The following is a 248,058-nucleotide window of genomic DNA, read 5'->3' as shown; positions in this document are numbered from 1 at the left end:
GAGAGCAGAAAAGAAATTGCCACTGGAAAGGCAAACAAACCACGGCACCCTTTGCCTGACAGAAGTCAACGAAACCCGTCGCCGTTACCCGCTCTCCTCGCGAGGATGTGACATTTAAGAGGGAGGTGTCTTGTCTTTGCAGGCCTAATTAACATTCCGCAGTATGCCAGCTGGAGACGGACACCCTGCCAGCGCTGTCCCCCTTTTCACCCCCGGTCGTGTTTGTCCACGAAGTTCTTTACCTCCTCTAAATGTAACTGGCTCTCAGTGACTGTTCCCTCATGCCCCGAGGTCTTTATTGTGTGACGATGCACACAGGCTCTGCCAGTGTCGTCTCAAATGTTCCACTGTGGTCAGTCTATTTGCCATTGCCAGAGGTGTCAGGCAGTGGTAACCATGGCGACAGTGTTGGGCCTGAATTGTTGGAGGTGTCAGAGCCCCGGGGGCACCACAGATCTAACTACATGGGTCTGTCGTGCTCTGTGCACTTTCTTCGCCAGGTCGGTTACAGTCCTTTGACAAATGTCAAAGAAATGTGTCATGAGCGCATAACCTCGATCTCTGTGCAGCAGTGCATGCTGGGATATAACCTGCATGCATACAGTTCAGTTGAAAACCTTTCTCTCATTATTTGGGTGGCATCTTTCCCTAAAGGGACAGTGTTGTTGTGCTTTTGCACCGCACTTCTCAAAGATCTGTCAAATTCTGCAGATGGCTGTGTGACATCTTACTCGACTCTGATGATGAAGTCTGTCATGAGTCAAGTGTAGGCGGCGCTCTTTTTAGCTGCGACCAGCAGCTCTATAGGTCCTTCCATCAGCTGGCTGGTCCACAAAACTTCCCCACCCAGCCACAGTTTTCACCCTCAGAGGCTGAAATTTGGTACATGGGTAAAGTTTGCATGCATGTGTTCATGGAAATCGGTTAAAAGGAGGACATATCACAAAAAGGCGTACAACTTCCAAACGGATTCACAGACATGGAAGATTTAGTAGAAAGGTTGGTTATGAGCCAAAGGACAGCTGGATTTATGTAATATGGCCAAACCCATGAACCGTTAGTCGTAGACTCTTGTGGGAGACATCATTGGTCAGAGTTCCTGTTTCAGTGATTCGAGTTAACCACAACCCCATACTTTGGTCACGCCCTCTATCATACCTCATGAACCATTTATTGTAGAGCCTCGGCAGACGTCAGATTTGGCAGAGAGTCCCTTTTTCCATTGGTGTGACAAACTCCTTACACTTTAACTACGGAGGTCGAGTGGGTGTGTGTGTGTATGAATGCGTACACACATGGATGCATACAACTGGTTGCAGCTATTGCAAATTTGTGCTTGTTTATATTTTATTCTGCCACAGTTATCGTTTCTATTCATGCTACTAAGGTTGGGTATCATTCACATTTGAACATTCACATTTCAGTCCAAAGTCCAAATTTCAACATTATTATTGAAAATGCTAAGCTAATGTTAGCCAAGACATTATCCCACTAGTTAATTAATCACTTGAAAATGTTAATGACTTGTTGATGACTCACTTAAAGTGTCATCGTCCATGAGAGTTTAACTTCTTCATTGCTAGCTGCAGACGTGCTAACCCTAGCATTGGCTGCTGTGCAGAAATTGACTTTCAGGCTATCAAACACAGTACACTTTTCAGCTTTTAGACAGAGGCTATTTTGTGTTTGACCAGATGTTTCCACAGGTTAGAGGTGTTACCCTTGCCTGCTTTGCAATTTGCATTACAAATATTGCAGTGAGTGTCGTCTGCATCAAAAGTGCAACCACACTTGCAACCGCTTTTGACTCACCATTGCCTTGTCTCACTGTGACTTGGAACGAGCTGCAGGGCAGACAAGGTTTCGCTCCTCTCTTTCTCTCTGCATTCTCTCTATAATCTAACTGTCAAGTGCCAAAATTTGGCATGACTGATTTAACAGGAATCCGTACTCGATAGATTTCAAGCTCTAAAGTGCTGCTGCTTCGTGTGGAAACAAGTGTGCCGAAGAATTCTGCTCAGAAATGAGGCTTTTGTAGATGACTCACTTTTGTCATATGTGAAAATACAGTGGAGGAATCTGGCATTTGGTTACTTTCTCGCTGCTATTTCCTACAGAGCAGACATCATAAAACAAATTTTAGACACATCCTAAATGCCAAGTTTCCACACAAAATATTTCTAAAATCCCATACAGACATACAGACCCTTGTGTTTTATGCTTTTATATGGAGCCTGTTTTATTTCTGCAACCAATAAAACCATCTGTATTCACTCACTGCCCGTAGTCGCTCACTGTCCATCACCGCTGTCCACCAGCAGCTGATAATTTTGTGTCTGAGCGCAAGGAGTTGTTGACAAGCAGAAAGAAACTGTGAGAAAATTACAGACAACAAAGGCAGCGTGTATGGTTGTTCTGTAGAGGACATTATTGTTCTCTGTTGGTACACATGCTACTCTCTTGAGTTATAACTTTGGCCTAAAAATGATGTGTCAACCTTTTTTTTTTTTTTAGCAGGAGCAATTAAAGTATTAAAAGTAGAGAACCATTCCTGAGATGTGAGAACAAAAAGAAGAATGAAAAAGAGGGCTGAGGAGTTTCTGGCCCTATTTAGCTCAGAAAGACAAAATTGACAAAATTTGCAATGGTTGGTTTGTGTATCTAAAATATGCTCATTGTTGACCATAAATTTGTTGAGGACTGTACATGAAAAGGACTTGCCACAGGGCTCAAAATGATGATTACCCACTAAAGTGCCATGCAATTTGCCCTGACCAGGTAAGGGGTAAAAAGTTATACTGTTAAATTATTTTGAGAAAACAAGTAAGGGTTACAGTAGGTTTTCTTGCAAGAATGCTGTTTTACCCTCTCACATATGGAAATGTGTTGCTTTTCTCCATTTATTCTCATATTAAACTGAATATCTTTGGGTATTTTACTGATAAAACAGGACACTTAAAGACATCTTGTACTTTGGATACTTGAATCAACATTAATCACTATTTTCTGACTTTTTATAGCTGTTGCAGCCTAGATTAAACATGACAATTAACTTAACCACTAATAAATAAAACAATTGCACAGGGTACATGAGAACAAAATGACTGCATGTAGGTCTCTGACCCACTTTCCTGACTGGGCCATTGGAAAAAAAAAACACTGATGCTGAACCCTGATTGATGCAAATAGTTTTTATTACATGAGACAGCTGACATATTTTTCTTTGTTCAGTGTGTTTCTGTGTGGATAACACTTAGGGAAAGAGTGATGCACGCAATATTAGTCATAGCAGTCATTTTTAAACCTCATCCAAATGATACAGCATGAATCTGTACACCAGATTTGACTCAGAATTATCCAAAATAACCAGGAACACACCAAATAAACAGGCCTCCTCCTGGCGTCAGTAAGTGTGTGTATATGCTGTATTGTGATTTATTCATCACCTCAGTGTTTGGCTGCTTATCAGTAGTGCAGGCAAGTATTGAGCTTGTGGAGATGACAGAATTGCAGAGCTTGCTGTGCCGGGCTGAATCTCTGAGCCTGGAACAATAGACGATGAAAATGAGAGTGGCAGCACGGGGTTGGAGGGGGGGCGTTGTCACTCGTGTGAAAGATAGATGCCACACAGAGCCTGGGCTGAAAGTGGGACAGCTCTCAGAAGGACAGCGGAGAGACAAGGGGCCAAGATACCAAATAGCCTCCCTTTCTAGATGTCTGCGGCTTCAGAATCAGCGGTCCGGGCATGTCTTTCAAGGACTGATTCAGCAGTCCTCTCTCTAACCCTTCAGAACGAGCCTTTCTGATAAATAATAAGCACGACTGGTTCGGTTTTGAAGTTTGGGGCTCCTCCCTCGCCGTCAGTTCAAATGAAGCTCCAATTTAGATCGAGTGCCTCTGTGTGTTTACTGTAGGTGGAGTTTTCTCCCACTGGTAGTAAATTCCACTGGCATTTCATCGTCTTTGATATCCTTGATTGTGTACTCCACCTCAACTAAAACACAGCCTCTGAGTCTGTGCAGGTCTCTGTGGATCGTCTCCACTGATCAATTCCTCAGCCCATCTGTCTGCCAGGCTTATTCACAGTGCCGCACAGTAGGCGAGACGAACCCTCGCGGCAGGAGTCTTCATTAAACCGATCCACCCTCCCTCCCTTTCACCCTCCTCCTCTTCTAGCTCTCTCCAGGCCCGGGCAAAGTTAATGAGAAGATTCGATCAGCCGGCACCCCCACCTTCCTCCACTCCATCCCCTTATCTGAGCCATTGTCTTCGTCTCCCGTCAGCGTTGACTCACTCACATAGTTGAACGGTGGTTATTCAATCTTGACCTTCATGCTCACTTCACATCTTCAGTATGGTTTAGACCAACTGATATATCAGGCCTGGTTTTCACCTGAGCTGCCAATGATATGATTCAAGTTTCTTTCCCACTATAGCGACATTAAAATAGTTTTAGTTAGAGTTGTTCCGATACGGATATCAATATCAGAAAATGCCTCCAGTATGGCCTAAAATGCAGTCTTTAGCCCTGAAAAGGTACCTTGCTGCTTCCCTGCAGTGTCACGTACGCCACAAATTACAGTCAGAGGAGGAGAGAAACACCAACTTTACCTCGGCACCAGATCACGTTGCAAAATTATTGATTTGCAAAGATCAACAGACCACCGGTTTTACGCCCTGTCATTTGCATTTTCAAAGTCTTCTTTAAAAAGTCTATATGGTATTAAGAGTGTTCAAGTGTTCAGACTGCAGGCTGTGAGTAGGCGGGGGTGGAAAGAAAAATAAAACACTGGTAGATAATTGATTTCAACTGTTGAAATCGAAAGCTCATTTCAACCTATTTTTGATTTAAAATAGATAGAGAGATGTCGTGCACAATCTCTGCAGGCACCGACGTTTTCATTTCATTTTTAATTTCCTGATTTGGTTTGTTTTCGTGGGGATCTGCGGCAAAAGCCGGAGAGTTGTCTTTTTTGTGTTTGGGAACCGACTGTTTTAACGAGTGGATTGAACTCAAAGATGTTTTGCAGGCGGATGCGCAAAGTTCAAGCATTGGTGTCGAGAAGGAAAAAAACGTATCAAAACATTTCTAGTTTTAGTAATTGAAAAGGAAAGCTTATTTTAATTTTTCTTCTTCCTCAAACGTACTGATATTTTGTTGTTTTGTTGTGGGTCCTCTTTGTTCGTGTAAAACACAGTGGTTAATCCTGAGCTACAGCCTCCTGTTACTTCACAGATACAGAAACAATCTTTAACACTGATATCAGATCGATATCTGACGTTTCCCAGGTTTATATGTCAGAATCAGTTTTGGGAGATAAAAAGGAGGGATGGTGCATTCCTAGTTAGCTGAATGGTTTTTAATCTAACTGGTGTAGCAGAATGTTTTTTCACCTCGACAAAGATAAATGTTTGAAGCAAACAAAAACAATTTCCAGGCATGAAGATGGTTAAATTTAAATATCCAGAACAATTGTAAAATATATGAGCGAGTCAAGCCCCAAAACATGTGCATTATTACAGTGCTTAAAAGCCTGTATGGGTAGAGCCCCATCTCTTCTGAATTACTCTCTACCTGCTGCTGTGCTGTTCTGTGTGTGGGAGGCGGGGGGGTGATGGTGTGGCTCAGTTGTTCTGCCAGAGAAATGGATTTGCAGTGATGGATGGCATCGGTGGCACTGTACAGGTCTCAGCCTGTTGCTGAATCACAGCTTTAAACTAATTTTGTGGGCACAGCGGAGCCGTTGTGCTTTGTGCCCGAGCTCGGGACCTGGCTCATCTAACCGCCCTGCTGAAGCTTGCATGCCAATTACCCCCACCGAACTGCCAAGAAAAGCAGGCAAAGCAAGAAAATAAAGAAGTATTTGCTCACTTGCTGAGGCAAACACTTTGCTTTAGTGTCCTTGTTATTCAGTGCCATAGGTAGCGAGGACGGTAAGGCTGTGTAGTGTCCTACAGACGACCGCTGAGTTAATTTGATTATACCCGTCATGGTAATTTCCCTTTCCTAAAGATTGTTCGCATAAGTATACTTCTTAAGGCAGCAATTTCTGCTCGATTCCCCACATCTCTGACATCTTGACATCTTCTTGTGTTTTGTAAGTAGTGTGTAGGCTTCAGATCTGTCTTCAAACTATCGAGCTCACTGCACAGTTTACCTCGTACGTGCTCTGCAGAGTCATAAAAAAAACTAAAGTGAAGGAATGTCAAGAAATAGTTTTGAGGAGTAGAATTAATTTCAGTCAAGACATTTTCTCATTGCACCTTCGTTTTTTTAATTTCCCGCAGACAGTTGCACTTTGTACAGCTTCGGAGTTGTGATTGAGAGTTTGACACTGGGGAAATGTCGTGAATCGAAAGTCCGCATTGCAGAAGAGAAGCGTGGCTTGTTTTTAAGGATATGATATTGTGACCTTTTAGCCCTTTCACACACTTTCAATTATTACTCTCTCACTTATTCTACAATCATCTGCTTCCAGAGTGCTCCTTAAGATGTTGACCTCTTCTCCCCTTCCACTTTTGAACCTCTTCATAACAGATTTTGATGTAGGCCACGACAAAAGAAAGGGTCAGAGGTTTGTCGTGGATTCAGCTGTTTATTAGGAGAGAGTGTGCCTGTAGAGCGGCCTATATCTATATCTTTATCACATCATGTCTAAATTGCATTATAAGCACATTCATAAGAAAAAACAGCCAGCAAATACTGCTCATAAGTCCTCATAATTGTGTTGTAATACAGTTACTAATAACTTGATGCAGTGCAACGCTCACAAAGTCAGATGTTTAGCATGCTGTTGCTATTTATAAGACATCTGATTATGAATGCTGAATTTATAATAAATTATTTCTGCCACATAATACTTTAGAAACCTTGTTATTAGTTGTCATGCATTATTTTAAGCATTTAGAAATATTTTTATAAAGCGTTACAAAAGCATTTTGTCCCACAAATGTGCTTATGATGCATCACAGGCCTGAGCTACATACAAAGTGTGACTGAGAAAACTTATCCTCCAACATTGTTTGATGTCATCTCCTTGTGTTTGTTAATTAAGGTTGTAATTTACTCTTTTGATGCAACAACTTCAGATAATGAGCATAAATTTGATTTCAATCAAGGTCCTATAGTCAGTGTGAGTATAAACAGTTTAACAGTTCAGTCTGTCTTTGCAAGGAAACACTGTGTACATTGTTTTATCTTTTAATTTTAATGCTACACACCATGTGTGTATTAAAACCTGTGTGCAATTAACCTGCACAACTATCAATTTATACTCATATATCCATACACTTCCACATATGTATGTGAAAGGTGTAAATAGTGTTGAGCGTTTTGTCAGATTTAGTACTTTATCTGAGCTGTATTTATTCTGTTTTATCTTTATTCTAACTCCCTTTTCTATCTGTACTATTTGAGCTGCTGTAACATGCAAATTTCCCCTGTGTGGGATCAATAAAGCTCATCTTAAAGGCATGTTTGTTATGTTGTGAAGTGTATGTATATATGTATATGTATATATATATATATATATATATATATATATATATATATATATATATATATATGTATATATATATATATATATATATATATACATATATATAATAATAATGGAAGGCGCTTCGGACTGGGAGACGACAATCACAGCGACTTCCACTGATCCTGCACGGCTCTCACCAGAGTCACGCAGCAGTCCGCTCTGCGTCCAGCAGCAAGATTTTGACATGGTCAAATGTTAGCAGCAGTGAAAGAAAATGGGTAAAATCTGTGCTCCTTCATGGTTCTCCACCCCCCGTCTGTTCTCAGGTCTGAAACGCTGTGCTGGAAAAATGGCAATGTGATGCCGGGTTGCTCATTCATCTGCTGGAACATTAAAGGGTTACTCCAGTGATTTAGTCTCACACTTGGGGAGACAGATTTAAAACAAGATTTGTGAAAATCAAAGCAAATGTGACCAAAAGGTATACCGACTTTTCAATCCCTTGTAGAAATGAAATGGTATAAACATTTCATATTATGATTATACTGATCGGGGTTATCAAGGTCATCATTTTTAACACGGTTCAGTTAAAATGTGCTGAAAACTGGCTCTAGCCACCAGCCAAATGCAAGTGAAATATGCAAGCGCCTGGTAGATTTGCTTCACTCACAAACAAAAACAAGACAATGCTGCTGTATTGAGTGGCTGATAAAATGTGATTATTCACTAGTCATTTGGCTGGTGGACAAAAAAGTTCATTTTGGACCCTGGCTGAAAATGTTGAAAAGGTACTCCCACACACACTGAAATCATCTCACTGTTTTTTTGTTTTTTTTTTATTGAAAACCTTTTGAAAAGGCATCATGTACTCTGTGGGATCAAAGCCACTTTGCATGCTATGCTTGCTAACTTTGCAGTTATCAAATGACAACAAAACTCACTCACTGTCTATAAAATGTCAGAAAATAACATAACAAAAAAAAAAATCCATCCCAGTTTTTCAAGGTTCAAAATGACGTCTTTAAATGCCTCATTTTGTCAGTCCAAAACCCAAAGATATCAAGTTTAATATGATAATAAACTTAGATAAGTGAGGAATCTCTACATTTGAGAGGCTGAAAACAGGATTTCCTACTGTTTTTGCATGAAGAAATCACAGAATAGATTAATTCTGTTTTTACCACTTGTCTGGTCAGGCAAGCGAGTTGCTAGATTCTCTAGCCCGACATGGCATTTTACTTGCCTCAGGCAAGCAGGCAGTCCTTATTGCTGTGGCCTGCACTCTTGTCAGTATTATCATGTTATTGAGAAGTTGTGCTGAAAAAGTACTGATACACACACTGAAATCATTTCACCAAGTGTTTTATTGTAAACCCTTCAGTTATTTTGCAATGTCAAACCCATGTTTCATGCCGCACAGATTCTAACTTTGGTTGATGCAGGACAGTATTTACTGCAGAGATCACACACAGTTTTCATGATAATTAAAATGAAACAGTAACACTAATTGTCTTGAAACTTACCATGATTTATTGTTAAACAGGTAATCGCTTCATGCGTTATCTCAAGTATGGGTCAAACTTGATGAAAACTAGATACTCCATTTATCTTTTCAATCGACCCTCACTTCATGGTAATCGTCTCCACTGCTACTTTTAATGCAGGCTTTCTCTGAATGAATAACTCTGACACTTATCATCAGACTTGATAAACCTCCTCCAGAGCCACAGCAGAAGTTATACAGCATTTTTTCCTGCTGTTTAATCCTCCTCATGCCTTGTAAGCCGATGTGTAACGTTGGTGGAGTTCCCCCTTTTAATGCTGGAACGTCTTACAACAAAGATGGCACGGGAATGCAGAGTGTGCTGCCATTTGTCACACAGTTAAAGGGTTTTTAGGGCGGATTTATCCTTTAACACTGAGAAAACATTCCAGTCTCACAGGACAGGCTGTATGGATGACCTGTCCTGATGCAGGTTCTGTTAGTGAGGTGATACAAACATTAAAGTGACAGTATTGTTCTCCTCATATCTCTCTGCGCCCCCCCCCCCCCCGAAAAAAAAAAAAAAATCCCCGGCGATCTCATCTCTCCTCCCCTTTTACAATCAGACGGAGGGATTCATGGCAGCAGTGTGTGACCTCGGACCTGTTTGGGTCTGTAATGCATTAAGATGAATGCAGCCGTCCCACTGTCAGATGATGAATTGCGGGCTCCAGGGGAGGCTCTCTGCTATGTAAAAGAGGCGCTTGCAGACATGGCACTTTCATCAATCAGAAGGGGGGACCGCTGTAATGCTGTTACACCGCAGAAGGAGGAGCCTCTGTTTATATGCAGCAGAGCGAACTGGAGACAGACACTTTCCTCTTTTTAAACTATTTGGATAATGCTTTTCCCTCTCTGTGGTATAAGAAAACGTGACTTGGGAGTGCATTAATGAACCCCGCGGGTGGATGAAGCCCTTGTTTTGGGCTTCAATCAGAGTTATCCCACTGTGTAATCAACTGTCCCCAAGCTGGTATAAAGTTGCCATATCTGCCCTACAATTTTCTCGTTTCACTCAGACGGCAATATCAAGGTCTCAATTAAAGTGACACCTGGTATCTCGCATTCACACCTCTTCACAAAAGCCCAGCAGAGCTCCCTGACAGCGAGCCCGGCGCTGCTAAGTCAGCACTTTGGAAGCCCTGGAGATGATTTTGGGCATGGTGCAATGCCTCCGGTGGAACGACGGTGTGCTGCAGCAGGGTTGAGATTTTCAAGGGGCAAATACAGGTGAACGAGGCTGGTGTCATTTCTAGGTGACGGGTAGAGAAAGCACATGAGGTTTTTCCTGTTTCTCCTCTTTGCTTTTGTTCTTTTTCTCTGTTTTCCATCTCTCTTTGGTTCTTGATTCTTTTAAGACACTGTTACAGTAAAGTGACAGTATTTTCTGAGCTTATTTCAGAGTCTTTTGACAAAAGGTCACCAATAGTTTTACTATTATATGTTAATATTGAGTGAAAAACTCACAATATGCAACCTTTTCAAAATAGTCCAGTGGTAGCACCCATCTATTGTTTGAAAGGTTTCTTTCTTTGGTCAGACATTTCTTTACCTTAATCAGAAAATTACAAAAGTTTTAATATTTAATTTAGGTAAAATTCTTGCACAGCTCATTGTCTATAACCATTAAAATGCATTAAAAACTAAAAGAATGACACTAAGCTTGATAAAAGAAACCCTGTCTTAGCTTACCTGCTTAGTTTCGCTCAGTTCCTGGATGTAGAAACATGATTATGTTATTTGATCCCACAGATACTCAACAGTTGAGCCAGGATAGCCTAAAATTACTGTTTCACATAACTTCAGACTACACCAAATACATAAAAAAAGGTCTGTCCAAAGGCATTTATCCGTTTTTGCCTCTGGGAAAGTGGGGGGAAACAAAAACCAATAAAATTCCCCCAAACTACTGCATCTTTGAACTATCTCTTGAATCAAGTCACAGGCATTTAGGCTGTTCTGTGATCTTCTTTTGATAACTTATTTAATAACTAATGTGTTATTTTTTCATTTCCATTCACTAAGCCTCCCTTGAAACTGTTTGGAGGCCAACCTTCCACTTTAAAAGCCTCTGCTCCAAGTTACTGGAAAAAAAAAAACATTGTTTTAGTATCACTACAGGATCTGGTATCATATTGGAACCAGTGCTGAGAAAGATCCCCAGCCCTAACCTTGATAAATATTGTTATCGTAACATAAAATTGCACAATACTGTGATAGAAAGTCCACCCCTGGCTTACCGCTTCGGACACTTTTGATTCTCATCTTGTATTCTGTACAAACGGCACTTTCTTATAGTTCACAGGATCTAATGATTATCCAGTTTTTTTTCAGTTTTTCTGATCTCCTCCCGGAGCCGACCGTATCTCTTCCTCTCTGGTCTCTTGTCTCTCCCTTCCTGTTGCTACCCTCTCATTCTCTCTGCTTGTGGTCGTTGAGTCGTGGCAGTTCTTGCGGCGGGAGGTGTGCTGTAACCCCGGCTGTTTTGGCAGATAAGCCTCAGCCTGCCCACCTGCTTCCCCGCTGCTCGTCAGCCAAATAGGACTTGCGCTGTCACAGGCATTCGCTCGGCGGGGGGAAGGTTGCCACAACTCGACGGATCCACCGCGACCGCCTCACCGCCTCTAATTCTCCTCCCTGGGACGGATGGAGAGCATCCAAATCTCCTTGAAACAAACAGCAAATGTAAAAGTCTCCCAAGAATTGAACCATTGAAAGAGAAAATTGCTCCCAGTGTCAGTCTGTTTGAGATGGTGGAATTTAAGATTTATTTCCTCTTAATTTCACCAGGACAGACTCCTGAAATCTGAATGTCGCTTTTTCAACAGATGTAGCCAAAATGGCAGTTGACTGACTAATTGATTTGAATATTGGTGATCAGCTAATCTGTTTAGTCTTCAGGCAAAAACGCTCAACATTTGCTGATTCCAGCCTCTTAAACTTCAGTCTACTAAGCTGGTTAAACTAATTACTAATATTTTAATAATGTACAACACTGGCGAACTGTTAAAGACGAGCTAGAGAAGATAAGGTTGTGTTTGGGCTGTGCATATAACCACTTGACAGGAGCAGTGCGTACTCACATTCATCACTAGCATGTGGACGTTAACCTGCAAGAAGAGCAGGCTGCTAGCACTGCTAACGTTAGCCACACTCAGCAACTCAATATGAGACCTGTGAATGCTGTGATCTCTCTCTGTCTGAAAATGTGCTCAAATTTACTGTTTTCTGAGTGTTTTCTTACATTTAGTTGACTATTTTAGATTTGAATTTCAGACATGTATAGTTAGATGTAGCTATTACTTATTAGGACCATTGTTTCATATCATTGTAAATAAACTCTTTTTGGATTTTGGATGATGAAATTAAATGTCAGGATAACAAATGATGGCAATTATTTGTTGTGGCCTGAATAAAACATTTTAACCTGCAATTTAAATCATTAAATGTGGTAAAAACCTTTTAAAATGAAGTTTGAACTTCTTCAGATTTCTAGGGGTATCCAGCATAAAAGCTTCTTTCCAAAATCTGCAATAGTTCTGGAAATGGACTAAACTAAACATCCTTTGAACTAGAGTTGTCACGATTTTAAACTTTGAAAAAACGATACTCGGTATCTCTTGACACCACGGGAAAAAAAGAAAAAAGTTCTCGACACAAAATATAACCGTTATTTTCTTTCTTTTTCCAGTTTTTAATTAACCACTTGCACACAATGCTGGTACAGAAAAAAGTCCCTGAACTAACTGAAAGTCACTTTCTGATTTTGCTGCAAGCTAAATTTCAAGCAGAATAATTAAAACTGAACTGAAGTGGGGATCTTTTTTTTTTTTTTTTTGTACTTTCGATACCATAAAATGTTAGTACTGTGTTGTTTTTAAGCAGATGTTATTGAAAAAGTATGGATGCTTTGATACTTTTGGCATCCTTGCTTGGAACAAAGCTCGTATCTTGAATTTGATCAAAATTAAGGGCAACAAACCACTACTAGCTTTATAAATATACATGTATTAGACAAACAGCCTGTGTTGGTCTTGGTATATGTTACTTTCAAGTTCTTTGCTTAAAGGTAGAATAAGTAGGATTTGTGAGTTGCGGTTTGTAAATGCATCAGAGAGGTAGTTGATTCCCAGGATGTCAGATACTGATATTTTGGGTTAGTAAAGCTTCCTGAGCACAGCAGAGGTGGTTTTCTGAGGATCCACGCACTTCTGTTGGATTGTGGGTGATAACTGAGAGGGATTACTTTTGTATGAGTCAGTACATTGTTTTTTAGGAAAATCCTGCATGATTTGCCTTTAAGGGCATTGCTGTTTTTGCTGTGAAATCGAACGGCAGCGGTCAGGATCCGGTGTGAACGGGACCGTGACCGTCAAATGTTAGGTTTTGAATACAGCCTGTGTATGTATACGCCTCTCAGGCGCCTGTGTGTACGCAGGCCTTTAGTGCTGTGATTCCCTTTAATTGATTTGTTACTCCACTAATGACGGTTATAACATCAAGTTGTCTTCTTTGATGATCCAATCATCATGGCTGTCAGGGAGGCGCTCCCTCCCCCGGGCGCTCGCAGCACATCCTGACGTGGATCCCGAGCTGTGAATGTAAGAAAGCGTGCTGCATGACGGTGGATTCACAGCACTGAGCCGAGCAGTCTGAGCTATATTTCTGTGCCTCGAGCCAAAGAAGCGATTGCTTGGTGAAAAGCGTCATGGTAAAGGTCAATAAACAGTGGCTCGGTTATTGTGTGGCAGATTGAAAAGGAAATTATTTTGTGGTGGAGGCAGAGAGGTGTGTGTGTGTGTGTTAGCATGTACTGTTTTTATTTGTGTGCATGTGTGAGTGTGTGTTGCGGCGCAGCCTCGTGCCCTGTTCTTTCCGTTGAGGGTTTCTCTTGGCAGCGAGTCTTCCAGCTGACCTGTCAGTGTTAGTCAGCCTACAGGGCTGTGAAATGACCCACCACAGGGCTCACCTGGGGCCCTGCAACCTCTTTCAGCTGTTCCCTTCACACTGTTGCTCCCCAACTATGTTTTATTCCTTTTTCCATCACCACTTTTTTTTTTCTCCCTCTGCTTTATATTCACTCACCACACCTCATTCGGTCTCTCTTTTCTCTCTCTCACGTAGGCAGAATCGCTTACTTTCACTTCTTTCTCTTGAGACTTAATGTTTCCTGTTTGGATCCTGTTTGCAAGGCTTCAATAAGAATCACTTAATGTAGTGAGAGAGGAGAGTCGGACCCCTGGTTTTTCATAGACCACTGAAAACGTTCCAGGAATAGGAACAGCCTATCTCAACAGCCCGCTTGCTTTCTGTGGTTTTTGGCTGCGTCTGATGCTCTTCTATTATGTACAAAACGAGACTGCCAAGTTTTTCCTTTTTGTTTTGTCTTATATCACTTCAGTCCTGCAGTAAATGTATTCCTTTACCCTCACAATACTCAATACGCATCCTGTCTTACCTGCAAGTTTAAAGCTTAAGTGTTTTGTTTTTTCGTTTGATTCCGGAAGCTCATTCACGGCGCCGTGGCCCAGCACCCCAGAGCGCTGTACTTTTCCTCTGATGGTGAAGAGATGGATGACGGAAAGAGATTGATCCTCATGGCGCGGACATCAGTCAAGCTGACAAATGGCAGCCCCAAACTTGGAAAGCCATTAGCAGACCGAGGCGGGAGTGAAGCTGGGCCAAGCCCCACTGATTTCCATGAGTCCCCCTTCCAAAGCGCAGGTCCGTGCCAGGCCACGACATGGCGGCGGGTGTTAGCACCACCTCATGTCCCTGCTAGCCCTCGCTGCTGCAAGCCAGCATGTTGACATAGGGCCGAGCCCCAGTCATTAATGAACAAACCCTCCAAAGAAACATGAAGGGGTCGGGCCGTCTTTTCATTCAACAGTTATGACTCATGCAGTTGGCAAAGGGCTCTGTGGGAGTTGAAAATAAGTGCTTTAACTGGCATTATGTATTTACCGCCCAGTGTTTACAGTTTGTCAACACTGATGTCATGATTCGGAGTGGAATATGGACAAAGTAAAGCAGAGTTTTATGCACATGTGCTGAATTAAAAGGTCTGCGAAGCCAAAGTTGTTGCACTCTGATATTAAACAGTTTCTCCTTTATGCTTCCCTTTGAACAGCTCTCCTTCTCGTGCTGGACACGTACCAATTTGGAATAATTTGAAATGAGATTCACTGCGTGGACTAAGCAGAACAGCTTTTTTTAAGGTTCTCTTACAAAACCAGGTGAGAGGTTAGCTGCGCTGCCTTTGACTGAGCTCCAAAGAGAAGAAAAATGTGTTTGGTAGACATCAGCAACTGCTCTGTTTTTCTTTTTTTTTGTGTCTTTGTTTTAGCAGCTGCTTGTGTAAAGGAAATATTGTTTTTTTGTTCAAACAGAAATAAAGAGTCCATTGGGAGGGAGGGCAGAGGGGGGAGAGAAACATTAGCTTGTCTAAACGCTGTGCCAGGACTCTTCTTCTACAGTTACTGTAAAACAACCCTAAATATACCAAGGGATGTTTACAGGGATGTCTTGGAAATCATGTCTGATTGTGCAACTTGTCTTCAGAAAAGACGTTTGAGTGAAAGTGATTTTGGATTAATTCTACATAAATATCGTGAGAGAAACCTGTGTGTTAAACTTACGATTTTAAAAGAACAGTTGGAATTAGGCGATGATAGTTTGGATTAAGTTCAGACAGCGATGCTGTTAGATGTTGTAGAAGAGATGGGAGTCTGGATGTGGAATAGATATTTATGATGGAGTGAAATGCTCTGCTATAGACAAACAGGAAATTGGCGCTATTTCAGAGAGTGACTTATAGCGAGCAGGTAAACAAAACAGATACTCAAATGCCTGATGTGTGACTTGAAAGTAGTTGCCTCATCATGGCAGATGTGTGTGTTTGTGTTGGAATTTAACACTCTTGTGTCAGACAGCACTGTGACAGACGAGTGGGGGAGAGAATGCCACCCTGCAGGAAATGTCACAATGGACGTGTAGATATAACGAGGAATGTGGCCCCGAGTCTTCCTCAGACCAGCCACAATTGTTGTTGAGTGATCGAGTGAGACGCTAAAACCACAAAGAGAACCCCGTCATGTGGATAAACCTTTGGAATAAAACATCGTTTTGCACTTTCGCTGCGCGTGAAGCACTTAAAAGCAGCACAGAGTAAGTAATTATTTACCATTTCTGTCTTCTTTGTTGTAGAACACTTTGTTTGTAGCTCTGTTTGAGCTCATGAGCCATTTAAACTTTGACATTACCTGAAGTCCCTGTCTTTTAATTCTCATTATGGATGGCTGTAAAACACCCTCAGTTACAATGTGAAAACCACCATAAACACAGAGGCAAATGAGATTGTTAGATTTAAATATAATGAAGGTCTCAAACTACCACTGTGGACTTGTAGACTTAGATTTATCATCTCTTTAATGTGACCCTTAAGGAGGTATGTGGGCATAAAAACAAAAGAAAACAGAAATAAAGCAAGCTAACAGTGACATATAATGTCTAGTAAAGGGAAAATACAATACAGTAAAGAACAAAAAAAGTACATAAATAAATAAAAGCAATAAAAAGTAGAAAATAATAATCAAAACCAGGACTATAAAATGAAAACTTTCATCATGAAACTGAAGTACAAGGTTTTGGAAAATTGTCACTTAAATATGTTTTATTTGAAGTTCATTCAGTTCATTCAACCTTTATTTAGGAGAGATCTTCATTTTTCTTGATGCCAAAATTGCATTATATGCAACAAAAGCAGAAATACAATATAAACAAAACAAGAACACTAAAACAAGAAAAAAATGAAAAAAGAGAGACAATAAAACCTCAATAACAGCAATTGATTTAGATAATTCCTAGTTGAAACATTTACTTGTAAAATGTTAAGAATTCGAAGGATGTTTTTAAAATCTCACAAAGTTATTATTAAGTTATTTCCCAGAGTCTGAGGCTCAGAACCTTGAAGCAGCCTTTCCAGGTTCAGAATTGATTTAAGCTCCTGTCCTAATGTGTAACAGTGAAGTGATGTAAGTTGGTAATTTGTTCAGGAGGGCTTTATAGATAAATATAGAAGAAGTTACTAGACTGAGGTCATTTCCAAAAAAAACATAACTGTCTGACTGTGAACTCAAACCGAAGTTTTCTTTGACCTCTATTCAACCAGGATAGAGTCCCGGCCAAAATGGCCGCTTACCTTTTTACACAAATGAAATTTAACACTACAAGACGAGGAGAGAGGAAAGGAAGAAAATAATGAGGAGGAAAACTTTCAAAAGAGTCAAACCATTAATTTACAAAAGGAGGAGGGAAAAATTCAGAACGTGTAAGAAGATCTCTGTCCTTGCAACGTCCGTGACTTTGTTTTGAAAGCGTAGTGCCTGTAAATTCCACCTGAAGGCTCATTTTAAGGCGATTTCTAGAACAAGCACTCAAAATTGAAAACATTCTTTGAGAGTGAAATATCACTTTATCTGAACCTTTTGTAGCATTAAATGTTTTCAGTGAGTCACTCAGGCCAAGTGCTGTACAAGTACATCTGCGGTGCTTCAGACATATAGGACATTATTTGTCGCTGCAGTTATTACCGGCCTCTTGCATTTAGATCGCAGGCGAACTTTGACCTCCAAACGTCATTAACTAAAGTTTTTCTCCCACCCATCTGTATTCTACAAACTACTTGTGTCTGGATTGTTGATCTGTGGCTGCCTGCTGGAGGGATTTTAAGACAATTTGAAATCTCATCTATACCACCTCGATGCCTTGTTTACTGAAGAGCTCTGCACACTGGGAAATGGGCAAACGGTAGCTTAAGAGTGTGGCTGTCGGAGGGGGGAAAAGGGATAGCGTTGACAAGGCAACCGGAGCTCATTATCTCGTCGTCTATGCTGGTCCACGGCGCGCCATTGATGGGTGCCAGAGGAGAGTTTGGAGCAGACAGATGGGGTTGCACCCTACGTTTCACACAAAAGACGTTTGAGCAGGAATAACACGTCCATGGAAATGACATGTCGGCGCTGTAATCCTGGATTACCTGTCTGCCTTGCTCTCCTTCGCCGCGCGTCCGCGTGTCGCATGTTCCACATCAGACGAGATAACAAACACTGGCTCAGCCTCAACCGCTGCGAGACTGCATTTGATCCGTATTGTCAAGATACAAAATGCGTGCAGAGGGAGCCCAGCTTTCTCACACGGCTCGTCCTCCGCTGACCTGTTTTTTTTTTTTGACAGGATGTGTGGAGCAGGGACAGGTGAGACTGAGGCAGCTGCTCTGTGTCATGTGGTCAGCGCTGTGACCCGTACGAGATTACTGCTGCTCATATCTGGTTTTGTCAGTGATCATATCTACTGTACTCACATATGCAAACCATATCTGCTCCACTCATTATCTCTGACGTAAAGAAGGCGCGCACGCACAGAGCAACAATAACAAAAGATCTGTTTTGATTAAAACACATTTTAATTCTAAGGCGTGTATCAGAAGTTAACCTTATGCACGACCTTTACTAAAGTTTTGATCAATACACGCATCTGTAAGTGTCTCTGAAAGCAATGGACAAAGGAAGTTTCCTCCACTGAGTAAAGATCACTTTGTTACTAGAGCTGCGACGATTAGTCAATTAATTGATTAGTCAATCAAGAGAAAATTAGTTGCCAACTATTTTGACAATTGATGAATCACCTCTGTCATTTTTCAAGCAAAAAATGTCAAATATTTGGTGGTTCCAGCTTCTTAAATGTAAAGATTTTCTGCTTTTCTTTGTCATTTATGACTGTAAATGAAGAGACTTTCAGTTTTGGAGTGTTAGACCTAAGTGACATATTCAGAAGATGTCATTTCAGTCTCTTGAAAATTGTTATCGGCATTTTCCGCAACGTTATAGACTTGGATGATTAATCAGTCAGTCTTGAAAATAATAGGCAGGTTAATTGATATGAAAATAATCATCACCTGTAGCCTTATTTATTACAGAGACCATCTTGGTGCATAAAGCCTCAGCTATTTCTCAATCCAGAGACTTTCTGAAAACAAGAGTTAAACTTTTAAATGACTTTATTGAATCAGGTAGTCACACTGAAATCTATTTTCCAGAGAGATCTGAGGAGAAAGAGGAAAACCCCACATATAAGAGACAATGACCGCAGTTTTAGAAATATTAAATTAACCAATAAAATCAATAAAAACTCTTTGCTTCAGTAAAACGTTGTGTACAGAACATTTTCCTGATTTAATGTTATTGGATTTCCTTTTGAGTTTGGCTGAATTGAGGCATCGACTCAAACAAGCTGATTATTTTGCTTTCATTTTCTTGTTGTTTTGGCTGCCACTCTGAACTTCTTCATCAGTCTGTGAGAGTCTCATTTTTTAACCTCATGTTTTAATGCCTATCTTCATCATCTGTGGTGTGAAAACATCAGATTTCCACACAGTCAGAGAAAGTAAAAGTGTGCGTCTTGCTCATAGTTCAGTGATAAAATTCCCGGCACACCATGGAACGTCTCTCCTGCCGGGCTGCTGCGGCGCTGTCAGCCAAAAAAGTCAGTCGCAGTGGACGACAGTGGAGGAGGTTTTACCACCCTCTGGTTCAAAAGTGGTTCAGCTGACTTTACAGGCGATCGGCACCGGAGCAGAGCGCTTTGGTGCAGCCAACGGACTGCGCTGCCCACGCTGTTCGGCGTCACGCTGCCCTCTGTTTCTATCACAGTTAGTGTTGTGTTTTGCGGTCATTTTGAGACTCGGTTAAGTTCGCAGACTGCCATGCTGTTGTTCCTGCTTTGCTCTGTGTACAGTGTTACAGCTAAAGAAACAAAAGTGCAGAGATTCAGCTGACAAGATGTGAGTTTACTCAAGTCCTTCATGACTTTTGACTGGAAGCATCGATTTTTCAGAGGCAGCCCTCATCAAATGCATGTACTTCATGTGTACGTTTCATAAGGCATGGAGGAAAAACTTCAGCCTCAGTGTGCACATGGCCAGAGAGATCTGCATCAGCAGCTCTGTGGGTAAGGACTGTCCTCCGAGATTGCCTTGGACCGCTGCCACTGGTCAGATTACAGCCACAGGAGTCTTCTGGAGAAGAAAAACCACCAACGAACAGCTCCGACTCGTGCCTTTGTTAAATCCCCATCCGCAATGTTTTATTTCTAGAGTGTAACAACTTCTTATCTGAGAGGTTGCGTTGTTTACATTTCTGTCTCTCAGCAGTGAGGCTTTCTTTGCAGGATGTGTTCTGCTGCCGGTGTTTGCCGAGGGGGTACGTCTTGTGTTCGCAAGAACTGAGTGGGAGAAAGGGATTTAGTGTTTTTCCTGTTCATGATTTGCATGATTTTGGTTGGGAGCGCTGTGGCAGCCTGCGGAATTTTTAGTTGCATTTAGTTGGCACAAAATATTCGTGTTTCTCAGAGAGAAGCCACAGATTTGACGTCTTGGGTTCCTTCAAGAAAGGCTTGTTTCGTCATTTGTGTTTATCATAAGAAAACATCAAATCCTTTGTCTGAGGGCACAAAAAACCTTGGAGATGTTGATGAGAAGAGTTGATTAGGCTGAGCTGAGTAATGGTACACTGACAATGATGCTGTGATTACAGAAACCATTCATTAAATCTAATAGGAGCAAACTATGTTGCTGACCTTGTAACTTCAGCGACCAGTAGAGGAAATATAACATGACATCTGTAATTTGTCTTAAGTCTTTTTGAATGGTCCTATACCAAGCAGTGGTGTATTTTCTTTTATTTTGCAAAGCATATACAGGCTAAAACAGGTTTTTTTTATGTTGTAATCCTGTAGGAGTGAGGCATACAACCAGAGCCACATCACAGGCGGTACTGCCACCAAAAATTTAATTCAGCACAAGTCTAAAGTATGAAGGCTACAAAGACCGGGACAAAAACGCTCACAAGGCTTATGTGTTTTTATTTTTGGTGTCTGAAATCTCCAGACTTTTGCCTTTTTGTGTGAACATTAAAGGTACTGCAAGGAGTTTTTAACTGGTTATGAAACAGTCTCAGTTTATTACTGATGCCTCTTTATGACCTACATGAGCAAAAGACACCGTCAGCGAGAAGCTATTTCTTTACAGCTGTTCACTTCAAATCAGATGGTACGAGCCTGTGTTTACATTTTCACAGACAAAGTTACAGTGAGTCAAAGGTTAGCAGGTTAAAAGGAAGCAGAAGGAGATTTTTTTATCTTACATTGGGAAAACTACTTTTGTCCACATGGGCCTCCAAAATCAACAAAATATGAAAGTTCCTTATAGTAGCTTTAAGTTTGCTGCAAACACTCACATCAGACTCTAGTTTTTTACCGAAGGACGTGGACAGTTTGCTCTTTTAGCGTCTTGCTCAAAGGCGCCTCTGCACTTGCCGTTCCATTTCCTCCCTCAGACTCTCTTGGGTACAGCATGGAGGAAAAAGGATATTACAAGATGACTTCACAAAGTGTTAATTAAGGCAGAGATCCTTAAGAGCACCTTAAGGTCTCATGAAATTTACAACATGTGAAAGTGTGTGCTAATTGCTGGAAGCGAGGGCTCAAGGAAGTGTTGATGTGAAGAAGTTAAAGGGCTGAATGTTTCCTCTCTGTGAACGTACAGGGCCAACTATACTGATACCTCATCTCGCTTCATTGGCATTTCATTGTCAGCTCACATGATGTTTACTTTTGACGTCTTCCAATTTAGCTGTCAAAGTTACTGGAAGGACGGAGATAGAAAAAGCAAACATAACATCAACAAAGCAGAACACACACACACACAGAAACAGCACTTTGTTGTTTAAACTATTTGGCCAATAACATCTAAGAGATTCACTAAGGCAAATCAGATATGAATAGACATTCATACATCCAAATTGATGTGTCTCTCGCAGTGGGTGGGAGACAATTGCTGTAATTGTGAAGAGGGTTGGTGACAAGATATAAAAACAATGCCGGTCCCTGTCTGTGTCTCACTCACACACACACACGCTCACACACATTCTGTATATGAAAAGCTCAGAGAAATGTATTTGCGCCTGCAGAGGAAAGAATTTGTATCCTCGTGTTTGCATAAATATATGAGTTGAGGTGTTTAGAGCAGGGCGACTGTTGGGGGAAAAAAGGCGCCTTTCAGTATAATGTGCTCTTTAATAAAGACACAGGTTGGCAGATTGGGAGTGTCAGTGCATGTGGCATACAGCCTCTTCAGGTGATTTATGAGCGCGCTGCGAGGCTATTACATTATGGGCCCCAGTCCTATTCAGTGAGGGTGATAAGAGCAGCCCACCTCTATTGAAACACTGCAGGTACAAGCGTTTTGTTTTAGTGGAATATCACTGCTTTTTGATAAAGGAATTAAGTATGAGGAGAATCTAATCATGTTGCCTGTGCTGCAGCTGTAGCTCATCTATTAGGTTAGCATTTGTGCTTTTGTCCTTCAGAGTTTGCAGAGCACATTCGAGGGAAGATGGCTCTGAATTGTTTGCATCTTCATTGAATTTCAAATTGTAGACCTCTCTTTATTGTGTAAACAATATTATGCATCAGTTATACTTGCATGAAGCAACCAAACCACAAGCAAGTTTTTTAACCTCTTGCGGACTGCTACCATTTATATCAGAACAATTCCGACCGGGATTATTTCTGCTGCACTTAAGAATCATACCGCGGGAAGTAAAGGTGCAAGGCTGCAGTTTCCTCCCACTCGCGTGGCTTCAGACCTGGTTTTATGTTTGCAGAGAGAGAGAGAGAGAGGGAGAGAGACGAGAGGCCGACACGGCGAGGCCAGAGTTCACGCCGCAGAGCGCCTCAGCCGAAAGGCCAGTTGTCAACCGCCGGCGGAGGGGAAAACAGCGGGGCATCAGCCAGAGCGGTTTGGAAAAAGGACGAGTCAGGGTCGCTTTCAATTAGCACAGCATGTCGTCACTGCAGCGAGCCACAGGGGCTGAGAGGAGGAGGTACAGGAGGCAGGCTTGGGTGCAGAGAAGAAGAAGGGAAAGAAAGCAGGTACAGATCAAGTCAGACAGAACTAAAGGCAACAAGAGTAACAGTCAACAAACTGTCACTGGTATAGTTTTATAGAATTAATAAGTAAGATTTTTCATTGTGTTAATACTTGGACTACATCTAATTATTTTCATTTTTGATTAATCATTTTTCCAGATTAATTGAGCTGTTGTTTGGTCCATAAAATGTCAGAAAATGTTGAAAAATGTTGATCTGTCCTCAAATGTCTTATTTTTTCCACAACAGAACAGAACAGAAGATAAAGTTTACCATTATAGAGTAAGGAATATATTCACATTTGACAAGCTGAAATCAGAGAATGTGGTCATTTTTTCTAGAACAGTTAATCAATTATCAAAGTAGTTGATTGACAACCAATTGATGATTTGCTGCAGCACTAGTTAATACTTAATCTTTATTATAGTCACGTCAAGCTGTTGCTGCTGGTCAATGCACTAAAGTGATATCTTCATGTTTCATTTGTAATTTTCTTATTAAACCTGTCAAGATTCTTGGTTGGCAGTGGTGTCTTTAAATCATGCCGTTGTTATTTGTGCGTTTTCTCAGCTTAGCTCCCTCAGTATTGCTAGCCAGCTAACTTTGTGTCAAGCTAACATAACTAAGTTACGGACGTGTGACGTGTCTTTTTAAGCCTGGGAGGGATGTGAGGGTTTTTCTGACTGCTCCCTCCACTGGAGAGCTTTCTCAGCTGGAGAGCAAGTCAGCTCTTCTGTTATGGAACAGCCAATTCCTCATCCTCCCCCAAAAAACATCATCATCATCCATCGACAATTTTTCACTTTGTAAATCAACGTATGCCAGTTTGGTACACATTGCACAACCCTTGTTTAAACCCCAGACCGCAAACTTTTTTTTAACTCAGATTTTATGCACATGTTGGTGTGTTCTTTAAACTATGACAGTTTTCATAAAATTAGTTAAACAAAAATAGCTACATATCACCTTGTTTACAGATTCGTAACATATCACAGTATACTGAATTGTAAAGCCTGTATCACATCACCAGATTCTTGCAATACACACCAGCAAGTACTGCGTGGTCATAAACTGCGTTCAGTCGGGTAGAGATGTGGTCTGGAGGAGGTCTGAATTCAGGAAATCGGAAATTGTGACCTGTTGCCAAATCCAAAGAGTATTAAGTATTAAACCACTGGAAGCTGAAGTCGATCACATGTTCATGTCCGTCAATCATACGTGTTTTCTATCAAAAGTATCAAAGGAACGGGGCTTTGATGCTTGTTTGTTTTGAGATTTTCAGAATTTTGACCTGATTCTCAAAGTTAGAGGCTATCTTACTGTCTCCCCAGCCTGTTTGTGTTTCTGATGGCAGTCCTAAAAGGCCGACAGCAACTCTTGACAGTTTCTGAATTCAGGATTAATCCGTTGGCTTCGGTGTCCTTCGGGACGACGTGCCAGCAGATCCCAGTGTTCGCTTTCCAACAAAACTCCCATCTTTAGACAGTTCCCGCTACAGTAGTGGTGTCGAGCTGAGATGAACTTTGTCAGATATGAGGGACTGACTCAGAGCTGCCTCCCAGCAGGATGGAAGAGCAGAATAATTAATAGGTCTAATATTCCACTTCATCCTGACAGCCCCTCAAGAGCTCATTTGTGACAAGAAAGCGTAAAGACCCATCTCACTGTCAAAGATACTGATAAAGACCAGTCTCCTTATGATTCATGACATTAGAGAACGGGTCCAAAAAAGCAGGCCTTCTGTTGGTGAAGCACATCATTGGCGGTCCATCCTCCATTACTGATGACATCATTATGTCAGAGCTGTGAGATGGATATGGACGACAGACTGCGGTGCAGCATAATAGGCTTTTCTTGTCATTTTTACATTTGGGCCAATCGGGCCATTTGCAGGCTCCTTGGAAATAAATAATTTGTTTCCAGAAGTCAGAAAATGGTACAGTTATTGTGCTAAACATACCAGTGCATGCTGGGACTGCCCTCCCCCGAGGTTGGCGAGAGCCAGTAGAGCAGGATGTGACTCGCCATGGTCTGCCGGTGCAGAGGCAGGCTGAGACAAATAATGCAGCTCCCTATTTGGAAGGCATTATCCCCTCAGAAGTGTGAGGCTATTTATGTTGAGTGTGGGTGTATGTAATGAGTGTGGCCATATCGATGTGCCAATTAGCCTCGTACTCGGAAACTCATACATGCCTGCCTGCCTTGCCGCTTGGTGGGAATGAAGACGTGATTTTGACAGAAATAATTGCAGCAGTGATGTTGATACAGGGCTCGAATTATTTGGATTTTTAACACCAGTTGGATCAGGGTGGAAAATTCTCAAGAAAAACTTTCTGACCGTGAGACACCCACATTTTTTAATTGAAATCAAGGATAATTGAAATTAAATGCAACAGCTTCCCACAGACTGCCAGTTTAGTCCTGATCAATTCTGCAATAAATATGTCCTCAAGCAAAATTGCATCGCATTTATCATTTTGGAGGTTATGCAATGACACTAAGTGGCCAGTAATTGACTTTAATCAAAGGCAAGAATCATGCAAGAATATTGGCAAACTAATTTCAGTCTAAACTGAGTTAGAAAAATAATTAGCAACTCAAACATTTAAAGTTGAGATAAAATGAAATGCTTTTTTTAAGATCACAACCCTGGCCATATTGCACCTATTTATAGTAGAAAACTATAGTGTATTTACTCTTATTTTTCATAAAATGACGATGCCGTCAGAGATTAATTAAGGATGCTAAGCTGAAGTGTTTGCTCCTCTGACAACAGTTCTACAGATGCAGTGTCCTCCCTTGAAATTTCTCTTCTGGGCTGCAATAACTGTTTTAGTTTGACCGTTATGTGTTAATTAGAGTTCAGATTAATGCCAAATGTTTGCCAATTGAGTTGGTGCCTGTTTACGAGTTGTAAGAAATCATTATTAATCTTTTAGAAGGCATAGATATTTATAACGGTTAATTGAACAATATGTTAATGGAGTATGTCAGGCATTAAACTACTATTTTCAGAGCAGTGAGCTTTTGTTTTCAGGATAGCAGGCTTAACTTTACCTTGACAAACACAGGCAGTGATAAGCAGCTGATACAGTGTAGGACCCGTCATCGCTTGGTATTGTCAGTTTACAATGTTACGATTGTCTTGTGCTCCTGCAGAGCTCCTGCAGAGCTCCTGCAGAGTTCCTGCAGCCTACCTGAGCTTCTTTGCATCTGAAGAGGTGAGGGGGAGCAACTTGTTTCAACCATAGATTGTATATTAAATCAGAATTCACTCTATTTAATATATAGTCTATGGCTCCAACTCGCTGTTTGGACTGTAGTGCTTATTTTTGGATGTGCAAATGCTACATATTGCTCCTTTAACAATATATACCAAGGAGAATACAAAAAGTGATTATCTTGGTGTTCCTTTATTAAAATCCAGTCATATTTTTTGTGCTTATGTAGGCTTGAACCAACCAGTTTTAATCAATAATATCATGACATCCAACCATCGATCAGTGCTCAACTTTTGGCGGCACAGAGCTAAGACTGAAATCATGGACACGCCCGCTTTTCAAAATTCAAATCAAATTCCTCCCAGTGTTTTGTCCAGCCTGCCTATCCTGTTTCACTCAGGAATATGTCACAATACAAAGGCTGGATGGTCTCAAAATGCTTTTTCATCTGCATTTTAAAGTTAAACAGAAAACACTGAAAACGTGTCGATGAATATATTCACAGATTCATTTAGCAGCCTTACCTTTAAAAGTTTGCCCCCTCAGACGCAAATGCCACAGCTGTGATGCGTGTTTTATTAGGTTTATGTCCGAAGGACAGCGAGGAGATTAAGTGGAACTCAATCTCCCCGCACCTCTGCACCCTTTAGCAAATGGCTGTGTTCAGCAACACTATCATTACGCTCATTACATGAAAACTGGAGAGTAGTGGGCCTTATCGTGTCATGTTTTCTAGATAGCAGTGGCTAACAAGACACAAATGTGGGAATGGGCGGGGGGAAATTGGCTCAAATGAAAACGGGAAATAGCACCGGTGTCTTCTTCAGTTAGCGGCGTGGTCAGTGCAGCTGGGTTGTTTTCTTTTGCTGTACGCAGGCACACTGTAGAGAGAGGCCTGTGGAGAATTGAGCAATTTATTAGACATTTTTAAAGTAATAGGTATTCAGCTGGACTTTGATTGAATTCTTGTTTATTACAGAGTCTGGCTATTCTTTCCTGAATTGTACATGCACTTCAGAGGAGAAACATACATTCCTAATCTGAAAAGTCCTTTTTTTTAAAAAAAAAACAGTCTCAGTGGATATTTTTCAGCCGGCCGGGCTCCTCTACCCTCGCACTTGTCAGGCCCCTAGTCTATTACATTCTCCTCCGTTTCTAAAAGACAGCAATTAATCTAATTAGTAATCAATCAGCCGTTGGGCCTCCCGCCTCCTCTGTGCTAATGGAGGATATGACAGGCCTGGACCTTGCATTATTAATACCTCCATTCCTGGAGCCCAGGGCCCCCCTGACGCCCGCAGCCAGGGGCCATTGATCACTACCACAACCCAGTGAGCACCGCAGGGCCCACAGGGAAATATCCAGAGTAGTGGGAGTGGAGATGGGAATGTGGCGTGTCAGTCTGTGTGGGGCGAATCTGTTTAGGAGGCTTTAGGGTAATTTTGGGAAGGGAAGGATTTCGCCAAAATTGCTCTGGGGATGTTGAATAGATGCAAAAGTCCTAAAAGTAAGACGTTGGCTCTGTGGTGCATGGGGTCTTCTGGGAGGCTCATGGCGCATGTTTGGAGGAGATGAGGGATTGTACGAGTGGTGTTAATAGGAATGTTGTGCTCCAAAAAGCTCATTTGGTTAATGGGGCTCACCTCAAAACTATTATGGCAGGATAAGGGGGCCTCTCTGCGGGACTATTTCTAGAAAATTAGATTAGAAATTATAGGACGCCGCTAACGCTGGGGCACAATGATCGCAGTGTGGCAATGAAACAATCACGGCAACATTATCCTTCATCTCCCATGCGTTATATGAGCACCCAGTCTAATAGCCGGAGCAGCTGAAGTTACAAAGCTTGATAACAAACCCACCAGCTGATCTCATTCACTAAAATCGATATTGGAACCTCCTCTGTGCAGCTTGGGGGAAAAAAACAACTGAACCAAACAACAAAACCTCTTTGCTGGTGGTTAGCTTTTACTTTCCACATCCAACAGACAGAGACGGAGCCCTCCTGTGTCCCCTGTAAGTGAATCTGCTAACTCTAATCCATCAAACCTCTGTGCCAGCAGCTGTTAATCATGTTGGTTAGCCTGTCCTCATGGTGGGTTTGAGGCCATGCTGGTAAGGATAATTCAATATCAACTTTCAGGGGATCATAACTCGTGATACGATTATGTGTCCAAATTCATAATTTCAAGAAAATGTTGATGACAAATCTCAACTCAAAGTTTTATTCTCCGTGTTTAGTCAGACCTTCTGTTTTGCATGATGTCACTTTGATTATTTTCAAAGCGTCAAAGATTTTATAATGTGCACAGAGCTGAAACAGTTGTTTGGCTTAATATATTAGTCAGCTAACACACAATTAATTAGCAGTTGTTTAAAGAACTGACACATCATTTGTCACTGATACGATCACAAATGCAGAGGACTATAAAGGTTATATCAGCTATCAGTGATCGGTCAATTGAGGGGTGGTCTTTTTCGAACAATGTTTTTGGGAGATTGGGCAATTTTTGTCATTTTATTAATTCTCAAGATTCTTGCTAATTCAAATGTTTCCCATATAACACATGAGGGGTCATTCTAAGGTCTGATGTAGGTGTCGATGTTGAATGTTCAGTAAAAAAGTCTTTAGAATAAAACAAACGCCAACAAGGAAACTTTGTTGAAATGCCTTTAAGCATATGTTAGAAGACAAAACCTTCCTTGTTGACAGACTATTACTGACCTGTAACCAATCAAACAATGCTGTGAATCTTTTTATTATTATCAGGAATCAGAAACACACAGAAAATGCCCCCCAAAAACACACACAATCTTAAAAATACCACATATCAGATCCAATTATCAGCCAGGTCAATAACCTTGACACTGTACTGTATAATATAAATTGCTTTTCTCATTTAAAAAGCTTTTAAATCATTACCCTCTTGAGGGCCTCAGATTTCTTCAAAAATTCTAATCTCAACTCCTGGTTTGATCAGCATGATATAATATAAATCATTCATGCAGCTTTCACAGTCCTCCGCTGAACACCTATGGGAGATCTAAATATTAGACAGCAAACTCTACCATCACCTTCAAAACTCCAAATAAATAAACATCTTTGGGAAGATCTGTGTTTGTCCATACAATGGAGTTTAGATTCTTATAGATGTTATGGAGCATTAAAGCTGCTGTGGTGACACATCCATGTTGTTTTTTTCTTCAAAGTTTCACCCATCTGTATTTCGACAGTGTAAAAAAAAGATTCTTATTAACGGTGTGACATTGACTTCAACTCTATCTCTCAGCCCTTTAGACGGTGATGATTTCTGACAAGAAAAGCAGCTGTGGCCTGTGGTTCACAATGTGACCAATGTGTGGAAAGGTGGAAGTAAGTGGTCAGAAGTGTGTGTAATGGAGCCTAGTAATCTTTAAATACAATTTCAGAGTTGACATCACTCTCTTTACACCACCAAGCCACATCCCATGACTAAGACCTTGTGTCATTTGGCACGGTGGCCGCAACCTTTCCACTCACCATCCACGCATTGTTTGACTTTCGCCGCCGTCCCCTGTCTTTTGCATCACGCAGGTTAAGTCACTATAAGGCAGCTTGCCAACGCTGTCACGCCGCTCTGCTTAATTTGCAGAAAGCCGGGGTTGTTAAGTGTTTACAGGCCTTCAGTGGCTTTATGAAGCCGCGATGGGAGTCGGCGGTGGTGTTGAGCTCACAGCAGCTGCAGTCAGCTGCCTCATTCAGGAGGGATTGGGAAAGCAATGCAGCTCATCTGCGGCGCTGTGTGTGAGTGAGTCAGTGAGCTGGACATGCTTTATCCATGGCAATAGGATGTGAGGAATCGCACTGCGGTCGCGACCTCCATCCCTCCCTCCTCATTTGTGTGCCATGAGGTGTTCGTGTGGAGCTGAAAAATTCTGTGTAGGAGGTAAACTGGGTTACAGAAAATCCATGAACACTTGCCATTAGTCACCATTGGTCATCAGAGACGACCTGTATGTGTGTGTTTGGGGGTTGCTGAGCTTGCAAGAATGGATTTACAGGAACTTCCATCTGTCATGAGCTCTCTTCTGCGTTGATTGTGGTTTTTCTGCGGGGAGGCTGGTTAAAGGATGACAGTACAGCTGGTGAGGTGAGCTAACGACAGAGCAGCGCCGGTGTGAACCCCAGCTGTGCCACATGAATGAGTCTCTTGAGAGCAGAGAAAAAGCTTCAGGCAAATGAAAAAAGTTTTGAAAACTCCCCCAAAAAAATATTCTGTGAAAAGAAGTTATCAGCAGCAAACATGATGAATGGCGAGGCACCTGAGAAGCCTGGAAGAAAAGAACGGTTACATGGGTGATGCTGGGAAAGCAGATGAGGTTGCAGATGAAGCTGTAGGTTAAGATGGGTCTTTCTATACCACACCGCAGTGCTGATGCAGAAAAAGTCACTTCACACTGTCTGGTTTTACTGCAAGCAAAGTTTCAGGCAGGACAGTAAGGACTGAACTGAAATGAGATCTTGAATGAGCACTTTTTTTGAGCTTTGGTACTTTCAGTACTACAATTAATGCATATTGTACCATTTAAACACGTGGTAATGAAAAAATATTCATTCTTTGATACTTTTGACAACCTTACAGTACATTAAGTACATTAAGGTTGCACAATTAATTGAGTGTTAATCACTGTGTTGGTTACAATCAAATGATTGACTGCAATATTGATGTTGAAAATGTGTGTTCTGCTCATAGAAAACTCAGCTGCACATCAAATCAAGCCTGCCACCTTGCAACAGCAGCATGTGCAAAACATCCCGGATGTTGTGGTCCTGTTGCAGTCCAGAGTAGAGAACAATAAACTACAAAGAGTGGATGGGCAGAACGAAAATCAAATGTCCAGAGCAGAAGGAAGTTGTTTGGAAGTATTTTGGATTTAGGGCAAGTGATTTCAAGCCAGAACAAATTGTCTGCACTGCAAAGCAACACAGCTAACTTGTTTAGGCAACTGAAAAAACACCACAAACTGCAGTATGATGAATACATGACAGCCAAGAAGAATAAGTCGTAGTCCAGCATCAACTTAGACATTCAACTTAGACAAACTAGGGTTGCCCAGCTAAAGATTTTCCTAGTTGACCAGTATTTGTCAGTTCAAGCCACTAGTTGCTGCATGCTTATAGTATTAATTTAATTGTTTAAATATATATGTTTTGGGAACAAAGCAACCTGCTTGTTAAATGCAAACAATATCAGGGGTAATGACTCTGAATGGACCAACCTGCAAGAGACTGAACATTTTGTTAATTTATTTTGGAACAGTGTAACTTCACACAAGTCTTGTTGTTTAAAACATTGGAATAAATAATTTACGACTACACAAAAACAAATACTCACAGACTAATCAACCCAATGAATGGATGTCTACTTTCAAATGAAGTCCCTAAGTTACAAACTCACTCATCAATCGCTTCAAACCTCTTGTCCTTGCCTGGAAACGTTGTGTCTTCATCATGCCAGAGTCAGAGTCCTGTCAGAGCCACTGTAATGTTAAATCCTGTCAGGTGCTGTATTCCCTGTCAGTCAGCCTCCAATGAACTCAGGGGCTGTAAACTGTAGGACCAATAACTGTGCTAACTTGCTAATGGCAGCTACAGCAGTTAGCAGCAGCATGCAGGGGCGAAAAAAAGGTCCATGTTGCAACAGCAAGGTGCAGCTCCTGAATGGAATTTAAGCCATTTTTTGTACATTAGCAGGAATGTAGCAAAACATGGAAGTAAAAACAGCGTTCTGTTTACTTGTACGTGAAAATGCAATCAAAATATTTCTCAGTATTGATCAAGTCTAATTGTGATGATCATTTTGGCCATCATGGTGCAGACCCACTGTACTCTCCTACCTTTCTACCACACTGGTTTACATGCGCTCTCTGTTCTGAGTGTTGTTTTTCTTTGCAACAGATGTCCTGATGTAAATTTGTCCTGCTACTATGCACAGTACTGCATACCTCCATATTGTCAGTTATAAAAACAAGTTTGGGATGAAGAGCCCACGCAGTTTACCATGAGCGTAGGCATCTTAAACCACATTGTACACGTGGTTTACAGCAAGATAGCCGACGCTTCATATATATATTTATATATATTTATAAATAGTGTGGGCGATGGTTTGGATATGGAAACTGAATAATCATGAACTTGTGGCTTGCTTATGTTTGTCTGTATAGAGATTTGAACACACTTTGATATGTTTACATATATATTTGAGCAAATGTTCACATAACATTTTAAATTAAAGTCACATGAAACAAAGGATAACATACAAAGGATACACTGACACATAAATACAAAAGTAAATTGTTTTATAGTAATTTTAATAATATTAAGAAGAGAAAATGTCGCACCATGTTTTGGTCTTTAACCCAGCACAACCAGGCACATCTGGCTCTATTTATGGCCTCTCTGCTTGTGTTAGCTGTGATGTTATGACAGCAGAGTGACTGAGGAGATTACACTAAGAGGACATAGACCCCTTCTCCACTGGGGCTCCGAGGGTCAGTGGCCCCGTTTAAGTGAAAGAGACGAAGCCCTGAGGTTTTCCAGCAGTGCAGCTGTTCCTCTTCTGTTGTTGTCCATCCTCATGTTTTTTTTTCTCTGTTTTTCTTCTCACAGGAAGTTTTTTGAAGAGTAAGCGCTCTTAGAGGAAGAACCTCAAAGGGGGTTTCAAACCCCTGACACCCCACCATCCACCCCATCTTCAAACCCCAACCTCCTGGACCCGTCCTGCTGAGGTCACTTCCTGAGAGAAGTAGGAGGAGCTAAAGATCGGTGGATTTTTGGATCATTAGACGTGATAAAACCTGTCTGTAAGTTCATTTATGACTCGTCTTATTTTTTGCATCTTCGACACCTTAAATGCCACCAGTTTGAGTTTAGATTTTTTTTGGTTGCCTTCTTATTCTGATTGCATTTTTGGGTAAAGCAAGAACACTAGGAATCAATACAGTATCTCAAGATACTATCAGTATGCATGTGGTATTTGTGCATGGCAAAGATCAATACATCTCCAAGAATGTTCCACATATTCTCTAAGAAAAGAAAAACACAAACAAAAATCAATAATGACCAAAACAACACAAGCAGAGTTAAAGCGCCCAAAAACTTCACTTATTTTTCTATAGGCTAATATTAAATATATATGACTGATTAACTCACCTTTCATCAGTTCTTCGAGATCACTAAGTTATTATTTAGTAATAGTTTCACACTCTGACCCTCTGTGTGGGTGTTGTTCGATTAGATTTGAGTTTCAGTGCAAACTTCATAGCAAAATTATCAAACAGCTGAGCTCCGGATACTTTAAACCGGCGAGCAGAGCTCAGACGAAAATACAAAACCAGAAATATCTTTTGTAAAATAACTACAGTTGCTCTAACTTTGACAGAAGAATGTGTTCATGTCAGACCCCATCACCCACAGTAAGAAGCTGATTGAGAAAAGAAGGGCCTCTTGAAAACAGAATAGTATCTGGTAATATTTTATGAGCACTGGAACCCTTTTACTCACTTCAAAACTGTATTTAATATTCATGCCAGCTTGCCCACATTACACAATTGAAAACTGAGTATTAAAAAAATGCTTCTATAAAGGATTCATTTTGTACAGTTTTCATGTTACCATATTTTAAAGCTGCATAACTAATTATTTTGGGGGAGAAGCCACTTTGGAGCTGCAGAAACAAATTATGAACACAGTACTGACATATCATCATCTTTTAAGTTGATATCACAAACTGTTGCTTATTTATACATCCAACAGTTACAGAGCGCTGTTAGCATTTATTTGTCATGTATTTGTTTTCACTTGATGAAGTCCAATATTCACCGTCTCTTAGCTCTGTTTTTAGTTTCTACCAACTCCTGAGGAAAATATCTGGCTCTTTAGCTGTTTAATGTTCACCTACGTTCAGCAGTTAGTCTCTAACTGAGTCTGTCTGCTGAGCAGGTAGTGTTCAGATGGTTTTTAGAGCTTTTTCACTGAAAACCGCTGCTTGCTGTGGCCAAAAATGACGCTATGAGAGCAGCAAAGTTGCAGCCGGACAGCTAAACAATGAGCTGAAACTTTGCATAAAGGGAGCTGCAGAATGAGGCAATAATTCTCTGTAGGTCTCTCATTGTAGCATCATAATTGAATAAAAAAAACATTTTTTTCTTTGATTGTAAAAAAAATAATACTGGATTGTGAAAACAAAGCAGCACTACTGCGGGTGGCTGTCTTGACTGAAAGGTGCAGTAAGTCACTCTGGAGAAACAGCAGGAGTTGCAACAAATAACCGATCATAAATTAGTTGCCAACTATTTTGATAATTGGTTAATTGTTTTGAATATTTTTTTAAACAATCTAAATTTTCAGTTTTCAGCTTCTAAATGTGAATATTTTCTGTTTTTCATACTCCTTTAGGGACGTCACCTTGGGCAATCCACATATTAAATTAGGATCAAAATAATCATTTGTTTCAGGCCTAGTGCTAGTTAACCAACCAACCCAAAGCATCGGTACTTGATGACCTGAAAATGAGACTCAACAATCAACCATCTTTCTCCAGAATCACTTATTGAACACTGAACAGTACATAACAGAGGACACAGGACGTCACTTCCATTGATTAAAAATTCTGGATATTAAAATCATTTGAAGTTGTGTTGGGGTTTTTATGTCATCGTGGTTTGTTTTTTTTTTGCAGGTATATTTACATTTTTGGCCAGTTTTGACAGCGAGACACAATACAAAGGTTCATTGCGATGACTGTAGGAAATAATGGCATTTGTGTGCCGTGATTTCAAGTTCACACCCTGTGAGGCTCAGACTGGCTACAGTTATGAAGTGAAAACTGTCTGCCAGTTAATGGCCTTCTCCTATTACAGCCATACCTGATTGCATAAGCCGTGATTGGAAGTGTTTTTCCAAAGTGGCGAAAAGACTCTCGAGAGCTTTCAATCACAGCTCTGCCTCACACACCCAGGTAGACGAATACCAAGTAGACATAGTTTATGTAACAAAAACACATTGTTTTTCCAGGGCGAGCTGGGGCATTGTCCCCAGGAGCTCTTAGTCGACAGTACAAATGCTCACGTTGGGCTATCTCTTTATGCATGTCCCCTTTCAAAGCGCCACTATTGTGCCGTGATCCCTCTTTTGGCTGGCCGTGCACATGTGCAACACGGGTCCATTGTGGAGTATTGTGCGTCAGTCAAAGTGAATGGAAGCCCACCACTTTTGCGTTGCTCTCTGCTGACAGCAGGGAAACAATACGTGATGGTTCGGTAAGACGATTCAGTGCATAGGAACGAGGTGTTGAACTGCATCGCTGGCACCGGGGTGGCATGAGGGCCCCGGTGTGGACAGCCGTTTTCTGCCTGTCATTATTGATGACACAAAGACGTATCAAAAGGGGGTGAAATGGGACAGAACGGCAGTCAATGCGGGTGCACAGGCGTGAAACATGATCAGACCGCTGAGTTGAATAGAGGTATTATCGTGCCAAAAATGTGAGGGAGAGACGGAGGCAGAAAGAGACTGAGTGGCATTGCTTTCATATCTTGTCACCCACTCACTTGACAATGCAGGCACTGTGTCCTTCCCACTATAAGTGAAGCATAGTTTGATGCATATTTTGGATGCGTGAACATTTGCTCATGGCCCACATGCTTTACAAAAAAAAAAAGATCTTTGTATACCAAACCAAAACATCGGAAAGCTCGTGGATAACTTGCTCTTTGTCTAAATTTGCTCAACTTTATAAGCAAATGTACAGAATTAAATTGTGATCAATAGCCACTTTAAGTTAATATTTGCAAAATTTATCTACAGGGGTTCTTACGGTCGCTGGAAACACTTTTAAACACAACTTTAGTCTGATGTTTTCAAGGGTTGAAAAGTGTTTGGTTTTTGGATAAAGTGCTTGAAACTGGAATTGCTTTACTTTCATAATAAATCGCCCTCTGACTGAACAATTTGACTTATTTTATTTCTTCACCTAAAAAGCAGAGAGGCTAATTGCTTTTGCCTTTTTAACATAATGAAGATGACTCCGCTTGAGCCCCGCTTGAAAAGGATTTTTATTGAAACTGAAGTTATTTGTGTACTGATCGAGTGTTTTATTTGGTATTGGCTCAGACAGGTTATGTTTTTCTGTTAATAAGTCACCCTCCTGTAGAATTCTATCACGAAACATAATTTTGGTGGTTTATAGCACAGTAACGTCTGATTTAATGTGATGAAAAAATAAAATAGGGGCTAATCATTTTGAGCATATCCATAAAGACTTCATAAATTTATAATTTACGACTGCTGTAGGGTGCTAGGAAAGCTTAAAAATGCACCTTAAAATGCTTGAAAAGTGCTTGACTCTGACTTTGGAAAGGTGTAGGAACCCCGTATCTAGTATTTTTCAGAATTTTTTTTAATAACACATTTACCGTGTTCTACGCCCCACCATCTCTCTGCGGGAACCTAGTTTTAGCACCTGTCTTTTCAGCTACCAAATTAAGGAAACATTCCTCCAAATCTGTGCCACACTGAGAAAGCAGCTGTCTCAGTTTGTCATTTTTTTTAGATGCTTTTTTTCTTTTTCTTTTTTTTTTTTTTTTTGGTGTTTCTGTCTTTGCATAAAATGCTCAGATGGGTGGGATTGGCAGAGAGGAGACATGACAAAAAGTCCCGACTTTAATCCAGGGCGTTGCAGGTATGTGGTTTGCACCTGAGCCAACTGAGTCACCAGGACGCCCCCCGTGTATGTTTCTTGCCTCTGCCCTCTGATAAACTCCAGTTGACCTCTCTCACTGTTCCCCCCGAGGCTCGCAGTCTTTGTCAGTGCCCTTATTTTCTCCTTCTCTCCTTTTCTTCCTCATGTTGTTCCCCGAGTCATGCTCTTGCTCAATGTTAAACGAGGGCATGGCCACACTTGGATGTGCTGTGACAAATTGGCACAGAGGAGGCAGATGGTGATGGGGAGGAGACTGGTTGTCATGCCATTTGCTGCAGCGACATGAATTGATCTCCGTGCCGCAGAGCGCACCACACATGCTCCACTTGTGTAATCCTGACTCTGGTTACCCACGTATGCACAAACACACACACACCCCAGCGAACTCTGACACACACGCCACCCTACACCAGCCTTCCATCCCCATTAGTATCAATGATGTGTGCAGCCGAGGCGCTTGCTAACTGTCAGAGGCTCTCCGCTTGGCTCCGCTCGGAGAGGCGGAGGGATGCAGAGGGATTTGACAGAGACACTGAGCTCAGACTAATGGTAGGCTGGTGGGAGCCGCAACACACAACCTACCACACAGGGACATACCATCACCGGTGTACTGTACATGTCAGCAGTCTGTACATGTAAGCAGCCTGTTCTATTTACAGAGCTGCTATCTTAACAATGTTTACCCATGAGGCTTTGCTGCAGCTTGACTAAGATCCCCATGGGTGTTTTTCCTTGCAATATGACTTCTGGTAAGATCATAGTTTGTCTGACAGGACTGGCATTGCTCATTAGGCTGTGTCCCAGGGATGTAAAAATATTCCCCAATTGGGTTTTCTTTACAGCTGTGTTGGGCAGGGATTTTAAAAATACACCCATCGTAGCTGAAATCATGTGGGGGTGTAACAAGGAACAGTGTCTCAGCTCATAAGAGGTGAAAAATTAAAAATGGAGAGACTTTTTTTTTAAAGGGGAACAAACAGAAAGAGCTTCTCTTGCTGATGTTGAATCTGGTGACAGAAAGCACCACAGGATAACTGGATGACACGGTTTCACTTTGCTCACAGTGCCATTTAAACAGTGTATAAGATGACTTAATTAGTGAAAAAAATACATCAAAAAAAATAGTCAGTACTGATATAAAGATTTATGGACGTGCAAACTGGAGACCCCTCATGGCCCCTTCACAATGCTGATAATAACACCGGCGAAGATGAATAACATTTGAGTCTGACTCAAACATGTTATTCAACTATGAGTTGCTTGCAGCTGATATCTTAATAAGTTGTTAGCTGGCATGGAAAACTAGGAAAGCATGATATGGATTTTTTTTCAGCTGATACTATAATTGCCTGCTGATGATATAACTGATAATTTCACATTTTTGTATTTTAAAACTTAGTTCACCTAACTTGTAGTTAATGCACACCTGAGGGTAAGAAAATCAGTGAGATGATGCAGTGTGCAGAAATGGATGATTTACTATCCCGTAGCTCTGAACGAACCAAATCTAACTGACTGACACTTTGGCAACAAAAACAAAGTTCTGACTCTTTAAATATTCATTAATCTTTTTCTAGTGAAGTTCAGCAAAAACTTCAAATATGCTTTGTTTTTGCTTTTGGAGCATTTTGCCCCAGAATTTGAATTAAGTGCTTTAACATTAATATTATATAGTCAGGAGGAGTGTAAGAAAATATTGACACACTTGAGTATCATGATATTATGTTTTGTGACACTGCATCGATTCTCAAAAACACTGTATTGTGATATCGTGATACATGCAAAGCTTTGTGGCAACGATTCATTATGTTTTGTGTTTAAATCCCCGACTGCTAGATAGCATCGTTGTTATCTGTCTTATCTGTTCTGATTGCATAAAAAAGTCAACTTTTTAACCTCAGACTTTATGTACATGGCTGTCAGTTCTTTTTGCTGACAGTCTTCCTAAAATTTGATTTAAAGAAATTGCATATATCAATATATACACAGCCCCAATAACCAATATTTATAGGCTCTAATTCTGTTGTTGGAATAATAAATAATAATATACACTTTACATTATTGTTTGATAATTTATTGGCCCTGTATTTTAACATCTGTGCTGTAATCTGTGCCAGCAACTCTAATAAAAGTGGTTGAAGCCGAGCTTGCAAGTTTTGGCCAAAATATCTGGTAATCTGCCTTAATGTCTGCTGACTGCCTCAATTAAGCCCCGCAGAAGCTGGTGTGTTATAAATCTACGTGCATCCAATGGTTTCAAGTTAGCACATCAGTCTTTTGTAATTGGTGTATTTTACATACAAATACTGAGCCAGAATGGCTTCTGTTTGTAGCTCAACAGCACAGTCATAAGTGAACATCACCAAATCTTTCATAGAGCAAAAGCAGAGAAAACCAGTCTGCCAAGTGAAATTATGGCTCCAAATGGAGTTAACCACAAAAATAGAGGTTTTTTAAAAAAAAATGAAGGGGGTTTGTTAATGGATCAGATTCTCTTTTCATTAAAAACCTGTGTTCGCTCTGTGGGCGGGAAGATGGGATAATTGCCGGCTTTAGCTCTCCTCACCTGGAACGTGACAGGATAACTTTCCCACGGTGCTTAATATTCAGTGAACCTGCGAGCCCTAAGCAGGGGATATCGATCAGCAGATGTGATGTATTCCCTGCCTTCCTAACAGGCATCTGCGGAGTCATCTGTGTGGGAGTCGTGAGGCTCCCTCGGCACCTCAGGCCGCCAAAGAGAAGATAAAAGGTAAATGAAGAAAATCAAGAAAACACAAGAGCAACGTTCTGAAATGGTCGCTGCCCTTTCAGGATTTTCCTCTCAAGCAGTGAAAAGAATAATTTTGTTATTGATCACCATTAGAGCTGGAATTCAGCAGTGATCTGATGAGCTACAGGGAGAACCGTATCGACTCTGCTCTCAAACATGCCTTTCAGAATAATATGTAAACTTCAAAGAAACTTCTCGCTGATGCTCATGTTTATCAACGACTAATTATCCTCACGTGGGAAAGCTGAAGTGATGCAACTTCCTGGGGGCAAGTCAAACTAGCCAACTTAGCAAAAACAGAATGCACAAACCCCACACAGCGTGCGATGCTTTATGAGATGTCCACACGCTATTCGACGCTCCGAGATGCTGGACAGGGGCCAGGTTGTTACGAGAACCACACACAAACGCGGTTGCGTGTCGGTGCTCGAGCACAGACAACAAGCTGTGAGGAGGAAAAACAGCCCTCCGTTTGTGATAACAGCTCTTTCACTGTCAGCACAAACAATCTGCAGGCCTCACTCCCCGTAACAGGCACTGGTGTTTACATTTGCCATATTCATAGAGAAACAAAAAGCTCCCAGAACATGGAGTGCAAAAACAAATCTGCAGCCGAGTTTAAATAAATCATCTCCCTGTAATGGGAAAGAAATCCCTGTAAAAGAGCATAACTGCTTCTACAGCGTCAGCAAACATGGCTGCAGCCCCACAGCACAGCGCTCGGGCTAAACATTTGTGTGAGGAGCAAGATTCAGGTTGTGTGGACGTGTGCTTTACTTTAACCTCAATCCTCTCATCCCTAAGCAAATTCATCCCTGTGCGCAGGTTTTGTAACATTTAGTAAATTTGGATAATGAGGGTGGGATCACTTCAAGTTGAGGTGAAAGTCAGGAAGCCCTCCACAGCGACTCAAGGCTGTTTATAATTACAATTCAAATGAGCATAGGGTCAACAGTTTAATCCATTTCTGTCTTAAACAACACGTAAAGGTCAAAAAATATTGAATCTTATTTTAGAGTTGGTTTCGAATTAGGCTTAATTTATGGTAATGCTCCGTGCTATTGAATAATGTTTACTTTTAGGGCAAAATCCAAATTAATTCAATTATAATAAAGTTCATATATCTGCCCATTAAAGTTCTGTCAGTTTCACCCTTCAGATAACTCCTGCACACATTAAAATTGATCTGTTTGGACAGTTGGCTGCAATCCAAAATAGCTGCTTGAGATGGAATAGGATCTCTATGTTTTAGCTTTTGGCCGTTTGCACTGACACTGTCTCGCTGCACGTGCTTGCTGAAGAGAAGCTGTGATTTTTCTGTTTTTTTAATTTCCTTTTTGTGCCAAAACGGAGGTGGGCTCAAGGATATTATTCCTGTCACAAATTGGTTTAGATCAGTTGTCCCAATTTAGGAAGCCTGCATTTGATTCAGGTCCACAGAGGAAAACCCGTGAACTTTATCTGTTCCCCGAGGACTGACCAAGTGAGAGTTGATCCATTTTTCCTGAAATCTCTTTTTCTCTTCAACCATACTGCATTTTTTTTTCCTCGGTGGCTTTTCTGTCTCCCATCCATATTTAAAGGGACAGCTCTCCCCAAAATCAAAAGTAGATATTTTTCCTCTGGCCTATAAGTGCTATTTTTCAATCTAGAAAGTACAGACTTCCAGAGTGTTAGAGATGACACTGCCACTGGCATGTGGTGCTGAAAGTACCAAAAAAAAAAAAAAAAAAAAAAAAAATTTAGCAGCAGTATCTCATTCCAGAAATGATGTCCTGGTTACTCAAGATAATCCATAGACCTTGTTGTGGGCTGTTTCATAAAAACAATTTTCTCTCCACAGTAGAATCTACTGCAACTGCTCTGTTTTTGCAGTGCAATCTGGCTTCTCACAACAAGGTCTGTGGATATCGAGTAACTGGGTCATGATCTCTGACATCGCTGCTGAATTTCTAAAGTGTATTTTTTGCCGCTTTGAGCACCACGAGCCAAGTGCCATCTAGTTCCACTTTATCGGAGAGAGAGCAGATATCTCCGAAACTCTGCAGCTCACACCAAAATAATCTAGGTGGATAAACAGTAGTGTTGGCCAGAGGGGGAAAAATATGTGTCTTTTTTGGTTTTGGGGGATGAAGTGTCACTACTTGCCATGAAGCAAGTAGCTTTCTTCAAGTTGTCATCTCTAACCTGAGAGCTGCTTATTCTGGGGTCACAGTTTGATGCAGTATTGTATTAAAAGTAGGCTATTTAAATGAAAAGTGAAAATACTGAAATGGAATTACTTAAATATAATGCATGCATAAACGGTCAAGTTTGCAGGCCACACTTTGATAACCTCTGGTAGATAATAATATAAAGCAGTGACTATAGATAATTTGTGGCACCATATTAGCCCACTGTAGTCTAAACCACATGAACATAGATGCAGGCTACGGCTTTACTTACTTGTTTTCCAGTGTGTTAGGTTTGTCGACAACAGGGTTTATCCAGAAACTATTTGAGCGCAACAGACGGAGAATCACTGACTTCAGTGTACGAGTCTTCTAAATGCGCTCTTTATCCAAACAGAGTGAGAAAATTGTGTTTTGGATGGTATCGGGATCCATCCAGCTCAAATAGATCAGAAAGTCTTGCAGTTAAAGTCTTTTTTTTCTTGCAAGGCAGCAGCAATAGATGCAGCGATTCCAGGCCTAGCTGCAGCCAAGAGACTTGGAGACGAGAGGCTCGAGCGATCGTCAAAGCGTTTGTGTTTTAATGACAGAATGTGCCCCGTCACTGAGAAGACTGATTAAAAACCCTCTGTGTCACGGTCCGGGGCGGCAAGAGCATATGGTCAAAGGGGCTTAAGCACAGAGAGGAGACATCTGCAGCTCCAAATCGCTGAGACTGAAGCAGGGAAATGAAATCACAGAGATTACAGTGAATCTGCCTCGTTCCTCTTCCAGAGAAATGCCTCATTTGTGAGTAACAGCAGTTGGAGTTTTTAATTATAACATAGTGGAACACAGTTGTTAAAGGATAAGTTCAGAATTTTTCAAGTCGGTCTTAGAACATTTGTCAGGTGTCCGTGTAAAAATTTAAAGAGATTTTGTTCGCTGAAATCATTGCTCCTTTCATCCTTTCATTGCTGGCCTTTAAGAGATCTCTTCCTAACATGCAACGGAATCCACAGCCCTCGTTTTGAGCAAGAATAGATTTCAAATTTTATGTGAAGTTGATGTGAGAGTTCAGCTGCCTGGGTTAGCTAAATCAAGGATGAGTCTTCCAAAGTATTTGCTCTGTTTAGTATGAAAATCCTTTTTTTTTCTTGCCTGTACTTTGGAAAATACCCACTTGATTTGTCTGACTCATACTTCTAAAGCCTCATAGTGTAGTAGTTTGTAATATATTATAGTTTTACGCAGAATGAGGACAACAGTTTCTCTATTGGAAGCACATTAGGATGGAATCTTTTAATGGACATTGTGAACAAGATTAATGACAGCAATTAACAGCAAGAAACAGTTCAGTTGAACTGGCATTTAAATCAAGTCATTTGTTTTTGAGCACACACTTCACTCTTAACAGCAAGAGTAAGACTCGTTTCTTCAGAGTTACAAGGACTTCCTTAAAAAAGAAAAGTACAAGGTTACAAATTAGCAAGGAACTGACAGTGTAGTATTATTTTTTCTGTAAATATTACAGCACCTGATTCAAAACCACTGACAGGTAAAGTGAATAACATTGAAACTCTTGTTACAGTGGCACCTGTCAAGGGGTGGGATATATCCAGTGAACAGTCGGTTTTTCTAGTTGGTGTTGTCAGCATGAAAAATGGGTGACGAAAAGGATCTTAGCGACTTTGACAAGTGCCAAATTGTGATGGCTGTATGATTGAGTCAGAGCATCTCACTTGTGGGCTGTTTCCAGTGCCGGTACCTAGCAAAAGTAGTCTGAGGAAGGACAACCACCAGCGACAGGGTCATGGGCAGCCAAGGCTCATCGATGTGCATGTGGAGTGAAGGTTAGTCCGTCTGGTACAATCCTGCAGAAGAGCTACAGTAGCACAAATCGCTGAAAAAGTCAATGCTGGCTGTGATAGAAGGGTGTTGGATCACACGGTGCATTGCAGCAGCCCATTTTGGCCCCTGTCAACAAATGAGCATCAGAGCTGGACCAAGGAGCGATGGAAGAAGGTGGCCTGGTTGTTGATAAGGTCTTCACTCGGCCTCCAGTTTTTCCAGACCTCAATCTGATTGAGCGTCTGTCGGATGTGCTGGAACAGTGAGCCCAATCCATGGTGGCTCCACCTTGTATCTTCCAGGGCTTAAAGGATCTGCTGCTAACGTCTTAGTGCTAGATACCACAGGACACCTTCAGAGGTCCATGCTGTTTTGGTGGTACGACGCAGGGCTACACAATATTCCAGTATTAGACAGGTCGTTTTAATGTGGCAGTGTTCTTTATCCTTTTATATTAAAATTTTCTTCAGCTTTTAGCCTTTATTAGATAGGGATGGCAGCAAAGGGGGGTTGATATGCAGCAAAGTGCATGGGCCGGAATCAAATCTGCACTACGGACTCAACCTTTGTACATGGTGAGCTACCACGCCGCCCTGTCTTCTTTTTTTTCTTAAAGCCTTTCAGTTTCCTTTATTTCAGCTGAAAGTGAATATGGATTTCTTCTGCAGTTCCTTTAAAAACACATTTGTTTTGATTTTGGATGCCAGCCAGGCCACAGGCCACAAAGTTTAACAAAATTCAAGGCACCAAAAAACATTCACACAGTTCAGCAGTGTACATTGAAGAGAGAGAGTGTTTCTGGGTTTGGGTGTGTGCTATGATACTCTGTCAAACACTTTCATAAGAAAACGATAAGTTGCAAATGTTCTTCGTCACGCACAGCTCAGCGTCTAACATGTTTTTTTTCCTTTGTATTAGCTCTGTGTTGGTTCAAACACACTGTCGGGTAATCACAGCTCCAAATGTACATTCATTTTGTTCCAGATACAACAAATGTTACTTCAAAAAGCCTTTCAATCCTGACCGGCATTTAAAATTCCTGCTGATAGATATATCTAAAATCAAAACCAAATAAACTTGACAAACCAAGGCACTGTAGAAAATATAGTGTAAATATGTAACTGTCAGCACTAAAGCCTCACAAATAATGCAAATTTATTCCTTTGGTGCTAACCTGCAAACCCCATCATCGTCCCTCTGGATACAGGACTGATTTTTTTGGCTTAAATTAGCATGAGCAAACTTCTGAAAAACTTAGCAGTGGTAGGAGACCCCAGAGACGTCCCAAAACAAACTCAACAAACTCCAAACAGTCTTTTGGAATACCTGTCTCTCCTTTTACCTTTTTTATTTATTATTCTGTTTCTCCAATCTATGTAGACTTGCCTGAAAGCTTGTATCCCCCTCTCAGTTCGGCCTTTGTGTGATCTTCATCTTGATAGATTTTACAGCTCTGTGAACAATCTCGTCTGTTATTTCTGAGGTAAGTCATGTTGTCAGGTAATGACAGATCATTTTTATAGCTCTCACAGAGGTTCATCAGTACCCACCGCATAGTCTCGCACTGAAGAACAACATATCAGAGGAGGGAGTTAAAGTCACAAGCAGGTCTCAAGTCATAATCTTCAAGTTACCGTCATGAAAATGAAGCAAATCACAAGTTAAGTCAGATGAAATTCTGGTGATCTTCTGAGTTTCAACATTTAAATCAGTTAAAAGACAACAGTCTTGAAAAGTTAAGTCTGAGGCAGAGTCAACTTTTGGAGATATGGCAGTCAGACTGCTCCAGAGTCAACTTGAAATATCTTTGAAACCAGATGCTATTTAGTCAGAGTTCATGGACCAAATGATGATGAATCTCCCAGTTGCACCCTTGCTTTGTTTATTTCATGTGCCCAGCTTCGAAGTCTGGGTCTGGCTTGCATTTCATGCTGCAAAATAGATGCCAAAATCTTCCTTTGGCCTGTGTTCATTTGTTTATGCAGAAGAGACATGCAGCTATGGTTGTGCAAGGTAAAGACTGAATGCTGGTGAATCAGAGAAATAAAACGTTATTTCCTGATGGTTTCACAGTGGTTATATTCTAAGAATAAATAGAGATGCTTCTCATGTGATTCTACTGTTCTTCTCTTCTTACTACCATCATCAACAAAAAATCTTTGAACCTTAATTTTCTTTTCTTTTTTTTGACTAAATCTCTCCATCATATATTGTGTGTTGTCATCTGCTGGTCTGCCAAGAAAAATGCAAATATTTGATTTTAAAAAGTCATTTTGTATCATCTGTCTCAAGTCTTAGTCAAGTCTTAAGTCATGAATACCATGTCAAAGTCAAGTCTTTTGTTGGTGGTAGTCAAGCAAGTCTCAAGTCCTCAAATTTGTCCCCCACCTCTGAAACATGGTGCTCCCATGACAGAGGCTTGTGCATAATGAAAAATATGCCGTGATTGAGCATCAAGGTCATTGTGGTGGCGGATTTTCTCAAGAGGGCTGAAAAGTCATCTGCGGAGTGAGCAAATAAGGCCAGGTGGCTGATGAACTCCAGGAATAGTTTGACAAATCCTATCGCCAGTGACAAATTAAAGTGTCAGCGGCCGCCCTACGTGGCATCACATTTCCTGTGTTGTTCTGTGATAAGCCCCGCTGCTGATATGAGCCAGCAGCTCATGCCTGTCTGCAGAACAGTCTGAGATGGCTCTGAGGACAGAGGTACAGTAACAGGAGACCCAGGCAGATGCTTGTCTCTGAGTATTGATTGGGCCAGACGTCCAGACGACTGCTGTAGCCACTGACACAGGCAGGCAGAGCTGGCGTCCACCTCTTCCTTCATCCCCCGTGTTGCTGAAAGGAATTGTTTTGAAAATTTGACATGGCACACTGTCACAAAGCAGCAGCAGATAAAGGAACATGTTTCCTGGTTACATACATCCTTTTGCTCTCACATATTTAAAGGTATCGTCCTCCGTTGTGTCAGTCAGACACTCACGCAGCTTAGACATATATTTTCACACAGTGCTTATGTTGTACAGCATGTGTCCTTGTCTTTTCTCCTGTAGAGGATTTGTGTCACTAACCTCCTGGCAGCCACAGTTCGGTGGAGAACTATACAAAAATAATGGCTAAGAACTTGGCAGAGAGGCTGATGGGATTGTTGTGCTGTGGGTGTCGGTTCAGTTAAGGTTGCTCGTAAGTAAGGCAGTAAGATTTATGATCGCTGTGACATAGTGTTTTGTTGTTGGCTAAAAACACACAGCTCGATGAGTCAGGTAATACACTACAATAAAAGATTAGGTTCTGGTGGCATCAAGCGGTGAGCCTGCAGGTTGCAAACACCTCGTCTCAGGCCTTGTGGGCTGCTGTCCGAACATGGTAGTGCAACATGGAAACCTCTGTGGAAGATGTCCCCTCCCCGTCAATAATTCTGATAGTCCAAGTCTAACTGAAATTAAAGCCACAGCAAAACACCTGTCCTGTGTTGTCCTTCAGAAAACCAAAAGGGAGACATTTATATTTTATAATTTTTAGTTTCATGATGGCACCCATTCAGTCTGACAGACTACCATTAGGTATCTGTTTTCATAGACTTGTCATTTGTCGACTATTAAAGTAAAGGCCAACTATTTTGGTAATCAATAATCATTTTGGGCATTTTTTTAAAGAAAAAAAAAATCCAATTTCTCTGATTCCAGCTTCTTAGATGTGACTTTATTCTGGTTTCTTTAGTCCTGTATGACAATCAACTGTAGGCAAAACATGACATTTGAGGATGTCACCTTGGGCTTTGGGAAACACTGATCAACATTTTTCAGCATTTCTCCTGACATTTCATGGACTAAACAACAAATTGATTCATCAAAGAGACGATCAACTAATTGATTATTAAAATAATCATTAGTTGCAGCCCCACAGCTGATCAAATCCCGCATAAAGCAGTAACATCAGCTTTGTATCACAGGCAGAGCAGACAGCAGCCTGCTACACAACACAAGAGCCACAAAGCTCTGAACAGCAGCCCACAGTAGCTTTCCTCTCCTCCTTATCTAACCTACAGACACGAGTGTACGTCCTGTCCTGTGCCGTAGTTTGTTGATCGAGCCACCAAACAAACATCCACCTGGGAAAAGAACACTGCTAACATCAGTTTGCAGACTAGAGTGCAAATTAATTAAATAGCATGTAAACACAACTGCAGTTGTCAGTTTTGTGCAGTTAGATGCTGCCGTAGTCCAATCAGTTCAAGATGATTCAACCCGATGTACAATTGGTACAAATATCAAATTTATAAGACAGGAGAAACTGACAAAAAGCTTACATTACATATTAAATTAAATAAGGTATTAATAATGAAACTGTCAGAAAGACTACAAATGTGATTCATGACTATTAGATGCCACTGAAACAAGGGATGGGTCGTGATCAAATTCAGTGGTAAAACATGAGCGGCACATTCAGTTTAGTCCATTTAACATGGACCAGATGTTCAGGTTGCAGCCTGAAGGTTAGAGGGTCATGCATTGGGTTTGCTGCTGTCGAGAGGTTCCTGTTTATGAACGCAGCAGCATCTTACTACCACACTTCATCAGCAGAGCAGTCTTGGACCATTAAAGGCTAGTTACCAGCTAGTATTTGTACAGTCATTTGAGAGCGAAGCGCACTCACTGTCTCTGTCTACATCTGTGTCTCTAGCTCATTTTCCATACACATGCGCTGACCTGACTTGACTCAGTTTGACTCGACGCGTCAGCCCAGAACTGCAGGGATTTGCATTGCCATTACAGCAGGGCAACCTGCTTGAAGGAGTGTTTTTAAACTGATATGCATTTGTCATGAATCAAGCTGCTGTAAAAGTCCACCCTTGTTTTTGTTATTTAAAAGCTTTTATTGTGAAGCAGCAAAATCAGCTGAAAGTGAACATGAAACAGTAAAACAAAGCAGATACCTGGAAGTACAAACAGCGGTGAAGAGGAAAAGCTTACCTAAAACCACTGAGATTCAGTTAGAAGTTAGAAGTTTGAGGGGCTGGCTGCTGTTGGCTAGACATCACCTTAACTTTGGCCCTGGTCCAGAGACGGTGCATCTTGGACGCAACTTGGCATCGCACAGCGTGTTATATGTGGTAATGGAAATGCAGATCAACGCGACATGGTTTGACTCTGCAGCCAAAGTGCCCTGTCTCTCTCTCTCTCTCTCTCTTCGTGGGTGGCTGGATCAGAGAGAGGTGATCTCTGAAGAATGTTTGAATAGTTCCCAGTGAATATCAGATAAAGTGTTTGCTTGAAATGCCCATCCCCAATTGAAACTGCCAGGTCATTCAGTGGAGACAACCATCTGTTGCGGGAGAGCTGAATACCTGTGACTACGGCTGCCAGAGGGCGTGATACGTCATCTAAAGGGCCCCTGTGTATACAAGTATCCCAACAGAAGCACACACTTTCTCTTGCTCTTATACACAGACACATTCAGCCTCTTGTCAAGGCAGCCACAAGAGTAATGGCCCCAGGTCTCCTCCTGAACACAGACTAATGAGAATCTCAAATCCGACAAGCAGAGTGCATTTATCACGCACTCACACTTAATGACACAACCACCCAGGCTCAACAGCGCGCTCACGCCAGTATCTAGACCCATTATGGATGGCCCCGTTTGTCCTCTCACTTTCCTTTTTATTATTATCATAGCTGGTTGGTCAAACCCAGTGGAAGGATGAAGGGAGAGGAGGAGTGGGTGGGGAAGAAAAGAATCAGAGCCACTGTTACGTCTGCTGGCAAACGACAGCTTTTGTCTTTCTTCTCTGTCTTTCTTCTTCCTGTCCATCTTTTTTTTTCTCCCCAGCCCTCCCAGTGTGAATTGGTCTATTCTCAACTTCTTTTATTCTCTTTGTGTCTGCTTCACTCTGCGTCTCTAAAAACCTAAAATGCAGATGAGTGGAACACTTGGGCTTAGGAATGGTGAGGGAGTCGACAGATGAATACTACATGCGCTGCTTTGATCCACCGCTGTGAAGTGTTGTTTCTTATTTGTGGGGTGACATAGAGCTTTGCACAAGGACTCTTGACTCAAGAAACTTTAAAGAAGTGTCTGTCAAGGAAACATGGATTTTTAAACGATTAGACATCCGGCAGTGGATATTAAACAGCATAGCTACTCATGTCAAGGTAGAAGTAATGACATCCTAAATACAATGCATGTATAATCCTCAGTGTCCATTACAGTGATCTTTCTTAAGGAAGGGGAAAGGATGATGTGAGCCCTAATTAGATTGACTTAGCAGGCCCTGCCCCCTCTAATGACTGTTTGGGATTTTGACAGAGATAAGAGCTTATCATCCTTAAGTGCTCAAAAGGCTACATTATCGAAAACCGAGATCCCGACCGTGCTTTCGCACACACCTCAGACACATTAGACACATGCAGGAACACAACAGCCTGATGTAGCAACGCTCAAATGCTGCTTAGCCAGAAAAGGCACCACGTCGTCGGAAGAACAATGGACAACAAATGGTGATTGATGCCTCTGACACAGCCCCGGAAAGTGAATCGGATTAGATCTGTCAGATTAGCAATTGGGTCTCATGATTTGTCATTTAATTTGTCACTTGAGGAGATAGGTTTCTTCAACTGCGACAACCTGAAGCAACAGGTACAAGCCTCAACGTTCACGAGCAAGATCTTAAAGATAGTTGTAATAAATTTGTGCTGTATCCAGATCACATCAATGGTGCGTACATTTCATTTTGTCAACCTCAAACAATGTGAAATATCAAGTGTAAACCGAGTTGCTTTGACATTAACAGTTAAAGGGTAACTACACCCTCAAATCCTGATAGAGCCTTCTCTTCAAGTGTGTTTTAAAAAAATACAACAAAGGAGTGACTGTACGAGGCCACGTAAGGTTGGTATGCTCTCATAACACATTCATAGCCGGGTCAGTGTGTTATGTTTACTGCTTTTATAGAGGAATACACTTTGGCGTTATTCAGTCTGCAGGCCGATCAGATTTGTTTCTCAAATTCAATCAGATCGTCAAGATGGACTTTTTTTTTGCAAGTGACCAGAGTGGATTTGTATGTCTAGACATCACCAACCTATCTGCATGGGTTGCTGTGGTAACAATGTAGGCATCGATAACTACTGGTGACGCAGCTTTCCAACGCACAATGAGAAATGCAGATGCATCATCTCAGCCTTCAAACAATCACCCTGTCATGTCGCCGTGCAGAATTTCTCCATCATAGAAACTAAACCCCACTGTTGTTCTCTGTTGTTCTGCATACCGCTCTGCTAGTAACACCATGACTGTACAAAAAACACATTTCATGTTGTTTTTTGATGTCCAGACTTTGTGAAATCGATCTGGATGTGCCAAAAAGTGTTTGGGCTGGCAGTCTGAACAAGGCATTTGTTGATGTACAAAGTCGTTTTTCAGCATTTATCACTCTTATTAATACTACCAGCAGCTATGCAGTGTCATGTATTTATATTTGGCGCAGCAGCTGCTACCAGATTTGAGGAAGTCAAACAAACGAAACAGACCTCTGGCTTTTGCTTATTTTGTCATGGTTAGGGAGGGGTGAAAGAAATTGTCTCAACTGAATTTTCAAATTTAAGTAGACAAGCTCATTTTGCACATAAAATGCAATTTGTACACACAATATGTGGATGCGTTGTATGATTTGTTTCATGTTTACCTATCTGAGCTATCTACATAAGATGCAAAGGGATGTTAAATAGATTTTATCTTTCTTTTTAAAGTTGTAGGTTGAAGAAGTTTCATTTTGGAACAGTTACTACTAGGGCTGGGTATGGTTTAAGAAGATTACAATACCGGTACCATATGAGTACAAAAAGGGTGGAATGCAGGTATAGTTTGATGGGAGAAGTTTCTACAATAGCCCAGCCCTAGTTACTACAAGGATTTGTGGCTTCAATGGAACTCAGTGCCTGACAACCTCCTCTGTCTTTATTAAAACAGGTCAGTATTTGCAGCAAATCACTTTGCATTCATAACTAAGTTTTGCAGTTGCATTTGATTCATAAATCTTTAAACATTCCTCCAATAATGCACTGGCACACTTTCTATTAGCCAGCAGAGGAAGAGCTGTGTGGGTTTTTTTTTTTTTTTTTTTTTTTTTTTTTTACGTATAGACTCCAGAAATGGTCTGTTTCATACTTTTGATTGTCATATGTTTGTCTCATCTGACTACTCTGGCTCATCATTAAAGTAATCCAGCACTGTTGATAATTTGGTGCTGCCTGTGATGCTCAGTGCTGTTGAAGCGGGAGCTGCCAGCCTGAATCTGAGTGGTGGAATTGATTGTCTGGCTGATTCCAGACCAGTGAGCTGTGAGACGCTGTCATCCCCATCTTCTTCCTCCTCTTCCTCATTTAGATTTACTGTCTTTCCTACTGTCACTGTTCGTGTCCCATTTCTCTGTTTCATGCCCCAGCTCCTGCTTTCTTCCTCCCATGTTTCATGACACAGTGTAGTCTTTGATGAGGTGAGAGGAGCCACGCTGCTCCTTGGTGTATGATTGCCCGTGGCCACTGACTTTTCTTGGGAGAGACGGAGTTGTTAGAGCCATAAAATGAGATAAACTGAGCTTGAAAGCTTCTGGGTCTTTCGCTAGGTGTTTAGATGATATCATCAGTGCGAGACAGCGGTAATAAAAGTGAGGTCAGCTGCCACCGTGGGCTACTGCCCTGAAAGGTAGCAGTGTCCTGATAAGACTGCTGTCTCTTTTCATCTCTCCTCTTAAGGCTTCTGGTGTGTGATGAAGCTGACGTGTGGATGTCGGGTTTGAGCATAAAAGGCGTCTAATAATTGGATGCATGCTCTACGTACAGAGACTGTTTGTCCCAAAGACAATGATAAAGTGTTTAATCTTCCCAGGAACAGCGAACCACACAGGCATGATGATGCCATTATCTCTGTGAGGCACTCTCGCCGAGAAGCCTCACTCTTACCCTTGATTTATATTTCCCTTCATCAGCATCGACCAGTCAGATTGCAAAAATCATTCATTTATAAAAGCAAGGCTCGCTGCTTTTGTTCAGCTGAAATGCACCAAATGTACTTGTGCCACACATTCCCTTGGTAGCTTTTCTCCCCGTCTCCTCCTTATAATCTTGTTGGGGTAATGTGACAGGGATGGATCTTCCGGGTGACGGCTGTGTGATTGCCTCTGCTAACAAGGGATAAAAGCAAGGGAAGAATCTTCACTGCTATTTATCTTCCTTTGATCAATTCTCAACTACTCTGCCTTTCTGTGTTTTCATATTTTGAGTACGAAGCTCTATTTTAGCGCACTTGAAGCCGCGACCTCTTCTTTTGTCAAGCCCGAAAGAAATAAGCAGGAGGGCTCCTCATTGCATCACAGTGAAATAAAAGATTTCACACATAGTGAAGGCAGCAGTGATCAGTGTGGGAACCTACGTATCTAATATCTTATCCCTTCAGAGCTTGTAGATCCCCCTAATTCAAATGAGCCAAACTGCGGAGATATGATGCTTATAATTCACTTTTCATTAAGAGGGAATAAAAGTTCCGGTGGATTGATAATTCATGCAGGATGTCTTTCAAAAAAAAAGGAGGTGCAAAGAGTTTGAAATGCAAACGGTGCAGCAATCTAATTGGTACCACAGGGGAGATAGAGATCAAAGAGCCGTAGTGTTAATAGAGAAGTCTCGCTCTCTTTTTGTCCGCTACTGAGCGAAGGGACACAAAGCCACCGTGAAGTCCTCAAAGTGGTGGTCTTCAACAGCGGCAAAGAAAAAGTTACACGTGTTTCCATCTATGGCTGGGCTTTGCATTTATTGGCTCTGGTTAAGTAATTTAAAAATCAGGCAAATGTAAAGGAAACCTATGACAGGTCCATTACATTTTATGTATTGTCAAAGAACTATGGCTCTGACCCTTATAGGGCTTTCTTTGCCCTTGTACAGTTTGTGTCTTGTTTGTTTTTGCCCCTGGAGGCGACTAAATTGTCAATAGTCTTAGTCGACCATGTTTTGGTTTATATGTTTGTCACAGAAAAAAATAAACATCTCAAAATCCAGCTCGCCTTGCCATTTGTTACAACATGGACCTTCACTCTTGTAACACTGTAGTCACCGACACACTGCTGCTAACTGTGCTATAGCTGCCGTTAGCTAGTTAGCTCAGTCAGCCGTCCTATTGGGCTGCGAAACAACCTCAAAAGACTGATGGAGGTCAGTTAGTCAACTGGGAATCAAATTGGTAAAATTGGTAAAGAAAACAAGTTGAGGTACCATATTTCTTCAGATTTTTCCCCCTTGCTTTCTGAAAGCCCTGTTACACTTACAAACATTTAGTCATTGTTTATTTTAGTTATCGAGGTGTGGTACAGATAACAGCATCGCGGGCACAAGCGTTTCCATCTCACTCTCCAAGGTTAGCTGTAAGGTCAGTATTCTGTGTTGCCATTTGTACAGCAAAAGGTCTAATTCATGTTGTCATTTTGGCCAGCGTTGCACAGTTCTGCTGATGCATGAGGTTTTCTTTTTGTTTCCCAGGATTTATTTTGTTTTTTCTGCCTGCTGCCCCGACAGCAGAATGAGTGTGTGCCAAGACAACGCTCTATACGCAGTGTGATCAAAGTATCAATTAGTTATATTGGTAGGTATAGTTAAACTTACATGTGCGGGCACAGTCACAAACCAGACCAGATCAAAATGCTGCACTGCAAACACACCACTTAGCTCTGTGCTCTTCCCATCCCATGAGTTTCTTTCTATACCTGAGGGGATGCAGGGAGACCAACAAACATCACCAAAGCCTGCTTTGCTTTGACTCGGAGCCCAAACTGAGAGTGGTTTCTCAGCTTTAGTTTGGTCCGCAAGCCCATCTCCTGGCAACAAGAAAATATTCACCTTTTCTTTCTCCCATCTTCCCTCTTCAATATATTAAAGCATTTTATTAGCATATTTTCATCCTGCCTGCTCTGTTGAATATTTGCTACATCCGGCTGGCTTGTGCCTCTCTTCATGTCCTTGTAGAGGTCAGCAGTTCTGTGTGAATCATGACAGGCTCGGGCAGCACAATAGTGTATTAAGTATTCGGGGACATGAGATAATATCTGCTCTTTTCTCCTTTATATCAGCTCTTTTCTCCATATTGTTTTAGCATCAGAGCAGATGACAGTGTACAGCATTAGAATAGGGGTGTTACATTTCCATGATGTGCATACAGATAAGTCAGTACACAGAGGAGAACACTGATATTACTTTTAAAACTGTGTCAGTGAAATACCTGTTCATGGCTTATTGTATATCATCCTTAGTGATGTTTTTAATTCAGAAATACATCATTTTTTGCTGCTGTCTCTTGTTTTTCATGTGGCTATTGAGATTCTTTTTGAGTTTCTGAATCAATTTTATATGCATATAAATAACAAGCACTTAGTCCATTAGCTTGATGCTAACACATAATGGGAATTACCATTAGTACGCTAATGGAAATTAGCATTGTAATTGCAGTAAAATCTCAACAAATGGATCCATTTTAGTACATGTGCTTAAAATAAAACAATGTGTGTGCTCATGCTTTCAGACATATATTTCCCCCGCTCTGTAGAAACAGACCAGGCTAATAGCTACTGACTTCACATTACTACCTCAGTGCTAATATGACTTTGACACTGACTAGCTACAGCAACCGCAAAGAGTCAAAGCTAAAAGTTCTCAATGGGTTTAAAAATTCAGCCAGAGGCCTTATTATTTTGGCCTATTTTATTTATTGTTTTTTTTTTTGATGAGTAGGAACAGCTAAATGTAGCTAAATGTTTAGTTCTGAAGATATTTAATTTTACACTCTTATATGCAGAACAGCAACAATTCTGCTGAAATAAAATTCAGACAGACTGACTGACATGCAGTTTGCATTGTTTTGGAAATATCAGTCAGGATATACAGTCACTAGATGTGGATGATTCAACTTTTTTATATGGTCTAGTGTTAAAAAAACAATCAAAAATCACAATAAATCATAATATCAAACTGCAGTACATGTAGAATTGAAGTTGTGCAGTTATTCCTTTTTGCAATCCTTCTCAGTAAAGTTGGGACACTCGAACACCTTCTTGCCCACCTCTAAACATTCCTCGGGGATCGTCCTCGACCTCGAGTCGATAAGTTGGCCGACTTCGGCTGTTGGGTCAGATTGGAGTCCTTAAATAGAAAGGTAAAAATGGCAACACACAAAATACAGAAAACAACAACACTCACCCTGCTTTCCCCTCTTGCTCTGCATTTCGCAGCCGTAGCCTCAGGGGGTATCCAATTATGACGCCCTTGAGGGAATGACAGTGCTTGGATTTCTGTCAATACAGGGTTCAGGTAGTGTTTCTCAATAACATTCTGAATTATTGATGACCCAGAGATTGAGAGGAGAAGGGGGTAGTTAACATTCACTTTTATGTATGAAGAGGAGAAAGGGAGATGAGGGAGATGGGCTGGCACAATTGCTGCCCAGCATATTTTAAAGTGATCTGTTTGATTGTGTGACCCCACGGTAAGTTTGAAAATGCCATAAGGACCACAGAAGATTGAAGATGCATCCTGAGTGACAGGGAGCACAAAATGGTCAAGGAATTATAGGCCTCTCTGAAGATGAATCTAAATAATTAACAGGAGGCAGACGAATGAAGAGGATCCCACTGGTGCACGTCTGATCCTCCTTCCACTGATAGCCCTCTGGGCTTTTTTTTTTTTTTTTTTCGCCCTTTGCAAATAGACATGAAGACTATGGATGACGCCTGCAGCGGTTTTGCCGATCGATCAGAGAACCGTCTCACTGTCTGAGTCCTGCATAGATCCCTCGGTGTGAAGTCTGGCCAGCTCACTGTCTGTAGAAAGAAGTCCTGAAAGTAGGCCTGACTGGAGGCAGTGCTACATTTCTCCGAGAGTGATACCCATGCATGAAGCAGTGGGTGTCAGCCAACAATTTTGATGCTTATTGAATACTGGATGTTCAGCGAGACACCAATATTTGTGTCCTTGCACTCACAACTGATAGTGTACATCGTATCAGTGCAGCGCTGAAACCTTTTTCAAAACTTTTGTTGGCTCTCGCTGTCAGCATAGTTTTACTTTGACATCAATCCCCTAAAGATCTGCCATAGAAGCTCAAGTATAAACCAGCCTCTAATCTGTGGGGATTCTTCGATGAGGACAGAGTAGAGTAGTCTGACATGGGGTGAAAATCGATGGCCTCTCAAACAGGACAACCCGTCACTTGTCTGAACTCCGTGGGCGCTGAGGTTAAAGCAACGTTCCCCTGGGACCAGACTGAGTGGCATTGATGGCAAGGAGGGTCCCAACCTCCCCTGACAGACACGTCTCATCCTGGATGCCATCTTGCCCTCTCTCTGCCTTGGCACAATGCAGACACTATGAGAATGAAACTACATTATACTGACACCAGGCAGTTGACATACTAATCCAAGAACTAAAGGACTACAGGGACCATTGATTTTCTATTCTTGGTAAAAAGCAAGAAGCCAGCCATCACTCCTCTTCGACCAGGGATGCTAATGGACTTTTTAAAATGTTGCCACGGAGATCCCCTGGAGCCATTCTGTTTTTGCCACTGCAAGACCTTTGAAATATACCGAAATCCCCAGCTCTTTTATCTGACATGTTTGTATTCAAGAGCCCAGCTTTAGATGTCTTGGCTGTGTCAAGTGTTTATACACAGCATCTGCCTGGTCAGTGACGGCTAACAATGAAAGTCTAAACTCTGACATCTGATTTAAGAATGAAACACTTCTTTATCTTTAATATCTGCCTATAAAGCAAGGAATCTCTCTGTTTGTCTGTGTATATAATTTTCTTATCTTGAAAACCGTTCATCCACTGTACTTCAATTGTAAATCCAAGGAAGTACAGTGCCGATTTTGGTGCAATTTGGACAAGCAGCACATTTAATATTAATGCATTTTGGATAAACAGACGAAGAGCTGCTCTGTAGCAGTGGGGGATAGAACGTATCAACGAAACAACGCTATCGATTAATACACTGGCACGTTGCACAGATTTGCCGCATACAATCGAGGCAAGTGTGGTTCTGCTAGAGACCAAGCTGCAGTTTGAAAACCTCACCTTCGATCATCTAAAGCGTAAGAGTATTTTAGAAAGAGACCGAACGATGTGCAAATTTCTGCAAGAACAAATGAGGCAAAAAAATCCAGAAATACTTTTTGAAAATGAGAGTGACAGCAAGATAGCGCTATCCTCTTTACTCTCTGTCACCACCCACACATGATGGATCAGGATTATAACAATAATAATTATATAATATTGATAATAACAATAATAATGAATTCATCTTGTGTCACAGCAATCCCTTTGAATTTGAGGTCTGAATAGGGTCTATTGTTATTAATATCATAACAAAAGAGTAAAATTTATGATGATTAGATATTCAATGAAATATTTAAAGACTATATTATACATATTGATCAAGTAATGTCAAATAATCTCTTGAATAATCTATAGATTAGTTGACAGTTGAATTGACTTGATTAGATTAATCAAAAAAAGGTAGGTTACTAGACTTTAGTCCCAAAGCCATGTAGAAAGAGGGTAACTGATAAAGCTCTCTGTCAACAGCGCTATTAATGCCTAACAAGACTAATTTGAGTGTTAATATTAATGTTTTGGTGCCTCTACACAGTCGGTGTTGAGTGAGAAATGTTTGAACAATTCTCCAGAAATGTGCGAGCAGCAACACCAGAGGCCGAGCAGTCAGCCTGATCCAGACAGGTACATTTTGAAAGGTGCTGCTGTTGAGATTGTTGCCAGGACCCACAGAAAATGTCTGAAGAAATGTTTGAGAGAAAGTTTTGTGGCCAGTTTTGTTTGAGGTCTATCAAGATAGCGATTTAAATGTTGTCTAACTCCTGTGATTAAAGCATATTCTCGATTTAAAAAAAAAACAATTGACATGCTAAACCCTGCATATCTTGATAAACCGTAGTGATCTTTGAAAGGCGCTTTTGAGGGTATTCTTAATTGGGGCTAGGTTGTAACTACACTAGAATGAACTCATGCGCGCTGCACACAACACCCGCCTGAAAACCGGCCCATACTGTCCACCTCTGTGTCCTCTGGGGGTTGTTCTCTCAATTATTGCCCAGTGCTCCTTGATCCCAATTCCAATTTGCCGCGACGACGTCTATGTGGTTAGCCATTGGAAATCTAATTAGCAAAGTTTCTCCTGTCTGAGAGGGCTGAGTGCAGAGTTGAAATGACTGCTGGGTAAAGAAAAGAATGGCTGCAGAGAGACAAAAGTGTCTTCAGCCAATAGGTTTTGTGGAAAGAGTACCAGTGGTCAAGATTCACTAACTACTGAAGTACATCCTTCAGGATTTTACTTTTTTTTAACACATTCTGTTTTATTTGAATGTGAGCTATGAATGTCTGTGCAGAGCCAACTTCAGGAAGGATACGAGGGCTGAGAGAAAAACAGCTCTGTACAGACGGTGATCTGCTGTGTGATTCGTGTCATGGGATTGGTGGTGTGATGAAACTTCCAAAAGGAGTGTGGTGAGGGACAATATGGCTCAGGCCTCAACAATGAAACGTTTGTCTCGGCACACACCGTTCATATCATGGGTTGTTTTTCCTCCAGTCACATTTAAATTCTCATGTGGTTGTTTTGACAATAAAAAAAAAAAAAATTATCAGGCAGGTTTGTATAAAGCAAGATAGCAAAGAAAAGCTAGACAACTTGACACCTTGTTATTTCCTAACGCAAATGGAAAATGAACTTTTATTCAGAATTCTTACAGTATTTCATTTTTATGCACAGCTTTTGTACTTCTGTATGGCTTTACACAATAATAAGGAAGAGTAATTGTTGCTGAGGTCAAGGGAGATATAAATGGTGTCATGGAGATGATGTAAACTGATGTACCTGTAAGCACTCACGATTCTCCGTGTTGATTTTCATGAATTTACATCGCCTTGTCCTCTTTTTGCACTTTTTCTGTTTTTTGAAATAGTATTTTTATTGCAAGTTAATGTAGGACACATTCATCTTTGGAGCATAAAAGCAATTTTATTTTTTCCTTTCTCTTACCAGAACTACTTAGCGGTGTAAAAGAACACAGTTATAAATTGTATGGCGGGTTTTATACACACCAAACCAGGAGAGAAAAACAAGAAAAGGGAAAAAAAGTACAAAACAAATAATTAACACATGCACTGCTTCCTCTGTTACAGGATTAATTATGTCGATCATTCATTCCACACCTTCAACCCCCTGCAGACCCCATAAATGTCTTAAAACCAGTTCCCACGCCTTAACAAACACTCTCAAAATCAAATGCAGAGGCCCAGAATAAGTCGAGGTTCAGGCACGTCCAGAGTAGGATGCACACGGTGTTGTGGCAAGGCTGCAAATGTAGGTGTACGAGCCTTTATGAAGCTCCAAATCTGCAGATGTCTGAAAAAGTGGGAGGCTGGGAGATCATATTTGTTCTTTAATTGCTTGGAGGACACAAACAGCTTGACTTAGGTTGCCATGGGACTGGGCAGTACGGCCTAAAATTTATATCAGGTATAATTTGGAGCAGGGACGGTAACAATATACAACATGGTGTATTTGTTTTTCCTAAAAGTCTAATATAAATGCTTCTGAAGGGGGAAAACACTGTTATGGCATCTACATGGCAGTTGTTACTATACTGTAGTACTCTGTAGTATTACCACATTTTATAACTATAATTATTACAATTACATAATTAGCATTAACATAATTTGCGGATGATCATTTTCTGCTCTGTCCCTGACTTTTTAAACCCGAACCTTGTCCTTATAATGGAAGATACACTGGTCTTTTTAGGAACTCCTCCTTTTCTTCACTGTGTGCATGTTAGCAAACTGTCTCAAACAAGCCAAAACCAAAGCTTTCTGTTTGCAGCTTAGATTGCCACATAAAAATCTGGCGATGCTCTTTTATCACTTGTTTAAATGTTTTGACGCAACTTCTTATCAAGAAGCAGCTCTCCTCTGCTCTCTGTCTCTGGGCAGCTCCTTCACAAACACGAGTCAGCTGAGAAAATGCAGTTTTCAGCTTCTCTAATATGGAGGTTTGCCACTTTTCAATGTTTATTATCATATTTAACTGAATATCTGGACAAAACAAGACAGTTGAAGACATCACCTTGGACTTTGAGACATTTTTCACCATTTTCTGATATTTTATAGACGTTGCAGCTCTAGATTTATTAACTTTAGTTTTTTTTGTTATTTAAAAACTGCTAATAAATAAGCCAGCTTGTACATGGGCAAGAAAGAATAGACTTTGGGCAGGTAGATTTGCCTGACTGGGCAAGTGACAAAAACAAGGTTGAACCTGAAATATTTTAATCTGCTGTGTCTGCTGACTCATCCACTGCAGCTATAAACACAAGCACATTGCACTAGCTCAAATTTATACCGTTTATACAGTCCACCCCCTTGGTTTCTGTATTCTTGTTATTCTAGCACCCAGCATAGAAAGCTATTTTGTAAAGGCCTGCTGAGAGAGGAGGGTAATGTGGCTAATTGTGTCTGAAATTGTGGAGGAGACCAGGGATGTGCTCACTCATTACGCTGGTCAGTGTGTACCGCAAACATGTCAGAGTGGAGAAAAGCGCAGCTTAAAGATTTTCACAGGGAAGGTGCCGAGAGACATCCAGGTGCCCAGAGGTGTGAGGTGAAAGGTATTCTCTATTCTGTAGCTATCAAAAGCAAGTGGATTAGCTTCACCACCGCTGAAGCACTGGTGAGGTCAGGGAATATTAGAGGGTGATTCTGCATCAGGATTTTGCTGCCAGAAAATAGACGTCCCAGGAGTCGACAGGTGCACACTGCAATGCCGTATGATTGAGAATAAAACTGAAATTTAGGATTTCAAGTGTGACTTTTTATGAGACCGTTATCTCCGGCCACGTGGACACAGTGGAACAAAATAACTCGCGAGAGATTATGAATTCAGCTGACTCCGTGACCTCATCCATGGCAACCAATGAGAACCAAAGATTCTCTTGTTATGTAATCTCATTTCTGCAATAACGCAGCTGAAGACCGTGAGACTCTACAATGCAATGCGGATGCATCTTATCAATCCGCAGACGCAGCGCTGTTGGTTAATCCAAATGCATGTCAGAAAGTCAATGGAGAGCCCAGAAAACCTCTTTCCTCCAAAGAGGCCCAACCGCCAGTGTGTCCCAGATGGCTCAACAAGTCCAGTTCATTAAAAACAAAATGATCCGAGCCCTCCCATCCAAACCCTAGAACACAGAGAGCAAACATAAGATGGGATAAACGGTGGCTTATTTCCCTTCGACAGCTGTCAGCTCATCAGCCGTCCCCTCCCTCTGCAGACTGCACAGAAAGTCATTAACTGATTAGACTTTGTTTTTAGGTTGAATTAAGAAAGTTCAGAATTCCAGAGGGGAGATGCATTGTTGACACATTTGTGCGGGAGGTAAACACGGGAGCCCGGCGACAGCAGGCGTGTTTCTGCTGTGTCCGTTTGTGTCGGAAAGGTCAAACAAGACGGGCAGCCATTTTACTCCAATTGTTGTGTCAGGATGGTGACAGAGCTTGAACAGAAACGAATCAAAGCCTTAACCTTTAATGTGGGAGTTGTTAAGGTTTTGTTGAATCCCTCAGATGTTTGTTGCATGTTTGAGCCTAATTAAAATGTCAAGATTCTGTCCTTTTTTAGCTGTTTACCAGCAGGTCGCTGATATATAACAAAAACAGAGCTAGTGAGGCTCCATAAAATGCGGTGGTGCTAAATAGGATAGGACTATAAAATGATTAACTCTTGTTACGAATACCAAAGTGATGCTGTTTTTCAGTCCCTTGTCTTTCCCCTGCTGTTTTCTCTGACACAATTTTTTCCTTCCCAATACAGATTCTGGAGTAATATGTTGGCCTTTTTTTCAATTATTTGACTAGTTGTTTGTTTCATAAAATGTCAGTCCAAGTCCAAGATGACGTCCTCAAATCTCTTGTTTTGTCCACAACCCAAAGATAGTCAGCTTATTGTCATCACAGGAGTAAAGAAACCAGAAAATATTCACTTTTAATGAACGATTCCTAATTGATTATTTGTTGCTGCTCTAAATATTTAGGAGTAAACAACTTCCAATATCAATCAATACTTTTACAATGATCGGTCAAAAGTTATTGTCCAGAATGTTATCAGTACAGAACACTAAACTTTCCCTGATATTTTTAATAATTATAAATAACTATAAATAAAAATATCCCAAAGCTAACAAACAAAAACTGGATAAAAATGATGCAGTTGGATGTCTTATATCAGTTGCTCTGTAATAATAAGATTATAATTTAAAGTAAGTTGTGTTTTATCAGTAAATAAAGGTCATAACCTTCAAAAACATCACGTGTGTCTGTGTAATGGTGTATTCTTCAGCATGGCTTGAGCTTTTCAGTAAATTTCCGTAACGTCAGTCTAGCTCTGAGGGTGACGGCTCATATTCTGACACATCACTTCTCTTCATTGTTAAAGGGCTCGCCCAACGGCTCATTAATTTGTTTTTACATCATCACAGACCTTTGATCTTAACTCGGCCAGCGTCCTTTTTGACGGGTTTCCCTCTGGAAAATAGCTAAGGGCGATGGCAGCTCAGACTAACCGGTTCTACAGCAAGTGGCAGCCAAAGGAGGTTGTTTTTGTTTATTTGCATCGTGTCAGTGACGGCGTGTACGTCTGTCTGTGTCTGTTCAATGTGCTGCTTACTGACACAATTTTCCAACTGTTGCAATGATATGACAATAAATTCTTTAATCCTTAATTTAATATGGCCTGGAGGTAAACCCCACTTCTCTTCATCTTGTCATGAGGCATTTTCTCATGGCTTAAGCGAACTCTGCTACTTTAATGCAGTGAAGTTTGCTCAGGATAATGATAAAGCCATCAAGAGACTGCAGGTCTGCGTGGTGTTTGTCTCAGCTTGTAGTAGAAGTGATAGCTTGAGTTTCAGCGTATATGACTGGTCTTGCATAAGCTCTTGTACTCTCTATGGTTGTCTTGTTTTGCATGCATCATCATCACACTCTGCTGGCTGCATTCCTTTAGCTAAGCACCCAGGTTGTCAATAAATGATGTCTTCCTTCCTTCCTCACAAGGATGTAATGCTCCCCCGATGTGCCGCTCGTGTTTTTTGGTGCCTGTCTGTACATATTGATGTCAGAAGTGAACTTGTTATGTAGATTGTTTGGTATGCGGGACTTTTAACAGCAGCTTTGTGGGTAATTTAGGCATTTACAAGACCAAAGTTCTTTTTTCTGCCCTGATTGTTTTTGACATTTTAAGGGATTTGTCTCTTGCAGTGATACCACTATCTGTTTGCTCAAATGGCTGTCCTCCCTGGCAGGAAAAAAGCATCCAAATCACAGCATATGAGGCTAATCCATCAGGTATATTGTCCTCATATATTGCCTAAGGCAGTCCACACAAGCTGTTGTAATTCACAAAGTAAACACAAGCAGACACTCGCCCACACGCCTCGATTTATGGCGTTGTGATCATCGCTTGACCTCATTGCTAAATGCAGTTTTCTCCTCTGCATTTAAATGAAGCAGACTATTATCAATATTGATGACAGTTCATGTCTCTGTTGACTTAATTTTCTGCTCCCACTTAAAACCATGCAGCCCAAGTCTCATTGCCAAGCGACACAGTAAACTTGGGCAGGCTTATAAGAACCCCCACGGAGGACACATTGCCCTTAATAAGTTGGCTGTGTCTGTAGGTCAGCGCGGTTCGAAGTTTGTTGCAACAAATCCCTCCGCCTTCCATCTGTCTCGACCCTCAGATCAAACAGTTGTGGAAATTAACATTTGTGCGCAGTCTCAGCCTTGTGCACAACAGCCAGAGCAGTTAATGATTCCTACATAGACACACAATGCCAACTTTTATCTTTTAGCTTTTATGACTGTTAACTTTTTTGGAGGATAGTTGTTGTCAGGACTCTTTTGTGAAATAGTTAATTGAAATTGTGACTTTGAATTCATGCAGGTGGATGAGATTGCAAGATCTTTTTGTAATAAGCTGTCACTGCTGTTTTTTGTTTATGTTGCTGTAAATTTATGTGAGATCACTTGTCAAAAATGCGCCGGTATTGTCTTCTCTCTGATGAATCTTTGATTTTTCTGATAGCAAAGTTTGTTTCCATAGGTAGTGATCTTTGTTTTGCTCCTGAGTCGCTCCTGTAATTTTGCAAAAAGTTTGAATGAGTCACTTCCTGTTTATCAGCCAACTTGTTTCTGAAAGCAAGATATGTGTAGGCAAGATATTTCAAAACCATACAAACACATTTTAATGAAGTTTGGAGCAAAGTCCAGCCTTGGCGTGACAAAAGGGTGACTAGGTTTTGGTGTGCATCCAGATCAGGGAATTTCTTTGAAGTGTTTTCTCAGGGGCGGCTGTGGCTCAGAAGGTAGAGCAGGTTTCACATTAATCAGAAGGTCGCTGGTCATCCTGGGGCGCTTTGGATGGAAAGCTGATGAGCAGGCTGGCATTTCGCGTGGCAGCGTTGGCCATCAGTGTTTGAATGGGGAAATGAAGTGTGTTGCAAAGCACTTTGAGCAGTTGGTGAACTAGAAAAGCACCATATAAATACAGACCATATCTTTTTATATCTTGTTTTGTTTCCTACATTGTATATGTCTATCTATATATAAATGTATTTTTATAGTATTCATTCTATATATATATTAATCTATAGGCTTGCTCCAAAACAAATTTCATTGTACTTGTACAGTGACAGTAAATTTATTTTATCTGAAACGCTTCTTGTGACTGAGAGGAAATTTTACACAGAGAAGTTTCAGCAGTGGATTAAAACCCAAGAGCTACATTCAGTTGTTTTACAGATGCTGTTTAAATACACACATCCGCACCTTTAACCTGAGTAGTTAATGCTGCCATCAGGGCCTGGTGTCATGGCGGGTGGAGCGAGGTGCTCCCCTCAGTGTAGGCAAAGGCTTAATTGTGCCAAGTCACCTGTGAAAGACATTGGCTGGTGGTAAATGAGGCAGTTGTCCTGATGGTCAGGGCCCGAGCGACCTGCCTCATCTCCTGGTTGCTTCCCCTCCGTGTGTCAGGTTCTCTCTCTGACTCCATTTACCTCTTCTTTTTTTTTTTTTTTTTTTTTTTTTATGTGTGTGTCTGCACTCCCGCAACTTGGCGGTTCAGCAGACACTCAATCACATCGCCGCATTGACATAAGGCAGTGCATGCTAATAAGAACTTAGCTGCCACCTTTGAACATTGCTGCTGTCATTGTTTCGTCTCATAATTGTTGCAGTTGAAGTTTTACCACGACTTTGAAAGTGTACTTACCCAATACGATATGAGGTTTATACTCCAACTTAGCTGCAGCAGTATTCATTTATTCATTGTGTGATTCTTTACCGACTGTCCTAACCGTGACACCTTTTCATCTCATTCCAGGTGGGAGGTGAATCTGCTGCTGGCCATGTGTTTCTGGTGAGGTCTCATCTTCTCGCCAAAATGAGGCTGATGCCCGGCTCGCCTCGACCCGTCCTGCCAGCCGTCCTGGCTCTCACATTAGCCGCCTTCTTACCTCAGCTGTCCTCAGGAGCCACGCCGTTCCCCCAAGACCTGGAACCAATCAGCACCGTGGGCAGAGAGTGTAAGTTTGAAATCTGTTGCGTTGCCATGGTGATCCTTGTCGAAAGGAGTACATGCAAAAGTAAACCGAGGGTCACTAAGGCATTATATCTCATCACTGGGGAACACGGCTTAGAGAGGTGGATGTGTTTAAGGGCATGTTCGCACCAAGTAAATTTGCAGAGGTTTATTCAGCTGCCGGCAGTTAATTCCTTTAGTCCTGCTTTGTTGTGTGAAAAAGGCCGTTTCAAGTCGAGGCATGACAAAAGATCTCAGTCAAAGCTGAGAATATGTAAGGAGTGAGCATTTAATCCTAAGCAGCACCTTATTTACAATTTATTTTATGGTACAAGAAGAATGATGTTGACCTACAGTGGCTCTAACTTGAGCTGCAACCATTAGTCGATTAATCAATTAGTTGTCAGTGGCCAGATTCTCTGATTTCAGGTTCTCTCATGTGAATATTTTTTTTGTTTTGTTTAGTTTTTTCTACTCGACATTTTTCACCATTTTCTGACATTCTGTGGGACAAACAATTAATTTGAATAATCGAGAAAATGATCTACAGATTGTTAGGTAATGAACGTTAGTTGCAGCCCTAGCTGTAACTCTTTCAGCACCTAAATCCCGTTTAGTTACACTTAAACTGACAAAATATACAGCAAAATTTTCCACGTTAATTTGGCCCGAAGAAAACAAACTGTACATGTGACTTAAAGATGGGCAGTATGGGTGAAATCAAAATCACAATAAGAACAGTGGTTTTCATGATGCTTTCACTCCTAACCTGTTTGGTTTAGTTCAGTCCAACTGCGATGTGTTTGCCCGGTTGGTTTGGTTTGTTTAGGCTGGCATCAAAACTGTCAATTAAACTGTGGAACCGACCAAACAGCCACCAGAGTTCGAGTTTCCTCTGCTGGTCAGTGTGGAGCCAATGAGACATGACGACAGTCACCAAAACTGCTCAAAGACATTACATTTCAGCACAAGAGTTTTGTGTTTGCATCTGTTGTTTTTGGCTATGAGTCAGTGCAAACAGCAAAGGATGCAAAGTTGTGAAAGTGAGAGTGCAGTGCAGTTCCCTCTTTCATTGACTGATTGGAATTGGTTGAAGAGACAAATAAAAACAAGCTAATTAATAAGGTGGACCACCTTCAGTCCGGTGGTCAGCAGAGGATACTCCTGTATCTCCTGCCCGATGGCGGCAGGGTGAAGAGACCGTGGCCGGGGTGGGTGCTGTCCTGTAGTGTCCTCTGGGCTCTGTACCAGCGCCTCACCTCCCCGATTGTCACTAATGCTCGGTAGATGGGTACCGATGATGTTCTGGGCAGTTTTAATGACGCACTGTAGAGTCATTAAAGAGTCATCAGACCAGAACTGAAAATGGATCATTTTTATGCCACCGCGCCGGCGACAGCCGTGGTCCGAGGCGTTATGTTTTTGTGTTGTCAGTCTGTCTGTCTCTTTCTCGTGAATGTGAATTCACAGGAACAGCTGAAGGGAACTGATTAGATTTTGGTAGTTAAAGGTCAAAGTCACTGTGACTTCACAAAACACATTTTTGGCCATAACTCAATAATTCATACGTTAATCATGATAATATTTCAGACAAATGTCTATAAGAATAAAATGATGAAGTAATGACATTTTATATAAAAACAGTCAAAGGTTGACTTCACTGTGACATCATAATGTTTTGCAAAAACACTTTTCTTGCCATTATTAAAGTTATTGCTCAGGAACAGAAGAAGAGATTGCGACCGTATTTCACATTTTGTCGGATTCTGTATTGGTGACACAAATCTTAGGTGTCCACCTTGAAACTGTGCTGATTGTGGAGAGCTTGCACGCCGCCAGTTTGAAGATCTGTGTAAAACATCCATGTTTCAGAAACCGTGGCCTCTTTGCAGCAGCTTCCATATTTTGAAGCGTTGTAACAGACCACAGGCTAAGTGGTTTGATGATATCAAGCTTTCATTCGAACTCAAATTACTGTAATTAAGTAGGTTTTCTGCGGGATACTTGTACTTTCATTAGTAAATTTTCAAGACTGTACTTTCACTCATACTTAACTATGCATTACAGTATGTAATCTACATAGTTACTTTTAAATCTTAACTGAGTGCTGAGTACAAATATCCAAACCATTCATCTGCATTTTTGGAGCCAAAAAGACCAATGAAAGCCACTGTGCAGGAGTTTGGAGTAATTTGGACCAAAGATTTAACTGAAACCCCTGTGACTGAATACCTGCTATTGATTATGCATTAATCAATAAAAGTAACTAATATTCCAGGTAGTTTTTCAAAAGAATAGTTTGTACTTTTACTTAAGTATTTTTTAACAGCCGTAGTTTTATTAATATATTTTAGTAATGTGACAGTAAATGTACTTGAGTGCAGAATTTCAGTACTCTCTCCACCTCTGAATATTATCTTAATTATGTTACTCGTGAAAACAAAAAATGTCAAACAGATTTTGTTTCGTTTGACAAAATAATTTTGTGAAATTGTAATAATCACTGTGCGATTACAGTTACAGTCTGTAAAGGCTAATTATGAGTTATCAGCCAGACCTGGATGTGGCTGCAGCTTAATGAAGTAAAACCTGACTGAGGAGGTTCTTAGACATCAGCGGTGCTCTGAAGGCGCCGTTTCATCGGACCACCCTGGGGAGCCATCAGTGGCACCCAATCGCCAGGGAGGTCCAAAGAAGAGGTCCAGGCTGCTAAATGTAATGGCCCATAATTGATTTAAGAGGGCGCCGACACCATGGCCCACACACTGTAATTGATCTATCTGGAAGAGAGTAACGCAACCATTAGCAGAAATAGCTGCGCTAATAGTGCTATATGTGGAGCTCCGTCCCAGGTGTAATGAGAGCAATTTGTCACCTCTGGTTCCAGCAGGTGACAGTGTGGCACAGGGTCCCTTGCAACTCGGTGAGACGTCCATTATGAATCGTAGTACTTCATCAGGCTGAAGTCTATGAAATCATACCTGAGTCACCACTTCTTTTTGGGAAGTGAGCAGTCGACCCACCTCAGCATCTTCTAGTTTTTTGTGACAGGCTGCGCTGAGTAAGTTCGGCCAGTTTAAGGCAAGTAAAGACATTATTATACCGGAGCTGCTTATAGATGAAGCTGCTGCCATAGTTGACCTTATGCATTAAATATTTGCTCTTTTCTCCAGACTTTATTTCTCAGCAGGATGCATCTGCTTCGTAAAATCATGTTCTGATCATCGGGGTCAAACAGTGTGATGGAGGGCAAAGTTATCCAATTAAAATTTTTGTCACAACCAAAGACTGTATCAAACTATTTCACTCAACACAAACTTTTGACTTAGAGCATATTAAAGGTTTGAGATGAGATTCTTCCCTTCTTTTGGGGGATCTTTAACACGCGACGGTCCATCTACTCTGTCGTAACTTAGAGAATCTAATTGCTTTCGAATGGATTAATTAATTTTTTCTTAACCACACCATAATCAGAAATCAGAATCAGAGATACTTTATTGATCCTCAGGGGGAAGTTGGGTTTCATTGTCCTTTACAGACTGTTTCTCATGCAGCTTATTTTGTAAATTAGTATATTAATTTAACCTTAACACAAATGTAAGTGGCCTGCGCTGTCGCAAGTTTATTGCTGAAAGTACGTGTGATAAGATGAGATCCAAGAAGTTGTTAATCTGTCAGTTATTTTCTCGATTAATTGATCAGTTGTTTGATCCTAAAAATGTCCGAAAATGTTGATCAGTGTTTTGCAAAGCCTGAGGTGACGTCCTCAGATGTTTTGTTTTGTCCACAACCCAAAAATACTCAGTTCACTGTCAGCAGAGTAAATAAACCAGAAAATATTTACGTTTGAGAGACTGATATCAGATATATATATATATATATATATATATATGTATATATATATATATATATATATATATATATATATATATATATATATATACATATATATATATATATATATATACATATATATATTTTTATCAAATACGATTAATAGTCAATTATTAATCGATTAATCATAGCGACTCTAAGTACATCCATTAGTTACAACTTGTGAGATACAGGAGCACAATACAATGGTTTAAAATAAGCCTATTATTAGAAAGGAGCGTACAAAAGTTATTAATCAGTTCATCTCTATCTGGACCACTTCAAGTAGTAAACAGTAGAATATGCCTTATAATTTCCTATAATTTAAGACAAGGAAAGGAAGCAGATTTCCAAATTTGGGAAGCTAAACCATCAAAAATTTGGTTTTTTTGCTTGAAAAATGGCTTGAACAATTAACTAATTAGGAAATTAGTTGCAGATTAGTGTTCTGTTGAGTGACTCATAGATTATTTTGTTGCAGTTTTAGTTGTAAAGCATTGTGGAAAAGGATGGGATAGTTAAAACAAGTTTAAGAGCTGTGCTGATTAGTTCACTGATTGGTAAGTCAATCGAAAGAAAGTTAGTTGCCAACTATTTTTTATAATCGATTAATAATTTCATTTATTTTTCAAGCTTAAAAATGCTGCACCTTTGCTTGTTCCAGCTTCTTACTTTTACTTTCCTTTGTCATTTATGTCAGTAAATGAAGTGTTTGGGTTTGGACTGTTGGTCGGACAAAAGAAGACGTCACTGTAGGCTCTGTGAAAATACCTTTTATAGACTAAATGATTAAATGGTTAATCCAGAAAATGATTGGCAGGTTAATCAGCAATGAAAATAATTGATAGTTGCAGTCCTAGTCCAGAGCATTCAGGTTTCACCTTATTTCAAAGCGGTGGACTCTGGTTTGATTCAGTTTCAGTTCATGTGCTCCCAGAGGCGGCGATCTTCAATAACTCTGGTGGACACCATCACCTGCTCCTGGATTTTGCCCTGAGCAGTGCCCCCCCACCCCACCCCACCCTCTCAAACTTTAGAGGATGTGAAAGTGCTGAAGAGTAATTAGAGAACCTCATTTGCCGGGGGGAGGACAGCGGGGCGGGCTGCTGAGCCACTGGGAGTCTCTTCACTAGATGGCACAGCAAGGTCCAGCGCTCAGCCAGACATTAGGCGCTTAAATCTTTAAACAGTCGATTTGAGACCGGCGGTTAGGGGAATGTACGGCTCCCTGTAGAGAGACTAATTTCAGACTGTGGTGTATTTCTAGCGGGGATTGCTAATTCAACAGCAGCCCAGGTCAGATGGGAAGCTGGAGGGCACTTAGTACAGTACTTTACAGATCCAGAGTGCCGTGGCCTTGAGCTGAATCTTTGCTTGGCTTAAAAAAAAAAAAAAAAAAAAAAAGGAAACAGCAGGGGAAGTCTCTGTGATGTGGAAGACAGCCTGGTGTCAGTATTGAGCCGGCCAATTTTATTTCTGCCTGGAGCAACCTTCCTTTTTTTTTTTTTTTTTTTTTTATTATCGAACATTTGACAGCCAGTCAGCAGATAGTTAGGCCTTTTATTTTGTTATTTAAAGCACTGGACACCGTCTCCTATCATTCAGTCAAGTCAGCATATTTAGAGTAAATTTAAAAACATCAAACACTGACCCAAGGTGCTTTACAGAGGAATTGAATTAATATTTTAAATTCATATTTTCCTCAGGTGAGTTTGTCTAATGCACAAGAGAAAGAAGGAATATATCGCTCCTTTTTTTATGCTTTGCACTGCATCCCTCAATTCATCTTAACTCACAGTTTTTGTATTCCTGCAGACACATCTTTATTTATGCATGAATACACCTGATTTCCATTGAATTATATACTTATACAGCCTGAAGTAACAGATAGTTTCTAGTTTTGGTATTATTTGTAACCGGGTGATTTGGTCATGTAAAGGATTTTAAATTGCATTCATGACGACACGGAGTCGAACTTTTGTGACCTCAGAGGACTGGATGCCACCTCCCTTTGTTTAGTCCAGTCAGTCTATGTTATTTTAAGACATCAAACATTTCCCAAAAATCACAGGAATGATCAAAATAAATACACAGATGTAAATAAGAGGGTATAAGTAAAGTAATAAAAGCACAGAGTACAATAAAATTAACATTTCCCTCGGGTGACTTAGTCTAAAAAAGGCAAGGTGGATTTAAAATGCAGAAGATGAAAAATGAAAAAAAAAAAAAAAAATGAAACTCAGCTGTATTGCAGCATAGAGCTGATATTATATCATTCTTTTTTTCTGTGCATCGCATCTCTCAGCTCATCTTATCTCAGTTTTTGTATTGCCTCATGCTCATCTTTATTTATTCATAAATAAACCTGATTTCCCTTGAATCGTACACTTACCCCACCTGTAGTAACAGATGTTTTATGTCAAGTATTTTTTTTAACCATAGCATTATTTGTTACAGGTTTGTCAGGTTGGTTTGGTCATGTGAGGGAACTGAAATTGCATTCATGACAACACTAAGTTGAACTTTTGTGACCTCAGAGACAGACGAGTGTTTTTTAAATGCCAGTTAAACAGGCGAGACGGATTTTCCTTTGAGATAGTTTTGTTCTGAACACCATCTCTAATTGTGCAGCACATTTAAAAACAACAAACGTTGACCAGAGGTCTTTGCAGAGAGATTAAATTATGGGATTAATCAATTGATGATTATAACGATTACAGTTTTATTAAGCAGACGCTTTTATCCAAAGCAACGTACATCTGATAGTTAAAACAGCTCAGTGGAGGACGAGGATTACAGTCAAACAAAATCAGAGGAATGATCAAAATAAAAACACAGACATAAATAAGAGGATATAAGTAAAGTAATAAAAGCACAGAATATAAATCTAAAGAGGTGAAAATAATATTTCCCTCAGGTGCGTTTGTCTAAAAATGGCAAGATGGAATTAAAATGTAGGAGATAAAGAAGGAAAATGAAATTTTGACATTTTATCACCCTTTTTATGGTTTGTACCGCACCCTTCAGTTCTTCTTATCTCACTGTTTTTGTATTGCTACAGACACATCTTTATTTATATGGAAATACAAGTGATTTCCATTTAATTGTATCCATGATGACACAGAGTTGAACTTTTGTGACCGTCACGTTGTCCAAAAATCACAGAAATGATCAAAATAAAAACACAGACATAAAGATGAAAGACTTAAGTTTTTTATTTTGTGTTGTCATTGCTTTACTTAAGAGTTTGAATAAATATTTCTCTCAGGTTACTACGTCTAAAAAAGGCATGATGGAATTAAAATGCAGAAAAAAAAGAAGGAAAATGGAACTCAGCCTTATTGCAGCACAGATTTGATATTGTATTACTCTTATTTTAGCTTTGCACCACATCCCACAGTCCATCTTATCTCAGTTTTTGCATTTCTGCACGCACATCTTTATTAACGCGTGAATACACCTGATTTCCATTGAGTTGTTTACTCAGAGATTAAATTACGGGATTATTCAATTAATGACTATTACAATTACAGTTTCATTTAGCAGACGCTTTTATCCAAAGTGACGAACATCTGAAAGCTAATACAACACAAACAAGGACTGCAATCAAACAAAAATCAGAGGAATTATCAAAATAAAAACAGACATTAATAAGAGGCTGCAAGTAAAGTAATAAAATCACACAATATAATAAAAGAGTTTAAATTAATATTTCCCTCGAGTCTAAAAATGGATTTAAAATGCAGAAGAGAAAGAAGATAAAATGAAAATCAGCCATATTTCTGGGTTTTCACTTTGCACCAGTTCCCTCAGTTCATCTCACAGTTTTTGTATTTCTGCACACACGTCTTTATTTATGCGTGAATGCACCTGATTTCCATTGAATCAAACTTAATGTACACCGCCTGCAGTAACAGATATTTCATACTCTTGTCTGTCTGTAACCACATGGTGTTATCTGTAAAACCAGTTACTCAGGCTGGTTTGGTCACGTGAAGGAATTTAAACTGCATCTCTGACAACACTAAGTTGACCTTTTGTGACCTCAGAGAGAGATGAGTGCTATTCAAATGTGGGTTGACCAGGCAGACAGACAGACAGACAGACAGGCAGGCAGGCAGACAGACAGACAGACAGACAGACAGACAGGCAGGCAGGCAGGCAGGCAGGCAGGCAGGCAGGCAGGCAGACAGACAGACAGACAGACAGATTTTCCACTGAGGTAGTCGTGATTCGCTGCCTTGTCCTCACTTGGCACGGTCTCCGGATGTGTCTGTTAAAAAATGTTTACCAGGAGCCATTTATTCAAATCAGGCTGACTTCTGTGACACGACCAGCTAATATGCAACTTCGTATGCTATTTTTCCCCTGCTTGTCCACCTCCACAAGTGCACATTAGCATACAGTGTATGCTCTGCATTTCCAGAACTATAGGCCAAATTGTAACCTTGTTTTAGTGCTGCATAATCTGCAAAGGTGTTGTTTTTCTGAGCTGTTGGTTTGTTGTGGAGAAATGTTAAATGTGTCTGGAAATACTTTGCTAATATCTTTCTTTTCCAGCTTTGAAAAAAAAAGGAACTCAAATTGACATAATCTATTAGTCTCGTGTTTTCTAACCTTTGCTGAGAAGGCGTTAGCTGGGATCTTTTGGCATAATGAGTACTTGAACAGTTTCTTCTTCTCTCTGTCTCTTCGCCCACGCAGCCTCCTACCTCTACCCCAGCTTCCAGGGACTCATGTCGGACAATGACACCGTCCGCCTGGGCCTGGACTTCCAGAGGATGCTGAGGATCAACCACATGCTCTACATCGCCGCTCGGTCAGTCTGCTAGTTTAACATTACAGAGGATCTGATGTAGCTCTGTTTGCACTGTTTACTGAAGGTAAAAAAATTACTTATGATAGTCCAGGAGCATCATTTCACGATGCAACCCAATACTTTTATTGTGCAGTATGTGTTTACTTTCTTTAGCCCTGTTTACACTGGGCAAAAACCCCAGTACAATTACTTACATTTTCTTCATTTACTTACAAACTTTATGTTAGTCTTTGTCTCCAGATTTGATCATTTAATATGGTTGCACAAAGGATCTGATGACAATTTTTCACCCTTGATTAATCTTCCAGTCATTGTCTCCAGCTATTTAATCCATAATGCAAAAAATAAAGTTACCAGAACTCAAAACTTTATCAAATTAGTTCACAAATTGCTTCATCGGCAGCCAAAAGAATCCTCAAGTATCCATTTGATTATACAACAATGATTTAGTTGTTTGCTTCACTCTCATTTCACCAGTAAAGTCAATTAAGCATGAAGTCAATTCAGTTCTTATTCATAATAATTGCTGGGCAAAAGGCAAATGGGCTCCTGAATGAGGCGTGAGGGAGAAAAATGGACAGCCTGTGTAGAAAAAAAACATAAAACAAGTCAGCAGTAGCCTGCCATCACAAATCTAAATGAGTCGCAAATGTGAATTAGTCTGGGATTTCTCAGTTCATTTTCTCAGTTCATACAACCAATCAGAGCAGTGAAATGTGACCCACAACCAATCAGAGCTATGGAAGGTGTGAGCGACACATGTGGCAGCGCTCGGTCTGTTTTCAAGCAAAAAAAAAAAAATGTTGGCCTGGTCACAAAGTCTGTTAACTTACAGCTAAACAGCTGCATGTGTTTCTGAACACATCTGAGGCAAAAAATAGGAAATCTTATAACACAAAGTTACTTAATTTCTGTCGTGTTGCGCTTGAAACGTGAGTTTTTCATGTCTCACAGGCAGAGAGGGGTTGGTGTGGTTGTTGTGAGCAGTGGTCAGGCTTAATCAGAGCCAAACCTTTATTACTGTGTCAGGTATACAAGGCAGCACCTCCACACCAACCTGCTTTCATGTTTTTTCCTAGTGCATCTCTCAGCCTAATTGCACGATTAAGATGTCGTAGGTTAATTATCTAAAAAGTATGAGGTTGCACCTCTGCTGCCTGTTTTCATTGTGCAAAATAAATTCTGCTACAGCCTTTGGCTCTGTCTCAAACTGCAGTGCTCTCACTGCCAAAAAACCCTGTCCTTAAATGTATGGAGATTCCTAGAGTCCTAATATTTTCCACAGCTGCTTACAACAAAGTGCATGCCTGACTTCACTAAGTGATTCATATGGGTTTTGTCGATAGTTGGGAAACTTTTGGTGTTGGAAAACTTTTTGTGAGGTTATGAAGCTGAAAAGCCAATAAGCGCTGCCTGTTAATCCACCTTCCACCTTCGGATGTTGAACAGCCTCGATCAATCCTATTGAGCGAAGTAGAAGCGTTTTTTGAAAAGGTTTTGGTGAAATGGTCGGATCAGAGGCTTATAGAGCTTTGCATTCAAAAAGCGTCAAGGCTGACAAAAAGCATGTGGAGACGGCCCGGCTAATGGTGCCTCGACTCTCCTTCTCTTGCAGGGACCATGTGTTTGCCATCAATCTCGGCACTTCATCTGAGCAGATAATCCCACAGCAGGTAGGAAAGTCTGTCCACAATCATGACTGAAAATGCTCTGCTGTTCACTGTTGCCATTCAGAGTCTCCTCTGTTTCATTGTGTAATTTCTGGTCCAACATATAACCTTTTTTAATTTGTGTCTTTTAGTCCATCTATGTTTTTACTGAACATTAGAGATTGACTAATATGTTTTGTTTTAGCGCCGATACAGAGACCGATAATTGATATTTGGAACTGATATACATAAAAATTAAAATCTCTCAAAATTTAAAATATATATTTACAATATACACTTAAATCCCACTACATTTGGGAGGCAAATATAGTACATTTTGCTTCACTATTTATAACTTTAGTGAGCAGATTCAGATTATTAATACAAAATGTAAATCAACTCTTATGAACGATTATGATGTATTAAGCTTCCCTGCAGTAAATAAAGTAGGGCTGTGATGATAAACTTCTCTCCCAGGTCAATACTGTTACGATACTTCAGTGCTGATTTGATATATATTGCAATCCCGCAAGTATTGTGATTCAATATTATGATTTATCGCAATTTTTGTCTAGAATATATCATGGTTGATATTTCCAAAAACATTGCACATCACAGATCCGTTTTTTTGAGTTTTATTTCAGCAGCATCATCACTGTACTGTTTATAAAAGAAGTAAATAAAAAACTTTTTTTTAGTAAACTGCTACATTTTGCTGTTCTTGCCCATCAAACTTGCCGTAAAAAAAAAAAAAAAAAAAGTTTTAACCCTTGAGGTTGTTGTAGCAGTTAACAATTTGAAGTTATTAGTTTGTTCCCACAGATCAGAGGAAATTTATGCATGAAAGTATGAGCACGTGTCGTTTTAAGTATGTGAGGGAAAATGGACTAGTTTGTTAGGATATTATTGTGATCGTGATGCTAATTTCTGTCAGCATGTCAATGGTAATTCCCATTATGTGCTATCATCGAGCTAACAGACTAACCTCTAGTTATTTATATGTGTATAAAGTCAATGAGACACTCTGTGATTGGTGTCTACAGAGAGAGCTGGCTGCATCAGAGCCAAAGAAGCATATTTTTCAGTTAATTTATTTAATTAGCAATTGGATAAAAAAGAAAAAAATGCTAAAAATCAGAGCCAAAAATCGGTCGAGCCCTGCTGAACATTTTTCAATGTGTGGCTGTTACACATCAGCTGCTCTGTAAACTGGACCAAGGTCTGGTAATTTACTCAACGTAAAAACACACACTTAAGATGAATTCATCCTCTCAGGCTCTCGACATTTCGAGAGTGTTTGAAACCGCTCCATCCTTCAGAATCAATACCGATGATAAGTGAGTTACTGGTTGAGATTTTGAATGACCTGACATTCTTCTGTGATTCACGTTAAAAAATAGGCTGTAGGGTTCTTATTCTTTAAATATAAGACATGAGAAAACAAAAACTTTAAAAACTCAGCATGACGTTTAGATCTCCATCTGTTCTAAAGAAGGCTTTAATACAAGGCGGTGCTCTTGAAACTTTAGACAGCAATATTCTTTGTGTTTGTCTAAACCACACTGTGTTTTTACAGAAAAAAAATCTCTTCAGATGTGCATATCTCGTTATTTTCCCTTCTACCCTCTGCCTGACTTTTCATTCAAGTATTAAGCAATCTCTCTTCAGACGTATATCCAATACAAGTGCAGCGAGGCTCTTGTGGCTTTTGAAGCGCCACGCTCCCTCCTATCTGAATCTCATTTGTCAAACACGATTGCACTTAAATAAAATCCCTCCGAGGCCTGGACTTTTGTTTGCTTGTATTTAGATTAGCGCTAAACACGGATATTCATTCTGATAAGGCCAACGCTCCATGTCAACGAGATCTAAAGTATTGATCAGGGTGTAGAAGAACTTTTGAGTGCTAGAATGTTAGTCCATCTTTTTTTCAGTTGCATGAGAGCTTAGATATTGAATGTTTGTATATGATGCATTTTTTTTTAAGGCATTCAGTCAAACCTCTGCAGGCTCCTGTGTGACAGCAGGAACCGAGTGGAAAATTATCGAGGACTGTACCCACGTTCTGCTGTCACATTCTCCAGCTCTCCTATTCCTGTTATCCATCTGAGCTCGATCGTTAGTCTGTGACTGAGTCATATCACCAGAAAATGGTGCCTCCTCTTCATCACAGATCCATTCCTCAGCTCAGGCTCATTTTTAAAAGCAGCTCTTCATTTTTCACACCGGGCGCTCATTCATATTCTGCCCTTCACTGATCTCCCCAGGCCTGGGTGGCCATAAGTAATTATTAGTAAACCAAATCGAGCGTGGACAAGGCAGGGACTATTACCATAATGCTGACTCCTGCTGAATCGTGTCAGATGTTCACAAAGTTGCTCCGGAGATGTTCCGCGCGTGGACCTGGAGGGACGAGTGCTGGCTGCAAAATCAGAGAAGACGAGTCGACAGTCTGACATGTACTTTTCAGAAAGTTATTGATCAGTTGGTCCTCACTGTTCTGTCTTTTTGTGGAATGATTTCCTTGTGTTTTACCAAAAATCTGACAATCAGACAGAGGGGGATGATGTTAGACACCATCTTGTACTAAAGACATCTCCCCTTAAAGAGACAGTTAACCGCAAAATAAATAAAAAAAAAGTCAAAAAGAGTTAAAAACAGAAAGACGCAGCAGCGCTTCCACTCTATTGTCTTCAGATCCTCCGAGAAGTCTTGAAATTTTGAAATGGCAAATGATGAGGAAGCCTGAAGATAGTTTTGGTGACAGTTGCAGAGTTATCAGATTTTGGGGCAAAGGCTTTAAAGGATAAGGCTGGCAATATTCTGTATTTTTACATTGTTAACAAATGAAATCTTGAAAAGGTCGGAACCAAATATTAATTGATCCTTAACAAGAATGAAATTCCAGTTGTTTCAGGAAACTGCTGAGCCTTTTTAAAAATATGAAACCACATATTTAAGAACCAAAGCGTTATATCTGCAGAAAGAACCAACAGGTTTTGGGGATAAATGCTGCAGAAGTGACAGGGAAGTCACAAAATATTGAGAGAATGACTAACGCATTATTGTTTTTGGCCTTTTCAAGGGATTTGTTGATAATTAGATAAATACAGAATAGCGGCAGCCTCAATCCTCAAATACATTCATCACACTGTAAGCAGTGGAAATGAAACGGTGGAGGCCCTCCGTTATTAAGATGCACGTCTTTCCTTCATCAGTTTTCCTGACAGCTAGATTACATTCACCTGCTGTAAGTAGTTTCTGGTTTGACTGCTGGACTGAAAGCTTTCTGATAAAATCAGAACAAGAGAACAAGCGGCCTGGAGGACAAATTGTGTTTCAGGGACTTGCGGTCCAAGAGTGACCCCTCGGCACCAATAAGGCATCAAAATGTATTTCACCACAGGGTGGGTTGTTGTGAGATTGTAGTTAAGAACACCTTCAGTTCAATTTAAGACCTAAACAGCTAAAAAAAAATAAAGTAAAACTTAAAAATGGGAGAAATGTACAAGCCTCACCAGCTTTGTTGAATAGCTTTCAGCATCTAAGATGTAGGCCTGCATGATGTTTTTGTGACAAATGGATCACTTTTTCTAACACATTCTTTCATTTGGTGGAGACACAAGGACATCCTGTCAAATAAAGAGGAGAAATAAAGAGAAGATTGAAAACATTTATACAGATAAATACCCTCAAAGTAATTAATTATCTCATGTATTTATATCAATATGTGAAAACACCTAACAACAAATGTACAGACTCAAGGTCATTTAAAAAATGCAGATTTGAAGTGAATTACTTTATTATACATCTACAATGAGTTGAAAGTTTTAATTCTGTTGGAGAAAGCTGAGTCAGCAATCAAAAGTCTTTGAAAGCGAGACCCGTTTGAGGCAGAGTTGCCATGAAAAACTAGTCTGTTAGTCTGTCCACTCCTCCAACAATCACCAGCTCTGGTTTGGGTGAAATAAATCCTTAATTCACCGTGTGAAAAGAGTGCAAAGAGTCTAACTCTGCAGACGGTTTACCTCTCACTCCTCACCCAGCTCAGGGCACTCATGGTCCGGCTGAGTGGACGTGTCCTGCGCCGCTGGACGAGGGCGAGGTGCAGAGCAGAGGCTGTCACTCTGCGGACCATTACATGACCAACATAAAATGACAAATATCGCCCTAAAAATGGGCCAAAAAAAGCAATTGTGGATGGATTCAGCCCATCGTCGAAAGATGATATATTCAAAGGAAAGTTGCCGCAGCGGCCCGTCTCTGCTCAGACTCAAGCCGACTGATGCATCACCTGTGACTCAGCTTGTCAAGTTGCCTAATCAGGCGACGAAAACACAACTCTTATTTTCATGAATATTATATTCAGTTCTTCCATTTTCTGCCAATAGATCCCTCTAAATCTCTCAAACTGGACCTTTAAGTGCTGATATGCCACTGAGTGAGACATCCGTCTCCTGTCTGCTGAGATACTGTTGGGGATCTATTGACAAAAGAATCTTCTGAATGACTTGGAGCTGAAACAGAAGTGTACAAAACCAGCAGCATCCTCGGCGCTATTTATGAGCTCCGAGAAAATTCCAGTCAGTAAATTATCCGACAGTAGAAAGGAGCACATTAAACCTTCAACTGGCAGAGCTTGTTAACAAGTTGATGGATCTTTTTCAATAACGGCCAACTGGACGAACAACACTGCTACAGGAAAGGTGTCTTGGTGTGTGTGGCAACTAAGGGCAGGCTTTTTGGCCAGTAGGTTAATTGAGGCTAATTGACTGTTCCTTATATGGACAGTGAAGAGAAGCAAACGTCCTCCGCAGAGTGTTTTGTGTGTGTGTGTGTGTTTGTGTTCTCACCAATCCAGACTTATCTCGCAGAGTGATTTTTATCACTGAGGAACCACAATGTTTAGCTGCCCACTGATGAGCCGCGCAGGCCACCGCAGGCATTCCTGATATTTCTCTGTTTGTTTTTCTTCACGACAGTTTATTGAAGTTAATGAGATTTTCATCACAGCTGTCTCGTAATAGCACTTGAACGATTGGGAGCAACAAAAAGCTGGGATGGTGAGAAACAGCTTGTCTTTGAGCTGACAGTTCGCTGTCTGTTCATTTTTCAGAAACTGACTTGGAAGACGAAGGATGTGGAGAAGTGCACTGTGAGAGGGAAAAACAGCGTGAGTATATTCCTCCACACACACACGCACATCTTCTTTCTCTGTTTCTGGTTTTATTTCGCTCTTCTTTCATTCTCTGCCTTTGCCTCTGCTTTCCGTTTCCTGCACAGTGAAGTTTTGTAATAAGCAAAGGTGTGCAAGGTAGCTTATCAGAAGCAGCGGCACATCCATCAGGAGACGTCAGACTGGGGTTTTCAGCATAGCATTTTTCCTCCCCAGAGCTACAGTGAAACCGCAAGAATCAGCCTGGGGATTACGATAATGACTGTAAAACAGAGAGGCTTGTGTATGTGTGTGTGTCAGCCAGTAAAATGCACCGTCTACCTGCTGCAGGTCCTGCTTTTATTCTGTCATCGGCGCGCCAGAAGCCAACATGGACCTTGTCCCTAATGTACAATAACATCAAGCTGTTTTCCTCCTGACAGGATGAATGTTACAACTATATCAAAGTGCTGGTGCCTCGCAATGACGAGACGCTTTTCGCCTGCGGCACCAACGCCTTCAACCCCACCTGCCGTAACTATAAGGTAAGATACTGTACCGCTGTGTGCTGCTGCCTCCTGGCCTCAATTACAGATAAGAGATGATATTACAGCTGTTATGGGATGTGTTTGGCTCCGTCCTTGTGTGCTGTTTCACTTGTACCCTGTTACTTAAGTTGCTACTGGAAATGACAAACTGCAAACTAAACTTGTATCACATTAGCGCCGCGCTGGCTTTCTGTGAAAATGTCATTATCTGGGATATCATGTCGTAAATACACATTAACGCAGGTCACAGAGGCTCACACAGATGTTTCATACATCACTGAAAACTGCAAAATGCTGCAAGAAGACACAGCTTTAGTGCTTCAGTTAGGTCTACACACATACTGGGTGTATAGATAGATAGATATGTATATAAAGGATGGTCTTAGAGTTGATAAATATAAAGTTGGGCTGGTTATTTTACAGTTGAAAAGTAATGTCATGATATTATTTTCAGTCCAATATGAATATTCGCTGATTTGTTGCTTTATTTTCAGTTCAGCCCACATGAGTACATTTTACTAGTAAGACTCACATCTTACTTTCTTTCTTAATCATCTGTAATGTGCAACCATCATATCTTCATACAGTCAGAGAACGTAAAAGCGTCTGCCTATAGTTCAGGTATAAAATCCCAGCACACCGCGGGGCGTCTCTCCTGCCAGGGTGCAGCAGGGCTGTCAGCCGCCGCAGCGCGTCACCTGCCCTGCGAGCTCTGCAGTGCGCTGGGGGATGACAGTTCATCGCCTACTCCGTCTCCGTCTATCACTCTTCTCTGCTTCATTACTGTTAGTTTTGTCGTTTATGATGATTTTTTAGACTCTAGTTTTACAGCCTGTCTTGCTGTTGCATTTTTCTGTGCACAGTGATCCAGCTGAGAATCGAGGGCTGAAACTTGTTTACCAGCCATTTGTTTCAGCTTTTCTCATCAGCACATGCAGTCATGACGATTTTTTAAATTACTGTGCCAGCTAATATAAAAATATATTTACGATTCCTCTTGTTTATAATTCCTCACTGAAATGTTCTCCATGTGCATTTTTATTGGGAGTTTTTCTCTGTTATTGTAATGCACACTGACAAATCCTTGACTTGAAGCATCTCAGTCGATTGAGGAGTCTCTGACTGATGATTTGAGTGTTCAACTTTCAGGGAGCAGCCCAAGGCAGTATATGAATATTATACTGATATTGTGATACTAGACTAGGTATCATCTTAGATTTTGGATCTAGCTGCATTGTGATATGGCTTAACTGTTATCTTTTCCTGGCCTTCCTGGTCTTTTCCTTAGTTTTTTCTGAACTCAACCAGGCTGTTCTAGCTGGTCTGTTGTTTGCCCATTTAGTCATTCTATCCAGTAAGGTTGGGCGACCAAAGTTGCAAAGTTGCGATGTCCATAGTGAAACACTGCACTGGATGTTAATATCGTTTCATTTCAATTACGTGCTCCAGCAGTAAAGCTGCAAAAAGATAACAGATGATTGTGCCTAAATTAATACATGCTTTCACAGTGCTTAAGTTTTGAATAAATTGCTCTTATTGGCGTTTTATAAATGAAGCTTTTATAGCATTTTCAGTAACAAGGCTTTACTGAGCGAACCGATTGGCTCTTGGCTTTTGAATCACAATGTTCTGATGGTAGAGGCCTCAGCGGTCGATGACTGTTTGGCAGAGTTGATGGACGGTGGTATCATCCATAGTCTACTATCCACAGTACTGATGATATTTATCGAAAAGCTTATTAATATTTTGTGAATGGACTAATCGTCATCCCTGCAATATTGTTGCAATATCGATTAATATAAATTCTGAGGTATCTGGTGAAAAATACTGTATTTGGGATATAATAATAGAGGAAATTTGAACAGTAAACTTTACTGTAAGATATTGTGAATGACACAGATAAAATAGATAACATGTGTAACTTGAATTCTAAAAGAATAAGATTTAAAAACGTGGTATTAAACATATTTTGCACATTTACCAGTACTTTCAGTACACTGATACAGCTACAGTATAACTGCGATAGGCTACTAGAGCCTGAACAAAAGAAAAAATAATGTTTAACACCACTTTGAAAGGACATGTACTATGAAATAACACCTACACAAACACTGCTACAGAGACGGGTCATACCAGGTTGAATGCAGCGCTTGTCAGCTATAAAAGAAGTCTGGCAGCCGGCTCTTCAGCTTGTGTTTGCAGCAATGATACAACAAACAGATGTGAGCTCAAACTGGAGGCGCACAAGTGGAAATAGCAGGAAAGTTATTAGCTGCATATAAAAGGGACGGGCTGAACAATCACGGCAACATTTGCAAAACACAGACGTGCCACGTCGGTCTCAAGTCCAAACTGACCAGAAGACATGTACTTGCTGGACATCAGAGCCAAAATATCAGCAGCAGATCTGTCCTGAGCACACACCGTTCACTGTGAATGTTGCCATATTTGTGTTTCACCCGGCCTGCTGACTTCAAATGCTTAATGTCGGTGGAATAATATGTCGGCGCAACAAGACAGAGAGAGAGCAATCTGTTGACAGAACGCAAGATATGCTGATGATGGTAATAACACAACAGCTTTTTTCACACCTCTGAAACAACAAAGCCGACGGAGCAGATGAGATGAGAGGAAACAGTGAAGGGTGGGAAGACAAGAGGGAGAAAGGGGTCAAATCCAGTGCCAGGAGACGAGGCTCTCGGCTGCACCTTGTTTCTATGGTTATCCCTTCGCTTTGGTGCCGTGATAACAGTGCTGGCTAACTGAAAACATACTTTACAGAGAAGGCACAGATTTGTTTTAGGACAGTGTGAAAATAAAGCTCCTGCAGTTTGAGGTCTGTTGAATAAAACCCATCGTGACACTGTGGTGGAGCCTCAGAGGTGACATCACAGGTTTGAGCTGATTCACAGCAGGCCATTAAAGGAGGAGGAGGGAGTACAATCCTGCAGCACAGACTGTAAATCTGACAGCATGGAGGAGACTCAAACTCAAGGGGGGCTGAATAACTCAAGATTCTGCATTTTACTGGATCTTTTCCCAGTGTGATGATCTGAGAACTAAGCCAGTGGTCTGCGTGAAGGAGTCAGGGTGGGCGAGAACCAGGGTCCCTCCGTGGTTTCATATCAAACAAAATAATGGAATCTTTTAGAGGAGTTAGCACAAAGTCTTTTTTTCAAGTCTTCAGCTGTTTTATCTAAAAAAATAACCTCAACATACTGTGAAAAAAAATACCAAAACTATTTATATCAACTGAAATTAAGCATTTTATCATGATAAGGGTTTCAGCCATATCGTCCAGCTGCAGTTTTCGGGTTAAATTTTATATTTGTTCTTTTTCCTTTCGTTTGCACAGCGGCTCCTGCACAACAGTTTCCCTTTGGGATAAACAAAGTTCAAGAGTAAACAAGATTAAATAAGTGGCATAAAATGGCATTTATAAACAAATTAAAGCAATAATGACTAAATAACTTGATATATCCACTGTGGTTAAAAGAACTCTTTGTAAAAGCAAGTTGGATAATATAAGTTTAAACTTTTCTTTCCACAGTGTAAGAATGGGCTGGATGACATCACAATATTTTCTGAGATTTATATCATAAATATGAATAATTGAATTAAATGCAGACAAATACAGAGATGCTGATGTTAATCTAGACTCTGAGATAGCAATTTTCATTTTTCTAACTTGTCACCCACCATGATGATGTAGTTAGCTAATCGTGTCCTAACTCCTAACTTTAGAAATGATGCTAGGTTACTATTATAGGTGACAAGCTAGTTAGCAAGGCGTGCTAATGTTAACATCTGACTGTAGAGGACAAACACAAAGTTTTATCCGTTCTTTATGATTTTGTTCTTGTATTTATAGTTCTGCATAAGCAATAAAAGGGCATGATGCTTCAAACTCTTTCCTCCAGCTTCATGCACGCCGCTTGCATAGTTATGGCTGACTAGTTATGGCTGCCAAGATTTGATTGGACAGCCGCCGTTTGGGAGAGGTGTTGAACGAATGGTTAATTCAACCAAAAGCGAATATTTAATGATACTGAATTATTGCCCCTTCTCATCTGGGGGCTCCCGAACTGAATAGTGCATCTCCACAGACTGAAAGTATCTAAATACTTTCCAGGGTAAAATCACATCCGAGACGTCATAAAGGACCTGCACAGTCTCATCGCTCAGCTCCAGAGGATGTCCAAAGGTTAACACACAGGAGTAAGATTGATGTAACTGCTGTCTCCCTGCCACTGACTCCCTTTGGTAAAGAGCAGCTGATTTACACAAAACACATCCTCAGATTCTTTCTCTCTGCAACCCCTCAGCTGTCCCCCCCACCCCTCCTCTTTTTTCCCCAGTCTGGGAAAAAAAAAAAAGTACAAGAGATGACTATCCAGACAGCTGGGGAGAGAGGGAGGAAGTGTAAATCATATCAAGGAATCTGTCTCTGGGACTCCACAAAAAATCTGCGGAGGACAAGGGGGGATTGAGTGAGAGGCGTCTGTGTTTGTGTGTGTGTGTGTTGGTCAAAGACATGAATGAATGCCCAGCCATGAACACGCAGCTTCACTGACCAGACTGCTGAGACAGCTGGTCTGTAGACAACAGAGAGGCTGTCTTCAACATGCGCCTGTGATACAACAAAACCTTGAAGCGTCAAATCCGTCTGTCTTCATCTGCCCACCGGGGTAACCATCCTGCGGTCTCCACACGGCTTTGTCGAATCCTCAGTTCTCTCTCGGCTCTCGGCGCTCTGACTTCTGAGGTCTGTTTCTTCTGATTAACAGACTGCTGTTTCACTTCAAATCGTGTCGCTCGGCGGGCGAGAAGTCTGGTCAATACTGTTGATTTCTAATCAGATTTAAAACAGAATTTAATTTAATTTGAGGGGCGCAAATGCTCTGGTTACTGATTAGAGCCTGAATAATACTCTTAACCATGTTTGTTTCTGCTTCTGTGGTCACAAGGCTGCTGATAATATTTCGTTTTTCCTCTCTCATTAATCACTTGTATTTCTGTATGACTTTTTGATGACACTCCTGGGTTCAAGATCACATCACTAGAGTTTATTTTCAACCAATACCAGAGTCCTTACTTATTTAATAAGGCCTGTGGTTAGTTATAAGGATGCCACCAGTTAATAAAGTCGTGACAAGTGATATTTACTGATCACACTGAACGTTTTACGAGAAAATACATTCCCTGATGATGCTCAGTATCTGTAGAGTGCTTACTTAAACTTTCCGGGCTCTTCAGAGGAGCTTTGGCAGCCTTTTCCCTGTGGTGCACTTGAAGGTGTGTGTGTAGATTAGAGGTGTTGCCTCCAGATCCAGATGCTGAAGTTTACAGAGCTGCAGCAATTAAATTGCCTCCATAACGTTCTTTAAAAAGTCATTACAAGTCACAAATTTAACTTGTTGAAACCTTAAGAAACACAGAGGTAATATAATCAGTGTGTAATCTGCGTGAGCCAGAACACCATGTGACACTGATAACACAGCCGTCGCCTACAGGCCTAATTAGCTGTAGAATACAAAACTTTGTGCACCTTGTCAATATTGAAAACAATATTAGTTTTTGTACTTTTGTAGGCACGTCAAACCTGAGACTCTGAGTGAGCTCCCTGCTGTCATGTGTTTTCTTGGTCACATGTTTTATGGAGGGTTGTTACATTAATTTTTTTTCTTGCTTGCTTCTCTTCATGTGTCCTCTTCCTGTTGTAAATGCCAAACTGGAAAACACATTAAAAGCACTTAGTCTGTGCCGCTTGTCTAATCTGCACTTGCGAGAATTTTATTCATGTTGTGTCTGAAAAGCACTTTTCACAAAATCTAACCGAAGCTCAGCTCCGACACTGAACGGGAGGGAGATCCAATTAAAGCGGCACCTCTGCGAAATAATACAGTTCACCGCGAGAGCAACACAAACTAGAGGCTCTGTCTGAACAATCAACAAACACTTGAGGCTTCACAGATCTGATATTTAGGGCAGAGCTGTTGTGTTGGATTGCATCAGGTTCAGATGTGTAAACACACATCCCTTTAAGAATCTGAAGTGGGTTTTTTTTGTACAGATGTCTTGGGGCAGTTCTTTTCTAACATTTTGAATCTCATATCTGATTTTCTTCACCTCTGGGTGATCGCTTTGTCACATGTTCACAGGGCGGCCATGACAAACCACTACCCTCTCGTACTTACTAATGAATCTGTTTTTGGTTTTATCCCTTTTTCCCAACTTCTTTTATCCAATTTAACTTTCACTCTGATTTGATCATTTTAGTTGCTTAGGTGTTTTTTCCATTATTATTGCCTTTTGTGTACTACTTCTTTAATCATGTATACCTGCATTGAAACAGATTCTAACTAGGGGTGTGAGAAAATGTCAATTCACTTGAACATGGCAGTATTATGTTTTCTGATATTGTATAGATTCTCAAAAGCACTGTATCGTAATACCGTGACATATGCAAAGACATTCTTACTACACAAAGAATTCACAATGATATTGTTGCATTATCTATAGAAAATTAAAAAACATATATAATGCTGTCACTTTTATCTTTAAACATTGTTTATTTTGTGATTTGTCTGTTGTTTGGCAGTTCAATTACAGTCAAACAGGCAGTAGGCAGAGAATTATTTACATGATATTATCATGTGTATTCTTAATGTAATATCATTATTTAATTTCTATAATATATACCGCAGCACCCTTCAGACTGCTAAAAAGCAGATTTGCATATTGGAATATAAAGTATAAAAATAATCCTGTCAGCAAGGTATAACGGGAAATTATACAATCAGCTGCACATGGGAAGAAGCCAGAATCCTACAGTGCCCCACAGTTGTTAATCAAGTTACATTACACAAACTACACAAGCTTTTCAGACTGAAGTTCAGTTTCAGCCTCATGTAATAATAATAACAATAACATCAACATCATGTTGGTCACTGCAGATATACAAATTCAGATATTGGAATCGGATCAGAACTGAAAAGTGGATGGGTTCATCTTTGATTAAAGAATTAGTGATCTATCATCTTGCAAACAGTATCTCGGTATTTCAAATCGTAACCCCTGTATTGTGATTTGTATCATGTGGCCAGATTCTTACAACACACAACCCTAATTCTAACCCATCTGCCTTTATTGGAAAACATTTTAGGTCACCTCCTGTTTTTAAATCTTTTATATAAATTTAAAGATTTGACTTGCCTCCAGAATACATGCATCCATATATGCAAAGTCCCCCAGTTTTTGTTGTGAAATCTCCACATCTTTTCTCTTCTAATCAAATAATAAACCTGCCTTAGGTTCTTGTTGTTGCTGTAAAGCCCTCTGAGACTTATTTTAAACCCTTTTTTTAACACATTAAAACTATTATGAACTTATGAACTCCCCAAAAAACAGTCAGATAGGTTTATTGTTCCAGAGTTAATTTATATCTGAAGTTTCTTGGCAGGATATAATCATAAACAAACTTAAACTGACGTACAACATTAAACAAACAGGACAAGACACATAAAACAGATTTACGCACAGCAGTAAATCACAACGTCCACAATACAAACAAGAATGACAGTATTGAGAATTCTTATTTGATATAATTCAACTATCAGAAAGTATTTACAATAATCAGGAGCCTTTTAAACATCATGACAACCCTGATCAGGTTGTTTTTCTTTTCTTTTCTTTTTTTTTTGTTCACTCTGTGTGTGTGTGTTCAGGGTTTGCAGTGAAAGTAAAGTTTGAGGTCTTTTGCAGAATAACAAAAGAGGAGGCAACACGGCATCATAAAGCAAACTACGTGTTAATGGACTGTTAGTGTGTGTGTGTGTGTGTGTGTGTGTGTGTGTGTGTGTGTCATTCACCGTGTTGAATCCACTCTGCATGCATTCAACCTCCACTCCACACACACAAACACACTCACACACCGCTGGGTTTTGCTTATTGTCTTACCTGGGCTTTACAATCTTGTTAACAGCAGCTCGGAAAATTGCAGCTAAATATCTGCGGCTGAGAGATAAACTGTCCTCCCTCTCTGCTCGTGACCGCAGGACTCCACATACAATAACACACCAAATAAAACTAATCTTTATGATGCATGTGTTGCCTTCAATAATCACGGCGTTCGGCCACAATTCTCTCGACGTTAAAGACTTTTGTTGATCTTTTTTTTTTTTTGCGGGCAAAGCAGCGGCCACCTCGTGGGTTTACGAGTGCAAACGGTAATGCCGGTTTCATGTTTGCAGTTGTCACTTGGTCTTTTATATCCAATTTTTCCCATTGGCTTAGCTTTACAGGTCTGTGTGCGGCCTTATAAAGTGTTCCTCTGTGCTGTGTCCTCTCTGACCTAGATGTCGACGCTGGAGCAGGAGGGGGAGGAGGTGGTGGGTCAGGCTCGCTGTCCCTTCGAGTCTCGCCAGTCCAACGTCGGCCTTTTTGCAGGTGAGTAAGACGGTGTGACCCGGTGGTTGTAAAGACTATCCTGTAATTGAAATGTCACGGGTTCAACTCCCACAGCTGCTGATCGCTGTCATTAGTCCTCTCCAAGGGACCTTTTAAGTTCCAGTGATATTTAGATTTCAGGACTTTTATTGTAAATTTTAAACCGGTGAGGCTGAAAGCAATGCACCTCTTGTAGTGTTTTGTTTTAAATTAAACAGTTTTTTATTGAAGGAATATGAAGTTCTTCACTATACCTGACTGTAAATACATTTAAATTCATATTAAAATCTGTTTTTAGAAGATGCATTTACTAGATAAATTTTGATTAAACATTCCAATACCATTTTTGGCTTCCTGATATCAATTCGGATACCTGAACTTTTCTTATCGGCTTATAACATGTACCGATTCAGTACCAGTGCATTAAAAATAAATCTTATCCACTCGGTAAGGAGTCTATTTGTCCCCACGACCCCTAAGTAGCTGAATCTAATCCAGTTCAAAATGACAAAAAAAATGAAAAGTCAAAAAGTCCGAAGATGAAATAAAAGCATTTCTATTCAATAACAGAGATTATGTACAATATACACACCAGGTATTCACAGTAAAGATGATCAGTCAGTCACTAAGGTTTGCGGCATTGGCCTTAGCTCCTCCTGGAGAAACTCTGACTGTGAAACGCACAATCCTCCAGATTGTTCCTCCGGATTGTTCCTCCGGATTGTTCCTCCTCCTGACGCAGAGTCCAAACACCTTCTGCTCGCCACGAGCTGCTACAACAACACAGACTTTCCATCTGCTGCAGAGGCAAAGCTGGTGTCTCTCTCCTCCACTGACGCTGCTGGAAAGCAACAGGGTTCCCGTTTCGGGGCGTAGATTCACATACCTGCCGATACGAGGTTCTGCATTTTTGGCAGTATCTGAGGAATTTTCCAATACTGGTGTCAGTAACAGAACAACCAATGGCCCAATTTTAATGTTAAGTTAGGAGAGCGAATCATTTGAAACCCCATTTGAAAATGCAGCAGGGTTGAATTTCACCACTGAACAGGATTTTTTTCTGTTCTCTAAGGGGTGATTTTAAAAGACCAGACCAGTTTTAGCTCATTAAATACAAGTGATGAATACATACTCAGATGAATGTAAACAGTTTCACATTTTCAGATTCCTTCTCCTCACCATTCCAGGCAGCTTTTTGGTTCCCTTTAAATTTCTTTTTCATGGTATGAGCATCAGTCAGCAATCTTCCCTGAACAAGTCTGCATCAACATTTGTCAGTTTGACATTCTCATGTGGTAACGCAGTTTAAATGCAGATTGATTTGAAAGGTCTGACATTACCTCATAATGAAAATGTAACTTTGACAAAGGTTAATGCAGATGTTCACTGTCATGGGTTACAGAGCTGAAGCAACTTTCAGGGGTCTATTTATCGATTCTCACATTTACAGGAATGAATGAAAACCAATGGTTGCCAGGAATGGTAGAAAAAAAAACTTTCACCGTCTGCATTGTTTGCTAATTAGTCAGAAAGTTCACACCATTTCTACTGAAATAAATCTGTTTAATTAGACAGTTTTCTATTTTAGACATGCAATCATTATATCCAAGAATATAAAACTAAAATCAAAGCAATAATCTGAACTACATGTTAACTCCTAATACATCGTCCCTAGTCTGTCTGGATACGTGTAATTCAGTATCGACGTGTGCATCATCGCAGGGTGTAATCTGAATTGCTGGATTGTGATTTGTGGTTAGATTTCCTTCACTAATCATGGCGGCGAGAGAAGCTGATACTGTGTGAACATGTTGAGGGTCAAGTTCACGGAAGAGTGAAGGGAGAGCCAGACCTGCACTCAATCCTGCCAGGTTTCCACTGACATTTATGCAAAGTTCACACGGGGTGGTATTAAAAGTGACACATTCTCCAACATGTGTTATCCTCTGCCTGTTTTTAAAGGGCAATAAAAGTCACCCGTGACCAAAATAGACACTTGAAAGAAGTGGCTTGTTCTCGGGAATTTTGATCCCTGACAATGTATGTAAATTACCCCCCCCCCCCCCTCTTTTTCTCAGGTGGTGATTTCTACTCCGCCACCATGACGGACTTCCTGGCGAGCGATGCAGTGATTTACCGAAGCCTGGGAGAAAGTAGCCCTGTTCTGCGGACAGTCAAGTACGACTCGAAATGGCTGCGAGGTGAGAACGTCCGACATGTTGAGGTGTAACATTTAGCATGTTAATATACGGTAAGGCGGCTGGTGTTGAGTTGTGGCAACAGAAGATGCGCCAACTTCTCAGTCGACTAGGATTGGGCTCTGATAGCTGGCTCCGTTTTGGATCAGATTCCAACTCTTGTAAAATACCAGGATTCAGGGAGCTCAGAGGAGAGCAAATCTCTCTTCAAAACTTGTACAACCTTTTGTACAAAACATTCAGGCAGCAGCTTCTCATCTTTAGCCAACGCTCACCATCGCAGACTTCACCAGCTGTAACTTATTAACATTAATTCCTTAAGTAACTTGGCTCGTGTCTAGTTTCTGTGTTTTTTCTGCAAGCTGGTGTCTGCACTCGGCCAACGATAAGAAACATCGCTCTGTCTGTGTGTCCTCCCAAGTGAAACAATCTGATTGAGTCACATCAGTTTTAGTTTGCAGAATCTCACAGTTAATGTGTTGTAACTAACAATTACTTTGTTAATTTCCAATTATTTTCTTGGTTAATCAGTCATCACCATGCAAGAGTTATCTTCCTGGTCTACATCCTCAGGAATTGTTGTGTTGTCCCTTTCGGTATGTTTTTAATTTCCCCTCATGTCAAGACATATGTAGTGTATTTTTCCCCCTCTATGGTTTCCAGCAGAGAAGTCTCCCAACAATAAATCCAACAAATGTTTGGCATTTTTGCTCGAAAAATGATTTAAACCAGCATTTCTCAAACCTAATAACCCAAAACAGATCGAGACTTAAGATATTTATTTGTCACATGCATAATTGTTTGAGTACAACAGCAATGAAATGAGATTCCAGCAGCTCTGACAACGTGCAAATAAAAAGAGATTTGCACTGTATATTTATATAGTTAAAGCTGCATACCTACATAATAATACTAGATCTATATATAGGGAAAACCAATCTCATAGAAACCATCATCTACACTATAAAATAATATAATTAAAGTAGAAGAAGACAAGAAATAATGAAGTAGAGAACACAGAAAGTAAGTGGTAAGTTAGTTGGCAAAATGTTCTGATCAGAGAGCTTCAATATTTGGAGCAAGTAACTAGATTAAACAAAGAAATGCAGATGTACCTGTTATTTTATATATATCCACTGTTTTAGAACATTATTACAACTGAATCTTTAGGTTAAAGGTATTTATACTTTTAGTTTGATTTAATTCTGTATTCAGATTTCATACAATTCGATTTTTGTTTCTGACTCAAGTTTCCAGGTGTTTTTATCAGCACTGATCCAGCACCAGCTCTGCTGTTTTAATACCGTGAATGTTATCTCTGCGCTGAAAGTTTGTTCCTCCTTATCTTTCTGTCCTCACACTCAGGTTTTCCATTTTACAGCACGCTGTCCCTGCATTTCTCTTGGACCCATTTTCCAAATTGAGCATCTGTGTTTTTACCAGCTCCTCTACCAGCCTGTCATGTTGGAAATAAGGCGTCACTGCCAGCTTGTTTGTCACATATCTCTTCTTCTTCTTCTTGTCTCCCACAGAGCCCCATTTCCTCCACGCTATTGAGTATGGGAACTATGTGTACTTTTTCTTTAGCGAGATTGCAGTGGAGTACACTACCCTTGGCAAGGTGAGGAACTCGTGCCAGACGCTCGCCAGACTTGTGGTTTGTTGTGTCTGTACTTTTGTTTCCAAGTGGAATGAAGTTGAACAACATCAAACTTCTCATACAAACCACACGCCTAAACGTTTTTTAATTGCTGTTCATTATTCCATATTGGCTCTGGCTGGGGTTGCTGTAATAAAAAGTGTGATTCATGAATCAGAGCTGTCACCTATAAAGGATTTTCCCCCTCCTGTCCCCTCAGGTGGTTTTCTCCAGAGTCGCACGTGTTTGCAAGAATGACAACGGTGGTTCTCCGAGGGTGCTGGAACGTTACTGGACGTCATTCCTCAAAGCCCGACTGAACTGCTCTGTCCCTGGTGACTCCTTCTTCTACTTTGATGTCCTGCAGTCGCTGACAAACGTGCTGCAGATCAACCACCGGCCAGCTGTGCTCGGCGTCTTCACCACGCAGGCGAACAGGTTGGGATCAGTGTTATTGTCTCTTCACGGTCACAAAAGGAGGCCGAACAGTGGGGGTGTGGCATATCTTATCATTCAGGATTCATGATAAAAAAAAAACTGTATTGTGACAGTGGCAATATTAAGGTCAAGCTGTAAGTTCCGAAATGGGAGGCAACTTAGTTACACAAGATAATATGTACAGTAAATCACAGAAATATGTAAGAAATGCAAGAAAACTATAACAGCAAAAGGGGGCAACACAACAAACCCAGCTGATTATGGGCAGAAAAATCCCACGAGGAGAGCCCAACAGTGCTAAACCAAAAATATATTTTTAGTCTTTTGTCATATCATCAAGAACATGGATGTCGCAGAATACCCTGAAATATTGTGAGCGTTATTTTAGGACCATTTCACCCAATACTACACGACTATTACTATGAAATACTCAGTGACAGTCTTGTTTTGTCTGATCCCATAACAAGCCTGGCTCCAAAATTATTATTTTTTCTTCTGTTCTGTAAATTCAGAGTGACCAGCAGCTCATGTCAGCTGCTTTCACAGACAAAAAGCTGCATACAAAAGTAGTTAAGTCATCGTACGTTGTTGTTGTCTCTAAAACGATTAATACAAAGTTATGATTTCTACAATAACACACATATCCAAAAAGCTTTAACTTCCCTTTAACGATTGTGCAAAGTGTTTTACAAAGAATCAAAATACTGAGGGAAAACACTATTAGAAAAGGCAAATTAAGGTGGGGCTACGGAAGCCCAGTCTGATCTAAACTGTTTTCTTTCCTGTGCTTATCACTTAAGAAGAGGTGAAAAAAGGGGATTGCTAGGCTGATCTTTTAACTTATTTTTTCAGCTGTGAAACAGAGGATTCATGAGAGACTTTTGGCAGATGAATAAAGGGTTTTGCCTGGATATTTTTTCTAAGTTTCCAAGTTTTTGGGTCAGGATCACTTAAGTGTTTTTTGTTAAGTCTCAAGCACAGCAGAAAAAACTGTTTGGATTTGATTTAGAAAATGGATCACCAGATTTTTTTTTACCTCGCTTGCCTTTCAGTGCTTCCATACAGGACTGACATATTACTATAGATTATGTCATTATTTTCATGTAACAGTCTGTCAGTATTTGATGGATTTTCCTTAATAAAAAGACAGACGTTGTGCCAGACTTGGACAAGGTGCTGAATCCCAGCCCTTCGTCTCGCTCTTTGTAATGCCGTCTGCCTTTGTGGCCCCTTCAACAGCATCACCGGCTCGGCAGTCTGTGCTTTCTACATGGATGACATAGAGAAGGCCTTCAGTGGCAAATTTAAAGAGCAGAGGAACAGTGAGTCAGCGTGGACACCTGTTCCAGAGGAGCAGGTCCCAAAACCAAGGTAAGAAACGCTTCTTTAAATAGCAAACTGTCACTTTCCAAGAACATGTTATTCTGGCTCTGACAATGGAGTTACTGCAGCTGCTGCTGTTATTGTTCTGCACAGACATCTCTGAACAAAAAAAAAAAAGAAAGCAGTCACACAAGACACCTGTTTCTCCCTCCTGCTTGTCCCCAACAACAAACAGCTGCCAGTGTTTTTACATCTGTGCCCGCAGAACTGAATTCAGTCGTGATGATTTTATTTTCTGTGCCGCAGACCGGGATGCTGCGCCGGTGAGGGCTCAGCGGCCGCCTACAAGTCATCCACCACCTTCCCTGATGACACCCTGACTTTCATCAAGTCGTACCCGCTCATGGACGAGTCTGTCCCCTCGGTGAACGACAGACCCTACTTCACCCGTACCACCAGCAGGTATGAGACTTGTTTAATCAAAGGACACACGAAAACATTCTGGAATAACTTCTGTTAACAACGCAGAAAAAAGTCTTACCGACAGGAGCGCAGCACCAAAAAACAACCCAGCGCTTTGTAGGTCACCTTTGTTCATTTTATTACCACCATTTCAGTATTCAGACCTTCAGTCGGTCACATTTATAAAGTCAAACAGCGAGGGAAGAGTCCACCAAGAGGACACCAGTTCCTCCCAGCAGCCACGCAAATCAAGGTCAATGAGCTGAGTTTATTCCCCATTAAAAATGACCCACATACTGCACGATGCTGAAACGTTTGTCAGAAACTGTTCCTCAAGTGAAAATACAGAACACTCACTGAGTTCAGCTTCCAGCTTTTCTCTCTTTTATATTTAAACAAGCAAATAATAAAAAGGCATGGCCTTGAAATCTGAAAAGTTATGATGGGGATAAATTGATTTAATTGATTTAATCACAAAATAATAAATAGGTTACCCTATAATTCCTTGTGTACAACCTCAACTGCATTTTTTAAATATGTAGTGATACAACTGACAGTTATTTTAACTCTCAGTTATCCTGCTAATTATTTTCTTGATTAATAGATTAATCATTTGGTCTACGAAGTGAGGTCTTCAAATGCAAAAGAGTGAAAAGCCTCAAATTCTCACTTTAGAGAAGCTAGAACCAGACAATCTTTGTTTTTGTTTTTTTAACCAGATAATATCATTTAATTGATATTTAATATGCAGATTAATTTTTGCAGATCTTCCAAACAATTAATCAATTCATTGTTTCAGCTCCAATAATATATTTATATCTATATCTGAGTTATAAAAGTGCAACGTTTTGCAGCTGTAAAGGTTTCTAGGGCTGAAATGGAATATTATATTGATAAGGATGTTTTTATTAGTGTATAATCACCTGAAAATAAGAATTGCTGTGTTTTCTTTACCGTAGAATGAACCATTTATATTTACAGAGTGCATAGATCCTTTTTCATGGAGGCCATGTTACACCGTCATATTACTGCAGTTGCCCAGAATAGACAAATCCAGCTCTGGCTCCAGATCCGGCCTTCCGTGTTTTGTGCGAGTTTTGCAGCCACCATAGCTTCTCCTTCACTCTTGGAGAGGTGTTTAGAATCTGCAAGCTCACTGCTAGATGCTGATAAGTCCTTCACACTGGTCCTTTAATACCTCATGGTAATTCATAATCAGAAATCTTACTGGGCGGCCTGGTGGCTCAGTTTGTAGAGCGTGCGGCTCATGTAGAGAGAGTCCTCAGCAGCAGGACCATGGATTTGATTCCAGCCTGCGTCCCTTTGCTGGATGTCTTCCGCTCCTTCCCATTTTCTGTCTTTCTATAAGCTGTCGTACCTATTAAAAAACAAAAGGCGAATGGAGAATGGAGAAAAGAAAGAAATCAGATGTTATTTATGTAAATGAGTAAACAGTGGTACCACCTTATAAATCATAAAAACACATGCAGAGTTGTTGCTCAGTTGGCTCCTTTGAGAACATTTTCATTGAATCAAATTAAAAACATAACCATTAGTTGAGCGTCAGTGTTGTTGTTCGGAGCCAAGCTGCAGTTAAAAAACATGCCTTTAAGAATAAATGCCAGGCTCTTCTCTTTAATGGTTACTTTGCAAGTATTATTTTCTATTTTCACAAGCAACATAATGTACCGGCAGTGTTTTCACACCCAGGGCTGTGATTGGTATCGATGAGTGAGCTCAGGTGGAACACACAACCTTGTCCCCTCATTAAAACCCATCGGATTCGTTCAGCGGTCGATCTCTGCCCACGTCAGAGTCGAGCCGCTCGGGGAGGGGGTCTTCCTCGAGTGCTGACCTGACCTGCAGACGCTCATCTGCTACTGGCGTCGAAGCGGAAGTCACCAGTGTGTGTGTGTGTGTGTGTTTTGACATTTGAGGATCTGCTGATATCAGATGATGGTGGTCTGAATGTTAAATCGTTGATAAGTGTCACAAGTGTTTCAGACACTACCGCTTAAACCCCAGACAGAGATGTACACACGGCAGATACACATCACAGACTCACACACACACACACACAGACACCGGCGGTACACAGGAGCCTCCTCCATGCCTCCTGAAGCAAAGCCAGGCTGACAGCCAGCCAGACACTGCAGCGGCTCCACGCTGGGGAAACATGCGCCGCTTTGCATCTGGCCCCAAAAACATCACATCTGCCTCGCCTCTCCCCAGAGAGGAGCTAGATAAATGAAATCTAACCAGAAGCGCATCACGCAATACTACCGAGTCATCGTGGGGACGTGCCAGTCAAGTCGATGTGGGTAAACACACCAGCCTCCGTGGGACCATCTGGGAGGGACCGAGGGAAATGCGAGGACGCAGGAGCCGCTGCTGGTGTCCTTTATAGAAGAGTCGAGACAGGACGTGATGCCAAAAAAAATTACTGGCTTTATTAGAGGAAGTTTGTTTGTTCAAATCCCAGGGCCGGAGAGGGAAAATGCAGGCAGACAAAATGAATGAGCAAAGCTCATCCCTCTGTCAACAAGCACTGGACTCAAGGTGCCCTTCAATACAGCTCTTAATCCTCAGCTGCTCCAGTGGAGCCAGTAGGAGACGGCTGTGGTGATACTGGGCAGCTCCCAGGTGTGACTGTGTGGAGCTGGATGAATATGAAGCAGGGTGGTGCTCCAAATAAAGCCACAGTCCACTGGACTTCCTCATAAATAAAGAGTCTGGGACTCGAGAAGAGGCTGCGGCAGCGTGTTGAGGAAAGTTGCTGAAGAACAAGAGGGATGGATCGATTAAATTGCTGTGGGTGGATGGATAGATGGGAAGATGAATTAATAAAATGAAGGGATTAAAGGATGTAGGCGATGGAGGAAAGGAATGGTGGGTTGGTAGATGAAGTGATTGATTGCACACTGATGCTTCATACAATGAGCTCAGTGTTCGCCCACTGTTTGTTTTGTTTACCATGGGAAATCGACTTTGACAAAACAAAACAACGTTCAGATGCTAACCAGCACATTTGCCATTGTTAGCCCCCTCTAATTTACGTCAGTTTGAAGTGAAGTGACAGCTTCAGTTTAGAGGAGCATCACCATAGATGGGTTCATTTACGTCAGTGTGTTTGCTGATAGTGAATCTTTTCTACAAATACATCAGTACTTTTAAAGGAGCAATGGACTGTATATTAACTGCATCACCATTATTTTCCATTTTTTTCAAATGGAAATGCTCAGCTGTTACAAAAAGCAGTGACGTAGGTTACAGCGCATATTTTGCATGCTGCTCCTTCAGTCTCGGGAGCTTATATAGCAGCATCATCTTGCAGAAAGCTACGTCATGTCATGTGGAAGAGGTTTTTAGAATGGCTTGGATAAAAAGCTTTTTGACCCAAAATCAGAGAACACTACTGGGAAGCTACAGAATGATATTAATCCTTGCAAAACCTGAAAACAAATGTAGTTGACCTTTAATGTATAATCTGTGGCTGAAGCGAGTTGTTTCCCCTCGCCTGCTCATCCCCAGACTTGAGGTAGTTTAGGCAGGTTACATTATTATTTTATTATATAAATTTTATGATAAATTATAGTAAATATATTACAACCGCCTGCTTAAACATAGTTGCTTTTACAACAGTCTTTTCTTTCCCTTGTTCTTTATGCAGATTCAAGCTGACCCAGATTGCGGTGGACACGTCTGCGGGGCCGTACAAGAACTACACAGTGGTTTTTCTGGGCTCAGACAATGGCCATTTGCTGAAGATCCTGGCCAGCACCGAGGGAGCCAATGCATCCTTCAACACCCAACTCCTGGAGGACATCGACGTCTACAACCCTAACAAGTCAGACAACCTGTCTTTCATTTGCATGTTGATATTGTGTTCATTTTCTGTTTTATTTCCCATGTTTTCCCTAAATGCTTTTCCTCTTTTCTTTCTATTTATTTTCTTATGTTTCTCTCTTTGTCCTTTACTTGGTATCTGTCTTTCTCTCCTCTTCTCTGTGTTCTGCCTTGATCTGCCCTGCCCACCCACTCTTTGGTCTATTGTAACACTTTACATCACCCTGTACAGCTGGAGGGGATGCTTTTTTTTCTGCGTCTTCTTTTGTTTTCTGACTGCACAGCTTGTGAAGTCTATCTTCACGGAGTCAGATTCGCAGCCGGCTTTCTGTATAATTTTCAGACTGTGCCAGTCGTCTGCAGCGTTTCATTTAAAAAAAAATGAAACCAAATCAAAAATGTCTGATCTTGACAGTTGGTGTTTTTTCTGTGTTCCTAGATGCAACGTGCGGGGGGAGGACCGGAGGGTGCTGGGCCTCGAGCTGGATCGGGATCATCATGCATTGTTCGTGGCATTCTCCAGCTGCGTGATCCGTGTGCCGCTGAGCCGCTGCTCTGACTACAGCACCTGCAAGAAGTGAGTCACCTGTAGAGCAAAGCTTTTCCTCTGCCACAGCGAGGGGTTGCACACACTTGCGCTGAAACAATTAGCTGATTAACCAATTACTTGATTAACAACACCTCTAAGTCTGCCAGAAAACAATGGATTGAGGCACTGCCCCAAGCAAAAGAGTTCAGGTACTGCATCTTGGGTTCATGAATGATTGCACAGGGGGAAGGAAGGCTGTAGCCTGTAGGTGAAGCTCTCAATTTACTAATCAATCCATGTTCCAACCCTCACATATGGCCATGAGCTTTGGCTAGTGACCAAAAGATTATTCTCCCAATACCAGACAGACGGAGATCTCACTGCCTACCAATCATTTGAGGATTTCTAAAAGCAAGGTAGTTGTTAGAGCGGTGGTGAGTGCAGCGGCTCACCAATTTTTTACTCAAGTTTTTCAAGGGCGTGCCACACTGGAAACAATGCTGTCACCTTACTCTCCTCCGTAGTAAGCACACAACTGAAAACACACACTCTGGGTATGAAGGACAGCACTAAAGACTTTGGATTCTTCACTGCAGTTTTTTTTTAACTTGCTTTCAACGGGAGATGCATCGACTGCATTTCTCTTGGTTCATTCCGATTTTTTTAAGTCTGACCCACCAACTCCAATTTTCTTTGCAGGCGTTATTATAATATGAAGTTTATGTGCCAGAGAGAGAGAGCACAGTCTTACATGAGCTCATGGGAAAGCATAATTAAACAAACAAAGACTGATGTGATGCAACAGTTTGCTGTCATGATGCTTCGCTATGACCAAAACAAAAGCAGAAGCTAAACGATTAGAAAATGTTCGGGGAGATGCGGTCATCATCGCAGGTTGTTCCTTCTTCAGCCAGAACCGGAGGTGAGACTTTAACTGCCAGTCTGTGAAAAGTAGTATGCTGCTAGCTAATGTTAGCCTGGAGAGCTGGACAGTTTGCTGTTGTTTGGCAACAGCTTCTCAACTGTCCCTCTTCTCTTTATCCTGTTCTTGGAGTCTGTCACTCCTCTTTATGCCAACGACATGCTGGTGTGTGTGTGTGGCTGTGACCAGCGCTGTCGAATGTGCTTGTGATGATACTGTATGTGTCACTGTGCACATGATGTGAACCATCTTTCAGCACGTGCATGTAAATTTGATCAGAACGGTATCAGATTTCTTACGCTGAGCAGCCAGTCGAGCTGAAAACCGTCCAATTCCAGTCACCAGCCCGTCGATTGGTGCTTTTCCTAATTTCCACCCAGTTTTAGCAACAAAAGTTGGCAGAATCTCCTCAGTCACTGAGCAAAGCATTTAGAGATTGACTTGTGAGTCTTCCAAAAGATGGATGGTTGGGTTCACCTTTAGAGACAGCGTGAGAAACTTTGATGCCTGGAAGAAGCCCAAAGTAGAACCGCTGCTAATTCCTGTTGAAAGGAGTCAGTTTAGGTGGTTTAACATCTAATCAGGATGCCTCCTGGATGCTGGATACCCCGCGGCAGACCCAGAACTCACTGGAGGTATTATGCCTACCATCTGGCCTGGGAACTCAGGATCTCAGGATCCCCCAGGAGGAGCTGCAGGATGTCTCAGTTGCTTCACGTAGCTTGCTGCCACTGCAACCTGGACCCAGATAAACATCCATTCCAAGGCTTTCTGGCAAGTCATAGCTTCAACAACTAGGGATGCAGAAAATTGGATTTTTGCCGATATGCTGAAATTGTCCAACTAATTTTGGCTAATTGCCGGTGCCCACATATGTACATATTATTTCCATTTGTTTGCAGAGAAAATCAAGTTTCTCCTGTAGTGAATTAACATTATTATTCTGCTTATCATCATGGTCCACTGGCAGATGCAGACATAACATACAATGATTTCCACAATGTAAAAACTCACTGGGCAAAGAAAGAAAACTGCTGCTGACAGATTTCTCAAATTCATCATAAGGAACGGGATAACAGATCTTTAGATGGGCAATTAAAGTTGCAGTGCTGAAGGAATTTGATGTGGCTTCTCCTCGAATGACACTTAGAAATCATTGCAGATAACAAATTTGCAATCTGTCTCACCTCAAAAAACCTCCAACCTGCATACTCGTGCCTCATGTTCGTAGTTAAAGCATTATCTTACTGGACTGTCATGTCAGCAGAAATGTTCATTTTGGGCCAATACCTAGAGTTCATTGTATAGCCTTCATAGTCTAATACCGATGACATGCCAACAACAATAATAATAATAATAATAATACTTGTGCATTCCTTTTAATAATGTCGTTATCAATAAAACAAATCTACAGATTTATCAAGAATTAAAATAATCCTAAATTACCACTGAAATGTCTGTCTTGTATGTCTTGTATGTCCAAGATATGCTTTATTGTCCCTGTGGGGAAATTTGGCTGGGGCTGTAGGCTTCTTACAGCTGCAGTCATCATGAGTACAGTACAACATTACAGTGCAAAACATAATACAATACAATACAAAGCAGTACTGTACAGTTGTACACCAAAATAATGCACTAATAAATACATGCAGCCATAAGAAAAAAGTGCAAAATGCAATAGAAAAGGTGTAAAATACCATAAAAAGATACAGAAAATATTGCAAAAGTCCTGTAAGATAAAGATATAACTATGTAGACATTTAAAAAAAAAAAGAGTGAAATCATGAGTCCAGTCGAATTTGAGTAAATAGTAAGTTTGGAACGGGGACAAAATTCCATCAAAACCTGGAAAAGGTTTTGATCAGATTGAGTCCTATTCAAAACCAGAATTGGCATTAAAACTGCACATATAAAATTCATATGTTCATGTAGATTTACCTGCAGGGGACTCGAGAACTGAATGAACACAACGGTTGCACAAATGGAAAAAATTGATCTTTGGAAAAAGGTTTAGACAGGAAATGAATGTAAAGTCACAGAAATAAAACAAGTCAAAGATCTTGGAAGGTCTCAAAACCAGCCTGAAGACTGAGACCACACTCAGAGCCGCAGCTCAGAAATACAGCACGAATGTAGGGTTTCTCCTGGTGTGCCGGGAAGAAATGGTACCACCACTGCCAGGTAATTCAAGTAAAGCAGCATCAATTTCCTCTGCAACTACCAATTTAAGAAATATGGCCACTCCTGATGCTGTCAGGGGCTTTTGGACAAAAGCCTGTACCAAATAGCAGATGTTATGCTATTATCTGCCTGGTTCATGGAGTTGCTTGGGCCCACTCTCCCCCAAAAAGCACTCTGAGGTTATTTGTGGTGTTGGCAGGTAAGTAAGAGTAAGATTAAACTGAGCAGCTGCCATGTAAGAAATGCTGTGGTTCGAAGCCAGGTTGAACATTTCTATAAGCTGATTCTGATCTGATTCCTGCCTGAGCTTCATGTTTGACTGTACGTGATCACATGTTCTCATTCAGCTGCAATAAGTAGAAGCAATTTTTACTGTGCAATATTGAGAATAATAGTTTCATATCCTTGGGGTTCACAGTTGGCATGGAAACTCTTAAACTCTGGAATTAACAGAGCTGGTAAGCAGGGGAATATTCTTGTGAAATTTGAAATAAAAGCATAAATGCTTCAAATTCACTAGTTCCTTTTTCTCAAATGGGAGGATTTACTGTGAGAAATTAGGTTACACAGGAAATCAGAGCACATTTACATGCCGTGCACTAGCTGCTAAATTTACAGTAACCTGGTTATTTTAAATTTGTCTGCATGCAGCAGGTCAGTAATCAGATTTATCCCCAACCCCCGGCTTTATTTTTAAACCATTCTTTGTGTTCCAGTACCCATACTACCATACAATTTAGTGTGCCAGAAAAGAAAAAAAAAATTGTACCGGGCTGAAAATACCATGATGTCCATCCGGTCGCATTTTGTATTATGTGAGCCAGAATCCTTCTCTGGCTTTACTTTTCTGTGTTCTGCTCACCAGAACATACATCACACCGACTGAGGCACGGAGGGAACACAGACAGATGACAGCTCTTTGACAGATCACAAGCTTTTTCTTAAGTTTGTGCTGTGACGGCTGTTTGAGCAAGAGGGTCAAAGTTCAAGGCGCAGTGATATGTTGAATTATGTCCCGGTTGTATGCATACTGCCTGCAATGGTACGTACATTTAAAGGGCAGCTGCAGTACGTACTAAAACTAAAAAATTTAAAGTAAAAAGTACGCAATTTGGAACGCAGCTAATATTTTCTTATATCTTGATTTGAGCCAGAATTCTTTCTTGCACCACATATGTGCTTGATTTTTACAAATTGTCAAATGTTGAATAATGTATAGCGACTTATTATGATTAATTATCTTCTTTTATCCAGCAGCTCTGCTGTCAGAGCGATATTTCTTTCTTTCATGCATGTGTTCATCGCAGGGGAAAAATGGGTTTTCCCGTTTCTCTGATTCCTTACACCAGTATCGGGTTTTGAGAGAGCGAGTTCAGTAACTTAATACAAACTTTCAGCTTGTAAATTCATCTATTTTGGGGTTTTTATACTGTTCATTACATGAAGTCATATTAAAGACTTTATTTTTGTTTCTGGAAAATGGTGATGGACATTTTTGGCTACTGTCTGACATTTTTTAGGACCAAATCCATAATCAGTTATGTGAAAACTATGAATGGCAAAACATTTATGTTCACTATAGTGTTGGGCAACATGACAGCAGCAGGACTGCTTACCTCATTCCTCCGTGTCATGAGACTGACGGTTGGTGGCAGTAACGCGTCTCTAAGCTGGTTTGCCAACCACCACAGAAGAAGGGAGTGACAAGAAAACATGGAGGAGCAGAGCAGCAGGCATCCCAACCACACTAGTTTTTAGTTGCACCTTTTAACCTGAAAACCCGTAACTCTTAAATTATTGTTGGCATTTGGAACCTTAAAGCTACTACAAGGAGTTTTTAACTGCTTATGAAACAATCTCCTCGTAGTACAAACAAGTTCCTCGTAGTAGCTTTAAAGTTAGTTAGTTTTGCTGCTTTGAGTCTTTTGTTTTGTCTCATGTGAGTCAGTTGTTTTTGTTTGTATGGAAATTCCAAATTAACAGAGAAAAAAATCAAATGTGATCAAGTACTGTATGGTTATTTCATATCGCCCACCCTGTGTCCAGTATAATCATCAGATTATCACCCCATAGACACAGCTGCCACTGACTGATCACTGTCTGCTGAAAATTTCATAGATGGTACAAAATCGAAACCTTGAAAGTTGTGCTGTCAAGAGGCTGACGTTGCTTTTAGAAGTTTATGAGCTGAGCACAGCAGAGCCTTCGAGCTTCGCTCTCAGTCTACAGCCTTTTGTTTTGTCAGGCGATGTTTTAGCCCCAGTTAATGTACTTGCTCCCCGGCTTCGGGATCTATTTTTGGGGCTGTGAGGAATGTCGGCCCCTGCAGCCCCCCCCCCCCCCCCCCTTCTTAACCCAGAGGAAGGATTTCTCCTCAGCTCCTACAGGGAATACATATGCCCCCATAGCATGCTAACCCCTCATTGCAAAGGCCTGGAGAAGCTCTCAGCATCGTTTAGTCATAAATTGGATCCAGCTGATTGGCAGGGAGCCAGCGATGGTGGCCGCCATGTTTTTTTTGTTTTTTTTTCCTGAAGCTGGAGGAGAGAGATGAGGAAAAAGAAGGAACGAGGAGAAAGCTTATGGGCCGACTGCATCCCCAGATCCTTTTTAGAGACTAGAGCTACAGCACACCTCATCCTGGGATTAGGGGCCCCGTAAGCCTCATCAGCACTGGCCAGCAGGTCAGGTTTCGGCTGCCATATCCTCCTTTACCACACCAATGAATCTGTCTCCCTCCAGATGAGATTTACCCTATCTCTCTCTCTCTCTCTTTTTTTTTGCCTCCATTTTCTCTCTGCATTTCTCTCACTCTTGGCTTGTTTCTCTCCCTCTGCCTCGCTCGCCGCATCGTCAGGTTTCTTTTTTCACTCGAGGCCCTGCTGCCAATATTAGGTTTCAGAAAATGTTCTGTTTTCAGCCGCGGCTAGGAACTGTGTGAAATGGGAGTTTTAATAAAAAATATAATAAAAGGGCAGAAGAGGCCCCAAACCCTTAAAATCTGTAGATCCAGGGATTTTCAACTCCAGTGGATATTTCCTTTTTTATATTAACTTAGTGGCTGCTCTAAGAGGAAAAAAATGAATTTTATTTTTATTGTCACTATAAACTACTGTTAATACTGAAGATTTAAGGCATCTATGTCTTATAGGATCATTCTGGTTTATTAGAGCTTGGGTCTTACTTTTGTAGTTGTGGCTGTCATTTATATGAGAGATGATGATGATGTTCTTATTAAAGTAATTCATGAAATCTGGGAAGACTTCATCAGTATAATAAAAGTCCTAAAGGGCGAAACGCACAACCAGTCAGACCAACATAAAGCTTTTAAACAGTTTTGAACAAAACAGCACATATCGTATAAGCGTTTTTTTACTATCAGGATGCCTTAGAAACAATTACATAAATAAAAGTCTTTGGTCTGGTTAGGTTTGGATGCAAAAAATGTCTTGGTTAGGGAAACCTCTTCTGTGTTAAAATTACTACTTGCCAAAGCATAAGCACAAAAAGCAAAATTATTGTTAAAATTGAGGTTGCTAGATTAGTACAGCAGGAAAATCTTCATTCACAGCTAGTGTCATTTTTCGCGATGTAGAGCCTTCAATCATGTCCTGGAAAACCCAGTTTTTATTGTACTATCATAAAAAAAAATAGTTTTCATTGTGTTCTGTAGTTTTTGCAGATAAATGCACACAAAAGCCAGCCATTTCCTGGAAACATCTTTGTGGATCTATAAAATATCCCTCTATTTGCTGAGTTTTGTCATAAACCCTTGTCATTACTGGAAATTTGTTTAAGCGACTAACACTTTTTCTTAGGAGAACAGTCTTGAGCAACATTTTTTGGAGGTAAAACTGCGACTGCAGTGTTGGTAATAATCCCTTATTGCCCAGGAAAAATGTGTGCATACATTGAAAGTTGAAGCAGGAAGTTGATCTGTAAACGGTGATGGATGTTTACAACAGAAACTTGGGGTTGTAATTTGACGATTGGCTTTCATTTTGTCAAATAAGTGTGACCGACCCGGTGGTTTGTTTGCAGTAAAACCCGTCTGATCATCTGACCACTTGTGTTTCTTGTTCTGTTAGACCTCTCGGTATCATGATCGCCTGGATCAATTTTGTCAGACCGAGGCTAATTTTGGAGTTTGGGTGAGGATGGATGAGCTTAGAAACTAGCTTATGAGAGCAGTTTGGCTTCTGTGAAGCTGAAGATTGAACAGGATCCACATTGAATGCAAGTTGTATCTAACTAAACTAATTATGGATCATAAAAGTAGCAAGTAGTCACGCTGTGAGGAAAAATCATTATGTATAGAAATCAAAAATGATGATGCATGCAGTTTAATCAAATCGTGAGGCGCCAGAAGACGGTGCTCTTTTTATTTTCTTTAAAAACATTAAGGACGCAGAAAGCAGTTCTGGAGAAAGATAAGGTCTTCGGATACTTGAGATTTGGGCCTGAGACTGAAAAATCAAATCATACTGGCCTGCGATTGGCCAAAGTCTTCCATCACTGGCTGAAAACACAACCAAGAGGACGAGCAGAAGTCTAGTTTTTATCTCATATCACTTAAATTACAATATGCTTAAAAGTTATGATGCCAAAAAGTAAACTGCCTACTCCAGCTTTAATGAGAAAACCTTAAAGCTATATAATAAATGTTGCAGAACAGCAGTATTTAATCAACTGCTTGAATTAAAGTCGAAAGTTCATTTTATATTTCTTGGATAGCGTCTTTGTGTTTAGTTGTTCACCAGCAGTGTCACATTAGGTGAAACCATCTTCAGTAAGTCAGGACTGTATTGCTCCCAGGATATTGGCGAAATGACAGCTGGAAGTTATGAGCGTCAGCCTCAGAAGCTGGATAAATCCCTTCTCCTCTCAGAAACTAATGGATGTTCCTTACACTCCGTGGCTGCAGGCGAACACACACACCTATCTGTCGGTTCATCATAGCATGACAGAATCTGAGCAAGAAGGCGGAAGACAAGTCTGAAGTTTTAAGGAGCGACGAGGGACACACAAGAGCGCATGTCGTGCATAAACTGCAAATATGAGAACGACGTCAGACAGAGGAGACTTCGCCGAAACCACAGCTGGACATGACTGGCCTGTTTTCCCATAGTGCATCAGTGTGAAGGTTAATTCCTGTCATGTAACTGTAGAGGAATGGAGAGGAGAGGCAGAATGGAGAGAGAGATGCATATATACCTTATGGCAACTGAATGAATAATTTATTAAAGCTGCACTACGGGTGTCACATATTGACAGCCACACACGGGGGCGAGAGTCATTTTAGGACCTCGATGCCCGCAGCTCTTCTGTCAGTCTGTGATGCTGTGAGAGAACAAAGAAAAAAAAAAACACAGTCCTGCCTTTTTCTCTGGACCAAAAGTTGTTTTTTACTCATGAAAAGAAAGCGCGCGTTTCCCCCTGATTTTTGTGTTTAACTTTTTGTGTTTAACACTCAATACTTCACACCAGGATTTAGTTCAAACAAAACAAACAGAGAGAAACATCATTCATTACAGTAGTTCAGCGGTAAAAGCCAGTTTAGTTTTTAATTGACTCTTGGAAGTATTGATTCAACCCGGTGGTCATTTTAGAAAGCCTTTTGTTTTTATTGTTTTTGTGTAAATATTCCATTTCCACAAGGAGTTTTTAAGTAGTTATTTTAATGTCTGCCACCGGGTCAGACTCTCCTTGAAATCAATTGAAATGATTCACAGCATGCAGACTGGAGGACCCTAAGTTAACAGTTTCCTGAGCAAATTTCTAGTAAATAGTGTGTTATCCAATTAAAAAGAAGCAGGAGGAGATTTTTCTTGAAATAATTTTATCTTTGACATCATATTTTATGATTATGGCAGTAGAAACGCTTCCACGGCTGCTTTTAGTATCTCGTACCAGAACTTGGTGGCGGTCTTTGCTGCATAAAGCTGCAGCCACAAATGCACAAATTTGCATCTTTGCTTCACTGGGAGTTCAACTTTGGTGAACTTTGACTGGCAAAGTTGCAGCCTCAACCACAAGTGTGTGACGTGTGTGTGTGTTTGTGTTGTTGTTGTTTGCCATTCACATATGTGTGATCAAATATGCAACAACATTACATAAAGCAGCAGAATTTTACAGACTTAAGTCAGAAATCAGGTGAGTTTGACTTGATTTGGGAAACTCAAAAAGGCCGTGCAACTCATCTCGCGACTTTAGACGTGAAGTGACTTGAGCCGTCAGGTTTGGGTCCGTCAGACGTGGGCTTCATATCCGGTGCACGGACGCCAAAATTTCTCCTAATAACAGTTAATTTATCTCATTATCCTGAGACAACAAAAGGCAGATTTCTCAAGATGACATGATAATTTTTATGTCTGTAAGGATCACTGAAGTGCTCTTGCCTTTGAAGTTGCAGTCCTCTCTTTAAATAACGAAGCCTGATCCGAGTGTTATCTCTAACACAAAGACGCAATGCAATTTCTGCCCGAGTCTTGAAGTACAATCTGGTGTGTTTATCCATAATGGGTACACCTTGATCTGACATTTTCAGCCAGTGTAAATCAGTTGTTGCTACAGTTATCAAGAGGCCATCTATAACACGCTTATCCACCTTCCTGATTGTTTCAAGAGACTCCCGTTTGTCATGGCCCGCTCTCTTATTTCCTCCCAAGTCACAATTCTCCTGTATTTCTCAAATTTTCACACCTTTTTTTCCTTTGAAGTATCACAACCTGTTTCTGACGCTGTAAATCGTAGCGTATGTAGGCCCAGTGCTGCTATAATACAACACAGCTACCCCAAACCAGACTTCCTGAGAAGAATTCCTGTCTCTTAAGGACAAGTTTAAAGAAAAGGGACATGTGTTTTGTAAAATCTGGAGCTTCAGTTTTCTTCTAGGGGCTAAAAATAAATGAATGAACAAAAGAAAACAGATGAATATTTGTTTATGCCAGACATTTAGGCAAGTTCATGCTAGAGGGATAAATTATTCTGTATTGTTTCCTGAGAATTGAAAATAAAATTACTCAACTTATTATTCCGTTGTTCTTTTGATGCTTTAAAATTCACCAGAACACAGAAAAATAATTGTAAGCGTGGCCACTCTCTGCTTCCATACTGATGAACTCATGACTCAAATTTTCATTCGTTTTTAACGTCTATATTGTTTTCTGCGCCCTCGCAGCACAAATCAGTCAAACTGTGGAAAATGAAGCTAATCACTCAGTCAGTCTATTGACATTTATGAGATTAATGGAGAAAATGTTTCCTCAGCGGGACGCCCCGTCACAAAAAAAAAAAATCCTCGCTGAACACGGGCCTAAAGACGCCTCACATGATAAATTATATTATGAGCCACGGAGCCACTGTTGAGTTAAGGAAACACCTCTTGACAGTCTCAAGGAAAAAAAAACACACTTTATGAGCTTCACTAAATCTGTATGGACTGCAGGGCATTTGCATTATTATAGAGACAGTTCTAAGAAAAACAACAGCATCAATTGTTTATGAAAATGCCTAAAGCGACCTCTGTATGTTTTATGTCTATTTGACAATGCATGTGAATCTTTGCTGTTAGAAGAGAGGAGAAAGGCAGAAGTACTGTGATGTAAAGCCTCAAAGTCCACATTAGGAGGAGGTGTAGTATTGACTCTGACGCAAGAATCAGATTTTAAATGTGTAGACAAATGACGTCGAGTTTTAGATGCTAATGACAATGTATTTTTCCATTTTGGAGGATGTGTTGTCGCTTTTATTGTGTGCATCGTTTTAAGTTCATCCTCAGATCAGGTGTTGGTGGGTGGTCTTACCGCTGTTTGTCTTTTTGTTTCCATAAAAAGAAAATTGGAAAAAGAAAACTTGCATAAATACAGTGCGTGTGTTACTTTGCATGTATTTATACTCTGCTCCCAGCTGCAGGCGTGGTATCGGGAATAGATTCTGTGTTGATTTCCCTCTGTTGTGTGTGAGAGTGACACACTGGTGCGCTCTCAGTGGGATTCCTCCGTCATGTTTGCAGACTGAGGGTGAAGGTGGTGTAACACCTGCACAGTGGGTTCAGAGAGCTGTAAATAATTTTAGATATTTAAAACAGGTCACAGGAGTCCTCATTAAAACTCATTAAAACTTGTTCCTTGACTGCCGTAAAGGTTTCGGTTTGACGTGACGCAGCACCCAGCAGAAAACTGCCGACGTTTTTTTTGTTGTTGTTGTTTGTTTGTTTGTCAGTTTACTTTAACCTCTGGTGACGTTATTCAGCATAACAGGCTAAAAACATCTCTAAAGCGACTGTAGATTGGCAGCAGGTAAACACTGTTGCTGTTTGTTGTCAGTCTTTTGTCAATGTGTACTTTATGCTCATTATGTTGGCGCTGCTGGGTGAATACCACAGAGTGTGTTATGCAGCGGTGAAGAAATATTGCTAATTCTCTCGCTGACACCCGGTGTTGTTTTGTAATTATACAGTGGCAGGACAGAGAGCAAAAAGATCGCTCAACTCATTCCAGAGTGCAGGATTAAAAGAAAAAGACAGACTCTAATCTAACATGAGGCAGAGGGACTGACAGCACATCAGTGGAGGAGTTTAATCAGGACTGACAAAAGCGGAAGGAAAAGTAGTGAATGTTGTGATTCTGCTGGGATTTGATACAGTAGGGAAAGAGACTAATTGCTGCTGATGGTGGTTAATGCTGACTGCTTCAAATAGAGGAAGTAAACAGTTCCAAGTCCACACAGCATTTTATTCACTTAATCACAAAAACACACATACAGTACTGTAAGTAGGAGCAGGTGATGGACCCGTCTGCTGACTGCTAACATAAGACTGGAACAATGCTGGCTCTTCACTCGGAATAAGGTCATTCATGGTGAGTCAGTGTGACTCTGCTGAAAACGTTAAAGGCATAATTTCTGCTATCTAAAAATGATCTTTTTGTGATTTTCAGTTGCTCCAGCTATGCTCCGTCTCTTCCCTCAGCATTATAACCTCATGTCTGCTATGAAAATCTGGAGACCCCTTTGTTAAATATGTAAGGAAGGAGAGGTTTAATCCTTGGAAGTAACTGTGTCCTGCTGTGTTGTACTGTACTGTATTGTGCTTTGATCCACCAGGTTTTCAGTTTTCTGGCTTTCAGTCTTAGTTGCATGGTCTTGATTTCTGACCCTCGATCCACTGTGGACTTTTCAGTCATTGTAGGGATTGCAGTCTATTTCTTTTTGTTCATTTTTGTTCTTTGTGTTGTGAAAAAATCAAATGGTTCCATCAATGTTTAAACCCAGAGAAATCTGTAATTTTATTGAAGGTAACACTGGGTTTCAGTCGGTGGCCTCTTAATGGCGTCATGTTACCTTTACCCCTCTAATTGCTCTAACTTTCAAAACACAGGATGTATTAGAGAGTGAAGAAAGAAGCAGGCGAACATAAACAGACATAAAGTGAATAAAACTTAATTATTACAGCGCTCTTTTTTGTGCCAAATTGTTTTTGATCAGCAGTGGTAGTTGCTTAACAATAAAGACAACAACTCCCATGATCCCATGCTACTTCACTACATCATCAAACTACAGTACAAATGTAAACATCAGAAGAAAAGAAAGCAAAACACAAGATTGGAAATAATTATCAAAATTAGCAAGACAAGTTATTAAATTTTAAACCCAGACGACCAATTTTACTCCTGTTTCATGCTGTAAGTTGAGTATGTACACACACATGCAACAGATATACAGATAATTCATTAGAATCAGAGTAGAATAGCATGAAATGTACAATAAAATAAAACAGTAAGTAGAGTTATTTATATATATCAATTTGCACGTATGCACCCAGGAAATAATTCTATAGTGCATTTTTTGAATTTGCATCAGGATGAATGCAAGAAGATGGTGATGACATCTTCACACAAAAGGTTTGACATCTGTGAAACATCGTCCATCAGCTTGAGTGTGTTTGAGCACAAAGCATCATCGAGTCCTCCTCCCCTCGTCCTGCTGGCGTCTTGTGTTTGCGTCCTGTCAGCCCACAAAAAGCTCTGGTTTCCCATCGCTCGGCCGCCCTGAGACTCATTCCGTTGTTTCATTTTCCTGATCGGACATTTTCCAGGAGCAGCCTCAAGTCCGAGCTGGGTTAGCATGGCTCTTGTCATCACTCTTTGCGTTGTTGATCATCTCAGGGACTGCTGTTCTTTAATTCAAACCCCACGCTTCCTTTTCCAATGCATAGGAGCGTATTTCTGTCATATGTGACATGTTTTAGTAATCAAGCTGAGAAAATAAAAATAGCAGTGTTTGAAGGAGCTACTGGCCATGTTGCTGTTGTCATGGATAGATATTTTCCTTTTTCTTTGTTGTTTTTATTTAGACGAAAGGGCAGAATAAATCGCCTCTTGAAAACACCTTCTGTTGCAATCAACACTATAAACTCAGACCTGTCGATGTTGTATTATAAAGTGACCTGACATTTACCTTTCTTACTAAAACAGTTGGTTTGGTTTAAAGTTACTCTGATATCTTTCTGATGCTGTTTAAGGTTTGTTTACATCAGCCAATTTTTGTAAACACAAAAGAAAATCAGACCTGTTTTTTAAAACCATGATCGGTTGAGAAACACAAACTGCCTTGAATTTTAGTTAAAGCTTCAATTATGTGGGAGTAAAAACTAATTTATATGTTCAAAACAATTACAGATAGGGCTTTTAAAGCCCCTAAGAGATGCAGAAGAGCACAAAACAAGTGCTGTTTTTGTTCCCTTCAGTTCAATAAGAAAACAAAAACAAATCCAGCTAATCAAAAACTAATCAGATTGCGATCTTTCCGTCTGTCTTTTCATATGATTATCTGCATTCTTCTCTGTTATGGAGAATACTGCAGTAAAGTTGGGATATCTCATAGTGCAAATTTTATCAAACATATCTAATTACACATTTTATTCATACATAAAGCGCTGCAGTTACTATCCTATGATGTGCACATATATTATCCTCCAGTCATAAAAAGATTTAGATATTGCATTTAAATATTTTTCTAAACAAATTAGTGTATTTGCATAAAAACAAAATTATAGGAGTTGCATGAAGAGTCATAGATTTGTGCTGCAATTTGAATGTTCACAATAATGGTCAATTAGAGATGCTTGGTAAATGATAACTATTTGTGCCAATGTTGAGGATGTTTAAAATGAAAAAGCAATTTTATCTTCAATTTAATGTGTTTTTAATGTTTTTTTATCTTTGTTTGTTTGCCTTTTGTGCCTAATGGGACACAGATTTCATTCACATGGTTCGTACCGTTTCTCCAGCCTGTGTTCAGGCAGAGCTGAGGAACGTGATGGGTGGTGTTGGGTCGGCGGCGGTGGCAGCGGCAGCCTCGTCACGCAGCTCATGACAGGCGCCGCTTTCCGCAATTAGCTTCCATCACTGACCGCCTGTCTGTCCACGTCTCTCTTGCAGAAGCTGTCTGTCTTCACGGGACCCTTACTGCATTTGGCTCAAGTCAGGAAGCTGTGCCACGGTCTCACCTGGCTTCAAGTAAGTCTCTCTCACACACACACACACACACACACACACACACACACACACACACACACACACACACACACACACACATGCATAGCCTGTAATAAGACCCACTTTATACTGATTATAGGGGAGAGAGTACAAATGTCACCACAACCATCATTACTGCCATCATTGGAATGAATGTTGAGCAGTAAAAGCAGCTTCACTGCTGTGATGTGTTTGTATGTTTTTCCTTTTAAATGCATTCTCAAAAATAGTCTCATTGACAGTGAAGTCACATCCAGTCATCCGACTGCGGTGCTCTGAAGTATTGATATGTTATTATAAGATCTTCCGGCTGCTCCCTGATGAGGGGTCGACCACAGCGAATCATCACTGGCAAACCGCAGGAATCTGAGATCAACAAATGAGATTTAACGTAGGCTTTTAACCCCTGATGCCCCTCCGGACACAACCCTCCTCATTTATCCGGGCTTGTGGTCTGCCTTGTTTATGTATCGCCAGTGGCTGGGGAGCAACCCGCGGTTCAGGACACTTTGACATGTGGACAGGAGGAGGCGGGGATCACACTGCTAACCCTGCACCACAACTGCACCTGACATTATAAGTCTGTTTTTGTGTTACAACCTAAAGGTGTATTATGCAACATTTTCCTAAAATCACTCAAAATCATCACTTCTGACCCACTAGAAGTGCATGGTGTAGTCTGTACCTGCAGAGACCCTGCCTTCTGCCTCTGTGTTCTTAGTTTTGCTCTACTCTGGACACTTCTGGGCTTCAGCCTGTTTGACAGCCGTGTGTGGCCCCCAGCCAATACAGCGTGCAGGTTTGTTGGCTGGAACTTTATAATAACGTAGCAACCGACAGTTAGATCTCTTTCCTCTGCTGAGAGCCACAGAAAGAGTTTCACACACGTAGACGCACACAGGCAGAGCAGACTGAGGATTGCTTCGGCCGTATTCACACAAAATCTGCCGTTGTGTGGAGGTGTGGGTGCGTGAAACAATAAGAAAATAAATTATTCCTTATTTGGTTTTCGCGATACCAGCGCTCGCTCTCCGCAGTCTCTGTCAGGAGCTTCAAACTGCCTAAACCAATTTGACTTCGAGTCTTCTGGTCTATGTGCTTGGCTCTCTCTCTCTCGTTCGTTGAGCCTGAGAGGAGCGGCCAAATTCTAATAGTGCGTTTACACACAATATTACAGATTACACCTTTAATCATTCAGTGTTATGAGAAAAATCTTAAAATGAATTGCAATCCACGTGGGTTTTAATTTCATTTACATTTCTATCAGCTTTAAAATTTGTCAGACATAATTCAAAGAACGATGCTACTGTTTGTGTAGTTTGTTTCAGCACGGTTACAGTATTGTTTACATTTGTTTACATAGGGGACAATAACAAAAGCGCTCTGTGGAGCTGCTGGAACAACACACTGACAGCAAAACAGCACAACATGTTCAGTGGGTTTCAAGGCTCAGTGCAATGGAGTAAAGCCCAAATCCAGTCAGAAATGGTATCTGACAGCAAAGTATCTGCTTTCCCACTTTACTGAGTCACTGGTGCCAAAAGCTGTTTGCATTATACAAAGTTATTGATGAGTGTTTAGTGAGGGACGTTTGGACAAACTGATGATTTGAAGGTGTCTGCTGTGGAAAAGCTTCAGATGCAGAGAACAACAGCAGTTATAAGACATTAATTTTAGCTGTGGTAAGCAGAAAGTGTCCAGAGATAACAGTGTAGTGTAAATATGCATAAAACGATGGACCGGTTATCCGTTATATTTCCATATATAATTTTCCATTGATGGAATTAAGCAAATGTTCTGAATGCACATATCACTGAACTTTAACATCCTTCAGTTCGTGCAGATTCATTGAAGAGTTGGAGCAAACAGATTCAGAAAGAATATACATGTGATACCGTCAGACAGGAGGGATTTTCCAACCTTGAAGCAACTTAAGCCGAAATAAACAGTGAAACTGGATGTTAAGGGATTAATTATCTCCTAGGGTCTCAAATCCCAAACTGTCATTCAACTCTTAACCACAGAGGCTGGAAAAAACTGCTCCTGGTCTGCTCTTTCTGCTCTCTGTTTTAACATTTTTGTTGATGCATCTCCACTGGTCACAGTTTTTCTTTGAGAGATCAACACTTGTTTTAACAGCACGGGTTTGGCTGTATCAAGAAGTGCAGCACGCCTCAAACTTTCAGCCCATTAACTTTGCAGCAGCAATTTTCTGCCCCATGTGATTCATTGTTGATTCCCAGTTTAACACTGAGGTCTCCAATCATGAAGCACCGAGGGACAAAAGTGTGCAGATTTGCTTCCTAATCAAAACACTCCAGCAGGAGGTTTCAGCTGTTAATTCTTCTCTGGACGAACTTGTACTAATTAGTGAGATCAGCCACTGTGGTGTTTGGTCAGTCTGAAAGCACATGGGTGGACACGGCTGTATGAAGACATTATTAGTTCTCTAACTGGCAGTCACAGAGGACAGATTTGGTAGTTGGTCAATAATGTGTAGCCGAGCAGCCGCAGAAGCAATAACCTTCATATCTCCTCGAGTGAGCTGTTCAGCGCTGTGCGCATCAGCTGGGCCTGCGCGCCCTGCCGGGGTCACGCACTCCTGATAATCAATAGCTAATCTGGAATTAGACAAGTGGGCAACGTCAACATGATGAATATCTGAACAACAGTTGCAGTCCATGTGAGACCCACAACATGTATCCATCTTGTTTTCGACATGTGTCACGTGCATGAAAATTAAAACCTCTATATTGTTGCAGGCAGAGGCAGCGCAAAATGTAACGAGAAAATGGAGAAATCAGTAAGCCAGAAAAATAGAAAAATAAGACGTAATTTACTTGTGATTTATCTGTGAGCTGGAAGGGAGCAGTTTGACACTTGAAGGTATTGACCTGCACCCTGTGGTGGTAAATCCAGGGTTGGAAAGTGTGTGTGAGTGTGTGTGTGTTAAGGTCCTGGAAATCACAAAAGTCAAAAATCATTCCAATGTGATTTTTTATTACATTGATTTTTTTGTTTCATCTAAAGAAGAAAAAAAAAAGTTTTGTAGATCAAAATCCTTCCTTAACCTCTGAGGATTTATGTTTGCCGAGCCAGTGTTCGGGTTTGAATCACAGCCGGCAACAACACTGACACACAAACTCGTGCTGGAAACAAGCTGTTGGTGTTTCATTAGTGGTGATGTTGAAGAATAAGGACTGCTGAAACTGACCCAACTTGATATCTGCAGGCAGGATTTTATGCTGTTTAATGTGCTGCAGTCGACCAGCTAATTAGCTGCTGTTTCTAGCCTGTAAACTGACATTATCAGTGCAGCCCCCCCCCATGGGATGTTTGTTCGGTCACTAGTTCAGAAAGCCAAGGTGCAGCACAAGACGTGGCCATGCTTGTAGATAAGAAGGAGACACTATCTGAAAAGCTAATGTGGAATTGCAGCTCAAACACTTGGCTTTTTTTTGTTTAACATCTTAGCTTTAAGAGTTTCCCTCAGCCAATGATGGAATAGTGAGTTTTTATTAATATACATTGAATGGTTAAGCAAGTAATGCTACAAGAAAAGAAAGTTCAGGTTCAAAATTCAGTGTCATATTGCTATATTAAGTAAAAATATGGAAAACCAAAAAGAAAATAGAAAAAGATAACAAGGAAAAAAGTAATTTAATTGGCTATATACAAACAACTTCTCATTCTGTATGGACAGAGAAACAACCTTGTGATTAATTCTCAGAAATGGGGTGTCATCATGAAACCAAAAACTCAAATTAACAAACATCTCTACGCCTTGGTGCCAGTCGTAGCTGGAGGCATTATGTTTTCAGGTTGTCCTTCCGCCATCTGTAGCCTTCTCATGAACATGATGTCTCAAGAACGCCTTTAGGGAATTAATTCAAACTTGGCGCAAAAGATTCACTTGGACTCGAGGAAGAACTGAAAGGGCCTTGAAAGAGCAAGTTACAAACTTACTTGCTTACGAGCTACTTTTCATCTCTACAAGTGGCAAGAGTTTGATACTTAAAAAGATTTTTGGTGTGAAATAACCTTTATCTTGAAACTGAGGCTACATTTACTCCTTTAAAGGCATATTTTGGCATTTTGAGAAATAGACTTATTGATTTTCTCATTTTCAGGTTGTCCATCCACCGTTCATACCGTTCTCATGAACATGATATCCCAGGAATGTTAAGGGAATTTCTTCGAACTTAGCGCAAATATTCACTTGGACTCGAGGATGAACTGATTTTGTTGGTCAAGTGTCAAGGTTACTCTGACCTCTTGTCCCTCCCATTCATGTGAATGTGATGTGCAAAAATAGTATCTAAGTGAAGACACATTTCTCACTGGAAATGATTCACAGAAATCATAAATGTCACTAATAGTGATAACTTCCATTTTGCCAATAAATTCACATAATATCTTTTAAAGTCTTCTCTTCAAACATCATGAGTCTGGACAGACATGGACGTAAAATGCAACTCCACTGGTTGACGGAGGCATCCAACTGTGAGGTGGTAATTCTATACTTTCAGCTGGATGTTAATATGCAAGCAACAGGCAAGCCATTCCCACCTTCGCTTTCTTTTGCTTTCCTTTCTTCTTCCTTTCTCTTTACCTCTCTCTCCCTCCCTCCGCCACTCTTTCACAAAGCCTGTGTCATAAAATCAAAAGCGATGTTCAGCTGCATGTGTTTCAATCACGCAGCGGTGTGCCGCACTGTCTGGCAAAATGGAGAAGAAAGATGAATAGGCGGTTGGATGGACAGACGGATGGATGGATGAATAAGTAGTCAGATAGATGGATGCAGTGAGGAGCAGAGGAGGAGGAGGAGGAGGAGGAGGAGTAGAGGCAGTTAAAGGTACTATTTTCTCCTCGTGTGTGTCTCCTGACAGCCAAGGACTTTGCGCGTCCCTGTGTGGTTGATGTACAACCTGTTCCTAAATCACCACGCTGGTGTTATTTCCTCTCTTACCTCTATGTACATTGGTTGTAAACTGAGTGTGTGGAGTTTTTTCGGGTGGACTGACACCCCACTACACTTAACGCTGCCCCTCCATCACACACAGAGAGCACGCCTTCCACTGTCGACTGGCCACCAATAGATTATTTTGACGGCTGGAAATGTGCAGACCTGGAATTATTGCATATCTCCTGCTTGGCCACCCAGACGTATCACTTTCCCTGCCCTTGCACGGACAGAGGCTAATGGGATTTTTGCTTTCCTTATAGATGCATGTTTCTGTGTGTCCTCTTGCATTTGTGTATTTGACAGTATAATATTTGTGTTCTTGTACTTAAGCCATTCCATCTTGCGTTTCCAACCGTCACAAAGCAAGGACATTTTTACAGTGTTTGTCAGGTCGGAGAAGTAGGTTAAAGTTAGGTCTGGGGAATATTTGCCTTCTTGCCAGTTTCTTGTCTGCGCACAATGACTTCCTGGAGCCTTGTTATGTCAGACAACCAGATGTTTCCAGCAGCTGGTTAGCTTATCTTAGTATAAAGACTGGAAACAGCTGGTTGTTAACATTTTAATGAGTGAGTTAGTAGGCAGATTTTGTTGCCTTCATATTGAAGGTAACTTCTAGCTGTTTCTTCCTGCTTCCTGTCTTTATGCTAAGCTTTATTTACTATTTAATATTATAACACAAGAGTGATACTGCTTTTCTTATCTGTTGTCAGGAAGGTGAAGAAGTCTAAAACATTGAACCCCTGTAAATCTGAAAGTTGTGATCGGCTTGTATTCACAGCAGTTGCAGGGTATTGCAGCTGTGAACCCAGGTCACAGCAAAGAAATGCTTAACAACTTCCATAGAAACTCCTCGAACCGCTCCCATACCACATCTCTGTCCATTCATATTTTTTAATATGTTCCAAAAAATGTCACTTTTCCAATACAGCTACATTCCTGGTGAAGCTCCAGAGCCTTGAGGAGGCAATAACAGGTCAGAGTCAGAGTGTGTTTAGTTATGGACAAAGTGAGTGTTTGGAACAAACTGAACATATGGATCGACAGCAGGGGAGTGGGTTGTGCTTCAGGTTTGAAAAGTTTCTGTGGATAGTTGTTTTGTTTTTGCCGTGACTCTGTGTCCACGAAAGACCAAGTTACAAACTTTCAGAGCTGCTTTTCAACTGTTCAAGTGGCTAGTTTGATATTAGACTGGGCGGTATTGCCTAAAATTTAAATCACAATATAATTTGGTGCATGTATACATATGTACATACATATATATATATATATATATATATATATATATATATATATATATATATACAGAGGTATTATATGTTTCAATCTTTTTTCCAACTCCTCGTCTTCGTTGTGAGCACAAATCATTGCTAACAAGCTAAACCCAAACCTGTCAGCATGTTGCCTCGCTCCTTGGTTTACTTCGCCATGCGACGATGAAAAGCTAAGACATTATCAGTTCTTTAAACGTTTTGCTGTAACTTATTATCATGTTGAATCCTCTCCGCCTCACTGCAGCTCTTACACACACACACACTCACATACACACACACACACACACACACACACACACAGCAAAGTCAGCAGTGAGACTGCAGTGCAGACGGTCACCAAGAAGATGAAAGAAAGCTAGTGATGTAGTTTAATCAGTTCTGTCTACAACCTCTCAACCAACATCACTGTTTTACACAAGCACGGCGCGCTAACTTGACTCTGCAGCGCTTTTTACTTTCTACACCGTTTATACCACCCACCCCTTTTTGATGCTTAAAACAAATTCAGTGTGATATACCTTTAACTTCTTGAAACTGAGGCTTATTTACTCCGTTAAAGACACATTTTGACATTTAGGGAAGTAGACTTATTGGCTTTCTTGCAGGGAGTTAAAAATCTAAAAAATAACTGGCCTGCTTCTTTCCGATGGTAATAATTCACCTAACAGCAGCGCTTAATCTTATTAATTAACACTTAAAATCTAGTTTTTTCTAGTTTTAATTTTTAGGTCAGTCAGACATGTGACATGTTGTAATCAATGGACCATTGAGTGGTGGGATTCATGTTCTCTGACACAAAAAGAAATCTGATTATATACTTCCTGTTGAGATTCAATATCATGATGAGGAGGGTCATCTAATTAGTTCAAAAACAAGCAGGATATTCAGCAGTATTAGGACACTTTAATTTGTTTAGAAATCTGTGGGAGTTTTATGGGTGGGACCTTTTATTTATGCCTCCTGGTGTCCACAGAGATAATCATTAACAATGCACCGATGAGATTTTGATAGAATATATATTTGGGTTTGTTAAAAATGTGTGCATAGTAAGGCATGAAGAGTTGGCAAGCTAGATGGAAAAAGTAGTTTTTAATTTGGTTGTAGCTTTAAGGAGTGATTTTCAGGACTTGAATTAAGTTTGAGGTCACAGTTGGATTGAGGTTAGGGGTAAGTAGATGTTACTGGAAGGTCCTCACAAGTCCAGTAAAACATGATGGAGAGCGAGGAAGTGCCGATGTGGCTTCACGCTGGCGAAGTGCTCCTCCGAGCTGCTCGCTGAGGTTTGATTTATGAGTCGGTGTTTAGCGTGCGGGACAGAGCCGTGCTGGAAACCAATGGACCAGAACGTGAGAAAGATCAGCCAAAATATCCTGTCCAGGCTCAACTATCAGCCCCCTGCCAGAGACAGAGAGACGCAGGGACAGAGTAGAGAACAAAAGAAACAAGAGGAGAGGGAGAAAGAAGACGAAATGGAGGCAGACAGTGAAAAAGTAGAAAAGCAAGAACTGGATGGATTAAAGAAAGAGGTGAAAGTGAAGGAACAAGAGGTAAACTAAGGAGAAAGAGTGGGAGGAATTTTATCTGTCCGATTCCAAAGTGCAGAACATCTGTTTTTCATTTAGGTTTTTCTGTTCAGGGGAAGAAACCGTCTGCCTCAGGCTGTCTGTGTGGCTCAAAAGCAACATCAGATTTTCAACCTGCGTTAAGTGATATCTTTATATATGCTTATAGATCATTGAAGGGCGGTGAGGAGTGGATGGTGAAAGAGGAGAAAGGGAGCGAGGATGATAAAGGGATGAGCTGATGTGAATCAGGCAGCAGGAAGAGCCTGACCAGAGTTTGAGATGAAGCAGCTCAAAACTCGTCCTCCTCCGGGGACTTCCTCGTCTCTCCGTCTGTCTCTTTCTCACTCTCTCCTCTCTCACATCACTCTCCTGCGGACTATCAGTCTCTTTTTTTTTTTTTCCTCCGGTCCTTTCTCATCCAGAGGTGGCATAAATTTTAATGACTGATTTGTGGCTGATCCAGAGGATAGGAGAGGAAGAAAAGAGAGGATTCACAGCCCTCTTTCTCTTTCTGTCTCTTTGCACGTTGAAAGATTCTGTGGCTGGACGGCTCAACTTCATATTGTTTCTGTGTGTTTCACTTAACGTGTCATCCATTATGTATTTGACATAATCACTGTCGCCAAAGCACAATGCCAAAACAAAGGACGGCCAAGGACGGAGGATATAGAAAGATCCTGGAACAGGATCAGCTGTGCTCTGCAGGTTGAAACACCTCGAAGGATAAGGCTGGAACTCTTCTATATTTTTGTTATTGTCAAACAAAAAATGATTTTGTGAGTTTCTATCCTCTCTGTCCTTTGTTGAAGACACAAACATCCAACTAAGTTTTTAAAGATACTCTGTGGAGTTTCAATGACACTGGTGGCCATTAAGAGAAGTTTGACAAGTAGAGCAGCATAAACTCTAGTTTTTAAGCAGTGAATCCTGAAATGCATCAAACAAAACAACATCATAGCAGACGCAAAAAATCGGCACATCAAACTGAAAACATGTACAGTATAATAAAGTGTAAAATAGAATACATACACCTTAAAATAAATAAGTAATTTGTGAAACAATCTCGGGGCCTGTGGAATAAAAGAGAGGTCGTGTCTTTTAGATCTGCTCATGAACGCTACATATTCCTGGGTGTTGAGGCTGATGTTAGCAGACTCCATTGTTAAGCTAACGTTAGCTGGTGTTGCACTCCATTGGTGCCCAGGAGAGTGGAGTCATGACCCGGCCTGCTCTGACTCTGATTGGCTAGTGTTCATTGTTAATTTGTTTGGGTTGGTTAGGATTTGGAATGAGGAGTGAGACTGGGTCGGGTTAGGGTAACAATATCAAGGTAAGCCAATCAGAGGCAGAGTACGGTGGGTCGTGACTTCACAATCTTGGTTTAGGAACATGCATAAACAAAGTGCATGTTTGAGTGTTGCTCAAAGAAGAGTAACAATGCATTTGTTGGAGAACATTATCAGCCATTGATCAGGTGCGGTAGAATTAGGACAGTTTATGCGGGATTGATTCAAAATAAACTACAGTGTGTGTTCATGATAATAAAGAAATGTGAGTGTGTAGGTTTTGGACAACAATGGAGCTCCGTGGGACACAGGGATAAGATATATCAGGCTTCGGATACAAACACAATAGTTGTTAGAAGGATCAGTTCATTAATGGTCTTGGTCTTTTCATGGGATTTGTTTGCAGTAAGAAAAGTAGAAAATATCAACAGAGTTGTACTTTAATTGCAGTACAGGTTGGCTGTATGCTCATACTCGGATCAATGACGTTAAGATCAATGAAACCTGCAACACTACACACCCCACATATAATGACTTTTTCCACCAACATGCGCAGATTTGTTTCAGTCCTCGACAGCCTGAAAGGAGGACAGCGACTAGAGCTGCAATTCGAGTTGGCATCGATCAACCCCTAAAATCCCACGTGAAACTGATTACTTCGCAACAATGAAAATATGCATGATTTATATTTTAATGTTGGATGGAAAGATGTGAAGAACACCAACTGTAAACTCAACAGAGACTTTGTCGGAGTGAGGTCAACTTCAGCTGACTTGTGGCTCTGAACTGACATATGGTGAATTTGATTAAAAATTAACACTGACTGTTTTACTCCTTTGATTGGTCATTTTTAAATGTTTCTAAAAAGTATAAAGTAATGTCAGCGCTCCAGTTTCCAAATATCAAACGTGTCAAATGATCTTACTAAGAAGGGCGGACGCTGACTTGTTCAGAAAACAAACGACAAGAGATTCATTAAACACCATATATTGTATGATTTTTATCTCCCGATTGTCAACACCAGCTTGGTCCGATGCGTCATGATGCCGAACCGTAATTATAATCATCCCTAGAATCATAATTTGTGTCCTTTCCTTTGGGAAATAAACAGATGAATGTCATGTGGGATTTATTTTCCAGATTTTCTGCCTCTTGCAAAGCACTTTGTATCTTGTCTTTGAAAGGTGCAACATAAACAAAATTATCAAGTTTTGTCCGTGTTCACATCAGTTTGTTTTATAATTAAAAACGGTCGGGTGGGATATTGATTTTATCCAGCAGATCAGAGACAAAACATTTCTAGTGTCCAGATTTCATGTTTTTAGATTGAAAACAAATCTGTATTCATGCTATTCTTCATGTTGTCATCTAAGCTACTTGTGAAGTCATTATTTTGTGCCTGCATTCTATCTAGTTTATGGACTCTCATCTGCAGGTGTTAATTTGTTGTGCAGATACTCACCCTCAGTGAATACACCGACGTGGCATGTTATCTAAAGTTTTGTCAACACTGCATTCATTAGAGTTAAAGGCCTGCCAGCCAAAAATGTTTTTTCTCTGATTTGCTAAATGAAATCATCTTTGTGCCACTGAGTGCAAGGCTCTTTTATTATCACTGCCAAAATACAAATAATGATCCCACACTAAACCAGGTGGAGGGATGTTCAGTTCGGTTTGTTTGGCCAAGTGAGACGAGGCCTTTAATACTCAGATGGCTGCATTACGGCAATCGAAAATTTAACTACCAAATCATTTTGTGATGCAGTTTGTTCAGAGTAAGAGTGTAACTCAGCCAGAGACAGGATATGAACCCCGACTAAAAGGGTTTATGGGGGGGGGGGGGAGCAGACAGATGTTGATATCTGACAGCCAGCAGTTTCTTGTGTTTGGAAAGCCGAGCAGAACAAAACGAATTCTCGCCTGATGGTCGCGTTCAACTGTTTATTCATGTGGATGAGCACCAGAGAAGGTCAATTATGGTGAAGAGTGCCGACAAGTCTGGCATGCTTGTTCGAACGTAAAGGTGACCTGTCATCAGACTAGTTAACAAAACTCTATTTTCAAGCTTTGTTTCACTTCAGTACGCAGTGTAAAGTCCCCCTCCAGATGAAAACTGCTGTTTTGCATTGTTGATCTGAGAGCAGGTCCACGTTAGGCAGACGGTGCTGAGCGTGTTCGGGCACATACTTCACTGTTTACTGAGAGGAATACACTACAATCCATGTGTTAATTACAGTGAAGTTGTCTCTGGAAATTTTAAGCAAAATTTGTGAATATATTCAGAAGGACGTGTTACAATCACATAATTAATGGAGCGCCAGAAACCTTAATGCGTGAGTATTTCATTGCTGCTTTCCAACCCAGATGGCTTTTGTGCGGTCGTGCTTTTTTTAATGAATGAATTTGTCTGTTCTGATCCACATTGACTCTGGTCCTTTTATGAGACGGAGAGGGGGGTGAAATGCAACAAGACCCTCTTTTTTTTACTGAAACAGGGGACATTGGGTTTACTGACACCACCAACAGCTTAGACCTTTGAAATTTTTTTAGTTTTGGGGGTTTTTGATGAAGTTGAAGTGAGTGTGCAGTCTTTACAAATGCTCTGAAGAAGCACAGTGTTACTGCTTTGTATTTTTTTAAAAACTTTGTTGCAATATTTTTGCTTATTTAAAATATTTGCCTTCTTTAATTTACACTTTGTTCATAAATATACATCAATACAGATGGATTAAAGCATAATTTCTAGACAAGGAGGGATTTCTATGACAGGAGATCCTTGTCTGTATCGGACTACACAAAGCTGTAAGAAGGTTAAATTCATTGCAATGCCTGTGCGCCAGAGACAGCCATGGCCAGAGGCGTTATGATGTCTGGCTGTTCATACAAATGCGATCTTAATAACACCTGGAGGGACATCAACCTTGGCACAAACATCCACTTGGACTCACAGATGAACTGATCAGAATTTGGAGGTCAAAGATCAAGGTCACTTTGACCTCAGAAAACACATTTTTTTGCTTCCTTGCCAGTGTCATCCATGTCTGTGTACCCCGTTCTTCAGATTTGGCACAAATATCCACTCGGACTCGAGGACGAACTGATTACATGTTGTTGCTAAAAGGTCACTGTGACCTCATGTCCATCCCAAGCTAATGAAAGCGATGTCTCAGGGATTTATGGTACAAATATGAACTTCGACTCAAGGATGAAGGGATATTGGCGATCAAAGGTCACAGTAACCTCACAAAACATATTTTTGGTCATAATTCATATGCTAATTATGGCAAATGTCCACCATGAAACTTTGGATTGCACACCTGTGTGAAGCATCTACATTTTAGAATTCGTACCTTCTTTGCAAAAACATCCACATTTAAAGCATTGCAGTCCACCACAAGCTTGTGGCTTTGCAGATGTTGAGCTTCAGGTGATTTTCGCTGCACCATGTGATGACTTTCTACATCAGTCCTCTGCTCTCCTCTGTAAAAATAGTTTCAAAGTGAAGACAGCATATTTCCTAGAATTATTCACTGTAATTATGTATGTCACTGTAGTGATAACTTCTATTTTGCCTAAAAATACACTTTCATTAAATTACTTAAAAGGCTTCACTTCATATATATCTCATGATTTGGTTGTAAATGGCAGCTTGACAGAAAGGCAGAGGCATACAGCTGCGAGGATGTAATTGTTGTAGCTTTTAGCCACTTCATGGCAAATACTTTAAACCAGTAGTTCCCGACCAGAGGGTCAGGATTATGTTTTATTTTTGTCAAGCTTTCTTCTAATCTTCTTGCGTGTTTGATGTGTTTGTTCGTCTGTCAATCGTTGGGTAATTTTACCTCTTCAGACCTTCAGAAGCGCTGGATAAATCAGTCCAAGAGGAAGTAATCAGTCTTCAGTTGAAATGGTCTTGATCTTTAGACTTGGAGGTGTTACAGTCGCAGCATGTAGACGAAGCTTTGTTCGGGGTCGCTGCCGCTTTAAACAACTCTAAAATAAAAACTCAAGAAATCAAGACTTTTCACTGTGACTCATACTAAAGGAAACAAACCATGCTGTGAATATGATCGCACTATTAATGACGTGTTTCAGCTGTGACGTCAAACATGACCTGCTCTCAAACTGTAAAAATACATCCTCTAAAGGTATATTTTTATTCTTCACACGATCGCTACCTGGCATCCTTTGATTTGATAATCACCTCCTGTCTTGCACCAAATCCCTCCGTAAAAGAATTTACTATAAGAGAGCCACGGTTTTTCAGTGTGGGAGTAAGTTAGTGCACCAGGTGTGTGCGTGTGTGCTAAGCAGCCTAATCGCAGCAGGTTTTACTAACACACATCCCTAAATCTGACAGTTGATGGCGGAGTTGCTGCTTTAACGCACGCTGAAGAAATCAAGGTGATTAATTCTTTGAGCTGAGTTCAGTGTTCTTATACTTTGGCTGTTCACTGCCTTCGGTTTAGACATCTGTTGTTTCTCTCCGGAGCTGAGACGTACAGTATGTTTGTGTTGAGGACTGTGAGTCTCTAGAAAGGAATCTGAAAATTTATGTGCAAGATCATGTGTTTGTCGTGTTCGTGTAGGACGAGAGTGAGAAGTTTGTTTGCCAATTATAGATGGGTGCTGGAAAAAGAAGTGTTTTCATATAATCTGTGTGAGCTGTAGGTTTGTGTTTAGGTTATATAAGGAACTAATTGGTTTGTTATAGAGTAGGCGTCCATGCTTGTACAAAGTGTCTCTGTGTGAGTACTGGATCATTACGCTCATGCTTGTGCAGTATATGAACCCGTGTCTGTTTTATTTGGTTCATTACAACGTGTGGGAAGATTGTTGGCGGTAAAGTGAAGCTCCGCTCGACTAGAAGCTCTTCCGCTCCAGCGTGCGTCGGCTCAATCTCATTACTCAACCGACGAACGGGTGCGTCTGGATCAGACTTTGATTTCAGATTGACTCCAAGGTGAAAGATGGCGCGTCTATTGGAGGGAGAACAGTGTATCAATCGTAGGCACATTTTCATCAGAGCAGCGGAAAATCAATAATCGTCAGATTGGGTTTCTCGTCAGTTTGGAAGAGTGGCTCAAAAGACGAATTCAGAGGATTTGGATTGCACAGCAGCAAGTACAGAATGATAGAAATTGCAGAGTAAAAACATTTTTGTTGGATTTATTTCACATGATTGAACTTTCACTGTTTCCCACAGAGTGACAGTGTAACGGTGGCGAGGACGCCTATTAGACTTGAATACATTCCCCTACTTGTAGTAGGTTAATTCTAGCACTGCACAATTAATCATGTGCAGCCCTAATTATTTCTCATTTTACCATTTTAATTCCATTTAATTCACCACCTTATTTTAGTGTTACTTCTGCTCACCTCGCTTTTCCTTTCAGTTCTCACAGACACCCACCTACACGTCTCTTACTGCACACACACACCGGCCTGCACCGCCACGTCTTTCTGTTTCTCTCTCTCTCTCTGCATGCGTCTGCTCTGTTCACTGTGTTCATGTTTTATAAAGTCGTCCAAAAAAAACAGAACTTGTGATTTGGATTTTGTTCACAATAGCAGGTGAGCCGCGTGGAAAAGGCTGGAAGTTAATGATGTAACCTATCGATTGAAACTTACATCATACAAAGGGATTTATTTGACTCATAATTTTGTCAAATTGGATTTGTGGCTGTTAAATGTGAATATTCAACTATACTATACTATACTTCAGGGCAACAGCAACGTTCACATAATAAAGTAAACAAACCAAGTTAAGCCAGGATTATACTCCTCAACAGACACTTCTAAGCTAATGCAAGCTAATGCGTGTTAACGAAGGATTTGATATGTGCAACAACATTCTTTTGCTGAGAGTTGATATCAAACAAAAGCCAGAAACTTTGCCATTGAAGTTGCTGTGAGCTGTAGATTCAACACTTTTAAACAGAAGGCAGAGGATAACTTCACCTCTGGTCCTGACAAGGCAAGGCCTTCTTTCTCTGGGCACCTGCCTCCAAGCCGTTAATGTATGCATCCGTTTAGGAGTCTGCAACTCCACGTACCTGTCATAAATATCTTCATCAGGAGGACAGGACGACTTGTTTCAGTGAAGTGATTTTACCCCAGAGAAAAGACTCTGCAGCTACTCCTGGGTGCCAAAATGTCTGCATTAGTACACTGCACACTGACTGACAAAAAACCAAAACAAAAATCAACCACTCGACATGAAGAATCCCAGTCGACTGAGGGCGAGGGGTTTCCGACTGATAATTTGAAACTTTCAGGGGGAAGATCTGGTCGTACCAAATGATATCGGCACCAACCAGGCGCACTTGGATAAAAAAGTCACCAAGTCCAAGTGAAGTCCATGTGTGTGAAACACTGGTTTTAGGCTCCCTTTCTGCACGCATCCACACTGTACAAAATCTTCATTATTTAGTCACTATGTTCTTGAGAGATAGAAAAATGAAAAGAACAGTATTGAAAAGTTTTCAACAAGACCATGTTTTCCTGTCTTGACTTTTAAAATCTCCTCTTTTTTCCATAAAAATCCACATGAAAACACTTTAAGTGCTTTTGAGGATAGCATTTCCATCTCCAGGATCATTTTTTCACAGTATTTCTCTTACTCCTGCAGAAATCTATGGATGTTTTGTGAATATATTTTCCCCTGCCATTAGCAATGCAAAGAGTTCAGCAGCAGAAAGTCTCTCACCATGGTAAATGACAGGTTTGGTGTCACTTGCTCTCAATCAACAGACTCCCCTCTAGAGTATTTTTCACTGACATTCAACAATCATACAGAGAGACGTTCAGTCCAGAGGGTACCAATTTCACCAGCGGATGCCTCAGTAGGCTAAAATACAGTGCAGCTACAGAAAGTGCTATGTATGAGGACAGGAGCCCAGATCTAAAACGTGTAGGAAATGACTGACTGAAGTACGAGCAGAGGCGTCAGGCTGAGGGAAAGTGAGGACGCCACAAAGTAAATTACAACTTTTCATCACAGACTAACTCCTCGAATCTGCTGAACACCACAAAATTGATGATAAACCACCTTGGAAGAGGATCCGAGGGTGGATTTTCCCGTCAGGTCCAGCCACCACTGTGTCCTCGCGACAAATGCGAGACTCAGACACTCTGACCTCAGCCAGACACAAAACAAATTAAATTTTGTTACGGTGCACTTAACTCCCCGTCTCCGAGCAGTCCCCATCAACAAAACCAATTTTGGGAAGACTCAAGGAGGTGATTTGTTAGAAATAGACAGTCAAGGAAAATGGATTGATTCAAATTTACTGATTTGTCTCTTTGTCTTTGTCGCTGTGTGTGTGTTTGTTTGGTTGTTTGTTTTTAATTTTCAGGGGCGGGTTTGAACAGGATGTGGAGAACGGTTACCATCAACACCCTGATACCTGCCACGGTAAGATGAAAATATTAATTTATTTCAGTGATTTACAAAAGTAATAAAAAAAAAAGAGAGGGAAAAAAAACACAGACTGATCAGATCTTGATGGCAGAGCAACAGCAGACACAAGTGATTGCGGATCTAATGAATTATAATGGAGCATTATAATGTATTTATTTCAGTGCGGGCAGCGATTCAGTGCATATTGAAGGAGCTTGAAGAGCCGTTTGTCCCCGTTCACAATCCCTGCTGGAATACTGTTCTCAATCTTTCTATCTTAATCAAGCATTTGCTCACAGAAGTGTTTTTATAACAGACAGAGTGGCTTGTTAAAGCTCCTTTGCATGTGTCTGAGATGTAATCAGAACCGCAAACAGGACAAATTCAACAATACGTCTCCCATTAGACATGAATGAATTCTTGCCAAGAAGCCATTAATATTGACTAATCACAACTGCACACACTGATATCATTTTCACTTTCTTTGTTTTGTTTTTTTTGTTTTTTTCTCCAGATGTCCTGGCAACGACTCGCAAGCAAAACACGGCGCTAGATTCAGCGTATGGTCAGTGGACATGTCTTTGTCTTTACCTTGTCTTTACCTCCCTGATTTAGCTGGTCAACACTAAAGGCTAACAGACCGAACTCAGCAGGTAGTCTTACGCCCACGTATGATTCTACAAGGCTGTGTCCACTAAAGTGTTTCTTTCTGAGGCCAGCGTATTTTTTAAATGATTTGCAAAGGGAGCGTTAACGTATGAGCATCCTGAATATCAAAAAGCACCACATATTTATACTAGCATGGCGGGGAACTCCATGTTTGGCGTTTTTGCTCATCGGCGAGAACTAGTTATTCTACTGTTCTTTTTACTCAGCTGCAAAGTCACAGTGGAGAAGGGGCGGGACAAATACCACAAACTGTGTCCCACTAACACAGTGGTCCCTGAACCAGCTCTTTAACCAACGGTGGTCCTCACTGAGATGTCGCCTCACCCACAACATCTCATGAACCCACACAGATCAGTGGGTCCCTCCTCTCTCCTTACATGCTTCAGCTTTCTGTCAACCAGAGCCAAAATTTTACCATGTGTCAACATTTTTATATTCAGTATTTATTGATAACACAAACTATGCAACTCATAGATTAACCCTTACGTCCACTGATGTCCCATATCATAATGATCAAAGCGTCTAAACTGACTGCACATGCAAAGTGCTCTCAAGTGCTCCCAGCGCCTCATGTTTTCAGCTGGGGAAAAAAACGCCTCGGTGGACACAGCCTGTAAAAGTTTTTATAGAAGTTACCTTACACACAGAAAGGTTTTCTCCTTGCAGCAGCTGGTTTGCGTCCATCAACAGCCATGATTCAGAGTTAATGAATAGAGTGGATTTAAGTTGTGGTTTTTAGTAGGTTTGGCCAACATTCCTATGGGTAACATTAACAGTTTACCCAAACAGTTATATTGTTGAGATTCTGGGAAGCTTTCATCACTACAGTAAAGTGCACAAGTGGTCAGATGATTGTGCAGATTGTAAGCAAACCCAAAGTTTAGCTAAAGGAGCTTATTTGATGGTGAAACTGTATGTGAGCGCACCCAAAATCTCCATTATAGTTCCATTAATTCGTAAACACGCACAGCTGCAGTGAGTATACTGCAGCAGGTCTGTTTAAACTGAAAGTCGGTCTGCAAAATCTCAGTTGAAATGGGTGTTTAACAAGGGCAGGTATTTCTTTTGTTTGGTTTGATCATCTGATAAACTAGTAATCCTGTCCTGTTTGATTCTGTTCATATGTTTTTGAAGTTGGTGAGTAAAGCGTTCCAGTAGAAGTGTCGGCCAAAACTATGAAAATAAGACCCATAATGTTTAAAAAAAAAAAGGAATAGTCCTTTAAATACCCTTGAACAGCTTATTGAACCCCAGCCTCCTCACTCACTGTGACTTTATCTGGAGAGGGTGTTCAGATTTATTCAGTTATATGCCTCCAAAGTAAATGTTTTTGCACTTTACAACTTGGGAGGTTAGAGAATATTTCACTGAGGCGGCTGAATGGCCACCTCTCCTTCTCAGCCGGTCTGACAGCTTAAACATTGAAGCCATTGTCTGAAGCATCACTCCTCTGATGGACCAGGAGCTCTGCTGGCCAGGCTGCCTAATGCCCTGTATCAAGAAGGATCATCATCCCTGTCACGTCCCATTACTCCCCCGCTGGCCACGCCGCGCAGCCCCTGGCATGGCCGGAATAGAAATAGAAATGCCGCCAAGCTGGCTTGCTCTCAGATAAGATTGAGGAGGTGGTGTTCAGACAATTTTCTAACACCGCAACATTCAAAACCAGTCATTTTCAATCAGATAGCTGTTGGCCAGCCTCGTTCCCTTTTATCTCCACAACTAAAGCACCCGCCTCAACTTTATGAGGAGTTTTTAAGACTTGCTCAAAGTCAGATCCCTTTGTCACCGCGCAAATTGGGACACAGGGGAGATAATGGCAGTGGTTGATCCAGCACAGTGATTAGTATCATCACTGAGCCCATCATGCTGGAAGATGTCGGCCATTACGGCTCAGCAGAACCATCCATCCTGCGAGTCTCTTTCCCTGAACAGAGGCCACTTTGTCTGCCAGAGGCTTCGGCCCGAACCTCCACAGTCCCACGGTGCCTCAGTAGTCCGTAAAGCCTCCCTGCTGGAGGAATTATCACTCAGTCGGTAGCAACCCTCCTGCTTAATCCTGCGGGGCTCTCACCACCCTGATGCTTCGCCGCTCCGTTTGAAGTTCTCAACACGCAGTCAGATTCTGTCTCTGTTGTTTTTTGGTGTTTATATATTTTTTTTCCACACAAAAAGCCTTTTAAGTCTCTGCACTGAAGATCAATTATCAGCTTCCCTAAACAATGAAACACCCCATATGCCGAACAAAGCTGTTGTCACACAGGGGCTCCTCTCCCTGTTCATAAGCACACCAAAGGCAGGGACGTTTTCTTTCTTCCACTTCTCTGTCACCCAAACAATCGCAGCCAGCAGAGGGAAGGGCGTGAGACAAACGCCTGCCTGTGTAGGTAATCAAATGTTCCTCTGTTGTATAATGTGCTTTTTTTTGTGCTTTAACGACAGTAAAAAAAAAAGGGGACAAACAATATAGTCCTATGTGCCCACTCAGAATAACACAATTGTTATAAATTGAAGTAATGATGAAGTCCTGGAGCTATTGTCCGAGGCGCCAGGGCCAAACACCCCCTGGTGTACAGTTTTTAATTTGCCCGGCGCAGATGGCGAGCTGACGGGGCACCTCATTCAGAGTGAACGCTGTCAACTGGCTCACAGCGAGAGGGAGAACAAGCCCTTTTCCTCCAGTCTGAGTGTGAGCTCTGCAGAATGCGAACGTTATGGCTGGCTTATTAGCACAGGAGCCCAAGCCAATAGCAGCATGCTGCTCGTCGGACCTCAAGGACAACAGAGAGCTAATAATGCAATCAAGATGTGGAGTGTGTCATCAAGATAAATATGTTTGATAATACAGGGCCCGTGGCAGCTAATGCCCAGCGTGTTTCTCGGCATATGTCTGAAACGATTCCAAATGTGGCCGTCATAATGTTTGCTCGTCTGCCTCAAGGTGACGGAGTTTCCTGTGAAACAGCTCAGCTCGGGTGAGGTAGTGGAAAAAAAGCTGTGGTGAAAAAAAAAGGCATTAGCCAGTCAGCCACTGGTATCTATTTCAACTTATCTGTGAAAACACTTAGCAGAGTGGACGCAGAGGAGTTTTAACAGTGGTCATGAAAAAAAAAAAAAAAAAAAAAAAAAAGAGGGGGATTTTTCTGTAAAATAAGCTGTGAACCAGAATTAAATGATGACTGAGTGGTTCAGTCACAAAAGACTGAAAGCCATTCAAATCATTATAGTATATTGACCCAGGAGTTACAGGAAAAACACTGGCTCTTTTTATGTGGATGTCCAGTCAGTGCTGATGGTAAATGTAGTCAATTTGAGCAATAAATGCAGTTTGTGCTACAGTGACAAAGAAAGCTGAGGTCTCCTGCTGCAAAATCTGTTGTTCTTCCTGCATCCAGTGATCTCACAGTAATGTCACTGGTGTTAAGGAAGAACTACATGCTGTTTCACTTGGGATTTGTAGTCTCTGTGTAGCTAGAGAGCATGCTGGATGAGTATTGCACAATATTTGTATTGGAGGAACCGTTGTAAGGGTTCTGTGAGCTGGATAACTCGGTCAATATTGCATGCATTGAGGAATTTATTGCTTTAAGTGACAACTTTTACCATCAATTTTTTTTTTAAAATATTATAAAAGTGCCGAAAACCTTTGCTGTTTGTAAAAGTCGTTCAAGACTGTCAGGGCTTGTGTCCATATTTTTTGTTTGGTTTTTTCCAGTGTCTTCTCTTATTTGTTCCAATGAGGAGAGAGTATATGCAGCAACTGCAGCATCCTTTGTACTCCTGTACTCTGGACTTTGTTGTGCAGCCACTCCGAGCGTTTCTATTTGGGAAAAAAAAGTTGCTTTTTTTCAGGTAACCTATCATATATTAGATGGGACATAACTCGTCACCATGGTAACCAAGAAAATGAAGGGGAAGCTTGTTCTGCCAATGTCTGTCTATCCTGAGCCTTATGATTTTTTTCTGACAAACTCATAACAGAGACAGAAATGAAACAAATGAAAATGTTGAGGGTTTTTTAGCTTAGCTCCCCCACACACACACACACACACGCACACGCACACGCACACGCACACGCACACGCACGGCACAAAATTAGCAAGAGCCCCCAGCCAAGTGCTGGTAAAATATGCAAGTGGCTGGTAGATGTGCTTCAGCAGCTAAAAAACAATGGCAGGGTTCAACGTTAATGTTACTTTTCTCTTGTCCAGTCGGATAAGTAGGTCAGATATCAACTTGTCCAAATAAATTTTTACTAGCCCCTGTGAAAAATGTTTTTATTCATTAGCAGTTATCAAATACCAACAATGATTAAAGTTAACTGTCCTCTTTAATCTGAGGCTGCAGTGATGCAAAGTCATGCCTTTCAATGTCTTGTTTGTCCGTCCAAAGCTGGCGAGCCTTATTATTTAGCCATGAATGGTGATCTATTGAGTGGCTTGTAAAGTTTGAACATTCACTACCCATTTGGCTGGTGGACAAAAAAGTTCATTTTTCACCTTGTAAAGGGCAGACAGTAGAGCAAAGAGGTGAAGTGAAGGTAATGTTTTACCTGAATTGACCACAATTCGATTAAAAGTAGAGTAGAAAGGTGATATTTCCATCTGCTTTGTCCACAGTTGTTATTTTGCACAACCACAACGGGCTTAAGATAATAGCGAACTGTTATTGTCAAGATAATGTTGTCATAGAAACAAAACCCATGTGCAGCGTTTTTTTTTTTCCTCTCACTGCTTCATCCCAGCCCTCCTCAGTGTGCTACCAGCACTTTTTTTTTGCCAAACTATATGGACACAAGCCCTTACTGTTCTTTATTAGTTTAGAGTCTCTTCTGACAAACTGCCAGATAGCACTGTTATGACATTTAAAGAGTCACAAACTTTGCTATAAGACTTTTTTTTAAAGTATATGAGTTGTTTTTGAGTGTGAGCAGCACATCAAGAAATATTCTGAAGAAACGTGGATATGTCTCTGCAAATGTTGGAATGCCAAACTCACCTGGAGAGACTGAATGTGGGTATTAAGCAGCGTGTAAAGCACACTGACATCATGGTGTATCTGTGGGGGAGTGAAGTGAACTGATGGGTGAATTAAATTCTGCTCTGTGTGCTCATCACGTTGCTCACTGTCGGCACTGGGTGTTTATGCTAACGGGTGACGGTTGTCTCTCCACTCAGGACTCACCCTCATTTCTCTGAAGTTGATTGTCCGGGCTGATTCACATTTTCACTAATCACTCACTCTGTTGCCCCTCCCTCCTCCTCCTCCTCCTCCTCCTACCCCCTCACCTTCGTCACAACCACAGGGAAGACCACACCCACAAGCGCCAGCACAACCTATCATGGGGCGGCATTCCCAAAGGAGGCAGGTGACCCTGAAAGAGGTACAGGTCCTGATGGCCCTCCCCCCGTGGGGGAACAAGGGTCACCTGACTCGGAGCCAATCAGTGTGGAGATGGAGGGTAAGGGGGAGGGATGTCTGTCCTCAGTGAATCTGCAGGGGGATTACACTGCTGGGCCCCTGAACGCCTCATCGTACACTTCTAACCAGACTGACCACTAACAAAAAAAAAAAATAACAAAAACTACTGTTTCACTCTGGTAGAACAGTCTCATTCCCAGCATGCATACCTGAACTGAATCAGACCTGTGTCTCCATAGCGATGGCACTCATTTCAAATGTAAAAATGAAGGTTGAGATGAAGGTCCTCCATCTGTGGTTTGCAAAAAAAAAAAAAAAAAAACATCCTCTTTGCATTTTCTGATAATGACTGGCATTGAATAATCGCTGAGAAAATGAGTCCTGACCAGTAACAGCAGAAAGTGACTCTTGTTGGAGGCTGAAAATTAAAGAAGTCATGTGAGGGTATGCACGCTCATATATGTGTAAATGTTCTCTCAGGGTGAAATATCACTTTCATTAGCTCACTAACACTTAACTCACCAGTCAAGCCAATCTCTTAGTGAAAGGCAGGAAGCATTACTAATCAATTTCTTTGATCCATACACTTCATTAGTCGCGGTGTTACATGACGCGATGCATAATTTCCCGGGCAGCTCCACTTAATGGTTCCGCTGACTTAAAGCCATGCGTAGTTAAATTGAAGGCTGCTAAATGATAAGTGTTCGATATCGCTGAAAAGTACAGCATACATTTTCACTAACAAGATAAATATGGTTCGGAGGGATATTAGAGGCGGATGTTCTTGTCCCGTTAAATTCAGCCATACATCTTGATGTGCTCACATGTGAAAGATTTAATGACATGAAATAAATACTGCATTGGCTCTAATTAACTCCTCAAATCAAGAAGGGAACCTGAGTCTAAACAACACCGCTCCCTCACGGCCTTCCCTCATCTTTTATTTAGCTCGTCAACACACACAAATATTCCCTCAATGTTTTCCAACACACTGAATAAAATCAAAGCACAAGCCAGGTAAGCATCTATCTCTCTGTGACCATTCATTTACATTTATAATTTCTGTTCCCGTTTGAGAGAACGGCGCGAAAGTCATTTCCCTGTGCAGCTAACACGGCGCTGACTTTTGAGAGTGCAGAGCCAAAGTCCTGACACCAACTTCCAGCATAACTTTTGTTCCACTAAATCCTCTTCAAAGGTTCTTTGATCCGTTTTTCTGACAGTTTTTCCCGAGAGTCTGTCAATATTGTAAGATAAACAAATATCTTTGGTAGTAGCTTATATTAAAATTTGATTTTTTTTTTTAAAAAAACAACAATTAGCCACAAAAATGGGAGCTGATTACCCTTAACAAAATTGAGGCACATTGCTGCTATTAATTGGACTTCATCAGTGTTTCCCAACCTTTTTCCCGCCTGCTTGTATCTAAAGAAACACAGCACACACACACACACACACATACACACACACACACACACACACACACACACACACACACACACACACACAAAGAATAATCATTCATTCCAAAGCTTTCTTGTACAATAAAACATCATATGATGAGACCTTCATCATCATTTTGTGTGCCTGAAGCAGATTAAATGAACAGTACAAACACAACAAACAGTCGAGACAAATATAGATTTAGATTAGATCTCACTATGACCTTGATCTTTAGAAGAGTCCTTCAGCGTGTTGCATTTAAATAGAGGGACTCTAAATCACCTGTTGGAGGAGAGAAGTTGGAGGATGTTCTTTTTGTGAGCTGCATGAAAAGCATGCGTCACAGGTTGGGCAATAATCTTTGCACAAATATGGATTTGATTATACAGTTCAGAAAATTATCATCAGTTATGATTATTTGACTTCAAATAATCTTTGGTAAATGTCTCTTTTCTGATATATTTTCAAACTCATCCTTACCAAAAGAATAATAATGAATCTTTATCACAGAGTGTGAGAGGTGACAGAGGTGCGGCCTGCTGAGTAGCCAACCATTATTGAGTGAGGACTAAGAAGTGCGTCTTTTTAAACAGTTTTGTACACAGACTTTTGTCTAAATTGTGATTTTGGTTCTGTGCAAATCTAATTTGTACAGTGTCTTCAGTCTTCAAGTCAAAACAAAATACTCACATTTTGCTTATTTATTTGGCTCACATCACAAATAATGAGACCGACAGACTATCGACTGCACACTGGTCTTTTTTCTTTTTTTTTAACAGCTCACACACAGTATTAAATAATAAAAGTAGGGATGTGTATTGCTTTAAAAAAACACCAGGACCCTTACAGTAACACCAACAGAGTGCTTCATTTGATCCCATTTTTTCTGTTACAGCTGCTGCGATAGCGGACAAATTACATAATTCATTAAGACTTGCAGTGATTGGCTGTGAGCAAAAACATACAAATAGTCATTTCTCTCTAGATCTTGGTGCAAAAAAGATCGAATGCAGGTACTGTTTAGAGAAATTTCAATCTTACTTCATACGGGGCTGGTTCAGTCCCAGCTGTAATTACGATAGGTATTCTTGTTCAGAGATTAACTGTTAGGTCTGTTAAACATCAAACCAACAGCCTGAAACCCAAAAATATTCCGTTCACTGTAATGCACAACAAAGAAAAGTTCCGTCTTCATATTTCGGAAGCCGAAAGCACAAACTTTTTGGCATTTTTGGCTTGAAAAAATTACTTTAATAGTTAATTGAGTCATAATTTCAGCTCTGAAACTTGTATTGTTGAGCTGGATGTTTGTAATTTGTGTGATTACAGTGAATGTGAATGTCAAAGTGAATTTAAGGTTTCCCCACTCCCGGAATTGCAGCTTCTGTTCTCTATTCACACATTATTAAAGGCATCAAACCTGTAATCTTGCAGTAACGGCGCAGAGTCTGCAACAATTAAACCACACCATTCAGCTACCTCAATAAATGACATGACCTATAAAACTCCAACCAGTTCTTGAATATTTAATTACATCTTGATCTTTATAGGCTTGAGTCTCATTATTTCTTACATTTTTAATTTGACAGTTGGCACTCATACTGATTAACCTTACAAGCTTTCAAAAAGTAGGAAATTCCAGTCAAAGAGCTGCGTAACCATGGCAGGAAGATTCTGTGACCCTCAGATAATAAAAAAAAAAAAACTGCAGAGCAGAAGAGAGAAAGTTTGGAGCATGTTTCCCTTCTCGACTTGATTCGACTCATGCATATTCCTGCAAGTTTAGGGAAGGAGATACAATTCGTTTGGATGCGATTCAGGACGGACGAGTCGGCATGAAGCAGTTTTTGTCCTCCACTTGCAGCTTTCTTGCACAGGCACCATGTCAGAAGTCCATAAATCCTCAGGAAGTGAAAGAAGCTTCCATTCACACACACAGAGACTCTCTGGCTGCAGTGATGAGCTACTCAGGCTCAAATGAGAAAAGCCCATAACAAATAAATAACCAGCAGGGGCCTGAGCCAGGCAGTTGGACAACAGGGGGACGGTACGGGAGGGGAGGGGGTGTAGGATGTAATAGAAACAGCAACACAATCTATTGCAGCCAGAGACTGTGACACTGCCGGTTCAATCAGAAGAGGCGGGCAGGCTGGTTGATAAGGCACGAGAGGAGCTGGTGTGGAAGTAACAGCATCACAGTTCCAAGAGGACCTCCAATCTCTCTCACTTCCTGTCCATTTCTCACCACATATCTGCCTTTCTGTCTGTACCTTCTGTAGAAGCTACACAGCTGTGTCACAAATCTCCCGGCGGACACAAGGTGGGCAAGAGGACGACAGTACACAGATAGTGGCCAAATATAGGACAGCCAATCAGCAGAGAAAGAGACAAAGATACCTGAACACAAGTTGCAAAACACCACGGTTAAATGGATATCCAATTTGCTCATTGTGACTGAGAAAATTGTCTCATCAATCCAAACTGTGTCCTAAGAATCAGTCCGAGCATCGTCCAAATATGTCCTTTCACACATGCAGCATGCATTAGGAGAATGTCGGCAGCAGACGTGTTCCCACATGTTGGAAATGCTCCATATTGTTGAGGTGAGGAAGTGACACCTGCAGTACGTGCTGGAGGACGAAGACTCATCTGTAATGACTGTTTTTGCACTGATATCAATACAGAGTCTCAAAATAAACTGTGAAGGAAGCAGAGAAGGATGATAGATGCAAAGATTAGCTGACTCTTTTTTTTTTCCAGTATGGCGGAGGCATGCCCCGCCCTACTCTAACATGCCTTCGCCATCCTGCCCAACGAGAGAGACACTGCGCTGCTTTTTTGACTGTATTCTGATATTTTCACATCACAGATAAAGAAGAACTGCATGAAACTGGAGCTGAAAAATATTAGACTCACCCATCAGGCTAGGTTATCAAACCAGACCGACCTACTGCTTTGAGAAGACTTTGATCAAATGCCGTCATCTTGACTTGCAGTTTGCGCAGATGAACACCTTTGACTTGACTGGAACCTGTCAAAAAAAGACTAAAGACTCGACTTGAAACTCGTCTTTGAGAATTTTTTCCCCCAGTGTGCTTACCTTTTGTATTGTTAATTGTGCACTTGCCTGTGAGTGCTGTAAAAACACTTTTGAGTGCATAACTGTGGCTGAGCACTAATGGAGGACCGCAGCTGCTGCTGACCCACTGCTTTCACCGCACACCCGCCGTAGACGAGGTGTTAGTCTGAAAGACTTTAGACCTGACTCAGACTTGTCTCAAATTACCCCCAGAGGTTTTAAAAAAAAAAAAAAAGTTCCACCAGTCTTTTAAAGTTTCAGCAACAGTTAGCCACTCTACTAGCCATCAGGCTACCTAACCAGCAGACATGCAATCTCTTTGCACTAAGGGTTTTTCACAGCAGATATTTTGACTTGCAGTAGAAGAAGCACACTCCATCCCTCTTGTTAACCTGCCATTGCAACAGAGGGGTTATTGAATGTAATGAATATGTTAGTTTAGTCTGCCTGACTCATTTTTCCTTTATCTGACAGGGGTTTGTGCAAGTTAGAATCCATGGCCCTGACCATGGCTCTGAAATATTAGTAGCCGACCTGTCCGTGTCTGTAGCTGTCTGTGCTGCTTAAGTAGCAGAAGAAGCAGACAGTGATTTTTTTCTCTCAGTCCTGCCCTTTTGTTAGTTTAGTCTTGGCTCTATAATATTCTTTAACTATATAGGTATTATTCTCTAAACCAGCCATTCCCAAACTAAACAATGCCACAGCCTATTTTGAAATCTTGACATCGTCTGTGGCCCACAAAAACTTTCAGTCAAAGCTCTGATCAACACACGACACCAATGACGAGATAAAAGATGCATTTTGATGATAATACTGTGTAACACCTGGTAAACTTTAGACTGGTAAATTTACCTGGTCAGATAAATGAATAATAACATGTATGACTTTGCTGTATTAGTTCTGATGGCTTTTTAAAGACATTTTAGGGTAATTTACAAAATTGGCAGAATTTAAATTATTTCTCACAGCCCACCTGTAGTAATCTTACGGCCCACCAGTGGGTCACAGCCCACACTTTGGGAATCACTGTTCTAAACTACAGTATATAACTGCAGAGAGGTGGGGCTCTGAGCTGGTGGGTGATATTGATCTAAAAAATACAGAGCCACGAGAGTCATTAATGAGTTGGTTCGCTTGTCGCAGGTGAACGAAATGAACCGGGTCCATCCCCCCTGTTAAAAATTGATTTTATCATTTGGAGCTGAGCTGCTTCTTCTGTGACATGTCAAAATGTCATCATTGAAAAAAGGCCGATTAACACCAGCTTTCCCTAGAACCAGTGACAGTTATAGTTAGCTAGTAATATAGATATATAATGTAGATTGTATGTTAATTTCTCTTAAGACCGCCTGGTGTTATGTGTAGAAATCCAAAAGGCTCATTACAGCCTCTTCACAAAATGACACACATACATACAAAATGCACAGTGACACATCTGAAAGACAGCACACAGGTTTGATCCTCACATTAGCTCAGCAGTTAAACCCCTGCGTTCTTACAAATATCTGCTTGTCACGCAGAAACAGAGACCTAACATTTTTTAATATAAGTAGTTATTTCCTCCAGGAGTGTCACTATACTAAAATGATCTTTTTTAAAACAAGGAAAGTTGGTACGCCAGTGACTGTTTATTTTCATAATCATTTCGAGACTGTGGAAGAAATATTCCCCTTTATTATGTGTGACAGGTGAGACAGACATGACAGCTTGGAAAAGTTCCCCCAAGTTCCAAAAGTTCCCCTGTCAGGAAACGTCTCCCGTATATCATACGAGCAGAAGTAAAACCGCCTGTAAATCCACTTCATCAGGAAATGTCAGCGAGATATAAACTCAATAAGTAGAAGGTACACAGGCAGTCACTCGCTTCACGTGTACGGCCCTGCTAATCCTAACCACATTTGTTTTTTTCTGATGCTCAGATGGCAGATAAAAACCGTGAAGTGAAATATTCGCTCAGATGTGGGTAGCTGCATTACATTATGTAAACACCAGGGAAGACTAAAAGGCAGGGGCAGGAACCTGTTGACCTGCTGCTATTTAGAAAAATGCCAGCAGTCAGGTTGGACTAGAGCCGTTTCTGCCCGGAAAACGCCCACCTCTCCATTTTGTATGAACACACAGAAAAGTGTGCGTTAGCAAAACTGCATTGCACATGTCTCTGGACCTGTGGTGCGTTGTCTCGCCCTCTCCTGCCCTCTATTGTGATTTGACCTTTTTCCATGGCTCCTCTGCACACTTAGGTGAACTAGCGTGGGTTGCACTAAAAAGCCCAGGCTAGCAGCTAATTTAGCTGACAAGCACAGCGCGATGGCTCGTTAGGAGAATCAAGGAATAAAGTGAAGCGGGCGGTTTTTTTTTTTTAGACTCATTAAAACGCTACAGGAGGAGAGCAAGGAGTGAACTCAGGCTGAACCTTTCCATGAGGAAGGGCCTTCGTCCTGGGGGGGCCATCGATGCCAGCCAGTTTTTCTAAAGAGTTATTTATACTTCTGAAGACCATGGCAACAGACACCGCCTGTATCATCCAGTCACTGATCAGGCTCAGAGTCTGTCCCCTCTAACCACCGTCACAGTGTCTGGTCCTCAGAGAAGCTTCAGTCCACATCAGCATCAGCATTTCTTATTATCAATATTTAAATGTATTTTTTAACACTTAAAAGTAAAAACAAGCAAACATATAGGGTTTAATATTATAAATATCTCCTCTCAGGCATAATCTTCAAGCAAAAAGCAAAGATTTAAGGATTTAAGGGTTTAATTCTTAGAAGCACACAGTTTCACTAGTTAAAAAATAAATATCTACCTTTTTTTTCCCAAAGTTTCACTTTTCATTTCAGCAATCATTTTGAAATCAGGCGTCACTCTTTTTCAAACAGTAGACAGCATGTGAAGTTGGACATTAAAATATTTAAAACAGTTTTAGATCTTTAAGGGTCAGATGGAGGCTGCATATCCAGCGCAGGTTCATCATGACGGTTAAACAGAACTGCCGTCTGTCGGGTTTCTTTCAGCCCGTTCATTAATGTTGACCCTGCTGGCTACTCTTACATGATTTATCACAAGTCAGGCGCACACACACACACACACACACACACACACACACACACACACACACACACACACACTTGCTTCGGTTTTTGAAACGTTGCTGCCAGTTTGAACTCCCTGAGTCATAGTCATGGTGTAATGGCGCTCATTAAAGGTCACACAAAACTAGGCCATTTTTCCCTCCGCTACGCTCACCAGCACTTTACGGCGATTATAAGTGACATCATGTTTTACTACAACAACACACTTTGCTGTGTGCTGTAAAAACTAACCTTAAAGGCATTTACACACACCGAATACTTCACTTTCCATAACCGCCTCTTTTAATGGCCCTTGTTTCCATGTCGGCTATTAAAGCTCAGCTCAGTGTCAGGATGAAGAGCCGTCAGCTCTGGGCGTCGCAGCGATCCACGGGGGCCCGCAGTGATCGAATCCACCCACGCAGTTGTCCCCGGCTCCTAGCCCTAACCCCTTACCCTTTAATCTGTCTCATTGACCTCTGGGGAGTATTTCTCCCATTTTTTTACCTGCCTGTTTTTCTCGTTCTTTTCCTTTTTAGTTGGACTAACCCTTTAGCTGTACCTGCCTCCTTTGTTGAATTCTCTCTCACTGACCCTTTTCACCGTCTCTTTTATGATCTGCCTCTCCGGTTTTTTACAGCTGATGGCTGAAACTGTGCGCAGGTGTTTGAGCGGCCTGCGAGCAGTTTCTCCATCTCTTAAAGCAGCAGTTCACTCCAAAGACAGCGCTACATGAGACGATGACAGATGTGGGTTTTAACAGGAAGACAGCTGTAAAATAAAGATTATTTGGAAAATAAATGGTACACTTGTGACCAGCGAGGTACTTAAGATTAATGTCCATTAAAGCGCCTTCATTATTAAAGGGATAGTTACAATTTTTTTAAAATGGGGTTGTATGAGGATCTTATTCTTAGTCAGTGGATTACTTACAGCAGATGGCGGCTGACAAGCCTGAATTTGGACAAGCAGGAGGAGCACTTGTGTAAGAAGCTAAGCAATGTACTGCTGAGGACAGGGTCAGCAGCAAAATTGATTTTAGACACTTTAAAAAAAGTGTACACTATAGTGAGAATATTTTCATTTAACCTTTTCATCAGAGAGCCTTTTCTGATGGGAAACCACCGTCATACAAACCAAATATTGCTCTTTTTAAATCCACCAAACTACTTTGTCAAAAACTGTAACTTTATGTCACAGGAGTCACTGCTCTGTTGCTGCCTCGGTTAGTTTGTTTGTCTTACTGTGTGAATTTGGTTATTTAAAGGGTTAGTTCAGATTCACCAAAGTCACACAGTAATACAAACTAAGTAACTGAGGCAGCAGTAGATCAGCATCTTCCATGTCTGTGAGATAAAATTATTTTTTTTGCCAATGGAGTCTGGTTGCTTTGGACAGGAAGCCATGTAATGGCAAGATAATGTTTTTTTTTTTAGGTGGCTAAAATATGTTTTGCTGCTGAGTCTGTCCACAGCAGTGCATTGCGTAGCTTCCTACACTGGCACTCCAGTCTGTTTGTTCAAACTGGGAGGATACCGACCACAATCTATCTGTAGGTAATACGCTGACTATCAGTAAGTTCCTCATACAACCCCACGTCAAAAAGCCCGAACTGTCCCTTTAAGAATCAGTCTCCTGACCTTTTTGTTTGGTGCATGTGCTTCATGTATTTCCAGTGATTAAGACAGAACTGCACAGAGATGAATTTTTTTCACCATATCTGCGAGGACTGACTTTGGTGTGGACTGTCTCTTTAAGTCGGTCGGTAAAGCCAAGATCCTTCCAGTGCCGCCTTTCCTCCGTGAACGTAAAACCACCACACCGGTTGGAAGTTCGCATTGGAACCATTTTGCTTTACCAGCCACTGAATGGCAAACAAGCAGCTCTTCTTTTTTAAGTTTCTGGTGCAACTGCATGTATAAAAGAAAAAAGAGAATTTAAAAAAAGAACATCACTCAGTGCATGTGCTCTGCCTGGTTTAATAGCTTGCGATAAGTTAATTAGAAGCCTCTTTAAAGGGTCGGTTCACCCAAATTAGAAAACAGCATATTTTCTTATTCACCCTTAGTGGCATTTTGCCATGCTGATAGTTAATTACATTTCTTATTCTATTATTAAAAATTTGCTTCCACTCTGTTTGTTCTGGTCAAAGCAGTGAAAAGTTACATTTGAAAATTCACTTGCAGTTTGTCTTTTAATTAATATTTTCATTGGGATTCTTTTGGGTTTTCCAAATGTATTTTTTTTTTATGATTTGATCAGTACAAACAGATTTCCTCTACATGTCCTGGTGTTGTGGCACAGATGTGAGAAATGAGAAAATATTTTTTTATAATTTGAATGAACCACCCCTTTAACCAAGCACTATCTGTTGTTTGAGTGTTTGAAACAAAATGTATACTTCTACTTAAAAACTTGACTTTCCCTTTGAAGCGCAGGTGTAAATACTGAAGGACTTCATACAGACAGTGTGGTTGTGATTGCCAGATGCCACAGCACGCCTAATTTACCTGTATTCAATCAAAACTGTAATGAAATCTATGCTCTCTATGCATCAGCACACCTGGAATGAAATGCAGTGCTCATTACCACTAGTTTTCAATTGGAATGGATCTGTTACATTACACCATATCACCTTAGCTCGTGTGCATATATTAAACCGCATCCAATTGGCTGAGCACTGAGGTGGAATATTATGCAAATTCCTAATAACAAGTGTACATGATTGAATTCACTCAGTCAACAGCCAGAACCCTGCACACATACAGCACATATACCCAGTGGGTATGTGTGTGTGTGCGTGCAGGCACACAGTGACACACACAATCATGCTCTGTTTGCTAACCATGTCTGTCAGTGCACAGACGTCAGGTATTAAAACTGTCAAATTACAAAAGCTCACAGCAACAGGGCAGAGCCGCTCTGCTTTTCACCCAGATTTGGAAAAAGGAAAATAATTCATTTGTTCCAATCTTCAACCTCGGGGTGTCTTTCAGGAGTTAAATTGTTATTTTTAGTGTGGAGGAAATAAATCTCCAGCATTAGTGGGATAATACTCGCCTATGAAGCCTGGGGCCATTTTGTCTCTTTGGCTTCTCATTGGGATGGAGTAGCCATTAAGGGAACAATTACATGCACTTGTAAGCTTGCAGAAGCAGAAACTAATTAGGGCTATTTTGGAATGTCTTCACTTGATGCGCAAAAATAGAACACAAGTTGTTCTCCAGGTTACAAAGTATTTAAACGCACCCTTGAGAAAAGCCTGATGCAATGGAAAAGTTATGTGTAAAAGAAAAAAAGTTGTTCCTCTCTGTATAAATAATTTCATATCTGACCTTGAAAGTGTTAAAAATAAAAGTAGCCGCTCCCTTCTGGCAATATTTTAAATTCCATTTTTGTAGAGTTCTGATGCTTTAATGTCCTGCAAGAGATGCAAAAAGGATTCTTTCACAATTGAGCAAGTATGAAACTTCAAAGTGTTCAGATTATCAGTAATTGGTGTCTTGGAAAAGCTTATGGGTGCTGTATTGTTAATGAAGTCAATTTTAAGATGTCTGGGAGCTCATGAAGACATCAGCCTTTCACTTAATCACTCAAATTCTTAAGAGAAGTTGTCACTTCCATTGTAATTTGTTTTCAGACTTTGACACCTGCAGGAACAAAAAAAACACTTTATTTCCCTCATGCAAAAACCGTTTCCAATTAGTACGACGTGGCACAGACAACGCTGTGTAAAACTTGCCTGTTTACATAACCTACCGCGCCATCTATTTTTAACAATATGGATGCAATCACACGGCGCTTCTCTTCCTACGGCGCTGTGGAGGAGCGCAAGGGTTGTTCTCCAACCATATCACAGCTGCCGCAGAGCACCAGACTTCAAAACCCAGCAGAGTGACGGTCTGTCACTCACCCCATCACGTCTGTCTGTCTCTCACTCTGCCTCCCTCCCCAGCCTCCTCCTCCTCCTCCTCCTTCAAATCTGCTCCGTGCACATACATTCACTCACTCTCCATCTCCTTTTTTTTCTTTTTTCCAGCTCTCTTGCTTTCATCTCCACTCTTTCCCTTTGCTCTTGCTCCCCTGTCTCTTGGATCTTTGAGTCCTCTCACATTCACTCCACTCTTCATCACCAGTTTGTCACCAAGGTTGAATTTCACCCCTTCATCTTCCTCTTCTTCTTGTTTTTCCCCTGGCTGTCACCATCCCTCTCTCCCTTTGCCTCCCTTGCCTCCTCTCCCGCAGCCCATCTGTCTTTTTACCTTTTGGCAGACTTGGGTATCTCTATATTAAGCCTTCTCTGAGCGGAGACCATGTTGAGTTGACACAGAAATATAATGTGACGATGTAAGAGAGGAACACTGACTCTGAAGCTATGTAAACATTGGAGGGAAGTTGTGAAGCGAGCGTAAAGCAGCATTAATTATCGCCTCGACTCGAGGTGACGATTTCCAGCCATTAACTGACTTTTTTTCCAAATTAAAAATATTGTAGTTTCAAACCTCAGCGTTCAGTTTCCAGACGCTCGTGAAGAAGTGCAAAGGAAGCCAAGTCGATGTGTACATTTATTCAGCACCTCCTGTGCGCCACCTAGCAGCTTGCCAGGCTGTTGGTATGATTCACAGGGTATTAATTTCACTGTGACCAGTGGCACCATATGTCCCACATACCCAGTGATTGAGTCATCCGGCCGGCTCATGAAACATGTTGTGACAGGTCGTTCGTGGACTCCGGGTTTGTTTACCTCAGCTGCCCGTTTCACCCCCTGTCGTGGCACTTGACTCATACCCCCTCAACCAGGAGGGACCCCTCAATAGGCCTGTAGCCACCGCCATGGAGGGGGGTGTCGCAGTCCAGAGGGAGCGGATGACTCACAGGTACCGGGAAGCCACAGGGGTGACAGGAGGCAGAAAGCACACTGAGATGAGAGCAGCCTTTCACCGGCGGGACACTGATCTGTTAGAATCGCAAACTTGGACCTACAACGATGCTGCGGAGCTGATTGCCAGCCTGTGTAATGAGATAAAAAAAAAATGTCCAAGATTAAAAGAAGAGGTATTAACAGGCTCACTGCGGCATCACTTTTGATTGCGTCTCCCACTGGGATGCAATTATGATTTATGACTTTTTAATGTGGTCATAAGTCGAGGCAATCATAAGAATAAATGGCTAAAAATTGAGCATTTTTAATTGGAAGCTCTATTCAAAGCGTTATTTGTAGAAAGATTATAGAGCACCACAGTGTCTCTCTCTGTGGGGAAAACGGAAGCAAAGCACCCTACAAAAATGACTGGAGTGATACATGGCGATGAGATAATAAGCCTCTACGAGCACACCTGCTCAAAAGTCTACAGCCAGATAATGAAGAGGAGAAAGAACTGACCGTGTTTCACAGTAACTTCATGACCTAAATAATAAACTGTTCACCAGAAACTGTGAACAGATCCGTCACAACGAGAGATAAACCTTGTTAGATTCTAATTTTGCCGTATCTGTTCCCAGTTTGTAACAAGATTCTGTCAAATTAGAGCCGTAATGATGACAGGAGGCAAATGACTTGTCCTTCCATATCATGCATTGTGTAGTTTGCATGGTGTCAGGCTCCTTTTGAGGCTCAAGAAAATGAGTTTAGACTGCACTCATTTTTGCTTTTGTCTCTTGTGGATTTTGTGATTAGATTTGACAAAAAATGTACCGGGTCTCTGGTCGGATTTTTCACCAATATTTGCTTCTAATCACGTACACACATCGAGGAAGACCTTTTATGGTCCTTGTAACACACACTCATTACCTTCAATAATGTTCATCCTGTCCTCACTGTCTCAGGAGGTTTTATTCACACCCTTCATTCCACTAAAATGAAATCTTATCGAGATGTTTGCCTCAAGAGGGCTGTAGAATTTCCTCAGTTTTTGGAGGATTTGATTGTGTTCATCACAAAACACCTCCACAAAGGGTGAACAGACATCCTGAAAAATGTAAATATGCATCCTTAAAATACTCTTATGTAGGCTCTAATTCTTGCAGTCAGATTACAAATGTCTTGTTGCAAAATATGTCAGAGTATTATTGATGTTTTCATTTTTGTATTGCACTGATAAAGCTATCATAAATAACAAATTGTTAATGCCATTCGACCAGTTTTAAACCAGCGAGTGCAGGCCCCACTGTGGGACAAACTGGTGATAAAAATATCTAAAACGTGTTTGTAAAATTCTACCGTTTAATGACGTCACCTGCATGTAATGATTCATGCATCTTGGACTCATATCATCCTCAAAATCTGTAAGTGATCAGCATAATGTTAATTAAATCATCAGTTACAGTCTGATGTTGTTCTAAATTATTATTTTCATATCTACTGACATGCACTCATTTTCATCTGGTCCCCGTGCCTCTACATGAGATGAAAAGTCACGATGCACCTCGCAGGATTAGGCAACATGATGACACTGAACAAACACTGAAATGAAATGAAAGAGATTTTTCAACCAGTAGAGATCTTTCTCAGTAGCTCTCCCTTAAATCTCTCTGGTTATATGAGGCATTTGTGGACAGTAGTGAAATAAATTAACAGATCTTCCCAGTTAAAATGCCTCGGGATGGCTTAATGCTACTTTTCATGTCAGATTCCGATATCAATACTGCAGGCTTGAGTATTAGTATATACAGATACCAACCGGATACTGTTTCTGTCTGTCTCTCAAACAACTAAGCTTTTAATAATACCTTTAATGTATTATTCCTGTTGGATGGATACACAAGCTTAGCCATCTAAAACTAATCATGCTTAAACTGTGAAACAAATATTCTACACCTCCAAAGGAAGAGCCCACAACATGACTCAGAACTGCAACACTGCTGCTTCATTTTATTTAATTTTTTTCACGCAGAATTTTTAGCAGCATTTTTGATTGATCAGCACAATTCAAACATTTAAAATTAAAATTAAAACAACCAATTTATGTGACAGTTTAGGCTACTGGATCGTGCAGGATTATAATCCCCCCCCAATATCCGATCCGGTGATTTTGGCCCGTGAGTATCGGCTTGGCTAATCCCTAATCGACAATCAATATTTAAATTGAGTTTTTGCAAAGTTCGCAAGATGAGAATTGTGTTACGACTGCAATATAACATGACACACTAGGCTGCAACTAACAATTATTTTCATTATCTTATTTCCTTGATAAATCAATTAAAAGTTTAGTCTATTAAATGTCAAAGAAATATGAAAAATGCTCATCACAATTTCCCAGTCTGTCTCCTAATTGGTTATTTTGTCCAACCAACAGTCCAAAACCAAAAGACTCCTTATTTATAATCTTAAATGAAAAAGAAAAGCAACAAAAATTAAGCTAGAAGCAGCAAATGTTTAACGCTTTTGCACAATTAATCAAGTATTAAAATAGCTGGCAAATAATTGTCTTTTTCGATTGACTGACTGATAAATGGACTAATTATTGCAGCTCTACACTAAAACCTGATAGATCTTATCCATACTGTTCACATCATTCAGTGATGAATTTCTGTGAATTTCCTCTTAAGATTTCTCCATAGTAAAGAACTTTCATTTTGTCAAGTCTGGGTCACTTAATTCAGAGAAAAGATTAAAATTCGCTCTAATGCAGACCTAATTATTCAACTGATCTCCCTCATCCTCCTCCACCAATCATCCTCATCACCACTCTGAACATCTCATAAACTATCATCAAGCCTGATTTAGACATCATCACTTTCCATTTTCATTCTTGAGCGAAGCTTTCATTAGCTGTTGAGTTTAGCTTGTTTGGAACACCTGCATTTTTTCCCTCCCCGGCGCAGCTCAGCTGTCCCCCTCCGCAGACTAATCAGTTTCACAGAAACTGTCATTAAGGGCGGAGAGAAGGGTCTGACACCACAGATGGCAGCAGCCTCTTGCAAATGAGCTCTGATTATGAGAGGTGGCAGGTTTCACTCCTCTTATAGTCGATGCCTTTCACACCATTAGGCAAACACAGTACTAGGGTCACATCACCCAAGGACATTTACATGGTAGATTTACCTCAGATAAGTAACCTTGTGTTTTTGGTGCGTTGTCGCACTGACTGTCCCCTCTGCTTCATTTTGAAAGAATCTGACAACCTCATTTGAGTTTGTGTTGGCAAAGGCGCCACACTCGGTGAGCTATTGGATAGACCTGTTATTTTTGGCTCGTTCATCATACCAGGTGCTCTCGCTCCTGATCCTCGCATTGGAAAGCAGAGTCTGTGAAAATGACATCAGGTTCCTGCTGCCGTGCTCCCATCAATATTTAAAGCTCTAACTCATTTCGGAGTTGATTTCTCACTGACTCGGGAACTCTTGGCCTCTGCCGGTCTGAGTGGAAAGCACAGGACCTAGAAAGAAAGGCTGTATTGATCTATTAACAGTGGAAGGAAAGGAAGCCAAGAGCTTAGTTCAAACACCTCTCCCATGCTGTTTCCCACATAGTGAAGCCCCTGTAAACACAACCTGTCTGTCCCAGCTGCTACTTGACCTATATTAGCTCTTGAAAATGTTTTTTTCTTCTGGCTCAGTCAGAAAAGGTCTTAACTGAAGTCCCGTTTTCTCAATCTTTTTCTGTTTTGAAGGTGTGAGGCGACCACCAGAGCTGGAGAAGACCAATCACAGTGTCCATTATACTCTCCTGATTGCTTGTGTCTTGGTGGCCTTCGTCCTTGGCGCCTTCCTCTCCGGGTTCCTGGTCTCCTGCTACTGTAACCACACGGGCCACAAGACCAAGAAGTTGTCGAAAGATCCAGAGGCTCCGATCCCGCACGCCCTGTCCCTCCGCAGTCTGGCCAAGCTCAACGGCCTCCTTGACAGCCAGAGTAAGGATGACAAGCTGGAGGTGTCATCGCCAAAGATCTACAACTCTTTCTTTGCCAACAGCAAGGAGCATCACCCAGCAAGGAGGAACCACCATGGAATGACAATGGGAGACCTGGTACACCCGCACCACCACCACCACCTCCACCATTCATCAGAGCTGTCTGGTCTGCCTACACCAGACTCGACCCCAGAACTGCCCATCAAGAGCATGAAAGCCTTCAAGAACCAGTGGGAGAAGAACCAGAATTGCAACAATGCCAAGGAACCCAAGTCTCACAACATTGGCTCCAGGCCCAGCTCAGCACTGCTACACCAGCAGGTCTTCCCGTACTCCCATGGCCTGTCCAATGGACAGTCACTAGTCGGAGGTCACCTGCATCCAGAAGAACGCAAAATCCATAATGTTGAACGTGTGTTATCTCAGCAGCCTTACCCTGGTTACTCTCAGAAGGTGATGGAGGTCACCTCGCTGGATGAGCTCCTGAAGCACATCCATGAGGCGAGCAGCAGCAAGAACTCCCAGTTAATGAGCCCATCGGGTCTGATGGCCAGCGGTGGTGGAGGTCAGCTGGCATTCGCCAACCGCATCCAACCTCAGATTCCTGAGACCGAATCGGCCCCCTACTACAGCTCATCCACTTTACCCCGAGACAGCCTCACCCGACGCATGGATGTTCCTCCAGACATTCCCCCACACCACCAGTCCACGCTGGAGAGGAGGCACTCCTCCCAGAGGCACTCGCTGATTGCTGCAGCCACCAAGATGCCCAACGGAGGCGGAGTAGGAGGGGTGGGTGGAGGAGGAATGATCCCCCGCCAGCACAGCTTCAGCCAACGAAACGGTGGGCCCCACCAGCCGCCTCCCCTCCTGGCACGGATGAACTCGACGGGCAGCGCCTGCGAGGTTCACTACCCTCTCATCCCCAATGGGTACCTGACACGCCAGCACAGCTACAACGGAGAGCAGCAGGAGGTCCCGCACAGGGGTGCTATTGTCCGCCGGGCCTCCTCGCTCAAACCCGACGTCCCTCCGAAGCCCCTGTTCATACCTGCCACGTCCCCAGTCAACCAACAGGGAAAGTTCAACTACTGAGGAGGTACACTCCTGGACTCGAGAGGGAGTCTCCCTCATTGTGTCTTCTTAAAGGAACTTCCCTTTGAAGAAATGCAGTGGGTTCGAGGTTGCAGACCTTCACAAGAAAACACAACCGATCGCGTGGCAGCCAGTGTCACTGTGGACGAAAGCCTCAACCAAACTTGTTTTTTCCCTCTTCTTTTTGTCCAACGAATATCTTTGTACCATATTGGTATTGCTCAGCTACTTGCTTATTATAGGACTGCTGACTCGGGTGACGTGACGCCACCTCCTTATATTAGGCTGCCAATGTCCTCAGTGTGGATTTACAATGCAACTTAGTTTTTGGACGCGTTGATGTTGGAAAAAAAAAACTTTACACATCAGTCATCTTGAAGACTTAAAAAGCCAGAGAGGCTCCTGCGATGCTTAGATTCATGCTTTTGCTTAACCTTTTCTGATGTAGTGTTGGTAACCAGTCCCCACCCACCCCACCCTCGAATGTGTTTATATTATGCATGTGTGTGTATATATATGTGTGTTTATATCCACACCGTATATGTATACATATACATATGCAGTATATGTAACCTGTGGTGAAAAGTCAGCAAATTCCCCTGAAAGTAGTTATGTCTTTGCCTTACTATACTCTTTCATCTTTGGGCATACCAAACGATCCCCCCTCCACCCCTTAAGAAATATCTTAGGGGAACCAAATCATGCACTTCATCAATACAACCCATTGTCAGTTGGCTGATAGCACTGACCCAAATTTGTTTGTGTCGACAAGAGAAAGGAAATACTTCAACAAAGCAGCTATACTTGTCTTCTTTCTCTTTTCTTTTTCCCGTCCCAGCAGATGTCAGGTCAGAAGTGGCGCGATCGGGTCCATTTAAGTTCCTCGAGAATGTTTCTCTAAGATTGGTGCTCCACAAACCTAGTGGGTCCTCTTAAATGGAAATAAAAACAGAACTGTGTACTGGACCCAAAGAGGACAGGTCAAAAAATGCCACGCCACCTGGCATTACGAGAATGAACATAAAACATAGAACGGACTGCAGTTATTATAATTATTAACTTTGTGGCTATTGGTTGTAAATAAAGGAATAATTACTAGCCAAATTTTAACTGTATGTGTAAATGTGTGCCTTATTTAATAATAGTGTGTGACATGGGGGTAGGGGTTAATGCAAGGGGCTCAGATGGCTACTATGCTACAGTATATTGTTGGTGTTTCATTTTCTATGGTCGTCAGTATGTGTCAGACAGTATCCTATTGTATATTTGAAGAGTTTCATTCCAGAATGTCGGTTAAAAATTTGTCACCCATTCTGATAAACTGCGAGTATGATCGTAACACTCACTAACAAATTATATGTTATATCATATCTTGAGTATATTGAGCCTTTTTTTTACAAAGTTAAAATAATATTTACAAATTACCATCTCTTATTTTGAGAGATATTAAAAACCATATATATGTATAGATATATTTTCAAGGTGGATAAAATATTTTGGAATGAAACCCTTCATTTCTCTTTGTTTTTTCTTTTTTTCTTTTTTATCCCAGAAGTGTGAGCCTGCAGATTTTTTGGGGGGGAGTGTTTTGCAAAGCAAGTACACACAGCCTGAGACTGCAGACATTCAGGTTCGACTGCCTCCATATAATGTCACTTTCCACTGGGTGTCACTTTCCCTATTGGTGCCATTGTTAACTTTGTTTTTTTTTCTTTCTTTGAGCAGTAGCATTAGCTTCTCTTCGGGTTTCTAAAGGAGCAGTTCACAGTTCCTCTTAAGTTATCACCTACAGACCTGGAGCCATTGTAGAGGTCAATTTTAGAATGGATGGAGCAGGAATGTGGCCTTCTGTTCAAAGTTTAATGTTGAAAAATATATTTTTAGTTCTTACTCAGAGGAAGTAATTCAGAAAAATATCTTGCGCTATATTGTTTTGTTATTATGCACCAAACAGAGAACAGATGCAGGATGACGGCATGAAACTTGGACTTCTACAATGGTTACTGCTGTAGATTTTGACTTATCTGCGTCACCAGGTGTTGACTTCAACAAAATAGGAAGCAAATAAACAGGAGTGGAGAGACAACAAAGGTTTCTGTTTAGGAAATATGTGGAGGAGTGCAATGAACTCTGATCCGACAAGCTGAAATTGTCTCCTGGATCGATACAATCGTGGAATCGTGGTTTCCCAGGAGGCCACGCTGTCGAATATCTGCTGAGGGTGCTCCCTCAGGGATGGCGATGCCAGTCGGCCCTGCCTCAGAAATATCACGGCTTCAAGACGCTCCGCTGTTGCACTTTTTCAGCAGAGTCACTCTGATCACGGTTGACTGGAACCGTGATCAATTCTGTGAAAACAGCACTACGCTATTTACTGTATGTGAAAGTGGTGTTTATTGATTGAAATTTCCCAGAGCTCATTTGACCCAATATAAAGTTTACTATTCATACTCTAACTCCAGTAAATAAAGGAAAATGCGTCCGACCACAACGTTTGTTGAAAGGAAAAAAAAAAGTTGATTTGGATATTAACAGGCAGCAGAGCATTAAATAGCTTTTGAGCAACAAATAGAAAACATCTGACTTGATTTAAGGTCGTGACCGTAATGTTTCATAAGAGGAATTGTGGCAGCTACAGTGTTTGATGAGTGGAAGTGTGTTTTTATTTTTTCTATCTGCCGGTGACAGATTGTATTGGAGACGGCGAGGTCTCGCCTCTAAAAGTTCTATCAGTATTTGATTTGGTGTAAATACATTCTATCTGGGCGGGGTCTCATTGATTCAGTATTATATTTTGTTTTTTTTTTTGTTTCTGTTTGATTTCCAGGCTACGCCTCTTGAATTACTATGAATTTGGTCTCACAGAATACCATTGTATGTCTCTTATACTAGGAATAAAATGAAAATATGATGCACGTGTCTCACTGGTGAATGTGTTAAAATAATCCATCAGATCACTGAGGGTGATGCACGAGGGATGAACACAAACACAACTGTCCAATGTGCTGCAACTTAACACAACAGCCCCTACCAGAGTCATGCACAGGTCCAGTTTTGCAAACCCACAAGCTGAGAACCAGAACTGACCCGTTACCCGCAATTATCTCTCAGTCTGTGAAGAACCATGAATATAAGCCCGACGACCCAACCTGCACCCGTCACTCACTTGTGTTCTCACCTTGCAAGGAAACACAACACAATATTATATTACATTATTACCCATGAATTTATATAAATATATTTTTTGCCTTTGCACAACATTGTTGTGGTACTCATGGGTACCTGACCCGCTGCAGGACTCTAGCCCCTACTACCTTTCTGAAAATTGTTATGTACAGATTTGTCGAGACTGTCAAGTGTTGATTCATCTCTGGTCAATTCTGAGAATGTAGTTAGTGTTACATTGAATTGCATCGTCCTCCACCAAGGACGTTATGTCTTCGAGGCACTCTGTCAGGGATTTTCAAGTACAATTGACTGGTGAAAAGTTCTGCTGTCGGCAAAGTACTTATTTTTTAATGCAGACCCAGGAAAGACATCTTAAAGGAATACTCCAACATCCCAGGAATCAAAACACTATTTGTCTATGAGTTGCATTAAAAGATCAGTATGCGGGTGTTTTTTACTACAGACAGGTCCGAGAAGTGTTTAGCCTCACTTGTCTATCCAGGGGGCAGCAGCATGAGGTGAAGAAGGCGGCACACTCCAGTCATACTTGGGCAAGCCACAAAGAAGGTGAGTTTTGTCTTATTAGATGTATTCACACATTGTTTCTGTTTTAAAAGGACCAGTGTGAAGGATTTAGTGGCATCCAGCGATGAACTTTGCAAAAACCTTGCCTCAAACCTTGCCCAAAATTGTAGTCTGAAAAATAACTACTTGCTAAAACTCAGACAAATGTAGTGGGGTAAAAAGTACAACATTTGCCTCTGAAATGTAGTGCAGTAGAAGTATAAAATTACTTAAAATGGAAATACTTGAGTAAAGTACAAGCACCTCAATCTGTAATGTGCAAATCTTAAAATCCCCTCCCTGTATTTTTGTTCATGTTGGAGGCTCATTAATGCCACGAATGTCAAATATCATTATGCAACAGTTTTAGTTAATGTTGAAAATAAAACTTTACTTTTACTGACTGCTGTCTTTTAACTGATATTAATGTGGAAACTGTGAGGGTTCATCAGAATTTTAAATTACTTGACTTACGACTTGCTTGACCTGAGAAATGACTCGACTCACTTGATTCTCACCACTGTGACCTGGAACTTGCTTCAGACTTGAAGGTTAAGACTTGAGGCTCGGACGTGTGATTTACACCCACCTCTGGTTTTTCCTATAATTTATTTTTCAGGAAACTTACAAGGAAATAATCAGGGAGTTAGAAGGAAATAGTGTTACATAATATGAAACATTACATTTTGAGATTTGAGCAGCATTAATGGAGGAAGTACACGCTCTTGATTGCTTTTCACTATTTAAGGACAGGTGTGTTTTGTCAAACTTCTGTACAACCTGTAGTGAGGTGTCTTAACACAGACACGTAATCCGGTAATTACCTTGCACATAATGTTCCTCCAGAGCAGTACAGTAGATGATATATAATAAGACCATATGAACATTATGTGAAAAGACAGAAAACTCTCCCAGTGTTCCCCCCGTCGATCCTGTCTGAAGCACCTTGCTGCATAAATTGTTCATATTAATGAACAAATCAGAATTTCTTCAACATGTCCATGCACAGAGGGAACTTCCATAATGTTTGTGCAGGAAATACATGTAGTTTTAAAACTGATACTGGCTGTGTGCTTTGAGGTTTTACACTCCAGGAACATGAAAGGAAGTAGGAATTTATCTGGATAACAGAGAGTCAAGTTAAAAGGTTTGTCTGGACTTTTGAGAGGGTCGGATTGAGTCAAACGTGGCTAAATGGAAGATCCATATTTCAGCTGTTTCCGCTGTTATTTGACGCCACCACAGAGTGAATAGTGTTCTGAATAAAACCAAGCTCTGGAGTACATCTGAATTAACCTGCTGAGTTGCATTGACTAATAGACTCCCTGCAGGCTATTACATAAGAGATAATAAACAATCATGGTGTGAACGCACCCCTACAGTGAATAAACAGCCAGGAGGTTCAGGGTTGTGTTTAGAGACGTTTCTGCAGGGTTTTTTTGTCTGCTGATGGAAACACACTGTGAAAGTTAAGAACAAGATGGCCACAGCTGATCTGCACTTGTGGGTTGAGTGCAGCAAAATCTTTTGAAAAACCTGAAAAAATCACCATTATTGAATAGTGAATTGGAAACACTCAGTTTTTAGTTTAAATTTGAGTGTATCCTGAATGGAGAAGTAGGTTGAGGAACAGCATCCACATCAGTATACAAAAACTAAAAAACTACATGCTAAAGTAAGACAATTCAAGGATGATGGCACCTTGAGCACAAAAGAATCCTGGGAAAGGGGGATACTGACCGAGGACGGCGTCCTGGCAGAGGGCGGGGAAGAAAAACATTGACAGTGATTACATGATTACAGTTCTGACCAAGTTTGAAGTGTTAAGAGGTAATACAAGAGGTTGTATTAAATGTTAAGCAGTGTCTGATTCACCAGAACATTTGAAGATTGGCCCTCACATTTCTACCTAACTTTTTTAAGCATTTGTGAATCCTTAATTGAGAGTCCAAAACAATTCCAAGATACTTGAAATCCCGTTCTGTCTCTCGTTCAGCATCTTTTATCCTCATTTTAAAAGTGCCTGTGATTGGGAGCTTTCTGATTTAAAAACACATAGCGACAGTTTTATTTACATTCAGTGTTAGGCAGGAAGTGTCAAGCCGGTTTACCATCTTGGCCAAGATGTCTGTTAGCTTGGCAGCAGCAATAGCAGGTGTTTTTCCTGCCCCAAAAATGAACAGTATCTTCAGTGTACAGCTGCAAACCAACTCCTGTGCAACATTTGGAGATGTCATTGATCTATGGGCTAAACAATAAAGGTCCAAGCACTGATCCTTGTGGTATGCCCATTTTGTTTTCATAGCATTCTGATTTAATGTGACCGATGGTGACCTATTTAGAGTCCAAAGACCACCAAATTGGAAGCGGCCCATGGCCCAGAGACCTGGAGTCATACTTTCTTACAGATAGGAGACAAGTGAGGAAGAGAGGTGAGAGCCAGGACTAATATCTGCATACAGATATAATGACAGCACTCAAAGCTGAAATTGGTCTCAATTCTGGCTGATTTAACCAAAATCATGTTGATCAATATCAAAGCAGCTGTGCAAGCAATACTGGATATTAGATCATTACAAACTCAAAAGAAATATTCTGGAGAGCAGGTACAAGGAGGATGAACTGGAACAGAACAGTCAAAAGAAAAAACACGCATCAGTGGGATCAAGGAGGAGCAGACGGGTGAGACGAGACGAGCCGACTGAGGATCAAGTCGTGGAGAAGGTGTGTTAACGTGCTCCAGCCGCAGGTACAGCTGTCAGAGAAAGTGATATCTCCATTGTGCACCGTTTGGTGGGGTGCAAGAGAGCAGGGCAAGATCTGACACATAACAGCCAGATTTGAAAGCAGGAGAAATAAAAGCAGACTTGATGAGGGAAAAAATATAATGCTGACAAACCTGAGCTAGAGACTATTCAAGTAATCCAGAGTCCAAACACATTCATTTAAGGTGGTTAAGTTGTCTGTACTGTTATTTGCAAGTAATCAGATCTCTAGTCTACTTGCGTCTAGACATCATCAGACTATCTGCATGGCGCATCTGCTGCGTGACAACACAGGCGTCAATAACTATGTATGCTGATGATGTGACTTTCCATTGCAGAAGCATGAGAAATGGAGATCCATCATCTCGCCCTCCAAACAATCATGCTGTGAAGTCTGTGCAGAGCGCCTCCTCTGTCAGTTTATTTCAGCATCTGTCAGACTGTTCTCTGTGTCCTCCATATCAATCTGCAGGTAGCAGCATGGATTCTGCTCTGCCGCTCTGATGCACCTCCGTCACTCTGGATTTACACGGTGTCGTTGTGTGACACAAAACACACTTCTCAATCTACCAAACCGGGAAACATCTGAAGAAAAATCTGATTAGAATAACATTTCAAACCACTTAATGTGTCTTGGATCCGATTTGCAATAATCACAATTTGGCCAGACTTTTTAAAACCAATCTGGATCTAAAAAAAGAAAAAAAAACTGATTTGGGCTGGCAGTCTGAAGAAAACCTATATGGCTATATTTGTAATATCTGAATGAACTGACCATCAACTGTAAGAAACTCAGAACAGGGAAATAAACCAGCTGAGACTTTTATTGAAACGCTGCTAGAGAAACTCATATTTTCAATCATCTTCATTTTGTGTTTCCAGCTGGAGTCTCTTCAGGTTCCTGCAGTTTTTGTGCAGGTCGGTCACAAATGTAAGAGGCTTGCAGCAGCAACAAAAACAGAGCCATCAGAGCGGCTTTACTGCCGTTCAAGGACATCAGTGAGCAAAACTTTACTGGAATGTCCCTCGTTTTGCTACGTTGTCCTCCTGTAAATGCATTACCGCTGAGGTGTTCTTGGAAAAACCTGTTTGAGCATTCAAGCGAAATGATGTTTTCCTCTTAATATATACAGTGAAAGGACTGTGATGGGTGGTGAGATTGACCTTTTAGCCGAAACAGTTCTGCTAATGAGGTGGTATCGATTAGTTTATGCAATTATCCTCCCTGCAGTCTATTAGATAATCATGTCTGTGTTTGTGTGTGTGTGTGTGTGTGTGTGTGTGTGTGTGTGTGTGTGTGCGTGTGTGTTCCCTGGCTGTGTTTCGCGGGCAGAGGAGGTGACTGAGCGATGGAGGTGTTTGTTGCAGATTGAACCCGGGCTGGATAATGGACAGCGATTAGCCGCGGCATAATTATTGGATTCCAACAAAACGCCAGTCGATGGCCCACAGTTCCAGAGAGGTCGGGCTTTTCTCAAGCCTGTTTGCATGTTTCCACTCACATGGCGGCCGATGATGAATGAGTGCTTATGGGAAAAAAGCCTCAGCGGAAGTCATTATTTGACTCTTGTCAATAAGCCTGATCACAACACGAGGAAATGTAATTTCGCCGGTGTGTTGTTCATGTAATTCGGCTTTCTGTATTTACACCTGAAAACGTGTTTTCATGTGGGACGTGAGAGTGACAGACGACAATATATCTTGCAGATAATCCTAAAGTAGGGGCAGATTATACTTACTTATTGATGCTTTGCTCATCATGTTCAGTTTATTTACTGTTGAATGATTCCCGACAGCTGCTGATCTTGATGAAGGTCTCAGTGAGTAACGTTTGATCAAATCAAAAATATACAACTGCAACATATTCAATTCACACATGAGATTTATGACTGATTGACAAAAATACTTTTATTGTCATCTATTTTACTTTAGGACTCTTTAGTTAGGTTTCAGCCACTAGGGGGTGCTGCTCCTTTTTTTCACCTGTATTTATGTAAATAAAGAAAAGGCGCTAAAACTTAATCTTAACATTTGTAATTTGTTTAAACACATCTTATGCACTGCAGTTTTGAAAAGTCATCATGTTTTTATTGGTGGCGTGAGTCACATTATGGTCAAATTATGGTCGTAGTGTTTCCTCCTCCTCATTGCTAAACAACAGTTTCTTCAAATGAAAATGTGGTGTGACCTTTCTTGAATATTTAATGAGACAGACTCAGATTGCGGCAAAATAAAAATACAATATGCAATACTCATTTGTTAAGAACAAATAATGTCCAAGGCAACAGTGTGTGATTGAAACACTGAATTCAGAGGGATTTTTAAAGGCTGTAATATCACAACTAAAGTTGATGGAAAGGTTCAAGTGGATGCAAACAGAGACAAAGAAACATCAGCGCAGGTTGAAAATGTTTCAGTTTAATTGAAAAATGCAGGCTTATCCTGAAGCTTTATGACTTCAATTAGTGAATGTAGGGAGATGAGAAGAAAAGGAGCAAAGGAAATATCAGAAGAACTGGAGGTCCCGGTAAATTCTGACTCATCACAGTTAGGAAGTTAGCAACCAAGCTTGCTCAACTGTTATTGTAACAAAGAGGGAACAGTACTGCACTGTTTTGTGTTTTGCCATTTTTTAACTAACAGTAGTTCAAGTTTTGAATAAAAAGCCCCAGCTGTACTCACTGTAGCTAACATATGTACAGTCATATGCTGTGGCAGCACAGTGTTCAGCACCTGCTGCCACACAATAAATACATAATTACCCTTTTTTTTGTCCAGTAAGTAAAGCCATAGTGTATTTATGATGATTTGCAAACGAAAGGGGAAAAATTATGTATATGATGTGCAAAGGTTGTGATAGGAAGATTTGCTATCAAAATAAAAAAGGATAAATTTTTCATAATGATTTTTTTTTCCTATTCCCAGGAGCATCATGAACTGAAACCTCTCAACATTTTGAAAAAGGCCCCTGTCTAGCCTGGAGCGATGTCTGCACAATTTGAAAGTAAGCCTGACATTTTAACCTCTTTGTTTTTGTGTTTTGTTTTATGTTGTGAAAATTAATGTGGTGAAATTCCCCCCCGAAGACATTTTCCTATGAAATATTTTGATCACTAATCCAATTATTGGCTTTGACCTCCTCTGCACTTTGGGATGTCCAAAAGAGGGAAACAGGCTTAAAAAAAAACATCATGGTGTGACTGACAGAGAAAAAACATTTTCCAATTACAGTACATGGTCCCCTACCTTCCTTAATCTGTCTGACTGGTGACTCCATGGATTTTTTTTTACCCGTTTAAATGGGTTTCTGTGTTGTCAGCCTTTCCAGCGTGACCTCCCGCACCTTCCCCAAAACCCTCTGGCCCTCCAAAAAAATACATCTACAGTGGGATCATGGTATGCACCTCAAAATCACTTTCTGTTCCCCACAGCTGCACCCTGGCAGCAGCACGCTGACAGCTGGCATCACAATTCATTATGTCTCTGACGGAAAAGGCTGCAAAGGGCCAGGGAGAAGCTCTCACCATATTTCACTATCGAGACCTGTCAGTGAAATAATCACCAGCACTGACAAGTTGCCAGGGAGTTATTTTTATTTTTTTTTATTTAACTCTCTACTATAAAACAGGCAGATGTTTGGGAAACACTGATCCTGGTTTCAGGACACGTGCACTGTTCCTTGTCCCTTACTTGAAGTCACGCTCCCGTCCTTCGTCGGTGTTTCGGGGTGTTTTTCCAAGGTCCCTACTCATATTTTCTCATTCATCACTGTCGCCAGCTTCAAAGTAAAAACCTTGCAGTCCCTTTTCCATCCAGCAGAAAAACATGGAGGCTGAGCTGAAGGCCAGAACAAGCAAGTTCACATGTGCATATATTTTACCATTTACTGTGTTGTAATGAATGAAAAGTTACACATTATAATAGATACTATTGAGTGTAATGTGAACAATGACTGAAATGACAAATAAGACCACAGAATTCATGTTAAAGGATTAAAAAAATACTGTACATCGTCAACTGTGTCCAATTACTGGGATCTAATTAACTTGAACAACAGACTATTTTAGACTTTAGCATGTTTGTTTACGTTTTCAGGCTCAAGTTGAGCCAAATCGAAGTTTTCAGCAAAATGAGTTGGTCAGTCATACCTTGGATGTTGACGTAAACTGTATTTACGAGTCGAACCCTAGAATAACACATATGGTTAGCATATAAACAGTCTAAAGTTTTAATATGCAATGATAATGATGTAGCATGTTTAAACTCACAGTTTGTACAGTAACATGCTAGCGTGTTGTTATGTTGTTAAAGGATATGTGACCCATGGTTGAAAGCTATGTTAACATGATAAGCTAGCAACAATCTCAGAGCAGCCTGCTGCTGCTAGCACTGCTAACATCAGTCACACTGTGTGACAGCCTGGCAGCTCACACTGTGATCCTGTTTGATCTGAGAAGTTGAAGCAGTTGTTGTCATGTTTTGAATGATGTGCAGTGTTCATATTGCACAATTCAAAGTACCTCACATTTTAGCTGCATTTGAAATACAATTTGGCTATTTTTGAATCTGATTAACTGCTTCAAATGTCTCTTAATACAGGTACCGTGTCGGACAATGTTTAACATTATCAGTTAGTGCATTTTAACTGTTTCTGAGTGTTTTCTTACTGTTAGACTAGCCCCTTCTATATTGTTCTTAAATTACCTAAGAGAATTTGTATCATCCATATTAACTGAGCAGTTTTAGCAATTCTTCACTTTAATTTAACATTTCAAGAAAAAGACCCAGGAAAATGTCAGGGACATGACGTCAGTGTCCTCGGTGGCAGTTACAGGCCTGATCAGTGGCTCCACAAGGAAAGTCAGGAATCACCCGCGAAGAATTCTTCCTCAGGCGACCAGGAACATTTATACAAAATTTCCAGGCAAACCATCCAATAGTTGTTGAGATAACTCACCCCGGACCATAATATTTGAGCGATCCAAGTGTGTCTCTGATGACTGTCAGCCTTTGTCATTATCATCTGACATTTCATCTCGGATCAGAGGGCAATTTCTGTGTTTTTAATTTGATCTTTTAACTGAGGCACTGAAGCCTACTTCAGCGCTCTGTGCCTTCTCCGGATCAGATGCAAAGGCTGCATTTCTGCTTGCCCCCAAGACTCGATTGAAAGGATCTGAGAAAGTGCCTCGTTAAAGTGGGCATTAATTTGAGTTTGTTAAACACCCCGGCACGACTTTCATCTCATTCTGTGACAGGAACATCTTGCTGAAGTTGACAGTAAAGGAAATTTTCAGTTGAAAGTCGGCAGCTGGATCTTTCCCCTGCCAGGATGGATTGTGAAAGCAGGGTGAAGGAGCCGGGCAGAACTTTTCAGAAGTCCCTTTTCTAATTAACTTTTTGAGGCTTTGAAGCGTCATGTGTGAAGTGTGTGTGTCCACGTCTGAGAGGAGGAGGACAGCTAAAATGACTACATTCGCCCTGTAAGACGGGTGTCATCATGGTGTGTTTTGCAAAGTTGGATTATCCTGGTGTCACTACGGTTATTATCCATGGATGGCTGTATCTATGTACATTTCACTCTGTAAATACTGTACTTAAGTAGAAGTATAAGTTGCTTCACTTTCATCACAATCTATATTTTTTGTTAAATACTCTACATATTGTGATTGGTCAATTACAGCATTTTAAGGTCTGTTATTTCAGTATAACAGACCATTTATATGAATAACAGACCGTTGCTATGAAGAACAGACTGTTGCTATGGACACCGTTCAGATTGTGGACTGTGGAGGTAGCCGTTGAGTAGGATAATGTACAGTGAGCAGGTCGTTATTCATGTCAGGGTCTTGAGGGGTTTTATTGTCCCTCAAGAGTCTGATCAGAGCTGTGTCCACAGCAATGTTCTGTTATACAGAAATAACTGACCTTAGAATGCTGTAATTGACTAATCAGAATCAAATGTTTAATAAAGCTGTGTAATAATGCTAAATAAACCTCTTCAATCCCTTGTTGGGGCTTATTTAGCAATAACAAACTGCTCCCTGTACATTATCCCTCACTTGGTTCACCTCTACTAATTACAACAGTAAAAGTTCTACACATTAAAGGGACAGTTCACCCTAAAATCAAAAATGCAATATTTCTTTTTTCCCCCTGGCCTACAGTGTTCTTTGCCCATCTAGATTTTTATTTATTTATTTATTTATTTTTGGTTTGAGTTGCAGTTTTAGAGATATCAGCTGTAGAGATGTCTGCCTTCTCTCAAATTTAATGGGACTAAATAGCACTTGTGCTCAAAGCACCAAAAAATCATCTGTAAAATTCAAAACCAGTGTCTCTTTCCAAAAATGATGATCCAGTTACTCAAGATGATTCACAGACCTTCTTGTGGTCAGTTTCTTTCTCTCTAGTAGTAAGAAAGTAGTTCTGGTAGATTCTCCTTTTTGATTTCAGGGTGAACTGTCCCTTTAATCTATCAGCCATAATAATCAAATAATAGGCTCCATAACTGGGACAGACAGGGACCATTTTTTTCAGCATTGAATAATTGACTCTGAGGCTGCAGGAAAAGCTGTAAACACAACATTGACATATTAACACCTTACAAAGTTGGTATGGCGAACGTGTTCCAATGATTTCCACATCAAGCAGACGCAGAGCATTTACCATTCATTTGTAGTCAGGTTCTGAGGCCACCTCACAAATTTAATGTATCTATATAATGTATAATGTATATAATATCATGTTTTTTTTTTCTTTTTTGGGAGAGAGGTTTTTTTTGTTTGTTTCGTCCTATGCTCTGATTGGCCAGCTGTGAGAACTTGTGTCTCTTGTTCTCTTTTCATGCAACTATTTCTGGCACTTTTCGTTTGTTCAGCCAGGTACAACGCTGTGAAGCATAGGGCCACTTACCAAGACTTGTTGGGACTGACAACAGGCTAGAATATGTTATGTTGTTTAGACTGACATCAGTTGCTTTCCCTTCTTTACTTCAGGAGTTTATTTTTACATATCTGAATTGATATCTTAATGACCAGCGAGGACAAGAGGAATGATTAAGCAAACTGCTTTAGTGAACTGTTTCGGTGTTCGTTTGGGTATCTGACTATTGTTTAAAGACTGCTGGTCCTCACTTGTCGTGTCATTTAGGTCCATGATTTCAATGAATAAGGCGACATTATTCTTTATTCTTTCTTACTGTCAACAAAACAAAAAGACCAAAATAGTCCTCGCAATACTTTGAAATTTGCCTACCCTGTCTGTGGCACTTACCCTCAAGCTTCAAACTAGATAATTCTATAAAACAGCTGAGCGCTGTGGTTTTTAGCCACGTTGCTCAAACAGCAGTAAATATTGCATTTTTCAGGGACTATTTTGAGCCTCAGATTAATACACGTTTTGTGCCCTAGTTGACTATTTCCGGAAGCCGATTTGGGATTGAGTTAAAAGAAAAAAAAACTGCAGTGTTTGTGTTCATGGTAATGAAGGAGCATGTCACCCTGTGCAACAGTGTAGCTCACTGATGTGTTTTTAATAGTTTTTACAACAATGGAGCTCTGAGCTATATCAGGCTTTGGATACACACACAATACTTGTTAGTGGGAGGTGTTCATTGTCGGTTTTGGTCTTTTATTAGGGAAAATATTGGAGAATATTGAACAGTTATCCTTTAAAGAGTTGATGATTAATATTCAGTCCCTGCCCTGAACGAACTCTCCCTGCAACACTGTCCAGTATTTGCATCATGAAATGGTGCTGTCATGATCCAGAAATCTGTTCAGTCCGGCCGGTTTCCAGTGTTTGAACTGAAATGTGTCCATTCAGCAGGTTGGTTTCTTTCAATTAGAGAAGCCGCGGCTGTCAGAACGTCAAGGTCGAGCATTGTGATGGCTTCGCCTTCAAATTCTACCAGTAAATATCCTTTTAATTAAATGAAATCTTCATGCAAACACCATGACAAGCCTGTTTTCTACTGAGCCAAATGGAAACCAAACAATCTGAACTACTTTAACAAAGATCATTTGAAAGGTCCGTTGCACAACTTCAGTTTAAAATTCAGATGTTTGCAAAAATATCTCATAGACCTATAGTTCAAGCTGAATTTTAAGGATATAAAATATGATGCAGGAGATGCATAACTTGTACTATTTGATAGATGTGCACAACCATAAACATAATTAAAACAAGCAGTCTCTCTACTTCTGGATAAATTAAAGATAGATATTTCAGCAAGTCAGGTTGTAAAACCATCATAATCTGGTCTAAATCAAAATGTGAAATATACACTCTCAACATCATTCTAAATGATCATACTCCCTCAATGAATCTGTGCGATTGAATAAAGGTTGAATGAATGAACACAGTGCTTCTCGGAGAATCACACAAGATTTATGTCGTTCAAAAAGACCACTAAGGCTTGGTGGCCATTTAAGGTGTTGCAGCGAAAAATTCCCCAACAGAATTTCCCCATAAGCCACCGTTATAAAAAAGACATCTGTAAAACTGTTGGCAGGACACCTCGAACTGCAAACAACATTAATGATGACTCTTTCTACTGTGAATATTGATTTTGATCCATGGAGGAAAATTTGATCTGAGTTAAAAGAGTTTTAGTTTCCTTGGGGCTGAGCAGGAACTTGAAAGCATGAGAAATACTAAAAACTACCCTAAAACCAAAACCCAGAAGCTAGAAAAGTTTTGGTCATATGTTCCAGGCGAGCAATTCTTACTGGCCTGAATAGGTGCCATCTTTGTATCCCATGTTTAATCCATGGTCAGCTGTCGGTCTAACTAACTTCAGCCACTTCTCAACATAAATCAAACCACAAAGTTAATATTTACACCATGGACTGCAGTAACATCAGTGAATAAACATAAACTCTTGTAACAGTAGTTAAAGGCATAATAAGCAACATTTTCCACAAAAAACAATGTATGACTCAGAAGCATAATCCCTTGCAATCATCACTTATGAGTTTCTAGAAGAGTGTCCTGGTGGTTAAGTCTGCAGAGACCCTGCTGTCTGCCTGTATTTCTTTGTTTCCTCATTATTTCACTGTGCAGGACACTTTACTAACCCACAATGTTGGTATTTGACTTCCTGGGAATGAGACACAAGAGAAAAAAATCTTTCTGGTGTGATTACAAACAGATTGAACAAATCCTACTGATTCTACCTAAAATGCTATTAACCCATCTCTTTTTTGAAAATGTTTGGCTTTTAAGAACAAAAAAACAATCTGCACACTGTTATTAAGTTCCCATTTTTTCTTTATTTCTGCAGGGACATAATGTTTTTTAACTGAAAGTGGTGTTCCTCAGGTAAAAGTGAGAGTGTGAACATGAGCTGGGATGACCTTTATGAATCTGATATTTAATTACCAACGGTGACAGCAGGGCTGGTATCACTTTCACCTTGTGAGTGTGTGTGTGTGTGTGTGTGTGTGTGTGTGTGTGTGTGTGTGTGTGTGTGTGTGTGTGTGTGTGTGTGTGTGAGTGTGTGATCACCATAAAATGTGGAGACATCTACTGCAGCAGGAACTACCACACAAGCTCAGTTTGGAGTAGTTTGCAAAGTGTTTATATGTTATGTGGACAGATTTTGTCACTGTGATACCGTCACGACTGTGCAAGACGTAGTCACAAAAATATGTGTGTAGCTGAGATAGAAATAAAGGTCCAGTTTCAAGATGAGTATGGTCCATGCATGGGGGCTGGCTCACAAACTTTGACATTATCACATGAATACTGAGTAATATTTAAGGGATAATGTACAGTGATAATGTACATTATTGCTAAATAAACCTTGACAGGGTGATGTAGTGTTTGAATCATCTAGAAGTGGTTTATTTTGCAACAATTACCTGCTTGCAGTTCATTATCCTGCTGATGACATTGTTACTACCAACCAAAATCAATGACTTGACACAAAATCCTGAATGAATCCTGCATTATTTGAAAAAGTAATCAGGCTAGAGTTTGGTATCTTTTGGGTGATTTCCAATACCGGTGCTAAAACTATACTTTTAAAACAGTATCTGTTCCTAAAAGGTGCCTGAACTGAGTTCTAATGAGAGCAAAATGAATTTTGAGTTGTTTGACATTTTACAAACTCTTTCCAACTTCAGCAATTCTTTCTCAGAAATAAGGTCATGTTTGCCAACCTGAGGAAAGGCTGCTGACTCCATCATCAGTGCTGTCATCAGACACATCCCATCTTGTGTTTTATATCCACGCCTCCCGTCGCCAGGGTGCTGCAACTGCAATGTTGTAAATGTTGTCCAGTCAGACGAGAGAAGTGTGACGCACTGCACAGGAATGTATTTTAGATTTGGCCGTTATTAGGCTGATATCTGATCCCAGCATTAGTCTGACGTCTATAACATTCTTGTGTAAATGTACAGAGTAATGATATAATTACAAAGTGGAATTTGAACCATGGAGGATTGCAACAAGATGTGAACAACACAAACTGCTCTCCATGATCTGCTCATTTCAAAGGGCTCATTAAAGCTTGTACAAATACACAGACAGTAAATTGAAGGACCACAGTTTGATCCCTTTTAATTTTGCTCATTCAACTCAGTAAGTGGAGGCTAAATAAGGATTAGCAAGCAAGAGGCGGTCCTAATGTTCGCGTGGAAATACAACCACAGGAAGCTGCTTAGATTGCCCACATCTTTATCAGACAGATAAAAATAAAATAGTGGAAGAAGTTATTTTACAAGCCAAGAATAGAGTCAGCAGCTCACTCTCTCCTGCAAAAAAAAAAAAACCTCCATAACTCTCACTCCGCTGTGTCTGTGCTGTTTATTTTAACTGTAAGCTCGCGCTGGCAGCTCGCCCGGAGGGTTTGGGGAGGACTTGTAGGCCGCAAACCGCAGCACATTTGGAGGCTTTTAAATGCCCCATAAACACTGCTGCAGAAACACACGGAGCTGCAGCACGCACACACACACACACACACACACACACACACACACACTGACAAGACGTCCGTCCGCTGCCTCCTCTCACCCCCGACCCCCCCGCTGAGCCAAATACCGACTCCTTTTTCCCGAAAATGGCTTCAGTGAAAACTATTACATTTCTCAATCTGATACGCCTTTGCTGCCTTTTCATAAGCATTTCCATGAAAGAGCCTTTTATGCCGAGGCGAATGAGAGGAGAAATTACAGTTGTTATATGATGTCTGGGCTGCCAGGAACATCACAGGGGCTCAGTCCTTCTTATGAAATCCTTCCTAACTGATCGAAGGGAGCAGACCCAGCTAGAGCGGATAAACAGTTAAAAAAAAAATCCTTCTGGCTACTGTGAGGCAGGAGTCTCAGAGAGAACTGATTAAGACTCTCTGCTTGTTAGTGTACACAAAGTCACTTGTTTTAAAGAGTCACGGAGCTCAGCATCGATTCTCAGCTGACCTACATCTCGGTGCTGCAGACTCTGCCCTCCGTCTCACCTCCGTCCAGCAGTCAGCGACAGCCATTTCACAAACATCTGGTTCACTGCCTCTTTTTCAGCACATTTTATAGAGGATGTCGCGGTCGGTTGAAAAAAGGAGCCGTCTTTGCTGTGTTTGGCTCAGCAGGCTTGGACCCTGATCCTCTTTGTCTGAAACCTTGTGTCGTAGCATAATATTATCAATTTTTTTCCCCCCATGATTATGTTTTTTGTGTCTCAATCTGCATCTTTTGCGGATGTTGTGAGTGCTTCTTTTAAAGACCAGGTCTCACTTTAAAATCACAGTGAAATGGCAGTCAGAGTCTCTTTATCCTCTGTGATGGGATGTATTTCCAAGTGAAGCAAAATATGGCATTGTAAAATTATGAGAGGGATTAAATGGAGAAGTCTGTAATATATTTACTGAAATGAATCAATACATTACCACAATGTGTCATCAGAGATTAAGGAAACATGTTAAGTTGAAATACTCACTTCTCTGCAGTGTCCCCCTTTGAAACTTCTATTCAGGGCCAGAATAACTTTTTTTGTTTGCCTGTTTCACATTAATTAGACTTCAAATTAATGCCAAATGTTTGCATTAATGAGAAAGTGTCTGTTTATGAGTCAGAGGAATTCATTAATAATCTTGTAGAAGGCACAGATGTTTATAATGGTTAAATTGAGCAAAATGTTAATGGAGTCTGGCAGGCAGTCGCTGAATTCCAACGTCAGTGTGTATTTTCAGAGCAGTCGGCTTTTGTTTTCAGGATAACTGTCTTAACTCTACATTGCCAGACAACTGACAGTTATAAACAGTTGATCAACTTACAGTGGAGGACTTGTCGTTGCTTGTTATTGTCAGTTTGCCCCTGCAGCCTACCAGAGCTTCCCCAAGTCTGGGGAGGGGGAAGCAACTCACTTCAGCCATATATTTTATATGAAATAGGATTTCAACATATTTAATATACTGTCTCTGGCTCCAACTCACTATTTGGACTGCAGTGCTCATCTTTGAATGTGGAATTGCTACATATTTCTCCTTTAAATCAAATCCTTCAGATTTTATTGGCCCTTAATCATGGGTATGGCCTTGGGAATACTGAGTTAATAAAGGGTTGTAGAGGACTGTTGGTCTCCACCCGCACCTCCATCACCAGGTTTGTTACAGAAATTGATACATTTCACCTCAGCTACATTCTTTGGAGATGTAAACACATTTTTTGGCAACTCATGTGCAAACACACCTCATCATGACTCTGCTAGCAACTATAACCCTCAAGCTAACTGTAAATGAGATTTTATATGATAGGCGAGGTTAGCTTGTCGTCCCGAGTAACATATGATGGCATAAATCCATGTAAGTTCCCTCAAGTGCAGAATGAGTCTTCAATAATATTTTAAAATTGTACAGGATGAGAAGATAAGGGAAGTTCACACTTAGGAGGGTGAAGGTGACGGATGTCTGCGACTGTCTCAGCCGTGGAAATGCTGCATGCCGGTGGTGTTGCTCGAGGGATGGAAAGTTGGTCTGTTAGACCAGACTGAAATGTCTCAACAACTATTGGATCAATTGGCACAAAAACATTAGATGTACATGGTTCAAACGATGAATCCAAATGACGGATTAGCTTTTCCTGTCACACCACTAATGAGGTCACTGTAAACTGCTAGCTGCTAGCAGGTAAAATTTATCAGATATTATGCATCATGCATTGATTTGAACAAATCAATATGCATTGATTTAGTCAAAAGGCAGCAGACAGCAGCAAAGGTGTGCGATTAGAAACATAGAATAAACATGCAAAATTATTAACGTGTTCTCCATGGGTGCATGTTTACTGCAGGTGCTTTCAGGTGTAAATGCCCCTTTTTTAACATCTGGCTTTATCTTGATGATTTTAAACAATAGAGGGTGCTACATAACACACTTTTAGGAAAGTTTAAAGAATGGAAGACTTGAATATTTTGTTGAAATGAAGTTACAGATGATCAAAAAACAGCCACAGGCAAATTTTACCCTTTCTAGGGTTAATTGGCTAATACTTTGACCAAATACCTGCAAAACTTACTGACATTCTCATCAGCCTCAGCTGTACTGTGTATCTTTTTTCCAAAGCAGCTTACAATAAGTGCATTCACTATATGGTCTCAGCTGAAAACCATGCAAATACATCAGCATCGTCGATTAAGCTGAACTGCTTCAGGTGGTACATTTGGAAACAATAACAGAAAGTGTGTGTGTGTGGGGGGGTGGGGGGGGGGGGGGGGGGTGGGGGGGGTTGTTTGCTTCATGAGCCAATGTGCAGTGAGAACAGATGAGTTTTCAGTCTGCAGCGGATGTTCACATTTTTTTGTTTTAACTTTGATTGTCGCACTTTTAATAATTATTGTGAGACTTGGAAGAAAATTAATTAATAAACACGATGTTGTCATACTCCAATAATGACATTTCCTTTTCACAAATTAGATTTATCCCAAGGATGTTTTGTCATTTCACCTCGATCTCTTCAAATCTGTTCAAGTTTCATTTCATTTCACAGGCAACAACGAGCGGAGACGTCAGCAGAAGAGCCTGCCGATTCTTTATTATGTTACATTCACTACCATTCAGCTGTTTTACTCCGACTGGAGAGATACTTGGCTTCACTTTGACATAATTAAACAAACCCTCACCTGTAAAAGAAACCACCCAACTCGTGGTTCTGAAGCTCACGTTGCTTCCTGTTTCTCATATTTCTTATTTCTTACTCTCTACTTTCCTTCAGGACACATTCTGGAAACACTGTCAAGAGGACAACTTCCAACACCTGGTATGATACCTGTGCATCATTCCCATTGTGAACATATTTTCAGTTGAGATACACAAAAAAGATCACAAGCTAAAGCTGAAATTGAATTTCAACATCTTTGTCATCCTTTAAACCTCCTTTGGAAAAAAAAAAAAAAATGCTGCAAGCTGGATGAGATTATTATTTCAACTTTCCCAGCTTCCACTTCATTCACGTTTCAGATTTACTCAATTTTCTCCACTCGAATGATACTTTCTTATGAACCTTGGCGTGACAAGTGGAATTATCTCACTTGTTTATGTATAAATATAACAGTCTTATCAGCTTGCAGCAGAGGCTACAACAGAGAATAACTTGACATCTTCTGAGATGCTGCTGTATGTGAAAAAACCTCGACACATATTAACTACTGTATGAGCATGACTAGACAGCACATGTGAAATTAAAATACCTTCTTCTGCTCTTGTTAATGTAAGGATAGCACATGCACACAAACTTCTTTTTTTTCTATTTCTTTACATAGTCACTCTGCTCCTCCGGTCCAGTATGTGGCAGTAAAACTTAATGAAACACTATGATTGAACCTGAGTGATGAAGCAAACTACAGGTGAACTTACGCAAAAAACATTTACTTACCAGTTGCGTGATTTTTAAGTAGCCCTTTTACTTATTACTGCCACAAACGACCAAACACCAGAGTCATTATGTGACTGGACATAAGGCAAAATACTCCTTTTAGCGCTCCAGAGCTAGCTATACTGAAGCTAATGTTGATGGCTGCTACACTAACATCTAAAAAGCAAATTTAACCCTCCTGCAATATGTAGATTGCATTTATGTGACTTTCACGATTTCAATATGTGCATAGCAGCAGCCTCAGGTCAGCAGTGCATACCTGTCAAACCTTCCATTTTCCCCCTGAAATTGTCCCGCACATTACCTTTCTTTCTTGCTGTCTTCTGCTTTAAAATGTAGGTCTTGCCTGTTGGGCTGTTTGATGTGTTTCCTCTGTGGTAAAGCAGGCGGCAGTATGTGGAGCATCAGCTGTAACATTTAGTGACCAGCAGCTCTTCAATCAAATGGCACCTGCCAAGACAAGAAGAAGGTGAAGCGCGAGGATGCAAGGATGGATGAATGTGGGAGGGATGGAGTACCTGCCAAAAAGGTGTAAAGTTTGTGCAAGTATCTCACCCAATGGGAGGAGGCTGACAAGCATTTAATTAGAGGCAACCCTGGTCCTTGTCATGCTTTTTGTGAAATATGCCACACTGATTTTATTTACTGAACTGCACAAAGGGAAAGCGATGTATTCCAGCATGACATAAGAACCCAAATCACTCAGGCTACTTAACATAGGAACTTGTTCACCCAGTCATTGCTGCATTGAGCTTTTTTAAAGCAAGTGGTTGCCTGGTGGTGATTTTAGGATTCACTGTTTGTACACTGTTGTAAATAAGGTGGTGGGACGCCCAGGACGAGGTGCTGGCAAATTTTCCTTATTTTCAAATCCCAGTGTTGACAGATATGAGCCAGTCAGAAGCAGTGGGGTTACAGTGAGGTGAAGCAAAATATCAGGAGAGTGAAGTAAAATATATTTATAGAATTACTGTAGTACAAAAACATTTTTTTTCCATATGTCGTCATGTACGAAAAGACTCAACATGAACACTGGAGGTGGTCTTGATTACTTTAAGCACATTATTTAAACAGCATTTGCCTTCTGAAATGATTCTGTCTCAGTTTTTTTATCTATTTAAGCCGTTGAACATTATAACTTTGATACCTGTAAGTTTCCAGTGTATTCAAAAACAGAGAAATAATAGAAGTAAAAATAACAAGAAAACAGAATAATAAAAACTTCAAAAATATCTAGCCATCAAGACATCTAACCAACAAAATATTACCGAAATTGCACAACGGCAAATTGTAATATCCAAATCCCAGAAGCTGCAACTTTGTGATAAAGCAGAAACATGTGACAAAACAGCATTATAATGAAGTATTGCAACAAATCGTGTTTGTTTGGCTCAACAAATGCCCCATTTTCATAATTTTTCAGATTTTTTTAGTAAAATTGAAAATTGATGCAAGACATCCCCCCCAATTGTGAATCATATTTCAAACTGTCAAAAATAATTGCAACATCATTTTTTGTACCATATCATGCAGCCTTTAAACATTGTGCAACATGTCCATAAAGTTTCTGAAAAAAACAATCCTATGCAAGTTAAGAATAAATAAATGAAGGAAAATAAAAACAAAGAATTAAGATATGAAATTGTCATATGAAAAGTATAAACCCATGAAAACGCAAAACCATGTAGCCTAGAGCAGAATCTGATAATTAAGCATTTAAACAAGTTATTTTTTGTGTCTGATTTGGGTGAACTGATTGATGCCTCTCACTGAAGTGCAAAGTTAGCAGCTGAAAACAGAGAAGATGTTCAGTGTGTGTTGCAGTTGCTAAAATGTGGATTTTTTTTGTTTGCTGTCTGCTGTGTTGTATTTTGTGGCTGTGACCTTCACCACAATTAAGAGCTGGGGTCAGTGGGTGGTGATGCGGTATGGTTGGTATGGTTGGCATGCCTGGCACGCCTGGCACTCGTGGCCCGATGCCTGACACACACACACCCCGCGCTCCAGTAGCGTGTCTACGTGTGCGTGGTATACTGGTTCAATCCAGAGCGAGCGGGCGAAGCAGAGGTCTTGACTCAGCGGCCCAGAAACTTTCACCCGGAGACAAGGACCCACCTGTGCTTGTCTGTTTCGTGACGACTCCGATTTCACACGCAGGCTCATCTGTGCTCGCACTCTCTCAGCCTGCCATAACCTGTTCACCCTGCACCTGTCCTCACCAGGACATCTCGCCCCAGTTCCCCGCCTCCCCCGCCGTCTCATCTCACCCCACCAAGCGCCCCCCTCCTCCTCCTCCTCCTCCTCCTCTGCAGGCCTGGACTCCATCACTGTCCGGTTAAGGCCAGCTGGAAATCCCCCAGCACAACCGGTTTTGGGCGCTCTGTCCCAGTCCGCGGTGATAACCATCATCCAACAGCTCAGTCTGCACAAATGTGTCCTGCCAGACCAACTGTGTCCATCATTAAAACAGAAAAACAGGACCATCTAAGGTCAAAAGTGTTAAAAAGCACCGCTGCTACAGGAATGAATGATATATTATAGCATTTATAAGTACATTCTTTCTTATTGGGAAATCTGAACCCTTTCCTCTGATGTTTGACCTTTTGAACAAAAAAAAATATAGCTGCTGCAGTTTTCCGTTTTGGTCCAGGGCAGCGGTTTATTCTGCGATTTTAGACTTTGTCCTCAGACACACTGTTTTTCCTGTCCGATAGGTGAAGGAGCCACAATCGATGAGCAGACACTGATGCCGCTGGATCAAGTTTCCACAAGAGGAAAGCTCAGGGTGTTTCATCGTCTTGTAAACAGCTGTGTGAGCTGACGGCGTGACGGCGGTTTGTGTGGTTCAATCTTCCATCGCCCAGAGCTTGAAGAATCAGAGGAAACAAAGTGACACTCAGGACTGCTTTCATTCATGTAGGTAAATACATATTCTACACAAACATACAGTCTGTACAGATATAAATAGGGAGAGTTTCACATACATAAACACACATAAGGAATACCTCAGAGATTGTGGTGGCGGCATGCATGCAAACTGGTACAAGATAGATTTGTTATGATTTACAATATTTTTCTTAGAAGATTGTATTGACAATCATAACCTTAAAGAGACAGTTCGACCCAAAAAATACACATTTTCCCCTGGCCTGTAGTGCCGTGCATTCATCCATATTTTTCTGGTGTGAGTTTTGAGATAACGGCCATAGAGGCATGAACAATTTCACTGTCAATATAGACATCTATTATAGACACACTGCATAACATTAGTATTCATTTAAGCTGCTAAATGCTCCATTTTCTGTGCCATAAAACCAAAACAAGCTAAAAGAGGCTAAAAACTTCCCCTGACTTGCAGTTTTGAACGTCAGTGTTACCATGAGCAGCACCTTTATACAGTGGATGAAAAACAGTCATCTTAATGCAGTTTTAAACAATCTTTTGCTATTGTGTCATATTGACCAGATCAGTTATTCTTCTTCAGTGTTGTGAAAAACTTTAGCACATTCAATGAACATCCTCTTGCATAAACTGCAATTTTTCAGACGCAGCTACTGCTACATGTCAGGATGTCAGCTACGTCTGCAACGAATTTCAAATGACATGTCGAGTTGAAGCCGAAATCTGACAGCCTTGGAAAATATCTCCGACTGAATGATGATCACAAGAGATCAATAATAGAAGGTAAGACAATCAGCCAACAGCTACAAAGTTCTTCCATTCAAGTCAAACTCACAGCATTTTGTAAAAGACCTGGTTACACTGGTTTTTCTTGGCTTTTAATATGCTGTGCTTCATTTATTCATCAGTTCACTGGGAAGTGAGCAGTGCTAATGATTTGGGGCCGGGGATGGATGGGTAAGAGCAGGTTGTACTGAAAAAAGGAAAGCTCAGAGCAGCTCATTTAAATTTAGTTCATTTTTTTGGAAACTGTAAACTTTAAAATTGTGAACTATAAAAGTGAAGCACTTCATTTTAATCTGTGTGGACTGAACTTTGAAATAATTCTTGTAAAGCATGAACTTGCACAACGCTGTGTAGCCAGAGTCAAATCACCCAGGGTCAGTATTTCAAAACTATTAATCGAGACCAGAATGTTTCGGATTAAAACTCAAAACTGGGTGTTTCAAAACCAGGAGATGTGATCCCGATCCTACAAAACTGGGATATAGATTTTGTTATCCAGTCCTTCCCGGAATAAAGAGCAATTGTTGTTTTTAGGTATTTCAAAACTCGAAAGTGCAGATTAGGATAATTCTGATCCCACCGGGAGTATGAACTCAGCATGGATTCAGTGGATGTAAACACGCGTAGGAGACGTGGAACATATTTAATCATTCTCTGAAGAACTAGAAGAGCAATTTAATGCTTAAATGGAACACTTGAATGCCAAACAACCTACATGTAAACCCACAGCGAGCGTGCAACATAAGCCTCTCCTGCATTGTGTTTCATAATAAAAAAACCCCACAGATATATATAAAATGTCCAGCCTCAGCAAATCTGGCAATTCTCAAGTGTTGCTTTGACCAACAAATGGAACACAATCCAAAGACTGCAAATCATGTTTCAGTAATCGTGATCTTGTGGTGTCTGGATTAGAATGATCCTACCTGAAAATTTAGAAAAAAAACCACAAGATCTGTTTTAACTGGGATACTGAAGAAAAGGATTACAAAATCTGCATCTTTCTGATCCAGTTTTGAAAAGCTGGGCCCAGATTTTGCTTTTGATGATTTTGCCTTTTGATTTGACACCAGAGAAAGTCATAATGTAAGTACAGTATCTGTGGGCTAACACAATAACTTCTGTGTGACTTGTGGAAGCAGTAAAAGAGTGAGAAGATAATCCGGAACAAATACAGAAAACTACCCAAAATTCAAGGGTTTATGGTTATAAAGAGACAGATGTTGGCTTCTGATATCGAGTCGTTCCTCATGCTTGGAAAGCTGAGCGTAACAAAAATGAACTGAAGGAAAACATGAAGCCAAGATGAGGTGAAATTCCTCCTTTAGGGGCCAATGAGCACATTTCTCGACTCCTTAAAAGAAGAAAAGTAAAAGGCAAAAGAGTGCAGATGAGTCCATCATGCTTAGCTGAACGTACAAATGCTGCATTTAGATTCTGTTTGACCCCGTACATAACAAAGTGCAAATCATTCCTGCAGAAATATATAAAGTAATGAAGTTTGACTTTGTCCTAAACAAACGCCTCGTTGAAGGTTGTACCTCATCCAAAGTGACTTTGGATGGATTTTTGACTGACAGTCGATGAAACGCTGATTGTCTGCCATTGGATTTTCATTTATTTCATTTATTGCTGCTGTGAGAGCAGTGTTGTCCTGAGACCGACTTCATCGTTGATTTGCAGTAATGTAATAATACAGAGCTGATGAGATTCTGCAATACTTTGTAAGTTTAAAGCAGTAATCTCGACATTTCATCACTGGTTGATTTTGCAACGCCTGTAGTGGTCGTAACAGCGAATGCAGTTTAATTCTACGGGTCACAGAATTCTGAGGGCAGCAAAACATGCTATTGTTTTGATAAAGACGCCGCCAGTAATTGACCTTTTTTACGTCATTCTGTGAACAACAATGATCTGATTTTATGCTGCACATGGCATAAGTCTGCAAACAGCAGGACACAGTGAAAAGAGCTGAGCCCCTTTTCCACACACATGTGCTTGACTTGGTTTGACTCGGCGTGTCAGCCAAGCACAGCAGGGATTTGCATCTCCATTACAAGAACAGGACTACATGCTCGATCTGCCTTTTAACTGATACACACTTGTCTTGAGTCGAGCGATTGTAAAACAGCGGATAAACACATTTTATTTACTATAAATTATTCACAATAGAATTCCTCCCTTCATTTTGTTATTGCAAGCTTTTATTATGAAGCAGCAAAATGATTACCTTGCAAGGCAGCTGGATTCACGTGTGCATGAGCTCACATGAGAATCCATCTTACCGGGCTTCAAGTTGTACATTTGTGTCTGCAGCAAAAGTGCAGCCAATCAGCAGGGACCTCCTGGGAGAGACTACCAGCAGCTATGACATAGCCTCAGGCATGATTTTACATGTGACGACAGCAAGAAGCATCCATGGAAGCAACTTGTCGCAAACAAATAATGGCAGCTCCTGACAGAGTTAGTGTAGAGAGCAGCACTGAAGGCTTTTCTTCTTCCAGCTGGCTTCAGCAAGAGTTTGCAAGTTAGCCTGTGCTAGATGTGATAGACAGATGGTTCATCCAAGTGTTTTTTGAAAGTGCCCGCCCTTTTCCAAACAGTTTATAAGGGCATCTTCTGAGACGGTTTTGTGCATCAAACCATCTGATGTGTCAGGTTAGCAAATTTAGGAAATGTTGGGTTTTCATCAGCAGTAACTAACAACTCCTGTACAGCTGAAAGCAAACATGAAACAACAAAACTTCAAACCACAGAGATTCAGTTAGAAGCTACAAAAGTTCTGAGAGCTGAACACAGACACATCTTTAAAACACATCTTTCTCTCTGCTGTCCTGCACAGACCTGAGTTGAGTCTCACAACACTTGCTTGTTTGAGGGGGAGCAGGATTGTTGAGTTGGTCGCAGTTGGTGAGATGTCACCTGCAAGCCACTCAGTTGTGGGTCAGGCATGTTTTAGCCCCACGCTGGAGATGATCCATCTTGAATGCTACTCAACACAGCTGGTTTGACTTGATGCCACAAAAAGTGATAATAAAAGTGAGTGATAGATAATGACGTAACAGACATCTATTTAAATACAAAATCTTCTGCATTATTACTTTAAAGAAATCAAATTCCACTCAGATATTAGCATGTTATTATTTTAGCAGTATGGAGCTATTTCTGCTCCTGTACGGTCGGTATACTGACTGCTAATTCAAAAAATCTCTCACAGTTTACAGCCGCAGCCTTAAATTAAGTCTGATATTTTCCCTGTCATGATCACACTCTTATTTTTCGACTATATTGAGGTTATGGCTACTCCCATAAACTCATCATTTCCCTCTCAACTCTTTTTCTAATCAGTGAGTGAAGATTAGAGGCCAGTTTCTGCCGCCTTCCTCGCAGGAGCAAGAAAATTGTCTCTTTCAGTACCCTGCCTCTCCTGAGTTGTGGTAGCAGGGCTTATTACTCTGCAGGTCATAAGTTAATTGTTTATGTGACTCGCATGTCAGCGCAGAATATGTCATCTGCATCCCTGAGAGAGGAATAAAAACCTTGACACTGCGCTGACTTTAGAGCGCGGAGACGGCAAGAAGTAAGTGATAAAAATAACATAATTGGATCTTGATAACAAACTCAGTCTTTGGTGCTTGTTGCAATAGTGTCAGAGATTAACCCATAGATCACAGTGATCACCAGCAGTAGGGAACAGCCTCTTTTCATCTCATTATGGATGTGTTTATACACATGAGAAAAATAAATTTGATCCTTCGGTTCGTACCATATGTAAACCAACATGAAGCTGAAGGTTATCGAACGTGCTCCAACATTTCACCAGATTTATCTGAGAGAACCAGAAGCAGAGTCGTATGCCAATGAAAACTAAAAGTTTTACTGAGTTTGTGCTTATGGACGAAACTTGTTTTGCTAAAGGAGAATTAAAGGTCAAATTTGATGATGAGCATATTCAACGAACCACCTACTCATTTGTTAAAGGAAATTTTACCAAATACACGTTTGCTTGTTAGATGAGTAGACCAATACTGTTCTCTTGTCTGTGTACTAAATATGGTGCTGGAGGTGGAAACGTGGTAAAAGCTGCAGCTGGAAAAACTCACACACATTACATCTTGTGTGCTATCTATATGAACCTAAAGGTGCAACACGTATCTATACATCCTGTTGCTCTGTATTTACCTGAGGTTGGTCTTTTTTTCTGTCCTTGCTTGTGTTGTTGTGCTGTTTGTTTTTTGTCTTGTTGAACTGTGATTTGCTGTGCATTTATTGCCGGCTGTGTCTGTGTTCTGCTTCTGCTTCATTAGCATGCCTTTACAATTGCTATAACTTGTTCCTTAATTCTTAATTTTTATATTGATTTTAGGTTGCAAACTTTACCAACTTTCTGGCTTATTCACAGTAATGCCTGTTTATATGTCCCTGACAAATAAATGTATAAATAAACACTTGAACGACAGAATAGGTCGATTGCCGATGACTCCCAAAACGTCACGTGATTAGTGGACGGCACCGGCAGCAATGGACACACCCCCACCCCCACTTTTAACCATAAGTAGGCGCCCATGCTTGTGAGCCAATCAGAATCAGAGCTGTACACAAAAAAAAGAAGGTGGAATTCCAATTTCAGGGGTGGAAGTAACTAATTACAAACACTCAAATTACTGTAATTATGTAGTTTTTTTGGGGTACTTATATGAGTAGATTTTGAAGTCTGTTCTTTTACTTGTACTTAAGTATTCTTTTTTTTTTTAGATAAAACATCTTTGATAACCCATTAGCTAACATGAAACGACAGCTAATGTTAGGATTACGACCTCTTAGCTAAGTGTCACGTTTGATAGTGTTATATGGTACAATAGAAAAGGTGTATATTAATTCTGAAATATCTACAGAATTTATGCCTTTCCCTTTGTATCATGTAATATTAGCTAGGAGGTGGTAATGCTAATGTTAGCTGTTATCTCATTGTAGCTAATAGGTTATCAAATATATTGTTTTATCTTGAAATATGGCCCCATATCCCTCTGGATTTTCACTATCCATTGTCTTTTTAGTTGGTGATCAATCAGGAAGCACTGGAGTGATAACTGTTTTTCAGATTCTCTATGTTTATACGGTTAGCGACCTGGAACACAGCAGTATTATCGTGCCAAAATGAGTGTGAGATTGGAGTAAAATGGCTGCCAAGTGGTCGTAGAAACTGATGATGTTAAAAAAGTTTAAAATGGCACATTTCCAGCATCACAACTCAGTAAAACAAAACAAATGGAAAAGATTTGACTGTGCACATACTGCAGGTTTTTCTGTTCCTTTTCTTTCAGTCCACATTGACTGAACTAATAAATAATATGAAGGGCAGGTACTCCAGAGACAGAGGGGCAGGATTCTGTTGGACTAATGGATGAAACAAAATATTTTCAAACTTTTCTCAGATGATTTTGCATCATTATTTTAGAAGTTGGGTGCAGATGTTCCACAGTCAGGGTCTCTTGTTCTGTTTTTGTCTCTCCCACCACCCTGTCCACTGAAGCCTTCAAAGTTGCGTCGGTTTAAACTTCAGGGATTCCCGCACGGCTCAGTTTTTGCAAACTTCACCTCTCACAGCCGCCCACCTGCTCGTGCTGACGACAGCAGCTCTGAGGCTGACCCGCCCATGGATCACGCTGATGCTCAATTAGTCCTGGAACAGCGGCGCTCCCATCGAACTAATGATTCAGAGCAAACCCCCCTTCGCTTCCTCCTCCTCCTCCTCCTCCTCCCTCTCTCTTCCTCCTCATTCTGAGACATTTCTTCTTCTCCTCCAACTCATTTTTTCTTTAAATTGCATGTCTCAAAATGGCGGCGTCTCGGGATCATTACTGTCAGGGTGAGATTGAGGAGATGACAGTTTTGAGGAATGTAGATTTCTCTGTGCAGGCGGTAACATGTTTAGTCTTTGTCACCCTAAATGAGTTTGGGGTCGTGTGGAGCGTGTATGCGTTTGTGTGTGTGTGAGAGGAGAAAATGGAAGCCAGGAGCGCAACCACAGGATTGATCTCGGAGACTCACCCCATTGATTTCTCTCTTTGCCACCCATTTGTTTTCTTGTTCGATGAATCAACAGACATGCATCATATGAGTCACGTCGCAATCACATGGGGAGGAGGTGAGAACTGTTTGGTTAATGAATACGTGATCATTCCCTTTGGTTTGTTTTCGACACACGCAGCACAGTAGGCCGCTTTGTGCCTCATTACTGTGCGAGCTTTGTTAGTTTGTGAAAATGATTTGAGAGGGAATTTCATGGTCATACAAGTGTGATACATGTGGGAAAGAAAGAAAGAAAAGTGAATCACAGATTTTTTTTTTTTTTTTCAAAGCAGGACTCCAACATTGATGCACCTACTGTGGGCTCCTTTTCATCAACATGTTCACAAGCTCCACTGATCAATAGCTTCATATTAAGAATCAGTCAATTAAGCATGTAATATGATAGGCTTTGCTCTGATGAATTCTCACCCGATTCAGCCACTCTGAAGCTTTTTATCCTCTCAGCTCATTGTTTTGCAACACATTTACAGTACAGCTCTGTCCAACCCAGTCTCACTCTCATTTCGATTTGTCACCGGCTCTCGGTGACTCATACAAACGCATCACGTACCCGCCAGTGACTGAGAGTGATGCATCAGTCTTTTCAAGTGGCTTCAATGTAAACCCATCCATGGTCTGCATCAGACGCCCCGGGCTGCCGACAATAGTGTAAAGAGGGAGAAGCCAGTGAATGGAGGAGGTGGGGTGGATGGATAGCTCAAATAAATGCACGACTTTCACCCACGAGACCGCAGTTCGCGCCCCATGTGAAACCGAAACATTATTAAAATTCTAAGGTACATCGCGTTACATGTATTGACCTATTTATTCATGTTTGTGCATTTTTTTATGGCTCTATATTTTTCTGGAAAGACTGGTATATATACATCATGAATTCTGTAAGAGCTTATATTCATTGGAGATCTACTTTTTGAAAAAAAAATCTCTTCTTCTTTTCAAAGGATTGGTATCTATGAACTTGGTTTGAGACTTGTCCTATACATTCAAAGGTGTTTATTTATAGATCTATATCTGGTCAGAACATGCTGTATGTGCAAAAAAAAAAATCCTATGGATTGTATTAATTATAGATCTATTCCTTTTTTCAAACTTTTCCTTACATGATTTACCTTTTTTTCTTTGAAAAGGTTGGTGTTTCTCTGATAGGTGTGGACATGTATAATGTAACTCGTAAGGTTTGTTTCAAGCTCCAGGTTCTTCTTCAGACTGCTTCTGGAGAGTCACCATCTTAAGTACCCATAATTCATCCACCACGTGATATGTATGCAGTATAACATCATGCACATAAATACTTTAACTGGGAGCCTTTTGGTGTCCGGATCTCTCCTTACGTAACAGAGCTATTACAACCACAAACTTATCCTTAACCTCCTTAAGTATTTTTTTTTTAACCTAAACCTCCAAAAACTGTGACGATTTCACAAAGTTAACCACATGTTCAAAATGGCTTTTCTCTGGCCACGTCCAATACAGCTGCTAAAGCGTATATTGTGCTTCAGTATGAGACACAGAGGGGCCACAACTTGGAGTTGGTGGAGACCAAACCAAAGCTAAAGAGGAGAGAGTATTAGACGTTTTAAGGCCAGGAGCACAGCTGCTAATGATTTCTAATATTGCTCACCATAAGTGCCTGATACTGTATGTTGTGACTCTGTGTATCTGCGAGCATAATGATGTTTGTTAACCCTGGTGGCCGAATCAATGAATGCATTGAGTTAAAGAAATAACTTTCAAACTGTGTTTTCATGCACCTTCTTTTTGTGTTTTTTTTTTTTTTTTTTACAGTTTGAGCTTATAAAAATCAGTAGCCTTCCTCAAATTCATATGTGAAATGTTAGATTTTCCACGTGACTGTCCATCATTCGGAGCAATCTTAATTACCATCGCTCATTTTGGTTACAATTTATGCTCCATTTGGACAGAAACCATTTCACACGTGGTCACCATTACAACATAACATTAATAATATGGACAGTGATGCTGACCTCTAATCCACCTGGCCACAATGATCGATAATTCTGAAAGTAAACTGTGTTTAAATGGCGTTAGGTACCTTAAAACACACCCTGTGATTAGTATGCTATGGCTAATAATGCTCATATTTGTCTGTGGGCTTTAGTTAAGTTGTACTAACAGTCCTGCTGTTGGACCTACATTCATATGTTCTGCTGAATAAATAAAGTTTATTATATAGAGGACTGAAAAACAGCTCTAATATTAATGCTAATGTTGCTCTGTGTCTGCTGGGTGTTTACACAACCTTATAAGGAAATGCTATGCAGAAATATGAGTTTTTCAAAACTGTCTTCCCAAGAAAAACATTTCAGTAAATATTCCAAAATGACATTTGTTTACATTCAAGTTAAAGAATCTCCGAACAGCAGCTGTTACGGCTTATAGCAGGAGGTCTTTTCCTGACCCTGAACAAGTGGTTTAGCATGCTTAGATCCATCTAAACTGCTGCCAATTCACAACATTAATAACTTACTTTGACGTACGCCATGCGATGGCTGCCATTTGCTCTCTCCATCTGTCATACATGTTTTATGAGTTATATATATTTCTGAGGCAATCAACCTACTCTGTGGTTTAGGTGCGTGGATGTGTTGGCCCTAACCATGTTGATGAAGCTTCACTAACCTAATTTAAGTAGTACTTTTAATCCAAACCACATATGTTTCATTTATTTTTTTTAATGCAGCTTTTAATCTATACAGTCTAAGGGTTTAGAACAGGACACATATCAGGACTGAACATCTTTTTTCTGCAGTATTTCTGTTTCTTTTACTTTTCTTCTTTGAGCCATCGAGCCATTTAAACATGAAAAATATGATCTGATGTCAGTTAATTGCTGAAAAATGTGCGTTCCTGTAATTATCATTAAATAAGAGGTCTGTCATCCTCGGTGAGAGACAGGGCTACACATTTGTGTCTGCTTTACAATAAAGGCCGTCCACCGGTCCTTCAGTGGCAAAGCATTTTATGAGAAGCAGCAATATTATAGCACAATAATTAAATTCCAATTATGCAGCAAGTGAGAGTGGATCAAAAACCAATGAGGCTGAGCCGTTAGATGAACACGAAGATCAGAGATGTAGGAGTGGACCTCCCAAGGACGGCGTGGTCCTCTCCTGCTGTGAGGAAGCTGCAGTAATGCATATGATAATCGCTCCGCGCGCCACAGCATTGTTAAAGATCAAGATTAAAGCTTCGACTAATGTATGCTATAACAAGGCCAGATGAAAGAGGACACTTATGTCAGAGTCCAGAGTTCTTGTACAGTAGTTTTGTTCTCTTCGTTGGTTCTCATTTTTATTTTGTTTTTCTGTTTAGCTTTAGTTTAGTTTTTATTACTTTTGGGGATATTTGTCAGGTGTAAGATTTAAGAAATTCTGAATAGGTACTAGAGTACAAACACAGCACTCTGTGAAGGCAACAGACTCACGATCATGCAGACATCCCAGTCTCAAGTAACTTATGAATCAGAGCCTCCTTATGTGTGGTGTGTTCACAAATTTGACAAAGACTGCGACATTTCCTATGTGTATTTTATTTTAGTTAGTTTTGTAAGTACAAAATATTGTTTTGGTTAGTTTTTGTTTGTATTCTAAAGTCTAGTTTTTATTTTTGATTTCAGTTAACAAAAATCTTGGTAATTTCATTGGATGGCACAAAAATGGCACCTTTTGCAAGTTTTTCGTGTCTCATGTAGCACCTTTACTCTGGCACATTTTATGAGTTGTGGATGTGCAGGGAAGGACAAAGTCAGGTGTAATAGTCACATGACCTTTGTCAGCATTGCCAGGTGACCTTCCTTCTTTCGAGCTCTTTAGGGTTTTCTGAGACTTAGAGTACACCAGACTTGCAGAATTTTATGTTCTCTGTTTGGGGAGGTTGTTTTATACGTTTGAAAACTGGTCACCATTCCCTTAAACTGTTTGGTAAGTTCTGAAACAGTTTTTTCTGTGAACCTCCAGCAGCAACTAAACCTGACCTGTGTAGATTTTTGGGTGAATCATTCCTTTAAATTTATTTTTGGTGCAAGTTCGAGCTCGGCGTGATTGACAGGACTGAACAATGTCATTCTGACTTACTTTGTCTGCGCACAAAACTTGGTGCTGCAAGTTCCTGTAAATTTATCGGCAACAAAGAGATTCTCCGATTCTGACAAACCACTGCCACCAAATGAAGGTGAGCCATCCAGCACACAGCAAACACCGAAGGGAAATGAGGCATATTCATCACTCTGCTGCGAGACAATCGTTCCTTTTCACTCCAGTTTCATCAGTTCAGGTTTCTCATCAGTTTGCCTCATTAATTCAAATGATGTGACACAACAAAACCTTGTTGAGGCAATCAGAAGGTTAGTTAATCCAGCTAATTAGCCTCCAAGTGGTCCTGGACCGATCGCGGTCTTTGAAAGGATTTCTGATCCCCTCCATTTGCACAGTAAACAAGTAGATGAAGACAAAAGCATTGAGCCATTTTATGAGCTAAACGGTGCTCTGTGATTTCTTCTCACAGGGGTAAAGGTCGGAAATGATGTAATATCCCCAAACAACAAAAGCTGTGTGTGTGTGTGTGTGTGTGTGTGTGTGTGTGTGTGTGTGTGTGTGTGTGTGTGTGCATGTATGGATGTGGACTGGACAGCTTAATATATAGTATAGAGTTGATTTTCTGCAGTGTCCTAGAGGTGAAGGGCCCACAACTCTTCCTGACAGTCACTTTAGTAAATTAAACACTTGTCCAGTTGGCCAGAGCTCATCAGGGCCAGCATTGTGTACCAGCAGTTTGTACTGACCTCCCCCAGACTCCCATCCAAACAATGTTAAACCACAGCCATTAATTCCTCAAACACTCTGGATGTCTCAGTTATAAGATGCTGGTTGGAGGCGGTTGTCTGTCCTGAAGCAGATTCATAGCTGCATACTGACACCCTGTGACCACTGACAGGTGGTGCAGGAAGTCTGATAAGCTTTATAAACACATATGTTTAGTAACATCAGTGCTTAATACAGCCTTTTAACTCACTTTTAATAAAATAGTTGATCCAGATTGGTAAAATTAGGAAAGCTCTCCTTTAAAACCAGGAAATGTTGTGGTACTTGTTTGACAAGTGTAAAAGTTGCTTTGATTTCCTGAAGCCTGACTGAAGCTGGTTCAGCTGGCTCAGATAATAATGGTAGCTATTCACAGTGTTTTTGTAAAAACATGACAAAAACTTGCATTGTAACACAAATATGTCCATTTCTAGCTTTATAGGAGCCCCTGTTTTTTGAAATTATTATTGAGAGGAGGAGAGCCAAACCCTCTAAAGTGGTACATGAGCATGCATTTAACATTTAATACATTGCATCTGGTGCACTTTGAATGGAAAGGAGTCTAGATCCATGAAAAACATCTTTTTTTCTCTCAAATTCAAATCACAAATCTCAAGCTGACCAAAGCAAATTTAAACCTAGAGACAATTATAATAAATCACTGGGGTTTCTCTACATAAAGAACATTGTGAAAACTTACTACAGGTTTTATTTTAAGTGTTATGAATGAGTTTGTATTACACAATACTAAACTAAGTGTATGAAAAAATATATATATATAAAAATTATCCCAGCTAGCTGCTAGCATTCTTGCAGATTGTGCTCATGTGAGTAACGTGACTTAGTAAAGTCTCCCCACTGATGTTTTGACAGTGACAGTCTTAAGTGGGGATACTGAATGGCAGACCGGCTTCTGAGCACAGATCATCACTACGTTACATTGTTTGGGGGCCCCTGGTGGCTCTGGGGGGCCCTATGCAACCACATAAGGCAAGAAACGGCCCTGGACACAAATATCTGATATTCATGACATATTGAGCCGATTCAAGTCATTAATTCCTAAACAACAAATATTCACAGAAAAATTAAAAATGCATTTTGAAATAAAAATAAACATAATAGCCAAGATAAACTGTTAAAAGTTTAATGTTTGATCGCTGTGTTGAATTTTTACTGTGAATATGTAAAAATGTGTAAAACTATCTTGGACAATATGTATTTAAAAGTAAAAAGAAGCTGATCTTTACTCTTAAACTCTTTTTATATCTTTTATCTTTTATTGTTGAAGTGGAAGCATCTAACAGCGACTGGCAGCATGACAATAATCCTTTGGCCACACAACAAGAAGCAGAAGGTATCATTATTACCATTTTCTTTTCCACCCTTTTTTGTCATATTTTGTCTTATTTTCTATTTTCATGAATTTCCAGTTTTGCTCACATTAATTGAAGATTTACATGAAAATAAGCAGATGCATACTGAGTTAAAAAACGAAATGGAGTGCTGACATTTTAGATGTAGCTTTGCTAACATAGAGATAAAGGTGCCTCAGTACAATGCACATCAGAAATTCTGTTGTTTTTTTTTGTTTTTTTTTTCAATTCTAAAACAGTCTAAACATCCTTTATCTATGTTCAAGTACTGTGTTTGAAGGTCCAGTTTGTATAATTTATGCAGGTTTATGGGGAGAATATGGGAGAAATTCATTATTAGGTTTTCATCAGTGCGTAATCACAGGAAAATAAAAAATTTGTTGTGTTTTCACACATTAAAATGTTTCCATCTACTGAGGCCACAGAGTCCGCCATGTTGAACCACAGTGTTTCTACAGTAGTGTGCTACGTGTGTGTTTTGAGGTCACTGCACACTTGGAAGGGGAGGGTGAGGCGAGCGCTATTCAGTTGGTTGCAATCTACAACCTCACCACTAGATGCCACTGAATCCTGCACACTAGTCCTTTTAAACTGCTTCAGTATGTTGCACGTGAATATTTCAGTCATATCCCATGAGACAGTGGGAACATCTTCATCCTCCTTTATGTTCCAGTAATGTCTTAAAACATTGGCATCTTTTCAATTAGACTGTTGACTGTTATACATTATTTTTCTGTTTCGCTCTACTTCCTTTTCCTTTTTCTTTATTTTGTAATTGCTTTTCTGTCTATATATATATTTTATTTAATGTAATCCTGTTTTTCTTGCCTTGAGTTCTTAGAAAAGGAGAGAATAATTTTATTTTTAGGTGCAAAACACCAGCACAGACAGTATCACTGGTATAAGATAGAGGTCACCAAATTTCACAGAAATTATACTTTAATATCAGATTTTTCATATATGTTGTTATCTTAAAATACTGTGTTTCCATGCTGGGCAGGAAGAAGAACTTATTTAAAGCCACGCTGTGACACACATGGTCCAGAGACATTAAGCTCTCACATACAGAGCAGCAGGTCCATTCAGCACACAGTGAGGCTGCAGCTGGTAATGAGGATAACAGCCCCCCAAAAAAGAGGATATCCTTCTGTAACATCAGATAAATGAAATACACACACAGTAGCCATTAGACCTGCAGGTTCTCACAAATACTCAATAATGCCTGAGACGCTCCTGGAGATTATTCAGGGCTCCAAATTGGATTAGTAGAGATGCTTCTGCCAGCAATTAGTCTGAGGGAATAGATGAGCTGAAGGAAGCACAAAGCTATTAATTAAAGCTGGGGGGGGGGGGGTGTGCCACCGAGTTCATACTGTAGCGATGAAGACGAGCCGCTGTGGGAGAAGAGGTGTCAAGCAAAGTAGCCCATCAGAGGAAAAGCCTTGAGAGGAGCGAGGAAATCAATAACGCCCTGAGCTGTGCTTTTAGTACCCTTGATGGCTGACTTGGACAAGAGTTTGCTTGCAGGAGAGTCTCAGGGAACTTCGGCGTCGGAAAAGTTTGCAAAGTGTATGGGCTGACATGTTTTCTCACACTTAGCGGCCTCATTAGAAATTTAATTTGAGAACTCTGTAAGCCAAGCAGGCAACATGAAAGGCGCCTGTCGTGGGGATAGGGCAAGACCACAGGCTCGAAGAAATTGTCTCATCAGTCCACAAACGCAACTCCCGAGTGATCCGCAGAGTCGAGTGCACTCAAGTTGAATGTGAACTGCCTGCAAGTGTTGGACATACCTCTTTAAATGCAAATGCTGTGTTACATAACTTAGTAGCATGAGGCTAAGTGATATGGTCAAATGACTTTTCCTTCCTGGAAATACTTGACATAAAAGAGCGTTTTTAGATGAGAATTATTCCTGCAGAGGCTCGTGTCTGCCTTCAGTAATTCATCATCTTACTTTTCACATTTCTACGGTGTTTCTGTTATTTCGGTGTGTCGACCTTTGGAAAAAAAAATAATTGTGTTCACTTCATAATACAATGCTCATTAGTGTGCTGTTTCTCTGGCTTTGTGTGAGAATTCTGTGAGCCCAACAAGCAACATGAAAGGCACCTGTCAGAGGCATAAAGGGGGCTTTGGAAAGTAAAGAAATATTTGCATTTGCATTTCTAGCACCTTGAAGCCCCATAATACAATCGGTGTGCGTTTAAGTAGCAAAGCAAACAAGACTTCTCTCGCTCCACAGTGTACTTACAGGGATTAAATGTGTCAGTCATATTTTTCTTTGAGCTTAAGCACTAGTAGTCGCTCTCATATGCAGTTACTTTTTCTGTGAATTGATGCTACGAGCAGAGAACTACTCTTCCTTAAAAAAATAAACTGATCCTGTGTCTGACCCTGAAATGAAAATACCACATTCATAAACAGAATAGCACATTCAGGAACTTCCTTGTTCACTCCCAGGTCTGTGCTACATTGAGTCAGTGGCTCAGGATCCGTTATAGGCCTTTTCAAGGCTAAAATCTGACTCAGTTTGACTGTTTTTTTATTGCAAATGCGAGATAGACGAGGCAGCAGGTTGACGTTGGTGGGAGGACAAAAATGGGTGGCCTTTCTTCTCAGCCAGAAAGTTAAATGAAAAGAGGCCTGTGTTTAAAAGGGCGACTCCAAAAAGCAGCGCCACAGGTTGCAGCGCAGATGCCCTCCCCTCACCTGCCCTCCTTCAACCCGGGGCATGCATGAAATATAACCATTTACATTCAATGTATGCCATCAATTTGCTGCATAAATACAAAACAAAGAAAACAAAAAATAGGGCAAAAATTACTTTCAATCAATCAATCAATCCTGTCGATCATCTTCCTGATCATTAACCAGCCAATCAGTCCTCTAAATGTCAGAAATCACTGACAAATATCAATGTTTTGTTAGCATTTTAATTTTCATTTATCACTTCTGTAAAGTTGTTCTCCAACTGTAAAAATGTGTAACCTATACAACACAATTTTCTTTTTTATTTTAATATTTTATCTACTAACATATGCATCATAGCTTACGTCTATGACTCAGTGCCTTTTCAGTTTTGATGGTGGCTAGTGAGAGTGGTGAGTTTTCATATGGTAGCTGAAAATGTCACTTTTGATCAGCAAAGTTGCCGATCCCTGACCTATAGGGGATGTAGCAACGTCATAATGCAAAAGTGTACTGTGCACCATTTGCTGTGTTTTACCTGTGGAAGGAAGGCTGGGCATCGAACCACATTACTGTCTTGTAACAGACCGGAGAGTATTCGTACCATGTCATTGTTTTGTGAGATACAAGTACATCTCAAGTCTTTGCACTCACTACCCAAGTCAAGACCGACAATTTCTGAATCAAGTTCCAAGTCCTATACTTTCAGTTCTAAACAAGTCATAATGTAATTGTGAGTTTCCTTCCTCATTGAGTGACAGGGCTATTTGGGTGTTAAGCTGAGGTTAGCTAAGCATTAGCTCACTGTGTTAATATTAGCCTCGACTTACTGCTCTTCGTGCAAAGTCGAATGTTGAACAAAGCTGTAAGTTGTTGCGCCTCCATCTGTAATTTTCATTTTGCATGATGCAATTACTTGTTTATTGATCACCTTGAAGGATTTATGCACAACCGAATATCTTTGGTATCATTTTTTCCCAACTTGTGCTCAAAATCGTTGTATTCAGCCTTCTTGTGATGTACAGTAGGTCCCCAGCAAAAACAAAGATGGCTGCGCACCAGGTTATAATACAACACAAAAAAGTATTTTAAAAATTTATTTTCTGAGCACTGGCTTACTTTTATGATCTATTTTTGTTGTGGTACATGTAAGTATTTCATTGAAGTTATAATGTGTCTCTTTTTTTTCTATTTAATTTCCACTTTAAGTCCAGTATTCTCTCTGTTTTTGGTTATTGGTTATTTTGTCAAGTCCAGTCTTAAATTACAAAGTCTAACTTGAGTTCAAGTAATGTGATTCAAGTCCACACCTCCAGTACAGAGCATCAAAAATAGTCAGGTTCTGAAAGTTGGTGCTGAATGACTAATAGTTACTGATTTAAATTATTATTTTGTATGCTGGCAAAGTTCCTGTGCAGCTGTAAGTGTTAAAAGAACTTGAAATAAAATATATAAGAAATAGAAGAAATAAAGTCAAAGTAAGATACCAACAAGTATATTTTTGGCATTTTGGCCCTAGTATCAAATCACTTGATCATACACATCCCACTGGAGGAGGTTTAGTGGGATAAATATGACATGTTTGTTCTTATATTGTTATATATTTCAAATCAGTCGGCGGTCCACTCTCAGTATCAGCAGGCATCGTTTGTGGACTCTCTGCTTGTCATCTTCCAGAGTTCACATCAAATCAGTGCCCCCCCCCCCCCCGGGTCCCAGCCTGTTCCCCGTGGTTCCTTGGGCAGATTTTCTGCTGGGTAGCACTTCAGATCCTCTGCTGCCGGCCACCCCTTAAGTTATCCAGTCAGTCAACTCCTCCGCTTCCCAGTCGGTTGTTCACCCCAGTCGCTCATTAGTCAGCCGTCTCTGGTCAAGAATTCTCTTTTCTGTCTACCGGCTTATTTGTTTCTCTGCAGCAGTTTCTCTTATAAAATACCCAGCGTCTGCCTCTCTGCCAGCTAGTCTGCCCTCCGCCTCTCAGTCAGCTAACCTTCATTATGTCTCTCTACAAAATGACAGAAAACCTTTCAGACCATTTTTGTGGCGAGAGATGATGGAGATGAACCGTGTTTAGAAGGCTGCAAAAAAAAGTATTCAACATGACCTCCTGAGGGTCATATGACAAATGAACACACTGCTATTAGCCTCAATTTTAATGTAGGACAATAATGGGTTTATTACCTGAAGGCAACACTGCACCATAGAAGGTTAAAGGGAAAATTTGCCACTTTTCCTGTGGATCACCAGTCAGTGTTGATGGTAAATTTAGGCACTTGTGGGGATAAATTCCTCAGTACTGCTATGTTGACCAAGAAGAGTTCTCTTGCTGAAAAAATCTGTTGTTCTTCATGCATCCAATGATGTCACTTCCTGTAAGGAAGAACTACAAACTATTTTGGATTTCTGGTCTCCATCTCTGGTGATCCAGGGGACATGCTAAATGAGCATTTTTGTCACCTACTGCTATGTTTTGGCCAGCAAAGTCATATCTATAGGCTAAGGTGGCGATTGGAATCACAGACTCGCCCACAATGCATCCTGGTACATGTAGACATTGCTGCACGCCAGAAAAACTCAGCTCTAGGTCAACACACAACACACAGAGGAAATTTACTGTTTCAATTGACTACATTTACCATCAACACTCCACATGAAAGTGGAAAAAATTGTAAAATTGCAAAACCCTAGTCTGCATCTGTTCAGCTTTCCATTCCAGACTTTCAGTTCTTGTTTCTTCTGTTTCTCCACTTGAGTTAGCTTCTATTAACTCTCTGTCTGAATGTATGTTTCTCTCGGTTCTGTGCCCCTGTCAGTTTCTCTGTATTGTCAGTCTGTGTACTGTAGCCACCACGGTGGCTGCCCTGGACGGATGTCGGATTGTGTCCCTGGAGGGCGCAGCCTTTAGGGACAGAATGTCATCCTCACACTCCTTGTGCATCTGCTCTGAAAACTGCCAAACCTTTTTCAGCTTCAATTTTATTTTATTTTATTTTATTTTTCCATAACAAACGAAGATTATGACTTTCATGTTTTCAGTTTAAAAGAGAAGATAAGTAAGCATGAATTATCTCTAAACAAGTTCTGTAGATAAACAAACCAGTGACTGAGGCGACAAACACAAAAGGAAGACCAACTCACTTTTGAGTAAAGCACACAAGGGTGAGTAAGAGATGTAATTGCTGTTCTACCATACGTTCATGCAGACAACCAGCTGTGTAATGACACGAACGATGCAACCGCTTGTCCACAAAACCCCACCAGAGGGCACAACAGAGAACTCAGACCATAAACTGCCTGTAAAAACAAAAGAAAGAAGAACAGGACCTCCGTTTTTCCATCATCTTTTTCCATCGCGATCTTGAGCCTGTTTCCATTTATTTCGACATGTTTCAACATCAACTTCCAAAACTGAACTTATCTGTCGCCAGCTGTTGTGGCAGGCATGTTTGTCGCAGTGTAGCAGCAACAATATGACGTAAAGATGAGGGTAGTTGCGGACTTGTTCAATGAGCCTGTCCTTGAAACCTTCTGCCATTGCTGTTGCTGGTGACTCCTGACCCCTGACCCTGTCACTGCATTCTGCCCCTACCTGTCATGTGTGTATGGCACCTTGTGGATGCGTAGCGTTAATTTCTGAGGACATGCACAACCGACCCTCCAAATGGTCACGGGATACACGAGGCAGACGTCATGCGTAGTTAAAGGCAAGTATATCTCTGCCATAAGAGAACCACAGTTCTCTAAGTTCTCTCAGTGCCTCAGGATTCACACTATCCAGCAAAAAGAAAGGCAAAACTTGTATCCAGCTTTTTTACAACACACTGAATGCACTCCTTAAAAGACAAGTTATCAATTAAGAATCCTAGATATATTAACTATAACTCAATTTGTTGACCATTTCTTGTCGCAGTTTTCTCACACAGTGCTAATCTTGCTTATTTTGGAAGTGATAAAGAATAAAAGTTTTGTCTGTATTTAGAACAAGTTGCAACTGACACAGCTGTCCTTGTACTTTATCAAAAGCTTGTTGTCTTCCACTTGCCCTCAGTGTGTTTCCCTCCTTTAGAGATCACCTGATCCAATCAGCAGCTGACCCAGGTGCTCCCCAGTCACAATTAGCTCCAGTTAGGGAAGGAAACGAGGTCAAGGACAACTGAACTGGAGGTGAGTGTGTCACATAGGAAGGATTAAATGTACAGTAATTTAGAGAATAAACAAGACTCAAACTCTGATAGTTGTTCATTAATATTATGAAGATCAGCAGATTCTGAGGATGATATTAAGCATCATGACTCTGAATCATTATGCACAGGTGACTGGTCTGTTAAAGTCATTAGAAATGTCTTTTCAGTAGATAAAATTGTCATTAAGCTGTAGGAGTTTACAGACATTTTTTAAAAAGATATATTTTATCTCAAATTCCTCCCAAAGTGGCGGCTACACTCTATCATCTGGTTTAAAATGGGTCAACTGACATCAACAATCTCTTATTTATGATAGGCTAAGAACAAACAGTATATGTTCTTCATTAAAATTAGGAATGTTGTTGATATTGTCTCATAATATAACAGTTAATTTTAAGGACAAACAGGACAGCAAATAGGATTTGGGACAGCTGCTTTTCAAACTCAAAATTTGGTCAGCCTAGCTTCAGGGTTTATATACAGAGGCCAGTTTTCAGCCAGTCTTGGCCAGATTGATTATCTTTTTAAAGGAATAGTTCACCCAAAATTGAAACTTCATCATTATTTACTCACCCTCATGCCGATTCAAGGTTCAGGTTCGATGAGCAGATACACAGGAGGCAGGTTACAAATGTGTAACAGGCAAACAGGTGCAGGTGGAATGGCTAGAGGGCTAAAGCAGCCACAAAGGGATGAAAACTCAGTCATTATCTGCTCATCCTCGTGCCAGTTGAAGGTCAGGTTTAGTTTTTTAGTCCACAAACACTGCCAGAGTTTCACAAGAAAAACAGTATTGAAGAATCTCCCAAACAATTTAAGTGAATGGTGACAAGTTTTCAAACTTTTTGGGAGATTCTGCAACACCGTTTTCTTGTGAAACTCCAGCAGTGTTTTGCAGACTAAAAAAACTAAACCCAACCTTCAGTTGGCATGAAGGTGGACAGATAATTACTGAATTTTCATGTTTAGGCGAATGATCCCTTCAAGGTTGCTTTAGCCCTCTAGCGAATCCCACCTGCACCTGTTCGCCTGTTACACGTTTGTGACCTGTTTCCTCTTTAACTCCTCACTCTATTTGTCTGATCACCAGCCTTCTTTGCTCATCCCCCTTTAGAATTGTTTGGCTGATCTGACCGCCTGCTCACGGCCAAATACAGCACAAGTCTGTTTTTCACTTCTGAATAAAGAAAAATGGCTAAAAGCTTGTTTGCAATCTAGTTACCTGTTGCAGTGACCAGAACTGTGACAGAATCTGATAGCGGTTTTAGTCCGTGTTCGCTGGGTTTGTTTGGGTACATGATTTAATCTTCATTGTTAACCAGATTATTCACACAGCACCTAATTCTACAATTTACCTGGATTTAGATAAAACAGGGAAAGTGATGACCTTTTTCATCCATGAAAATTGTTTATTTGTAATACCCTGCATGACGAATAATTAATCTGCGGCATGATTTCTTCTGCAGACTTGAACGACAAGACACATCATCAGGTGTCTGTGTTTTGGGTCAACATCAGGCATCCCAGCCGGGGTCGATCGGCGCTTGTGTACTTAATGGATTTCTCCTCTTGATTCACAGCCACCTTGACACAAGCCAGGTAGGATTTACAAAATAAAAGGATAACTGAGCTGCTGAGAGGTATCGAGTGGTGATGAGCAGGTTTCAGCCGACAGCTGCCAAGTCACTGGCATCGCATCATGCAGCATGTGCTGGCTGCGAGTTTTGGCAATGTGCTTGTTTTTTTTTTCTTTCTCGTAGGCTGTTGACTCAGTGTGTGTGTGTGTGATGCGTGTGTGTGTATTAAGGTTACAGCAATGTTATCAGTTTGCGGATGACAATATTGGTGCGGCAGTTAGAGGCAGATGTTGGACAGATAGTGGAGTCTGCTGCCAATATGATGGGGGTAAAGATACTCAACCAGTGTCAGTAGCATCGGTGTGTAACGCCTGCAGTGAATCCTGTTTACCTGCCTGATGGAGACAGACTTCAAGGTCAAAACAGAGCTTGAAATGTGAGTTTCTTAAAGCTGCTATGAGGAGATTTTAACTGGTTATGAAACAGTCTCTATGACCTACATAAGTTAAAGAGACCATAGATGAGAGGATTGGCTTTTTCTGTATTGTTATTCTTAATGATTTTCCCTGAAATCAAATTAAATGAGGCTGTGTTTAGTGTGTTAGCTGGTTAAAATTAAGCAGTAGGACATTTTTATTTAGATCATTTGAATATTTATGTTATATTTTTGTGGTTATTACTGTGGAAGCACTACCAGTTCGTCCACAGGGGCCTCCAAAATCAACAAAATATAAATAATATAAGTTTCTTGTAGTAGGTTTAAGATGCCAAGGTTACATATGAATATTTTACTGAATTTCCAAAAGAATTATATTAATTATAGCTATAATTATTTTCTGTATCTATCGATTCAGCTGTTTTACTTTCAAATGTCATAAAATGGTGAAATATGCTCATTCTAATTATAAAGCTGCTGCGGCGAGTTCCTCCTTCAAGAGGAAACAGAGAAGAAGAAATGAAGCGAGGTGGTCTGCAGTCCAGGGGTCATGTGGCGAGGGCAATAAGGGGAGAATGGGGGGAAAGGCAGTGCCACATGGGGAACTGCACCTCAGGAAACACTTGAATATTGACTGGAAAATTAATTATAAGGCACACAGACTGGTTTTCACAAGAAACCAAATGCTTTGTTTTAATAATCAGACAGGCAAGAACTGGATCTGCTCAGGAGGAATATAATTGTATTACAATACTTTTATTAATCTTTAAGTTCAGCAACGTTAAGGCTAAAGCTACATCCTAGCAAACACTGGTCAGACGGTGAAATTTGAAAACAGACAGCAGAAATACATTAATTATCATCAGAAAAGGAAGCTCTGATCTTTCATTAGTGCAGCAGAGACGAGACGGTCACCCAGCCAGACTAGCTGGACCGTAATCATGCCAGAAAGAGAACCAGGATAAGAGCTAAGCAGGATAAGGTAAGCTAACTTGGCTTAGACCTGAGACAGCAGCAGCCCGCTTTGATTCTGCACGAGGATGTGGGTGCATCTGTGATTGGACAGTTGCTGTTTGGAGGCGGGGCTTAACAAAGTGTCAGGTATCAAAATGGATCCATTTTTATTAATCTAACTTATTCAGTAATCTGGGTTTTGTTGGAGTTTAAAACCAAAATTTTGAATGTATTTCCACTCCAAAGGGAATCAAATACTTTGAAAAATACAATTATTGATTGCATAATAAATTGTTATGTTTAAATATCTTTTTAATGTTTAAACACTTTTTTTCATGCAAACTCAGTATGCATTAAACTAAATATTGATATGGTTTTGGAGCAGGAACCTGAGTTCATATACATTAACATTCATTGCCACCTTTAAGCAATCATGATTTAGCCGCTGTTGATGTTGGTAGATGATCAGTATTCACTTCACTCTCATTCTCTTCCTCTGACTTCTCTGTGTGGCTGCATCCAAACATTTAGCAGTCAGACAAAGGAAATTGGTTCCTAGCCTGAGGAGGTATTGGGGCTTACAAGGTCAGGTAGCAGCTCCTCTGCAAGATTTTTCTTTTATGGAGGACTGACAGGGGAGAGCAGAGAAGATGTTTGCTCCAAGATGAGCTGGACCTGCCTCGCTCCTTGGCATGATGCATGATGAAAAATGAAAAAAGGAAAATGCAGAGAATTGAAAACTTGCCGGACTGTGAGATAAGTGACTCATCAGAATGATTCAACTCTAAGTTCAGAACCATCCAACCAAGGAGTCTGGGAAGTTTTCAGTCGTGAAGTTTAGAAGGTGCAGATTCTGGTGACGCAGTGTAGTCAGTCTAACTTAAGTCTTCAGTGCAGACTACAGGACTTACACCTGCCCCAGACTTACATCTAAGACAAAACCCTAGTTTGGCAGCACCAGACTAATTCATAAATCTGTATTAATGCCCGGTCCCACATATGTGAATCAGAATCGTCTTTGGCATTTGCATGAGCCTTTAGTCTGGAACCTCACTGCATTTTCTGTTTCCAGACCAAAATGAGTGCTGATCTAACTGGATAGACGTACAAGATGTCCCACCTTTTCAGGTGTTTCAGCAGCAGAACATTCTGCCCACCGGATCATATTTCCTTGCTTGGATTTTGTTGACTTGGTTCTTTTTGTTTGCTTTTTGTGCTTCTACCATGGATAAGTAGGCGACATATATAATTTCTTTTTTGTCTCTTTTTATGATCATACATCTTTACGAAGTCTTTTCTTCTGAAAATTGGCTGTATTCTCTATGCTCTTCCTGTGTCTGACTTCCTTCCTGCTTGATTTGCTCTGTGCGTAATGCAGCCGTGCCCAGAGGAATCAAGTCACTATTTGATCATCACTGTCTGGTTTTGACAGCGTTGCCTGAGTTTCTTTAGCCCAGTGCATTTAGCTCGAAACATGTGACGTGACTTTTCAGATCTGGACTCATCAAACCTGTCCCATATTAAATGCACAATATGTAAATTCTGTTGCTCGGAGTCTTTCTCACATTGAAACGATAACAAAGGACATAGTTTGATGATGTTGTGTAGTGGCGTGGGATCCTGGAGGTTGTTTTCTTCACTTTTAAATAACTGCCATAGCTGCTGAAAATATATGTGATGTAACTAGTCATTTATTATAAGAAATCATGTGTATGGATGATTGCTTTTAGTGTGCCATCTGACGTAGGCTGTGTTTCCCTATAAGTTATAGCAATTAGCAACTAGTTAGCAGCAGCTAGCAGGAAATGCAGCATTACTTTGAATAAATTACAGGTTTCTCTGCGTGGGAACATTGTTGGATATATTGTGGATAATAAGTACAAAACCCAACAAAATATATATCATATATCTAGCATTTTTACAAACTTTAATGTGGAATTATACCATATTATAGTCGGTTGTGTGGCCAGACGTATTTGCCAGAGCAAATGAAAAATTAGCTCCCGGATTTGTCCCCCAGTTAACAAAAACCCCTCAAGGTGACATGAATCCGCCCTCATTACAGCAGATCCTCTAGTTCCAAGACATGTCTTCACCTCGGTGCCAGATGCTTCATCAGTTTTTAAACACATTTGATTTCCTCGTAGCCAAAAAACGCACTTGTATTTGGAGCAGGCTGGAGATGAGTCTTAGATGGAAGAAAAGCAGCTATCCAACAGAAGCACAACAGGGAACACACACACACACACAGACACACACACAGCCAAATTAAAACAGTGCAGCACAGAGTGACTAATTACATTTTTTAATGCAACAGAGGACATTAGACAAGCATCATTGTACGTATAATTCTTTCTAATAATCAGTTTTTGATTCATTTCTTTTACTGGTTCACCAATTTCTGTAGATTAAATGTTTATCCATGTTCCTTTTCTCCACCACAACCTCCATTATTACTTGTGTAAATCCCATCTGTGCTATTTGTGCGCCTGCTCTTTCATTTGATACAAATAACCGCGTGTGTCTGTGGCAGAATGCATCAAATCTGCACCTGAAACACTGACACCGTCTTCTCTGAGTGGAATAATCTTGTAATCAGAGCAACTCATCTAAGATTAGTTGTGTAGTTTGGGTATTTTCTCGTCAACAGCCGGGCACCAAAAATGTCTCCTAACAGTCTGCTCTTGGCTTTAGACATGCCAAAATTGTATTTTTAAATGATCAAAAATCCCAAGTGTATGTTCTCTTATTTTCCTCATTTTTCAGACACATGTAGTGCAGAGGAGAGACAGATACATTCATATATATATGTATATACATATAACACACAATACTATAGGTCTTTGATTACACTGATGCACAGATCTGCTCCAGCAAACTGCTATAAATGGTAAAATTGTGCAAAACTAGGGTCTTATTTCTCTCTGATCTTTGTCTTCTGAAGCCTGAACTGAGGGCTGAGAGACTGACACAGCAGCAGCAAGAACCAATCGGCTACCTCCGCTGTCCTATAGCTGTCCAATCGGCAACTCCCCCACCCAGGCTTTCATAACCATGTTCTGTACAGTGTATTATATATATGTATTTTTCATCCAGCGTGTGTGAGATACATCTTTTGGCAGGTTGACTGGTAAAATCCCAACTTAATATCCAGTGAAGTCACTCATAATTAATCAAATCAGGCAGCATTTATACAGATATTCTCATTAATGCAGCCATTAAACAGATGTTAAGTAGTCATGTAAAATGCAACAGGGAATACTTTCTGAAATTCAGCTGCACAGTGCATCTGGTTCATGTTATTTCTGTTTAAAGTGCATTTAACATATTTACACTTACACATGTTGATAGTCATGAATCTGACTGGATTTCAATCAACCCAAAATCATTTCCAGACCACAAAGTTGATAAATACTCACCTGTAGAAAAGGCACAAGTCTAAGAACAGCAGAGAAAATCAGCAGTTCTTATATGTCTCTTTAATCTTTAAAACATTTATAAAGATGAACATGATATATGAAATAATTAATTTTAAAGGACCAATGTGTAGAATTTATTGGAATCTAAAGGTTAGCTTGCAGATCACAAACATCTCTCCTCACCCTCCCCTTCAAAGTGTGCAGTAGCTACAGTGGCTGTTAAACTTGTGCAAAATGTACAAGGCCATATATAGAGCCAGTGTTTTGTTTGTCCATTCTGGGCTACTGTAGAAACATGGTAATCAACATGGCTGCAGTTGTGAAAGAGAACCTGCACTCTCTGTAGGTTTTAACTACTCACTGTAATGGGAAGCCAATAATACATATTTTCAGGTGATTATGCACTAATGAAAACTCACTTATCAGTGTTATATTTCATTTTTTTGCCCTATTCTATCAATAAAACTGTGTAAAACTTACATTCTGGACCTTTTATGGGTAAAACAATCAAACCAAAATAATATCCAGGTTGAATGCCTGACATGAAAGGCCACTTGCATTAAAGGAATAGCTCATAGCTAACATTTTGGAAAAAATATTTTCCCAATAGTTGGATGGGATGATCAATACCTCTGTTATGCTTGTATGCTAAATATGAAATGCTCTTCCACTGAGTCTGCCATGTTGCACCATCACGTTTCTACAGTTTCCCAGAACAGACAAACCAATCAGTACCTCTAGATACAACAAATCATGTTTACCCTGGCCACCATAGGTTCTCCTACGTGCTTGGAAGTGGATACTGAGAGGGAGGTGTTTGCAATCTTCAAGCTCACAGCTAGATGCCACCAAATCCTACACATTGGTCTTTTAAGGATCTAACTCCTGACTTAACTGAGGGACCTGCATGAAGTCATTCTAATTTTATATGAAGAGCTTTGTGCATATAAATAAAGCCTAATTTAATAAAAGTTAAATCTTTAAACAGGCATCATCCTGTGCTGCAGCTGAGCTTTGGATTCTCTTTGATGTTTTCCTCCGGCCTGTGCAAAAGAAAAAAAACATCTCATTACGGAAATGCAGGTAAATTGAGCAGTGGGCGTCCCAGCACCCTGCAGTCCTCGCTAATCTCCAGCAGGTGGAGATGTTGCTTAGCATTTGGGCGCTGACAGTTGACAGAGGGCATTATGTAACCTCCAGATTTCCCCCCCACTGCTCTGCACAGTCACTCTGTGACCCCTTTGTGGACCGTCACGTCCTCCCACATCTCTGAGGGGGGCTTTGAATCTGTCAGAGTGTGACAACAAAGACTCTTCAGCTTGTCAGCAAAAACAAAACAAACAAAAAAAAAACACAAGATGAGTGTTTTCTGCTTAAGATGCCCATCACACCTTAACCTCAAAACAGTCGCAGCCCACATCCGGCCTCAGCAACTACTGTAATTGTCCATCTGATGCAAAGTCTGTATGGATTTTCCAATTAGTTTCTTTCCGCGAAATGGTTTGTTTTTAATTTTTTTGCAGAATATGCAACTAACTTTGTATCATGACAAAGTGTTTTCAGAATTAAATTAGAGGATCGCAGGCTGATAACAAGATCAGGCCACTTAAAATACCATAAAGGTCACTATAAAGTCACCTTTGACCTCCAGTTATAGACAGTATTTGTGGGAATGTCCCTTTAATCACTTGTCTGTTAACTGTGTATTTTGTGTTCTTTTGTTATTAATACGATATGCAGATATCATATTAGGGCCACACCTTTCCCTCATCCGCTTGCAATATATAGCCTACCTGGAGGATTGCTATGGCAACAGGTTGCCAGTAGCGACGGGGGTACCACTACATCTCTGCGTGTGTCTGCGGGGATGAGCGGCGGCGGCGCGTCAGGACGAGAGGAAGGGTGAAAAAACACACACACACACACACACACAAGCGAGCAGCAGAGGGTGAGGTCTGCCCGGCTCAGTCAGCAAAGACAGAAAAATCATCAGCACAGAGAGCGTTTTTCTGTCATGAAGTGAGGAGCCCTGCGGACCCACGGGACGCGTCTGCTCGCCGCCGCTGTTTTTTGTTTCTGCGAAAGAGAGTCAGAAAACAAGAAATCTAGCGAGATGGAGAGCCGCCGCTGACGGAGATTCCCGAGCTCCCCCTGATAACAACAGGTTAGTGTTTACAGACTCGGTCACTTTCACCTGCAGCTGACGCGCTCGCGTTCACCTTCACCTTCACCTTTTTTTTGGGTTCATTCAGTCGTCTGACTGGTGCTGTCAAAGGTGCGAAACGTGCAGACAGGCGCACCGGAGAGGAAAAAAAACAAAAAATAGATTTTGATGCATCCACGTGTGTGCGGAGAGGAGTCCAGCTGTGAGGCTCACGTACCTGCCGGCTCAGTGCGACGCACAGCTGGACAGAGACGACAGTTTCAGCCAGAACGGGCCTATATATGTAGATTTATACATTCATGTAAATGGCGGCTCTTCATTTCGCAGTGAAATGTTGTTGCACGTTCCTGCGTTAATCTGCGGGTGTGTCTACCTTTGATCACAATTGGATTACATGCATGTGGACGGATCAGGAAAAAATAAATTAAACTATATCAGTAAGAGGAATCTTATTCTCATCAGCACTCTGTTGCATTTGGAAACATTTTTGCACATACTGAACTACAATGGCGTCATATTTCTACATTAAGTAGTAATTTTGTCACGTTTACCCCCCTTTCTTCTTTTATTTTAATTTCTTTATATAGAAAATATGAAACTATCTGTAAGATTAATGAAAATAGTTAAAATGTAAGATTTTTAATATAAATATTAGACTACATTGTTTTTTATAGTGATATATAAATTTATTTTGCCTTACTTTAATTCTTTTTATTCATCTTTCTACTGAAATGTGTGCATGTGTTTTCTCATGTTTGTCACGTACACGAACAGAATGAAACCCCATGTGTTATTTTCTTTGGCTAAAAGGCTTAAGAAGAGGATGAAAACTGCAAGAAAAAAAGAAACAAACATAATAAAATGTGCTTTTGAATATATATATGTCCAAGATATATATATATATATATATATATATATATATATATATATATATACATATATATATAGTGACAAGAAAGCTTTTCTTTTAGAAGATAATGCAAATTGTGTTTATTTATACATTTATTTATGTATATTTGACCCTTTCCTGTCCTCCTCTATTAGATATTTGTCTTTCACTGGTGTTTGAAAACCACATTTGAGGAATCATTGGCGTGTTTATGTATTAGGACTTGATTGATAACTGGATTTTGGGGTTCGATGCTGATGTTAGGGAGAAACAAAAATATGATGTCAGTATATCAGCCATTATTCACTGCACAAAATATAAAATATAAAAAAAAAATTTTGTGCAGTGACCCTTCAAACATGGTGAACACTTGTGACAAAGATGTGTAATGGAGGTACGGAGGCAGTTTACAGTTTAACAATAAACTTTATTGTCCGAAATGACAGCAGGGGACTGAAACAGTAAACTTTCACAGTTGTTTTTAATAATTCTGTAAATTAGAATTAGTATAAATTAGAAAACAGAAATAGAGCAAAACTATTATATATTAAAACTGAATGAAGAAAAATGATCAATATATACATTTAATGCTGTCTGTAAAGACAAAAAATAAAAACAGTTTGCATTATGTTCTGTTTATGTTTTCATATCGGTGTAGAGGGGTAAAAAAAAAATATCAATGCCCTTGAGTATATGATGTTTTGTGATACTGTATTGATTCTCAAAAACACTATTGATTTTTAATCAAAAGTTTGATTGAAAATTGTTTTAAAGTACTTTGAGTCATCTGACCGCTTGTATCGTGATTCTTATCATATCACCAGATTCACAGCCCTGTACTGGAGCGTATATATTGGACAACATATGTCAATATATCTGTGATATATCAATATCAGGGCAATAATATAAGTCAACTGATATACTGGCCGAGCTCTTTTATGTATATATTTAGCGATATAAGATTTTTTTTGTTTCTTAATATCAGCATCAGCCGCAAAAATCCATTATCCACATATATTTGATCATTCATTTTATAGTTAAAAGTGTTGTGTTCAGGTCGCCTGGGCAGCTCAGTTAATAGAGCGTCCGTCCTCCTGCAGCAGCCGTGGGTTCGACTCCCGCCTGCGGCCCTTTGCTGCGCATCTTGTCTTCAGCTGTCCTATCAATTAAAGGCATGAAAAGCTTCTCCAAAAAAGTGTTGTATTCAGGTTTGGGAGAATTATTTTAAAACTGTATCATGATACAGTTTCTAAATTACCTGTTAAAAAATGTAGTCAACAACCTAATCCAAGTATCACAGCATTAAAGTAATGTAATTTGATTACATTCTGTTACTTTTGGATTATCTCACTACCAAACATGGTGAAATTGTTTAGTCTAATGTAATGTTTTATGCTTGTTATTAGCTGTAGTAGCTGTTTGCCATTCCTTCCTTTGCTGTGCATGAAGCACATTTAAATCAATAGTGGGTAATTCTATACAATTAAATGTAGTTTCACAGACAAACCTCTTGTTGTTTGTCGTGAGGCTTGTGAAGTGCTGTGCATGTGAGTATATTGTTCTTTCTTCTTGTCTTTTTTATATGTAACTGTAATTGAAGACACTTACCCTTTTTTGTATTCAGATTACCTAAACCTGTTACATGTAACTTCCCAGACCTGGCTGTACTGTATTGTATTTGTTCCTCCTTAGTGGCCAATAAACATTTAATCATACCGGACATTTTATATTGTGAAATGATCGACAACACGCTGACATATAAAGTTCAATAATTCCCCTAACACCGTTTCATTTCACCCCCTCTGATGCACTTTGAATTCTAAATTAGTCATAGTCATAACCAGCCGAACGTGTTGTCATGGCTGACACACACTCGCGCACGAAGCCCTGCAGGTTAAATCAACTTTTCAACATAATTAGCTTCATTTCTAAATTTGGCTCCATGTCCTTTTCACACCTACTTCCTTGTCAATTTACGGCCCGACATCGTTTCATCTCATCACCACAGCGGCCGTTACTGATGCTGTGCATCTTGACTTGTGCACTTATATAATGCTGGTCAGTTTCTAAAATAAAACATCTGTATTTCTGTCATCTGGAGGCTATTTCGGCGCCACAGAAGTAATTATTTTTTTCTGAATCATAGCTGCTGACGATGAGAGTGCAGATAATGTGACCTCCTTCAAACGGCAGGGATCTCATTTTGAAATGGGAAGCATGTCTGTAAAGTTGTCAGGAAGATTAAATGTTTAGTGTATCTGAGTGTGAGACTGTCAAGCAAAGCTCCAAACTCTGAGTCCTTACTCATAGAGCTGCTGATGATGTAAATGTTGTGAGTCTTTTGAAGTACATTACATAACCTGCTGACAAATAGCACAGTGGTTTCTGGCCTGAGTGCTAATACGCTGTAACCTCATGTGTCCTTGGAGGACAAGAAGACGAGATTATAATTTGACAGTAAACGCTTATGGAAAACCAGTGGACAAAGAAAAACAGCCCCTTTCCTTATCATTTCTCCCAGCGAGGGCAATGAATCACTGCTGTGAAATATCATTTTTGAGTTTTAAGTGTGATGGATTACAGGCTGCTGATCGGCGAGGCAGGGCTGAAGGCTGCTTCCTCTCTGTCTCTCTCCTGAGAGTTCCTTACAGAGATTTTTTTCCACTTTTTTAAGACAGAAAGAGACAGCTCTCCTGGCCGTCTTGTCACTTCAAGCGGTCTCATAACATCCACCACCCCTCCCAAGTGATTGTCAGTCTCTGTGACGGCTCTTCACGCTTACAGAAGCGTAACCGAAGGACACACAGCCCGTAAAAGATTGGAGTTTGGGTTATGCAAACATTCCTCAGAGGCAATTGATTATCTGGTAATGGTCTAATTGATCTGGAAGTGATAAGTGGGGCCAATTAAGCAAAGTTTTTCAGCTTGGCTCCAGCCACACTTCACAACCTATGCGTCTTAATTTTGGCCGCAATTCCTTTTTGGTTAGAAGAACATTTTACTTGCCAGCAAAACTCCTGAGATTTGGAGTCACAGCAGATTTTTTAAAATAAATTCTCAACCTCCCATTTGGAGACAGAAACAATGTTGAATGCTTAAATTTCTTAGTTGCAATGTGCACTGTAATACTGCAGAGCTACCTTCTGGTTCAAGCTACTATACTTAGTCATAATTATGTGCATTCACATATTTATCGTATTTGGAGGTTTAGATGAGTGACTCCCAAAAGTTTAACCTGAGGGGTTATGAGGAAATGAATGCAAAAGATGAAAAGAGAAAAAAAAAACTTTCTGGAACCCAACATTCTGTATATTTTTCAGGTTTTCCTCTAATATTTACTGTTTTCTTGTTAATTTGCTGAATTATTTATGGTGTTTCAGGCCTTTTAAAAATTATTCAAATGAAACAAGGGAAATAAAACATACTCCTTTGGCTAAACTAGCCATTAATAGGAGGCTAGTAGACATGCAGTAGTTCAATTCAATTTATTATTCGTCCCATGGAGGCAATTTGTGCTGCAGCGAGAATAGAAAACATACAATATAACATATAAACATAAAGCAGCTAGCATAAACATGTGCACAGGTTGGCTTTTACATATGCACGGTGAGTGCAAAGGAATAGTTCACCCAAAAAATGGAAATTCAGTCATTGTCTTCTCACCCTCATGCCGATTGAAGGTTGGGTTTAGTCCCTTTGTCCATAAAACACTGCTGGAGTCTCACAGGAAAACAGCAGCAGCAGTAGTGAAGCCCCCGAGGGTGAGAGGATAATAACTGAATTTTCATTTCCAGGTGAACTATGCCTTTAAGCTTCTCTGGAGCAGGCTATATGTGTCCACCACAACCCCTCATGTTCTATAAATAATATAATCACCTAGCAACATAACCATTATCAATATGATCTACATTACCATCAACAAAACATGACTCACTGCTGCTGCCAGACATCTGCATCACCATGTAAGATCAGCACTATAAATATACCTGTTGAATATACTGAACGTCAACATTTTTAGAAAACAAAGCATAATTGTCGCTCTCACTGTGTCATCATCTTCTTCGCCATTATTATCAGTCCCATTCCCATCACTATAATCATCACCGTCAATAGAGTAATGGACTCGTCAACAGCAGCCAAAGGTAACTCCTGCTGCCATTAGTGCTTGAAGCTTGAACAGGGACGGAAATGAAGCAGGTGTTATTGCATTTTCAGTGATCACAAGCCCCCCCAAAAAATGGAAACTTTGGTTTAGATAATTGGGTCTGACTGCTCATGTTGCTGCTTTGATAGATTTCATTTTGAACTCAGCAATTAAGTTGGTGATCAAATCAGTTTTAATGTCCAAACTACAGATATAATACGTGGAAAAAAAATCCCCTTTAAACATGAAAAACAACCTTAGATGTCTGAGCAATCTCACATATCTGAGGTTTGAATAAAAGATTCAATGAGAGACAAAAAGCCAAACAGTTTTTGGACTGATGAATTTACCTCCAGCTCGGTTTTATAGAACAAACAAGCCAGCGGACTTCTCCAGATTTGATGTATTTTGCCTCTTTTTGCCAGAACAAATGTTCCACAAACAGAACGCCACAAGCTGCTCCTCATGTTCAAATGCCCTTTTAGCACATTGCGGTGCAAAAAAAAGCCATGTCTTGTTTGGTTTGTTTTCATGAGAAAATTGCATCCAATGCTAATGAGAACACTGAGGATACTAAACCTGAATTTATTGTCATTCCACAGTCTTAGATGTGCTGCTGAGAACTGAATCCTAGTTGTTGGATTTAAAGGTATTTTTTCAGTGTTTTTCCCCAGTGTAGCCAGTAACATACTCATACTAGTACAAGGCTATTTCGGGCTGTGTTAACCTGTCAAAGGGCCACAAGACAAACCTGGGCTCTTGGCCCCTGTCAGTCAGTTTTATATAGTGACAAATCATAAAAGACACTGTCTTAGGTCACTTTTAATATAGAGCAGGTCTAGACCGAACTCTTTATGATATTATTGACAGAGACTCAACAGTTTCCCCCATGAGCAAGTACTTGTAGACAGTAGAAAAGAGTAAAAACTCCATTTTAACCCACTGTCTAACTCATACTTGTCAACCTTCCCAATTTTCTCAGGAGACTCCTGCTTTTCATCGACCTCTACCTTCTCACACCTTAAGTCTCACACCTTTCCCCCCTCTTTTGACAACCTGTTTCTGACCTTGTACAGGTTGTAAAAATAAGTCCTTTATGACTCTACAAATCTTCTGTTTCCACCTGCACATCGATGCAGCTAAGAGGAATTCCCATTTTCTAAGAAAAGTTTTAAAGGAAAGGGGCATGCATTTTGTAAAACATGCCAAATATTAGTATGAATATTAGTTTGCACCAGAGATTTATGCAAATTCATGCTGGGGGGATGAATTATTCTATATCTTCCTTGAGAATTTAAAAAGTAAAAGTGTTGACTATAAAAATACTGTTGTACTTATCTTGTTATTATTCTTTAAAAGTCACCTGGATGGACAGGAAACCGTCTCTGAAACTCAGGGTTTTTTTTTTTTTGGTTTTTTTTTTGTTTTTTTAGCGTTGAATTCGCTCCTGTTTTTGAAGTCTCAAGGTTGGCAAGTATCCTGTAAATGGTGGGGTTTTTCTTATGTTTTTCTTACTGTCAACGAATCCCATTAAATGGCTACAGCTGGTCATTAGATTTTTTATCAAATGTAATTCGAGCATGAGTAAATATTGCATTTTGATCTATTTTTAGCCATTGATTGAACACATTTGTTCTGGCACCAGGATGTTGTGACTGACTTTAAAAATAAACTGCAGTGTGTGTTTGTGGTAATGAAGGAACATGTCACTCAATTGCAGCAGTGTGGCTCATTGAAGTGTTTTTAATAGTTTGTGGACAACAATAAAGCTTTCCAGCACAGAGGAACAGATATATCAGCCTTTGGATACACAGACACAGACTTGTGGGTAGCAGAAATTCATTGTGTGGTTTTGGTCTTTCAGTGGGATTAGTTAACAGTAAGACAAATACACAGTAGAATATCACCAGCCTTCTTCTTTAAACGCAAATTAATTTAGTGACACACTGTAGGAATCTGCACCATGTAGGCACAAATTCAATTTCTGACACACAGTCCCGCTACAAGACAGAGCCTCAAGCTTAAAATATAATAATAATAAACTTTGTTTGTATAGCACTTTTCTTAACAAGGTTACAAAGTGCTGTACAGCAGATAAAACCCCGAAAACAACAATGCAAACAAAAGAAGGATCAAACAACATAAAAACACTGAGGAATGAAATAAATTGGGAAGATAAAAATCCAGCAACGTATTAAATATTCATAAGCGCCTTCATATAAAGGAAAGTTTTAAGAAGGGATTTAAATGATGCTAATAATGCAGCCAGTCTTATTTCAATAGGTAGAACACCTGCATGGTGCATAGGGAGTAAATAAATCCTTTATATAATTTGGAGCAAGACTATTTAACTCTTTAAAAGTCATCACTGAAATTTTAAAAACGGTATTAAACGAGCCACATGTTCTTTTTTTTTCTGCCTGTCAAAATCTGATGATAAATCTAATAATAATAACCTGGATAACAAAGCAGGGCTCACATTAAGGCTCTCATCACATCAGCTGATATTAAATTTCAGTGATGTGTATTTCTAAATTAATTTTCAATTGCATTAGCATCAGTTGAAACAGCTTCTGGGTTTCTGGGGCCCTGCAACAGTTTCCAGTTTCATCCGGTGAGCAATCCAGCCATCATCAAACTGTTTGTGTTCGTGCCTCCTTCATGTAACCTCGTCTGAGAGGAGAAAATCATTTCTTCTCATGCACAACAATCACATGACAGCATTTAGACTGTTTTGGTGTGAGTTGCAGAGTTTTTGGAGATATTGGCTGTAGAGATGTCTGCTTTCTCTCGAATGTTATGGAACTAGGCGGCACTTGGCACGAAATACATTTGGAAATCTCAACAGTAATGTCATTTTCCAGAAATCCTCCCATAATAATGAATCATATCATAATCCACAGACCTTTATGAGCAGGTCACGTTTGTTGTTCTCTACACTGTGTGTTCGCCCACTGTGTCACTGCAGAAGGATGCTTGCATCTACTAATGGACCAGAGGCTTGTGCTTGTGACAGGGTGGGACAACCCGTCCAGATCAAAAGTGCTTATAAGCTGCTTATTCAGACTCATATTTCCAGTTAATGGTAGGCGGTGACCTCTAGTGGGCGTAGTAATTATGACAGGAGAATATAGAGTGAGAAAAGTCCAAATATGGAGGATGTGGGGTGGATGGGTGGCTCAAACAAACACAGGAATTTCACCTAGGAGTGTCCTTGGTGAGGCAAAAAGTCAACATGGAGGTATTTAAAATTTTGGAGTACTTTGTTTCGCTATATTCGTGACTTTCTTCAAGTTATGTATGTAATGTACTTATTTTACACCAAACCATGATCTTTTCCTAAACCTAACTAAGTAGTTTTAGTACCTAAACCAAACCAAACTGAAACTATTTTACAATGTTAATCATGTTATGTCACATGTCTTACTTAAAGTTAAAGGTAGTTAAATGTATAATCTGCAACATTTTCCTAAAAAACAGAATCTTTACACAATATGATATAATTCCTTCCAATCATTACTTATGAATCAGTGGAAGTGTGCGGTGGTGTTGTGATGTTTCACCAACCCAAAATGTTGGTATTTGACATCCTGATGCGTTCAGGGACAGCTGAGGCCGGAGACGGTACCCTCCACCAGTTATACTGGGTGGTTTTGGGAGTCACTGGTCATCGACCTATTCTGTTGTGTAGGTATGAGGTATGAGGACGTGGTGCGTGGAATGTAAACAACCTCCGCTGAGCTGTTACCTCTCGTCCATGAGTAGATGCACGCTTCTTTTCATCAGTAGAGAGAAAATGTGACAAGGTCTGGTCATTTCTGGAAAGAGACACTATTGTCTTTGTTTTTTTTTTGAGTGACATTTAGCCCCATTATATTGGTGAGAAGGCAGACATGTCTACAGTGAATATCTCCAAAACTCTGCAACACTATCCAGATGGATTAATAGCTAAATCTATTTTTGATTTTGGGGGTGACTGTCCTTTTAAAACTAAACTGTGCCACTGACTATCATTTGCAGATGCAGATTTGTTGCACATGAATATAATTAACTGCAGGGTTGGAAATTTCAGAGTGGCAGGCTGTGGTTTAATGAAGCCAGTGACATTTCTACCTTCACAGCAGTGTTGCTTTCATTAAATGTTGTATAACTAAAACTCCAAAGTGCCAATTCAAACCCCCTGAGCTGCAGAAACGCAGGGCTGAAGGAGTCCCCTGAGTCTTCTTTACTCACACAACGGGCTTTTTGCCTGGAGCTCCAAAAATAAACTCATCTGAGAGCCACTTTGTTCTGTCCTGACGTGTTTTGTTTTGTTCCTCTCGTCTTTTTTCTGTTTCTGCGATTACATTACAGTTGATGTATTGGTTCGCTGTTTCATCTGTCAAAACCCAGAGGACACGATCTCCAGTTTAATCCGTCTGTTTGGATTCTCTCTCACAGGTCTGATATCCACTAAGCCCATCTTCCCCTCCAAAGTCTTTAAGCAACCGACAAAGAGCTGGAGCCGAGACGATCAAGCATGGATGTGCCCAGGATGGCTGAGGGCCTCTTCAGCAGCACGTTGTCGTCGTCGGGCGGCGGCCATCACGTGCCTTCCTACCTGACGTTGGAGCAGAAGGCAGCGTTCGTCTTTGTGCTGCTGCTCTTCATCTTCCTGGCCCTGCTCATCGTACGCTGTTTCCGCATCCTGCTGGACCCGTACCGCAGCATGCCCTCATCCAACTGGACAGACCACACCGAGAAGGACACGTTCGATTACCGCATCGTCTGAGGAGCCCTGAGGGTGCACAAATTAGAGAAAAAAAATAAATAAATTCAAAGACTGAGAAAGAACAGATGACTGCTGATTCACCAGGAAAAACAACAGCTTTCAGAAAATCCTCTGAAAGTTCAGACTGAAAGGAATTTCGACGGCTTGTCGTCGAGATGAGCGCCAACCAGAGTTCAACAGCTTCTCCCTGCCAAATCAGAAAATTCTCAACTATAACAAGACAACCAGAACTATGCTTTGAAGATTATTGATCAAACCGCAAACCACCATGACCCTCCAAGTGTCCGAGCGATGCACCAGAGCCACTTACCCATAATCCCTCTCCCTTTGCCATCAGTTCTCTTGTGGACTACCTCGTTCCTCCTCCATCTCATGTGTGGAAGACTTTTCTCACGTCTCACAACAGGGTCGAATATCTTTTGAGGTCCAAGCCAGTTGGATGAAAACAGTGTTTACATCTTCACATGTTTACGTCCATAGATTTCTATTGATAATGTAGACAATCAGTGTTTAAAACAGTTCGTGAAAAAACAAAAGAATTTACAGAATAAATAGTTGAGGTTGTTGGGGTCTTTATTTTTTAGCTTATTTCGTCTTTAGTTGTGGACAGACACGAGAGGTCCAAAAGACTTTGTATGTGTGATATGGAGAGGAATTTAATGCCTTATGTCTTCTGTGGCGGCCATTTCCTTCTAGACAGTTGAGGTAGGACTGGATTCAAGGTCACAAAGCAGGTCGAAGAAGGAAATTGCAGTGGAAGAGTTGTCCCTTTAAAGTTGCGGAAAGGTTTGTTCAGATAGATGCCAGCAGTGAGTAAGTGTAACTGTTCTGTGTGCGATTAAAAAAAAAAAAATGTCTTTCCAGTCTCGGAGGGTCCACGTCTTTAGATGTCAACAACCAAAAGAGGTATTGAAGAATTAAAAAAAAAAAGTTTACTGTGCTGTACCGTGTGCCTAATTTGAAAAAAAAAACAACAAAGTTTAGATTGATGTTTTAGGAAAAAAGAAAGACAATGGGTTCATATTTTTGTCTTTAAATGTAGTTTTTTTGTGTAGTGCCCATTTAAAGAAACTTAAAACAGCATTTTACTGCCTGCAGTTGGTATATTGACAGTTGGTATGCCAGATCTGCAGAGAGTTGATGATGAAGATGGCGACGCATTTTCACATCAAACCCTTTATGAACTGATGTTGTGGCTCTTTCGTTGGGCAAATTTTTCAACTGTGCGCCTTATAGTGTAGATTGTTTACAGTATCGTAGGTAGCGGAGACACTGGAAATCAGCCAGTCACTGATGCAACTGTGTCTTTGCACTTCACGGAGATGTCATACAACCCCGATAAAAAGAAAAAAAACAAACAAAAAAACAACCCTCCCTGATCTCGTTCCTGCCGGGACAGACCGTGAACTCTGACCCTTTCGATGGATGTGTGATGTTCTTGTGATCTGCTGTGGCCTTTTCCTACCTATCGCAGATGTTTTGCGATGTTGTGCTGAGGTGATGTGTTTTTTTTTTGTTTTTGTTTTGTTTTGTTTTGTTTCCCGCATGTATTTCTTGCAGAGTATCCTCTCCTCTCCGTGCATGATAAATGGTGAAGTGCTTTAATCCTGATGTTGTAGCTGTGGGTCAGTTGCTCAAGCAGCTATTTCCTGTCTGTACTGAAGCCTTTTGTTTCGATCTGTTTTTCCGCCTGGAGCCGCCGTTCTTTTTGTAATAAAAAATAATGATCAGAGTGCACGACTGCCTTTTTAATGTGTTTTATTTCATTAGGTTCATTCACCAGGCGGTAAAAGTGGCAGGTGTTAAGAACAAAACAAAAAAAGGATGAGAAAACCGTTCTTCCAAACCAACCTGCCCTTTTCAAGGCGGCCATATTCGCCGGAGGCCCAATACATTCTTTTTCCCGTTTTATCAGCGGCTGGCAGTGGTAGCCGGCAGGTGTCTCGATTGGTTTTCTATGAACCCAGACACTTTGTCTGGCTACACACACACACACACACACACACATGCAGTAGTCTCCAGGCTTCAGGCCCAGGCTGCTCTTTGAGCCGAGACCCTCCAGAACACCACGCAGAATAACAATCTTCCCTCTGACACCAACACTGAATATGTTGATATGCAATCATCTGCTGCACACCTCCCTGAAAAACCTGCATCATTTCTCACACTGTTTTGCGGGCAGCGAGTGTGTGCATCCGTTGTGTGTTACTTAATAATTCTGCTGATATCACACATCCACAGGTTTTTTTTCTTTTTGTCTTTTTTTTTTTTTTTTTTTTTTAAGGGAGGGCCGGGAGCTGAAGCGGATCAGAATTTTAAATGCAAGCTGATCCCACAGAGGAGAAATGTGCAGTCTGCGCTTTTTGGATTATTATGTAAGAGACAACCTACGTCTTTACTGAGGCAATTTTTCACTGTTTGCTCATTTCTAAAAGTCAAAACAGTGGTGTGGATGCCACCCTCAGCTGATAACGGCTGTAATGTGACAGCAGAACTAAACATGCATCATTTTGTTCGTGCAGAAGCCTGCATACAGCCTGCTGGCACACAGAGGGAGCCACTTTGTTACACAGGCAGCTAAAAATGGTGAAAACAATTTTCTGGGATGTAGGACACACATCTGAGGAGTGATTAGATGTCTTCCATTTGAAAGGAACACCTGCACTCAATAAATATTCTGACATAAAGTGGAAAAGTTATCAGTTCTTCTAAACAGGGCTGTAGATAGCTTTTAGATAGACTGATGTCTACTGAAGTCCACGTCCACCTTCCACCAGAAATGTTTGACCAGAAACCTTTAATTTGGATTTTTAAAAACATTTTCTTTACTCCTTTAACTGTCCATTTTTATTTTCTTTACCTTTCATTTCCCAGCATCTCTTTCCAGCAAAATACTTGTATTTCACATACAGAAGAAAGATTATTTTCAGCATTTTGACCTTGCATTTTTGGATGATCTAGTGGATTTTCCAGTTGATTATTCAACAAAAGCAGTCGAAACTCATGCACATGGCAGGAATTATATTATGATGGAGAAATAATCATTAATTTATTTTTATCGGGCTAAAACTAGACAAATTTTATGTTAAGAAAAGCCTGTAAAATACCCATAAATGAGAATGCAAACATCCCCTAGGTTTCTAAAACTCTCAGAAAGATTTATCCCTGCTCCTAAAACCTCTGCTTATCCAAAAATACTTTTGTTGTTCCTTATATATCACCCAGAGGGTTTGAAGTTCTGATCATTCTGAGCGATAACCAAAATAGCAACAAATCATTTTGGAAATGAAAGCTTTCATTTTCTGTTTCTGAAATCTCATTAGCTCATGCCAAACAAAGATTATAATCCAATCTAAACACGCCCTAACACTGCAAGTGGGAGCGGCAGCGGAGAACATTAACCATTATGGATCAATATCACAGTCATGCTTTATGCAACATGACTCATATTAAAGAAAGCCACTGATAATTGAATTATTTTCATTCTCTGTCGTGCACGCTCAAACGCCTCACGCTGAATTTATTCCCCTTCCAAACGGCCCATTTCACTCTTCAGCCTCCAGTTAATTTAATGGTCTCTGAACAGGTTGGAAGGGACTGTTCCCCTGTGAATGTGAATAGCTGTGCAAGAGGATAAGAGAGGAACTACTGATATTGTATAATTGATTTTGCAGTGATTCCTCTTTTTCCCAAGAGCCGGTGACGTTTGCAATAGTCTGTCACCTATTTCACTGACGAATGGTGTGAGACTACTGGGAACATTGGCAGCAAAGAAAAGACGATCGCCAGCATTATTCAAAAATGCTTCAGGTCTGCAGTTTTCAGAGAAATATTGGATTGCTTTGTGTCTTTTTGTTCAAATATGCGGCATGCTGTGCATCACAAAATGTTGCAGTAAAAGAATGAATGCCTAAACAAATACCTGATTGACAGAAAATGAACAAAAAAACAAATTTTTAATAATTAATAATTTGTGAAGGAAACCATGCTGAATATTTGCTGGTTCCAGCTTTTCAAATATGCAGATTTGCTGCTTTTCTCTCACTTTATGTTGTTGTTGTTGTAATTAGATAATTATGGGTTGTCGACTTTTGGCAAAGAGAACAAAAGCAGACAAGGCAGGACACAATATCATCTACACAATAGATCGCAGTATGATATGATAACATCACAATAACATTGGATTACTATGTGGGAAAGAAACTTTTTGGGGCCATATTGTGCAGGTTGTACCCTAAAAGTGTACCACTTAATGTACTGCTAGACAAAATGACAAGAATATGTCACAATATGATGCAATTCAAAATAACAGCAACAGAAATTACCTGAGTCGAGGTGAGGATTTGATTTTCGGTAGGTTAGTTGTGCCTCAGGCTGAGTCCTGAGATTCAGTGAAAGGTTGTTATTTTTAGGTGGGAAGCCGTTGAGGGATTATGTGCTTGTCTGCCGTCCTGGTGAGCAGAAGCGGCAGGCAGGTGGCAAGAGTTGTAGTGTATAGAGAACTGGACATTTTAAATCGTAGGACAACAAGTAAATATCCAAAAAATAGAGTAACAAGATGAAGCCTATGTCCGAAATTCCACACTAACATGCTATTTATTATGCTAAAACACTGTGAGAGTTTCTAGTATGGCCTAAACCTTAGTATCAACCCAAAAGTAAGCAAGATGCATAGCACTTCTGAGGGAATATTATAGTATGCAAGCACTGGACACTGTGCCAGAATAAATATCCCACAATGCAATGCAGCAGTGATGACAGCAACATAAGAGGCAAAGGCGGATAGCGACCAAGGCGGCTCTAGCATAACGTCAATAACGTTTCAATTTAAATGTAAGCAAGGTTTCTTTTTGGTATGTATATTTTTAAAATCATTTTATTGTTGCCACGGGTTACCATGGTTGCGGATGTCCAATTGGCAAGGTGGCTAACATAAATGCTAACATCATGTAATCACAATGACAATGCTAACATGCTAATGTTTACTATGTTCACCCTCTTAGTTTAGCATGCTACCATGCTAACATTTGCTAATCAGCACTGAAAACAAAGTACAGCTAGTTTTGCAGGTTTTACAAAGATATTTTTAGACTAGTCCGCAGTGTTAGTCCAGGCTTAATTTTGCTTTAGATCAGTCTCATGCCAGTGTGCAGGATTTAGTGACATCTAACAGATCACAAACACATCACCTCACTCTCCCCTTCCTAGCATGTAGGACAACCCACGATGGCTGCGAAACTCATGAGCAATGTGAAAGACCTCATCCACGGTGTTTGGTTTGTCTGTTCTGTGCTAGAAACATGGCGGTGGAACGTGGTGGACCCCATGGAAGAGGAACCGCTCCCTCTGTAGAAACGGGTCATTCTAAGGAAACGAAAACACCAACGACCGATGCACCAATGAACACATACTGAATATTATACTAAATGCTATATTCTGTCAACAGATCGCTGTCACACTGGACCTTTAAGCTTAAGAAGTTGGTTTCCATGGTAACAGCACCTGTTGACCAGGTGCCATCCCTAGCTTCCTGCTTTACAGAAAACATCTTAGCAATAAGCGCTCCGCTAACCGTTTCATGGGAACTTTAAGACCATCACAGCCTCACAGCTCTGCCTCAGGTCTGGACTGTATTGAGATTTTTTTATACTACAGGCTTTTTTTTTTGTATTGTTATTCTGTTGCTGAATCTTCCCAATAAAATATCCTTACAACAGTTGAATTCTTCCAGCGGGCCGAACATTTTCTGCTGGAGTGAACAGAGCTGAGCAGTTGGATGCGGTTGCTCAGTCAGCCATGTTTTTCGAGTGTGAAAAAGTCTTTATTTACTCAAAATTCACGGTCGATTAGCCCTACTAAAGACAGTCAACAACTAGACAGATTCATGCAGCGACGACAATCTGAAGTTACAGCTGAGCCATAGTCAAAGTCTGTGTTTGGGAACCGATATGAATTTCAATCCATCCAGTGGTTCACTCAACATTTCACTAAAAACCACAAATGTCAACTTCATGGTCTCCATGAAATCATCAGTACTCACTGAAAAGATTTATTTATTTTATTGTAGCAGGGCAGCAAAGCAAGAGACGCATTTCAGCCCCTGGCTCTCCTCGGCTGAAGGGTTGAAGGGCTGAAACAAAAAGAGGTGAATCTTATCTGATGATTTCATGTGCACATTTGAGATTTCTTTTTCCTTTTTTTTGGATCAGCACCTGTGTTATCTTAAAGACAGTGGAGACCCTGAATGCATCCTGCAGTTTTTTTTGGTCATATTTCAATGTTGGACCAACAGATCGATGCTGCCATCCCTGGAGCCAAACTGCTGGCACTGCTAAAAATAGAAACGGCCAGCTCGCTGACACAGTCTCAACAAAAGCTAAACAGTGTAAGCCTCACAATGACAGAATATGTTTTAAGTTTAATGTATCGAATACTACAATGGGTATTTTAGGGAGGAAAAGAATCAGGTGTGGCTGCGTTTTCAGAGGTGATTCTAAAGGTGACATTAATTCTGCGAGCTGTTCTCCTCCGGCAGGTTGGTCTGAGCCTCGGGGCCCGGACAGATGAGGTGCCATCACCCCTGGTCTCTCTGGGACAGCCTGAGGGCCCCCACCAGGTGATCTCAGGCTGTGCGAGTGCTCGCGCAACCTTCAAAGCTCCACAACACAGCACAGACCCAGGCCATGAAGTGCTTTTAAAGCTAAAAATTGAGATCAGTTCTGAGAATTACAGGCGACCTGTGCGAGGAGGATAAAACAGGGGTGACGTGATACTCGTCTCCTACGTCTTGTTGAAAGTCTGGAGCTGGTCTGTCAGATTCGTGTCAGCCACAATCTGCTTTAGTGCTCTAAGTAGGAAGACAGCTGTTCGAGAACACACATCACATCAAACACCAGCAGCTCTCCCTCCCACAGAGCCATTTCATGCCCACATTTCAAGGGTTTTAGGAACACAGAGCTGAGAGCGGCGATATTTTTCACCACGGTGTCCAACTGTTGGCCACTGGGAGCTGCCCAGTATAATGACAGTCATTACTGGTGACCACTGGAGAGCTTCGCTAGCGCAGCTGGAGGATAAATGCTGCCACTGGCTGCAGGACAAAACATGTGGACAATTTACATAAATGATAGCATAATTTCTCATGCAAATAATAACTAATTCGGATCTTTATATACATGAACATACGAAGCCAACTGGAGATAAAAAAGAGCATCTTTACTGAAATGTCAAAGATAAGATTTTCCTTTTTAAAACATTCCAGGCTTAAATCTGTTCAGCTTTCTTAAATATTTTTATTTTATTTCCAAATTCTTGCATGCTAAAAAATTGTAACCACAAAACCTCTCAAGGGAACATAATAACAAGTACACATAAATTAATCTAATGACTTAAAGGTGCAAAATGTAAGAACTTGCCACCTGTCGAACTTTGATTCAGAAGGTTTGTGGATGTATTTTTCTGATTAATAAGGATATTATGTGCAAGAATCTTTCCTTTCTTGGCATTTTGTGAGTAAATTTGTTATTTATTTGACTAAAAAAGCTAAGAAAGCTTGTGGAATTTAGAAAAAACTCACCACTCACCTGATAAGGTTGGACTGGTTAGCATGCTAACTTCAGTAAATTTCTCCGCAACACATAACGTCAAAACTGTTATTCTCCATATTATGTTGATATGTTTAGTTAATTTCTGAATGTTTAAAACTAAAATTCTCACATCTTGCACCTTTAAATCAACCTAAGACGGCTAGTCTGCCTTTTATTTTTGCACACGAACTTTTCTGGGTTTCTTTGGTGCCTTTCATCAGTGCCAAAACAAACTCCTTAGCTGTGTTTTACAAAAAAATAAAATAAAATGTATATTAGAATACTTATGCAATTTACACTAAGTTTGTGCAGTTATGGGCGTTTCAGACATGACAACTGACAACTATAAGAGAAACCAATTTAGAGCTTCAATGACCAAATACAGCAACGTCACAAATTAACCATTTTAACCACAGTAGTCATACTACAGCTATAAAACATATTTACCTCCAACTCACTTCGTAGGATTGACATGTCATTTAATCTTCCCTGGCCATGACGGACTTTACACTCTTGGATGGATGATGCACATTTTTGCTTGTGTCACTTTTTTGTTTCATCCTATAGCCATCCTACGATTTACCAGGCTTTAATTGCAGTTTATGACTTGCCTCAAAATTGATTTCATACATTCTGACTTCATTAGACTCGTCTCACACATTGTGACAAGCGATGACAGTGCACCTTTAGTTCCCAGTAAAAGGGCATCCGCATGAAGACAGATAACTACAACGGTAACTATATGAGCATCCACAGTGATGCACAATAACATCTTTAAACCGTGTCAAGCACATGGTTTGTGCTCCAGTTGTGTCGTCAGCGTTGTGCAGAGAAACAAAAAGAAAACCAGAAGAGTGAGATCCTGAAATCTGATTTAGTTCATTTGGAGAATACAACACTCTACACTATCATTTGCCACTGTTGTCATCACAGCTGTGGTGTGGACTCTGCCATGCCCTTGAGTTAAAACAATTTTTAAAACTACATTTTTGTAGTTATTATTATAGATATCATTCTCTGTGTGGACGGCACTTTAGTCTTTCAGACCCAGTTTGTAATGAAGGCTTTCTGTTACAAACCAAGTGATCCAACATGATATTACCCTGATGACATGAATCAGGATTATTTTCCCAGACTCCTTCTGTGGCTCTGGTTGTGTAAAACTAGTGAAGTGCCCCTTTAAGAAGCTAGAAATGTTTCCAGAGAGTTATCAAGTATCCCTCCTTTTAGTCTCTTAAGCACTTCCTCACTTCTGTGTAAAGTTGCCCCTATAACAGATTTAAAAGTCAGATTTTCTGCTATAACACGAAGCCCTTAAGGACAAAACAATCATCCCCAGATGGTTTTAATAATAAGAACGCAGACTGTATAGATAATGGAAAAAAACCCCATCAAATTCATGTTATTTTCACTTCTTCTTTATCAGAGACAGACTTGCCTTTTGCTACTTAACTAAAGGTGTTTTGGCTCAAAATCCTCAACCTGCTTTTTAATTTGTTCTGTGGAGAATGGCACTAATGCTGCCATGTTTCAAGGCTAAATACATCATGTACCTACACGCTCATGAATATTTTTGGTGCTCAGAGTGAGAACAACTCCCAAAATGCATTTTGGGAGATATAATTTTTCACTCTGTTTTTGTTTTTTTTTCCTTTCAAAAATCAATCCAATCTGTCCTGCTGTAATTCATATTGAACCCGTAATATTACACAACAAGAGGACCGGATGGACGGTGTCTGAGCAGTTACATAAGCCACTCTGTGAACACAAAGGCCACAAGTTTGATTCCCGGAAAAGATAAGGTATATCCATCAACTGCCATGCGTTCTGTTCAAGAGTCCTTCAGCCGAACGCGAGCTCCTATCTGCTCGGTGTGGGTCACCCTGGAAAAAAGAACATGAAGTGCTCTTACTGTAATTGCTTCATGATTATCTTTGTCCACACTGTGCCCCTCCACTGAGGCACCATGACCCACCACAGTCTGAGGACCCTCATCACAGATCCTGTCATAATGAATGACGTAAACACAGAAATACTTTGAGAAGACAACATGAAATAATGAATAAATGTATGATTAAAGAGGAATTGAATTTTATTCAAGGTAACAGTGTTTCATTTGGTCGCCTGTCAATGGCGTCATTTTCCCTTTACTAGAGCTGGGGATCAGTACCTTTTCAGGCGGCGTTTCTCAAACTTCTTACACCACGTACCACCTCAGAAAATACTGAGCTCCCAAAGTACCACCTTATAACCTTTTGCGCTGTTGACACTTCACTGCCGCTTCTTGTTGCACGCTTCATTTTCAACATGACTGCTCAAAGTATTTTCCTCCTGATCTGCACTTTTCTTTGCAATAGTTCCTGTTTGGATCTGTGATTTCAGTGTTTTTGAAGCATTTGTTTTCACTCTCTTCATTTTGCCTCCTCTTACTAGCTAACTATCACAGTTTAGCTTGTCATCATGGATGATGTGTGTGCTATATGTGTGATTGTGACTATGTAACAGGCTGGTATGAAAATATGGGAAAGACAAAACTTATGTTGAATTGACTCTCAGTGATCTCACATTTTATGTATTTCATTTTAAATCACAGCCAATCACCACAAGTGTTATGGTACTGGTATCATATTTTTTTAAATGATATAAGTTCTGGGGGATTGTGAGAAACTCCAGATGATATCTTAGAGTAATGAAGGAAGTCAGTGAAATAACTAGGTAGATGAAAAACTGTATATGTACAGGTTACAGGTACAGGAACAAGAGATGAGGTAAAACAAGGGTAAATGTTTGTGTGGAATAAGCATGATGGTAAGAATTTTGTGACAAGTTCGGACTGCAGACAGATCTCGCATGTGTTCTACTAGACACCCATCTTCTTCTGCAATGATAAAAGAACTCCCACACTACTGCACAACGTCACCAACTCTGTCATTTGTTATTGTTTTGACCGAGCGACCCAGAGGGGGCCGACATTACAGGCTGTGTATTTAATCAGTCAGTAATGACATGTCTGTCCCATCTGGTGTGACTGCATTGTCATGTTAGGAGTTGTTATATTCATGAGTCAACTTTGAACAACCTGTACAGCTGCGTCGGTCTCATCCAGGCTCGTGGCAAACTTCGTGACCAATTTTGTTCCTGATTTTCTGAGACTGGCACAGGAAGATGATGTCCTCACTCTTAAGCCTATCTACATAAATTTGACTTTTTTTTTTTTTACCGGCAGCTAAAAGCTTTCACAGCTCGTCGTCCTCACTAAAGTTGCCAAAAAAAAAAAAAAAATCAACTAATGCAGCTTCACTTATGTGCAAAGAATCATTATAGTACCTGTCAGGTTGTGCATCTGCTCCAGGTGCCCCTGCAGCTTTACAGCCCACAACATGGCTACAGTTACTGCAAGTTTAACCTGCCCAGTGAATGCAAATATGTCAGACATGTTCTCATCCTTAGTATTCTGTCAAATTCCTACAGGCAAGTATACTTTTGTTCTGGTGTTTAATCTCTTCTCCTCTTATGCTGTTAAAATGTATATATTTGACTTAAAAAATAGTCAACTGACACACAATGTTGGGACTTCACAGTCATTACTGGCAGTAGTGGGTGGAGGATAAAAATGTTCCGCTGCCACTCAGTTGGGAGTCTGGTCAGGAAATGACAGGTGATTCAAGAGATAAAAAACACAAGGAAATAAAGAACTGAACATCACCCAAAGTCTGTAATACCTTCAATTTCCTCTCCGGGCTCAGCGTGTGCTTCAAACTAAACAACCAAACTGTTTCCTCTTCAAACTGAAGTCCTCTTGAAGTTGGTGCAGCATCAAAGTGTAGACATATTTACAAAATCTTCCTACAAAACGATACAAAAACAATTAAATAGATTATCATTGTCTCCCTCTGCTTCTGCCTCTTCCTCTCCCTCTACCTTGGCCTCGCCGACACGGGGAAGACTTGTCTGTTTCCTTTGCACCATTGAGCGCCACATCCAGTTCACCCTCTGTCACAAGAATTGCATCTTCTGGAAGTTCCCTTATAACCTCCCTCTCTTTCTTTGTGTCTATCCTCTTCCCTTCTTCCACCTCTCTTATCGTAGCTTCCTCTGTCATCTCTAGCCGCTCCTCTACCATCACCTCCTCTTCCTCCTGCTTCACTATACCTCCACTGTTTATGGTAACGCTGGTGGCAGTGGTGGCGTTGTTACTGGTGGTCATGGCCCGCTCCAGTTTGAGGCGATACTGCTCAGCCTCCTGCTCCTTCTGCAGGAGCTGCTGCTGGTACTTGTGGGCTTTAAGCTTGGCTTCTTGCAGCTGACGCTCCAGCTGCTCGCGACTTTCTTTGACCTTCTGGAAATAAAACAAACAGATGAGTGGTTAAAGCATGAAATTAAATGTTATAGTAGATTTAGTCAAATGAACCTCCTGATTGAAATTCATTCTTGTTTGACAAGAAATTAAACGTAAACAAGACATTGTCCACAGTGGCTCAGTCATTTTTTTCTGCATTCAGTCACAAGCATTTTTTTAAAGTCCTCCTGGCTTACCTTGTCTTTTAGACTGATGTGATTGGCTGCAGGGCCTGTCTTCCTCTTGCGTGTGGGCTGCTGAGGCTCCTCCACCAACACCTCCTCTGTGATTGCACCGGCTGGCAAAGCCACCACTGCAACCGCAAGACAGAGAAGTGTCTGAGAAGAGTCTTACACACAGCTGTGATTTGTTTACTTGTGTTTGCTCTCAGACTGTGTGTGTGTGTGTGTGTGTGTGTGTGTGTGTGTGTACTGGTACGTCTGTTAGATCTATTTTCCATTTTACAGAATGTCATTGTGCCATTCTCCGTCTATGATTGGCCACCCATCCTCCTCCCTGGCTGCCACCTCAACATATGTGACTGGAAGAGCATCCAGTCCAGCTCTCCAAGTACACCCCCAGAGTGCTACTTATAACCAGTGAATTGTCATTCAGGGCGGCTGTGGTTTTGTGCGAGCAGCTTGTCACTGCATCTCTGGTTTTTGTCTCTTATTGAATTAGGCTCTTGCGTAAAACTATAGCTTGTACACTGTGTTTCTCAGGCACTCGCTTACAGCTAGTTTGGGGCAGAGCCAGGTTATGTCTTCTTTGTGGAATTTTTTACACACCCACTGCTCACAATTACACATCAGCACATTTTTCTTTGTTTAGACAAAAATGGAAGATCCTTAACAAGAAATGAGATGCAAGGAATCACATCACACACACATTGGCCCCTTTTAAGCTGTGACCAGGGTCTCTCCATCAGTCATTCAGCTAGTCAGTCGACAAAAATTCCCTACCCTTTAGCTGCCAGATATTTAGCCTTTGGAGGCTGAACTCTGGCACAGAGGTCAAGTATGTGTGTGCGTGTGTGAAGGTGTGTATTTGTGCTCCTGCCAATTAGTTAACAGGGGGCGTGACAGTGGGAGTGGTCTATCACAAAAAGGCACATAACATCCAGATGGATTCACAGACTCACAACAGATTTAGTGGAAAGGTTGGTCACGAGCCAAGGGACAGCTGATTAACTGTTCATGTCGATTGGCAAAAGGGGGCGTGGCAGTGGGAGTGGCCTATAACAAAACAGAACATAACTTCTAAACAGATTAATGTACCATGGCCAAACTCATGAACTGCTTGTTGTAGACTCTTTTGTAAGTCACCATTGTAGTTTCTTCTTCCCCTCTAGAGATCTGGGTTTAACATGGTATCTGTCATATATTATTTGCTGTCTTTATCTCTATAAGGTGTTTTCACAGCACGCTTCTTCCAAACGTGGCCATGAAAAATGTGAACAGCCCATCTAGAGCCAGTGGAGGAGAATCCACACCTCTGTAGATAAAAACAGCTCATTCCAAGTTAACGAAAACACAACGATTCTTATTTTCAGGTGATTATACACTAATGAAAATATACTAATGAATTTTATGTTCAATGTCTGCTATATTCTGCGTATAAATCTTACATACTGGACCTTTAATAGGTTATTTTTTGACGCTCCCAGTTATAAGTATTCATGATTTGTTCTAAAGTTTTACATAACTCATGTTTGAATTCAGGATGCAAGTAAACGCAAAACTGCAATGTCATCTTGAGGTTGTCTGAACTAGTCCCAGCAGGTATAGCTGTGAGACTCCTGATGTAAATTCAGTGCCTCTTTTTGCTTGAATTTTCCACAGTGTCTGTGTGTGAAATCTGCTGAATAATAATAATAATAATGTCACTGGCTGATTGCTAATGTGTGTTTTATTTTTACTGTTGGTGTATTGCTGCTTTTTTAGAAACTGCCATCATGACATTGGTGCTTCCCTCTTCTCAGCTCCTGGTCCTGATCAGTATTGGAGAGCACTGACTGCACACTCACTCTGTTGCCCCTGCAGGGTGACAATGAACTGCTGGCCCAGGGCCGCTGGCTGCAGGTTGCCGTGCTGGTCCGTCACTATGGTAATGACCCTCTGCCCCCCGTCGCCCACCACATGCTGAAGGGTTGTTTCCACCGATTCGGCGTCCTCTGACTTGCCTGAAGACAACAGTTGGCTTATATTGTTAGACAACAGCAGCCACCAAGGACTACTCCAACATTATGCTGCTGTGCAAAAATAATCAGGGGCCAGAAAGTCACACAACGAGTTGTCATTTTCAGACAGTTAGCAGACAGTTAAAGAAATCTCCGATTATGTTGTCAGCTGATGTTTGTTGAGAAACATGGATGGATAAAATTAAAGGAATGAATGGATGGATGAACAGTTTAGTTTATCTTGACTGCTGTTGAACAACTGTCTGCCATTTTGTTTCTGTTGCAGGTGTTCCTCGTTTGTTGGCAGATATGATTATATGTCTCTGGGGATAACACGGTAAGTCTCCAGAGATTTATTTTCCCCCCACCTGCACAAACCTGAATTTCACATTCCTTCCATCTGCTCTTTATTCATCATTTCTGTCACTTCATCGCTGCACCGAAACAAGTGATGGATGCATGCGCGCCGCTGCCTACCTGCAGTGGTCTTGGTGGTGGCGATCAGCTCTGAGAGGTTGACTAGTCCACCAGCAGGGATGATGAAGTGGGACTCTGGGTTGATGTTTACCTGGTTCTGCATGCTCTCCTGTGTACACACATAACAGGAGCTTTGGTTACATTCAATTTGTTGCAGTTAATAAGCATTGACAAACTGATCTGGGGAACATTTCAAATGAACTCAAATGTGACTCTATTCAAGAAATCGAGTATCTGGCAAATGCTGCACCAACTCAAAACAGTGAAGTTGACCCAAGTGCTTCCTGGACTAATTATTTTTTTGTGTTAAATCAACTTTATTAGACCAGTCTGGTAATACAAGTGTGTGCATCTCAAATATGGACTGAAGCAGAATATTTTGTCAAATAATAACATTAGGGCTGCAACTAACAATTATTTTCATTATCAATTAAGCTGTCGGTTATTTGTCTTGATTAATTGATAGTTGTTTGGTCCTTAAAATGTCAGAGAGCGGTAATAAATGGTAATCACTGTTTTCTAGAGCCTAAACTGACATCCTCAAATGTCTTGTCTGTCCATAACCCAAAGATATTCAGTTTAGAGTCATTGAGGAGTAAAGACAATAAAAACTATTCACATTTTAGAAACTGAAATGAGAGAATTTTAATGTTTTCGACTTTTAAAAAATGACTCAAAATAATTAATCGATTAGCAAAATAAAAATGATTACATTTATCTTTTTTTAAAATAAATTTTGACACTCTGAAGTTATTGGAAAAGGATCATATGAATCCAAAACAATTTCACGCAGCCACCACTGGAATCTAAATCTACACTGTAACATACTGTAACATTAGTGTAGCATAGGGCTGCAACTAATGAGTAGTAACTAGTTGTTTGCCTATAAAATTTGAGAAAATAGTGAAAAATGTTGATCAGTGTTTCTGAAAGCCGAAGGTGACATCCTCAAATATCTTGTTTTGCTTACAACCCGAAAAATATTCAGTTTAGTGCCATAGTGGGGTAAAGAAACCGGAAAATATTCACATTTAAGATGCTGGAATCAGAGATATTTGACTTTTTTTTTTTACTCAGACTATTAATCTTATTAATTAATCCTATTAATAATAGATTAATTGTTTCAGCTCTAGTGTAGCATAATCCTTATCCACAACTCTGCAGAAATACTGGGTTTTAACAGACTGGATAGAAAGAAAATACTGAGGACTGATGACTGATGTCAAGGTTAAGAATGAAGCCTAAAACTCTTTGGTGTGCCCCTTTTTTGGCCACTTGGGGACAACAGAAACAAGCCGTCGTGTCCACCTGATGAATTCAAGTCCATCATTTACTCTCTTGCTCTCTCTGCTTAGCTCTACACCAACTCCCCGGGGAAAATATCTGGATATGAAGCTGTTAAATGCTCCACTATGATCACCAGCTACTCACTAAAGTTGTCTGTCTGCTGCAGTCGCTGCTGGACAGGTAATGTACAGTTTGTCTTAAACTTGACACTAGCTGAAAGACACTAAAAAGGTCCACATGGTTGAGAGACTGCATTGTATGGAGATGATTACCTGTGGGTTCATCACTATGACAGACGCCTTTCAGATTACAAGTCATTTGATCCATCGTAAATATAAAAATACTGATTATTGCTGCTCTAAAATGCGCTATAACTGCAAAATCTCCCACTGGTCTCGGTAAGACTTGTGAAATTTTTAAAACTGACAACTAAATCCTAATTCCTGGCGGATTTTTTAAAGTGACAGTTACATACCCCTCTGAGGGTGGAATTTCTGATCTCTTATTACGCTTTAGATTAATGTGTAATCCAACTTAAAAAATGGCAGGCATAAAATGAAAATGAAACACTGGAACGCTTTGATGTATAACATATGACCCCACCAATTGTCTTATTTGTCTGAAACTAAGATCAAAGTTTTACACACAAGATAACAGAACATCCATCTGGTGTTTTGTGTCTTTAGTTGACATCCCTCATACAAAGCAGATATCATCGGTGTTCTGTAATTGAACACTTTTAGCCGCTAGTTTCATGCTATCAGAAGGACTCACAGCTAAACTGTTTTTGCCCTGGAGAATTGCAGGTGAAACTATGCTGCTGAAAGTAAGAAATCATTTTGGGAGTCGTTTCATTGATGGTATGGCATCCTGCTTTTTAAAATTGGCCCATTTTCTGTCCAAAAGCAATCATGCAGTTAATGGTGTATAAAATATGATGGCCGCAAGAGGTGTAGGCTGAGGTTTAAAACTAATAGTATGTTTCATTGTTTATCCACCGATGATTCCTTTTCAGTGCAGTCTGGCATCTGGTGCTGGTGATTTCATGTGAATGAGACATTTTATCTGCACAGACCTGATAAGAGAGAGAAATGATGTCATTATTTCATGGTGGGATACAAGCTGTGGGACTCACCAGCTGCCCCATGATGTGATATTATCACGATACTTAAAGGTAAGTTAGGTATTTTTCAACCTAAACCCTGTTTTCCCATGTTTTTGTTTCTAACTGACTAATGGTAACAACATTTTTTTGCAGTTTGCCCAGTATTGATTGAGACCGCTGCAGATGGCAGAAGTGAAACTGAGCAACTGTGCACGTCAAAGTATGTCCACTAAAAGTGCTTGTTTTTCTCACTGACAGGCGCAGATTGTTATTTTAAGTGTCTGACAACATTATGGAAAGGATTTCTTTTTTTAAGACTTCAAGTCAGATATGTTTATTTAACCAGAAACAGCTGCTTTATTGCTCTCACCAAACTCACCAGACTCCCTTTGCAGAAATGGTAAATGTATGATTGTCATCTTGATTCAAACTCTTCATAAACAAAATAAAGCTTATGAAAAACATCATAGCTTGTCTTTCAGCTGTTCTAACAATCCCCAAATCTAGTTGAGCATAAATAAATCGTACAATCACAGCATTAAAGATCAGGAGAAGAGTGAGAGGGATGTCACACATAAGAGAAACAGAGGGGAGAAACAGCCAGAACATTTTCTCTAAAGAGAGTTTGGATGACTTTGGCCAGAGCAATCTGGCAAAACAAAACGTATCTTACACGTATCTTCTGTGTTGTTTGCATCATGTTGTTGGACACGATCTGAGCCTATCAGAGGTAAAAACAGACACCTTTAGTGGACATACTTTGACATGTGTAGTTGCCTGAAGGGATTGTGCTGCAGCTCAGTTCTTGTTCTCTGTCAATTTGGATTGTCAAGCTGACAGCCTGACCTGCTGATCATGACGTGTGCTGATCTCACCAGATAAAATATTAAGTAGACTGAAAAAGGAATTCATTTTAATATTCTAAGACCAAAAAGTTTTGCTGGCATTTGCATTATTAATAATTTAAATAATAAAAGGTCAATACTTGGCATCGACTCATCGATCCAACATTGCCACACAAAATGTTGTGATACTAAGTTGTGTTGATTTTTTTGCACCATCCTTATGCTATACTTTAGAGCGACCATTCCCAAACTTAGAAAACTGAATCTAAAAAAAAAAATTATTTATTTTTAATGACCTCTGAAGACCCTCCTGCAAGGCCCTCACAGCCCACCAGTGGGCCGCGGCCCACACTTTAGGGATCGCTGCCTCAGTGCTTAACTTTATCAGAGCACAGCAATAAAGTTTAGTTCAGACAACGAACACGTTTCATGATGCACTCGTGGTGATTCAGCCGTTACAAACGCTGACGCTCAGGGGAGCATTTTACACTCATGACCAGGGTGGGTGTTTATGTTTCATAAACTTCTGTATGTATCCAGCCTTCATGGGTCAACCAGCTGCTTTTGCTCGAGGCCCTACTATCTGTATCCTGGCCAGTTGAAGAGTCATGACCAGGGAGATGAGTTATCTAACGCTAACTAGAACCTCCTACATACCACCTGAAGGCCCACACACACCTCTGTTACGTAAGGCCTTTGTAGGAGAGCACGTGGAGCTTTTATAATCTCATTTTACCCCAAATACTGTGTCTGCTAATTTCAACATAATCCTCAACCACAGTCCTCTTATTTTAATTATTAGTGTGGATTCTGTTTGTTTTCAAAGACGAGGTCTAATCCGATCTTGTGTGAAATGGTGTCTAAATGCGGGTGTTATTTGCAACATGGCTGTCTGACAGAGGGAGGCTGCATGGACATTGAAACCATAGCAACGACGGTGAGAGTCCGACTGGAGCTTTGCGAGTCGCACTTAGAAGACATCAAACGTATTTTTGAAATCACAGGGGCACTGTGCAAACACGTCTGCGCCGCAGTCTCGCACTTTTGTCTTCTTTGTCTCTTTTTACTTTTCTCCTCCTCTTTCCGTCTTTTGGTTTAATCTCTTCGACTCCCCCCATTTCTCTTCTTCCTCCACCTCCTCTCTGTTTCACGCTCCCCCTAATCTCTGTCCATCTTCCTCCCTCCCTCCGTGCCTTTCTCACGAGCCCCTCGTTCATCCATCTATGTCTCCTTGTCTTCCCCGCCTTCATCTATCTGTCCATCTCTCTCGCCGTTCCCTCCTCCCCGTCTTCATTTTTACCTGCATTGGTTGAAATGTGCTTGGTCATTTTCTGTCTTTTTCAGATGCCTCCCGTTCTGTTATCTTTTTTAATAACCTTGCCGCAAAGTGTTTGGGTGTTTGAGACGCCAACAGGAACAGAGATGACCTGACTCGACTCATCTCTGCTTTTCTGTCCTCCTCCCTGCGTGCCTCTCCCCTCCTTTCCCCCTCAGTGTCTGTCCTTACATTTATTTCACCCCCACATCAATTTCTCTCTCCTTTCTTTCTCTCCCTCCCCTCATCATTTTAATTTTCTCCTTCCTTTCTGTCCTCATCCATGCTTGTCTCTCTATCCTTCATCTGTCTGTCTGACTCTGACATCTGATTCTGTCCAAATGTCTTTGCCCCTTTACGTTTTTCTCTCAACTCTGTCTGTCTGTCTGTCTGTCTGTCTCTCTCTCCCCCAGAGTGTTTCTGTCTCTCCCCATCACCACCCTCCCTCCCTCCGTCCGTCCGTCCACCTGTAGCAGTATCATCAGCTCAGTGTTGCTGGTATCCATGGCGATGTCGAAGGGCGTCTTGTCAAACTTGCTGAGGCAGTGGACGTCTGCTCCGTACCTCAGCAGGAGCTCGGCCACCTCCCTGTGGCCATGCTGAGCCGCCCAGTGCAGCGCTGTCATCTTCAGCATGTCTTTGGCGTTGATGTCGGCGCCGTTCTGCACAGGGGCACGGCACCCCCCGGTGGTGAGAGAAGGAAAAGAACACAAGAAAGGGAGACACGAGGGAGGTGATGAGAGGAGATGTCTGTGACTAGGCACGTCTGAAAGATAAGGTAGGTAAGGTGGAGTGAAGACATTATAACAGCATTCAAAACAGTGTCACATAAAACAGATGAAACAGAAAAGCTTCAAATGTTTTTGCTTCTCCAGAGCAGAGATCAGACGTTTGTTTGATGGCTTTTTGGTCAACACCAAAACCAAGGTCATCTGTGACACATTTACACTACAGTAATCTGACCAAAAGTATGTGGACACGTGTCTGGGGCTGTTTTTTTAATTGTTTCGGTTAGACCCCTTATTTTCAAATTAGGACATTCTTAGACCACATGGTGCTTTCAACTTTATAGAAGCAGTCTGTGTTCGGTCCTTTGCAGTTTCAACACATTAGGTTGTAGTGGAGGAATGGTTTAAACACAGGAGTTTCACAGGAGAGGACTTGGGTTTGATGCCCATGTGAAGCATCTATTTTAGAGTTAGTTTACTTCAGCTTTTTTTTTTTTTTTGCTTTTCAGTTTACTGTCACGGTTTGGATATATTTAGACAAAACAAATCGGTTAGATTTGGGAAAGATCATCGTTTGGATTAAAATAGATCTGTAACCACATATTAGAAAGGCTTTCCATCAGAAAGCCCTGAAGGCTAACTTCTCCCACGTACGGTTTGGTGTGTAAGAACACGTTTGGAATGAACTGAAATGAGTCAGGCCTCATCACCTGACATCAGTGTTGGATCAGCTCAAAATCTGAGGAAGTAAACTGTTCAGCAATAACATATAGTTGTAAATGTTGGGTGTCCATATACTTTTGGCCATGTAGTGTCCTTTCCAGGCCCTTCCTGCTTACTTATACTATAATAACTAAAATATTTTTGCAATATCTATATAGTATTTCACCGCATAAAACTGCAAAATCACATAAACGCATTGCACTGATCTTGTGATGCTATTGACTGTATTTCATCAGAAATGTCTTTACATCTATTAAACAAAAAATGTGAATGACTTCTTTTCTTATCATCTACTATAATCAGATTAATTATAGTTAGAGCCATATTATCAACCGGATAATGGTCTAGCAAAGCTATATTGGTCTATATCGCTATCTATAGGAGATTGATTGTTTATAGTTTTTTTTTTTATTGATCCTTTTTCTTATTTTTTTAAATTCATGTTTATTTATCATTACTAACACTACCAGTGAAAGTTTTCTCTCATTGCCTTGATGTCATTTTGGATTATATATATATATCATTGGCTGTAATAACAGCTGTATTGGCACTGGCCCCAGAAATACGATATCAGTCATGATCTACAGCTCACATTTATGTGTAAAAACATAAATGCAATATCATCACAATACCGCCTCTGTGCACACAGCAGATATGTCTCCTCACCCGCACTAACAGGTCCACTATGACGGAGTGACCCTCTGAGGCGGCCATGTGAAGAGGGGTCTTGTCCACCTTCGTTCGGGCATCTCTGCTGACGCCGGCGCGCAACAGCACCTCGGCGGTGGAGTGATGACCGTACTGGGCAGCGAGATGCAGCGGAGATGAGCCCAGCTGGAGGACAAAAAAGAGGAGAGAGATAAAGATATGTAAAGGAGTGGGAGAGGTGATGAGAGTCATTATCTTTATCCAGGGAAAGTTCACTTAACATGAAGTGCCAGGGCGTGTCCCGCTGAGTTCAAACACAAGCTAATGTCCGGTGTTTGAGGGAAGCTTGACAGGGATCGTTAAAGAAGAATAAAGTAAATCTCAATCATCTTTGGGTCAGAAGCTCAAATCTCTGACTTCCACGCTAATTTTTCTGGCTTTTAGGCCGCTGCTGTGTTAATAATGGATATCAACGGGCACTGGATCCCAACTGAAGAGCTTTAAAGTGAAGTCCAGTGATTCAGTACTGCATTTTAATAGAGTTGGGGAACTCCTGAGATTGAAAAGGGAGATCCGATGAAGGAGAAATCAATCAGGCCACAAGTTAATTCTTATTTAAGTTACATGAGGTCAGACTGATAGCTGACATATATATCACTGATCTCAAACCAAAGAAAAATAATATATAATTCCATTATTTCATGCACTTTACAGTCTAATACACATGGTTATCCCATACAGTAATATGTCGTCTATTTTTGCTAGCTAAGCACAGTAACTAGCTATTAGCTGATTATCTCAAAATGCCACATAATCGGTGGACTGATTAGTCAGTTTATTACTTACACAGACCATATGTGGACTGGATGAGATGCCTTTTCTGTACATAAATGATAAAACATAGTCTCAGTGATACCAAATGTTTATCTTTTGGCTTTCCTCCAGCTTCAGGGAATCCCTCCTGTTCTTTGCTACACACTTGTGTAGGTGAGAAATATAGACCTAGTATCAAAGCTACACATACGAGATGTATAAACGTTGATATGAATGTATTAACAGGCTACATAAGCATTAGTGGCAGAGGGACAGATATTTTGACATTTTAAACCTGGTTTCTGTCTAATGGCCAGCAGAGGGCGACTCCAATGGTTGCAAAAAGAAGTCAGATTGTCAGATAGTATATAAGATATATATTTACAAATGAGCATACTTCTCACTTGATTGATTACTTTGGTAAACAGCTTCCTATGATCTCAGTTGCTAGTTTGAAGTCTTCTTCAGTACAGCATGATGTTCATTTTGTAAATTACGGTCTCATTAAACTAAAATAGACGATTAGGGCAGTGATTCTCAACCTGGGAGTCGGGATCCTCAAGATGATCACAAGATAATTTCCAGGGTTTTGCCAGATGGTTGTGGGGAATAAAATAAAATACATATTTTGGCAAGCAGCTTGGAATGAGGAAATGTCAGACCTTAAAAAAACATGCAACATAAAGGACAAACACTCGAGGGTGAGTTTGGTAGCTATCATGTGGTATTCTGTAATCCCTGCACAGGCTCAGGCAGACAGGCGATGGGGTCTCAAACACCAGCCTGATTATTCCGGGGGTTCGTGACACGAAAAGGTTGACGACCGCTGCTTTAGTGCATGGCTACCTTGTGATTGACAAGTCACTACCACGGCATGTCCTCAGGTTCTCAGTCAGATCCAATCAGCGGGCTTGTGCCCTACCTCTCTGAGGCTTCAAAATCGTAGCGCACAAAGCAATGGTGGGTTTTACACTTGCTTTTGATGGACCCTTCCTGTCTCGGGTCTTTCACACCCCCAGTCTGTAGCACAGTCTTTCCTTACTTGAAACACAAGCCGGGATGATTCAACAGATGTCATTTGACTAATTTTCTCTGACTTGACAAAGCTCCTCCCCAGCCACACATTATGCAACTACAACCTGAGTAGTGCTCCTCAGGATCTTATATAACTTTGACAAGTGATGAAACTACTGGCTAAAACGTAAGTTAAACTCCCCCCCACTTCCACATGTCTAAGTCCTCTCTAATGCAGTGCTCATGGCATGTCAGCTTTACCACAAACGCAAACTGCCAGCTAAGAAACACGTCTTGCATTAGTTTCTCAGAGTAATCACAGCCGATGTGGGTGTTTGTCACAGGCTTGAAAGTCTCCTTCCCCTCCTGCATCATACACTGCGGCACACAAGACAGCTAATCCACCAACGTCGACACTCCAAGTTAATAGAAATCTAAATTATCATCTGTTATATTCACACAGTCAGCTTTACATAGAAATAGAGCGACAAATCTGTTTCATTTCATTACTGGTTGATTTTGAATTCATACATATAAATGATGTTTTCGTTCTAAAAAAATTAATTAGGTTAAAGCTCCTATTTCTGCCCGTATTTTAAAAGCAGACATCATGTGACTATGGCATAAATCCACTAAATCATGCGCCTGCAACTACTCTTTTATGCATATTTCTAAAATGTGACACACTGACACAGATGAATGACAGAACTCCACTTTAAAATTTGATTCATTTTGACAGCCCTCAATCTGCTATCTGTTCTTGTATAGTAGATAACAGGTGGCATTAGGGAAGAGCATAATAAATTAAACTGCATTAGTGGTGTGCACGGTGCCTGTGAGCAGTAAATTATAAATGAATGTTATATATAGATATGATAATAAGAGTCAGAGGAAGTGCCGGTGGAATTTTTATGTAGACTCTTTTTTAAAAGTCTCATTAATTTAAGACAACTGTTTTATATTATTGTATTATTGTAATACGTATAGAGACATATACACATACATTTTATAAAAGTAAAATAATGCAGGTTTATCAAAACAAATGATGGGATGAAACTACTTTTGCTACTTAGACTAAGTTCTTGTGTTAAATATGGAAGCAATAAGTTCATTGATTGATCAGATAATCAACAAAAAAGTAACTGGCAACTATTTTGATTATTGGTTAATTAGTAAACATTTAAAGTGGAAACTTTTCAACTCTTCCCCTCATGTTTCCAAGTGGCTTCAGGCTACTATTGTGTCGCTGTACACAACACCGGATCGCTTTCAGTTTCCTCAGAGTAACAATCAACATCACTTTGGAAATAGGCCTAAGAGAGAAGACAGAAGCATGTTCACTGAAGAGGTAAATTGAAAGCTATTGTTAAGAAGTGCATCGCATGGTAATAACATAGTCTGAGTAATGTTATTGCTTTGCACAAACAAGTAACTACAGCAGGGGTTGGCGTCGGGGTCGAGGGAGGAGGGGTTAAGTTAGAAGAAAACATTGGGAGAGAATGTGTGAATTTGTTCATTAATTTAGTCTCTGATAGAGACATTATTTTCCCAGGAGAGAAATAATAGTAAAAGCGAGGCTCATGGGGGACCAGTCTAAACACAGATGGTGTCTTTATTCTATATCCATTACTCTGTGCAATCAACATTTACTTCATAATGATAAGTTGAAGCAAAAAAGTTGTTTATTAGTACTTACATTTATTTTTGAGGATATGCTGCTTTAGTTTGTCTTAGGTAACTGTGAACTAACTATCTCAGTTTTGGACTGGTGGTCAGACAGACCCTCTTAATGAATCCCACCCTGGTACTTATAGTCCATATTTGTCCTGCTGGTGAGAATAAAATTGTAATCGTTCTAATAAGCACTGCACCTTTCTAACCCTCTGTGTTTTTGTTTCTGCTCCCACATCTCTCTAAGCTGTTTCTCTTCACCTCTTTTTCTAGCGTTCTCTCTCTCTCTCTCTCTCATTCACTTTCCTTCTTCAAGGTCTCCAGCTCATGGTGGTCGGGAGGTCATATGACTCATATGTTCCCACTCAACATCCTCATGGATCCACATTCTTCACATATATTTTATAATCTACGTGCAACAGAAATTTTGCCATAATAATGTTTTTACAATGTGATTTTGTCCATCCATCCTGGTAGAGGGATCCTCCTTCTGTGTCTCTCCCTGAATTTTCTTCCATTTTTCCTCAGATAAAAGAGGTTTGGCTTTTTTTCCTCCTTGGCCAGATTGTTAAGATCCCCCTGAAACAAACTATGATCAGTGATTAGTGAATTTTTTTGGCTTTTTTTTTCCTATTTTGTAGACCAAACTAATTATGGCTTAATCAAGGAAATAATTGGCAGATTAAAGAAGTTTATTTTATGCGCAAACTTGTGAAGTGTCACACACCTGAGGCAGTCTAACTGATCATTTTCATTGCACATCACAACTGAGTTTGTTTTTCTCTCTTTATATAGTGATAAAGCATGGAGATATATCTGTATAGGTAGACAGATTACAGTAAAAACAAAGTAAAGAGTCTCTGAGAGTTTTTTTTCCTTCAGTAAGCATCTGCTCAATGTTTCTCTCAGTTTTTCTTGTCTTTTGTGCTCAATATGAGGCATCTGCATCGCTGTCACACTGCCACTGCATGGTGACAAAGTCCAACACGATAATAAAAGCCGACAATCTCTGTTTATTGGCAGCAGATGAACGTTCACACTCATCTTATTACGGATTAGCTTGAAGATTATTCCATAATTAACCCATATCAGCCTCACCCAGTCTGTGGTAAACGGAGCCCCATTGGCCATCAGAGCTTTGACATCATCATCCTGTCCGCCTCGCGCTGCCTCCAGCAGCTGCTGCCCAAGATACAACAGTGACATCTGCTGGCAGGTAGGAGAAAAACTATGATGAGACATAACAGGCAGACAAGGAGAAAAATTAGAACTGAGCAGCACTTCAAGTTGATGGAACTGTGTGTATTGTTTCTTTTTTGGAAATTACAGGCTAGTGGCCATAACATGCACCATTATAACACTTCTTTTGTCTTATATTTAGTCAGTGTTTTTTACTTAATAAAATCATGATCTAATATCTCTCTCATTCATGTGAGGCAGGATTTCATGTTGCAGCTGGTTGAGGTGGATGTACTCTAACAATGGATTGTATTTTATAAGATTATCATTAATTGAAAAATATACTATTTCCCTCTGAGATGTAGCGGATCACAAGTATATAATAGCACAAAATGGGAACATTTAAGTAAAATGCCACTACCTCAAAATTGTACTTATAGTACTTGAGTAAACTGAGTATATGATTTCAGGGGGGATGAGGAAGATGCCACCTCCCTTGTTAGCAAAGTGACAAGAATACACCCACATCTCAATCCTTTATTGGCAGAGAGAGTGCAGAAGCAGAGAGGTTGTTCAGTTGAATATGTTAATGTATTCTTCCTGACTCACTGATCCTTTATCTAACGGGGTTTGTGCAAGTTAGAATTTATGGACTCGACCGCGGCTCTGAAATATCAGTAATCAGCCTAACTGAATAGTAGTAAATCCATGGTGCTGTCCATGGTGCTGAAGTAACACATTTGTAATGGCACCATTTTGTCCTACCTTTCTGTCAGTTTCATCTTGGATGTATATTATTCCCAAAATTTTATACAATAAATACTCAATTCTGTAACAATTAATCGTTTATTAAATTAACTGCAAACTATTTTGATGATCGATTAATTGGTCTGAGTAATTTTTCATGGAAAAAAGTCAAAACTCTCTGATTCCACACTCTTAAATGTGAATATTTTCTGGTTTATTTTCTCCTCTATGACAGTAAACTGAATATTTTTGGGTTGTGGGCAAAACAACACATTTGAGGGCATCACCGTAATCTTTGGGCAACACTGATTATGAATCCTGAACATTTTTCACATTTTTTCATTTTATAGGCATACAACTATTAATCCATTAATCAAAAAAAATCAATTGATTAATCAACTAAAAATAATCGTTAGTAGCAGCTCCACTCAATTCTATATAGCTCTATATTCTATAATAATCCTAATATACTATGTCCAATCAGTGGTGTCTGCGTGGCAAAAAATACAACCCCAAACCAAACTACCACAAAATATTTTGGGGGAGTCATGACTACAGATGATTATAGATATTTGGTGTCACCTGGGAGTGCAGATAATGTGACTGAGGAAATTAACCTGCACTGACCACACCACATTCAGCTGCTATAGTTATTGAGGTAAAGTTCTTACAATCAAAAAGCTGAATGTCCACATACAGTAAAAGAATAGACCTACACAAAATATGTTTTTAGCCTAATAGCAGATCACTTTAAATCTAAATTATGATCATGGAAATTATATCAAGAATTAGGCTAACACATCAATGACTGAGTAAACTGGGTAAACTGATTTCCACCATGAACCATATTTCTGTTCAAAGTTTAATGTGTCATTGCAGTTGTAGTTAACGGGGAAAAAAAATTGCATGTGGAGAAGCAAATACACGAACTGGTCTTAATGAAACTGAGTAGGTCACGTAATTATCGGAAGACTGTAGTTGTTCCAGTAAATTAGGTTATACAAGGTTACGTTAAATTAAGTTCTACATTAGGCTAAATAAGGAATCACTGTTGCATACGAAAATATTGTCTATCGTTTTGACTCTGGTCCATATACCTTATTATTATTAGAAAGAAAGGCTATAGAAACCAAATGGACGATCATTTAAAGATATAAAAATATAATTTTATATTTTTTCATGTAACATAAAATCGAAAAATATTGGCACCAAGTCTGTTCCGGTGGAAGTTGACTCTAACAAATAAGCCATTTCCACATCCGCTAACGTTAGTCGATTCTTCAGACAGCAGGAAAGAGGACAACTCTGCTCGGATATTTACTAATAAATAATAACGTCTAAGGCTAAAATGTAGCAGGCCACCGGTCTGAATATCACCACACTTATACAGCATCTCTGAACTTACAGTAGCTGTCTTGCTAATAGTACCGTTGCTATTCGTGTTTATCACTGTTCACTAGCTCTTATTACAAGTCTATATTTAGCTATAAAATGATTTATTCGTAATAATAATGTCATTGTGGTATACTTGCCTGAAAAAGACGACGTCAAGAGGCTATCTTTTGATTACGCTGCACCTTAGATGATTATTACACTTTGGTAACTTCTTAGCGAAAACAAAATATCATTTGTTTTTATTTTTACAGGATTAAAAATGGCGGCGATATGAGAAATGCAAAGTGAGGCAGGTTAAAGCACAAGTGTTCCGGTTGGACCTTCCAAAATAAAATGAAGTCTGCCCGCCTGATAGATTGTGTGAGGAAAATTTGTAGTTAGGAAAAGCTTTGCGTTTCCATACGTGACAAGGACACTTTAGTTCCTAACAGGTCTACTGAATACACTTAGTATAGCAACAGGAATTACTGTGTGGGCACGACGGTGTGTTTTTCCAGGAAGTAATAATTTGACGCTTTTATTTTGAAAATAAAATCCGGCTTCAGTGTTATTGCTTTTAGGTAACTTGAGTTGATGTCAGAGGAGAACAGCATAAAACATCTGTGAAGCCAGATGAGTTGGTCATAGTGCATTTATTCTATCGATTCAAGAAATATGTCGGCTTCAATTATTGAATAAAGACTGTTCATTGATAAGTTTTAGGGATCTGTTTAATATAATATTTATATTCTGATTTATTTATTTTTTCAAAAGCATGATGTGCTTTCACATAAAAGTGAGATAAAAGACCCCCCCTAAAAATGACTACAATTTAACAAAATTAAGGATGTAAATATAAACAATTAATAAAATACATAATTCGAAATACTCAATAATAATATATACTCATAACGAACTGTATAATATTTGGAGGCAGGTTAAAAAAAATCATAGAAGACCTAGCTACAGATAGTGTGTTATTTATTGTTTTTGGTCACAAATAATCAAGAATGAGGGCATGTGCAGGACAATACAAGAAAACCACTGGGGACTGTCAAATGGTTTACATTAATACTTATTAATGATTCAACACACAATTCTTTCTGGAAAACTGAGAAAGGCTCTAAAACTGTCGATTCATCTCTCCATAACCATTTCTATAATTTTATGCTGCTGTTGGTTATCTAGAAAAGTGTCAGAAAATTGGTAAAACTGTCACCAAATTAACCGAAAAACAAACAAAGAGGCCAATAATACATCCTCTGTTACTGTATGGGCTATAAAGAATTAAGCAAAAAAGCTGTGAACGTGGATTTGTGACAATGTGCAACAAAT

At 40.5% G+C, this 248,058-nt stretch overlaps 3 protein-coding genes across 5 annotated transcripts; 2 read left to right on the top strand and 1 right to left on the bottom strand.

The window, feature by feature from the left end:
• The first annotated feature begins 32,962 nt into the window (after window positions 1-32,962).
• Window positions 32,963-157,234, top strand: sema6cb (semaphorin 6Cb). Of its 3 annotated transcripts, none has more exons than XM_084727565.1 (19): window positions 32,963-33,074; window positions 66,244-66,445; window positions 75,019-75,133; window positions 76,749-76,806; window positions 81,899-81,955; window positions 82,381-82,482; window positions 90,843-90,933; window positions 93,012-93,134; window positions 94,664-94,752; window positions 94,991-95,208; window positions 96,448-96,579; window positions 96,838-96,993; window positions 100,664-100,840; window positions 101,279-101,416; window positions 115,913-115,990; window positions 132,455-132,513; window positions 133,013-133,063; window positions 138,473-138,550; window positions 154,791-157,234. In XM_084727565.1, exons 2-19 carry the CDS (start codon window positions 66,304-66,306, stop codon window positions 156,122-156,124), a joined length of 3,198 nt encoding a protein of 1,065 aa, XP_084583691.1. In that variant the 5' UTR covers window positions 32,963-33,074; window positions 66,244-66,303; the 3' UTR covers window positions 156,125-157,234. The 3 variants fall into 3 exon arrangements, with proteins under 3 accessions (XP_084583691.1, XP_084583690.1, XP_084583692.1); XM_084727564.1 differs by having other exon boundaries at window positions 138,473-138,628; XM_084727566.1 differs by lacking the exon at window positions 138,473-138,550.
• A 51,002-nt stretch (window positions 157,235-208,236) lies between these two features.
• LOC146322150 (cortexin-3) lies at window positions 208,237-220,430 on the top strand. Its single transcript, XM_084725780.1, has 2 exons — window positions 208,237-208,889; window positions 218,363-220,430. The coding sequence occupies exon 2, from the start codon at window positions 218,442-218,444 to the stop codon at window positions 218,691-218,693; it is 252 nt and encodes an 83-aa protein (XP_084581906.1). The 5' UTR covers window positions 208,237-208,889; window positions 218,363-218,441; the 3' UTR covers window positions 218,694-220,430.
• A 9,327-nt stretch (window positions 220,431-229,757) lies between these two features.
• LOC146322149 (GA-binding protein subunit beta-2-like) lies at window positions 229,758-244,672 on the bottom strand. Its single transcript, XM_084727562.1, has 7 exons — window positions 244,522-244,672; window positions 239,944-240,111; window positions 238,294-238,488; window positions 233,275-233,383; window positions 232,645-232,800; window positions 230,816-230,931; window positions 229,758-230,618 (listed from the first exon to the last, which is right to left on the bottom strand). The coding sequence occupies exons 1-7, from the start codon at window positions 244,663-244,665 to the stop codon at window positions 230,160-230,162; spliced, it is 1,347 nt and encodes a 448-aa protein (XP_084583688.1). The 5' UTR covers window positions 244,666-244,672; the 3' UTR covers window positions 229,758-230,159.
• Window positions 244,673-248,058: the final 3,386 nt, after the last annotated feature.

Source organism: Lutjanus erythropterus, chromosome 9, assembly GCF_056507025.1.
Source record: "Lutjanus erythropterus isolate fLutEry1 chromosome 9, fLutEry1.hap2, whole genome shotgun sequence".
NCBI lineage: Eukaryota > Metazoa > Chordata > Actinopteri > Lutjaniformes > Lutjanidae > Lutjanus > Lutjanus erythropterus.
The sequence above is the reverse complement of the archived record's forward strand: the minus strand, read 5'-3'. Positions and strand labels throughout refer to the sequence as shown.

Excerpts from the sequence above, each read along its gene's own strand:
- sema6cb (XM_084727564.1), top strand. The coding sequence starts at position 66,304 with ATGAGGCTGATGCCCGGCTCGCCTCGACCCGTCCTGCCAGCCGTCCTG. Across the intron at positions 66,446-75,018 it reads CAGCACCGTGGGCAGAGAGT|CCTCCTACCTCTACCCCAGC; the intron begins GTAAGTTTGAAA and ends TCGCCCACGCAG. Across the intron at positions 94,753-94,990 it reads AGTACACTACCCTTGGCAAG|GTGGTTTTCTCCAGAGTCGC; the intron begins GTGAGGAACTCG and ends CTGTCCCCTCAG.
- LOC146322150 (XM_084725780.1), top strand. The coding sequence starts at position 218,442 with ATGGATGTGCCCAGGATGGCTGAGGGCCTCTTCAGCAGCACGTTGTCG.
- LOC146322149 (XM_084727562.1), bottom strand. The coding sequence starts at position 244,665 with ATGTCTCATCATAGTTTTTCTCCTACCTGCCAGCAGATGTCACTGTTG. Across the intron at positions 240,112-244,521 it reads CTCCGTTTACCACAGACTGG|CTGGGCTCATCTCCGCTGCA; the intron begins GTGAGGCTGATA and ends TTTGTCCTCCAG. Across the intron at positions 232,801-233,274 it reads CACCACCAAGACCACTGCAG|GCAAGTCAGAGGACGCCGAA; the intron begins GTAGGCAGCGGC and ends TGTTGTCTTCAG.